The sequence below is a fragment of the Azolla caroliniana genome, unplaced genomic scaffold (assembly GCF_043228905.1).
Source record: "Azolla caroliniana isolate FFs.n. ecotype wild unplaced genomic scaffold, voAzoCaro1.0.p SCAF_10, whole genome shotgun sequence".
Classification (NCBI taxonomy): Eukaryota; Viridiplantae; Streptophyta; class Polypodiopsida; order Salviniales; family Salviniaceae; genus Azolla; species Azolla caroliniana.
Window position 1 is genome coordinate 3,999,762 of NW_028230445.1, and position 266,401 is coordinate 4,266,162.

At 43.1% G+C, this 266,401-nt stretch overlaps 10 protein-coding genes, 1 long non-coding RNA gene and 3 pseudogenes across 18 annotated transcripts; 5 read left to right on the forward strand and 9 right to left on the reverse strand.

Annotated features, from left to right (window-relative positions):
• Nucleotides 1-35,848: 35,848 nt before the first annotated feature.
• LOC147858746 (uncharacterized) lies at nt 35,849-38,044 on the reverse strand. Its single transcript, XR_015530391.1, has 3 exons — nt 37,776-38,044; nt 37,472-37,495; nt 35,849-35,906 (listed from the first exon to the last, which is right to left on the reverse strand). It is a non-coding gene; the product is annotated as an uncharacterized LOC147858746 (long non-coding RNA).
• Nucleotides 38,045-89,598: 51,554 nt separating this feature from the next.
• LOC147858747 (uncharacterized) lies at nt 89,599-96,492 on the reverse strand. Of its 2 annotated transcripts, XM_087325733.1 has the most exons (7): nt 95,734-96,488; nt 90,977-91,048; nt 90,809-90,873; nt 90,474-90,612; nt 90,274-90,351; nt 89,856-89,945; nt 89,599-89,774 (listed from the first exon to the last, which is right to left on the reverse strand). In XM_087325733.1, exons 1-7 carry the CDS (start codon nt 96,286-96,288, stop codon nt 89,718-89,720), a joined length of 1,056 nt encoding a protein of 351 aa, XP_087181859.1. In that variant the 5' UTR covers nt 96,289-96,488; the 3' UTR covers nt 89,599-89,717. The 2 variants fall into 2 exon arrangements, with proteins under 2 accessions (XP_087181859.1, XP_087181858.1); XM_087325732.1 differs by having other exon boundaries at nt 89,599-89,945; nt 95,734-96,492.
• Nucleotides 96,493-104,190: 7,698 nt separating this feature from the next.
• LOC147858748 (histone-lysine N-methyltransferase ATXR6-like) lies at nt 104,191-107,295 on the forward strand (annotated as a pseudogene). Its single transcript, XR_015530312.1, has 6 exons — nt 104,191-104,536; nt 105,034-105,113; nt 105,226-105,459; nt 106,179-106,269; nt 106,455-106,667; nt 106,790-107,295. The product of XR_015530312.1 is annotated as a histone-lysine N-methyltransferase ATXR6-like (transcript).
• A 555-nt stretch (nt 107,296-107,850) lies between these two features.
• On the reverse strand, nt 107,851-111,959 carry LOC147858749 (uncharacterized protein At2g24330-like). Its single transcript, XM_087326158.1, has 6 exons — nt 111,827-111,959; nt 109,428-109,750; nt 109,108-109,252; nt 108,846-108,955; nt 108,289-108,712; nt 107,851-108,196 (listed from the first exon to the last, which is right to left on the reverse strand). Exons 2-6 carry the CDS (start codon nt 109,746-109,748, stop codon nt 107,949-107,951), a joined length of 1,248 nt encoding a protein of 415 aa, XP_087182284.1. The 5' UTR covers nt 109,749-109,750; nt 111,827-111,959; the 3' UTR covers nt 107,851-107,948.
• A 3,996-nt stretch (nt 111,960-115,955) lies between these two features.
• Nucleotides 115,956-120,091, forward strand: LOC147858750 (uncharacterized). Its single transcript, XM_087326542.1, has 7 exons — nt 115,956-116,122; nt 116,812-116,941; nt 117,054-118,373; nt 118,456-118,512; nt 118,792-118,976; nt 119,428-119,516; nt 119,616-120,091. Exons 1-7 carry the CDS (start codon nt 115,961-115,963, stop codon nt 119,689-119,691), a joined length of 2,019 nt encoding a protein of 672 aa, XP_087182668.1. The 5' UTR covers nt 115,956-115,960; the 3' UTR covers nt 119,692-120,091.
• A 5,518-nt stretch (nt 120,092-125,609) lies between these two features.
• Nucleotides 125,610-128,189, reverse strand: LOC147858751 (2-methylene-furan-3-one reductase-like). The gene is made up of 4 exons (XM_087325622.1): nt 127,924-128,189; nt 127,207-127,530; nt 126,725-126,884; nt 125,610-126,147 (listed from the first exon to the last, which is right to left on the reverse strand). The coding sequence occupies exons 1-4, from the start codon at nt 128,113-128,115 to the stop codon at nt 125,879-125,881; spliced, it is 945 nt and encodes a 314-aa protein (XP_087181748.1). The 5' UTR covers nt 128,116-128,189; the 3' UTR covers nt 125,610-125,878.
• A 7,486-nt stretch (nt 128,190-135,675) lies between these two features.
• LOC147858752 (2-methylene-furan-3-one reductase-like) lies at nt 135,676-138,321 on the reverse strand (annotated as a pseudogene). The gene is made up of 5 exons (XR_015530340.1): nt 138,130-138,321; nt 137,405-137,728; nt 136,840-136,999; nt 135,912-136,420; nt 135,676-135,816 (listed from the first exon to the last, which is right to left on the reverse strand). The product of XR_015530340.1 is annotated as a 2-methylene-furan-3-one reductase-like (transcript).
• Nucleotides 138,322-144,257: 5,936 nt separating this feature from the next.
• LOC147858753 (DGCR14-like protein) lies at nt 144,258-146,417 on the forward strand. Its single transcript, XM_087325970.1, has one exon. It carries the CDS (start codon nt 144,540-144,542, stop codon nt 146,181-146,183), a length of 1,644 nt encoding a protein of 547 aa, XP_087182096.1. The 5' UTR covers nt 144,258-144,539; the 3' UTR covers nt 146,184-146,417.
• Nucleotides 146,418-161,056: 14,639 nt separating this feature from the next.
• On the forward strand, nt 161,057-169,886 carry LOC147858754 (uncharacterized). 2 transcript variants are annotated; one of them, XM_087325763.1, is made up of 7 exons: nt 161,057-161,646; nt 162,430-162,638; nt 163,627-163,948; nt 168,872-168,979; nt 169,074-169,306; nt 169,411-169,524; nt 169,614-169,886. In XM_087325763.1, the coding sequence occupies exons 1-6, from the start codon at nt 161,203-161,205 to the stop codon at nt 169,514-169,516; spliced, it is 1,422 nt and encodes a 473-aa protein (XP_087181889.1). In that variant the 5' UTR covers nt 161,057-161,202; the 3' UTR covers nt 169,517-169,524; nt 169,614-169,886. The 2 variants fall into 2 exon arrangements, with proteins under 2 accessions (XP_087181889.1, XP_087181888.1); XM_087325762.1 differs by having other exon boundaries at nt 161,058-161,646; nt 169,411-169,886.
• Nucleotides 169,887-170,761: 875 nt separating this feature from the next.
• On the reverse strand, nt 170,762-178,111 carry HOL3 (S-adenosyl-L-methionine-dependent methyltransferases superfamily protein). The gene is made up of 8 exons (XM_087326053.1): nt 178,000-178,111; nt 177,331-177,464; nt 175,433-175,519; nt 172,551-172,648; nt 171,457-171,556; nt 171,264-171,310; nt 171,116-171,194; nt 170,762-171,019 (listed from the first exon to the last, which is right to left on the reverse strand). The coding sequence occupies exons 1-8, from the start codon at nt 178,094-178,096 to the stop codon at nt 170,972-170,974; spliced, it is 690 nt and encodes a 229-aa protein (XP_087182179.1). The 5' UTR covers nt 178,097-178,111; the 3' UTR covers nt 170,762-170,971.
• A 15,222-nt stretch (nt 178,112-193,333) lies between these two features.
• Nucleotides 193,334-203,343, forward strand: LOC147858756 (ABC transporter G family member 11-like). Its single transcript, XM_087325754.1, has 11 exons — nt 193,334-194,153; nt 194,898-194,986; nt 196,656-196,939; nt 197,827-198,001; nt 198,583-198,708; nt 198,797-198,922; nt 200,451-200,645; nt 200,735-200,821; nt 200,997-201,269; nt 201,368-201,475; nt 202,682-203,343. Exons 1-11 carry the CDS (start codon nt 193,532-193,534, stop codon nt 202,940-202,942), a joined length of 2,346 nt encoding a protein of 781 aa, XP_087181880.1. The 5' UTR covers nt 193,334-193,531; the 3' UTR covers nt 202,943-203,343.
• Nucleotides 203,344-209,996: 6,653 nt separating this feature from the next.
• On the reverse strand, nt 209,997-215,579 carry LOC147858757 (thioredoxin reductase NTRC-like; annotated as a pseudogene). Its single transcript, XR_015530330.1, has 10 exons — nt 215,088-215,579; nt 213,189-213,402; nt 212,984-213,089; nt 212,617-212,882; nt 212,256-212,535; nt 211,872-211,979; nt 211,663-211,749; nt 211,473-211,577; nt 210,546-210,650; nt 209,997-210,386 (listed from the first exon to the last, which is right to left on the reverse strand). The product of XR_015530330.1 is annotated as a thioredoxin reductase NTRC-like (transcript).
• A 5,154-nt stretch (nt 215,580-220,733) lies between these two features.
• LOC147858758 (uncharacterized protein At5g02240-like) lies at nt 220,734-226,967 on the reverse strand. Of its 3 annotated transcripts, none has more exons than XM_087325474.1 (7): nt 226,542-226,962; nt 225,009-225,271; nt 222,317-222,353; nt 222,099-222,196; nt 221,952-222,013; nt 221,732-221,855; nt 220,734-221,292 (listed from the first exon to the last, which is right to left on the reverse strand). In XM_087325474.1, exons 1-7 carry the CDS (start codon nt 226,660-226,662, stop codon nt 221,173-221,175), a joined length of 825 nt encoding a protein of 274 aa, XP_087181600.1. In that variant the 5' UTR covers nt 226,663-226,962; the 3' UTR covers nt 220,734-221,172. The 3 variants fall into 3 exon arrangements, with proteins under 3 accessions (XP_087181600.1, XP_087181603.1, XP_087181601.1); XM_087325477.1 differs by having other exon boundaries at nt 225,009-225,343; nt 226,542-226,656; XM_087325475.1 differs by having other exon boundaries at nt 221,193-221,330; nt 226,542-226,967.
• A 14,060-nt stretch (nt 226,968-241,027) lies between these two features.
• Nucleotides 241,028-245,336, reverse strand: LOC147858759 (ABC transporter G family member 11-like). The gene is made up of 11 exons (XM_087325456.1): nt 244,796-245,336; nt 244,357-244,436; nt 243,937-244,226; nt 243,426-243,597; nt 243,203-243,325; nt 242,992-243,120; nt 242,691-242,885; nt 242,517-242,603; nt 242,161-242,433; nt 241,967-242,074; nt 241,028-241,763 (listed from the first exon to the last, which is right to left on the reverse strand). The coding sequence occupies exons 1-11, from the start codon at nt 245,112-245,114 to the stop codon at nt 241,440-241,442; spliced, it is 2,100 nt and encodes a 699-aa protein (XP_087181582.1). The 5' UTR covers nt 245,115-245,336; the 3' UTR covers nt 241,028-241,439.
• Nucleotides 245,337-266,401: the final 21,065 nt, after the last annotated feature.

Here is a 266,401-nt window from a genome sequence, read left to right on the forward strand (position 1 = left end):
TCAGTTGCATTGAGCTGCAACTCTGGCTCTTGTTGGTGACCAATTTGCAGTTCTGGTAGCGGCTCCGTTAGCCGCTCCGCCTGTGAATGCTCTTGGCCTGCCGGTGGGGTCGGCAATTGTACTTCCAGTGCTTGCATATCGGGTCTTGCCGTATCCTGACCCGCCGGTAGAGGTTGTTGTGTAGGGGGCTCTGTGGCCGGTTCTGTCCGAACCGGTTCCGGTTCCATCCTTGGTGCGGGCTACTCAGGGCGGGGTACAGGCGTTCCATCCTTCTTTGGGTCCGAACGCTCCCTGGCATGTTCGGAGGTGCTTGCCTTCTAGTGCCACTGGATGTGCTCTAACGGTTCCTCCTCCGTTTCCTCTTCCGGAGTCCCGATGTTGATTTTTGTTGGGATTACGGTCCCTCCGGATGGGATGGTCAGATGTCCGGGAATCGGGAATGAAGACCCGAATGAGGAGTACCCGGTATCGGAACCGGATGATGAAGACCCGGTTTCGGATCCGGATGATGAAGACCCTGGCTACGGAGCCGGATGACGAATGTACCCGGAGAGAGATCCGGATGCGGGGACATATTTGTGAATATGTTTGCCAAGGGCCCTCTAGGCTATATTTGTAAATAGCCCGAAAGTCATATGTGTATAAATATGACTTACGGCAAACAGTTTTGTTGTTGTTGCTCATTTTTCTGTTTTCCACTTAGAGGGAGCGAAGTGAGAGCAGCCGAGAGAGAGAGTGAGAGAGAGAGAAAGGAAGAGGTCGACGCCTCTGTGTAATACCGCCGCCTGTGGCGAGGACAGCGAGCTCAAGGTCGTCGCCTTGCAGCTCGCCATTGTACATTCCCTGCATATAGTGATAGTTGGAGTCTTGCACTCCCGTGGTTTTTCCCGTCTAGGGTTTTCCACGCTAAACCCTGTGCATTCGAGTCTCTCTCTGTGTTTTCGATTTACTGCTGCATTGACTCGTGTTTCCTCGGTTGTGGCCGAGAGGTGAAGGTTTTGAAAGCGTCGATTTCTAACAATCTGGTATCAGAGTGACTGCAGTGCAGAAAATGGAAGGCGGCAGCAGCGGGCAGCCGGGGATGATGGTGCTGAATGCGCAGAACTACGCCGACTGGAAGATAAAGATGGAGGATCTGCTCATTGTTCGGGACCTGTATGAACCGATCGACAGGTCGGAAATACCCAAGGGGGTACTTGAGACGGAATGGAGGCTTCTGAACCGGAAAGCCGTTGCAACCATTCGGCAATACGTCGACGTGAGCGTTCTACAACATGTGGCGAACGACACCAACGCATATGAGATGTGGCAGAAGCTGTCGGGCCTCTACGAGAGGAAGAATGCGTTGAACCGGACCTCCCTGATGAGGAAGATAGTGAACCTCAAGTACCGGGACGGCGAGAGTATGGTGGAACACGTAAGCACGTTCATGGGATTCGTGAACCAGCTTGCGGCGATCAAGTTCCCGTTGGAGGATGCAATGCAAGCCATCATGCTGATGTGTACATTGCCGGAAAGCTGGGAGAAGTTGGTGGTGACTCTCAGCACCTCCTGCACCGAAGATAACTTGTCCCTACAAACGGTAAAGACAAGCATTTTGAACGAAGAAGCGCGTCGGAGAGATAAAGAACCGGCCTCCGATCCGAAGATGCTGCTTACCGAATCGGATCGGGGAAGACAACGGAACCGGAGTCCGCAAAGACGGGAGAAGTCGGGGACCCGGTCGCAGTCAAGAGGAAGGCCCACATGCTTCCACTGTGGGAAGCCGGGGCACTTCCGAAAGAATTGTCGGCATTACCGAAAAGACAATGGAGCCGACGACACCGATTCGAAGAAGTCTTCGGAACGGAACGGTGCTTACCGGGGAGCCACGGACCGGAATGGTTCGGATCGGCGAGGGCAGGACCGGAAAGGAACAACGGCACTCGCGGCAAGTGAAGAGGAGATCATGCTCATCACCGAAGAAGGTGAACTAAACATTGCCGGCGATGAGACTACCTGGGTGGTCGATTCCGGAGCGTCGTTCCACCTGACCCCGGAAAGAAGATACTTCTCATCCTACACAGCCGGTGAGCATGGCTGTGTTCGGATGGGAAATGAAGGTACGTGCCGGATTGCCGGCATAGGAGACGTGTGGTTGACAACCTCGACCGGATGCAAAATGTTGCTGAAGGATGTCCGACACGTTCCGGAGGTTCGATTGAACCTGATTTCGGCCGGGAGGCTAGACGATGAAGGCTACACAGGTAGCATCCGGAACTGCGTAATGAAGTTCAGCAAGGGGAGCCTGATAGTGGCTCGGGCCCGGAAAGTCAACACACTGTACCTTATGAATGCCTGGTTGTGTCCGGAGGAGTTGAACGTGGCAGCCGACACTGCCGGTGAGCTGTGGCACAAGAGACTGTGCCACATGAGTGAGAAGGGGATGAAGAGGCTTGCAGAAGACAACCTTATTCCAGTGAAGCATGTGCACCTGGAGAAGTGCACCGATTGCCTGGCCAGTAAGCAGAATCGAACCTCCTTCCACTCAAGGCCACCGACGAGACGTAGCGCACCATTGGAGTTGGTGCACACTGACGTGTGTCAAGTAGAAACGAAGTCACATGGCGGAGCCCAGTACTTCGTGACATTCATTGATGACCACAGCCGGAAGCTGTGGACGGCACCGTTGAAGACAAAGGACCAAGTGTTGTGCGTCTTCAAAGAACTCCACGCGAGAGTGGAAAGGGAATCCGGCAAGAAGCTGAAAGCGATACGAGCGGATAACGGAGGGGAATACCGGGGGCAGTTCGAGGAGTACTGTCGCTCGAAGGGAATCCGGCTCGAGTTTACTGTGCCGAAGACGCCGAAACTGAACGGGCTGGCCGAGAGGATGAAACGGACCATAATGGAGAGGGTCCGGAGTATGCTGGCGCATGCGAAATTACCCAAGGGGTTTTGGGCTGAGGCAATGTCGACGGCGACATACGTGATCAACAGATCACCCTCAGTACCTTTGGACGGAGACACGCCGCAGAGAGTGTGGACCGGTAGGGAAGTATCCTACCGGCATCTGAAGGTGTTCGGGTGTCTCGCATATGTGCATGTGGCAAAGGACCGGAGAGGAAAGCTAGATCCAAAGACCCGGCCATGCATATTCCTCGGTTACGGCGATGACGAGTTCGGCTACCGAGTATGGGACCCGGTCGACAAAAAGATATTCCGGAGTCGTGATATCATCTTCATGGAGGACAAGACACTCGCCGACTGGGAGTCAGAGAAGAAGATGAAGAGCTCCAAGTCGACCGGTGAGGATCAACTCTACGAGGAGTAGTCCCGACTGGCAAGGGACCGGTTAGCACTTGAGGATCCGGCCGAAGACGGTGAAGAAACAGAACCGGCCGAGGAAGATGAAACTGATACCGAAACCGGCCCCGATCCCGAAATGGATTCGGATGAAGAGGAAACGGAGGAGCCGGTTACCGAAGCTCCGGAACGGAGATATCCTCTGAGAGAGAGAAGGGCCCCCCGGAGATTTCCGGAACCAGAGCACGTGCTGCTAACCGACGAGGGGGAGCCGGAGAGTTTTGAAGAAGCAAAGCTTGACACCCATAGCCACAGGTGGTTAAGTGCCATGCAGGAGGAGATGGATTCCCTGCATGAGAACCACACATATGAACTTGTGGAGTTGCCGAAAGGAAAGCGGGCACTTCGAAACAAGTGGGTGTTCAAGCTGAAACCGGGAGATGCCGGAAACCCCCCGAGATACAAAGCCAGGATCGTGGTGAAGGGGTTCCAGCAGAAGAAGGGCGTCGACTTCGACGAGATATTTGCCCCGGTAGTGAAGATGACCTCCATCCGCACGGTGCTGAGCATAGCGGCAAGCATGGACCTCGAGGTAGAACAGATGGACGTGAAGACGGCATTCCTTCACGGTGACCTCGAAGAAGAGATCTACATGCAGCAACCGGAAGGATTCGAGAAGAAAGGGAAGGAGCACCTGGTATGCCGGTTGAAGAAGAGCCTTTACGGACTGAAGCAAGCTCCCCGGCAATGGTACCGGAAGTTCGACTCTTTCATGACTGACGAAGGGTACCACAAAATGCAGTCCGATCACTGCGTGTTTGTGAAGAAGTTCGAAGGAGGAGACTTTCTAATACTCCTCCTGTACGTGGACGACATGTTGATCGTCGGACGGGACCAGGTCAAGATACGGATGCTGAAGAAAGCGCTTCACCGAACCTTCTCAATGAAGGACCTGGGTCCGGCGAGGCAAATACTAGGGATGCATCCGGGACCGGAAGAAGAAGCAGTTGTGGCTGTCACAGGAGAAGTACGTGACAAAGGTGCTTCACCGGTTCAACATGTCGGAAGCAAGACCGGTCGGGTCAACCCTCCCGACAAACTGCAAGTTGTCCAGCAAGCAAAGCCCCAAGACAAAGGCTGAGAAGGAGGACATGATGAAAGTACCATATGCCTCTGCCGTCGGAAGCTTGATGTACGCAATGGTGTGTACAAGACCGGACATAGGATATGCAGTCGGAGTGGTGAGCCGGTACATGAGCAATCCCGGCAAAGAGCACTGGAACGCGGCCAAGTGGATACTCCGATACCTGAAGGGCACGACAAACGTGTGCCTCCGATTCGGCTCCGGTAAGCCCGAACTCGACGGCTTTACCGATTCGGATATGTCGGCTGATGCAGATACCAGCCGGTCCACATCAGGGTATGTGATGACGTATGCAGGGGGAGCTGTTTCGTGGCAGTCGAGGCTGCAGAAGATGGTTGCGTTGTCAACCACGGAGGCGGAGTACATGGCGGCTGTTGAAGCCGGCAAGGAAATAATATGGATGAAGGACTTCATTAGAGAGCTCGGTATCCGGCAGGAGGAGTACCGACTCTACTGCGACAGTCAGAGTGCCATCCACCTTGCGAAGAATGCGGCCTATCACTCCCGGACGAAGCACATCCAGCGAAGATATCACTGGATCCGGAAAAGGATAAAAGACCAGGAGTTCGTGCTGACGAAGATCCACACGGACGAGAACGGGTCAGATATGCTGACCAAAGTGCTCACACCTGACAAGCTGGAAGCGTGCCGGAAGAGGGTCGGACTGGAAAGACATCCCATGCCGAAGTGAAGGGGGAGTTTGTTGGGATTACGGTCCCTCCGGATGGGATGGTCAGATGTCCGGGAATCGGGAATGAAGACCCGAATGAGGAGTACCCGGTATCGGAACCGGATGATGAAGACCCCGTTTCGGATCCGGATGATGAAGACCCCGGCTACGGAGCCGGATAACGAATGTACCCGGAGAGAGATCCGGATGCGGGGACATATTTGTGAATATGTTTGCCAAGGGCCCTCTACGCTATATTTGTAAATAGCCCGAAAGTCATATGTGTATAAATATGACTTAGGGCAAACAGTTTTGTTGTTGTTGCTCATTTTTCTGTTTTCCACTTAGAGGGAGCGAAGTGAGAGCAGCCGAGAGAGAGAGTGAGAGAGAGAGAAAGGAAGAGGTCGACGCCTCTGTGTAATACCGCCGCCTGTGGCGAGGACAGCGAGCTCAAGGTCGTCGCCTTGCAGCTCGCCATTGTACATTCCCTGCATATAGTGATAGTTGGAGTCTTGCACTCCCGTGGTTTTTCCCGTCTAGGGTTTTCCACGCTAAACCCTGTGCATTCGAGTCTCTCTCTGTGTTTTCGATTTACTGCTGCATTGACTCGTGTTTCCTCGGTTGTGGCCGAGAGGTGAAGGTTTTGAAAGCGTCGATTTCTAACAATTTTCACTGCCAAGGGGTCCGACGCTTGTTGAACCGGTCGGCTAAGCCTGATCTTGATTGGCCACACCGGTGGCTCCTCCTGCGTTTTCGCCTGCCGCTTCCTGTTGGCGCGCTCCTTTGCCGCATGGTCTGTTGTTGCGTTGTTACGCGTGTGCGTGGAGAACGAGGCGGGACCACCGTGGCCTTGGACCGAGAAATAGCTGAAAAAGAGGAGAACGGAAAGGCAACAGACGCACTTGCACACGCACTGACACGGGAGCACATGCTTTACTCCTCGTCTTCCGGTTCGTCATCCGCCTCGGACCGCCCTTCATCGCCGTCCAAGCTTTCCAGATCCAGCTCGTACTCGTGTCGTTTCTTAAACGCTTTGACCCTCTTCCCCGCTACCGGTATTGCCATCCTCGTACCGTTGAGCTCCGCAAGATGGTAGGTCCCGTTGTCGTTGGCGCTTTTCACCACGTAAGGCCCAAACCACCTCCATGCAAACTTCCGCATTGCCCTGTGCTGGTTGTCGAGGCTACTGCCATACACTAGGACCTAGTCGCCTTCCTCGATCTTCTTTGGTCGCAACCGGTGCGTCTGGTCAAACCGGGTCTTGTTACGCTCCCTTGCCGCCCGTAGCTTTTCCTTCGCCCGTTTCACGTCCTCCGGCCTCCGCTCGAGTTGCCGAATCCCCGCCGCCAGCGACTCCTCCCGGCTCATCTCGTCCTTCCAATCTACCGCCGCCCACGAAGGAACCGTCCGTTCCATCGTCATGATCGGCTTCTGTCCGTACATGAGCTCTATCGGCATGAACCCTGTCACCGAACTATGCGTGGTTCGGTCCACCCATAGTGTGTAAGGAAGGAGCCGCGGCCAATTCCCGACCTGCCCTCCGCATGCACGCACCAACGCCTTTACGATCGGCCCGTGTCCACGTTCTACCTTCCCGTTCGCCTCCGGATTGTACGCCGTAGTGAGGGAGAGTTTGACCCCTAGCCGGTCGAACAACTCCTCAGCTTCCCGCGCATCCAGCTCTCCCCGGTCCACCACGATCCTCCCGACGCACCCGTACCGACACACCACCTCTTCGATCAGGAACCGGCATACTGCCGCGGTTGACTTGTTATGCAGTGCACGACCTTCCACCTGGTTCATTAAGTCTTCCCACGCAAGCACCAGGTACCGCATCTGTCCTACTCCCATCGGTATCGTCACCAAGTCCACCATCCACTTGAAATGGACCATAGGCGGGTAAGTCGGGTGTAGCTCATCCCAATGTCGGACTACGAAGTGCATCTGACAGCTTTCGCAAGTCGTTACGAACCGATGCACGTCCTGGTACAACCCCGGCCACCAGTACTTCTCCTTCACCTTCTCTAACGTGGCCCACGTTCCGCGGTGCCTGGCCCAAGGACTCTCATGAAATGCCACTAGTAGTTCCTCCTGTTCTTCTTTCTTTGCTACTACCCGGAGTGGAACGCCGTTTCTCTTCTTTGGGTGCTTCCATATGTACCCGTCCCGAAGGAAGAATCAGTACGCTTTCTTCTGGATCCGGTTGGTCTCTTCCTTTGTCCACGCCGCGTCCGGTGTCATTGTTTTCAGGAGCCTGCCGATTCGGAGCCACTCCCCGTCGTACTTGCTCTCGTCGAATTTGTTAAACGCCGGAGTCCTCCCCTTTTCGGTTGCCATGTATGCCGCCTCGAAGAAATCTACGCCGACTTCCTCGGCCTCCGAAACCATGCCGTCCTCGTTTTCGAACCTCGTCCTTGAGAGCATGTCGGCCATGGATTGTCTTTTCCAGAAATGTGTCGTATCTTCGGATTTAGGGACTTGATGTACACTATTCACCTGAGCATTGCCAGGTTCGGTGTCGCGCATCCGGAAACCATGCCGAGAATCCGTAGGCAATCCGTCTCAATTATTATCTCTGTCCCGATCAGGTAGTCTTTATCAGCCTTCACCGCCGAAATGATACCCAAGAGTTCGCGTTTAACCTGGGCGTATCCTCGCTGTCGCTCACTGAGGACCTTCGCGCCGAACTGGATGGGGAACCTCGTGCCAACGTCATCCTCTTGGTTGATCACCCATTTGATCTCGGTCAGACTCGTGTCTACGGTTACGTAAATCGAAGTGTCTTTGCCATAGACAGCCTTTCGGAGCGCCGGTGCCGTGGCAAGTGCTTCCTTCATCTTTCGGACTGACTCTGTATGCTCGTCTCCCCACTCGAATTTACGCCCTTTCTTCAGCAACCCATACAGCGGCTCCGCGACGTGGGCGTCATGCGGGATCCAGATATGGTAGAACGCGCATGGTCCCAAGAATCTCCGAACCTCTGTTACCGAATTGCAGTCATGCTTCATCACAGAGATGGCTTCCACCTTGGCCGGAGACGGTTTCCGACCGTATGCTCCGCATAGGTGCCCGACGACCATGATCTCTGATTGCCCGAACGCCGATTTTTCCCCGGAGAAGGTGAGCCTCGCGCCTTCTAGTCTCTGCAGCACCTTCTCTTAGTCATCGATGTGAGTCGCCACGAAATTCTGACATCCGTCCGGTCCGATTGTCTCGTCCTTTTCCTCCACCGGGCATCCCCTGATCGGGATGTCGTCTAAGAATGGCATGGTGATGTTCGGGATACAATCCCTGAGCACTTTGTTCATCGCGTTCACCATGTGAGCCACTGAGTTCGTCCCTCTTTGTGGTAGGGTACACATCCGCACTAGGCCGAGAGGAGTCCGCATCGTCGTAATGTCTCTTCTCTCCACGGCTAGTTGGAACTGATCGTACCCCGAGTACAGATCACGGACAGAGTAAATCGACCTTCCGGCGAAGGCCTCCGCGAACTCGTCTATGGTTGGTCCGATTCTTGCGTTACGGATGGTCACCTTTTGACCGGTTGCAGGTCCTGAATGAAGCGCAGCGTGCCGTTCTTCTTCGGCACTATAAACCACCGATTCGAATATGGGGCACTCGACGGTTCGAGGATGCCCATCTCCACCTTTTGCTTTAGAAGCTCCATCAACTTCGCGCACACTCACTCTCCAATCCACAGCCGAAGCCATGGCTTCTGCGAGATCCGACCCCCTCATCTTTCTATTCCTCTGCCGCCTATTCACGTCGGGTTCACCAAATATGTCGCGTTGTTACGTGCGTACAAGGAGAACGAGGCGGGACCACCGGGGCCTTGGACCGAGAAATAGCTGAGAAGGAGGAGAATGGAAAGGCAATAGACGCACTTGCACACGCACTAACACGGGAGCACATAGGAATCATAGTCCAACAACACAGCAAACGAGACGACTCGAAGTCCGAGTTTATGAACACGTATGTATATAAATGTATATATATATCAAGACGGTTACAACTAACAGGCCGGCAAGCAGGACACCGACGCTTGCTCACACACCCACACAGAAGAGCGAGATGGAGTCTCTACCGGAAGCACACGGGCGTTCCGCGGAGCAGAGTCAGCCTCCCAAAAACCTGCGCAAAAATGGCTATAGAGAGTGGCAGAGAAGAAGGGCTCTGTCCCAATCCGGCAACACCTCGTCCTCTCTAACGCGCTATATCCCCTTTTTTTCATTCCTCTCCCTTTCTTTTATAGCCCAAGGAGGGAGGCTGTTATCACCCGTTACATCATATTAATTCTCTATCCTTTCGGACAGAGATACAATTCGATTCTCTCCCTATTGAATGCGTGCTACCTAGGATTTCACCTCAGCCGACTTGTACCTACCTACTTACTATACAACGAAAAGTGTGCTCGCGTGCAAGGGCCGGTTTACACATGCTAAACTCGGTTTCCGCCTAGGGATGGTTTTCTTCACGACACCATGTCGGCCACCTTCCCTTTGGTTGCCTTAGACGCCAACAATTGATGCCGTTTAGAGGCCGTTTTCGGGGTGCCTTCGGTTGTTCTTCCCCGCTTCGTGGTCTTGACGAGCTTGATAGGTGGCGCCAATAGCATGAGCCATTGCGCCACCGCTGTCCATATCTTCCGACCCTCTTTGCCTCTGACATAGTCGATGGCCACACAGAGGCCATCCCCAATCAGTACCGCCCAGTCCACCTTCACGCCTTCATATGTGGCTATGATTAAGCCGACCCGGTTCTAGGGCATGCATGGGGGTCGAGGGTATACATGTCCGAATTCATGCAACACCCGGGAAATCTCTCGAAAGAGAGGATCTTCGCCTCCCTGTGTCCAGTAGGCCTTGCTTGCCGAGAGTATTCCCCAAAGTATTTTCGGAGCTGTTCCGGGGTAGGGTTGTCGATAGTGAAGATTCCCCCTTCCGAAAGGCCAATCAACGCATGGATGGCTTCCTCAGTAATCAGCTCCGTGTCAATTTCTTTGACTATCTTCTCCGCCTCCCGGTGCGGTGGCGCCTCCATGATGGTGAGAAAACCCTCTAAGCCATGTTGCCTTAGCCACTTCTTGGCTGCTTTAGAGAGTGCTTGGTAGTCCATGGCTTCGTCGAGGTCGGTGAGCGCTGGTGAGGGTTGTCTATGAGGAGTCTCTGTGTGGGTGGGTTTGCGTTTGCTGATCTTCAATCGCCTGTCTGCGGTTGTGCTCCTTTGTTCGCGAAATGCGAGGGTTTCTATGTGCCGGGGGTCTTCTTGTTGCATGTTGGCGCCTGTTTTTTTTTTTTCATTACCCGCGCATGTGCACGTCGTGTACTAAAATAGAATGACGCGCCATGTGGCGGCGGTTTAATACCCTATTAATAGCCCACTACGTTGTCGCGTTGTTACGCGCGTGCGTGTAGAAAGGGGCGGGACCACGGGGGTCTTGAACCGAGGAGAGAGAGAGAGAGAGAGAAAGAGAGAGGGAGAGAGAGAGAGACTTGTAGATATGCGAAGCGAGAAGGAGAGATATAGAACGTAACACTCGATTTCAATAACAAGAGTTTACAACGACAAGAGAATACAATAACAAGAGAATACTATAACAAGAGAATACAATAACAAGAGAATACAAGAGAATACGGCTCTGACGGTTACAACCGACAAGGCGGCGATGGACCCGACTCGGGGATCCTACTCACACACACACACAACACTCGCTCGACTCCCAGAAACAAAACAAAAGGGGGGGGGGGGGAAGCCTCTGCTGGAAGCGCACGGGCTATCCACGAAGCAGAGGCAGCGAGCTTCTGACCCACAGAGCCCGACAGCCGGAGGAGAAGAGAGAGCTTGGCACCCAGATCTACAGCAGCACTTCGTCCTCCCTAGCGCGCGATCTCTGTTCCTCCTCTCTCTCCTTCAATAGTTCCCTAAAAGGGGGTGCCCCCTTTTCCTTAGCCAAACTGCTTTATTCCCTGTCCCTGTCAACAGAGATACGCACAAAATCCCCTAATAAATGTGCACTACCTAGTATTTACACCAATCGCCTTAATTACGAATTATGTACAATATATCAATCCTCGCGTCCACCCGTGTAAGAGCCGGTTCATGCGCCTTTTTCTTCGATTCCGCCTATGGCCAGTTTTTGTCAGGAACAGTACTGAGACAAAGAAGGAATTAGTACTAAACGAAGGATTAGTACTATGAGAGGTGTGGAACTTCTTCGAGAGAAGGAAGAAGTGAGCGAGACGGAGAGAAAGAGAGAGATCGAGAGAGAGAGAGAGAGTGATGATAAGAAAGATATGTATTATATGAAGAGAATATACAATGGTGGCTAAAAAGGCTTAAGACTGGCGTTGAACCAATTTGGTTCAATATAATGCCTAGTGCCCTCTTTTATAGTGTTTTCAGGAGTAATCCTGAAGCTTCTAGAATGTTCCAGAGAAATCTGGAATATACACTAATTTCCTATAATAAAATGTAAATGAAAATAATGATCCTACGTATTACAATAGATCCTACGTATTACAATAGATGACCCATATAACCCAAGGTCATGGGTTCGAGTCTTGCCATATCATGACACTATCCCCCCTTTAAAACGATGAGTGTCACGAGTCGTCTTGGATTGAGGACCTGGTTTGTGTGGATATTGACGATGGAAGTCTTCAAGAAGAGCACAAGCATTGGTCACATTCTCGATCGGTTCCCAAGTACGTTCGCTGGGGCTATAGCCTAGCCAATCGACTAGATAGTAGAGCTTGTTGCGAACAATCTTGGAATCAAGGATGGCGGCAACCTCGTACTCCAGCCCATCTTCAAGTTTGATTGGGGGTGGAGGTTGGATAAGACGTCCTGGGATGGTGCTCTCGTGGTAGGGTTCGAGGAGAGAACTATGAAACACCGGATGTATCCGAAGTTGAGGAGGTAGATCGAGACGAAAAGCGACATCATTAATCTGTCCAATAATACGGAAAGGACCTAATCGCCGATAATCTAACTTCTCACATGGACGAGTAGTCTTGATGTGTCGTCGTAGCAGCCACACCCGATCTCCAATATTAAAACTGGATGGAAGTCGATGACGATCCGCGTAGACCTTGTGTGTTTGTTGAGCTTGTTGGAGATGAGTAGATAAATCCGCTTGTATCTTGCATAACTGCTCCAAACGTTCCTCCGCGCACGGATTTGGGGACACCTCTGGGGTTTCAAGTACACTCCACCGGGGGTGACATCCCGTATAAGCATAAAATGGTGTAACTTTAGTGGATGCGTGGATAGAGTTGTTATAGGCAAATTCGGCGAAGTGGAGAATATCTACCCAGTCATCTTGATGATAGTTGAGAAAGCACCGCAGATACTGCTCCAGCATTTGATTTGTTCGTTCAGCTTGGCCGTCGGTTTGTGGGTGGTAGCCGGAGGAGATGTTACAAGTGACCTTGAGCATGTTAAAAAGGTGCTTCCAGAATTTTGACACGAACTGGGGTCCACGGTCGCTGATGATACTATCGGGAAGGCCATGATGCCGACATACTTCACGCATGACAATTTTAGCAGTGTCTTCACTGGAGATCTCCTTAGTACATGGCAAGAAATGAGCCATCTTCGTATATCGATCGACCATCGTTAGAATCGCATTGAACCCCTTAGAGACTGGAAGATTTGTGATGAAGTCTAGAGCAATGGATTGCAACGGCTTGATTGGAATTGGTAATGGTTCTAATAAACCATATGGATGATGCCTTGGCATTTTTGCTCTGCAACATGTATCACAAGTCCGAACAAAATCCTCGACAAATTGTCGCATACAGGGCCACCAGAATGTTCGTTGTACTAAATGTAATGTTTTAGTACTACCAAAATGCCCAACTATATATGTGTCATGACAGTTTTGTACTACTCGAAGGTGGCAAGAACCATTAGGAACATACAAAAGTTCTTTAAAGAAGAGTAATCCATCATGGTATTTGAATTGCCGATAGTCCGTACCTGGTGGTTGCGACTGTGAACACGACACTCGAGAGGGATCAATTTGTGCTAGTATAGCTTGGGCGAACGCATCTGTCTTCAAGTCTTCACGTATGGTATCGATAACGTGGGAATCCATAGGCATGTCAAAGATCTGTGTTGCTTGTAGTCGTGCCGGTCCCAAGATGACTTGTTTTTGGTTATCGAAAGCTGGCTCGCCGGGACGGGGTGCTAGATACGAACGCAATGATAATGCATCTGCCTTCCCTTGGTGCCTCCCCGGACGATATGTAATTTTGAAGTCGAAACGCGTGAGGAAGTGGGCCCACCGAGCTTGACGTCGATTCAACACACGAGCATCCTGAAAGTAGGCAAGATTCTTGTGGTCACTAAATACGGTGACTGGATGAGAGGATCCCTCCAGAAAATGCCTCCATTGCATAAAAGAATCCACTATTGCCAATAGCTCCTTATCATGAATTTCGTAGTTGATTTCGGCGGCGTCAAACTTGCGTGAGTGAAAAGCCACAGGATGTAGCTTCTCATCATTCCCTTGTTGTGACAAAATGCTCCCCAATGCAAAATCGGATGCGTCAGCTTCGATAATGAATGGTTTTTCCGGATCGACATGAGCTAGAATTGGAGCCGATGTAAATGCTTTTTTAAGACTCTCGAAAGCCATGTCCGTTTCTTCAGACCAGATGAACGGTTGTCCCTTCCTGGTAAGTTGTGTGAGAGGTAGAACGATCTTTGAGTAATCTTGTATGAACTTCCGGTAAAAATTGGCAAAGCCTAAGAAGCATTGCACATCCCGCACCGAATGCGGAGTCTGCCATTCTACCACCGTTTTGACCTTAGCTGGGTCCATGGAGATGCCTTCTGATGAAATGATGTAGCCGAGAAATTCCACTTGGTTGCACCCAAAACTACATTTTTCCAGCTTTGCATACAGACCATGTTCTCGAAGTCATTTTAGTACTAATAGTAAATGAGAATCATGTTCTTCTTGGGTCTTTGAATAAACCAGTAGATCATCCAAATAGATGATCAAACAATCATCCAATAGATCTCGGAATATATCATTAGCCATGTGCTGGAAGACTGCCAACGCATTAGTGAGGCCGAACGACATGACCGTATACTCGAAGTGCCCATATCTGGTGCGAAACGCGGTCTTCCATTCGTCTCTTGGTTAGATCCGTACGAGGTTATTGACGGGAACTCAAGGTTCCTTATGCACAGCGCTCGGCCACAACCGAGCTTAGGATCATACACAGAAAACGGGAAACAAATGTACGCGACACAAAGGAGAGAAAAGTTACATAGAATGTTTACATGGAAAAACCCCAAACTAGGGAAAAAACCACGGCAGCCCACAGGCTGCAAACTGTCACTATGTAAGAATGTACAATAGTGAGTTCACAGAGGCAACGACCTCGTGCTCACAGATCTTCGCCACAGGCGGCGGTTACAACAGAGGCAACGACCTCGTTCTCTCTCTCTCTCTCTCTCTCTCTCTCTCTCTCTCTGTATAGTTACGCACACTGATCTATTCCTGATTGTAACCTTATTCAAGCCACGGTAATCTACAACGAGACGAAGCGATCTATCCTTTTTCTTGACGAAGAAAATGGGCGCGCCGGCTGGAGATTTCGAATGCCGAATGAAACCATTTTCCAAATTCTCCTCTATATAGGCCCGAAGGACTTCCAGCTCGGTTGGTGACAAATTGTAGATCGGTCCCCATGGCGGCTCTTTTCCCGGTTGTAAATCGATGGGGCAATCGTACGGTCGATGACGAGGAAGTGTGTTGGCTTGTACTTTATCGAACACATCGGCGTAATGACGATACTTCTCGGGAAGTTGAACGATGGATTCTTCTTTAGTGGTGCTGGAGGGGTTTACTGATATTGCAAAGAGGAACATTTCCTCCTTGCACCCTTCTTTACGCAACTGACGTAGCAAAATGGTTGCCATCTTCTGAGTTGACCCTTGGGTTTGTCGACACTGGATTTCTCTTGTTCTCCAATCTATGTCTGGGTTATGTAACTCAAACCACGGTAATCCTAAAACTATAGGATGTTCTGGGATACTAATAATATTAAATGATACTACACATGCTAAGTTATCTAAGACAATATTAATGGGCTCTGACTCTTCTATGATATTTCCGGAAGCAATGGGACGTCCATCAATGACTACTACAGAGGCTGGACACTGGAGTTTTCTTAGGGATATCTTATGAGTTTGAGCAAATTTCTTATCCATAAAGCAAGAGTTAGCTCCGGAATCTAGGAGTGCTAGGACATGTACTGGAGGGGTACTTTTAGTACTAACTGTTACTTGGGCTACGAACACATCACTAACTTGCTTAGAGGGAATGGAACCACTAATGGGTTGCACAGATCTAGGGCTGTCCAACCAAACGACTCCTATTTTGGCTGGACTTAGTCGTTTAACTCTTCTTCTAACTGACTAAGGACATCAAATTTGTTTGCTAGATCTGGGATATTAGTACTATTAGGACTATCAGATATCCCTACTGAAATAGGCTCAGGTTTAGTACAATTAGAACTAGCGACTATTTGGTTTACCTGTCTTCTTGGCCTATGGGGGCAATTTATTGCGATATGTCCTGGTCCACCGCAGTAAAGACATAGTCGATTTGTACGGCGTCGTTGCCTTTCTTCTTTAGATAATGGCCCTCGATGATGTGTAGTGTCAATCTCCATCGGAGTCGGAGTATTCGCTGGAGGCGCATTATATGACTCCCTCGAAAAAGGTCTTGCTACCACTGAGGCGTAGGTGGGCTCTGATCTTGCCCTCGGCATCTGTAGCTGTCGTTCCGAACGTCGCTCAAAGAGGCGGTTGTCACATCTCACCGCGCGACTGATTGCTTCTGTTAAGGACTTTGGCTCTTCGGGGAAGGTCAAGAGTAAATCCTTGACGTCGTTGCGTAAACCATAACGGAATTGCTCCATCAACGCTTCATCATCCCAAGGGATATCGGCGGCGAGTAGGCGAAAATCTGCAGCGTATGTAGAGGCTGGACGGTCACCTTGGCGTAATCGCCGGATTTTGTTGATTGCGGTCCTGATGCTGTCAGTATCTCCGAAACATGCTTTAAACTCACCTAGAAACTCTTCAAAATTGTTGAGTAACGGAGATTCCTTTTCTAATAGTGGAGCGAACCATGACAACGCTGAGCCACTTAACAAAGTGCCTACTAAACCCACTCGTGATGCATCGGTGGGATATCGGGAAGGATGCATTTGAATAACTAATCGTACCTAGTTAAGGAACCCTCTAAATTGCGATCGCGTTCCATCGAACTTCGTGGGAAGACCAATCTTGGGTTCTTTAAGAACCCCTTGTGTTCCGGGCCCTTGTTGTTGCATCGCTACGATGGTTGCTTCGAGTTGTTGCACGCGTAACGCAAGTTCCCCATGCTGTTGTTGCGTTTGCTGCTTTTCTAAGGAGATTTGCTGAAGATCCCCCAACAATCGTTGGTTTTCTTGTTCCAAAGCATGGAACTTCTCCTTCAAGCATTGAAATTCCGAGAAAACAGATTGATATTCTTCAGCGCTAACAGTAGCCATGGGATGAAAGAAAAGAGGAATAAAAGATTAGTAGGAAATGAGAGAGACAGAAGGTAGGAAAAAATTGGTTCAAATTGTCAAGAACAGTACTGAGACAGAGAAGGAATTAGTACTAAACGAAGGATTAGTACTATGAGAGGTGTGGAACATCTTCGAGAGAAGGAAGAAGTGAGCGAGACAGAGAGAAAGAGAGAGATCGAGAGAGAGAGAGAGAGAGTGATGATAAGAAAGATATGTATTATATGAAGAGAATATACAATGGTGGCTAAAAAGGCTTAAGACTGGCGTTGAACCAATTTGGTTCAATATAATGCCTAGTGCCCTCTTTTATAGTGTTTTCAGGAGTAATCCTGAAGATTCTAGAATGTTCCAGAGAAATCTAGAATATACACTAATTTCCTATAATAAAATGTAAATGAAAATAATATCCTACGTATTATAATAGATGATCTAATGGTCAAGAGCTCGACCCATGTAACCTAAGGTCATGGGTTCGAGTCTTGCCATATCATGACAGTTTTCTTCATGACATCCACCCCCACCAAACCGCACATCCACCGGCATGCGCCAGAGATGGGTAGACACCGAAGAAAACCGGCTTCACTCGTCATTCTCCGATTCTCCGTCGGACCTGAATTGATCATCGTTGTTACTCTCGCTCGCCGGCTCCGGCTCGTCTTCGAACCACTTCTTGAACTCTTTGATCTGCTTCCCGACCACCGGCACCACTAACCGTGTACCGTCGAGTTCCGCGAGGTGGTACGTGCCGTTGTCGTTCGTGCTCATCACCGTGTAGGGCCCGAACCATCTCCTAGCGAACTTTCGCACCGCCTTGTGCTGATTGTCGAGGCTGTTGTCGTATACCAAGACGCAGTCGCCTTCCTCGATCTTCTTTGGTCGCAACCGGTGCGTTCGGTTGAACCGGGTCTTGTTCCGCTCCCTTGCCGCTGGCAGCTTTTCCTTCGCCTGTATCACGTCCTCCGGCCTCCGCTCGAGTTGCCGAATCCGCGCCGCCAACAACTCTTCTCGGCTCATTTCGTCCTTCCAATCTACCGCCGCCCATGAAGAAACCGTCCGTTCCACCGGCATGATCGGCTTTTGTCTGTACATCAGCTCTGCCGGCATAAACCCTATCACCGAATTGTGCGTAGTTCGGTCCGCCCATAGTGCGTAGGGAAGGAGTCGCGGCCAATTCCCGACTTGCCCTCCACATGCACGCACCAACGCCTTTACGATCAGCCCATGCCCACGTTCCACCTTTCCGTTCGCCTCCGGATTGTACGCCGTAGTGAGGGAGAATTTGACGTCTAGCCGGTCGAACAGCTGCTCAGCCTCCCGCGCATCCAGTTCTCCCAGTTCGCCACGATCCTCCCGACGTACCTGTATCGACACACCACTTCTTCGATCCGGAAACGGCATACCGCCGTGGTTGTCTTGCTTTGCAGTGCACGGCCTTCCACCTGGTTCGTTAAGTCTTCTCGTGCAAGCACCAGGTATCGCATCTGTCCTACCCCCATCGGCATCGTCACCAAGTCTACCATCCACTTGAAATGGACCGTAGGCGAGTAGGTCGGGTGTCGCTCATCCCAGTGTCGGACTACAGAGTGCATCTGACAGCTTTCGCAAGTTGTTACGAACTGATGCACGTCCTGGTACAGCCCCGGCCACCAGTACTTCTCCTTCAGCTTCTCGAACGTGGCCCACGTTCCGCGGTGTCCGGCCCAGGGGCTCTCTCAAAATGCTGCCAGCAATTCTCCCTGTTCTTCTTTCTTTGCCACTACTCGTAGTGGGATGCCGCTCCTCTTCTTTGGGTGCCTCCATATGCACCCGTCCCGCAGGAAGAATCAGTACGCCTTCTTCCGTACCCAGTTCGCCCCCTCTCTCGCCCATGCTGCGTCCAGCGTCATTGTCCGTAGGAACCTCCCGATTTGGAGCCACTCCCCGTCGTACCTGCTTTCGTCAAATTCGTTAAGCGCCAGAGTGTCCCTTTTCCTCGTCGTTACATTCGCCGACTTCTTCGTCATCCGAAACCATGCGGTCTTCGTCGTTGAACCTTGCCCTCGAAAGCATGTCGGCCATGGCGTTGTCCTTTCCGGGTTCATGGACATAATGTACGCTATCCACCGGAGCATTGTTAGGTCCGGCATCGCGCATCCGGAAACCATGCGGAGTATCGGCAGGCAGTCCGTCTCGATGATCACCTCCGTCCTGATCAGATAATCCTTGTCGGCCTTGACTGCCGAAACGACACCCCAAAGCTCGCGCTTAAATTGGGCGTATCCTCACTGCAGCTCGCTCAATACCTTTGCCTTGAACCAGATCGGGAATCGTACGCCGTCCTTGTCCTCCTGACTGATTACCCACCCGATCCCGGTCGGGCTGGTGTCCACCTTCACGCAGATGGGAACATCCTTGCCGTAAACCGCTTTACGGAGAGCCGACGCTACCGTAAGCGCCTCCTTTAGTCTCTGTACTGACTCCGTGTGCTCCGTTCTCCACTCAAAGCTATGCCCCTTTTTCAATAGTCCGTAGAGGGGTTCTGCGACATGTGCGTAGTGCGGGATCCAGATGTGGTAGAACCGCATGCTCCCAAGAATCTGCGGACCTCCGTGACCGAATTGCAGTCATGCTTCATCGCAGAGATGGCTTCCACCTTGGCCGGAGATGGTTTCCGACCGTATGGTCCGCATAGGTGCCCGACGACCATGATCTCTGATTGCCCAAAGGCCGACTTTTCCCCGGAGAAGGTGAGACTCGCGCCTTCTAGTCTCTGCAGCACCTTCTCGTAGTCATCGATGTGGGACGCCATGAAATTCCAACATCCGTCCGGCTCGATTGCCTCGTCCTTTTTCTCCACTGGGCATCCCCTGATCGGGATGTCATCTAAGAATGGCATGGTGATGTCCGGGATACAATCCCTGAGCACTTTGTTCATCGTGTTCACCATGTGAGCCACTGAGTTCGTCCCTCTTTGTGGTAGGGTACACATCCGCACTAGGCCGAGAGGAATCCGCATCGTCGTAATGTCTCTGCTCTCCATGGCTAGTTGGAACTGATCGTACCCCGAGTACAGATCACCGATAGAATAGATCGACCTTCCAGCGAAGGCCTTCGCAAACTCGTCTATGGTCGGTCCGATTCCTGCATTACGGATGGTCACCTTGTTGACTGGTTGCAGGTCCTGAATGAAGCACAGCGTGCCGTTCTTCTTCGGCACCGTAAACCATCGATTCGAATACGGGGCACTCGACGGTTCAAGGATGCCCATCTCCACCATTTGCTTCAGGAGCTCTATCAACTTCGGGATGTGAGCTCTCGGCACCAGAATCGGCTTGAGATTCCACGGTACATGCGGTACCGTGAAGATCACCACCAGTTCGACAACTGTCGGGTCTACGCACCCGATCTCCTCCGGTGAGAATGCGAAAGCCTTCCCGTGCCTCCCGAGCATTCTCTGAAACCGGTCCTCCTCCGCCCGTAGTAGAAAGCCGCCCCCACCAACCTTGAGCTTCCGTAGCGTTATGTCGGTGAACCGGTGCCCTATGCCAGCCGGATTCCGTTAACTTGGGTCCGACGCGACCGCTCCTCGCTGCCCTATGGCAAGGGTGCCGCGACTGGCCTCACCTTCCAGTCCACAGTCTTGTACTTTGTATCCACGCGGGCCATCCGATCCGACCCGATCCTTTCCCCGAAGTCCGTGATGACTTCGTACATTCCTATTGACCCTACCGGAACGGTCCGGTCTTCTCTAAGGTCTTCACGGATCACCTTTCGCAGTTCGCCCAAGGTGTCGTCAAAAGAAACCGCCTCCACGGCGCTGCTGATGTCTTCATCGGGGAAGAGGACTCTGCATCCCCTAAGCCGCTCCTCCGCTCGCTTCCTCTCCCGGCCGTTGACGCCGGTTATAGTACAACCTCCGTTGTCGGAGAGCCAAAATTTCCTACCTATGGTACAGGTCTTCTTCCGTACTGTACATTTGTGGGGTTCTTCTCGGGTGTCTAGACTATCGCGGCCCCCCGCCTTGATAGCCCTCTCTAAAAATCCCCTCGGGTTTCGCCGCCGAGGGCCTTGCGGTTACGCTCGTGATTTGGTCGCACCGTTAGGAACTGGACCGAGTGACGCCCGTCCTGGCTCTTGACTCTTGCATAGGCTGAACCGTTGTCCAGCACCTTGGTCTCCATCCGTGCCGCCGTGATATATGGCTCTCCTAGCATAACCGGATCCGAGGACGTCTCCTGCACGAAGAAGTGTTGGTCGATCTCGACATCGCTGATTTTCACCCATACGTTCGGACAGGCCCCATGTAGTTCTTCCATGGCACGCGTCGCTGCCCGTATCTTCCAGTCGTGCTTGGTGTTGATCAGCCATTTTCCCTTCTTGTAGAAATCCATGGACATCAGGTTGATTTCGGATCCATGGTCTACCAACGCCACCACCGGTTCCAGAACGTTGTTGATCCGTACAGGGGTTTCCGTAGTTCCCTTGGCCCAATGCGGCTTCGTGTAGTGGCTTCCCGCTAGCTCGTCTTCTAGGGCTTCGTCTTCCAGGTGCATGGTCCGCACCTCTACCGGCTTCTCCGGTTCTGGCTCCGTCGAGAGCCTCTTTCGCTTCACCAAGTCTACAATAGAGTCGTGGAACTCCCTCTTGGCGATTCCCAACACCTCCCGCAATGACAACTCCACTTTGCTGTCGAGGATACGTTCCTCCAGGACCTTTCGCAGGTCTGTGGTCCTTTTGATCTCAATGCTCAACCAAAACCCCGCCTGCTTCTTTCCGTCCGGCGCGCCTGGGTTGCCGGCACCGGTCGGTTTCGGTCCAAACCGGGTCTCATACCTCTGCGGGGGGCCGACCCCTCCGGCCTTTCCTGCCCGTTTGTCCTCCACCAGAACCTTGTAGTTCTAGCAAGCGGCTTCTATGAAGCCCGTTTTCTCTTCGACCGGATCGTCCCAACCGGTGACCTCTTGGACCCGCTGTTCCGCGCGGTCCGCCTCTTCCTTCTTCAGCCGAACTTCGAAGAGGCCTTCTAGCACTAGCGGCTAGAATCCGGAGTCCTTCGCCTTCCAGGTCTCAACACCCCCAACCCGAATTCCCGCCAACACCGAGTAGTTGACGACTTCGACGTGCCATGCCACGGCCTCTTCCATCAACCTCTTCATTCCGCTGCGCCCTGTATTCAGTTCTAGGGCTCTCCGGGTCTCGCTCGCGTGCACCCTTCCGTTCCAGAGGTACACCACGTTGGTCCTAAGCGCATCGGCGAAATCCGCGCAATCCTTCCGAATTTGACCAATCGCGTCACACCACATGCACCGCTGCCCAGCCGGTTGCCTCCGGTCGCGCGGTTGTTCGCCGTTGTCTCTCTGGGCCTGTGCGATCTGTAGGTCGCACACCATCTATGTCAGTTCCTCCAGAGCTGCTCCTCCGGATGGGCCTCTGACCACGTCGTTCGATGTCGACCCCGACTCTGGCCAGATTCGGGTCTCTTCCTTCCTACCGGCCGGCACCGATACCGGCTCCTCGAGCCTCCTCCCCGGGACCGACCCCAACCCCGACGAGCTTCTGTCGCTCCAATCGCGTCATTTGTCGAAACGGCTGCAGACCCATTTTACCATGGCCCAGTTTGCCGTGAGCCCTTCGTCTGTTTCCAATAGGGGACCCACCTTGACAAACAGTAGTACTCGACTTGTTTCGAGCATCATCCGGTCCAGCGTCGATAGCCACCTTGACAAACAGTAGTACTCTATTGGAAGCGCACGGGCTGTCCATGAAGCAAAGGCAGCGAGCTTCTGACCCACAGAGACCGACGGCCAGAGGAGAAGAGAGAGCTTGGCACCCAAATCTGCAACAACACTTCGTCCTCCCTAGCGCGCGATCTCTGTTCCTTCCTCCTCTCTCTCCTTAAATAGTTCCCTAAAAGGGGGTGCCCCCTTTCCTTAGCCAAACTGCTTTATTCCCTGTCCCTGTCGACAGAGATACGCACAAAATCCCCTAATAAATGTGCACTACCTAGGATTTACACCATTCGCCTTAATTACGAATTATGTACAATATATCAATCCTCGCGTCCACCCGTGTAAGAGCCGGTTCATACGCCTTTTTCTTCGATTCCGCCTATGGCCAGTTTTCTTCATGACAACGTACCTTTTCAAAGTGCCTGTTCACTCCTTCTTTTTGCATGTGTCCATTCACCCCTCGCCCTTGCATGATTTACTTTGATTTGATTTGATTTCTTTTTTTCTTTTTTGTTTTTTTTTCTTTTTTTTTTGATAAATGGTTTAGGGTTTAGCAACCAGTCCCACTGGACCCCTATCCGGATTGTGATCCTTGCTGGACGCTGGACCGCTTGTTGGCGCTTCCGACTTACTGGTGTCCGGTTCTGTGTCGCCCTTCACTTGTTCAAATGGGTTTCTTGGCATGGGTCCATTGTATGGTTTGAGTCGAAACTCGTTGACCCATTTACCTAGAACCTCACTGGCGAGTGTCCCTATTTGGTAGGAACCGTTGAACTCTCGCATAATCCAGTATGGTCCGGTCCACCGAAACCGTAGCTTTCCCGGCATCTTACCCATCCGGGTCTGGAACATGAGTACCGGCTTACCAATGCCGAACATCTTTTCGTTCCCTTTTCGATGATGATCCACGAACGCCTTTTTTTTGCTGTTGCTCTAGTTCTAGATGCATGATGCTAGCTAACCGATGTTCTTCCAATTCGCACAGTGCATTTAATCGGATAGCTTCCGATTCCTTCTCATTTAGGTGTTCCCGAATCTGTATTCGTAAACTCGGGACCTGGAATTCTACCGGCATCACTGCTTCTAATCCGAATGTTAAGCGGAACGGTGTTGTGCGGATACTTTTTTTATATGCCGTTCGGTAGGCCCAGAGTGCAGTGTGCAGCTTTGTATCCCAATCCGTCTGGTTCTCATTGACGATTTTCCGCAGGATATTCTGTAGTGTTTTATTTGTTGACTCTGCTAACCTGTTGTCTTGCGGATAATAGGGAGTGCTCAGTTTGTGCACCACCGCATAAAATGACGTCAAACTTTCCACTACTTGCCCTAAGAAGTGCCCACCTTGGTCACTTATGAGCTCTATCGGACATCCATATCGGCACCAAATGCATTCATATAAAAATTTTGCCGTGGATGCCGCAGTGTTGTCGCATAGTGCTTTCGCTTACACCCATTTCGTACTGTAATCCGTAGCGACGATCACGTACCGGTTGCCGGTTCTCATTGCCGGTGGTTTGAACAGACCGACAAAATCTAGCCCTCATTTCTGAAATGGTTCTAATGGTAGCACGGGCTTGTGAGGCATTCTGGCTTGTTCGGTTGGTTGCCCCATTCGTTGACATAGGTCGCATTCTTTAGCGTATCGGACTGCATCTTTCAATGTTGTCGGCCACCATAGTCCACTTTGCCATATTTTCCTTGTCGTAGCGTCTCTGGCATAATGTCCCCCGGCCACGCTGCAGTGTGCTTCGCGCAATATTACTTCCTTTTTGTCACTGCGCACTGCACGCCGCCATATGCCATATGTGCCTTTGTGGTACAATGTGTCCTGCTATAGACAGAAGTGCCGGATTTGAACCACTAAGTGTTTCCTTTCGTCTCTGTTCATCTCCTCCGGAGGTAAACCGGTGCTCAAAAATTGGTGCGTATTGGTGAGCCACTTGTCTTCCTCTGCGATCGAACTGTCTGTTGTCGTTTCTGCTGTGACCCTAAACAGTTCTGCATTTGAAAAGTCGTCTAGGACTCTGTCACCGGTTTCGCCGGAATCTAGCCAGCTTAAATAGTTCGCTACCGCATGCTGTATGTCGAGTCGGTGGAATATCTCGAACTCGAATTCTTGCATTAGTAACGTCCACTAAGCCAGCTTACCGGTGAGTGATGCTTTGGACACCAAATAGAGAAGCGCCGAATGATCTACGTGAAAGGAAAATTTCCTTCCCAACAGATAGTGTCTGAACTTGGTGACACTGTAGATCATTCCCAAAGCCTCCCTTTCCATCCTGGAATAATTACATTCCACTTGGGACAACTTCCGGCAGACATAATAGACTGGCCGGTACCATTTTGGTTCTGTCAGTTGCATCAGTGCGCTCCCGATTGCAATGTCGGACACGTCAACGAACATATGGAACTCTTTGGACCAATCCGGAGGTTGCACCACCGGCGCTTGTGACAACAATACTTTTAGTGCCCGGTAAGCCTAGTCTTCTGTGTCCGTCCATTGGAACGGTGTCCGATGTATTTCGGCATGCAATGGTGTAGCCAGGTCTGCCAGATACCAGAGCATTCGGCTATGCCACCGAATTTGTCCTAAAAACCGGCTTAGTGCCTTTGCTGTGGCTAGTGCTGGTGCCTCCAGGATTGCTTTTACTTTGTCCGGATCCACTGCGATACCGTCCTTGCTGACTATGTGGCCTAGTAATGCTCCGCTGGTTACTCCGAACACGCATTTTGCCGAGTTCAGGCTTAGTAGGTAAACCCTACATTTTCCTAGGCATAGTCGGAGCTGCTGAAGGTGACTCCCCTTCCTGGCTATAAACAGTGAAGTCCTCCAAAAACACTTGCATGAATGCCAGAATGAATTCCCCAAAAATTTCCATGATCCGTTGGAAGGTTGCCAGTGCCGTTTTCAGTCCAAACATCATCACTACGGCAACAAAGACTCCCCATTCGGTGACAAAAGCGGTTTTCTCCTGGTCGGCGGGGTGCATCTGGATCTGATTATAGCCGCTGAAACCATCCAGAAAACTGTACACCTTATGATTGGTGACCGCATCCAGGACTCCATCCGTGAATGGAAGTGGGAAGGCGTCCGTTACCGTAGCCGCATTCAATTTCCGGTAGTTGACGCACACTCTGATCTTACCGTTCTTTTTGGGTACTACCACTATTGGGCTGAGCCATGTGGCTTTCTTTACCGGTCGGATGAAGCCCAGTCTCAACAACTTGTCGATTTCTTCTTTGACCTTTGCTGCGTAATTCGGGTTCATCCGGTAACCTCGTTGCGCTACTGGTTTGGTGTCTTTGCTCAGACATATCAGGTGTTGATATAACTGAGGATTGAGTTCTAGCATGTCTTCGTAGGACCAGGCGAACAGATCGCGAAATTCTTTTAGGAGTGTGATCATTTCCGTTTTGTTCTCTGAAGTCGTTTCCTTGGCGATGTGCACCGGTCTTGTGTCCTCTATGGTACCTAGGTTTACCTCTTCTAGTTGGGATGCTTTCACGCGCTGTGATACTGCCATTTCTTTTTCCAGTGCCTCCTGTACTTGCCGTAATTCCCGGATTGCCTCTTTATCCGGTTCCTCGTCGGTCCCGTCCGGTTGCAGTACGTACGGTGATACTGCTTCGGCTACATCAATCTCGAACAGAGGTACGATCTTTGGATTTTCCTGTAAGTATTGATCGACCTCTTCGTCTGCCAATCCTTCCAGCATGTTAACACATTCCGCATATAGCGGCGTTGATTCCTTGCCGGTACCGGATCGTGGTTGAGTGGGTACTCGTACTTTCGCTTTTCCACGCCAGAACGTAATTATGTTCTTCCTCCAGTTTTTCTTTATGTGTGTCGTTTTTAACCAGGGCCATCCCAACAATAGTGGGTAAGCTCCCTGAGCTTGTAGCAAGAGAACTACTGCGGAAATATGAAATGTGTGACCCCCGATGGTCACTTCCAGATCGCGAATTAATCCAGTCGGCCGTACTGAGCTAGTGTCCGCCATTCGAAGCCAAAACGGACACGGTTCCCAGTCCTGGATTCCTAGCGTGTTACACGTTTGGAGGCTGATAACGTTCACGCCGGATCCTCCATCGATAAGCGTGCCATGTAGCTCTTTTCCCTTCACGATGGTTGTGATTGCTGGACTTCTTGTGTCCACCACTGCCGGTCCTTCCTCCGGATTTGAAAAGAATGTCGGAGCCGGTGGTGTGTCAGCTGTCGTCCTTCCTGTCTTTAGTCCTTCCGTGAACTGTGGTACCAGTTGCAATAGCGGGCCTAACGGCAACGTAATTTGGCATTCTTGTAACGCCTCCCATGTTGGGTTTTCGGGTTGCCCCGGGCTGGTGAGCTCTTCGGCATTTGCCTTTTGTTGTTCGAGCTCAGCCGCATTCCATTCATTTTCCTCCTTCACCCATTCGATTGCCTGCTTCCGGATGGCTTCTTGAGTTTCCCACTCCGTGGCTTTGCCTTTGGATCTTGTAGTGACCTGTTGTATGTCCGTGACTTCCGCGTCTACCATGTTCACCGCCGGTCGTTTGTCGTAGCTCTTCGCTGGACATTGATTACTATAGTGACCCTCTTGCCGGCAATAATAGCAGTACGGCTTCCGGGCGTTGCTGGATTCGGCGTGTGTTCTTGGTGGCGGACCAGGGGCAAGTGCTTGGTTTTGGTCTGGTTGGCTGCTCGGAGCGCCCTTTTCCGGTTCTCGTGGATGATCCCCCTTTTTGTTGAAATGACGTTTCTTATTGAAATTCTTTTTGTTGCAGTATCCTTGTCGGGGCTGGTCGTCATCCTTGCCATAGTTGTCCCGTCGGTGGTTGTAACCAGGGGAATGGTCCCGGTAAGAGCTTTCATACCGTCCATTATAGTCCCGATATCTATCCTATCTATCATACCGGTCATACGCGTCTCTTCGGTTGCTATACTAGACATCTTGTGCCGGCCGGTACTGCTCCTCTCACCATCAACGTTCTTCTTCTTCCTCCCGGTTGCTCCGTGGTTCAATTTGCTGAACCGGTGGTGCTTGTCGATTTAACAAGTTATACTCACACCGTTCCATTGTGTGACTTATAGAGTGGTAGAGCAAGCATTGGGAACGCATGGTGCATTCCAGCATCGAATGTCTGGCATTCAAGCATATCGTACATTGAACTGCTTGTTGGAAATGGAGGTCCTCCTTTGTCGGTAGCATACGCTAAAGTGTGCCCATGGTTAGCCATGAACTCGAGTTTTCCATTTCCCGAACTCGGTCAATCACTTGATCTATGTTGCTGGTGCGGAAATCGATGATGGTGCACACCGTCCGTAAGGGTTCCCGGAGTGCTGCTAAGAATATGGCCTTTGTTTCTTCCTCCGGTGGTGTCCGGCTGAGCTGACTGTGTATCCGCTGGAACCAGATGACAAACTGTTGGATGTTCTCCGTTGGTTCCTGCCGAATATTGTAAAATAACCTGACCATTTCCTGTTGGTTCATCTCCTTGTGGAAGAAATGCAAGAATTTTGTCTTTAATGTTTCAAACGTGGGGATGGTGCTGGGATCCTGTGTTCGGTGCCATCTGGCGATCGGTCCCTCCAAGGTCATGCCGAACTCTGCCCGTTTTGAGCATTCCTCTTCGGCTGCATTAAGCGTTGGGACACATGGTTTGCTTCCTAGGGCTGCTGAGACGCATGGACGTGGGCTTCCGCGTTCGGATCATCCCGGTATCTGGGATATTGGAACGGCATATCGTCGTCCGGTGTCGGTACACAGGCTGGTGGTGTTAGTGGTCGTTCCTCCTCTGGTGGTGTTGGAGGTTTTCCCCGGTCTTCTGTCGTTGTCAGAGGTCTTTCTTGCTCCTCTTGTGGTGCCGGAGGCTTCTCCTCCTCGACTTCCGGTGTCAGAGGTCTTTCATCGTCGACTTCTAGTTCCGGAGTGTGGTCGACTTTGGGTAACAGAATTTCTAGCCTTGTCGATTTGGGTGTCGGCAAAGTATCCGACTCCTCGTCCTCTGGTCCTCCTGGGGTGTTGTTACTGCTGCGGTAGTTCGTCTACGCGCTATATTCCCCGTCCAAACCTGATTCAAATGCCGAAAATGCTTCGGATTCGCCTTCCCCCACTGCCAATGCCTAGAGAAGGGATTCTGCTTCCCGGAGGCTGCTTAGGCTGCTTCCTTCGTCCGGGTAAGCGTTTTGTGGTAGCCGAAGTGATTCCTTGGCCACTCTCCGGATCACTTTCGAAAATGAGCGATCCGCTCTAATTTCTTCTGCCGCTTGCTAGAAATCCTCTCGCTTCCTCAACCGTTCAGGAAGTCGCCTTGCTCGCTACGTAACCGGGTCGTTCGTTGGTCGCGTCATCCATTCTCGCCGTTGTTCGTTGCGATTGTGCATGGATCGTGGTCGCCAAAAACTGTGTTAATCCTTAGGGCCGGACAATGGCCTAACACAAGGTGTCTCCGGAAGACACTTCACCAAAGGGTGTTACGGTGAGATAACTTAAGACACAATGATTACTTCGACTTAATTCGCTACTTAGCAATACGGCATACACTTAACACACGCGTAAGATATAACAATTAATTCAGAACAGTAATCAATTCGTGAAGTTAAAACAAGAAGCTTATATTAATTCTCCGTTAAAGTTATACATTGTAACCGGGCCTTTATATTGGTCACCGGTGCTGCGTACAAAACGGTGCCAACCGACACCTGTTCGGAATCGGTCTGGATCCGGATCGGCATACCGATTTTGGTCCGTCCGTTCACTACATAATTATAATCTAATCTACTTAATTAAATATATTCCGAATAACCATCCCTTTCACATTCTGTTCACTGCTCCTTTGTCGGCCGGGTAATAGACAGTCAACACTAGGGTCAACTGATGGCTACTTATTATTATAGATAATAATAGTAGTGATATGTAGTAGGGGTTACATTTGTAAATAGCCCATACAGGGCATAAGTATAAATACATTTAGGCCAAACAGTAAGAGTAGAGCGTGAGATAGAGAAGTGTGAGAACGAGTGGAGAGAGAGTGAGCAGCGCCATAGCTGTGTTTTGTAACAACATACGCCAAGACCCCTACGCGGCTAATACACTCGGTGTAGAGAGTGTTGTACTCTGATCTTGTTGTTCTATATCCACTGTAAAGTGAAGCTTTGTTCTCCGTGCTTTTTCTCCCGTTTTAGGGTTTCCACATTAAATTTGTGTACACCATTTTCTGTGTATAAGAGTTGTGTATTTCAACATATTCGTTTTCTAGTGGATTGACGATTCATTTCTCTACAATCTAGTATCAGAGCTTGAGGTGCAAGCATGGAAGGAGGTGTGAGTGGCTTCCCAGGAATGATAGTTCTAAACTCTCAAAACTATGTAGATTGGAAGATAAAGATGGAGGACCTTCTCGTAGTCAAAGACCTCTACAAGTCGATCGACAAAGCAGAAATACCCACGGGGGTATTACAGTCGGAATGGAAACTTCTTAACAAAAAGGTGGTGACCACCGACCGATAGTGCGTTGATGTAAGTGTCCTTCAGCATGTGGCGAACAACATAAATGCCCACGAGATGTGGCAGAAGCTGTCAGGTCTACATGAGAGGAAGAACGCCCTCAATAAAACCTCACTGATGAGAAAGATCGTACGGCTGAAATACAGAGACGGTGAGAGCATCGACGAACACATCAGTGCATTCATGGGGTACGTTGTCGTGGAGAAAACCGTCCCTAGGCGGAATCGGAGAATAATGTGCGCGAACCGGCCCTTACACGCAGGCACAAGTTTTGTTGTAATGTACATATTTAGGTACAAGTCGGCTAATATGAATATCCTAGGTCGCACGGATTTGATAGGTACGAAAATGAGGCATATCTCTGTCTGAAAGGACAGAGAATAAAGATGATGTAACAAGTTGTAACGGCCTCCCTCCTTAAGCTATAAAAGAGAGCGAGAGGAATCGTAAAAGGGACCGCTTTGTCGAGGACGAAGTGCTGTTGGACTAGGACCGAGCTCTTCTCCTCCATCTTTCTCTGTATTTGCTCTGTGCAGGTTTTCGGGAGGCTGACTCTGCTCCGCGGAATGCCCGAGTGCTTCTGGCAAAGTCTCCATCTCGCTCCTCTGTGTGCATGTGCGTACGCGTAGGAGATTTGTCGCTCATCGGCCTACCAGTTGTAACCCCTTTTTCATCAGTATATATATATACATATATGCATTCATCTCGTTTCCTTTGTTTCATTCAGTTGCGATTTCTATGTATCTGTGTGTGTGTGTGTGTGGAAGCACGGCCATTGTCTTTCTTGCTCCTACTCCTGATCGGTTATTCCTTGGTCCAAGACCCCCGTGGTCCCGCCTCATTCTATGCGCACGCACGTAACAACGCGACAACGTAAATCAACTTGTTGCAACCAAGTTTCCCCTTGATGATGCTATGCAGGCCATCCTATTGATGTGCACATTGCCGAATAGCTGGGAGAACCTGGTGGTTACTCTCAACACCTCTTGTCAAGAAGAGAACTTGTCTTTACAAGCGATGAAGACAAGCATCCTAAATGAGGAAGCGAGAAGGAAGGACAAGGGTGTCCTAGTCCAGTCAAAGTCAAATTTGACTCTACATACCAGCAGAGGAAGAAATCGGCAAAGGAATCCACTATTAGAGATTAGGTACTAAAGTAAGCATAAAATAAGGATATATCAATGATAGATCTAGAAAGAATAGAGAGAAAAGAGAGAAAGAAGGGTGCCGATCCACCCGACCACCCCCGAGCGAAGGGATCGAGACGGACTCGAGCCTCGATCGGCGTCCCATACCACCGCCTTGGCGTCGAGTCGTACCTGGATGATAGCGCGCTTGCTACAAGAGTCGTTCCACTCACGGACAGAGTCTCGACGTAGTCAATGCATGCCCCAATGAGGGTAGCTAGGCCTCTTATTTATAGTAATTCTCAAGGCCCCCAGCCATGTTCACACTTGGCCTCATGGGTTGTCTCAATCCCGAGGATTAAAAGTAATCCTCCCCTTCTTTAGACTCTTTGTTTAACCCTCACACTTATCCACGTGTATAGAATACTACGACAATTCTCACCACGGGATATTATATGGTCATGCCCGTAACATACTCCCCCTCTTTAAAACATTGCACTCTTGCAATGGAAAGTTAGGGAAGTTAGTTCTTAGAGTCGTTTCGCGTTCCCATGTGGCATCTTTGATTGATTTATCCATCCATTTTATTTTAAATTCTCGGATTTCCTTAGCACGTAATTTTTTTGTTTTAACATCGAGAATTCTTTCTGGTACATGTGGTTTAGAAGATAAATCTTCAGAAGTAACCAGAGTTTCAGTTGTAACTGTATTGTCGCCAGAACCTAGAAGTTCTTTTAGACGACTTACATGAAAGACTGGATGGATTCCAACACCATCGGGAAGAGCGAGACGATAGGCTGATGATCCAATGCGTTTGAGGACTGTAAAAGGTCCACAAAACCGTGGGGCTAACTTAGCGCACTTACCCGTAGACAATGTCTTAGAATTGTGAGGTACACGTAAAAATACCTTCTGTCCAGGGCTGAATACACGAGGTTGCCTATGATGATCGGCATAAAAACGCGCTCTATCTTGAGCTGTTTTTATATTATCCCGTGCAATATGCAACATATCTTGCATATCCCGAAGAAAGTTTTGCGTACTTCGCAACTCATCATGATGTATATTAACATCAATCGGGGCTCGTGGCTGAAATCCATACATCAACATAAAAGGACTATATCCCGTCGACGTATGCTTGGAGCTGTTATAAGCAAACTCCAAAATTGGGAGGTAACGTTCCCATTTTGTTGGTTTTGCACCAACGTATGCTCGAAGCATGTCCTCAATAATTTGATTTACTCGTTCTGTCTGTCCATCGGATTGAGGATGATCCGTGGAGCTCATGCTCAACGTAGTTTCTAACTTCTTAAAGACTTGCGTCCAGAAGTCACTAGTAAACTTTGGATCTCGGTCACTCACGATATCCATCGGTAACCCGTAAAAACGAAATAACTCATCAACGAATTGGTAAGCCAATTCAGGAGCTGTTACCGTGGTTTTAGTAGCAATAAATCTGGCCATTTTAGTTAGTCTGTCAACCACAACCCATATGGCATCATGACCTTTTTGGGTGCGAGGAAGGCTAACAATAAAATCCATGGATATACTTTCCCACTTATTATTGGGAATGTCCAAGGGATGTAAAAGTCCTGCGGCTTTAAGTCGCTCGGCTTTGTTAACCTGACATTGGTGACATTTAGTCACATAGCTATGTATGTCAGGACGCATCTTAGGCCAATAAAATTGAGTGGAGATGAGAACGAGTGTACGATGTATTCCAGGGTGCCCTGCTGAGGGTGCATCATGGCATTCAAAAAGAATTCTCTTTTTGACCTCAGGCAAATCTGGAACACAAACCTTCCCATTACGGTAGAGCAGACCGTTAGCAATGTGGAAGTATTCCTTCGAGGGTGTGGTGGTGTCTGTTCCAGACTCGACTCTTGCCCAGTATTTTGCAAAATAATTGTCATCAGGATACTTTCCTCGAAGGTGATCATAAAGATCTGATGTTATTTCAGTGAAGCTAAGCATGTTAACTTCACGGATGCGACTTAGTGCATCAGCGACAGTATTCATGGAACCTTTACGATATCGTATGGAAAAATCAAAGTCCTGGATGAGGTCAGCCCATCGTGCCTTACGACCTTTCAGGTCTTGTTGGTCACAAAAATATTTCAAGGACTCGTGGTCCGTAGTTACCACAAAGCGATTTCCATAAAGATAATGGCGCCATGTTTTGAGCGCATGTATAACCGCAAATAATTCCTTTTCTTGAACGGTATACCGACATTGAGCAGAATCAAGTTTCTTACTCTCGAATGCTATTGGTTTACCATCTTGATACAAGACAGCACCTATAGCATAATCGCTTGCGTCGGTTTCAACCTCAAAAGGTTTTGAAGGATCGGGTAAAAGAAGTGAAGGAGCCTTGCATACCAAGTCCTTGAGTTCCTTAAAGGCGAGGTCTAGTGTAGCATTCCACACAATAGGTTTTGTAGACTTACGCGTTTGACCTTTTAGAAGATCAGTAAACGGCGTCGTCAATTGTGAGTAATTACGAAGAGATTTTCGCAAAAATCCGACAAAACCAAGGAATGAGCGAACTTCTCGAATATTCCGAAGAGTGGGCCAAAGCTTGATTTTCTCGATGCGAGAAGGATCAATTTCAACTCCTCGTTCGGTTATGAGATGTCCAAGATAAGTAATTGATTTCTTGAAGAACTCACATTTTGAGATCTTCGCGTAAAATTGTTTGTCACGCAATATTTGTAAAACAAAGCGGACATGTCTAGCATGTTCTTGTAATGTACGGCTATAAACTAAAATATCATCTAAGAAGATAACGACAAATTTTCCAAGTTGTTCTCGGAAAATGTCATTCATTTCTTGTTGAAATGTAGCCGGAGCATTGGTCAAACCAAAAGGCATAACCAAAAACTCATAATGGCCGTAGCGCGTACGAAATGCTGTTTTAGGAACATCGTCCTCACTTATTCGTATTTGATGGTAGCCAGTACGGAGATCAAGTTTCGTAAAATACCGAGCTCCCTGGAGACGGTCAATTAGATCGTCAGCCCGGGGCAATGGGTACGAATTCTTGATCGTCACTTTATTCAAGCGTCGGTAATTAATACACATACGCCATGTGCCCTCTTTCTTTTTAACCAAGAGAACTGGTGCACCCCATGGAGATTTACTATAACGTATATAACCCATTCGTAAATAGTCCTTAAGTTGCTTAGCTACCTCATCCTCTTCAGATCGACTTAGGCGATACGGAGGTATACTAATGGGTGCAACGCCAGGTACAATATCTATACGATGGTCTATATTACGTTTAGGAGGTAAACCATCGGGTAGTTCACTCGGAAAAACATCACGAAAATCGTTTACGATTTCATCAAGTTGTTTTTGTTCAAAATATGTTAATTGACCCGAAACATTATCGATATTGTAAACGTGAATGTCCGGATCAAGTACACAATAAAATAACGTAGAACAAGACAACTCGGATATTGATGGACACGAGGAAACAATCGAGAGGGATTGTTTTTTTACACATTGAATAAAATGCGTACAATCGTTGAGTACAAAAGAAATGGAATGGCGAACCCAATCAATAAATAAAGAAGAGCTTTTATTATAAAACCAGGGATAACCCAGTATTACATCGGTGGTACTAAGATTCATTACATGGAAGTCTACTTCCTCTATATAGGTATCAATAGAAATTCCTAAAGAATGAATCGCCCCGTTGATGTGTTGTACTCTTCCATCAGCCAAGTGCACCGTGTAGGTGTGATCACTTACGGTGGGTTGGATTCCCCATATCTGTACCAAACGATCATTCACAAAATTGTGTGAGCTTCCCGAATCAAATAGAAATTGTACGGGAGATCCATTGATATACCCGTTTGCACGTAGTAAATCATTGGGACCCAATACATAATGAGGGAAAGAACATTGACAATTACTCAAATGATGTGTATAGACCTGAAGGACATTAGGAATCTGACCTTTATGGTCTGTAGCTTTAGGTTTGGCGTCGTGCTCTTTTCGTTGGAGCTTACGACATTGCTCTTTTGTATGACCCTTCTTTTTGCAGAATACGCAAAAAGGATGTTGTCGCTTATAATCGCGATCCATGAATTCGTTGGGTGTCTTGCATTTCCCAGCGAATTGCGACTGCTTAGTCCCGGGCGCTTCGTTGGGTTTGTTATGGTCCTTCTTCGAAGTGCGTTGATAGCGAAGAACTATCTCAACGGCCTCTTCGAAGGATTTTGGATCCTTATCGTGCACTATCCAGTGATAGTCCGAATTGGGGATGCCATTGACAAAACAAGCTATTAACCAATTGTCCCCTTCTAGACCCGATTTTTGGATTTGGGTTCTAGCATGGTGGACATAGTCTTCTAGCGAGGAAAACTTCCTGCTAGAGAGGTTCATTAAAGCTTGTGCTGCCTCGGTTCGAGAGGGAGGTTGTAGAAATTGACCCTTGAAAACTGTGACAAAGTCTGTCCAGGTCTCGGGCAATCTCCCCAAAGTTCGGAGCCCACGCCACCAAGCGGCGGCCTTACCCCCTAGTTCTCGGCCGACATATGCAATCTTCGTACTATCTGGCGTGGGATAGAGCTCAAAATGAGACTCCCATCGGCCCAGCCACGTGCAGATTGCTTCTTCGGTTCTTTCCTTTTTATCTCCCGTAAATGGCTTTACGACAAATGATGGTTCACCCTGACGCTCATCAGGTCTATTAATCTCATTTTGGAGACTAATGACTCGTGCCTCGAGAGCACTTTGAGATTGCCGAAATTCGGTCAACTGCTGCGCGGTTGAACTAAGGAAATGTTGTACTTGTAAAATATACGCCTCAATGGACATTGTCCCAGGAGGATTTCCTTGAGGTCTTTCCGCTTGAGCGGAGGGCATCGGGTCGTTATTCTGAGCCATTGAATGATTATTTCTGGCAAAGAAATAAGATAAGGTCAGACAAATAGTCATAACATCTTGTCGTGGTGTAAACATATCATGGGCAAACATTAATCGATATCATGATCTCACGTCAATACCCCTCTAGACGTATGAGATGAGGTTCAAGATCAGGTTACTATGGTAACACAGAGGTGTTTTAAAAACCATGGGGGTGACAAATGAATGCCTTTCCCTGATCTCTATATCGATTTTTTTCATGGTGGCTCCCCGAGGCTCAACCATGTATGTTCGCGTCATGAATAGTTTATACACGAAAAAAATGTTAACAATAACTATGTTTCTGTGCCCACATATGTGGTTTCGGCTCTTTAAGTCCTATTACGAGGACCCCGAAGTGCACTTAGACCTAAAGTCTAAATATGTATTATAGTCATATGTATCAACGATGTTGTATGGTGTTGGTCATATTTGAACTCGAGACCTCGAGGACAAATACATTAAACACTTGAGCCAACCAAGTAGATTGCGCGTCTTGAATGTTTAATGTTTGAGGCGTATTCGAGATATGCGAGGCATTTGCCCCTATATGTTTTTTTTAAAAGAAACATATAGGTCAAGTGGCCTTATTTCTCCCTCATTTATTACCCACTATGGTTGTACGCTACCTAACCTCAAGCCGCGTAATTACGATGGCATATGCCAAAGTGTAACCTAATGGTCAAGCCGAATGAGCCCTTGTGTCTTCGTAGGCTCATGTGGCCCATCACATGGTCACGTCATTACGAATGCCACTCGTAAGAACGAGCTCATGGTGGCATCGTATCCATGTAACGAGGGGAGATGTTGGATACGTGTGTCATTAGAGCGACCCTACTTGATGTGGATCAAGCCCGACGTATTCAACATCATTTTGGCTATACGAGGTTCGTTACGTAACGAAATATCAAAGTGACCAACGGGAATTTCAACAATAAAAATTGTTGATAAAAGGGATGGTGACAACGCCATTCTCACAAAAATGTGAGGACGGCCACCAAAATCCTCTCCCCAAGTAGGAAAACATTTGATATGAATCACGTAATCTAAAATATACACATATGTCAATATATCACATATATACGATCAGAGACATATATAAGTGACCACATATGCGTATACTAAATGAATCGTTTTTTTATATAGCCAACAATGATGTATTCGGGATACGTAATCGAGGCATATACCTCTACGCACACGAAACATCCGAAAATAAGGTTAAGCGTAATTCGCAATTGAGGTATTGACCTCTTACGCATACTAAACCCAACGCATATCATTTCGAACGAATCGAGGTATTGACCTCGTACGCGAACGTAACATATGTTCGTGAACGTAATACGCAATTCAGGTAGTAACCTCGTACGCATACGACACTCATCACATATGATTTATATGTCAAACGAGGTATTGACCTCGTGGACATATGTAAACGTTTAAGATAACCAATTAAATACCACGTCAACATCATTGAATATATGAAAAAAAAAACTACATATTAAGTATACACATGTATAGAAGGGAGAAGAAAAATTAGATAAAAAATTAAGGAAAATTTACCGAAGTTCTTTCGCTAATCCTTGTCTGCATGAAGGCGACCGCACAACGATCAATCGCCATCCCACGCGAAGACAAAAAGAAAACCAAAAGAAACGTTAGTACATGAGCTCTGATACCAAATATTAGAGATTAGGTACTAAAGTAAGCATAAAATAAGGATATATCAATGATAGATCTAGAAAGAATAGAGAGAAAAGAGAGAAAGAAGGGTGCCGATCCACCCGACCACCCCCGAGCGAAGGGATCGAGACGGACTCGAGCCTCGATCGGCGTCCCATACCACCGCCTTGGCGTCGAGTCGTACCTGGATGATAGCGCGCTTGCTACAAGAGTCGTTCCACTCACGGACAGAGTCTCGACGTAGTCAATGCATGCCCCAATGAGGGTAGCTAGGCCTCTTATTTATAGTAATTCTCAAGGCCCCCAGCCATGTTCACACTTGGCCTCATGGGTTGTCTCAATCCCGAGGATTAAAAGTAATCCTCCCCTTCTTTAGACTCTTTGTTTAACCCTCACACTTATCCACGTGTATAGAATACTACGACAATTCTCACCACGGGATATTATATGGTCATGCCCGTAACATCCACCAAGGCGAGAAAAGCCTCAAGCTAGGTCGAAGTCCAGAGGAAAGCTCGTGTGCTTCTATTGTGGAAAACCTGGACACTTCCAGAAGGACTCCTAACAGATGAGAAAGGACAGAGGTGTCGGTAATGGTGTCGAACCCAGGAAGATTCCTAATGAAAAGGGCACTTCAGCCATTGTTATGAGCAATGAAGAACTTCTATTCGTCTGTGAACAGGCAAGTGCAAACCTAGCGAGTGAGGAATGCACTTGGGTGATCAACTCTGGTGCATCTTTCCATATAACTCCGTCGAGAGAGAATTTCTCGACTTACATAGTTGGGGATCATGGTTATGTAAAGATGGGTGACAATGGGGAGTGCAAGATAGCCAGAGTTGGAAGTGTTATTTGACGACGTCGACATGGTGTCGTCTTACTCTGAAGGATATTCGACATGTCCTCGACATCAGATTGAATCTAATATCAACTAGAAGATTGGACGACGAAGGCTACAGTGGTAGCTTCCGAAACGAGAAATGGAAGTTTTGGCGAGGAAATATTATAGTGGCCCGAGCACAAAAAAGAAGGAACATTGTATATGATGCAACCCCGACTGTGCAAGTCGGAAGTGAATGTGGCATCTGACTCAACAGGACAGATATGGCATAAGAGGCTAGGCCACATGAGTGAGAAGGGACTACATCTGTTGGCCGATCAAAAGCTTCTACCAGAGGTAAAGGGAGTGCACCTGGAGAGGTGCGTCGACTGCTTAGTTGGAAAGTAGAACATAGCAACATTCCACTTTAGACCACCAAGGAGAAGAGAAGTGTCACTGGAACTAGTACACACCAATGTGTGTTATGTAGATGCTCCGTCACACCGAGGCGGACAGTACTTTGTGACCTTCATCAATGACTACAGTCGGAAGTTGTGGGCTTTCGTACTAAAGTCAAAAGATCAAGTACTGTCATTTTTCAAGGAGTTCTAGGCAAGAGTTGAACGGGAATCAGGTCGGAGGTTGAAGGTTGTCCGAACCGACAATGGTGGCGAATATAAAGGGTAGTTTGAGGAATACTGCAAGGCCCAAGGTATTCAAATCGAATACACAGTACCTAAGACCCCTGAGTTGAATAGGCTTGCAGGGAGGATGAATAGAAGAATCATGGAGAGAGTAAGAAGTATCCTCTCTCATGATAAACTACCGAAATCGTATTGGGTTGAGGCGATGTATATAGTTGTTTATCTGATCAACAGGTCTCCCTCAATACCATTGAAGGGTGATGTTCCACAGAGGGTCTGGACAGGAAAGGATGTCTCCTACCGACACCTGAGGGTGTCTTGATGCCTAGTGTATATGTTGTGCCTAAGGATCAGAGGTCGGAGCTCGACACTAAGTTGAACCCATGCATATATCATGGGATACTCGGAAGATGAGTTCGGCTATAGGTTATGGGACCTAGTCGACAAGAAAGTAGTGAGGAGTCAGGATGTAGTCTTCTTGGAAGACAAGACGATAGAGGATTGGAAGCATAAGAAGTCGGAATTGACTACCCAGTCAACCTCTACTACTATCTATTAGAGGCCAAGTGAACTAACACAATCGGTTGTTCGAAGATAGCCAATCGGCTATGAGTCTGAGTTGGCTGAGCGGTTAAGGTCGATCGAGGAATACAAGTTGGAGTCTTCCAACCTTGAGAAGCCGATCGACATATATGAACCCGAGGGAAGAGGAGAGTCGGGAGAGACACCCGAACAAGAGCCGACAACGAGTGGAAGGAGTTACCCACTCAGAGAAAGGAGAGCACTGACAACATATGTCAATCAATACATCCTCTTAACTGATGAAGGTGAGCCAGAGTGCTATGATGAAGTCATTGCGGACGAGCACAGAGAGAAATGGTTGAGCGCGATGCAAGATAAGATGGACTCCTTGCATGAAAACTACACCTACGACATGGTAGAATTACCGAAAGTTAAGAGAGCACTCAGGAACAAATGGGTCTACAAGGTGAAGACTGAAGAAGTCCACAGTGCGCCTAGGTATAAAGCCCGTTGTCGCGGTATTCCGCGAGTACGTATAGGATCCGAGGCGGGACCACGGGGGTCTTGGACTAGGGAGTAGATGAGAAGGAATAGACACAAAATGGAAGCTTAGCTCAAGAGGAGAAGAGGAAGAATAGCCATATAAACATAGAATGGATGGAGGCAAGATACACCAACAAGACAAGAAACATCAACATGCTATATTAAGAGTCCACAAAAATTATTACAACCATGGCCGCATAGGCCGCACCAAAACGACTACAAGAAAACCCTAACTGGATAAGTAAGCAAAGAAGCATAGAAACCCTAAAGGAAACCCAAGAAGAAAACCCTAGAAGAAACCCTAAAACCGAATAGAACCCCTCAACCTAAGTGGTATACCTCTCTCACTCAAAATAGGCAACCCCTTCACAAGTGACCCCTCCCTTCCTTTTATAGCCCAAGGAGGGAGGGGCCTTACAATGTGGGATAAATTTCCCCGCTTTATTCTATACACCATTTTACATTGTAAATGTGCACATGTTGCACACCGCCGACTTGCCCATTCCATCCCGGTTTCACACTGTAGCCGGAAATCTTCACGACACCATGTTGTGGTGAAGGGTTTCCAACAAAAAAAGGGCGTCGACTTTGACGAAATACTCGCTCTAGTCGTGAAGATGACATCCATTAGACCTGTTCTGAGCATAGCTGCCAACATGGATTTGGAGATCAAACAGTTGGGTGTCAAGACGGCATTCTTGCACGGGGAGTTGGATGAAGATATCTACATGTAGCAACCCAAAGGTTTTGTGGAGAAAGGGAAAGAGAATTTGGTGTGTCGACTGAAGAAAAGCTTGTATGGCCTCAAACAAGCTCCACACTAATGGTACAAGAAGTTCGAGTCCTTCATGCTGGAACATGGGTTCCAGAAAAAACAAGCTCATCATTGTGTGTTTGTCAAAAGGTACGATGAAGGTGATTTCTTAACTCTCTTATTATATGTAGACGACATGTTGATAGTCGGTCAAGATACAAAGAAGATCGGAAGCTTGAAGAAATCTCTAGGTAAATCGTTTGCCATGAAAGATCTTGGTCCGGGTAAACAGATATTTGGGATGCACATAGTTCGGGACAAAACTAAGAAAGTGTTGTGGTTGTCACAAGATTAATACGTGACAAAGATCCTAGAAAGATTCAACATGACAGAAGCAAAGCTAGTCAGCTCTGTGTTACCGACTAACTGCAAGTTAAATGCAAAGCAATGCATGAGAGGGGAGAAAGAAAAGGTTGAGATGAAGAAAGTAGCATATGCCTCAACCATCGGCAATCTAATGTATGTTGTGGTTTGCACGAGACCATGCATAGCTTTTGTTGTGGGAACAGTAAGACTATACATGAGTAATCTAGGAAGAGAACACTAAGCAGTGGTAAAGTGGATACTCAAGTACTTAAAAGGCACCTCGAGGGTATGCCTAAGGTATGGTGTCGTAAAACCCATGCTCAAAGGGTTTACCGACTTGGACATGTTGGGGGATGTAGATTCAAGTCGATTCACGTCAGGGTACATGATGACCTATGTGACGGGAACCCAAAGTTCCTTATGCGCAACGCTCGGCCACAACTGAGCTTAGAATGATACACAGAAAAACGGGAAATAAAACGTGACACAAAGAAGGAGAGAATACACAGGAGGTTTACGTGGAAAACCCCAAACTAGGGGAAAAAACCACGGCAGCCCACAGGCTGCAAACTGTCACTATGTAGGAATATACAACAGTGAGTTCACTGAGGCAACGACCTCGTGCTCACGGATCTTCGCCACAAGCGGCGGTTACAACAGAGGCAACGACCTCGTCTCTCTCTCTCTCTCAGTACAGTTACGCACTCTCACTTCTTCTTGCACCAACAAGGAAGAGTGACAACCACTACTACCTAAAAGTTTGCCCTAAGTCATATTTATACTAATATGACTTTTCGGCTATTTACAAATATAGCCACGATGGGCTCTCAGAAACATATTTACGAATATGTCTCTTCCTCCGGTTCATACCGGGTCTGCACCATCCGGCTCTCCGTAGCCGGGTACTCCTCATCCAGTTCGTACCGGGCCCGCACCATCCGGCTCTCCGTAGCCGGGTACTCCTCATCCGGTTCGTACCGGGCCTGCACCATCCGGCTCTCCGTAGCCGGGTACTCCTCATCCGGTTCGTACCGGACCTGCACCATCCGGCTCTCCGTAGCCGGGTACTCCTCATATGGTTTCTTCTTCTCTCTTCCCATCCGGAGGGACCTGTCTCTCAACAAACTCCCCCTTCACTCCGGCATGGGGTGTCTTACGAGTCCGATCCTCTTCCGGCATGCGTCCAGTTTGTTGGGTATCAGCACTTTGGTCCGCATATCTGACCCGTTCTCGGCCGTGTAGATCTTCGTCACTACGAACTCCTAGTCATCTACTCTTTCCCGGATCCAGTGATACCTCCGCTGGATATGCTTCGTCGGGGAATGGTAGGCCACATTCTTAGCAAGGTGGATGGCACTTTGACTATCGCAGTAGAGTCGGTATTCCTCTTGCCGTATACCGAGCTCTCCGATGAAGTCCTTCATCCATAAAATTTCCTTGCCGGCTTCCACAGCCGCCATGTACTCCGCCTCTGTGGTTGACAATGCAACCGTCTTCTGCAGCCTCGACTGCCACGAAACAGCTCCCCCTGCATATGTCATCACATACCCGGATGTAGACCGGCTGGTATCCACATCAGCCGACATGTCCGAATCGGTGAAACCGTCCAGTTGAGGTTTTCCTGAGCCGAATCGGAGACACATATTTGAAGTGCCCTTCAAATACCGGAGTATCCATTTGACCGCGTTCCAATGCTCCTTGTCGGTATTGCTCATAAACCGGCTCACCACTCCGACTGCATATCCAATGTCCGGTCGGGTACAGACCATTGCGTACATCAAGCTCCTGACGGCAGAGGCATATGGAATCTTCATCATATCCGCCTTCTCTGCTTTCGTCTTCGAGCTTTGGTACCGGACAGTTTGCAGTTTGCCGGAAGTGTCGATCCGACCGGTTTTGCTTCTGACATGTTGAACCGGTGAAGCACCTTTGTCACATACTTCTCCTGTGACAACCATAATTGCTTCACTGACCGGTCCCGAATGATATGCATCCCCAATATTTGTCTTGCCGGACCCAAGTCTTTCATTGAGAAGGTCCGATTGAGAGCCTTCTTCAGCATCCGTATTTTGCCTTGGTCTCGTCCGACGATCAACATGTCATCCACGTACAGGAGGAGTATCAGGAAGTCCCCTCCTTCAAACTTCTTCACAAACACGCAATGATCGGCCTGCGTCTTGTGGTACCCTTGATCGGTCATGAAGGACAAGCTCTTCTTCAACCGGCATACCAGGTGCTCCTTCCCTTTCTCCACAAATCCTTCCAGTTGCTGCATGTAGATCTCCTCTTCGAGGTCGCCGTGAAGGAATACCGTTTTCACGTCCAGCTGCTCTACCTCGAGGTCCATGCTTGCTGCTATACTCAGCACCGTCCGGATGGAGGTCATCTTTACTACCGGGGCAAATATCTCGTCAAACTCCACGCCCTTCTTCTGCTAGAACCCCTTCACCACGATCCTGGCTTTGTATCTCGGGGGGTTGCCGGCATCTCCCGGTTTCAACTTGTACACCCACTTGTTTCGGAATGCCCGCTTTCCTTTCAACAGCTCCACCAATTCATACGTATGGTTCTCATGCAGGGAATCCATCTCATCCTGCATGGCACTTAACCATTTTTCACTGTGGGTGTCTTCCTTCGCTTCTTCGAAGCTTTCTGGCTCTCCCTCATCGGTCAGCAGAACATGCTCTGCATCCGGAAATCTCCGAGGCGCCCTTCTCTCTCTGAGAGGATATCTACGTCTTCGGGCTTCGGTAACCGGCTCCTCCATTTGCTCTTCATCCGAATCTGACTCGGGGTCTTGACCGGTTCCGGTCTCAGCTTCCTCTACTTCTTCTTCTGCCGGTTCGGTATCCTCACCGTAACCGGCTGGTTCCTCGAGTGCTAACCGGTCTCTTGCTGGTTGGGTCTGCTCATCGTAGAGTCTATCCTTACCGGTCGACTCGGAGTTCATCTTCTTCTTCTCCGACTCCCAGTCGGCGAGCGTCTTGTCCTCCATGAAGATAATATCTCGACTCCGGAATACCTTCGTGTCGACCAGGTCCCACACTCGGTAGCCGAACTCATCGTCACCGTAACCGAGGAATATGCATGGCCGGGTCTTTGGATCTAACTTTCCTCTCTGGTCCTTTGCTACATGCACGTACGCGAGACACCAGAACACCCTCAGATGCCGGTAGGACACTTCCTTACCGGTCCATACTCTCTGTGGCGTGTCTCCGTCCAAGGGTACTCAGGGTGATCTGTTTATCACATATGTCGCCGTCGACAGTGCCTCAGCCCAAAACTTCTTGGGTAGTTTTGCATACGCTAGCATACTCCGGACCCTCTCCATTATGGTCCAGTTCATCCTCTCGACCAGTCCGTTTAGTTCCGGCGTCTTCGGCACGGTAAATTCGAGCCGGATTCCCTTCGAGCGGCAATACTCCTCGAACTGCCCCCGGTACTCTCCTCCGTTATCTGCTCGAACCGCCTTCAGCTTCCGGCCGGTTTCTCTTTCCACTCCCGCGTGGAGCTCTTTGAAGACGGATAACACCTGATCCTTTGTCTTCAACGGTGTGGCCCACAGCTTCTGGCTGTGGTCATCTATGAACGTCACGAAGTACTGCGCTCCGGCATGTGACTTCGTGTCTACTTGACACACATCTGTATGCACCAACTCCAGTGGTGCATTACGTCTCATCGATGGCCTTGGTCGGAAGGAGGTCCGGTTCTGCTTACCGGCCAGACAGTCAGTGCACGTTCTTCACTGGAATGAGGTTGTCGTCTGCAAGCCTCTTCATCCCCTTCTCGCTCATATGACACAACCTCTTGTGCCACAGCTCACCGGTAGTGTCGGATGCCACGTTCAGTTCTTCCGGGCATAACCGGGCATTCATCAGGTATAGTGTGTTGACCTTCTGGGCCCGAGCCACAATCAAGCTCCCTTTGCTGAACTTCATGACACCATTCCGGATGCTACCCGTGTAGCCTTCATCATCTAGCCGACCGGCTGATATCAGGTTCAGACGAACTTCCGGAACGTGTCGGACATCCTTCAGCAGCAACTTGCATCCGGTTGGTGTTGTCAGCCACACGTCTCCTATGCCGACAATTCGGCATGTACCTTCATTCCCCATCCGGACACAGCCGTGGTCACCGACTGAGTAGGATGCGAAGCATTTCCGGTCCGGGGTAAGGTGGAACGATGCTCTAGAGTCTACCACCCAGGTCATCTCGTCGCCGGCAAGGTTTAGAGCATCAACTCTTCTTCACTTGCCGCGATTGTTGTCGTTCCCTTCCGGTCCGTCCCCTTCCGGTCTTTACCGTTCCGGTCCGGGGTTTGCTTCGAATCGGTACCGTCGGTTTCCTTGTCTTTATGGAAATGCCGACAGTTCTTTTGGAAGTGTCCCGGCTTGCCGCAATAGAAGCAAGTAGGCCTCCCCCTTGACTTTGACCGTGTCCCCGACTTCTCCCGGTTCTGCGGACTACGGTTTCTATGTCTTCCGCGTTCCAATTCGGTAAGGAGCGCTTTGGAGTCGGAGCTCGTATCTTTATCCTTCCGACGCGCCTCCTCATCTAGCAAGCTCGACTTTACTCTTGCTAGGGATAACCGTTTTCCTTCCGGCCCGGCGTTGCCCAAAGTGACAACCAACGTCTCCCAGCTATCCGGGAGGGAACCGAGCAGGAGTAGCGTGTTGAACACAGTGCTCGGCCACAACCGAGGAATAGGATTAACTCACAGAAAACAGGAAATAGAAAATGCACGTAGACAATAGAGAGAAGAGTACACTGGATGTTTTACGTGGAAAGCCCTAAATGGGAAAAACCACGGGAGTCCTCAAACTCCAACTATCACTACAAACAGAGATGTACAATGGTGAGGCTACAAGGCAACAACCTTGAGCTCACTGTCTTCGCCACAGGCGGCGGTAATACACAGAGGCAACGACCTCTTTGTCTCTCTCTCTCTCGGCTACTCTCTTCACTCCCTCTGAGTGAAAACAAGAAAAATTAGCAACAACATAAAACTGTTTGCCCTAAGTCATATTTATACACATATGACTTTCGAGCTATTTACAAATATAGCCTCAAGGGCCCTTGGCAAACATATTCACAAATATGTCCCCGCATCCGGATCTCTCTCCGGGTACATTCATCATCCGGCTCCGTAGCCGGGGTCTTCATCATCCGGCTCCGTAACCGGGGTCTTCATCATCCGATTCCGTAACCGGGGTCTTCATCATCCGGCTCCGTAGCCGGGGTCTTCATCATCCGGCTCCGTAACCGGGGTCTTCATCATCTGATTCCCGGACATCCGACCATCCCATCCGGAGGGACCGTAATCCCAACAAACTCCCCCTTCACTTCGGCATGGGATGTCTTTCCAGTCCGACCCTCTTCCGGCACGCTTCCAGCTTGTCGGGTGTGAGCACTTTGGTCAGCATATCTGACCCGTTCTCTTCCGTGTGGATCTTCGTCAGCACGAACTCCTGGTCTTCTATCCTTTCCTGGATCCAGTGATATCTTCGCTGGATGTGCTTCGTCTGGGAGTGATAGGCCGCATTCTTCGCAAGGTGGATGGCACTCTGACTGTCGCAGTAAAGTCGGTACTCCTCTTGCCGGATACCAAGCTCTCTAATGAAGTCCTTCATCCATATTATTTCCTTGCTGGCTTCAACAACCGCCATGTACTTCGCCTCCGTGGTTGACAACGCAACCGTCTGCATACGTCATCACATACCCTGATGTGGACCGGCTGGTATCTTCATCAGCCGACATATCCGAATCGGTAAAGCCGTCGAGTTCGGGCTTACCGGAGCCGAATCGGAGGCACACGTTTGTCGTGCCCTTCAGGTATCGGAGTATCCACTTGACCGCGTTCCAGTGCTCTTTGCCGGGATTGCTCATGTACCGGCTCACCACTCCAACTGCATATCCTATGTCCGGTCTTGTACACACCATTACGTACATCAAGCTTCCGACAGCAGAGGCATATGGTACTTTCATCATGTCCTCCTTCTCAGCCTTTGTCTTGGGGCTTTGCTTGCTGGACAACTTGCAGTTTGCCGGGAGGGTTGACCCGACCGGTCTTGCTTCCGACATGTTGAACCGGTGAAGCACCTTTGTCACGTACTTTTCGTGTGACAGCCACAACTGCTTCTTCTTCTGGTCCCGGATGATGTGCATCCCTAGTATTTGCCTCGCCGGACCCAGGTCCTTCATTGAGAAGGTTCGGTGAAGCGCTTTCTTCAGCGTCCGTATCTTGACCTGGTCCCGTCCGACGATCAACATGTCGTCCACGTATAGGAGGAGTATTAGAAAGTCTCCTCCTTCGAACTTCTTCACAAACACGCAGTGATCGGACTGCGTTTTGTGGTACCCTTCGTCGGTCATGAAGGAGTCGAACTTCCGGTACCATTGCCGGGGAGCCTGCTTCAGTCCGTAAAGGCTCTTCTTCAACTGGCATACCAGGTGCTCCTTCCCTTTCTTCTCGAATCCTTCCGGTTGCTGCATGTAGATCTCTTCTTCGAGGTCACCGTGAAGGAATGTCGTCTTCACGTCCATCTGTTCTACCTCGAGGTCCATGCTTGCCGCTATGCTCAGCACCGTCCGGATGGAGGTCATCTTCACTACCGGGGCAAATATTTCGTCGAAGTCGACGCCCTTCTTCTGTTGGAACCCCTTCACCACGATCCTGGCTTTGTATCTCGGGGGGTTTCCGGCATCTCCCGGTTTCAGCTTGAACACCCACTTGTTCCGAAGTGCCCGCTTTCCTTTCGGCAACTCCACAAGTTCATATGTGTGGTTCTCATGCAGGGAATCCATCTCCTCCTGCATGGCACTTAACCACCTGCGGCTATGGGTGTCAAGCTTTGCTTCTTCAAAACTCTCCGGCTCCCCCTCGTCGGTTAGCAGCACGTGCTCTGGTTCCGGAAATCTCCGGGGGGCCCTTCTCTCTCTTAGAGGATATCTCCGTTCCGGAGCTTCGGTAACCGGCTCCTCCGTTTCCTCTTCATCCGAATCCATTTCGGAATCGGGGCCGGTTCCGGTATCAGTTTCATCTTCCTCGGCCGATTCTGTTTCTTCACCGTCTTCGGCCGGATCCTCGAGTGCTAACCGGTCCCTTGCCGGTCGGGACTGCTCTTCGTAGAGTTGATTCTCACCGGTCGACTTGGAGCTCTTCATCTTCTTCTCCGACTCCCAGTCGGCGAGTGTCTTGTCCTCCATGAAGATGATATCACGACTCCTGAATATCTTCTTGTCGACCGGGTCCCATACTCGGTAGCCGAACTCGTCGTCGCCGTAACCGAGGAATATGCATGGCCGGGTCTTTGGATCTAGCTTTCCTCTCCGGTCCTTTGCCACATGCACATATGCGAGACACCCGAACACCTTCAGATGCCGGTAGGATACTTCCCTACCGGTCCACACTCTCTGCGGCGTGTCTTCGTCCAAAGGTACTGAGGGTGATCTGTTTATCACGTATGTCGCCGTCGACATTGCCTCAGCCCAAAACCCCTTGGGTAATTTCGCATGCGCCAGCATACTCCGGACCCTCTCCATTATGGTCCGGTTCATCCTCTCGGCCAGCCCGTTCAGTTCCGGCGTCTTCGGCACAGTAAACTCAAGCCGGATTCCCTTCGAGCGACAGTACTCCGCGAACTGCCCCCGGTATTCCCCTTCGTTATCCGCTCGTATCGCTTTCAGCTTCTTGCCGGATTCCCTTTCCACTCTCGCGTGGAGTTCTTTGAAGACGCACAACACTTGGTCCTTTGTCTTCAACGGTGCCGTCCACAGCTTCCGACTGTGGTCATCAATGAATGTCACGAAGTACTGGGCTCCGCCATGTGACTTCGTTTCTACTTGACACACATCAGTGTGCACCAACTCCAATGGTGCTCTACGTCTCGTCGGTGGCCTTGAGTGGAAGGAGGCTCGGTTCTGCTTACCGGCCAGGCAATCGGTGCACTTCTCCAGATGCACATGCTTCACTGGAATGTGGTTGTCTTCTGCAAGCCTCTTCATCCCCTTCTCGCTCATGTGGCACAGTCTCTTGTGCCACAGCTCACCGGCAGTGTCAGCTGCCACGTTCAGCTCCTCCGGACATAGCCGGGAATTCATCAGGTACAGTGTGTTGACCTTCCGGGCCCGAGCCACTATCAGGCTCCCTTTGCTGAACTTCATGACACCGTTCCGGATGTTACCCGTGTAGCCTTCATCGTCTAGCCTCCCGGCCGAAATCAGGTTCAATCGAACCTCCGGAACGTGTCGAACATCCTTCAGCAGCATCTTGCATCCGGTTGATGTCATCAGCCACACGTCTCCTATGCCGGCAATCCGGCATGTACCTTCATTTCCCATCCGGACACAGCCGTGCTCACCGGCTGTGTAGGATGAGAAGTATTTCTTCTCCGGGGTCAGGTGGAACGACGCTCCGGAATCGACCACCCAGGTCATCTCTTCACCGGCAAGGTTCAGCTCCCTCTCTTCGGTAATGAGCATTATCTCTTCTTCACTTGCCGCGAGTGCCGTCGTTCCTTTCCGGTCCTGCCCTCGCCGATCCGGACCTCTCCGGTCCGTGGCTCCTCGGTATGCACCGTTTCGCTCCGGTGACTTCTTCGAATCGGTGTCGTCGGCTCCATTGTCTTTTCGGTAATGCCGACAATTCTTCCGGAAGTGCCCCGGCTTCCCACAGTGGAAGCATGTGGGCCTTCCTCTTGACTGCGACCGGGTCCCCGACTTCTCCCGTCTTTGCGGACTCCGGTTCCGTTGTCTTCCCCGTTCCGATTCGGTAAGCAGCGCCTTCGAGTCGGAGGCCGGTTCTTTATCTCTCCGACGTGCTTCTTCGTTCAAAATACTTGTCTTTACCGTTTGTAGGGACAAGTTATCTTCGGTGCAGGAGGTGCTGAGAGTCACCACCAAGTTCTCCCAGCTTTCCGGCAATGTACACATCAGGATGATGGCTTGCATTGCATCCTCCAACGGGAACTTGATCGCCGCAAGCTGGTTCACGAATCCCATGAACGTGCTTACGTGTTCCACCATACTCTCGCCGTCCCGGTACTTGAGGTTCACTATCTTCCTCATCAGGGAGGTCCGGTTCAACGCATTCTTCCTCTCGTAGAGGCCCGACAGCTTCCGCCACATCTCATATGCGTTGGTGTCATTCGCCACATGTTGTAGAACGCTCACGTCGACGTATTGCCGAATGGTTGCAACGGCTTTCCGGTTCAGAAGCCTCCATTCCGTCTCAAGTACCCCCTTGGGTATTTCCGACCTGTCGATCGGTTCATACAGGTCCCGAACAATGAGCAGATCCTCCATCTTTATCTTCCAGTCGGCGTAGTTCTGCGCATTCAGCACCATCATCCCCGGCTGCCCACTGCTGCCGCCTTCCATTTTCTGCACTGCCGTCGCTCTGATACCACTTTGTTGAACACAGTGCTCGGCCACAACCGAGGAATAGGATTAACTCACAGAAAACAGGAAATACAAAATGCACGTAGACAATAGAGAGAAGAGTACACTGGATGTTTTACGTGGAAAGCCCTAAATGGGAAAAACCACGGGAGTCCTCAAACTCCAACTATCACTACAAACAGAGATGTACAATGGTGAGGCTACAAGGCAACAACCTTGAGCTCACTGTCTTCGCCACAGGCGGCGGTAATACACAGAGGCAACGACCTCTTTGTCTCTCTCTCTCTCGGCTGCTCTCTTCACTCCCTCTGAGTGAAAACAAGAAAAATTAGCAACAACATAAAACTGTTTGCCCTAAGTCATATTTATACACATATGACTTTCGAGCTATTTACAAATATAGCCTCAAGGGCCATTGGCAAACATATTCACAAATATGTCCCCGCATCCAGATCTCTCTCCGGGTACATTCATCATCCGGCTCCGTAGCCGGGGTCTTCATCATCCGGCTCCGTAACCGGGGTCTTCATCATCCGATTCCGTAACCGGGGTCTTCATCATCCGGCTCCGTAGCCGGGGTCTTCATCATCCGGCTCCGTAACCGGGGTCTTCATCATCCGATTCCCGGACATCCGACCATCCCATCCGGAGGGACCGTAATCCCAACATAGCGCTAGTACCTCGTCGGCAAGAGGTACTTCCAATGACGTTGCCTGGTGAATCAGCCCTTGGAAGGCATTCATGTGCTCCGCCATGCTGGAGCCATCTTGGTACCGGAGTCTTACTAGCTTCCGGAATACCGAAACCTGGGTAACAGCATTTTTGTTTTGGAACATTATGTCGATCTTCTCCCATAGCTCATGAGCCTTGCTCTCTTCATTGAAGTTGTTGTATAGGCTCATGTCGATGAAGCACCGTATGTACGCCGTTGTCTTCATGTGCATCACCTCCCATATCGCGGCGTTGATTTTGTCCGGTCTCTTGTCCCCGAACTGAACCGGCAGCCAGAGGTCTTTAACCAAGAGCATGTCCCTCATCTTCGACTTCCATACTGAGTAGTTGGAGCTGGTGAGCTTGAACATGTCGCCAAACGATTCGTCCTTTTTCTGTGTCGTTTCGCTCTAATACCACTTGACGGGAACCCAAAGTTCCTTATGCGCAACGCTCGGCCACAACTGAGCTTAGAATGATACACAGAAAAACGGGAAATAAAACGCGACACAAAGAAGGAGAGAATACACAGGAGGTTTACGTGGAAAACCCCAAACTAGGGGAAAAAACCACGGCAGCCCACAGGCTGCAAACTGTCACTATGTAGGAATATACAACAGTGAGTTCACTGAGGCAACGACCTCGTGCTCACAGATCTTCGCCACAGGCGGCGGTTACAGCAGAGGCAACGACCTCGTCTCTCTCTCTCTCTCTCAGTACAGTTACGCACTCTCACTTCTTCTTGCACCAACAAGGAAGAGTGACAACCACTACTACCTAAAAGTTTGCCCTAAGTCATATTTATACTAATATGACTTTTCGGCTATTTACAAATATAGCCACGATGGGCTCTCAGAAACATATTTACGAATATGTCTCTTCCTCCGGTTCATACCGGGTCTGCACCATCCGGCTCTCCGTAGCCGGGTACTCCTCATCCAGTTCGTACCGGGCCTGCACCATATGACGAGCCATAAAGAGTGCTTCTCCTTTTTGGAAAAACCGGAAAAACTGGGGATTGTCGAAACCGGAGACAACACCCCTCACCCGATTGTGCATGTTAGAGAAGTCCCGTTAAGCCATGTCGGACAAAAGGGGAAGCTGATGAATGTATTACACGTTCCGACAATCACAAAGAACCTAGTGTCGGTCGGACAAATCGTCGACCAAGGAATGCAGGTGTGGTTTACGCACCTCGGGTGCTTCATCGAAGAAGGCCGGATAATAGCACAAGAGTGCATGGAAGGGAGGATGTTCATCCTCAACACTAATGATGTCGGCACCGCTATGTTTGCAAAAGGGCAAAAGGTCGAGTTGGACATCAACCTATGGCACAAGCGCATTGGCCACGTCAACTACCAGAGGCTTCAGGACCTGCAATCGAAACAAGTTGTTTTCAGTTTGCCGAAATTCAGTGGCCGAAAGGCCCAAATATGTGAAGCCTGCCAACTCGGGAAGCAACACCGGCTTCCATTCCCCACCGAACGAAATCGGCGCTGTAATAACCTCAATCTAATCCATTTGGATGTATGGGGACCGGCACAAAATGTTAGTCTTGGCGGGGGTCGGTATTTCATCTCCTTCATCGACGATTACAGCCGGCACACATGGATCTACCTCATCGAGAGGGAGAGCGAAGTCTTCGAGTGTTTCCGAAAATTTCAAAGCTTAGTTGAATGGGAAACAGAGAGGAAGGTCAAGTGCTTGTGGTCGGATGGCGGAAAAGAATATTTTTCCAACCAATTCAACAGTTATCTGCAACAGAATGGAATTCGGAGGGAATTTAGTTGCAGATACACACCGGAGAAAAATGGTGTGGCCAAAAGGAAGAACCGGTCGATTGTCAACGCGGCAAGGGCAATGCTGGAGGAGAAGAGCACGCCCCAATTCTACTGGGTTGAGGTGGTTCGGACGGCCGTGTAGATCCAAAACCGGATCAGTGACAAGGTGTCAGCACATCAGCTGTATTTCGGGCGAAAGCCGAATTTGAGACACCTTTGGATATTCGGTAGCATAGCATATGTGCATGTACCGGTGTCGTGAAGATCTGTCACTATGTGCATATCGTGAGGCGGAACCGCCGGGGTTCTGGACTGGAAGGACTCGAAGTCCGCAGAAGCTTTAGCGAGAAAGTATTTAAGATAGATTGAGAGAGAGAGAGAAATTGAGATTAAACGCTTGACTTTAGATTGAGAGAGATTGAAATGGAGAGAGAGACCAAGATTGAACTTTTAACTTTTAGATTTAAGAAACAAGATATATCATCAATTGGATGACGAATTTTCTTCTTAATATTAATTTTGATATAAAGTACAAAGCTCGCTTGATAAAAAAATATCCCCTTTTGCTTGATTCCTCCACTCTTTTATAGATGCCCCCATGCATATGGTGCATCTGAGGGTGCAAGACATGCACGCAATGCATGCTTGTCATGTCATCATCTAAGCTCTCACACATGAGAATTTACATGTAAAGCTATAATGATAAAAATATAATCCCTAAAGAAATGGTTTGGCTTAATGGTAAACCTATTGCTTCCTATCTTGAAGGTGTTAAGTTCGAGTCTTGCTTCCATCTTTTTCTTTTATGCACAAAATACTATTAGGCTTTTGGACCAAATATCTTTAAGACACCATGCACCGCGATCAACTGACCCGACCGATTTGCATTCGTTCAGTTTGGCCCAGTTCAATTCGCATCCGAGCTAGTTTGGTCCACATCTTGAGGTCGCCGGTGGTCCGATGTGGTGAGAGGCCTGAAGCCGGAAGTCGAATCAGAGTGTACCAATTCGGACAAGAGCTGGAACGAGTCGGAGATAGCTGACTCGGATCAACAGATGGATCCGGATGAGTCGGATCGGCTGAAGGCCAAGGGGACACAGACACAGCGAAAGTCGATGCCATCGTGGGAGAACCGACGGATCGGCAAGCGCCGGAGTCACAACAACGTGAGTACTGAGATGGGCCTATTGAGCAGACATGCCGACTGAGAGGGTCGAGGTGCGCAGAACCAAACGGGTCGCGGCAAACGGGACCGGACCGGACGAGGAGCGCGAGCAAGGCGGAGTGACGCCAGGAGAAGTCGGTTGGAAGAACCGACTGCCACAGAGGTCGACACTACGACTCCACCTCAGGTTGAGCTTGAGGGGGAGTGTTGAGCGGCAAGTTCAACCGGAGCCGGATCGGCTGAATAAGCCGGAGCCGGTAAGCGAGACGGATCGGGCAAAACGGATCGGTATGACAGTGAGCAACCGAACCGGCAAGCAGTGGAGGCCGGGTGCAATCCGTAACCGGCAGTCCAATCGGAAGCCTAGTATAGGATAGACTACTAGGTAGCTATAGTCTCGTAGTAAGTGTCAGATGCTCGTGTGAGCATTGAAGTACATGGTACTTCTGTCAGTCCCAAGAGGACTTGTATAAATAGTGCTACTTAGCACAGTGTGTATACAGAGAGACCCGATATAATTTTGAAATTGTGTTCTGCTCTCTCTCTTCTCTCTCTCTCTCTCTCTCTCTCTCTCTCTCTCTCTCTCTCTCTCTCTCTCTCTCTGTGTGTTTCTCTGTTTTACGCTTCAAACACTTACGTTTACATGGTATCAGAGCGCGAGGGTTGAGAACCTCTGCTACAGACATTTGCTCTTGAGAAGACAACCCTAACAGGTCGAAAACAAACACAATAGAAGACATGGATAGAGGCATGGCTACGTCGCTCCCGGTGGAGAAGCTCGAAAGGAGCAACTACACATCCTGGTCTTACAAGATGCACCAGTACCTGCTTGGACATGGGGTATTGGAGTTATGTCGAAGGAGCGAATGATGCGGCGCCAGACTCGGCACACAAGGACTTCCCGGTATGGGAACAGGCGGCAAGCAGGGTGATGTACTGCTTCGCGTCCAATGTCGGTGATCAGCTGCTCAGCCACATCCGTGACGCCAAGACACCGAAGGATGCTTGGGGGAACCTGAAAAAGGTTTTCGCCGCAAGCACCACTGCCCGGAAGCTGCAACTCAGACAGGAGTTGAGCAATGTTCGACAGAAGAACATGTCCGTGGCAGACTACACGGGCCGGATAAAGGAGATCTGCGACTCGCTCGCCTCTATCAATGTTACCGTAGAGGAAGACGAGATGGTGCAGGTATGTCTCGGAGGCCTGGCGTCCAAGTTCGGAGCGTTCCGGACTGCGGTGTGTACAAGGGAGAATACCCCCTCATTCTTCGAATTACAGTCGATGCTCCTTGTAGACGAGAACCACGCCGGTGCATCTAACAGTGCATCCCCGGACAGCCGAATGTTGTACACGAGAACGGATCGGCTCCGTGGGCGTGGTGGAATAGGTGGGTCGGCACGCAATGGAGGCGGCCAACAAGAGCAGGAACGGTGGCACTATGGAAGTTGATGACCGTATTACACGTTCCGACAATCACGAAGAACCTGGTGTCCGTCGGTCAGATTGTCGACCAGGGAATGCAGGTACGGTTTACGCACCTCGGGTGCTTCATTGAGGATGAGGGCGAAGTCATTGCGCAAGGGCGCAGGGACGGGAGGATGTTTATCCTCAACACCAATCACGTTGGCACCGCTCTTTTCGCGAATCGACAGAAGGTCGAGTCGGACATCGACCTGTGGCACAAGCGGATAGGCCACGTCAACTACCGGAGGCTTCAAGACCTGTAAACGAAACAAGTCGTTTTCGGTTTGCCGAAGTTCAGCGGCCGGAGAGCCCAAATTTGTGAAGCCTGCCAACTTGGGAAGCAACACCGGCTTCCATTCCCCACCGAACGGAACCGGAGTCGTAACAAGCTCGATCTCATCCATTCGGATGTGTGGGGACCGGCACAAAGTGTAAGCCTTGGCGGGAGCCGATACTTCGTCTCCTTCATCCACGACTATACTCGACATACTTGGATCTACCTCATTGAGCGGAAGAGCGAAGTCTTCGACTGTTTCCGGAGCCTCCAGAAGATGGTGGAACGGGAATCAGAGAGGAAGATCAAATGCCTTTTGTCGGATGGCGGAAAGGAATATTTTTCTGGCCAATTCACTAGTTATCTGCAACAGAAGGGAATTCAGCGAGAGTTCAGCTGCAGATACACACCGGAGCAAAACGGTGTGGCCGAAAGGAAGAACCGGACACTCGTCGAAGCGGCAAGGGCGATGCTGGAGGAGAAGAGCATGCCCCAGTTCTACTGGGCGGAGGCGGTCCGGACGGCCGTCTACATACAAAACCGTATTGGTGACAAGGTGTCAGCTCATGAGTTGTATTTCGGGCGCAAGACAAACTTAAGACACCTTCCGATATTCAGAAGCATAGTGTATGTGCATGTGCCGGATCAGAAGCGGAGAAAGCTGGATGCAAAATCGGAAAAAGGCATCCTAGTCGGCTATGCTCAAGAGCAAAAGGGGTATAAGTGCTATAACCCCCGGACGAAGGAAGTCCGGGTTAGCCGGGATGTCGAGTTCGATGAAACGGCATCCTGGTGCTCCGTACCGACTCCGACTTCCGATCCCGACCCAATGTCGGAAGATCAGGCCAGTGAGCCTGAATTAGCCCTGGCAGAGGATGATGATGCCGGGACTCAAGACGAGAGTCCGGAATCGTTACGGTTGAGTGGACCGAACGAGCGACTGAGTCGGTTGGACCAGTCGGATGAAGAGACGACAAGTGGTGGAGACTCTGTCGTGCTCTCCCCACGCAAGGCACCGAGGAAACGGTTCACGCGCAAAGAGAAGGGGAAAAGGAAGATGCCGGAATTCGAAACCGGCAACGATGAGTCAGATCGGTGCGTATCCGACTCCGGAAAGGAGAAAGGCGGATCTTCGGCAACGAAGACCGAACTAGCCAAGAAGGGCCTCAAATCAGGTGACGGTGCGTTGCGCCGATCAACCCGCCAGAAGGATCCCGTCATGCAGTACGGGTACAATAAATACATGGCGCATCATTATGCGTACATGTCTAAGGTGACAGAAGTGTGTGAGCCGGAGAGCTACGCAGAAGCGGCAAAGGACGCAAATTGGCGTGCCGCTATGGACGAAGAAATGCGGGCACTCGATGCCAACGAAACTTGGGACCTAGTTGATCCTCCCCGTCCATGTAAACCGATCGGATGCACGTGGGTGTACAAGGTCAAGTACAACGCCGACGGTTCTGTTAACCGGTACAAAGCCCAGTTAGTGGCGAAGGGTTACGCGCAGACCCACGGAATCGACTACGACGAGACCTTCGCTCCTGTGGCGAAGATGACGACGGTTCGTGTGGTACTGGCGGTTGTTGCGGCAAGGGGGTGGCATCTTCACCAGATCGATGTGAAGAACGCCTTCCTTCAAGGAGAGCTTGAAGAAGAAGTCTTTATGACTCAGCCCCCCGGATTTCAATCGGAGATGAACAAGTCGGCGGTATGCCGACTGAAGAAGTCGCTTTACGGCTTGAAGCAAGCCCCCCGAGCTTGGAACGTGAAGATCACACACCGGTTGCGTAAGCTGGGATTTGTTGTCTCTAAGTCGGACTCTTCGTTGTTCATTCGGCAAGGCTTTGACGGTCTGGTATGTATACTCTTGTATGTGGATGATTTAGTCATCACCGGACCGGGTCTTCCCGAAATCAACCGCGTCAAGTCCCAGTTGTCGAACGCATTCGAAATGAAGGACCTGGGGGACCTTCATTATTTTCTTGGGATCGAAGTGATCTGGACCCCCGATGGCATATTGCTCTCACAACGACATTACGTGTTGAATATGCTGTATATGTTCGGCATGACGGATTGCCGACCTGTCTCCACACCCCTGGACCGGAACCAGAAGCTCCGTCCCAACTCCGGACCGGCCTTCACTGAGAAACGGTTCCGACAAGTTGTCGGAAGCCTGATCTACTTAACCATCACCCGACCCGACATCAGCTATCCGGTCGGGATGGTAAGTCAGTTCATGCAGAAGCCGACCGTGGAGCACCTTCAGTGCGCGCAACGAATATTACGGTATGTCAGCGGCACTAAGGACGGGGGAGTGCTATACCGGCGAGGTATACCCGAAGAGCTTGTCGGTTACACAGATGCTGACTGGGCCGGCGACGCGTCTGATCGCCGCTCCACTTCCGGATACATGTTTTCCATAGGTAGCGCGGCCGTTGCGTGGAGCAGCAAGATGCAGCCCACAGTGGCTTTGTCAAGCACTGAAGCTGAGTACCGGGCCGCTACCATTGCCACTTGTGAAGCCATCTAGCTTCGGCGACTGCTGCGAGACTTGCGGATCGAGGTACCGACCCCGATCCCGATTTACTGCGATAACATGAGCAGCCTGCAGCTCGCCAGGAACCCTATTTTCCATGCTCGCACAAAGCACATTGAGGTGCACTACCACTTCGTGCGTGAGCAGGTCCTGAGCGGTGAAGTTGACCTACGATATGTTCATACGGATCGGCAAGTTGCCGACATCTTCACCAAGCCGCTCGGATCGGACAAGTTGCAGCACTTTACCGACATGCTTGGTATTCAGCATCTCGACGTGCCGCACTTGAGGGGGAGTAGCAAGGGCAAAGTCTCTGTCGAAACGGGCAATGGCCAAAAAACTGTTGAACCCGTCGGTAAGAGGAGAGCCGGAAGAAGAGGAGACAAGAAGATGAAGGAAGCCGAGTCGACGAAGGAAGTCGACACATCCGAACAGGTCAGAGCAAGCGGCTGTGAAGAAGAGTTGTGCACTCAGGAAGAGAAGCGCATGTTGTGCGGAGGTCATCACGACGGTACTGACCATGATACAGAGTCGAATGAAGAATTCGATTTCGGTTCAGCGGTTGAAGAAGCCGAGGGAAGCATGGAGAAGGCCAAGACTCGGAAGTGGTCCGATGTGGTGAGAGGCCTGAAGCCGGAAGTCGAATCAGAGTGTACCGATTCGGACAAGAGCTGGAACGAGTCGGAGATAGCTGACTCGGATCAACAGATGGATCCGGATGAGTCGGATCGGCTGAAGGCCAAGGGGACACAGACACAGCGAAAGTCGATGCCATCGTGGGAGAACCGACGGATCGGCAACCGCCGGAGTCACAACAACGTGAGTACTGAGATGGGCCTATTGAGCAGACATGCCGACTGAGAGGGTCGAGGTGCGCAGAACCAAACGGGTCGCGGCAAACGGGACCGGACCGGACGAGGAGCGCGAGCAAGGCGGAGTGACGCCAGGAGAAGTCGGTTGGAAGAACCGACTGCCACAGAGGTCGACACTACGACTCCACCTCAGGTTGAGCTTGAGGGGGAGTGTTGAGCGGCAAGTTCAACCGTAGCCGGATCGGCTGAATAAGCCGGAGCCGGTAAGCGAGACGGATCGGGCAAAACGGATCGGTATGACAGTGAGCAACCGAACCGGCAAGCAGTGGAGGCCGGGTGCAATCCGTAACCGGCAGTCCAATCGGAAGCCTAGTATAGGATAGACTACTAGGTAGCTATAGTCTCGTAGTAAGTGTCAGATGCTCGTGTGAGCATTGAAGTACATGGTACTTCTGTCAGTCCCAAGAGAACTTGTATAAATAGTGCTACTTAGCACAGTGTGTATACAGAGAGACCCGATATAATTTTGAAATTGTGTTCTGCTCTCTCTCTCTCTCTCTCTCTCTCTCTCTCTCTCTCTGTTGTTCTTTGTTTTACGCTTCCGCAAACACTTACGTTTACAGTTTCTTATGTAGTAAAGTGCATTTGAAAGCTCTTCATAACCTCCATCTTTTTGTACCAAGACATTAAACCTTTTTCAAATTAGCATCTTTATTATTGTTGTTTTATGCGATTCATACTCGGTTTCGTATGTTTTATGCAATTTTCACACCATTGCCGAAAATCTTCACGACATCGGATGAGAAGCGGAGGAAGTTGTATCCGAAGTCGGAGAATTGCATCCTAGTCGGTTACTCGCATGATCAAAAGGGGTATAAGTGTTATAACCCCTTGACGAGAACTCAAACACTCCTTATACACAACGCTCAGCCACAACCGAGCTTAGAATCATACACAGAAAACGGGAAATAAAACACGACACGAAGAAGAGACGAGTACACAGGATGTTTACGTGGAAAACCCAAAACTAAGGGAAAAACCACGGCAGCCAACAGGCTGCAAACTATCACTATGTTGGAATGTACAAACAATGAGTTCACGGAGGCAATGACCTCGTGCTCACGATCTTCGCCACAGGCGGCGGTTACAACAGAAGCAGCGACCTCTTTCTCTCTCTCTCTCTCTCTCTCTGTACACTATTACGTGCTCTCTCTTCTTCTTGCACCAGCAAGAAATGACAACAACAAATATTATAACTAAATGTTTGCCCTAAGTCATATTTATACTAATATGACTTTTCGGCTATTTACAAATATAGCCTCGATAGGCTCTCAGAAACATATTTACGAATATATCTCTTCGTCCGGTGAACATTCCTCACCGGGTCAGCACCATCCGGCTCTCCGTAGCCGGGTACTTCTCATCCGGTTCTCACCGAGTCTGCACCATCCGGCTCTCCGTAGCCGGGTACTCCTCATCCGGATCTCACCGGGTCTGCACCATCCGGCTCTCCGTAGCCGGGTACTCCTCATCCGGATCTCACCGGGTCTGCACCATCCGGCTCTCCGTAGCCGGGTACTCCTCATCCGGATCTCACTGGGATTGCATCATCCGGCTCTCCGTAGCCGGGTACTCCTCATCTGGTTTCGGCCTCGCCCGAGTTTGTTTATCGGCACTGTTCTTCTCTCTTACCATCCGGAGGGACCTGTCTCCCAACAAACTCCCCCTTCACTCCGGCATGGGGTGTCTTACCAGTCTGATCCGCTTCCGGCATGCATCCAACTTGTCGGGTATCAGCACTTTGGTCAGCATATCTGACCCGTTCTCGGCCGTGTGGATCTTTGACAATGCGAACTCCTGGTCATCTACTCTTTCCCGGATCCAGTGATACCTTCGCTAGATATGCTTCGTCCGGGAATCGTAGGCCGCATTCTTAGCAAGGTGGATGGCACTTTGACTATCGCAATAGAGCCGGTATTCATCTTGCCGAATACCGAGCTCTCCGATGAAGTCCTTCATCCATAATATTTCCTTGCCGGCTTCCACAGCCGCCATGTACTCTAACTCCGTGGTTGACAATGCAACCGTCTTTTGTAGCCTCGACTGCCACGAAACAGCTCCCCTTACATATGTCATTATATACCCGGATGTAGACCGGTTGGTATCCACATCAGCCGACATGTCCGAATCGGTGAAACCGTCAAGTTGAGGTTTTCCGGAGCCGAATCAGAAACACATATTTGAAGTGCCCTTCAAATACCGGAGTATCCATTTGACTGCGTTCCAGTGCTCCTTGCCGGGATTGCTCATGAACCGGCTCACCACTCCAACTGAGTATCCTATATTCGGTCGGGTACACACCATTGCGTCCATTAAGCCCCCGACGGCAGAGGCATATGGAATCTTCATCATATCCGCCTTCTCTGCTTTCGTCTTCGGGCTTTGCTTACCAAATAGCCTGCAGTTTGCCGGAAGTGTCGATCCGACCGGCTTCGCATCTAACATGTTGAACCGGTGAAGCACCTTTGTCACGTACTTCTCCTATGACAACCAGAATTGCTGCACTGACCGGTTCCGTATAATATACATCCCCAGCATCTGTCTTGCCGGACCCAAGTCTTTCATTGAGAAGGTCCGGTTGAGAGCCTTCTTCAGCATCCGTATTTTGACTCGGTCCCGTCCGACGATCAACATGTCATCCACGTACAGAAGGAGTATTAGGAAATCGCCTCCTTCGAACTTTTTCACAAACACGCAGTGATCGGCCTACGTCTTGTGGTACCCTTGATCAATCATGAAGGAGTCGAACTTCCGATACCATTGCCGAGGGGCCTGCTTCAACCCGTAGAGGCTCTTCTTCAACCGGCATACCAGGTGCTCCTTCCCTTTCTCCACGAATCCCTCCGGTTGCTGCATGTAGATCTCCTCTTCGAGGTCACCGTGAAGGAATGTCGTCTTCACGTCTAGCTGTTCTACCTTGAGGTCCATGCTTGCCGCTATACTCAGCACCGTCCGGATGGAGGTCATCTTTACTACCGGGGCAAATATTTCGTCAAAGTCCATGCCCTTTTTCTGCTCGAACCCCTTCACCACGATCCTGGCTTTGTATCTCGGGGGGTTGCCGGCATCTCTCGGTTTCAACTTGTACACCCACTTGTTTCAGAGTGCCCGCTTTCCTTTCGGCAACTCCCCCAATTCGTACGTATGGTTCTCATGCAGGGAATCCATCTCATCCTGCATGGCACTTAACCATTTGCGGCTGTGGGTGTCATCCTTCGCTTCTTCGAAGCTTTCCGGCTCCCCCTCATCGGTCAGCAGAACATTCTCTGCATCCAGAAATCTCTGGGGGGGCCTTCTCTCTCTTAGAGGATATCTCCGTCTTCGAGCTTCGGTAACCGGCTCCTCCACTTCCTCTTCATCTGAATCCGATTCGGGGTCTTGGCCGGTTCCGGTTTTAGCTTCCACAACTTCTTCTTCAGCCTGTTCGGTATCCTCACCGTAACCGGCTGGTTCCTCGAGTGCTAACCGGTCTGTTGCCGGTTGGGTTTGCTCAACGTAGAGTCTATCCTTACCGGTCGACTCGGAGTTCATTATCTTCTTCTCCGACTCCCAGTCGGCAAGCGTCTTGTCCTCCATGAAGATAATATCTCGGCTCTGGAATACCTTCTTGTCGACCAGGTCCCACACTCGGTAGCCGAACTCATCGTCGTCGTAACCGAGGAATATGCTTGGCCGGGTCTTTGGATCTAACTTTCCTCTCCGGTCCGTAGCTACATGCACGTACGCGAGACACCCGAACACCTTCAAATGCCGGTAGGATACTTCCTTACCGGTCCACACTCTCAGTGGCGTGTCTCCGTCCAAGGGTACTGAGGGTGATCTATTTATCACATATGTTGCCCTCGACAGTGCCTCAACCCAAAATTCTTGGGAAGTTTTGCATGCGCCAGCATACTCCGGACCCTCTCCATAATGGTCCGGTTCATCCTCTCGGCCAGCCTGTTTAGTTCCGGCGTCTTCGGCACGGTAAATTCGAGCCGGATTCCCTTCGAGCGGCAGTACTCCTCGAACTGCCCCCGGTATTCTCCTCCGTTATCTGCTTGAACTGCCTTCAGCTTCCGGCCGGTTTCTCTTTCCACTCTCGCGTGGAGCTCTTTGAAGACGGGTAGCCACTAATCCTTCGTCCTCAGCGGTGTGGCCCACAGCTTCCGGCTGTGGACATCTATGAAAGTCATGAAGTACTTCGCTCCGGCGTGTGACTTCGTGTCTACTTGACACACATCCGTATGCACCAACTCCAGTGGTGCATTACATCTCATCGGTGGCCTTGGTCGGAAAGAGGTCCGGTTTTGCTTACCGGCTAGACAATCAGTGCACTTCTCCAAGTGCACGTTCTTCACGGGAATGAGGTTGTCGTCTGCAAGCCTCTTCATCCCCTTCTCGCTCATATGACACAGCCTCTTGTGCCACAGCTCACCGGCAGTGTCGGATGCCACGTTCACTTCTTCCGGACATAACCGGGCATTCATCAGGTACAGCATGTTTACCTCCCGGGCCCGAGCCACAATCAGGCTCCCTTTGCTGAACTTCATGACACCATTCCGGATGCTACCCGTGTAGCCTTCATCATCTAGCCGACCGGCTGATATCAGGTTCAGTCGAACCTCCGGAACGTGTCGAACATCCTTCAGTAACAACTTGCATCTGGTTGGTGTTGACAGCCACACGTCTCCTATGCCGACAATTCGGCATGTACCTTCATTCCCCATCCGGACAAAGCCGTGATCACCGGCTGAGTAGGATGAGAAGCATTTCCGGGCCGGGGTAAGGTGGAACGACGCTCCGGTGTCTACCACCCAGGTCATCTCATCGTCGGCAAGGTTTATCTCACACTCCTCGGTGATGAGCATCAACTCTTCTTCACTTGTCGTGATTGTCATCGTTCCCTTTCGGTCTGACCCCCTCCGGTCTTTTCCGTTCCGGTCCGGGATCCGCATCGAATCGGTACCGTCGGTCTCCTTATCCTTTCGGAAATGCCGACAGTTCTTTTGGAAGTGTCCCGGCTTGCCACAATAGAAGCAAGTGGGCTTCCCCCTTGACTTTGACCGTGTCCCCGACTTTTCCCGGTTCTGGGGACTATGGTTTCTTTGTCTTCCGCGTTCCGATTCGGTAAGTAGCGCTTTGGAGTCGGAGCTCGTATCTTTATCCTTCCGACGTGCCTCCTCATCTAGCAAGCTCGACTTTACTCTTGTTAGGGATAACCGCTTTCCTTCCGGTCCGGCGTTGCCCAAAGTGACAACCAACGTCTCCCAGCTATCCGGGAGGGAACCGAGCAGGAGTAGCGCTAGTACCTCATCGGAGAGAGGTACTTCCAATGAAGTTGCCTGGTGGATCAGCCCCTAAACACGACATGAAGAAGAGACGAGTACACAGGATGTTTACGTGGAAAACCCAAAACTAAGGGAAAAACCACGGCAGCCCACAGGCTGCAAACTATCACTATGTTGGAATGTACAAACAGTGAGTTCACGGAGGCAACGACCTCGTGCTCATGATCTTCGCCACAGGCGGCGGTTACAATAGAGGTAGCGACCTCTTTCTCTCTCTCTCTCTTTCTGTACACTGTTACGTGCTCTCTCTTCTTCTTGTACCAGCAAGAAATGACAACAACAACTATTATAACTAAAAGTTTGCCCTAAGTCATATTTATACTAATATAACTTTTCGGCTATTTACAAATATAGCCTCGATGGACTCTCAGAAACATATTTACGAATATGTCTCTTCATCAGTTCTCACCGGGTCTGCACCATCCGGCTCTCCGTAGCCAAGTACTCCTCATCCGGATCTCACCGGGTCTGCACCATCCGGCTCTCCGTAGCCGGGTACTCCTCATCCGTTTCTCACCGGGCTTGCACCATCCGGCTCTCCGTAGCCGGGTACTCCTCATCCGGATCTCACCGGGTCTGCACCATCCAGCTCTCCGTAGCCGGGTACTCCTCATCCGGATCTCACCGGGTCTGCGTCATCCGGCTCTCCGTAGCCGAGTACTCCTCATCCGGTTTTGGCCTAGGCCGAGTTTGTTTATCGGCACTGTTCTTCTCTCTTCCCATCCGGAGGAACCTGTCTCCCAACATAACCCCCAGACTAAGCAGGTTCGAGTAAGCTGAGATGTCGAGTTTGATGAGACGGCATCATGGTACACCTTCCCGACTCCAACTCCCGACAAATACCCGATTCCAGAATATGAGGCTAGTGAGCCCGAGGAGGTCTAGGTAGAAGATGAAGATTTCGGCACTCTAAAACAGAGTCCGATCTCATTCCGGTTGAGTGGACCGAATGAGCGGCTGAGTCGGGATGACCAGTCAAATGAAGAACCGGCGAGTAGTGGAGACCCTGTCGTGCTCTCCCACACAAGGAACCGAGGAGACGGTTCACGCACAAAGAGAAAGGGAACCAAAAACTATCAGAATACAAAACCGGCGACGTTGAGTCGGATCAAAGCGAATCCGACTCCGGAAAGGATGAAGGCGTATCTTCGGGAATGAAGTCCGAACCGGCCAAGAAGGGCCCCAAACCGGTGTCGCGTTGCTACGCGCGTGCGTGGAGAAACGAGGCGGGACCACCGGGGTCTTGAACCGAAGAGCAGGTGATAGAAGGGGAAAGAGATAGAGAGAGACGCCCGGTCACGTATGAGCAAAGAAACACAGGGGGCACCGCCCATCAACACAGAAGACGCGAATGGACACAGAGACAGGGAGACACAAGTGTTTGTATATTAACGAATATCAAATACACAACAGAACACGCGAGCGGTTACAACCGAACAGGCCGACGAACAGATGCCGATGCCTGTTCGTCTACGCACGAAAGGAGAAAAGGGTGGAGGTGCTGCCGGAAGCACACGGGCATTCCTCGAAGCAGCACGAGCCTCCCGAAACCCTGCAGAGAAGAGCGATGGAGAACGAACAGAGGAGAAGCGTTCGGTTACGGTCCGACAGCACTTCGTCCTCCTTAATGCGCGATCCCTTTCTCCCCGCGTCTCCCTCTCCTTTATAGCTTAAGGAAGGGAGCCGTCTCCCTCATTTACTTCCTACCTACCGAATCTAACTACCCCCGGATATGCCTATGTACCTAATTCCCTATTATATACATTAAAGGGCGCGCACGCGTGAAGAGCCGGTTCACGCGTTGTCGGGGTAGTTGTGGTTCGTGCGGCGAAGTCGCGGGGACTAAGGTTAAGGGGAGTTGAAGAAACTTAACTTTTAATAAGGCTTGTATGGTGATGATAGAATGGTTAAGGATAGTAAGAAGAAGAGTTACGAGTAATGTGTGTGTGTGTGTGTGTGTGTGAGGGAGAGAGAGAGACAAGCATAGATAAAAGATAGAGACAATGTATGATTCAAGAAAGAAGATCGAGACAAAGTATGATTCTAGAAAGAAGATTGAGACAAAGTATGATTCAAGGAACAAGAGTATATGATATAAACATGATGTATATTAAAAATATAATATTTTACCAACTTTACAATCCTTGACCGCAAACTGAACACATTCTCTATCGACCCTTGATTTGAACCCACGACCTCAACTTCGAAACGAGAGGTTCTCCACCCAATGAGCTAGTCTTCTTTAATTGATTGTATTATTTTCTCACTCTTTCTTGATTCCCTTCTTGTTTTCCTTGCCCCTCTTTTTATAAGTATTTCCATGCATATGGTAATGGCATTCATGTAATGCATGAGTTACATCTTATGCATGATCGCCATTTGGCGCACATGCATTGCATGTGATGCATGATAGCCATCATGCTCATTTGAGCTCCCATGTATTGGGATAAGTATAATGATGGATATAACCCTAAAACAAATAGCCTAGCTTAGTGGTGTATGCTTTGTGCTTGATATACAAGGTTGAGGGTTCAAGTCCCTCAATTTTACTTAATACAATATTTAAGTTTATTCTTATATAGTGAAGCACATTCTTGACAACATTTCTAAAAACAAATAGCCTACCCTATTGGTATATACATTGTGCTTGGCTTATAAGGTTGTAGGTTCAAGTGTTTGAAATATTACTGAATTCAATATTTAAATTTATTTTTATATCGTGAAGCAAATCCTTCACGACAACGCTCTATGCACCGATTGTGCTAAGGGACGGTTTTCTTCACGACACCGGGTGATGACAAGTTACGTCGGTCTTCCCGCTAGAAGAACCCTGTTACGCGTTACGGGTACAATGAGTACATGGCGCATCATTATGTGTTCATGACTAAGGTGGCGAAAGTGCGTGAGCCGGAAAGGTACACAAAAGCGGCAAAGGATGCAAATTGGTGTGCCGCTATGGAGGAAGAAATGCGGGCACTAGATGCCAACGACACATGGGACCTCATTGACCCTCCCTGACACTATAAACCGATCGGTTGCAAATGGGTGTACAAGGTAACGTACAATGCCGACGGTTCGGTTAACCAGTACAAGGCCTGGTTAGTAACGAAGGGATACGCACAAACCCACGAAATTGACTACCACGAGACCTTCACTCCAGTAACAAAGATGACGACGGTTCGTGTGGTACTGGTAGTTGCTGCAGCAAAGGGGTGGCAGCTTCACCAGATGGATGTGAAGAATGTGTTTCTTCAAGGTGACCTTGAAGAACAGGTCTATATGATCCAACCTCCCGGTTTTCAATCGAAGATGAACAAGTCGGCGGTGTGCCAGCTTAAGAAGTCGCTTTACGGTCTTAAACAAGCCCCCCGAGCTTGGAATGCGAAGATCACGCACCGGTTGCGTAAGATGGGGTTTGTGACCTCTAAATCCGACTCGTCGTTGTTCATCCGGCAAGGTCCAGACGGTCCGGTTTGCATCTTACTTTATGTAGATGATTTAATCATCACCGAGCCCGGACTCGATGAAATCGGCCGTGTCAAGGCCCAGCTATCGGACGCATTTGAGATGAAGGATCTGGGGGACCTTCATTATTTCCTTGGGATCGAGGTGATCCGAACCCCCGATGGCATATTGCTCTCACAACGACACTATGTGTTGAATATGTTGTACAAGTTCGACATGACAAAATGCCGACCTGTCTCCACACCCCTGGACCGGAACCAGAAGCTTCATCCCAACTCCGGACCAGCTTGCGATGAGAAATGGTTCCGACAAATAGTCAGAAGCTTGATATACTTGACAATCACCCGACCCGACATCAGTTATCCGGTCGGTGTGATTAGCCAGTTCATGCAGACAACGACCGTCGAGCACCTTCAATGCGCACACCGGATACTCCAGTATGTTAGCGGCACAAAGGACGGGGATTGTATTACCGACATGGTATAGCTAAAGAGCTAGTCGAATACACAGATGTCGATTGGGCTGGTGATGCATCGGATCACCGATCCACCTCCGGTTACATGTTTTCTCTAGGTAGCGCGGTTGTTGAGTGGAGCAGCAAGAAGCAGCCAACAGTGGCTCTGTCGAGCACTGAGGCTAAATACCGGGGTGCTACTAATGCCACTTGTGAAGCTATCTGGCTTCGGCAACTGCTGCGAGATCTCCGGATCGAGGTGCCGACCCCGATCCTAATCTACTGCGACAACATGAGCAACATACAGCTTGCCAAGAACCTCGTATTCCATGCTCGAACAAAGCACATAGAAGTGCATTATCACTTCGTGCATGAGCGGGTCTTGAGCGGTGAAGTCGACCTTTGGTATGTTCAGACGAATCGGTAGGTTGCCGACATCTTCACCAAACCACTCGAATCGGACAAGTTGCAGCACTTCACCGACATGCTTGGTGTTCAGCATCTCGACGTGCCGCTCTTGAGGGGGAGAACGGGCACAGGCAAAGGCAAAGAAACTGCTGACGGCACCAGACAAGGAACCAACAAAGGGGGAGACAAGAGGAATAAGGAAGCCGAGTCAACGAAGGAAGTCGGCACATCCAAACAAGTCAGAATGTGCGACAGTGACGGTAGAGTGAAGAAGGACAGAGCTGACCGGAAGAAAAAGGCCAAGACCCGGACATGGTTTGATGTGGTGAAGGGCCGGAAACCGGAAGACGAATCAGGAGCAACCGATTCGGACAAGAGTTGGAACGAATCGGAGGAAGCCAATTCGGTTCAACATTCGGAGAAGCCAGATCAACTAAAGGCCAAGCGGACACGGACCTAGGAACCGACGGGTCCACAAGTGCCGGAGTCACAACAGCGACGGAGCTAAAACGAGCCTGTTGAGCAGACAAGCCAACCGAGGAGGTTGAGGCACGTAGTACCGGACGGGTCGGGGGAACCGGACCGAACGAGGGGTGTGAGCAAGGCGTGACGACACCAGAAGGACTCAAGTAGAAGAACCGACTTCCACAGACACTAACACTACAATCCGACCTCAAGTAGAGCTTGAGGGGGAGTGTTGAGCGAGCAAACTCAACCGGATCTAGATCGGTTGAATAAGCCTGAACCGGATCGGCATCCGGAAGGATGAGCCGGATCGGTATCCGGATGGTATCCGAAAACAACCGGCCAGATCTGAGAGCCGGATTCGAGTGGGAACCGGAACCCTAGTAGTAGCCTAGACTACTAGGTAATCATTGTCTTGTAGTCAGTGTCAGTCGCACGTAGGAATATTGAAGTACCTATCAATACTTCTGTCAGTCCTTTATGGACTTGTATATATAGTGTTGTTTAGCACGTTGTATACACTGAGTTTTAGAGTTATTTTTTAATAGAGTTTATGTTCTGCTCTCTCTGTCTCTCCCATATATACTCTCTGTGTTAAGATTCTCCATTCAAACTTCATCTCATTTTCTATTGCTATCCGACTGAGCCGGTTCTGTCTAACGCTTCCACACATTAACATTTACACAAAGAACCTACAGATGGACAGACTCAAAGTATGTTGACAGAGAACAAGAATAATGGACTCCTCCCCACAAGAGTGAAGGGGGAGTTTCTTAGGAATATGTCCCTCCAGTGGGGCAATGGGAGGAGCCGATTATTCAGGTCAAGAAGTGCCTACAGTCGAAGACTAAGAGGAGCCAACTGTTTAGGCCGAGTACCGACGGTTGAAGAGTTGACTGCGAGAAAGTCGACTGTGAGAGTCAACTGGGTGAGTCGATAGAAATAAGCTCCAGGTCGAAGACGCAACCGACTAGTCGGGCCGACCGGATGGTCGATGACCAGGTCGACTAGTCGGACCGGCGGGTCAGTCAACACTAGGGTCGACTAATGGCTACTTATTATTATATATAATAATAATAGTGATGTGTAGTAGGGGTTACATTTGTAGATAGACCATATCGAGCACAAGTATAAATACACTTAGGGCAAATAGTTTGAGTAGAGCGTGAGATAGAGAACTGTGAGAACGAGAGGAGAGAGAGTGAGCGGCACCATAGTTGTGTTCTATAACAGCATATGTCAAGAGCCCTACGCGGTGTTGTGAAACCGGGCTGGAAAGGGCAAGTCGGTGGTGTGCAATATGTGCACGTGTATAGTAGGAAATGGTGTATAGAATAAAGGGGAGTATTGATCCTGACGGGAACTACTCGTTCCTTATACGCAAGGCTCGGCCACAACCGAGCTTAGAATCATACACAGAAAACGGGAAATAATAAACGACACAAAGAAGAGAATAGTACACAGGAGGTTTACGTGGAAAACCCCAAACTAGGGAAAAAACCACGGCAGCCCACTGGCTACAAACTGTCACTATGTAAGAATGTACAACAGTGAGTTCACGGAGGCAACGACCTCGTGCTCACAATCTTCGCCACAGGTGGTGGTTACAACTGAGGCAACGACCTCTTCCTCTCTCTCTCTCACTCTCTCTGTACACAGTTACGCGCTCCAATCTCGCGCAGACAACAATGACAACCACTACTCAAAAGTTTGCCCTAAGTCATATTTATACTAATATGACTTTTCGGCTATTTACAAATATAGCCACGATGGACTTTCAGAAACATATTTACGAATATGTCTCTACATCCGGAGAGCGTTCCTCACCGGGCCTGCATCATCTGGATCTCCGTAGCCGGGTACTCCTCATCCGGTCTACACCGGGTCTGTACCATCCGACTCTCCATAGCTGGGTACTCCTCATCCGGTCTACACCGGGTCTGTACCATCCGGCTCTACGTAGCCAGGTACTCCTCATCAGGTCTTCACCGGGTCTGCACCATCTGGCTCTCCGTAGCCGGGTACTCCTCATCCAGTCTTCACCAGGTCTGCACCATTCGGAGGGACCTGTCTCCCAACAAACTCCCCCTTCACTCCGGCATGATGTGTCTTACTAGTCCGATCCTCTTCCGGCATGCATCCAGCTTGTCGGGTATCAGCACTTTGGTCCGCATATCTGACCCGTTCTCGGCCGTGTGGATCTTCGTCAGTGCGAGCTCCTGGTCATCTACTCTTTCCCGGATCTAGTGAAAGCTTCGCTAGATATGCTTCGTCCGGGAATGGTAGGCCGCATTCTTAGCAAGGTGGATGGCACTTTGACTATCGCAATAGAGTCTGTATTCATCTTGCCAGATACCGAGTTCTCCGATGAAGTCCTTCATCCATAATATTTCCTTGTCGGCTTCCACAGCAACCATGTACTCCGCCTCCGTGGTTGACAATGCAACCGACTTCTGCAGCCTTGACTGCCATGAAACAGCTCCTCCTACATATGTCATTACATACCCGGATGTAGACCGGCTGGTATCCACATCAGCCGACATGTCCGAATCAGTGAAACCGTCAAGTTGAGGTTTTCCGGAGCCGAATCGGTTACACACATTTGAAGTGCCCTTTAAATACCGGAGTATCCATTTGACTGCGTTCCAGTGCTCCTTGCCGGGATTGCTCATGAACCAGCTCACCACTCCGAGTGAGTATCCTATATTCGGTCAGGTACACACCATAGCGTACATTAAGCTCCCAACGGCAGAGGCATATGGAATCTTCATCATATCCTCCTTCTCTGCTTTCGTCTTTGGGCTTTTCTTACCGGATAACCTGCAGTTTGCCGGAAGTGTCGATACGACCGGTTTCGCATCTGACATGTTGAACCGGTGAAGCACCTTTGTCACGTACTTCTCCTATGACAACCAGAATTGCTGCACTGACCGGTTCCGGATAATATGCATCCCCAGCATCTGCCTTGCCGAACCCAAGTCTTTCATTGAGAAGGTCCGATTGAGAGCCTTCTTCAGCATCCGTATTTTGACTTGGTCCCGTCCGACGATCAACATGTCATCTACGTACAGAAGGAGTATCAAGAAGTCGCCTCCTTCGAACTTCTTCACAAACACACAGTGATCGGCCTGCGTCTTGTGGTACCCTTGATCAATCATGAAGGAGTCAAACTTCTGATACCATTGCCGGGGGGCCTGCTTCAACCCGTAGAGGCTCTTCTTCAACCGGCATACCAGGTTCTCCTTTCCTTTCTCCACAAATCCCTCCGGTTGTTGCATGTAGATCTCCTCTTCGAGGTCGCCGTGAAGGAATATTGTCTTCACGTCCAGCTGCTCTACCTCGAGGTCCATGCTTGCCGCTATACTCAGCAACGTCCGGATGGAGGTCATCTTTACTACCAGGGCAAATATCTCATCGAAGTCCACACCCTTCTTCTGCTGGAACCCCTTCACCACGATCCTGGCTTTGTATCTTGGGGGGTTGCCAGCATCTCTCGGTTTCAACTTGTACACCCACTTGTTTCGGAGTGCCCGCTTTCCTTTCGGCAACTCCACCAATTCGTACGTATAGTTCTCATGCAAGGAATCCATCTCATCCTGCATGGCACTTAACCATTTGCGGCTGTGGGTGTCATCCTTCGCTTCTTCGAAGCTTTCCGGCTCCCCCTCATCGGTCAGTAGAACATGCTCTGCATCCGGAAATCGTCGGGGGCCCTTCTCTCTCTTATAGGATATCTCCGTCTCTGGGCTTCAGTAACCGGCTTCCCTATTTGCTCTTCATCCGAATCTGATTCGTGGGTCTCGGCCGGTTCCGGTTTCAGCTTCCACTACTTCTTCTTCAGCCTGTTCGGTATCCTCACCGTAATCGGTTGGTCCCTCGAGTGCTAACCGGTCTCTTGCCGGTTGGGTCTGCTCGTCGTAGAGTCGATCCTTACCGGTCAACTCGGAGTTCATTATCTTCTTCTCCGACTCCCAGTCGGCGTGCATCTTGTCCTCTATGAAGATAATGTCTCGACCCCGGAATACCTTCTTGTCGACCAGGTCCCACACTCGGTAGCCGAACTCATCGTCACCGTAACCGAGGAATATCCATGATCGGGTCTTTGGATCTAACTTTCCTCTCCGGTCCTTAGCAACATGCACGTACGCGAGACACCCGAACACCTTCAGATGCCGGTAGGATACTTCCTTACCGGTCCACACTCTCTGTGGCGTGTCTCCGTCCAAGGGTACTGAGGGTGATCTATTTATCACATATGCCGCCGTCGACAATGCCTCAGCCCAAAACTTCTTGGGTAGTTTTGCATGCGCCAACATACTCCAGACCCTCTCCATTATGGTCCAGTTCATCCTCTCGGCCAGTCCGTTTAGTTCCGACGTCTTCGGCACGGTAAATTCAAGTCGGATTCCCTTCGAGCGGCAGTACTCCTCGAACTGCCCCTGGTATTCACCTCCGTTATCTGCTCGAACCGCCTTCAGCTTCCGGCCGGTTTCTCTTTCTACTCTCGCGTGGAGCTCTTTGAAGACGGATAGCACCTGATCCATCATCTTCAACGGTGTGGTCCACAGCTTCCGGCTGTGGTCATCTATGAATGTCACGAAGTACTGCGCTCTGGCATGTGACTTCGTGTCTACTTGACACACATCCGTATGCACCAACTTTAGTGGTGCATTACGTCTCATCGGTGGCCTTGGTCGGAAGGAGGTCCAGTTTTGCTTACCGGCCAGACAATCAGTGCACTTCTCCAAGTGCACGTTCTTCACTGGAATGAGGTTGTCGTCTGCAAGCCTCTTCATCCCCTTCTCGCTCATATGACACAGCCTCTTATGCCACAGCTCACCGGCAGTGTCGGATGCCACGTTCACTTCTTCCGGACATAACCGAGCATTCATCAGGTATAGTGTGTTGACCATCTGAGCCCGAGCCATAATCAGGCTCCCTTTGCTGAACTTCATGACACCGTTCCGGATGCTACCCCTGTAGCCTTCATCATCTAGCGGACCGGCTGATATCAGGTTCAAACGAACCTCCGGAACGTGTCGGACATCCTTCAGCAGCAACTTGCATCCGGTTGGTGTTGACTGCCACACGTCTCCTATGCCGACAATTCGGCACTTACCTTCATTCCCCATCCGGACAGAGCCGTGATCACCGACTGAGTAGGATGAGAAGCATTTCCGGTCCAGGGAAAGGTGGAACGATGCTCCGGAGTTGACCACCCAGGTCATCTCGTCGCCGGCAAGGTTTATCTCACTCTCCTCGGTGATGAGCATTAACTCTTCTTCACTTGTCGCGATTGCCATCGTCCCCTTCTGGTCCGGTCCCCTCCGATCTTTGCCGTTCCGGTCCGGGGTCCGCTTCGAATCGGTACCGTCGGTTTCCTTGTCCTTTCGGAAATGCCGACAGTTCTTCTGGAAGTGTCCCGTCTTGCCGCAATAGATGCAAGTAGGCCTCCCCCTTGACTTTGACCGTGTCCCCGACTTCTCCCGGTTCTGGGGACTACGGTTTCTTTGTCTTCCGCGTTCCAATTCGGTAAGGAGCGCTTCGGAGTCTTAGCTCATATCTTTATCCTTCCGACGCGCCTCCTCATCTAGCAAGCTCGACTTTACTCTTGCTAGGGATAACCGCTTTCCTTCCGGCCCGGCGGTTCCCAAAGTGACAACCAACGTCTCCCAGCTATCCAAGAGGGAACCGAGCAGGAGTAGCGCTACCTCGTCGGCGAGAGGTACTTCCAGTGATGTTTCCTGGTGTATCAGCCCCTGAAAGGCATTCATGTGCTCCGCCATGCTGGAGCCATCTTGGTACCGGAGTCTTACTAGCTTCCGGAATACCGAAACCTGATTGACAGCATTTTTGTTTTGAAACATAATGCCGATTTTCTCCCAGAGCTCATGAGCCTTGCTCTCTTCATTGAAGTTGTTGTACAGGCTCATGTCGATGAAGCACCGTATGTACGCCGTTGTCTTCATGTGCATCACCTCCCATATCGCGGCGTCGATTTTGTCCGGTCTCTTGTCCCCGAACTGAACCGGCAGCCAGAGGTCTTTAACCACGAGCATGTCCCTCATCTTCGACTTCCACACTGAATAGTTGGAGCCGGTGAGCTTGAACATGCCGCCAAACGATTCGTCCATTTTCTGTGTCGTTTCACTCTGATACCACTTGACGGGAACTACTCGTTCCTTATACGCAAGGCTCGGCCACAACCGAGCTTAGAATCATACACAGAAAAAGGGAAATAATAAACGACACAAAGAAGAGAAGAGTACACAGGAGGTTTGCGTGGAAAACCCCAAACTAGGGAAAAAACCACGGCAGCCCACAGGCTGTAAACTGTCACTATGTAAGAATGTACAACAGTGAGTTCACGGAGGCAACGACCTTGTGCTCACAATCTTCGCCACAGGCGACGGTTACAACTGAGGCAACGACCTCTTCCTCTCTCTCTCTCACTCTCTCTGTACACAGTTACGCGCTTCGATCTCGTGCAGACAACAATGACAACCACTACTCAAAAGTTTGCCCTAAGTCATATTTATACTAATATGAATTTTCGGCTATTTACAAATATAGCCACGATGGACTTTCAGAAACATATTTACGAATATGTCTCTACATCCAGAGAGCGCTCCTCACCGGGCCTGCATCATCGGGATCTCCGTAGCCGGGTACTCCTCATCCAGTCTTCACCGGGTCTGTACCATCCAGCTCTCCGTAGCCGGGTACTCCTCATCCGGTCTTCATCGGGTCTGTACCATCCGGCTCTCCATAGCCGGGTACTCATCCGGTCTACATCGGGTCTATACCATCCGGCTCTCCGTAGCCGGGTACTCCTCATCCGGTCTTCACCGGGTCTGCACCATCCGGCTCTCCATAGCCAGGTACTCCTCATCCGGTCTTCACTGGGTCTGCACCATTCGAAGGGACCTGTCTCCCAACAGATCCCACATTGTAACGTCTCTCCCTCCTTGGGCTATAAAAGGGAGGGGTCTCTTGTAAGGGGTTGCCCATTTTGAGTCGTAAGGGTATACCGTTTTTGTCGAGGGTCTTTTTGCTAAGAGTTTTCTAGGGTTAGTAACTTCCTCTTCTTCTTCTTCTTCTTCTTCTTCTTCTCCTTCTTGAGAAGTCGGGCGCCGCAACCATGGCGGCAACGCTGTTACGGCTAACTTCTTTTCTTCTAAGCGTACCCGCCTCGAAGCTGGGGTTGTATCTTTCCCCTTTGTAATATATACACTTATATCTATTTGTGCATATTTGTTACGGGCATGACCATATAATATCCCGTGGTGAGAATTTACCGTAGTATTCTATACACATGGATAGGTAAGGGTTAAACGAGAGTGTAAAGAAGGGGAGGATTACTTTTAAATCCTCGGGATTGAGACAACCCATTAGGTCAATTGTGAACTTGCCTGGGGGCCTTGGGTATCGCTATAAATAAGAGGCCTAGCTACCCTCATTTGATCATCTTTTGACTACATCGAGACTCTGCTCTTATGGTGGGTCAACTCTTGTAGCGAGCGCGCCAGCACTAGGTACGACTCGACGCCACGGCGGTGGTATGGGACGCCGATCGAGGCTCGAGTCCGTCTCGATCCCTTCGCTCGGGGGTGGTCGGGTGGACCGGCACCCTTCTTTCTCTTTCTCCTTTCTATCTATCATTAGTTTATCCTTATCTTAAGCTTACTTTAGTACCTAGATCTCTAATATTTGGTATCAGAGCTATGTACTAATGTTTCTTTGTTTGTCTTTTTTCTTTTGATTGATGGCGATCGATCGATGTGCGGTCGGCCTGGATCCAAACAACGATCAACGAAGAACTTCGGTAACTCTTTCCGTAATTTATTTTTTTCTATTCTCTCTTCTCCCATATAATCATGTGTTTAGTTTATATGTCTTTTTTTTTCATTAAATGATGTCGTTGTGGTATTTAATTGGTTATCTAAAATGCTTACATATGTGCACGAGGTCAATGCCTCGTTTGACATATAAATAATATGTGATGAGTGTCGTATGCATACGAGGTTAATACCTCAATTACGTATTACGTTCACGAACATATGTTACGTTTGCGTATGAGGTCAACACCTCGATTTTGTTGTAAATGATATGTGTTTGGTCTTGTATGCATAAGAGGTCAATACCTCAGTTGCGTATTACGTTGAACCCTTATTTTTGGATGTCTCGTGTGCGTAGAGGTATATGCCTCGATTATGTATCTCGATTACGTCATTTTTGGCTATTAAATATAACGATTTCATTAATATAGGCATATGTGGTCACGTGTATACGTAGTTGATCGTATATATGTGATAATATACATATGTGTATATAAGTTATTACGTGATTTTAAATCGAATGTTTTCCTTTTCGGGGAAAGGTTCTTGGTGGCCGTCCTCACATTTTTGTGAGAATCGTGTTGTCACCATCCCTTTTTTCAACAATTTTTTATTGTTGAAATCCCCATTGGTGACTTCGATATTTCGTTACGTAAAGAAACGCCAATAGCCATGATGATGTTGAGTACGTAGGGTTTGACCCACTTCATGTGAGGTCGCTCTTATGACACACGTATCCAACATCCCTCCCTCATTACATGGATACGATGCCACCATGAGATCATTCTTACGATAGGCATTCGTAATGACGTGACCATGTGATGGGCCACGTAGGCCTACTACGAAAAGAGGGCTCATTTGGCTTGACCATTAGGTTGCACTTTGGTGTATGCCATCGTAATTACGAGACTTGAGGTTAGGTAACGTATCAACATAGTTGTAGTAAATGAGAGCAAAATAAGGACTCTTGACATATATGTTTCTTTTAAAAAAACATATATGGGCAATTGCCTCACATATCTCTTATACGCATGAAACATTAAACATGCATGAAGAGCAACTTACTTGGTTGGCTCAAATGTTTAATGTATTTGTTCTCAAGGTCTCGAGTTCAAATAAGACCAAGACCATACAACATCGTTGATACATATGACTATAACACATGTTTAGACTTGAGGTCTAAGTGCACCTCAGGGTCCTCGTAATAGGACTTAAAGAGCCGAAACCACATATGTGGGCAAAGAAACATAGTTTATTGTTAACATTTTTTTCATGTATAAACTATTTATTCATGACGCGAACATACATGGTTGAGCCTCAGGGAGCCGCCATATAAAATCGATATAGAGATCAGGGAAAGACATTCATTTGTCACCCCCATGGTTTTTAAAACACCTTTGTGTTACCATAGTAACCTGATCTTGAACCTCATCTCATACGTCTAGAGGGGTATTGATGTGAGATCATGATATCGATTAATGTTTGCCCATGATATGTTTACATCACGACATGATGTTATGACTATCTCTCTGACCTTATCATATTTCTTTTCCAGAAATAATCTTTAATGGCTCAAATTAACGACCTGATGTCATCCGCTCAAGCGGAAGGAACTCAAGGGAATCCTCCTAGACAAATGTCCACTGAGATGTATTTGGCACAAACAAGCCAATACCTTAGTTTCACCGCTCAACAAATGACCGAACTTCGGCAATCAATGAGTGCTCTTGAGGCACGTGTCATTAGTCTACAACGTGAGACTAATAGACCTGATGAGCGACAAGGTGAACCATCATTTGTCGTTAAGCCATTTACGGGAGACAAAAAGGAAAGAACCAAACAACCAATCTGCACATGGCTAGGACGATGGGAGTCTCATTTTGAGCTCTATCCCACGCCAGATAGTACGAAGATTGCATATGTCGGCCAAGAACTAGGAGGTAAGGCCGCCGCCTGGTGGCATGGGCTCCGTACTTTGGGGAAATTGCCCGATACCTAGACAGAGTTTGTCACAGTTTTCAAGGGCCAATTTTTGCAACCTCCCTCTCGAACCGAGGCAGCACAAGCTTTAATGAACCTCTCTAGCAAGAAGTTTTCCTTGCTAGAAGACTATGTCCACCATGCTAGAACCCAAATCCAAAAATCAGATCTAGAAGGGGATAATTGGTTGATAGCTTGTTTTGTTAATGGCATCCCCAATTCGGACTATCACTGGATAGTGCACGATAAGGATCCAAAATCCTTCGAAGAGGCCGTTAAAATAGTTCTTCGCTATCAACGCACTTCGAAGAAGGACCACAACAAACCCAACGAAGCGCCCGGGACTAAGCAGTCGCAATTTGTTGGGAAACGCAAGACACCCAACGAATTCCTGGATCGCGATTGTAAGCGACAACATCCTTTTTGCGTATTCTGCAAAAAGAAGGGTCATACAAAAGATCAATGTTTAAAGCTCCAACGGAAAGAGCACAACAACAAAGCTAAAGCTACAGCCATAAAGGTCAGATTCCTAATGTCCTTCAGGTCTATACACATCATTTAAGTAATTATCAATGTTCTTTCCTTCACTATGTATTGGGTCCCAATGATTTACTACGTGCAAACGGGTATATCAATGGATCTCCCGTACAATTTTTGTTTGATTCGGGAAGCTCACACAACTTTCTGAATGATCATTTGGTTCATATATGGGGAATCCAACCCACCGTAAGTGATCACACCTACACAGTGCACTTGGCTGATGGAAGAGTACAATACATCAACAGGGCGATTCATTCATTAGGAATTTCTATTGATACTTATATAGAGGAAGTAGACTTCCATGTAATGAATCTTTGTACCACTGATGTAATATTGGGTTATCCCTGGTTTTATAATAAAAACTCTTCTTTATTTATTGATTGGGTTCGCCATTCCATTTCTTTTGTATTGAACGATTGTACGCATTTTATTCAATGTATCAAAAAACAATCCCTCTCGATTGTTTCCTCGTGTTCATCAAAATCTGAGTTGTCTTGTTCTACGTTATTTTATTGTGTACTTGATCCGGACATGCACGTTTACAATATCGATAATGTCTTGGTTCAATAAACATATTTTGAACAACAACAACTTGATGAAATCTTAAATAATTTTCATGATGTTTTTCCAAGTGAACTACCTGATGGGTTACCTCCTAAACGTAATATAGACCATCGTATAGATATTGTACCTGGTGTTGAACCCATAAGTATACCTTCGTATCGCTTAAGTCAATCCGAAGAAGATGAGGTATCTAAGCAACTCAAGGACTATTTACCAATGGGTTATATACATTATAGTAAATCTCCATGGGGTGCACCAGTTCTCTTGGTAAAAAAGAAAGAGGGCACATGGCGTATGTGTATCAATTACCGACGCTTGAATAAAGTGACGATCAAGAATTCATACCCATTGCCCCGGGCTAACGATCTAATTGACCGTCTCCAGGGAGCTCGATATTTTACGAAACTTGATCTCCGTACTGGCTACCATCAAATACGAATAAGTGAGAACGATGTTCCTAAAACGGCATTTCCTACGTGTTATGGCCATTACGAGTTTTTGGTTATGCCTTTTGGTTTGATCAATGCTCCAGCTACTTTTCAACAAGAAATGAATGACATTTTTCGAGAACAACTTGGAAAATTTGTCGTTATTTTCATGGATGATATTTTAGTTTATAGCCGTACATTAAAAGAACATGCTAGACATGTCCGCTTTGTTTTACAAACATTGTGTGACAAACAGTTTTATGTGAAGATCTCAAAATGTCAATTCTTCAAGAAATCAATTACTTATCTAGGACATCTCATAACCGAACGAGGAGTTGAAATTAATCCTTCTCACATTAAGAAAATCAAGCTTTGGCCCACTCTTCCGAATATTTGAGAAGTTCGATCATTCCTTGGTTTCGTCGGGTTTTTGCGAAAATCTCTTCGTAATTACTCTCAATTGATGACACCGTTTACTAATCTTCTAAAAGGTCAAACGCATAAGTCTACAAAACCTATTGTCTGGAATGCTACACTAGACCTCGCCTTGAAGGAACTCAAGGACCTGGTGTGCAAGGCTCCTTCACTACTTTTACTCGATCCTTCAAAACCTTTTGAGGTTGAAACCGATGCAAGCGATTATGCTATAGGTGTTGTCTTATATCAAGATGGTAAACCAATAACATTCGAGAGTAAGAAACTTGATTCTGCTCAATGTCAGTATACCGTTCAAGAAAAGGAATTATTTGCAGCTATACATGCGCTCAAAACATGGCGCCATTATCTTTATGGAAATCGCTTTGTGGTAACTACGAACCACGAGTCCTTGAGGTATTTTTGTGACCAACAAGACCTAAAAGGTCATAAGGCATGATGGGCTGATCTCATCCACGACTTTGATTTTTCCATACGATATCGTAAAGGTTCCATGAATACTTTCGTTGATGCACTAAGTCGCATCCGTGAAGTTAAATGCTTAGCTTCACTAAAATAACATCAGATCTTTATGATCACCTTAGAGGAAAGTATCCTGATGACAGTCATTTTGCAAAATACTGGCAAGAGTTGAGTCTAGAACAAACACCACCACATCCTCGAAGGAATACTTCCACATTGCTAACGGTCTGCTCTACCGTAATGGGAAGGTTTGTGTTCCAGATTTACCCGAGGTCAAAAAGAGGATTCTTTTTTAATGCCATGATGCACCCTCAGCAAGGCACCCTGGAATACATCGTACACTCGTTCTCATCTCCCCTCAATTTTATTGGCCTAAGATGTGCCCTGACATACATAGCTATGTCACTAAATGTCACCAATGTTAGGTTAACAAAGTCGAGCGACTTAAAGCTGCAAGACTTTTACATCCCTTGGACATTCCCAATAATAAGTGGGAAAGTATATCCATGGATTTTATTGTTAGCCTTCCTCACACCCAAAAAGGCCATGATGCCATCTGGGTTGTGGTTGATCGACTAACTAAAATGGCCAAATTTATTGCTACTAAAACCATGGTAACAACTCCTGAATTGGCTTACCAATTCGTTGATGAGTTATTTCGTTTTTATGGGTTACCGATGGATATCGTGAGTGATCGAGATCCAAAATTTACTAGTGACTTCTGGACGCAAGTCTTTAAGAAGTAAGAAACTACGTTGAGCATGAGCTCCACGGATCATCCTCAATCCGATGGACAAACAGAACGAGTAAATCAAATTATTGAGGACAAGTTTCGAGCATATGTTGGTATAAAACCAACAAAATGGGAACAATATCTCCCAATTTTGGAGTTTGCTTATAACAGTTCCAAGAATACGTCGACGGGATATAGTCCTTTGTTGAGCGGCAAGCTCAACCGGAGCCGGATCGGCTGAATAAGCCGGAGCCGGTAAGCGAGACGGATCGGGCGAAACAGATCGGTATGACGGTGAGCAACCGAACCGGCAAGCAGTGGAGGCCGGGTGCAATCCGTAACCGGCAGTCCAATCGGAAGCCTAGTATAGGATAGACTACTAGGTAGCTATAGTCTCGTAGTAAGTGTCAGATGCTCGTGTGAGCATTGAAGTATATGGTACTTCTATCAGTCCCAAGAGGACTTGTATAAATAGTGCTACTTAGCACAGTGTGTATACAGAGAGACCCAATATAATTTTGAAATTGTGTTCTGCTCTCTCTCTCTCTCTCTCTCTGTGTTGTTCTCTGTTTTACGCTTCCGCAAACACTTACGTTTACATGGTATCAGAGCGTGAGGGTTGAGAACCTCTGCTGCAGACATTTGCTCTTGAGAAGAAAACCCTAACAGGTCGAAAACAGACACAATAGAAGACATGGATAGAGGAGAGGCATGGCTACGTCGCTCCCGGTGGAGAAGCTCGACATGAGCAACTACGCATCCTGGTCTTACAAGATGCACCAGTACCTGCTTGGACACGAGTACTGGAGTTATGTCGAAGGAGCGAATGATGCGGCGCCAGACTCGGCACACAAGGACTTCCCGGTATGGGAACAGGCGGCAAGCAGGGTGATGTACTACTTCGCGTCCAGTGTCGGCGATCAGCTGCTCAGCCACATCCGTGACGCCAAGACATCGAAGGATGCTTGGGGGAACCTGAAAAAGGTTTTCGCCGCAAGCACCACTGCCCGGAAGCTGCAACTCAGACAGGAGTTGAGCAATGTTCGACAGAAGAACATGTCCGTGGCAGACCACACGGACCGGATAAAGGAGATCTGCGACTCGCTCGCCTCTATCAATGTTACCGTAGAGGAAGACGAGATGGTGCAGGTATGTCTCGGAGGCCTGGCGTCCAAGTTCGGAGCGTTCCGGACTGCGGTGTGTACAAGGGAGAATACCCCCTCATTCTTCGACTTACAGTCAATGCTCCTTGTAGAGGAGAACCACGCCGGTGCATCTAACAGTGCATCCCCGAACAGCCGAATGTTGTACACGGGAACGGATCGGCTCCGTGGGCATGGTGGAAGAGGTGGGTCGGCACGCAATGGAGGCGGCCGGCAAGAGCAGGAACGGTGGCACTATGAGCGTGCCAACAGCAGTTCCGGGACTTCCACAAGCAGGGGGAGTCAAGGCGGTGCCGGAGACCGGCAAGATAAATCCGCTACGGAATGCTAGTACTGTGGCAAAAAAGGCCATAGGGAAAGCAAGTGTTGGAGAAAGTGTGCCGATTCGGACAAATCCGGATCCGGCAAGACCGGTAAGGATGGCCGGCAAAACTCGCACTACGCAAACGGATCAGGAGGATCCGGAACCGGAAAGGCCGGTAAGGGGCCAGCCTTGGTGATGAATCACAAGGCAAACTCAATGAAGAAGACCACTTCCAAAATGGAGGAAGTGTGGTATGTTGATTCCAGCGCGTCGAACCACATGACGAGCCACAAAGAGTGGTTCTCCTTTCTGGAGAAACCGGATCAACCAGGAGTAGTCGAAACCGGAGACGACACTCCTCACCCAATCGTGCACGTCAGAGAAGTCCCTCTAAGCCACGTCGAACAGAAAGGGAAGCTAATGAACGTATTACACGTTCCGACAATCACGAAGAACCTGGTGTCCGTCGGTCAGATTGTCGACCAGGGGATGCAGGTGCGGTTTACGCACCTCGGGTGCTTCATTGAGGATGAGGGCGAGGTCATTGCGCAAGGGCGCAGAGACGGGAGGATGTTTATCCTCAACACCAATGACATTGGCACCGCTCTGTTCGTGAATCGATAGAAGGTCGAGTCGGACATCGACCTGTGGCACAAGCGGATAGGCCACGTCAACTACCAGAGGCTTCAATACCTACAAACGAAACAAGTCGTTTTCAGTTTGCCGAAGTTCAGCGGCCGGAGAGCCCAAATTTGTGAAGCCTGCCAACTTGGGAAGCAACACCGGCTTCCATTCCCCACCGAACGGAACCGGAGCCGTAACAAGCTCGATCTCATCCATTCGGATGTGTGGGGACCGGCACAAAGTGTAAGCCTTGGTGGGAGCCGATACTTCGTCTCCTTCATCGACGACTATACTCGACATACTTGGATCTACCTCATTGAGCGGAAGAGCGAAGTCTTCGACTGTTTCCGGAGCCTCCAGAAGATGGTGGAACGGGAATCGGAGAGGAAGATCAAATGCCTTCGGTCAATTCACTAGTTATCTACAACAGAAGGGAATTCGGCGAGAGTTCAGGTGCAGATACACACCGGAGCAAAACGGTGTGGCCGAAAGGAAGAACCGGACACTTGTCGAAGCGGCAAGGGCGATGCTGGAGGAGAAGAGCATGCCCCGGTTCTACTGGGCGGAGGCAGTCCGGACGGCCGTCTACATACAAAACCGCATTGGTGACAACGTGTCAGCTCATGAGCTGTATTTCGGGCGCAAGCCGAACTTAAGACACCTTCGGATATTCGGAAGCATAGCGTATGTGCATGTGCCGGATCAGAAGCGGAGAAAGCTGGATGCAAAATCGGAAAAATGCATCCTCGTCGGCTATGCTCAAGAGCAAAAGGGGTATAAGTGCGATAACCCCCGGACGAAGGAAGTCCGGCTTAGCCGGGATGTCGAGTTCGATGAAACGGCATCCTGGTACTCCGTACCGACTCCGACTTCCGATCCCGAGCCAATGTCGGAAGATCAGGCCAGTGAGCCTGAATTAGCCCTGGTAGAGGATGATGATGCCGGGACTCAAGATGAGAGTCCGAAATCGTTACGGTTGAGTGGACTGAACGAGCGACTGAGTCGGTTGGACCAGTCGGATGAAGAGACGACAAGTGGTGGAGACTCTATCGTGCTCTCCCCGCGCAAGGCACCGAGGAAACGGTTCACTCGCAAAGAGAAGGGGAAGAGGAAGATGCCGGAATTCGAAACCGGCAACGATGAGTCGGATCGGTGCGTATCCGACTCCGGAAAGGAGAAAGGCGGATCTTCGGCAACGAAGACCGAACTGGCCAAGAAGGGCCTCAAATCAGGTGACGGTGCGTTGCGCCGATCAACCCGCCAGAAGGATCCCGTCATGCGGTACAGGTACAATAAATACATGGCGCATCATTATGCGTACATGTTTAAGGTGACAAAAGTGTGTGAGCCGGAGAGCTACGCAGAAGCGGCAAAGGATGCAAATTGGCGTGCCGCTATGGACGAAGAAATGCGGGCACTCGATGCCAACGAAACTTGGAACCTAGTTGATCCTCCCCGTCCATGTAAACCAATCGGATGCAAGTGGGTGTACAAGGTCAAGTACAACGCCGACGGTTCTGTTAACCGGTACAAAGCCCGGTTAGTGGCGAAGGGATACGCGCAGACCTACGGAATCGACTACGACGAGACCTTCGCTCATGTGGCGAAGATGACGACAGTTCGTGTGGTACTGGCGGTTGTTGCGGCAAGGGGGTGGCATCTTCACCAGATGGATGTGAAGAACGCCTTCCTTCAAGGAGAGCTTGAAGAAGAAGTCTTTATGACTCAGCCCCCCGGATTTCAATCGGAGATGAACAAGTCGGCGGTATGCCGACTGAAGAAGTCGCTTTACGGCTTGAAGCAAGCCCCCCGAGCTTGGAACACGAAGATCACGCACCGGTTGCGTAAGCTGGGATTTTTTGTCTCTAAGTTGGACTCTTCGTTGTTCATCCGGCAAGGCTTTGACAGTCCGATATGTATACTCTTGTATGTGGATGATTTAGTCATCACCGGACCGGGTCTTCCCGAAATCAACCGCGTCAAGTCCCAGTTGTCGGACGCATTCGAAATGAAGGACCTGGGGGACCTTCATTATTTTCTTGGGATCGAAGTGATCCGGACCCCCGACGGCATATTGCTCTCACAACGACATTACGTGTTGAATATGCTGTATAAGTTCGGCATGACGGATTGCCGACCTGTCTCCACACCCCTGGACCGGAACCAGAAGCTCCGTCCCAACTCCGGACCGGCCTTCACTGAGAAACGGTTCCGACAAGTTGTCGGAAGCCTGATCTACTTAACCATCACCCGACCCGACATCAGCTATCCGGTCGGGATGGTAAGTCAGTTCATGCAGAAGCCGACCGTGGAGCACCTTCAGTGCGCGCAACGAATATTACGGTATGTCAGCGACACTAAGGACCGGGGACTGCTATACCGGCGAGGTATACCCGAAGAGCTTGTCAATTACACAGATGCTGATTGGGCCGACGATGCGTCTGATTGCCGCTCCACTTCCGGATACATGTTCTCCATAGGTAGCGCGGCCGTTGCGTGGAGCAGCAAGATGCAGCCCACAGTGGCTTTGTCAAGCACTGAGGCTGAGTACCGGGCCGCTACCGTTGCCACTTGTGAAGCCATCTAGCTTCGGCGACTGCTGCGAGACTTGTGGATCGAGGTACCGACCCCGATCCCGATTTACTGCGATAACATGAGCAGCCTGCAACTCGCCAGGAACCGTATGTTCCATGCTCGCACAAAGCACATTGAGGTGCACTACCACTTCGTGCGTGAGCGGGTCCTGAGCGGTGAAGTTGACCTACGGTATGTTCATACGGATCGGCAAGTTGCCGACATCTTCACCAAGCCGCTCGGATCGGACAAGTTGCAGCACTTTACCGACATGCTTGGTATTCAGCATCTCAACGTGCCGCACTTGAGTGGGAGAAGCAAGGGCAAAGTCTCTGTCGAAACGGGCAATGGCCAAAAAACTGTTGAACCCGTCGGTAAGAGGAGAGCCGGAAGAAGAGGAGACAAGAAGATGAAGGAAGCCGAGTCGACGAAGGAAGTCGACACATCCGAACAGGTCGGAGCAAGCGGCTGTGAAGAAGAGTTGTGCACTCAGGAAGAGAAGCGCATGTTGTGCGGAGGTCATCACGACGGTACTGACCATGATACAGAGTCGAATGAAGAATTCGATTTCGGTTCACCGGTTGAAGAAGCCGAGGGAAGCATGGAGAAATCAAAGTCCTGGATGAGATCAGCCCATCGTGCCTTACAACCTTTCACGTCTTGTTGGTCACAAAAATATTTCAAGGACTCGTGGTTTGTGGTTACCACAAAGCAATTTCCATAAAGATAATGGCACCATGTTTTGAGCGCATGTATAACTACAAATAATTCCTTTTCTTGAACAGTATACCGACATTGAGCAAAATCAAGTTTCTTACTCTCGAATGTTATTGGTTTACCATCTTGATATAAGACAGCACCTATAGCATAATCGCTTGCATCAATTTTAACCTCAAAAGGTTTTAAAGGATCGAGTAAAAGAAGTGAAGGAGCCTTGCATACCAGGTCCTTGAGTTCCTTAAAGGCGAGGTCAAGTGTAGCATTCCAGACAATAGGTTTTGTAGACTTACGCGTTTGACCTTTTAAAAGATCAATAAACGGCATCGTCAATTGGGAGTAATTACGAAGGGATTTTCGCAAAAACCCGACAAAACCAAGGAATGATCGAACTTCTCAAATATTCGGAAGAGTGGGCCAAAGCTTGATTTTCTCAATGCAAGAAGGATCAATTTCAACTCCTCGTTCGGTTATGCCGATCGAGGCTCGAGTCCATCTCGATCTCTTCGCTCGAGGGTGGTTGGGTGGATCGGCACCCTTCTCTCTCTCTCTCCTTTCTATCGATCTATCTATATTCTATCCTTATCTAATGCTTACATTAGTTTATGTCTCTTATAGTACCCTTTGACACTGCAAGAATATATGAAATTCAAAAAGCTTACAGAATCATATGCGGGCTTACGAATTTTCTGTTGATTGCAAAATGGGCAATGTCATCGGAAGAATCCAAAAACATGCCCACGCAAAAAAGATTGCAAACAATTTGTGATCTTCTAGTCAGGTGTCACACCCATAAGCAGATGGCTAAAATGGCAAACTTTGGATCCATGCACATTGCAGTTAAGTAAATGGCTACACAAAAGAATGAAATTACGATGTCAGCCATAAGAAGGCAGTTCCTGCAGTGGTTATGCCTATTCTTGTCGTCAATCACAACTCTTCAAACTCACAACATTTCCTTATATTTGTTAGCATCAGCCAAGCTACCATTACAAAATCTTCTGCATTATCACCCTGTGTCTTATGCCACAAAATTACAGGTTCTAAATCTGGTTATTACGAGTGCCATCAATGTATCAAATGGCCAAGTATGGATGCTGAATAGCATCTTGTAGCACTACATATCTGGTTCTCTTTGTTACCAATGATACACCTATCCCTGCAATCTGCCTCATGTCCCTGAGCGTATCTCTAACAAGACTGTCAATGGTTATCTTTCCTTAAGTAGAAAGCAGAAACTGGATAAAGCTGTAGCTTAAATGAACTTGACAATCCATCTCCCTCTAGCCAAAAAATAATAAATAATAATAATATCGAAAGCTGGACAATAGCATGGTTAAAGGCCCAACAAGACTTCCATCACTAGAAGACAAATTTACTCTTTTTAAACATACACAAACCTCAAATCAACAAAAGAAAATTTTAGTTCCTTAACCTCTCAGAGAAAGGGTGTAACCTGAAACACTTTACAAGTTGTTAAAAGTATATTCTACTTACAATTCCTTGACCTTTCAGAGAAACCTGAAGTACTTTACAAATTTTCATAAGTATATTCTACTTACTTACAGCCTATGTATACACACAATTCAAAATGTGTATGTATATACATGAAGATACGAAAAACTACAGCAAATACCCATAGAGCAAGCCTCACTAATTGTAAGGAGGGGCTGTGTTATCTCTCTTACTGACCCTTTCATAACCATTGGGAACAATGTTTTCATGGGAATTTGAAGCTAACGAAGGCTTAAAATAAAACTTTAAACCAGAGTTCCAGGGATCATAATAGCTTAAACTTGCCCAGCTTGAAACAGGTACCTAACCTCTGTGGCTGCTATTGTAGCTTCCTGAATTCGTTCATGCCCAAATTTCACGTCAAATGTCCTCCAAAAGAGCTGGCATACAGAAAGTTCAAAACAATGCCATACCTGCTGCTGTCTTCTAATTTGCAGAGCATTCATTGCACGTGCCATAATGTAGCAAGGAATGAGAAAACCAGCAGCCCTTACAAGAGAGAGCTGCGACAAACTCAATTAAACATGAACAGAAGGTACTGATTCAATATTAAATACACAAAACCCTCCCTCCCTAGATATGGGCTCCAGTTCAGGGCCTCGTGATCAGCGATCACAACTATCAAATCAAGACCTATAAGAGGGTGCATGGGATCAAATGCAGCACTCCAGGAGTGATAATCCCACTACCCCTATACTCTAGGGTTCTTCAACTCTAGGGTTCTTATACTATTTTTGTTTGCCTTAGTATCATATATCAGATGATGGTTATATCTTTGAAATTTGCTCCCAATATTTACATCTCTCCTCCCTCTATTTCTCGTACAATTACCATGAAAAAGGTTGAGACATCTTCATCATCTGCACCCGTCATTGAGAGGATGTGTCGGAGGAGCAACAAAGCCACAAGCTTACAAATTTTGGACAAAAGCATCATCAGTGAGCCAATAAACATTAAAAAAGTAAACGATGCTATTGCTTTACCATGTACTTTTACCCCGTTTGACTACTTGCAAAGCATAAAATAGGTACCATGAGGGCAACAGATCGAAAGCAAGCTGCACTGTGTGCATGTGATCCTGCATATTCATCATAGTCGGATTCCAAAAACTGATGATCAGAGGCCAAGGCAAAAAGCCTAGGTTGGCCACTTGCAATGTCCCAGCCAGCACTGCCAGGAATTCAGTATACTCAATGACGTTAAGAGATGTCTTTTTTATTTTAAACAACTTAGAAAAACCTGGTATTATAGTAAGACAGGTCTCAGGCTAGAAGTCACGGCACTTACTTCTCGAAAATCCCTAAATTATAAGAAATTAATGCAATTAATATCTACAGTATCAGCAACAGAATATATTGGAACTTACCCTACATTGATTGGGATACTATCAGCTCCAGCAGGTTGTATGCATACATAGCCACCTTCAAAAGGCTGTACCATAGGAATGAAAACAAGCTTATCCACAATTGCAAGAATATATATCATAAGCATAATTCCAAGAGTTACAATGTGTAAAGCAGATTGATCACAATACCTTTTGGCATATTTCACACACGGTATCCCCTTTCTCATTGCACCAATGTTGAATGCATTTATGGTGAGCAAACTGAAAATAAGCATGCAAAGAAGAGGTCAAAATTATCAGCATCTAAAATATGTAATCAAATGTAGCAAAAAATAATCAGTATAACCAAAAATCTGAACATTAAAAAATAGATTGTTATAAACTCTATACCAAGCATGAACACTATGTTATAACATCTATATAGGGTGAGTTACTACCAGTCTAAAGTGGTTCTCTCATAACATTTGCAACGATAGATTAGCCATTAGGTAACTTTAAGTCACCAAAACAGGAATGGACAAGCGTACCAGATGAATAAGCTTTAATTGAAACAAAGATTAAAAACAAACTCTATAGAAATCTGAACATTATGCTATAGCATCTACATGGTCTGGGGTTCCACCTGCAGTAAAGCAACTCTCCCGTATGACTTGGCAAGATAACGTGTTCATAAGGTATGGAACATAAAGTTCATGTGCATGGTATTTGATCAGTGCACTGGCTAGTCACACAAGACAAGGATGACCAAACATATCAGAGGAACAAAAGTTTAGGAATAGAATAGACTAGATTTTTTATCATCCACGAAGAGAAAACAAATAAACATATCAAATTGCTGAGATGGTTATTGCTCTGTAGTAAACAATCTTGATGTGAAAACAATGCACGCACACACATGCTCACCCGCTTGTTAGATATTTGAGTATGACAAATAAATTATAATGGAGTCTAGCAAGTCATCATACATCTCGCAAATTACCTTATATATCAAACATTCGAGAAGTGAGTGATATTCATCCTCCACTAGGTTTTCATTGTGTACATTACATATCTTCATACTTGGGTGATGATGCCATGAAGCTAACTCGACACTTCATTTGTGCGGGGGAGTTTGAAGAAGTGTTAAGGCTTTTCAAGATCTCACAAATTACCTTATATATTAAACAGTGGAGAAGTAAGTGGTACTCATCCTCCACTAGGTTTTCATTGCATACATTGCATATCTTCATACTTGGGGGATGATGCCATGAAGCTAACACAACACTTGGTTTGTGTGGGAGAGTTTGAAAAAGTGTTAAGGCTCATGGGGGTAATAAGATGTGATTGGATATGTTCTAGCATTTTTACCTTGTATTGGGGCCATGTTGGGGTCTAACATTTGCAATGTAATATTCCAATTTTGACATTTTGGTATCTTGCCACTTCATCCTTATGCCTCTAGTACTCTATACTCAATGATCACATACTTCATAGCATTCCCTCAAAGTTCTAACAGATTATTTACTCCCCATCTTTTAAACCATTTCATAATCTCAAGCACACAGCCAGATGAGAGGATTTTGCTCTTATTAGTTGTGTATCTTGCATCCTATGTTCCACACCTGTTTCGGAAATCTGTGATTGGGCATATTATTGACAGCAAGAGACAACAATCTCAAAAGAAAAGAAGGAAGATTCCACAAAAAATCCTAATATAGACATAGAAAAAGAAGGTGCAAAGAAAGGGGATTGTAGATAAATAGATTACTGTTTGGCAGCCAAATATACCCATGGAACCAAAAGGCATAAACCTAGCAATTAGGGGTATTATATCTATCAAGACCATTAGAGATATAAAAAGAAACTAACAAAAATTAATAAGAAGCAAAAGGGAAGATAATAGATAGATTATTGTCTTCATTAGGTAACAATGACCCAGGGAACCCCATAGAGCATAAAGAAATTCAAAACTAGCTATCTCATTTTGTATCTTATAGGGGGATCTATTTTCGTTACCCAATCTCCACAGTCATATTTTATGTCCCAAGTGAAATAACTAATTGATGACAATGTGAGAGAATCATACAAACAAAATGAACAAAGAAAAATATATACAGGGGTTGGAAACTATATGCACAATAAGTGATTAAGAGTGCAAGACTAATATAGATGGGTGAGAAGCTGGCAGATACAAATGGCTAAAAAGAAAAACGGAGGCCTGAGAATAAATTGTACTAAGGAAGAAAATTAGTTCATGGGTTCAAACCAAGATGTACAACTGATTGGTGGAAGAGGAGCATGGTTGTATTTAAACAGCCATCAACAAACAACAGAGACCTGAGAATAAATAGTGCTAAGGATCAAAACTAGTTCACATGTTCAAACCAAGATGTACAGCTCATTGGTGGAAGACAGGGATGGTTGTATTTAAAGAGCCATAAACAAACATACTTACACTACTCTCTGGAAGGATCTTCAGGATTTGGCTGAAAATCTAGATCAAGACTCATAGAAAAAGAGGATAGAATTTATAGGTCACAGCCTGTCCTGATGATATTAATGACCTGGTAGTGAGATTGCTAGCACCTCCCGCAACCAAATAACAAAGAGAAGTTAAAGATGGGCCTGTAATATCATCAAATGTACCACCACGGTGTAGATATCAGAAGCATTATTAGAAGAGGGAAAATATGTGGAATCTCCACTAATCACACCGTCCCAAAAATAATGGTATTGTATTTTGATGAAATCCGCTCCCAAACCTACTGACAATATATGTGAAGGTCTCCAGCAATACATGCCCATGAACATATTGGTATGGTACTTTATCAAAATCCACTCCAAGATGCTAAGGGTAACCTTTTGCATCAGCCAAGCTTTATATTTTTGCCTGAAGTTCTACCAAACATCAACGGTTTTTCATTTCACTCGCCAAAGGACCAATTCCGAAGCATTTTTACATTCAATGGCCTAAATTTCAGCTAGCATTGCATCATGCCAATGGAATAGCTAGAGTCTCATTAATATGTGCCATCAAAACAAGATTGAAGAACACAGGCCCCTCAATAATTTGTCCTTTTGGTGGAAATCTGAGAGGAGGAATGAGGTTGTGAAGTATTACAATGGGAGACTGTAAAGTAACGCCACTTCAGAATGTGAAATTCATTGATAATCATAACCACAAAGAAACTATAATGAGAAGTTAGAATTAGAATTAGAATTTTTATCGTCCATAAAGAGGCCAATTTTGACCTATGAGACCAAGAGTCTGCATGTGTTCTTGATATGTGTCTCCTTCCTAAGAAGGGGTATGGGTATTCACACATTGAAGCACAAAGCCTCTATGTGTGAATAAAGCATACACATATGAGCTCAACCTTCTTGGTGGTGTCTTAAGTATGGCACTTAAGTTATCATTCCCTCTTAGTATGTAAGCATATCTTGAACGAATTGCACTATATGTCGAGCATGTGAAGAGCAAGTGACATTCATCCTCTACCATGCCTTCATTGCATACTTTGCATGTCTTCACGTTCATTACATTTTGATACCATGATGCAACTTCAATACCTAATTTGTGAGGTCGAGTGTGAAGTAGTGTAAGGGCTCTACGAGCATTACTACTCATATTGGTAACGAGGTAAGGTTGGATACGATCGATAGGCATTCTTGCTTTATATTGAGACCAACATTCAGGGTTGACATTTGCAATGTAGTATTCTAGCTTTTTACTCTTAGCATCTTCGCACTTCATCCTTAATGATTCCACCAACCTTTCTTCAATCATTACATACTACATAGCATTGCCCGAAAGCTCTAAAAGATCATCCAAACCCCATCTTCTAAACCATTTCCTGATGTCAACAACCCAACCGGATGAGCGAATCTTACTTTTATGATTTTGTAGCTTACATCCAACATTCCAAGCAAGATGTGGTAATCGATGATTTGGCATATTCTTGACTTTTGTAATGTATTTATATACTCTTGGAGTGCCAAGAGTTGAGATGGAGAGGGAATTTTTCCATACATTGGACTTGGAGCAGACAAGGCAAGTTTAAAAAGTCGAGAGAGTTGAACTAGAGAGCACTGTTTTTATCAAGGGGGTGTTTTGCATATATTATTAGTATCTAAAACATTAATAGTATGAGAATGATTTCCTTAAAAAGAGCATCAACAACAGATCCAGCATCGAGACTATAAAGGTGAAAAAAGCTTTCCTGGGATACTGGCACAGAAGACGATAAAAATTTACTTTTGAGACTTTTGAGTTCAATTTTTGACAGTACTCCTTGAGAATGGGATATATGCAAAACATCCTGACGTGAGAAGGTTTCTCACATGTGATAGTGATCCTGTCAATTTGTAGAGAGGACTATCATTTGGACAGACGCAAAAAATATAGAGTTACAGCATCTTCAATTAGCTCTTAACTCTTGTGACGCTTTGAAACATCTTCTAGTTGATGTTTAACTAAGTTGCGCTTTCTTAGTTAAAGCAAGAAATGAAGAAACATAGTAGTTGCCAATAGCATAAGAATTTGTTAAAAATGTTGGTTGAAGGCCAACACAGATCTGAATATTTATCACCAGTAAACAAAATGCATATTGTCATCTGTATCATATTGCCACACTCTTCAAATAAGAAGAAAATGTAGTATCTTCTTCAATAGTATGAATCATTGAGTGTTAGAAAAACTTAACCTACATGCTTGAAAACTAAGAGAATTTATCCTATACTCTAACAGATTCAAAGATTTGATAGGAGCATTCTATACACAAAGCACCATGTGATCTTATATCAAATTGCCAGGCTCTTCAGGTAAGAATGATGAGTAGTGTCTTCTTCCATAGTATGAATCATCAAATGTTACAAATTATACAACAATGTATAGAATCAGAGATTTGATAAGGGCATACATGGTTCCAAAACAACATTTTTCTACGAAAAAATAACACAGAAGGTACCTTGAGACTTCCAGAACAAGCACATGGGGACTCGAGATTAGCAATGTCATCTTCTTCCTGACAAATTCTGCATTCTGCAATGCAAGTTTTGATGCTTACTGCAGTTCCTTTGCTGCAACAACTTATCAAATCATCTTTTACATGTCCAATAACATGATTTTCTTTGGTTTCGTCCTTCTCTACATCAGTGGATGAGTTTTCTGGATATCTAAGGGATCCACGGGCCAACATATCCGAAATTACCACTTGTTTTTCTATGCTTTCATCCTTTCTTCTTAGAATCATATCTGGAATCACCATTTTGATGTAGTGGGACAGCCCGGCACCAAACTTTCCTCTCAAATGTGGCATCTCCGAAGCCGAATCTCTTCTAATGCAACCTTCTTCTCCTTCAGCTTCTGCTTCTTTTATTTGGTCCAAAAGAGGATCTCTTTCCTCGATTTTGATCTCCGAGATGTTAACTTCGGTGATTTCTGAAGCTCTTCTGGAGGAGGAGGAGGAGGAGGAGGAGGATGCTATCTGATGATTCACAGAGATGGTTACATGATCATTCATGGTAAAAGAGAAGGTAGAAACCTGAACAAAAAAACTGAAGCCCTGAGTGGATCGTCGAACTGCGAAACCGTCGAAGATATCAACTGTGTGTGGTTTTCGTATACTTTCGACAGAAATATGGTTCAGAAACCCTAATTTCGGAGGTAAAAAAGAAGAAGGCAGGAGAGGACCCCAACAATCTCGGGGCGGAAGAGATCAAAAATGCAGAGCAGAAAATGGAAGCGATTCAGAGAAGGCAGGAGGAGGAGGAAACAAAATAAATGTAATTAATTCATTAATCAATCGAATAAATAAATAAATAAAAATCATTTTGGTTTTCGGAAATTTCAATAATACCCCTCAGCCTAATGCTTTATGCCAAATCCTGAAATATACCCCTCATGCTTTCCATCGCAGTTTTTATTCATGAAGTTGTATCTCTGTAATCGTAGTTTTTGCCGAACAATACACAAGATGTAAAAGGTACACATAACTCGTAGGAGAAAAAAAAAAATCCGTCTCACTGCATTTTGGAGATCACGAATTGGTTCAATATATGGGCAGGTAGTAAATGATCCATTTGGAGCTCTGAAGGTAGGTGATGCCCTGAAGCATGTGAGAATGTATCCAATTGCACTACACATGAAGCAGCAAGATATTGCATTGCAAATATTAACCCCTGATGTTGGCCCCAGTACATGGTAAAAATGTGAGAATGTATCAAATCACATCTCTCTGCCCCTTTGAGCCTTGGCTTCTTGGAGAGACTTTAACACATCTCCGAACTTCCTCACACAAGTAAGGTGTTGACGTAAGCATCATCGCCCATATATGATATATGTGCAAGGTATGCAATGAAAGCCTACTAGATTATGATTAACTTCCATATGTCCACCATCAGTGCCATAACTTCCATATACTTAACTCACATTCTCTTTAATGTGAGATTGGACATTGAGGCATATAAGAAATGAGACTTGTTGACTATGCATATTTGATCCTGAATAAGTTGAGCAGCATGTTTTGTCACAATGTTCAATTTTGCTTTGCACACAATTACACACATTGATTTCTCAATAGCAAAGTACACTCTTGATCGTGATATTTATTAGTAAAAAAACCTTGAACATTGAGAATCACTACTCAACTCCACACATACTACGTGCAAATGTTTCACCTTTGGTATTAGCCATGGGCCCAGTTTTGGCTCAAACCGAACCGAACCATTAAGCCATGATTTAGCAGTTTATCGGTTCCCAAAAAATCTAATGGCTTGGTTTGGTTTGGGTTATAAAGAAACTATTTGGTTCTAAAACTCAGGTGTATCGGTTTATAGGTTTGGTTTAAACGTTTATGGTTTTTTGGTGAAATTTTTATTTCCCCTTAATTGTTTAGTTTTTTTTAATTTTAATCAATTTAACTTAAATGGTTTTATTAATGTTTTTTATTTATTTAGTAAATTTAGTTTGAATGTTTATATTAATTTAATGTATTTTTGTTTATTTAGTTTGACTTACGTGATTAGGTTTAAATTTTTTATTTAATGGTTTAGTTTGGTTTCAACTTTTCCATAAACGGTTTTGGTTTACCTTTTCTTAAATGGTTTGGTTTAAATTATTTGAAAGTTCCTAAATGGTTTGGTTTGGTTTAGGGTTTATATAAATGGTTCGGTTCAGTTTTAAGGCAAAGAAACATAACCGAACCAGCTCCATTGCTATTTGGTATCATGAGTCATATTTGACCATTGAGGGAATTAATAAATTATATCTCTTTAATCTCACTATTTTTTGTTTGTGTACAATTTTTCTCTTTAACTTATCTCCTCTACTCTTTATTTAGTGCATGTTCATTCTCTTTTCTCGAACAAGCTATAAGATGTATGTTGTTCTCGTCCCATAATCCACAATTGGCCTCTTTAAATATGCTAATATGCCTCCTCTTCTTCCATTTCTTGAATATTCTCCTTGGTTATGGTAATGTCACTTATTTATGACAACTACGATGTATTTCTTGATTGACAACACAATTTTGTGAGGGAAACGACACTAGAGAAAATGTCATTATCAATGCAAACAATGCATGGAAGTGGTAGATGAGGAAGATGATTCCTTATTTAGCCACTCAAATGATGTAATGGAAAGGGACATGCAAATAAAATGTTGAGTGCTCCCCTACTAGGGAATTGAATAAAATGACATGCCACATGACTTGCCTTAATAATTAATCAATATCATACTTTGAAATTTAAATTCTAGTTAAGGCATCGCACAATGGGAATCAATACAACATGTTGCCTTTTGGTTTGCTTTTGGGTGCGTTAGAATCTATTATATATATGTCTTCTTGTGTGTTTGGATGTTATGTTCCTCTCTAACGTTGAGTATTAACATAAACAATGAATCTACATGATAAATGTATCATTTATTCATAATTCCATACGACATGACATGACCTTGCTTAGTTCATTGGGAGTTAAATATAGTAACATTTTTTTTCCAAAAAAGGAGCTACTTTCCCATTACTTAGGAGAGATTTTTACAAAAAGGCTATACAAGATGGCAATATAGTAACAGTTCTATACGTGGAACTCAGAACTCGTCTTATAATTGTGTGCGTCTTAATTTGAAAGAAACTTTAGTGAGACATGGGTTGTAAAGTCAAGGATAAATGTATGAGAGTGCTTGTCAATGACATCACCTTGCTTAGTTCATTGGGAGTTCAATATAGTAACACTTCCATGAGTGGAACTCATCTTATAATTGTGTGTAGAAACCTTAGTGGGACATGGGTTGTAAAAATCAAGGATAAATCAAGTTCTTGTAACTTTATCAACATCATTGTGATTGTGATAAAGTTATAGGAACTTGACAACATTACGTGTCGATTATAAATCAACATTGTCTCTTCGATTTTTGGAAAAAAATAAAACATTGATTGTCTCTTCGACATCACCATCACCACCACCACTTAACTTTGGTAAGGGAACACAAGCAATGGAGACATCTTAATTAACACGACAAAAGATAAGTTGGTTTGGTAGATATGGAGAAACTACTTTGTTTGATCATTCAATTTATGTGATGACAAGAATGTTGATATAGACGGCCATGCTTTTTATCAACAGACATCTCCCACCAACCAAAACAAAGAAAATTAAAACAAACGTTGGCACTTAATGGAACACAATATTTTTCTTTAGATTTCTTTAAATAATATACATTCCATGGTATCCCTCTTCTTGTGTGTTTTAGGTGGGCATTTGTCTAGTCTCATGCTCAAGCAAGTTATGATACTCTTTATCTAGATGGAAAATTTATAATACTCATTAATTATTGCTCCATTCATGTTACAATAGTTATAACATGATACATGTATTTTTAAGCAAAATAAGTTTGACAAACCCCTCAATTTAGCGTTATCATTGTTCAGTGTGGCATTTTGTCAAAACATATCAACAATCACATATTGGAATTTATTGTGCTCAAATGAATGCGAGTATTGCAACCTATTTAAGCAATAATTATTGCTTCGTGCTATGCATGTTGTTGGATTTACTTTGTGAATGTTTGCATGTTTGGTAGGGGTTGCTTGTTTGACCTAACATACTTAAATTTAACAAATATATAAACAATAATTGACATGCATACGGAGGATGTGTAATTCTAGATAATGTATGGGTTTTGTCCATATTGATGCGTTCACTGTTCTTTTCATGTGCTTTATGATTCGGCTCACACAAAATATCATTCATATTATATATGTGGTTGCTCCAAATCATCTTTGCTTCATGAAATAAGGTGGGAAGCTCACAATGCATTTGTTTTCACCTCCTTTGGTCATAAGGGTTAATAACAACAATACCATGTTCATGGGATGAACAATTGGTAAGAGATAATTAATAAACTACATAAATCATTACATGGGAGAGGAGGAAATAAACCCCCCCAAAAAAGATCACAGGTGGAAAGCATTATAATGTGAGACAAGGAACAAAAGGTTGTGGTTTCATGCAATAAAAATGGTTTATCTAAATCTTTCTTTGATTGTGAATTTGCAAAGTTTAGTATTACATATCTATTGAGAAAAGTAAACATACCCTAAGTTTCCACATATTTGCCACGATACCCTTTGGTTTTAAACAGTTACTCAATAACTCCTTGAATCAACTCAAGTTTAACCAATGTTCGTTTGGATCTAAATAGTACTTGTTTTAATACGCACATTTGCACCTAGTTATTAATCGATTGCTTAACTTCTTGATTGTTTTTTTTTTCTCGAAATAATATCCTCCATTGATATTAAACGTAAAGTGGCCAAAGACAATATACAAAGTAGTCAAGTATTACAATGAATATTGTAAAGTCATCCAAACGACCGTAGCCAATCTAAGTGCACTAGATTTTGCATACATATCCATCAAATCCATGCCAAGCACCAAATTCTTTCCAAGCGACTTTTTCTAGATAATTTCATCATGTACATGTTTTCCTTCATGAAGGGCCCAACACTACCACACGCTTTCAAGATACATGAGAAAGTGATAACATTAGGAGGGATATCCTCACATTTCATTTCGTTGAAGCATCTCATGGCTTCTTCGGCCTCACTACATTGGGCATATCCAACAATCAATGCATTCCAAGGGACCACATCACGGATACAAATCCTTTTCAACATGCCACATTTGGCATACATATCCACCAAAGTTATTAGAGTTATGATCTAATGTAAGCATATGATAAGGAAGGAGAGAGAGAAAGAAGGGTGTCAATCCACCCGACCACCCTTGAGTGAAGGGATTGAGATGGACTTGAGCCTCGATCGGCGTCCCATACCACCACCGTGGTGTCGAGTTGTACCTGGTTCTGGTGCGCTCGCTACTAGAGTTGACCCACCACAACGTCAGAGTCTCGACGTAGTCAAACGATGATGAAATGAGGGTAGCTAGGCCTCATATTTATAGCGGTACCCAAGGCCCCCAGGCAAGTTCACACTTGGCCTAATGGGTTGTCTCAATCCTGAGGATTAAAAGTAATCCTCCCCTTCTTTGCACTCTCGTTTAATCCTCACACTTATCCACTTGTATAAAATACTACAGTAAATTCTCACCACGAGATATTATATGATCATGCCCATAACAAAAGCAATGCCAAGGATAACATTTTCTCTATCAAAGTTGTATTAAAAATGTCATTATGAATTTCTTTTGCCTTTCTAAGTTCTTTTAAGTTGTCACAAGAAAATGTTATCAGATCTTAAGAGAACCCTTTGGTTTTCATTTCCCCAAACCAGCATAATGATTATATATATCCTTTCCTTGTTGAACCTATCCTCCCACCATACCATTCCAAGAGACGACATCAACTTGGTGATTGTTAAGTAACTATTTGATTCACTAAATATGTAATTAGGGCAAATGAATTAATCGATATATTTTGCAATGACATGAATAGATCAATAATGACATGTTTAACGAAGCACGAGTTCATGCCCAAAAGAGAAAGTAGTGGTGCATGCACATACAAAGAGAGAATACAATTTTCATTCGACAAAAGAGCTCTAAAAGCATGTAACAAGAGCGCCCACACCATATTAAGAAAAATAAATATAAAAAGAAAGAGTAGTTTTATTTAGAAAGAGAGTTCCCTAAAGTTATATAATGAGCAAGAGAATGTTCATACAAGAATAAGGACAAATGCATATGTGAATCTCCAATTTTTTCTAGATAACTTATATTCTATTCCAATGGGTATGAGGGGCAAACGATTAAAATACAAAAAGTGTAGGACTTATGTTCGACCTATGGGCTTGAGGTGAGTTTCCAGATGTTGAGATACCAGTCCCTCCGGATGGGAATCGGAGAAGCCAGAGAAGAACGAGCAAATACAACTTAACTTATATAAATATAAATATAACTTAGGGCAAATATGATAGTATGAGTTGTTATCATTATTGTTGTATAGTGAGAGCGAGTGAGAGAGAGATAGAGAGACATAGAAACCTATTTATGTTGTAACCGCCGGTTGGCGAAGATAGAGCTCAAGGTCGTTGCCTCCGAGTATCCCGTTGTACCCTTCCTCTCATAGTGATAGTTGAAGTCTGTGGACTCCCTTGGTTTTTTCCTGATCAAGGTTTTCCACATTAACATCTTGTGTCGCGTTGTCTTAACTATGTAAGTGCATTCTATCTATTATTTCATTTTCTCTTTTATTCCATTGAGTGATTGAGACTTGGCTGTGGCCGAGCACTATTACACACACAAGAGGGAATATGAAGCATAGACGAGAGAGTTAAGAGGGAACATTGGGGGGGATAAGTGAGAGATAGACAATACAATAAAAGGGGGATTGTTTGTATCTATTAACATGGTAGGGGTTGATCCAATGTGGGATTTGCAAAATGAAGTATGTATATGAGAAATTAAGGGTTTGGTGAAGGTGGGGGTATTTTTGGAGTGTGAACTAACAAGAGAACTCTTGTACACTATGTATATCATACCGATCGTTATATATAGTAAAGCCGCCATCTCTATCGTTGTACATTGAGTCTATGATGTCTTATCTATTTGATTGTTGCGTGTCTTTGTTGTTATCATGTTTATTTGTTGTTCTTTCATATGGTGCTCTTCTAGCATCTTGAGCGATTGATTACTTGCAAACGTTGGGTTGGCCTAACACCAATATAATTGCAGGATGAGCCCCTTTCGTGCATCACTTGTACTCATGTATACCTCGCTTGTGACGTTACAATACATCCTATTTTCCCACAATAAAGAGTTTAAAACATCAACTTACCATCATCCACTACATGGAGACCCTCACGGATGGAAGGACATCGTGCCACCCTTGGGGTCATTGGCTAGGTTGGAGTCATACATTTTGACCATCCTTTTGTAGTCATGTTGTTGATAACTCTGATTTGTAGTACAATATAATATTGTACCAAAATGCATTATTCAAGTTTTATACTTATTGAGGTAAATGCTCCAATACTTGATGACCATGATAAGGATTTCCAATAGAGGTATTGGGGCAATCCTAATGACATATAATGCTCATTTTCATATTCTCCTCTTGGCCTTTTATATATCCTAAGCTTTTTTTACACGCGTGTCAGTTATCTCCATATGTATCGTGTGCAATTACAAACTTAAACCTATTATTTTTACGAGGAGAGAAGTGCTTGATGTAGAAGAATTGTTCTGATTCGATCTTGTGCTTCGTCGATGCTATGTTGGTCTAGACTTTACAAAGCTGCTAATGGGTGGTGAATGAAACCGAATTGAGCTGAATCGATCAACCAGGGTTGAGAGAACCCATGCATGCATGCCACCCCTTCATCAAATCATCATTGTCGATTCACTTGCCTCGGCTCATCTTCTGGTTGAGTTCTCTCGAGTGAGCTAGTACCAATCAGTACAAGGCCCTTTGGAGATAGATATATGCTTCCCACATCTCCATTTTCGACCGGCCTAATGCTTCATACATTCCGAAGACAAAAAATTACAATATATCTGACCCGAGACTCTTACGTTGGTTCCATGCTCACAAAGACGAGACAAGGTTTTAAGATGTAATCTCTTGTATGGTGTTTAATTACAGGCCATTTGGGCCTCTTAAAAGACACTTAAAATCTATATGTACATATATGATATATATGTATAATGTATAATGTATACATATTTCTTGCTTTCTATCTTTCCTTGTGTAATATGCAGTCTTGCAGAAACGTTTGTTAAACATAACGGTAAAAAAAAGAGAAACAAAACAAAACAAAATTCTGGGAATCGATTCGAAAAAGAAAACGAAAACCCCGCGAAAAAAAACGCGGGAAACGGAGAAACGCGCGGGAAACGCAGAGCTCGCTAGGCTTTCTCTGCAGCTTTCCGTTTTCCTGTCTCTTCTTCCTCTTGCGGATTTCCCGCCCTCTGTAGAGCTCGATCGAAGCTTCCCCATGGCTGGCAGCAGCAGCAGCAGCAGTAACAGGAGGAATAAGCGCATCTTGGCAGAAGAGCCCATACCTGTAGCCCAAGCAGATGATTGCCATGGCCATAGCCGTTGCCATGGCGCTTTCGCTGGCTATGACCAAATCCTCTGCCACACCTGCGGCCTTGGCGATCGCCAGACTCAGCTCCTTCTCTGCGATTCCTGTGACCATGGCCATCATCACTCCACTTGCCTTCGTCCCATCCTCTTTCGAGTCCCTTCTGGGCCGTGGCTCTGTCCTTCTTGCCCCTCTACCTCTCATCATCGCCATCGCTCCATCGCAGGTCCTGTTTCTTTCCCCTCCCCGTCCCTCTCTTTCGACATGATTGTTTACCAATTCAATCCTCTGTCACGAGACCTATCAGAATTTGTGGATTGTTTTTCCTATTCTCTTTACTGTTGATTTGAAATACCAGGAGAATTGTGATGGTCCATTAAACATATGCATTTGGATGACAAGGGAAAAAAGAAATGATTTTTTCTGTAACGCTAACTTACAATCTATGTGTATACCCATTTATCTCTCTTTTATGACATTTGTAACCCTAATTCCGTGCTTGGAACCCTAATTTATAAATTCTTCGCATGAACCATATAAACTCCTGGATTTAGCTCTGTGTTATCATCCTTTTTTTTAATTTCTCACCCTGAATGAAAACGATTCTACACATCAACAACAGTAAATTCTATCTCCCTCTCATCATCGATGTCTTCGATTACCAAAAGAATGGTGTACGAAAATCCGTTTCTTGCCTCTAAAAACTCTTAAAATTCCTCTCAGATTTTCCTCTGGTGCAGACCAAAATTGTGGATTTCTTCAGAATTCAGAGACCGTTTCAATCATTGGATGGTAATCACAATGTCTATGGCTTTTTGGGAAATAATTTCCTGTGAATATACAATTCACAGTACAAGGTTGTTTTCCGTCCATGTAATTGAAATTCTGTTTTGATGCCTTTCATGGGAGTATCAGGTGGAAAGAAGCGAAGGAAGACAACAGCTTCGAGCCTCTGTCTGTGAGAAGAAGAGCAGAAAGTTGATCACCTTTACTCCATCAGGAGATCCATGGCAGCGTTTGAAGCAGATGGCATCACTAGCCACAGCTATGACCAATTCTGGAGTAGTGTATAGTGATGAACTCACCTATATATCTGGTTTAGCGCCATGATCTGCCAATAATCCAAATTTAGAGAAAGGAGGAATGCAGGTCTTTATAACTAATCCCTGAAGTTTTCCTTTATTCCGTGGATAGTTACCCTTCAGTTTTCCTTTATTGCTCCCATGATTGCCCCTGAGTTTGCCTTTTATCCTCCCTGATTATTTACCCTGACCCTTTCCATTATCCGCCTGATGATTGTCTCTAAATTTTCCTCTATCGCCAATGATTACTCAGATCTGTTTTTCATTATGTTGATGATTTTATTAATTCCTACAGATTACATCAATAAAAACCCTCCAAATAGAAACAGAAAATGGGATGTATTGACCATGTAGTCTCTCAAATTAACATGTCAGTGAGAATAAGGGGGTTGATTGATCGATTAAAAACTCTTGGACATTTTTAAAGAGAGAGAAATTATTTCTGTACCTATATTATGCATATGTTGCACATTTGAAGATTGCTTGCTTTGATTTGTTGTGTTGGTATATTGATTATTTGAGGTATGCCTATAGGCCTGTGATACCGATTAGATCCTTGCAAATGCAAATTGTTGAATTGTAGTTCTACTACACCGGTAATTTGAACTGTCTATACGTTTTATATACAAATTGGATACTTGTAAATGCAATTTGTTATGCGTTAATTGAATCATTAGGTCAGTTTCTTGTACGAAGTTAAGATAGATGTTTGACATGCACACCACTTCATCGGTGATTGTTTAATGAATTTATTGCATTTTATTTAAGTTTTAATGTTCAATGCAGGTCATGAGCAAGGAAGATAAAGCTGCATATGATTGATGTATAGACAGGGTGCTTGTGCTCCATTAATGGTCTCCTTTGATTCTCATGAAGGGTATATTTCCTTATATAATTCCATCTCTCACAAACAAAAGCTATTGTGATTTTGGACGCAGTGATTAGGGATACCAGGAGAATTGTGATGGTCCATTAAACATATGTATTTGGATGACAAGGGAAAAAAGAAAGGATTTGTAATCAAACTAGAGGCGATTGATTTCATTATAATGCCTTGTGCAGGATTGTGGTGGAAGCGGATAGTGCGATCAAGGATTTAACCATTGTAGCAGAGTATATAGGCGATGTAGATTATATGAGCAAACGCGAAAGTGACGATGGAGATAGCATTATGGGTTTACTCTTTACGAATTCTCCCGACAAGGATCTGGTTATCTGTCCTGATAAAAGAGGCAACATTGCTCGATTTGTATCGGGTATCAATAACCATACACAGTATGTTCACATAATATGTCTTGCACTTACTCACACTCTTCTGGGTGAACTATCGCATTATTTATATGCATGTTTCTAAGTTGCTAAACAGTCTTTGTGCTTCCATAAAACAATGGTGTCAGGGAAGGCAAGAAGAAACAAAACCTAAGGTGTGTAAGGTTTAATATTGATGGTGAACCACATGCTTTGTTGATTGCCATCCGCGACATTCGGAAAGGGGAGAGGCTGTATTATGACTACAATGGATACCGACATGATTATCCAACAGAACATTTTGCGTAAAGCAAGAGGATAACGATGGTGAAGTCGGAGGATGAGAGTTGATCAAAGGTAGAAGATAAAGCTATCAATGCAAAAGGATAAACAATGATCAATTGCATGGGTCCTAATTGTATATCATCTAGATGTGTAAAATTCAGAGATCACAGTGTTCATTCCGCTCATCAAATAGAACTTTTGATGTTGCATTCTAAGGAACATCCCACAAATATGAGGATAATTGTTCCTTCTATAAACTACAGAACTAAAGAAAATGGTGTGATCACCATTTTACAGAGAAAAAGGTAATGGGTAAAAGGGTAACCTTTTTACAGGGTATAAGCTAATGGTAAGGGACCTTTTTACAACTACTGCTCTGCTAGGCTTGGCTACTTTCAGAGAGCTATGTAAATAATGTTGAATCAACATTGTTCAAATAATGTGGGAAGCAATTCACATTCCATTCAATCCACTTTCTAAATGCCTTGGCAATTTTTAATTGTAAGAATTTTCTGAGTATATTATTTCTTTATGTGACCTCACTTTATGTCAAGACAATGAGAACATTGATATTTTATAATCATGTGCAACACTGCTGCAGAATTATACGTTGTAATATTGTGACATTCAATAAATAGATATAATGTTGTATATATATGAAACAGGATTCATTCATTTGCATTCACATCAAAATGGATCAAATCTATGATACACTTTAAAATCCCTCCAAATAATCTTGAACAAAGTTAAAATTTCTGCAATACAACAGATATAACTCGATATCCAAAGACCAAGCTTTTCTTCTAATAAAAAAACAAACGGCACAGCTTTATTCTCATGCGTCCATGTTCCAGCTTTTGTTATAGATTGGATTACTGTGGTCATGGCAAAAGATTGCAAAGCATAGATGATGAATGGCGGCAACTGACCAAAAACACTTTATAAACAAATACATGAATTTCTCAACTTTCTCAATAATACATGAATTTATAGATGCACTTATATCACATTTTCTATTAGTTGTTAACTACTAATCTCACTGACTTCTGTAGCAGTTGTATAACTTTCAGATGATTGTGGTTCAACACTAGCTCCACTCATGTCTAACTGTGCATTTAACAAAGGAATTCTAGACTGAACACCTGAAACTCTTGGAGTCATGGCTAGGGAACTGGTAATATCTGCTTCACCTAATTGATTAGATCCGTTTAAGATATGGCAATGGGGACAATGATAAGTGATATACTGAAAATCTTCTTTTCTCGCCAGCCCTGAAAGAAAATACACTCTAACAATGTAAGAAAATCAACAAAATACCGTTTGGAATTGTTGACTGACAAAAGTGATATTGACGTATACACACCATTATGCATGTGACAGTTCTTGCAAATTAAGGCATAGCATTGGGTAGGATCTTCTCCAACCAACATGGCAGCTAAGCGAGCTACCCACCCTCCACTAGCATTACTCATTTTCCCTGGAAATAGCTCTATTTCCATAGATTGATCACTAGAATCAGCATTTCCCATTCTTCCTATCCCATTTCTTTCCTGTCCTGGGGGTAATAATGATTGTTCTGAACTTGATGTTCTCTGAAGTGAAGTCCGCCTTCTTAGTCCAGTCTTGTCTAATGACTCGATTTTGTGGTTTTTTCCTGGGCTAGCATGCATATTTTCATCTGTCATATTCAATGGTTCCAACTTAAAAGCAAGTCCAGCATCAGCTCCAAGCTTTGAAGCAAGGACTCGAGCTGCAGCTTCTTTGGCTGCTGGATCAGAATCATATTTCTGAAACCAAAAATATAGCATGAAATAAAGTCTTCAACTAGATAACCTTTATTTTCATATTCACTAAAGCTACTCAATACAAAATTCTAGATCAAGGAAAATGGGGTGCTAGTAAACAAAGGTTGGAACCAACATGGATGAGTTGTTGTGTCAAATAGTAATTTGTCCTCTCCTTGAGCTCGTCTATTTTGGCTTTCCTTTCATCACGAAGACGGTCTAAAACCTTTTGATCTTTGCGTTCACCTGCAAACAAACAAATTACAGTGATTAGCCCTTCAAGATATGGTAGAAATACGTATTCATTCTATCAACAATAAAAAACAAGGTGAACTCAAAATTACAAATCAGGTCCAGTCAATGTAGTAGATGTAGCTACAAGGTCAAGAAGAGTTTACACATTCTGTAGATGCTCCCACAGGCAGAGTATACCAGGGATGCAAGGGTAGGGAATGCAAACATGGGAAATACACGAATGGCCCTAGCTTGCCATGATATATCTGGTGCTCTGGTCATTACTATAGCAACTCCCAGTAGAAAAATCTGCATGCAAAATTTAATCATTTTTAAAATTTGGGCTAAAATATCATAGGAACTATGAAAATCATATTTGCTTCATACTCATTATCGATCATTTCCATCTTCGTCCTACAACTCTTCATGTAAGTGCATGTTCACTTTAGGGTTTAGGGTTTAGTGTTCTCAAAATAACTAGTACCTCAATAACTATCGAATAAATAATCATCCCCCTAGCAAGCTTTCGCCAACTTTGAGAGCGCCTCTTAAGGCGAGCATGTATGGCTGCCTCTTCTTTGGAAAGATGCTCTAATTTCTTACCAAAGTCTTCATTGTGAGATCTGTAAAACAAGGACCCAACCAAGGAAAATGCATTCCAAATTCTTCCTAACAATCTTTTCTGTGGCTTATGGACTGCTTCTCTTGATGTAACCTCCATGAGGTTGCTCTCATCATTTTGATCTTTAATGCTACTACCAGATGCACTCTTACCCAATCCAGCTTCTGAACTGCTTGATGACATTCCTGCATTCACAAATCTCTCTCTCTTCATCTCAATTTTAGAGTTACAAACAGCCAGAAATTACAATCTATACTTCTATCTCAATTTTCAGATTTACATAGACACAGCATCTTATTTATTTATACAAAGGCTTTTCCCTCAATTTGCCCTGTTTTAGTAAGCTATACTTCCATTTTTCCAACTATCCCCATCCTTTTTTAGGTAGACTATGGGTGAAGACGTTAACATAGTAAGCAAGCCTCCATTTCCAGCAAGTGGTCTCTTTTTAGGTAGGATCTAGAGTCATTAATGTAATGTTATCAGAACCACTGATATGTCAGGAACATCCAGCACGACCAACATATGACCTTGATGAAGACAAAGCTATACATCACCAGCATTGTTTGATGCTTCCTGATAATCATTTCATGTGCAAGGTTGCAATCTGAGTTGCCAATGTAGCAGGGTGCCATGTCACCACATCCAACATTCAGCAATACTGATGGCAATGTCATGACCACGAGTATGGTGCCACATAGGTGATAGGAAGGCTATATTTTACATGTCCATCTATATTTGAAACCAAGATGTTTTGTGTGAGATGTCACATACAGAAGACAGGACTTCTGGGTACTGAATCCAATAACCTAACCACGAGGCCAACCGTTGACCTTTGAAGTAGAAACGTTTTTATTTTGGGTTCAGTTTTAGGAAGTTAGAGAAGAGACGTACAGTTTTCTTTTGGTTCTGGCATTGACAAGTTAAAATAAACAGTAGCAGTCTTTGCCAGGGCTCATAGACCATTATGGTCTTTTAGAGATGTATACCATTTTTTTGGTAATCGCATTGAATAGTTTACATAAAAAATTGTAAACTTTGTTAGGTCTTGTAGGCCATTATGGTCTTTTTGACATAGTTCTATATCTTTCTCTCTATCTCTCTCACACACAGGCTCTCTCTCAGCTTACAATTGTATTAGAAAATCTTTGCATGCTAGTACGTTGAGTATTAATAGCTCCATAACAAAGGTTATGTTTGTGAAAACTCTCAATGAAGATAAGCCATTGTACCAAACTATTAAACCATCTCCTTCTCGGATCAGGCAAATTGCACTCACCTTTACATGCTAGAGAATATCAACTTCTCTACGCTTCACACCATTGCTTCCTTAGAACTTAGCTCAAATTCTTTTTCAGATGAGATTGGGGGTTTAGGCACCAGCAAGGAGACTAATTGACCATGCATATTTTTTCCTGAACAAGTTATAGGTTCTGAGTATCACACTCTACTGCGATGCTCCACCTAAGATCATATTTGAGTTTTCTTTCTCCACATTTTCAAGATTGAAATATCACTATACACATTTCTCTTTAAAGCAGAATGTTCATTCTGAATTACAATGTTCGTTTGCAAATTGTTGAACATCAAGATTCGTCAACTCTAAACACAGCATGAAAATGTTCCACTCTAGTCCCTGAGGTGCACCTGACCTCCGAGGATAATAACACTATTTCTCTCAGTCTGAATAATAATTGTCAATACACTTCATAAGAGACCAAGAGACCCTTGATTTGTGAATATAATTCGTGAGGGACCACGAATTATTTGACCATGGAAAACTGAATTTAGGCCATTTCAAAATACTACAAACACATAAAAAAAGATACATTTTCTTCATCGACAAAAAGGAGTTGCCACATTCCAACATACTTCAAAAGAGATTGAAAATAGTTTGACCCTCGGAGAACAACTGAATTTAAACGATTTGATAAAACTATAAAGACTACAAAAAATGCAAATTAACTTCATAAATAATAAAGTGTAATCACATTCCAAAATACTTCAAACGAGGCCTAAGGATCCATCCGATCTTAGGCAAAAAACGAAAGGCGTTCTACTCTTTTACGATGGATCCACATGAATACAAAGAAAGCGAAACCTTTTGTTCTTTGAGGCAACAGGAAAGTGATCCAAAAATACTTTCCTAAACCATCAAGAAATCCTCCGATCTCAGAAAACAAGGGACCCACACGACGATCCAAACATAAATAAAAAGAATTTGATGCAAAGATATAGATAGCTTTCTGGGTCAGATTTACCTGGTGAGAGGTTTAAGGATGCGTGGGGAACAATGGATGGGTTGGATCGATTATCGCTGCGACAGAGCAAAATGTGATCGAAACACGTCTTACACAGAAAAAAAAGGCTCTATACACACGCACAACAGTGTCATTACGTTTCTAAATTCTCAAAACGTACCCTTCTCTTCTACTTATGGATAATTACAATCGATACCCCGATATATATATTATGTTAGAAAATCAGATTACTCTGGTGAGATCATGTTTTGCATCTCTATGTAATACTCCATATAAGAACAACTCATACAATATCCATTATCATTATCAATGGATTCCCGTAGTGATTATGAGGATGATTTTCAATGTGATTATTAGTTTAAAAATGATATTATAACAAACTGAAATTAGATTGATGTTTTAATGCATGTTAGAGTTGTGCTAAATGAGTCGTGGATCATGGATCATGTTTTGCATCTCTATGTAATACTCCATATAAGAACAACTCATACAATATCCATTAGCATTATTAGTGCATTCCCATAGTGATTATGAGGATGATTTTCAATGTGATTATTAGTTTAAAAATGATATTATAACAAACTGAAATTAGATTGATGTTTTAATGCATGTAAGAGTTGTGCTAAAAGAGTCGTGGATCATGGATCACATGCAAATAATAACCAAGTAACTTCGGTAGATTATGAATGCATGATGTATTGATCTTTATCCAGACTACATTTGAAATTTTCTATAATACATATTAGAGAGGCTATGGAATTTTTAAGGATTGGTTTTGATCAATAGTAATTGCAATTTGCAGTGTTTTCTGCCATTTACAAGCTTATGTTAATGATAACATATTTAATGAAATTGTGGGGTTTATCAATATCGTCATGGTGAAAAGATGCATAAACCAAACCTTGTGGTTAAATATCATCTGCCAACACGAAAGAATTATATTTAACGAATACATGTTTGGAATCAAACCAAACCTTGTTACGGAGGTAGCTTAATGACATATGCACGAACCCTCTCTTTGAAATTGTAGTTTACGTGCTTGAAATCTGTTTCATTAAAAGACCACATACTTGAAGAACTTCTTTGAGCATATCGGTGATGTTATTGAAAACCAACGGTAAAACTACGTGCATTATATCTCTAGAGGATATTACATGCAACAATACTAGGATACATATGCATGTTAGTTGAGGAACATCTTCACCCTTAAATATAGTTACAATGATACCATACCCCATACACAAAATAAACTTAAAGGGTAATATGATGTGCATATGATCTATCACATCCTTGAGGGAGGACAATGATAAGAGTTTTTAATCATTAGTTTGTTTGATATATTTGTAAATAACACATAGATGCCAACTTCCCTTCATCTTTTGTAAAAACTTAGCCACTCATATACCTCCAATTAACTTGAAGTGCTCATTCATTGATTTGCAACTTCTATACACTCAATATTCCTAAGTTGGTAAGAGAGGATATCCATGTGTGCACAACAAGATAATTTTGAATGTACTCGAAACATATTACTTTATTCATTAGCCTTCTTTCTTTGCAAATATCATCCGGAATTTATGGTCATGTTTAAGGTTGCCACACTTGTTTGATCATGAATAATTGAGAACGTTTAGAGTGGATATATGGATATTGGCAAACGTAACATTACCAGAGGTAGGCAAAATATTTCAAATAATGAAACAAATTCAAGTTCATGTATGCATACGAAACATCGAAGACATTTGTTGGAAAGTTGCGTCTAGGTTCATGAAAATTCTAAACATTCACTTAAGTTTACCAATTAGGCGAAATAAAGCTTAAAATCTCATCTCTCTCATAGAGTCTATGTATCAAAAGTAGCAACTGCATGCAATGTATCAAAACAAATCAAGTCATATCCTTGAAGATACTAATCGTGTAAATTTGTAGAGCACATTTGAAGTTTACAACAATGGACTTTATATATAACATTATCGTTAATTCTTTTCGGACATCTTGAAGCATGCTATGTATAGTATATTTGATCATTTTGAAAGAATGAAACATCTAGTCTACCGCTATTCACACATTATATAAAGCTTGTGATACATGCTTACAACACAATATTCGTTCTTTAGTACGAACATTCTTGTTGTACAATTTCAGGTTGTTTCGTAGGAGATCACCTCTTCCTAAGGAGTTATTTATTGTTTGAGAAGACTCCATTTGAAAAGTTATTTGTAAAGCACAAATATAAGAAGATATTTGTTGAAATAGTGTGAAGGAAAGAATAGGAGACAACACAACAATCTAGTTTTTTTGGACTATAATTTTGAAGTACATAGATATCCCTTTTTGTTTTTGTTTATAGGATGTTGTAAGAATTATCAGAAAAAGCTTCACCTTGTGCTTTGCACAAAATGTTCCTTCTTGCACTTGTATGCATGTTATATTTACACGAACCATGGAAGGGAGTACGGATTTTCCCTACCTTCCAATGATTATACTCGATGAGGACCATATAATTGATGCTATACGTGAAATTTCATACTTCATTATCATCAAAAGCTTTTGGTTTCAACTTTCAAACATATGGTTTGATGTAAGGATATCTTGTATTAACATGAGTCTTTCAAAAGTATAGATGGATGGATATTAAAGCCATTGCCAATCAAGCACATTCCTTTGGTGCAAAAAAAGACAACATTCTACTTGTCCATCTATCATATATATGTAAAACACCACCAATTTAGTTGTCACTAGGCGAATATTGAACTTATAAACAAACAACTCTAAGCTCATTGCCATTACCCAAGTAAGTAAGTAGGGTAGACTCCAATAGACACTATCGCCCCCCCCCCCCCCCCCCCCATTCTCTCTCTCTCCCCTCCACAATAACAAATAGTTCTATTTGTTTTTATAATCATGTAACTTTTCATGAATTACATAGTTGCTCTTTTATTTCAATATAGTTATTCCCATTGTATTATATTTGGTCCTTTTTTCTAGGAGATATGTGAGACAAAGACTACACTTTCCGAGGATCCTAACCAACAATAAAGACATCCATACAAGTAATGATCTAGAAGCTAGAAGGCACGATTGAATTCGTCATTTTCTAACACTAAAGCTCCTCTCAGAAACATTGCCCGTGAGGTTTCCGAAAGCGAAACAAACATCCTACAAGGATAATATGCAAACATCCCTCCCATATACAATTTTTTGTTTTGGCCCTCCACTTAATCCCGATAAAAGCTTGCACACACATGCATACATACACAAACATCCATCCATCCATACATATAGAACACGACACGACACATACATACATACATATAGAACATGACATGACAACATACATACATATAGAACATGACATACATACATACATACATACATCCATCCATATAGAACATGACATGACATACATACATATGTACATACCAAACGTGACATGACATACATACATATGTACATACACAAAACATGACATGACATACATACATATATATGTACATACAAAACATGACACGACATACATACACATACCGATGGGTTGTGTCGTGAGCCCATGCACATTCATTCACGTACCAGACTCCGACACGGTCATATGTCGGGCACATGGACGCGTTCCCATTACGAATGGAGGCATTATCAAGATAGACGTCCCAACTCAAACGGACGGCCGGACAAAACTCTCCGCCCGTCCGTCCGTATGTAGAGTTTGTCCGGCCGTTTGAGGGGTAAATGAAAGTACCCGTTTGAGGAGGAAGAAGAAGAACGCACACAAAAAAAAAAAACATACACACACATTCTCTCGCTCAGTTCATATTTGAATTTCAAAATTCAAAAAAGCAAAAATCCAAAAAAGCAAACAAAAAAGCCAAAAAAGCAAAACAAATACATACATACAAATCCTGCTTCGTCTTTCTTCTTCTTCTTCTTCTTCGTCGTCGTCGTCTGCTGCGTCTTCTTTCTTCTTCTTCTTCTTCTTCTTCTTCTTCTTCACTCTGTGAGTCTGCAGGTTCCTTCCTGCCGCCATAGCCAGCTTCGTTCATGGCCACCATCTCCCTACCTCAACGCCACACTTCCTCTCCTTCCGATCAGCCTCGCCTCCTTTCCCTTTCTGCTGCTCCATCCTCTCCCGCCGCCGCCATGCCTCCTCACTCCTCCTCCTCCTCCCCTTCCTTTCCCGCCTCTTACCGTCAATCCTCCTTCCTCAAGCCTCTCTCCTCACTCGATTCCAACGTTACCCTTTCTGGACCTGCTCCGCCTCTCTCCAACAACAAGGTTCCAAATTCGACTGAAGATCACGATGTAATCCTTCTTTTATAGAAACCACTAAGAGATCTCTAATGCTTCCTTCTGCGCTTCTGATTCTTTACTCGTTTGGAATTCCTCGTTTGCAACTCACCATGCACACTTCTTCTTCATCACTCACCAAATTTCTGTTTTTTTATTTCTTCCTCGTTATGCATCTTGTTTTTAACCATTGAATTCCTGACTGTGGTTTCTGCGCACATTTTCTTTCCTTGCTCTCTCTCTCTCTCTCTCTCTCTCTCTCTCTCTCTCTCTCCACCCTTCCAATTCACTACCTTTAAATTCCTGACATTAAATTCTGCTCACCATCGCATCTTCTCGGTATGCATCTGCAATCGACATACTCACCAATTAAAAAAGCTTCTCATGTATTGCTCATGTCGTCATCCTTGTTTTAAAGGAATCTGTCTGTAATTCGAATCTAACATTCAGTTTAAACTTCGTGATTGAGCGTCTGCACGGAATGAAGTGTCTAGCCATGGGAACTTAATAATACGTAGAGAGGAATACGTTGCATTTCCTGTTCCATTTTCGACTCATCCTAGTCTTTCCACATAGAAAAAGATGGTTATAATCGTATCCTGAAAACAAAAGATCTGCAATTCGGATCTAAACGAAGATTTGCAAGAAGACCATGAAAGTTCAAAACGTAAACTTTTCCTTCTAATTCTGCACCTTCTGTGCAGGTTTTAAGTTTAGCCAAATCCCACTGCAAGGAGAGACGCAACGCATCGTTTTCTAATGGAAAAGAGAATTATTTTCTTGGAGTCGATAAAGTTAAAGGTGTGAAACGGAAAACTCCAGTACAAGAAGCAGGTAGAGAAACATTCATGTCAATGTCAGTCCCGTGGATTTGTCTAGCTTGGCCATAACTAAACTGTGTAATTTTGATCATATCTAAATCTCACAAATCTTTCTCTGCGTACAGAGGAATTAGGGATCTCTATTACCTCTACAGTAACATCAGATGGACTTACAGAGACAACCTACATTTCAACGATGGATACATACTCACCTCACATTGGGAAAAAGAAAGAAACTCTTCGCCAACGGAATATCAGAGAACTCCATAGCCAACAAAACGGCACTTTTACCACTATTTCGGCTCCTTCTCAGGGATTGCAAGTTTCAAATCAAACACCGAAACTGCAAAGAGAAGAAAAGGATGCCATCGTGCATACCAAGGATGCATCTACATCTGTCTCCAATCAAGGTGCCAGTCTCTCCACAACATCTGAATCTATAGTAAAAGATGATCAAGGAAAATATATCACTTCTGCAAAAGGCTCAGTTCAGCCTGCTGTCATTAGTATTCCTTGTTGCTCAAAACCTCCCACATATCCCAGGAAAGACAGAGTTCTATATCCGAAATATTATCAGAATTCATCAGTTCAGAGGTCTTCTACGTTACCTCCGCATTCTATAAATCACACAAAATCAAGCAATAACATGGATTTCATGCCAACCTTCAAGGAGCGTCCATGCTCAGTGAACACAGTTATAGTTGATGGTCAGATATTAAAAGAAGGATTTCAAAACTCAGAAGTAGATCCTAGGAAACATTACAATAGTGCTTGTCCTGATAATGTAGGCCACTTTTCTAATGATTTGCAAATATCAGCAAATGATACATTGTTTCTTCCCCAACAAACTAGTTGTAATTTCATGCCACAACTAAGGCGTGGAAGGCTATCCAGGAAATCAAACCTATGTCCACAGTCCCAGAGGAAAGGGAATGTGAGTAATTTCTATCGCATTCCTGCACCAAGTGGTATAATGGGAGAGCTTAATCCTGGTATTATCAGAAGACTTCGAACTAGAAAACACGTTCGTGCTGTGATTGAAGCTATCATCGGGTCTTCTTCTTCATCATGTTCTTCACATGGAAGAACTTCTGTCATTGTTCAGCACAAAAAAGATAAAATTCAATATGGTGGAAAAGATTGTGGTACCAGAGTCCAGAGTTCTTATGACAAAATAGAGGAAGAAGACACTGTCAATGTTAATGGTACCATCGGATTCATGGAAAACCACTTTGATGTTGATGTTCCCTTGGATAAAAGGGATAAAGAGGAGTTTCAAGTTCACCCGTCTTTGAAGGAAAGATCTCCAGAACTAAGTCTAGAAGCTATTGAAATGAGAAGGCATGATGAAATGGCTTCACAAGCAAATTCAATTTGTGATGCTCATATGAGTTGGAAGCATACACTGTCCGATTCCAAGTTTGAGGATGCTTGTGATACAACAGGTTTGTTTAAATTCCAAATTGTTGATATGCCTTGCCTGAATCAATACACAGAAGGGTTGAGTTGGCTTATGAAAATTTGCAGATCTATCATCTTGTTGGTTGGAGTTGCTGCGTCTCGATATCAAAGGTCGTTTATCTGGTGAGTTTTTTCATCAATAGACCCAAGAAGAGATTGCAATTCAAAGCTTGCCTTATCTTTAAGAACAATAAATAAATTGAAATGATTCCTGTCGAATTCTATTGACTAATGCACCCACATGATTACATCACATGATTACATTGGCAGGAACGTTTTTACAAAAGTTATCAAGAGGAAATAAAATGATTAAACTAATAGAAGTCTACCTACCTATTCATTCATAACAGAGAGCGAGAGAATATGAGCACAGTGACCTAATGAAAATGCAAATTTTTACAGCTCTTAAAAGAAGCAGAAGGAGAGTAAGAGGTGTTATAGCCTCGTCCAAACTCGATAAGGTGGCCTCTATGAAGAGGAACATGACTGGTTTCAGTAATAAGGATTGTCAATTGGAAGAGATGCAGAAATGGAGGGATTTCTTCTTGAGCATGGATGGTGCACTCTGCTCCGAAGGTGCTCAGCTTGTAAGTTGCTTCACTCTGTTATAACATTCGTCTTAGAGAAAAATTTCTCAAACACCCCATAAATATACTTAATTTCTCCCACTGCCTCTAAGGTCCAATTGTTTTCCCATATCCTCTCCTCCAAGAGAGATAAAAGGAAACATATTGACATAATTGCTCAAATAGCATATATAATCAAGAAGAAGGGGATGAATCGATCATGTAACAGCACGAAATAATACATCTAGTTGACAAGAGAATGCACTGATCTTGTAATTGCCCAAAAATCACATGTAATTGCTCGGGAGAGGGTAGACAAGGGATATTTAGTAGGGGAAATAAAGACTCAATGGAATTTGAGGGGAATAGAGAGAAACCAAGGGGTATCAAGGAATTTTACCCTTTTTTTAGGACTTGTATTGCTTTAATGTGAATCAAGCGTTATAACATGTAGTATTTCCTTGGTATGCAGGAGAAATGGTTAAGCCAAGTTGTTGAAATGCAGCCTTTCTGTCAAAAGAAGGGCTTTGTTCTGCCGCAATGGGATGTTGCAACATGCAGGTGATTCTTCTTCTAAGGAAATTCCATTTGTTTGTATTTGAAGTCCCGCTATCATGATTAACTAACTTTACTCATGTGTCTCCATTGCTGAATGATCAGAATGGGAGAAGCAATGATAAGCAACATGGGCTCAGCTACATGCATGTTTACCAAAACAACTCAAGTCACGAGCTGAACAAATAAAAGCAAAAGCTTTGATCGATTCATTTCGACAAACTTCCATTTCAGACATTTTAAAAGAAACCATGAAGTCCAGGGATTAGGGTTTTAACCCAGATTGCTTCTTCCGATTCAGGAACTGTATTCTAGTTTCCTTCCTTTAGAAGAACTATAATCTGCTAACAACACATTCATTAAAATCAAACAGTTACACACTCCTTGGATGCAGGCGGCAAAGGAGAACATTTTTAAATAAGAGCTTAGGTTCAGACACATAGTCGCTCCTCTGTGCAGTAGGAAAACTTGATGGAATTGCTTCCTGTAACATATAGAGTCCAGCTCAGCAATGATAGTATTGCTTGTGATTTTTATTCAATGAATAATGATGAATTCATATTCAAGTATTATTATTATTATTATACTTGTGACCGGTAAGAAAACTGAACCAAAAGCTTCATGTAAAGATGATGGTTCAGTTTGTGCAATGAGGGGTTTCTGATTTGATTGAATGAATAACGGCTGAATTGACATTGAAGAAGGCTGTTACATATTCCTCGCGTTTGGTTGGAATCCTGTTGCCCTTTGCTTCTGTGTGATATGCAGGTTCAGTTCAGCAATGAGGGAATTGCTCTTTTCTGATTCCATAATCCATTCATTGAATATAACATTGTAAATTCATTGATATTCAAGGAATGCCATTGTGATTTTTATTTGCATGTTTAGGAATCCTGTTGACCCTTTCCTTGTGTGTAACATGGAGGGAGTTCAGAGATCAGCAATGAGAGGATATTGTTGCTCCTGATTTTATTCAATGAATAGAGGTGAATTTGTTCATGTTTAAGGTGTTGCCCTTGCTGATTTATGAGAAAAAGGGGGGGGGGGTGACAGATGATGAAGTAGTACTGATTGGATTGTGAAGATGGCTTGTGCCCCATGAGTTGATTTCAGTTTCTTTACATTAAAATCATGGAGGTTGGTCAAAAGCCTCTAATCTAAGTAACCAAATGCTGTTCTTTAGGTTATGCTCGTTATTAACTTTCATATACATTATTTGTCAGGTCATACCATTTGATGTGCTTTGATGAGCTTCTTGAGATATGATGATAGGTCATACCATTTGATGTGCTTTGATGAGCTTCTTGAGATATGATGATAGGTCATACCATTTGATGTGCTTTGATGAACTTCTTGAGATATGATGATAGGTCATACCATTTGATGGAGCCAAGTCTAGAAACAATTTATTATAAACGGGTAAAATTCATACCCTAAAGTTCTACTCTAAATAGTCATAAGACTTAAAGTCAACCAACAAGACAAAAAAGATTATCAAAAACTCACATCACGTGGTGAAGTGAATGAGGAAGTGATGTCCAAAATATAGTATTGGTGTAAACCCAATTGTTAAGTAGAGTGCTCTAGCCATCACTTCAGCTCAATGTAAGTGTGGGACGTTTTTTATGAGTAATCTCTTTTGGTTTAGCTTAGAACCCCCATAATTTCACCTCACCTTTCATGCCGCCTCTCTCTTTGGTAAACTAAATTTCGACGATGCAATAGGGAAAGATGGTGATGACAAGCCAACAATGAAATGAATTTGCGAGAATCATAGATGTGGTTGTACAATAGATGCTTTGTGAAAGTATGGGAAAAGTGATTAGTAAGTTCTTCACCCTAAGTTTCTAACCACATTGACTAGAGAAACATCCCCAACTTCTTGGAGTCACAATGGTGAAGGTGTCTTAGAAAGGGGAGAAAATCTCTAACTTTGATGATATGGTACCAGTCCTATTTGGGTGGCATTCAAATGGGTTTTGCTTGTAGAGAGTTACCCTTGAATGATATGCTACTCATTGAATGGGTGATAAATAAAGAAAATGTAATATATGAATCAAAGAGTGAAGAAGCTAAGCAGAAAGAGGGCGTCGATGTTCAATGCAAAGGTGGTGGCTAGAAAGAAGAAAATGTCCAAGAAAATTAATTTGGTGAAAGAATAATTGTGATTTAGTCTAAAGATGATTTGACTTAGGATGTGATGACAAACATTGTGAAAGCTTGGTTCCAAAGATTCATTGTTGGGGAGGAAGAAAAGGATGAACATGAAAAACCAATGAGAGAAAAATTGAAGTAGATAATGTGAAAGTTTGGCCAGAAAACATGCAATTGGTGAAAACAAAAGAGAGAAAAAATTGTTGGCATAAAAAACCATATTAATGTGGCCTTTGATACCAAAATGATATACATATTGAACCTTGTTTGCTTGTTCAACACATCTTAAATATATAAATAAATGTCATAATGCAAGATTCATCGCATTGACCTATCCCAAAGCCTTGTCTGAAAGCGTTACGGATACTTCGTTTGAATTGTACTACTTCGTTTAATTGTTAGTCTTGCAAGCAATCCTCAACATCTCCTTTCCTAGAGTTCTTCACCCTTCACTATTGTCTAAGGGACCGCTTTACAGCCTCTCATGTACTCGATCTGGGCTTAGGTGTAGGACAAGAAGTAAAGGTTGATCGCTTATCTTATTCCAATAGATGTGGGCTTGAGATTTCTCTCAAAATGGTTGATTTAGGCCTCTCTAATTCCATTAAGATAGAACTTCAAACAAATATTGTCCTCAAATTCTGACACATTTTAATTTTTTGAAATCTCTCTTGAAACATGGTATCTAACTTGTATATCATTGTACGTAGTATATATTATCTTTCTCATAATTGTGTGTAACTCTTTCTACCACCTAAGAGTGGCTATGTGCATATTTGTCTGATGGTTGTGCATAGGCTAGCCACAAGATGTGTGTTCATGTATCTACTATGTGATTAACGCTAAGACTAATACCAAGATATAGATTTCGAGATCAAGGTAGGCTGCGATAGAAAGATTGATACGACGAGCAAGACCAATATCAACGTTGATGAGGCTCACATAGAAAATGTAACTCAGGTTTGAGATTGAGATCAAGATTGTGCCATTGAGATCAAGGTGAGGAGAGCCTGGAGAGGACAAGCAAAATCGACATTGAAGTCATGACAATGGTAGTGACAATAATGGTGATATATCACAAAGATCGAGACCATTTAAACGGTAGCAATAGTGATATATCACGATTTAAGGCATACATTAATCGATCATCAAATGTGTGAAGAGAAAGAGGCATGCATGCATCACAAAGTTGAAAGCATGTCATCCCAAGAAATGCATGTAGAATTGTTACAGTGTTTTTACTTAAAAAACACAATGCTAAGTGAATCGATCTTCTGCGAAACTTTGATTAAATGGTAATGTGCTACAATATGCTGATTAATTGATCGTCAATTCAGGATTGCAATCGAGACGAGAGTGGACATGGTAGCGACAAGGATATACCGTGACTAAAAGACAAATAGTGATCGAGATTAAGGCATAGATTGGCGATAAACATAACAACACATCGTAATGACGGTGATAAAGTGTGATTTAAGAGGCATATATTGATTGGGATTGAGATCGAGATTATGGTTGAAACTTGAAAGAAAGATTTATATTAAAGCCTTCTAAGAACAATTTTGGAGAGCAAGAGTGATTGATAAGTGTGTGTTGTGTGTGTATATGAGAAGTGGATGGATGAATGGGGATGTGATCCCACATAGAAAGGCCAAAGAACAGAGTGGCTATAAATTTAGGGTTTCTGAGCTCTGAGAAGCCATAGCCGTCCTTAGGCGAGGGATGGAAAGGCAGCATTGCTGATGATCGATTCGTGACTGGCTTGCTGTGCTAACACCCCTATATATCTCGAACACACACCAATCCGTGCGTTCTTGCTCCTGCAGACGTCCTCCCCATCCCCTACTTTCGGGTTGGGGTGTGGCGATCTGTTGCGAGAACGCCAATTTTTGGAACTCCTTTTTTCTGTCTTTTCTTATTCTGTCCTGTTAATTGCGCAGACGGAGAAGAGAAGATAGAGAAAAGATCGCAAATGAGGGTTCTTGTCAAAACTGAAAACCAAACTGAATTGTTCTCTCTGCACATACAATATGTACAATGATCACCTGTTTAATTATTAGTGCGTATTTGTCTCGTTTGTTGTGATATTAGGGTTTCTTTTGTTGTGATGTTAGGTTTGATTTGTTGTTGTGATGTGAGGGTTTGTTTGTTGTTATGCTGGGGTTTTATTTGTTGTTGTGATGTTAGGGTTCTAGTAAAAACTGATCTAAACAGGATTGTTTTTTTCTCTGTACATACAAATAGTCATCTGTTTAATTTTAGTGATGTTCGTGTTTAATTTGCTGTTGATTTAGGGTTTTATCCGTTGTGATGTTTAGGGTTTTGTTTTGTTGCGATGTTAGGGTTTCTATTTCTGTAGGATTTTTGATCTTCCATACATCTGTTACGACTTCTCTTAAAACTTGTCTTTGCTGTCGAGGTACTACAGAACAAAATTTCTGCATGTTCATCGAGAAAACTCAATTCTAACCATAGCTAACCAGACTTGACCATAGTTACCCTAATTTACAGGAATAACCCCTCAACTTATACACACAAACAAGAAGTCTTATGATCATTTCCTAAACATGTTCGTTCTTCATATAACCTCTATAAAAGATAAAATCGACATCTAATGGGATCTTGAATCAAACATTGTTAGGGCGGAAAGTCTTCAGAGTGTTGCTCAATTATCGTGGGACTCTGAAATTGCTTGTTTCTTATAGTCAATCTTTAGATTATGAAGTTTAAAGCAAGGCAGACCAAGACTATCTGGATGCTTAGGATTTGCTAATAATGTGTAAGGAAATTACACTTACTAAATCATGAAGAACCACATGAATAGGGCAAAAACTCTTACACCATCGTGATGCAAAGGTATTTTCGTCAATGACTCCTCAATAGGAACATAATAGTTTTGAGCCTCGTCAATAGGATTTTGTGTCAATAGGCTTTAGACTTGGTACTTGAATATAAGAGAATAGAGCCGAGTTATCCAACAAAATGGAACCGTGTTGATTAAGAACTTACTCTATATCCATGGGATTTTCCAACCAAATGTTTCTAAATTTGCCTTGATTTGCTTGCTCAACACAATTTCTAGCCAACTAAAAACATTAAGATTCAAAACTATTGTTGTGGATCAAACTGTTAGACATACTACGATTACTAGAACTAATACGAGAACTAATTTGAGAGGTAGAAACAAAATTATCATGGGCACTTAATTGGTTCACTTAACACATAGTCTATTTTGATAAGACACTTAATTGGTTCACATAACACATAGTCTATGTTGATAAGACACACTTAATTGGTTCACTTAACACATAGTCTATGTTGATAAGTCATAACATTATGATTCAAGTTGTGATGAAGATTGAATCACTTGAGGATTTGCAAATAGAACTACAATCGCACATACGCAATTTTTAGTTTGTCATTTCGAAATATAATTATGCACCACCATAATCACTCTAGAACATGGAGAGCATTGCTCATAGTAAAGCAAAACCAAACATCACCATTGTGATGACATGGATGACCTAAAATCACCCACATTTGTAATCATGACTTGGTTTCTAACAACGTCTTCATTACCACATCCAATATACTCTCACGATCTTGCTAAAACCCACCTAATAGTTCTCTATTTCATATGCCAGTTTTGCTTCATGGATATTAATAGTTCCATATATCCGTCAAATCTAACCACATACCTTCTCTCTTTTCAAGATGTCAAGAACCTCCATAAAGCCAAACCAGTTCTAATTATAATACAAATTGGGCAAGCTAAATTTCACATTTTCAAGGAAATTATGTAGATGAATGTTATATTTCACAACCAAACATAGTATGCACAAATAAAAAGAGATTCGATACAACACAACATGCTTCAAAAGAGCTTTCGCTATCATGTAGACTAATATTAAATTTCCCAAAACATCATTATGCTTCAAAAGAACATTTGCGAGGTAATAGCTAATTATTGATGATGAAACATGAGCATCGGATGATGGCATACAACTAAGGGGCGTTATGATATACACGTATCAGAATGCAAAGAGTACGATCATTTGTGGTTGACCACTTGGTGAAACATCCAATCAAGGGACATCATGATGATATAGATGTAAAGATGCAAAGATGTGTAAAACTACAACACATGTGAGATTTATGTTGTAGAGGCCCTCATCATGCACTTCGAAAAGACTAAGATGACCAATAACCATTTTCTAGTGAATAGGCGCTATCACCACCTTGCCGCTTGCTCTAGAGGTTTCTAAGTACTCAAAGGCCTCCTTAACCTGTAAAAATTTGAAGCGCCCCTTGGGATCAATGACCGGTTTCAGCTTTCCTTCTTCCATGAAGGGGGTCAATTTCGCGAGGTTATCACCATTCGATATGAGCCCATACGCAATCACAGGCGGCTTTGCGGAATGGTCTGCGATTGTGAGCACATTTCCTCCCTCTTTCACGGCTTTGGCTGCATTCGCACCATCTCCTGCACATGGTTTTGCGCCACAACAAAAACATTATGGGTTAAAATCATGCATGTGAATCATACATAAAACTCTCATGCATCACAAAACGATATGTAGATCGAAAGCATAGATATTTATGAGCATATGATTCATACATAAAACAAAGATTCATCAATGTGAATACACTAATCGTTCCGGAAGAGGGCATGGACAACACATGCACATGTGATATACATGAAACACATATGTACATTCATGTGGATACACTAACCAGATGTATAGAAGGCATGAGTACGCGCACATCTGAATCATATGTAAAACATAAACATGCATTGATTTAAACACTACTTAGACCGCTTGGGCATATGCCCATTGGAATCACCTGAATCATACTTTGAACAAAAACATGAGTTGATGCAAATATGTGAACACTATATATTTAAGAGGGAATGGACATATGCTCATACATCAGAGTTAATACATAAAGATACACTCATATACTTTTGCAAAAATACATCTATATACAAAAGGCAGCTCATGTCAAATCACACATCTACACAGTGATGAATATAGTACTCCATACTAAGAAGACCTTACCTACTGTATCATACACAAAATCATATTTCTCTGGTAGCTCATAATATTTTGTCGTGGTGTAGTCGATTGCCACATCAGCTCCCAAACTTTTCACAAACTCTACTTTTCCAGTGCTAGTTGTTGTAGCAACCAGTGAAGCACCATAGACATGCTTTGCCAACTACAAGACAGAAAAAGAACATCTTAAACTTTTTGCAATTCAAGCTATACACAAATTTTGGAACCATGCTTAACTCTGAGCAATGTCTTTCCTCTGATTGAATTGTTAGATTAATATTGGGTCATATTCATGTTAGATTTTAACAAGATTATGGGGATACGATGTCTTTCCTCTGATTGAATTGTTAGATGCATATTCAGTCATATTCATGTTAGGTTTTACCAAGATTCTGGGGGTACAATGACTTTCCTCTGATTGTATTGTTAGATTCATATTGGATCATATTCATGTTAGATATTAACAAGATTCTGGGGGGGTATACCTGAATTGCTAGAGTGCCAACTCCTCCTGCACCCCCAAGTATAAGGACAGATTGTCCTGGTTTAAATGCAGCCTTTTCGAATCCCGTATGTGCAGTCAAGAGGGCTAATGGTAAGCTTGCAGCCTCTTCAAAAGAGAGAGATTTAGGTTTTAATGCAAGGACCTTCTCTTCAGTTACTGTGTATTCTGCTAAGGTTCCGATTTGTTTAGGAGCCGCAATAGCGAATTCTGCTATGTCTCCATAAACCTCATCTCCTTCCTTGAATTTCTTGACATCACTGCCTACCTTCACCACTACTCCAGCCACATCAAAGCCGGGAACATGCTGCACATTCAATGATGCATCCATGGTTTGAAAGCCAAGAAACAAAGTCATAACAATACCAATATGGCATGAAACATATTACACATGCATGGATTGTGGATCTGAAGACTATATAATCTCATAAATGAAGCATACAATCAATCAGCAGGGAAGAAATCAAACTTTCAGGCATTACTTCAAAACACATGAATATGCTATATCATACCGTTCAATATACCACAAATGAATCAAGATACAGGTACATAACATTATGATGAGGACCTGATCTATCATGCATATGAATATGATATCATCACTTACAATATGCAGATGAATTAACATACATAAACATACCCATAATCATCAACAGCACACATAATATTTCATCATAAGAGTAAAACAATCATCACTTACAGGGAAAGGGATGTTAGGGCTTTTGATGTAGCCAAATCTCCGCTTGTAATCGATGGGATTGAGGGAAGCAGCATGGACCTTAATAAGGACTTGGTCAGGGCTTGTTATCTGGGGTACCTCCACGTCACCATATTCCAAAACCTCCACAGAACCATAGTCTCTATAGAACCAAGCTTTCTGCAAAGAACCCATTTGTTTGTGTTTATGTGTTTGTGTGAGTGAGTGAGTGAGTGAGTGAGTGAGTAAGTGAGTGAGTGTGTGTGTGTGTGCCCTGTTTTTCTCTGAACACAAACACATGTATATATAGAGATGCTTGGTTTCTTTTAATTACATTTCTGAACCCCGTTTTCTGTAGTGTTGTGGAGTTTCTCTCTCTCTCTCTCTCTCTCTCTCTCATTACGCAGATGATGAGCTCATGTGGATACCCCTTTGACCACCATGACACTTTGTGTTCCATGAAAACACCGGACATTGTGGTGAACCCCAACATTGGACGCCATCTAAGAACCCTAGAAGCTCTATCGAGAGGTGTCGCACTGTCCGTCAATCCAACCTACTGATAAAACGGAAATCACGTGGACACTCTAAAAAGAAGCATGCTATGTGTTTTTACCAACAACCGATTGCGGGTAATATCCCATCACTAACAAGACTAGAACACTTAAACCCCAATTTGGTTGCCCCTAGAAGCTTGCTTTCTCACATGGGAGAGACATAGCATGTTTTATGCTAGGCATTGGTCTGCCCACATGTAACATACATTGAACCCTTGTTAATTCCTTGGTTGGTCGTAGTCTGTCCACATGGTTATGCATTTACTGTGTAACATATTGTTAATGTCCTACTATACTATATTTGTTTAGTACAAATTACACTGGCGTTACATATCACATTCGTAGGGGGACTGGTATTCTTACGTGTAGCCTTTACCTATATCTTTTAACATATTATGAGGAATCCATAACTTTACATATATTGTATACATATGTTAACCTATATTTTCACATATATGTTTTAAGTTCATGCATTTCTACCTTTTGCTCTCCCATGTATAATATACATTGAATTTGGACTAGTCAATAGTAGTTCTCCTACTTTACGTTGCGTACATTGAACTTGGACAACTTCTCACCTCCCCTACCTAATTCGTGTTCATAATACATTGAACCTTGGCCGTTACTCTTCAGTTTAGCTAGCAAATCAGTCTATTAAAGTAAATGGTCCAAAACATATTGGAGGAACACACCAAGATGTGCTAAAAGCATTGGATGTATAAATCTATATCCATTTGTATTGCTTTGAGTAAACAAGAAATTTCATGTATAGATATTTAAATAGAAAGCAAAAAATAAAGTTAAAGAAGAACGAAAAGAATAAACAAAAATGAAATAGAAAATATCTACTTATTCAACAATAAAAAGAAAAATAAGAACTTTTGTGTACATATTGATATTTAAATAGAAAGCAAAAGTAAATAAATAAGAAAACTAAACAACGAAATGAATATTTATGAAGCCAAGAGGAATATGTTCCTCTCAAAGACTCTTGAACTCTTTTTCTTCTTTTTTTCCTTTTTTTAAGAGAAATGTTTATCTTAGATCAACATGGCAATACAAAAAGCCCTCAATATCTCCATTACTCCAAGAGTAGTGAAGTTCTTATGGCAAAGTAAACCCTCTAAGGTGCTCTAATATTCAATGAATAAAGCCAATCACGAATCACAAGGGACATGGTGCTAACACAAAAAATCATTGTTAAATATGCCAAATCAACTTTCCTTGGAGCTCATATATTTGTTGTGGTAATCCACAACACCCATCAAACAAGAACCCATTTCTATGGCTCTAAGTATGTCACATACCGCAATAACAAAGATAGTTAAACACAACCTTATACAATTGGCAAGGTATAGCTCTAACACCCTCAAAAACCCATTGAAATGGTGACACAATAATCCTAATTGATGATGCCCAAAGGTGCAATCTTAAAACCCAAATGGATTTAGCAACTAGACATGTAAGAACTTGTGTTGTCATCTTTATTAATAATTATATAGAAAAAAGCATGTACCATCTAAATGTGTCGTCATTTTATAGCTATTGTCAAAGGCAACCCAAACCATTGCATGCAAAAAGAACACCTTCACACAATGAAATACGAGATTGCCAATTTGCACCTAAAACTTGTTATCTCCTTCCTCGAAGATACACATTCGATTACTCCCTTGAGTAATCGGGTCAAGGAACCATGGTTGCATAGGAAGGTATGATAGGGCTGAACAAGTCGATTAGCTACGAGATGGCTGGCCACAACCGGTCGTATGACTTATGATTTATGAATAGGATACAATTGAAACGTAAAAATGAATATTGACATGACACCGAAAATGACCCAAACAGAGTGTATATTTATGGATTACTGCATGTATCGATTACATAGCTCACGACCGACAGTATTGTTCACTCTCTCTCCTCCAATAACATAAAAACATATATATATTCTCTCTCCTATAGCATAAACCGATATATCCCCTCCTTGTTTTGCTACTCCACGCTTTATATAACTCTTGTTTCCTTTGGCGTGCTCCAACTACTCCCTTCTGATTGTCAGCCTCTAATTTCGGTTGCATGTGTTACGTTCAACTACTTCCGTTCCGCTCGGGTCGATTCTCCTTTTCACACTCGCCTACTTGTTTCCTTTATACGATTCGTTTCACACCTATTGGCCTTTTGTCCCATGGCTAACACTTGGCACGCCCGTGGGACAGTGCCTTGCACGTCGAACCCACAACAAAACTTCCAAAAAATTAAAAAATTGAAACTATAGTTATTCGAAAAAATTGCTATGGGACATTAGTCTTCTTCCAAAATTGCGAGGATGTCCTCGGGTTGTTCCAATGTCCCTGTTTGGAGATTGGTCGTCTCTTCGGCCCTTTGCTTTGTACTAGCAAGGGTGGTAGGTTGTTGTGTCGGCGCTTGAGGCAACTCTTCATTTGTGAGCTCCTCGGCGTATAACTCGACTGGCAATTGGAGTCGTTGGAGTCTCTACCGTGGATATTGGAGTCGTTGCCTCCTGTTGGGGTTCTGTGATATGTTCTACCACTTGCCCCGCTTCTAGTCTTGGTCACGTCCCTTCCTCTTCTTTCCGCTCCTGGGTTGCACCCTCGGTCATGTGGCCTATTGATGCCTGTGCAGTGGCTTCTGCTTCCTTTTCAGCTCGGAGGTGCTCGCGCTCATAGCGGGGCTCATAGCCTTCCGTTTCTAACAGTTGAGAATCAAGTTCAACATAGTACACAAGAATCACCATCAAAACTTTATATGGTATCAAAGCGATTTGGTAGCTTGATCTAGCCCACTTGCCTCATCATGACCATGTGTTGTGTTTACGACGATGAATCAAAGAAATCTGGCTCATCACTATCGTAGTCCGCTACATAGCTCTTATTCAAGAGCGAAGAAGAACGAAGACATCTACATCGAACACCATGAAACCTCAAATGGGGAGCGCTCTCCCTAACGAGAAGTTGGACCGAAACAACTTCACAACTTGGGAGTACAAGATGCAACAATACCTTGTCGGTCAAGGTTATTGGAGCTACATCAAAGGAGCACAAGAAAATTGACCCGACCCAAAGGACGCCGACTACTCAACATGGGAGCAAGCGGCGAGTCGAGTGATGTATTTCTTAGCTATCTAGTCAGACGCCTTAGCCAATTCATGCAAACTCCGCGAGATAATCATTTCGATTGCGTTAAACAAGTATTACGATATGTGAGCGGCACAATGGATTATGACATTCTCCTATCACTTCATTCGAGAGCGTGTTCAGGCCAGAGATGTCAACCTTCAACACATAAACATAAATCTTCAAACGGTCGACATCTTCACCAAAGCCCTAGGAATCGACAAGCTTCGGCAATTCATGTCAAACCTTGGATTGACAATCCCTGACTTGCCAAGCTTGAGGGGGAGTACAAGAGAAAATTGATCCGACCCAAAGGACGCCGACTACTCAACATGGGAGCAAGCGGCGAGTCGAGTAATTTATTTCTTAGCAACATGTGTTCATGACCACATGCCCGGCTACATTCGAGAAGCCACGACGCCAAAGGAAGCATGGGAAAATCTAAGGAAGATATTCGCCGCCAATACGATGGCACGAAAGCTTCAACTCTACCAAGAGTTCAACAACATCCAACAACGGATCAACTCGGCTATGGCGGAGACGACACTACGTATCCAATTCGACACATCGGCAATGTCCCATTTAGCAAAGAAGGTAACCAAACTTTTATTAAAAATGTCTTGCATGTACCAACCATGACGAAGTACTTGGTCTCCGTCGGCCAAATTGTTGAGCAAGGGATGCAAGTACGATTTAATCATGGCGGTTGCTTCATTGAAAAAGAGGGCCGACTCATCGCTCGCGGATGAAGAGAGGGCAGAATGTTCATTCTCGACTCGCACGAGATGAAATTGGTCATGTTCACAAAGGGCATGAAGGCCGATTCTGATATAGAGTTATGACACAAGCGGATTGGCCATATCAACCTCCAAAAGCTCAAGGCAATGCAATCGAAAGGACTTGTCATCGGGCTCTCGACATTCAACGAGAAAGAGATTGATTGCCAATTCGGTAAGCAACATCAACACCCATTTCCGAAAGGAGTGGAAAGTGAGCAAAGGCGTACTCGACGTAATTCATTCTGGTGTATGGGGATTGGCTCAAACAGGTACATTCGGCAGATGTCTATATTACGTGGCCTTTATCGACGACTTCTCTAGAAACCTGGATCTACCCCATGTGAGAAAAGAGCAAAGTGTTCGAACACTTTCAAAAATTTAAGAATTAAGTCGAGAAAGCCACGGGCCGACATGTACGATGTCCTCGGTCGGATGGAGGAAAGGAGTACTTCTCTGATGAATTTTCGACTTTTCTACAAAGAAGGAATTCGGCGAGAGTTTTCGTGTCGACATACGCCACAAGAAAACGGAGTACCGAAACGAAAGAATCGGCACATCCTCGAAGTAGCACGGGCTATGCTTAACGAGAAGCACATGCCGAAGTCGTACTAGGTAGCTGCCAACACAACTGTCTATCTCATGAACCGGTGTACGACATCGGGTGTGCACGAACTTACTCTGCACAAGAAGTTTTTTGGGAAGAAGCCGGACCTATCACATGTTCAGATATTCGGCTCCATTGCATACATGCACATCCCCGATGATAAGTGACAAAAGCTCGACTTGAAGTTGGAGAAGTGTATCCTCGTGGGATACTCACTATAGCAAAAAGGGTACAAGTGCTATAACCCCTCGACTTGAAAAGCTCGAGTAAGTCCAGACGTCATTTTCGACGAGTTCACATCTAGGTACGCACCAGAGACAACTTTGAGTCCAATTCCACTCGACCCAGAATCCGCTGAAATAGAGATAGAAGCCGAAGATCGGCTCATGCGCATGTTCGAAGAAAGTCCGATTACGACAAGGGTTAATCGGCCACAAGAGCCTCTGAGCGATCGAAGCACATCTCAGTTGAGTCCGAAGCTGGACAAAGGGAAGGCAAAAATGCCGGAGTATGAAGACGATCACTTCAACGACAACAAATCAACTCACTCCCTCGATAGTGAGTTCGAAGGCCTTGACATCCAGACAAATGGAGCGAAGAAAGCCTTAGTATCCGCAAACGAGAAGCTTCACCGATCCACCTGTGAAAAGAACCATGTAAGCCAATTCAGTTACGATGAGTATATGGCGTACCATTACGCCTTTATGATGAAGGTAACAACAATACGAGATCCAGAAACGTTTTCCGAAGTTGCAAAGGACCCCGGATGGGTTGAAGCGATGAATGAGGAAATACAAGCACTCTCCAAAAACAAGACATGGGATCTTGTCCCCCACTCACCGCACTAGAAGGCAATTGACTGCAGATGGATCTACAAGGTGAAGTATAACATCGACGACTTCGTAAACCACTACAAAGCTCGACTCGTAGCGAAAGGATACTCACAAAGACATGGAGTCGACTATAAAGAGACATTTGCCCCAGTGGCAAAGATGACGACTGTGCGGACCGTAATTGCACTCGCAACAATGAAAGGGTGGCACCTCCATCAGATGGACGTAAAGAACGCCTATCTTCAAGGCGAATTAGAAGAGGTGCATGGTACAACCACCCAGCGTCAAATCCAGCATTCATCCGAAAGCCGTATGGCTACTCAAGAAGCCTCTCTATGGCCATAAGCAAGCACCGTGTGCTTGGCATTCGAAGATAACGCAATATCTTCATCAAATCGGCGTTGCGGTGTTAGGGTTTTGTCCATGAGCTAGTGTGAAAACTTTTGCATGTTCATTGAGAAGACCACGGTGGTGTGAACAGTCAACTCTAACCATAGCTAACCAGAGTAACCATAGTTACCCTAATTTACAGGGATACACCCCTCAACTTGACACACAAACAAGAAGTCTTATGATAATCTCCTAATCATCTCTGTTCTTCATATAACCTCTATAAAGATATAAAATCGAGATGTAATGGGGTCTTGATTCGACCATTGTTAGGGCGAAAGCCTTTGAGTGTTGCTCAATTTTCGTGGGACTCTGAAATTGCTTGTTTCTTATAGTCAATTTTTAGATTATGAAGTTTAAAACAATTTCTTATAAACAATCTTTAGGTTATGAAGTTTAAAGCGAGACAGACCAAAATTTTCTGGATGCTTAGGATTGCTAATAATGTGTAAGGAAATCACACTTACTAAATCATGAAAAACCACATGAATGGGGCAAAAACTCTTAAGACCATCGTGATGCAAAGGGACTTTCATCAATGACTCCTTTGAACATAATAGTTTAGAGCTTAGTCAATAAGGATTTTTTTTGTCGATAGGCTTCAGACTTGGTACTTGAATCTACAAGAATGGACCCAAGTACTTGAGTTATGCAACAAAAAACCTAGTTGATTGTGATTTTCCAACCTCTATATCCATGGGATCTTCGAACCAATGTTTCTAAATTTGCCTTGATTTGCTTGCTCAACACAATTTCTAGCCAACTCTAAACATTGAGAATCAAAACTGTTATTGTGGATCAAACTGTTAGACGTACTAGATTACTAGAACTAATTGGAGAACTAGAAACAAATTTATCATGGGCACTTAATTGGTTCACTAAACACAGTCTATGATGATAAATCATAACTTAGACTCCTGGATTTGCAAGTCTTAATTGGGGCTCTCTTTATGACTCAAGTTGTCATGAAGATTGAATCATTCAAGGGTTTGCAACTAGAACTACACTAGCACATACGCAATTTTAGTCTATCATTTCAAAATATAATTATGCACCACCATAATCACTCTAGAACATGGAGACCATTGCTCATAGTCCGGTAGGACCAAACATCACCATTGTGATGACATGAATAACCTAAAATCGCCCATATTTGTAATCATGACTTGGTTTCTAACAAACGTCTTCATTAACACATCCAATATACTCTCACGATCTTGCTAAAACCCACCTAATTGTTCTCTATCTGTCAAATCTACCCACGTACCTTATCTCTTTTAAAGATTTGAAGAACCTTCCAAGATTGGATAATTATAATAAAGCCAAACCAGTTCTTATTACAAATGAAATGGGGCAAGCTAAATTTCACATTTTCAAAGAAAATTTGTAGATGAATGTTATATTTCACAACCAATTATAGTAAGCACCATTAAAAACAGACTGGATACAAGACAGACAACATGTTTCAAAAGAGCTTTTGCTATCATGGAGACTAATATTAAATTTCCCAAATAGACATCAATATGCTTCAAAAGAACATTTGCAACGAGGTAATAGGTAATTATCGATGATGAAACATGAGCATCGGATGATGGCATACAACTAAGGGGTGTCATGATATAGAATGATGGCATACAACTAAGGGGTGTCATGATATAGAATGATGGCATACAACTAAGGGGTGTCATGATATACACGTATCGGAATGCAAAGAGTACAATCATTTGTGCTTGACCACTTGGTGAAACATCCAATCAAGGGACATTACGATGATATAGATGTATAAAAGATGCAAAGAGTACCGACTGTATATACACAAGCATTGGGAAGGGATGTTAAAGAACTACTACACATGTGAGGATGCAAAAAGTGAGATTTATGTTGTAGAGGCCCTCATCATGCACTTCGAAAAGAATAAGATGACCAATAACCATTTTCTAGTGAATAGGTGCTATCACCACCTTGCCTCTTGCTCTAAAGGTTTCTAAGTACTCAAAGGCCTCCTTAACCTGTGAAAATTTGAAGGGCCCCTTGGGATCAATGACCGGTTTCAGCTTTCCTTCTTCCACGAAGGGGTTCAATTTCGCGAGGTTATCACCATTCGATATGAGCCCGTATGCAATCACAGGTGGCTTTGCGGAATGGTCTGCGATTGTAAGCACATTTCCTCCCTCTTTCACGGCTTTGGCTGCATTCGCACCATCTCCTGCACATGTTTTTGCGCCACAACGAAAACATTAGGAGATAAAATCATGCATGTGAATCACACATAGAACTTTCATGCATCACAAAATGATATGTAGATTGAAAGCATTGATATGTATGAACATATGAATCATATATAAAATAGAGATTCATCAATGCGAATACACTAACATGAGTTGATGTGAGTATCGATCATACATGAATCAATCATACTTGGAACAAAACTGTGAGTTGATGTGAGTATATGAACACTATGTGTTAAAGAGGGAATGGACATATGCTCATGCAGCAGAGTTATATACGTAAAGATACACTCATATACTTGTGTGTAACCATAAATCTATATACAAAAGGCGGCACCTGTCAAATCACACATTTACACAGTGATGAATATAGTACTACACATTAAGAAGACCTTACCTACTGTATCAATCACAAAATCATATTTCTCTGGTAGCTCATAATATTTTGTTGTGGTGTAGTCAATTGCCACATCAGCTCCCAAACTTTTCACAAACTCTACTTTGCCAGTGCTAGTTGTTGTAGCAACCAGTGAAGCACCATAGACATGTTTTGCCAACTACAAGACAAAATAAGAAAAAAAATAATCTGACATTCATGCAATTCAAGCTATACACAAATTTTGCAACCATGCTTAATTCTGAGCAATGTCTTTCCTCTCATTGCATTGTTAGATTCATATTGGGTCATATTCATGTTAGATTTTGGCAAAGTTCTGAGGGTGCAATGTCTTTCCTCTAATTGAATTGTTAGATTCATATTCGGTCATATTCATGTCAGATTTTGACATGATACTGGGGGTACAATGACTTTCCTCTGATTGTATTGTTAGATTTATATTGGGTCATATTCATGTAAGATTTTAACAAGATTCTGGTGGTACAATGTCTTCCTCTAATTGAATTGTTAGATTCATATTGGGTCATATTCATGTTAGATTTTAACAAGATTCTGGGGGGTATACCTGGATTGCTAGAGTGCCAACTCCTCCTGAACCCCCAAGTATAAGTACAGATTGTCCTGGTTTAAATGCAGCCTTTTTGAATCCCGTTTGTGCAGTTAAGAGGGCTCCTGGTAAGCTTGCAGCTTCTTCAAAAGAGAGAGATTTAGGTTTTAATGCAAGGACCTTCTCTTCAGTTACTGTGTATTGAGCTAAGGTTCCGATTTGTTTAGGAGCTGCAATAGCAAATTCAACTATGTCTCCGTAAACCTCATCTCCTTCCTTGAATTTCTTGACATCACTGCCGACCTTCACCACTACTCCAGCTGCATCCAAACCGGGAACATGCTGCACATTCAATGAATCCATCCATGGTTTGAAAGCCAAGAAACAATGACATAACAATACCGATGTGGCATGAAACGTATTACACACACATGGATTGTGGATCTGAAGACTGTATTTACTATTATCTTATAAATGAAGCATACAATCAATCAGCAGGGAAGAAATCAAACTTTCAGGCATTACTTCAAAATACACATGAATATGTTATCATACCGTTCAATGTACCACAAATGAATCAAGATACAGGTACATAACATTATGATGAGGGCCTGATCTATCATGCATATGAATATGATATCATCACTTACAATAAGCAGATGAATTAACATACATAAACATACCCATAATCATCAACAGCACACATAATCTTTCATCATAAGAGTAAAATAAACATTACTTACAGGGAAAGGGATGCAAGGGCTTTTGATGTAGCCAAATCTCCGATTGTAATCGATGGGATTGAGGGAAGCAGCATAGACCTTAATAAGGACTTGGTCAGGGCTTGTTATCTGGGGTACCTCCACGTCACCATATTCCTAAACCTCCACAGAACCGTAGTCTCTATAGAACCAAGCTTTCTGGAAAGAACCCATTTGTTTGTGTTTGTGTGTTTGTGTGTTGTCAGTGAGTGAGTGAGTGAGTGAGTGTGTGTGTGTGTGTACCCTGTTTTTCTTTGAACACAAAAATCTGTATATATGTATAGAGATGCTTGATTTTTTTGAATTACATTTCTGAGCCCCATTTCCTGTAGTATTGTGGAGTTTTCCCATCAGTCTCTCTCTCTCTCTCTCTCTAAGTAGACGATGAGCTCATGAGGAGACCCCCTTGACCATCTTGACAGTTTGTGTTCCATTGAAACACGTGACATTTTGGTGAACCCCAACATTGAAGAAGCTCGATTCCACACCCGAGAAGTGTCGCACTAGCCCTCAATCCAACCACCTAATGCAAAAACGGAAATCACGTGGACACTCTAAAAGGAGGATGTTATGTGTTTTTACCAACAACCAATTGCGGGTAAATGCCTCATCACTAACAAGACTTGAACACTTAAACCCCATTTTGGTTGCCCCTAGACATAGCATGTTTTATGCTAGGCATTGGTCTGCCCACATGTAACATACATTGAAGCCTTGTTAATTCCTTGGTTGGTCGTAGTTCGTCCACATGGTTATGCATTTACTATGTAACATATTGTTAATGTTCTACTATACTATACTTGTTTAGTACAAATTACACTAGCATTACATATCACATTCGTAGGGGGTCTCATATGTATTCTTACGTGTAGCCTTTATCTATATCTTTTAACATATCATGGGCAAGCCATAACTTTGCATATACATATGTTAACCTATATTTTCACATATATGTTTTTAGTTCGTGCTTTTCTACCTTTTGCTCTCCCATGCATAATATACATTGAATTTGGACTAGTCAATATTTCTTCTACTTTAGGGTTTAGGGTTGAACTTGGACTAGTTAATAGTTCTCGAACGTTGAACTTGTACTACTTCTCACCTCCCCTACCTAATTTGTGTTCATAATACATTGAAACCTCGACCGTTCTAATAAATTATTGACATACATATTTACTGACATGAAACTTATACGATCTCATAAATAAAATGTTGAGGAAGACAATTTCAACTTCTTAAAGGGAAGTCAGAATGAACATTGACATCCTCTAGCACTCATCTTAAAAAAAGACTTGAGTCAAGCCATTCTCTCCGGTTCAAGTCCTTGGTGGTCCTCGTGTCATGATGTGACATGCCTATTAATAATTATAAAAAATATTAATATTACCATGGAAATAAAAAGTAAGTAGTTTGATTGTTAAGGGTAATGAATAGTTATAAGAGGTATGGAGTTTGAATCTCTCTTAGTATTTATGGAAAAACTATTCTTGTTTTTGCAATTTCGAAGCAAAAACGAAAAAAAAACATGTAAAAAATAGACATCCCTTTTACTATGATTATTTTGGGTGTCCCTTATTTTGCGGTTGGGAGCATACCATTAGGGTTTTTGGGCATTCTCTTCTTGACTTTATAGTTCTTCTTCTTCTTCTTATCAAGAGACTTGAGGGGTTTTTTTTTTCTTCCAAAAAAGAGACTTGAGGGTTTTAGGGTTATATTTTTACCTCTTCTTCGCATGAGTATAACTTATATGTCTTCGTCTCATCATAATAATATATTTCTTCGTCTCATCATAATCACCATCACCATCATTCTCATCATCATCATCATCATCTTCTTCTTCTCAAGTGTACCATCATTTACCTTGACTCCTATGTTCGCATCTTCATCTTTCGTTAACGTCGACTGGACCTTCGTTTGTGTTAACTCCCTTTGTTCGGGTCATCACCTACGTTCGCGTTGTTGCCACCCAAGGAGAACAACAAAGAGGTCAACAAAATAGACTTCTCACTTGGCGAATGTCCTCCCTTGTTCAGGTCCCTCGTAGTCCTGCCCGAGTAGCACATGTATGCAAATTTTTACACGCTCTAATTTACACGCTCTAATTATGTGACACCGCTCTAATTTACACGCACACGCATAACTTCGTGACACCATGTCCAAGTGATAACCGATCACAATAATTTGCTCTATTTCTTAACCACTCAAATGTTGAATTGAGGCCAAGGCTGCTGGTCAAAATTTTTGGCTAATTATGGCTTCGAAATATTATTTCGGGTTGAGACCCAACATGTGAAGGTATTTTCTCGATGGTCACAATTTGAGCTCTAGCAGGGGGATGGCACCTATGTTCAACAATCCCAATGTTTGTCGAGGCCATATCAATTTCATATCTTTGTGACATGCATGCTACACAAGGACTCTCTACTCAAGGAGATAGTTGAAGCACTCACGACCAACAAATTCACAAATGAAATTAAGGTAAGCCTTCATAACCCATCCAAAGGGAAGAATAAGGTGGATTTCAGTTAGTTCAAATTCAAGCGCGGATTCATATATTGAGACAATATTTTATATGTCCATGAAGGACTGTGTTGAACCGGTGTACTATAGGAGTGCCATGACGACCCGCCCGATAACCATTTTAGAACTTCACAAAAACCTTAGAATTAGTTTCTCGAGGATATTGGTGGCCTTAATGATGGAAGTTTGTCAAAGAATTCCTCAAGACATGTCATACTTGTGCTGGATCCAAAGTAGAACATGTGTCATGTGGTATGCTCCAGCCACTCCCCATTCCAAGCCAACCTTGGGCGTCTATCGAGTCTATGGATTTCATTGCTGACTTGCCTCAAGTCGGTAGATTTGACTAGTTCATGTTGGTAATGTTCGACCATTTTACCAAGATGGCTCACTTTGCCCCCTACACCAAAACCATTTCGTGGGAAGAGACAACATATTTGTTTTTAAAGAATGTAGTTCGACCACTTGAGGTACTAGAAGATTTCAATTTAGATCGAGAACCCAATTCATCTCTCATTTCTAGATAATATGTCTCATCTAAACATTTAGTACTTCAGTGAATCTGCCTTCGATGTATCGTTCACAAATTGATGGCCAAACAAAGAAGATTAATCAAATCCTAGAATGATACATTCGGTGCAGGGTGAATGAATGGGAATGGGAACAATTAGTTATGTCCTTGACACAACTAATTAGCTATGCAAAAAGTTGCATGTAATTTGCATATTTTGGCAATTTCAAATAAAGACTAGCTAAAATGTGGACCACAAATGGTAATATTTACATCCCCATAATAAATTATATGTATCTTTAAGATTTTCCCACTAAAAATTAGCTATAAAAAAAACTACTTAGTTGTGGTCATTTTAGCTACATGTTAGCTATAACAGTGTTCCCATTCACATGCTTTCACCCTGCAAGATGATTGGGTTGACCTCCTTCCAATGATAGAGTTTGCTTACAACAAATCGCTAGATGGGTCGACTGGAGTTACCATGTTCTTTGCAAACTATGGGTTGCACTCTCAATTCAACATTTCCATCTCCTCCAACTCTTCAAGCCCTTCGCTAAAAGAACAAGCTTGTAACCTGGAAGACATACATCAAAACCTATCCTTGGAGCTCATCCTCACTAGCGAAGGATACAAGGATCAGGCTAACCTTCGTTGATCAAATACTTCGGTTTGGCTCCTACGCTAAAATATTGCTTCACTTGCCCTTGCACGAAATTTGACTACAAGAAGTTGGGACCTTTCTCGATCATTGTCCGATTACAACCCCTTTTACATTTTAAGATTCATAATGTTTTCCATGAATCCGGCCTTGAAACTCACCATCCATCTCATATTCCAAGTTGCCATCTTTATCCTCCTCTAAGTATGAGGTAGACAAGATATTGAACTTTGGCCTCCTTTGTCGACAACTTCAATACCTTGTTTTGTGGAAAATGTACCATCTTAGAATCAATATGGGAGCTGGCCAAGATTTAAACAATGTTGTTGATTTAGTACACGATTTTTATCAACAATATCCACACAAGTAGAGACAAGTTTTGGAGGTTAGCCTTAAATGGAGGATAATGTCAAAGACAAGAATCAAACTGCAACCTCCCATGTCATAACCAAGTTTGACAACCAATGCATGTCAATACATCATGTGGATATAACATAAATTCTTATACAAACTTGTGCTTATCCATATGGGAAATGATGGCTTTGGCCTATTTGCACATAAGTTCCGATCATAGAATTCCCCTTCTTGATGTGATGAGGTTTTTCTCTTTTGGCACTTACATCCCTATGTGCAATGAAGCCAAAAAGTGAGGGACTCCAATGATGGAATTTCCATCGAGGGCACCAACTCGGGGCATCCAACAAATCAAGCAGAAAACATGACAAATTCCAACCTTGGGCAAAAATAATTAGTTATTTTGTGGAAAAGGTTGGTATATACCATGGGAAAACTAGAATTACATCTTTGTGGTGGCATGTGTTAATAGTACCTGGGCATTTGTTCAGAATCTATAGAGGTTCAACAATTGGTGCTTTCTTGACAACGATGTTTGAATTTGTTTAATTGGAGGCCTCCTAAATGCAGAAAAGATAGAAATTCCTTGGCAATAGAGGTGTCGACAACTTCAAGGATATTACACTAGGATGGAAGAGAAAGCCTAAATTCATAGTTCAATCGAATGGCAAGTCTAGGCTTGGTACCTGTGGAAGATGGTACCTTAGAGTCACGTAGGAAAATGATGGCTTTTCGAACAATCAGAAATAAGTTTCATATACCATGTGGATATGGGTATATTTGGCAATCAATCATTGCCTAGATTAGTTTTCCCGATTCCAGAGTTGGTGGTCGAGGACCCATGGAAAGATTGGTCATTTGGTATTGGGAAATCAATTTTTGTGGTGCACACCAATGATGTGTACCATAAGTTGGTTGAAGATAGAGCTTGGTTAGTAAATAAGGTTTTGGATACATGGTACATTACTCGACAAGTAAAGTGGTGGCATAGAGTTTTAGATGTAGGATGACAGTCTCATCTTCCATTTCGTGCAAAGGTGTTTCTTTGGCATGCCATAATTGGTGGGTTGCCTTTAGTGATGACCTTAAAACGAAGACATATTTCGAATAGGATATGTTTTTTCTGTACAATGGTTGAAGAAGATGCCAAACATAGGTTCATTACATGTCCGGTTGCTAAAGCCATTTGAATGATTATATCACAAATTTGAGCATCTATAATAGGAAATATTTTGTCACCTTATAAGTGGTGTTTTTATTTATGAGGGTAAATCTATGCCCACACCATCATATAAGGTTGGGTTTGACTACCTTAGATATTGGGGGATAATTGGACCATGAGAAATGGGTTCTTGTTTGATGGACTTCATGACAACAACTCCGTAGGATGAAAGGGAAGTTCATTTGGCAATTTTCACACCTATGTTGTATGGGGACATTGTCTCAAGACAAGATAGACTTATGTCATCTAGTTTTACAACACTTGAGAGGGTTTCCCTTCCACTATCACTATTTATGAAGTAGTGAAGATGGCTATTAGCAAGGGTTATATTATCAACTTGTTTTAATAACAACCATTGATTTACGGGGGAAAAAAAGCAGGCTTATGATTTGCAGTTTTATAGGTCTACATTGATTCGATGGTGCAAATTGATCGCGATTCTTGAAGCATAGTCTAAACCGTTAATCCATTGCAAAGATTATCTCGCTGCTCCTAATTACGTATTATTTGGTTGCAGATAGACACGGGGGGCAGTGAAGGATGCATAACGTTTGGACTTCAATATGTATGTCTCAATGTGAGATGTACATATTTGTGCATGGCAAAAAGGCCAAACGCAAAAAGCAAAACGCAAACCCAAACGCAAACGCAAACGCAAACGCAAAGTGCAAAACGCAACATAAGCAAAAGGCAGAATTTCTGTTACTCAGTATTTTGGGTCGCATCCCTTAACGAAGCCCTAAAATTTCCTGTCAGAGAAGGAAGGGCCCGATTTCTCTGTGTTGGAACCCTAATGATCACAGACAGACAAATCAGGAAAGCCTGACCTATATAGCCCTCTCTCCAATTCTCTGCAGAACCCGACCAACTGATCCCGATCTCTGCGTCAAAACCCTAAAGAATCCGCACAGTGGCAAAGGCTCAGTCCTTCCTTCGAGACATAGCCAAAAATTCTTCGTAATACCTCACCTCCTTACGTGGAAGATTTTCGATCTCTGTTTCCGAACCCTAAATCTTGCAAAAGGAAAGAAAGAAAGGAAGCCCTCTGAAAACTCCACATAATTCCTTCGACATATCCATACCTCTACTCAAGGTTTTCATACAGTAGCAAAAAAAAAAGAGACATGTTGGCTTCACCAGGCCATTCTCCTCTACAGATCGTCGTTTCCACGCCTTCTTCATCTACAAGCACTCCTGCACAGATCCATGGCCGAAGCAAACCATCTCCGTCTGTTTCGACTTCTTCATCCAAAAATCTCATGCTTCCTCCTCCTAAAAGGCCCCGCAGATCTGCAGAGGTTCTTGATGAAGACTCGTATGTGGGAGCCATAGAAAAGATCATCGAGCGAGATTTCTTTCCTGATATTCCGAAGCTTCAGGATCGATTACAATGGCTAGAAGCCGTTCGCACAGGAGATCCTCTCGTCATCAGAGATGCACAGCTACGGATCGTCCAGAGGAGGCGTGAGAAGGCCGAACAAGAAGCAGAAACGCCTCGCCATGGATTGGTTCACACTCCTTCTGAATCTGTCTCCTTCTCTGCATCGTACTTGGATTCTCCTAACTCCATGGTAAGTGCTTCTCCTGCCGCTTCTCTTAGATCTGGTCTTGCCAAATCCACGGATTTCTCTGGTTCGCCGCTCCATGTCAAACCATCTGTAGATACCTCGCTCTCTTTAGATGTTTTCCTGAGGAAATATACAAGTGAAGATAATGTAAGCTTCTCAAACATTCTCGAGAAGGTGAATAAGAAGAGACAGGAGAGGTACAGGTACCTTAGTGAGGAGGAAATGGTTTCTCCTCAGGACAGAATAGCTGACCGAGATCAGAATTCTACAGATGGCTACGGCACCTCTGGCCAGCCTGTGAGTACACTCGAAGGGTGGAGTTACAAGGCAAAGAACTTGTTGATGTATGATTCGGCAGAGAGAGAGTATGCCCCTCTCACAGAAGCGGAGAAGGAAGAGAGGCTGAAGCTTCTGACCAAGGAGGTGAATATCAAGAACACGAGGTTTCATGTGAAGATGTTTGATTCGAGGTTAAGAGAAGACGAAGCTATGGCGCCATTATGCTCACCTCTCCCTGGGATGACTCCGATGTCTGCATGGAATCTCTCAGATCCCGACAAACTGAAGATGAAATATGACTTGGAAGAACTGAGGAGAACGCCCCAGGTAATGGGTGAGAAAGAAGCAAATAGAGTTCTAGGGAAGGGGGGATCAGCAGGTTACAACTATGTAGCAACACCATCTCCAGCTCCTGGCGTAGACGAATCACCATTCATGACATGGGGAGAGATTGAAGGAACGCCACTTCGTCTTGAGATGGAAGATACACCAGTTGGGATCGGAGGAAGTGGAGATGGCCCTCGGTTCATGATCCCAGCTCCTCCATCCCGGGATGCGAGAGCTCATAGCTTATCTCGAAATGCAGCTCGGAGCCTACGAGAGAAGTCAAGGTTATTTAACCCTCGAACTTCTTCTTCGTCTTTGTCTCCTTCTTGTTCTTCTCCAGCTAGAGGTTCAGGTAGCCCTGGCCTTAAGAGCCTCTCAGCTGCAGCTCAGGTCTTTGTGAGGAAAGCTATGGCAAAGTCTAGCGTATCAGTGGATGCCAACCTCCGGGCGAGCTATAGAGGTACCCCAAGCCCTTATACTTCTAAAACCACATCTAGATTTAGAGAAGGGAGTGTTGTTTCGCGAAGTGGAAGCGTGCCTCCTTTGAGCTCACCCTCTATTCGAGAAGGTATTGCTCCGCCAAGCTCACCATGATGGAAAAAAATTTGCATGTGAATGAAATATCTTTTTTTTTACACCTTCTGTATTATATATATTCTGTTGATTTTGTGTTGGTATTCAAGAAGAATGGACAAAAACAGTTGCTTCTTGTGCTGATATTAAGAGCTGGAGAAAGTTGTGCTTATTATGTTGATATTTTGAGAAGAACGGAAAACTTAATGTACTTTTCATGTTTTATATTTGCAAAACATTATGTTGGTTTACTGCTTAAGTAAGCTCTTGTTGCTTCATCTAAGTTACACCCCTAGTTATACTGAAGGTAGTGCTGTCCCCTGATGATAAATTATCCTGAATAAAAAGTTGTTTCTTTCACCTATATTTCTGTAGTATAAAAACACTATGCTTTTCTGTTGATGGTATTTGAGCAGCTAGTCAGAAACATGTGTTTCATGTGTTGATAGTTTGAGAAGAATGGCGAAGCATACATACTCTCCACTTTGTGTTGCCAAAATTGAGCAGAAAGGCAAAAAACATGTGTTTCTTGTATTAATATTTTGAGAATGATGAAAATTTTGATTTTATATATATGCACGAGAAGGATGGAAAGAGTTTTCATTGTGTTAAAACTTGAGAAGAATGAAGTTTTACGATTTGGTATTTGATAGAAAAATGAAGCAAAGTGTATCTGAAACAGCCATATTTGAAATTTGTAGTCTTCTATGATGCAGTATAATACTGTTAATTTGTTACAGAAATCAGTTGTTTTAGGCTGTGATTACTACCTTTATCTTTGTCTATCATTTTCTGCCATGTACTATATTTAGAAAAGAAATTCGTTATCTTCTATGATGCAGTATAATACTGTCAATTTGTTACAGAGATCAGTTTTTTTGGTTGTGATTACTACTTTTATCTTCTCTTATTATATTCTGAATGCAGAATATCATTCTAAAAACTTTTGAGTAATATTGTGGTAAAATGATGCAATAACTCTCACAGTGTGATGTAATCGGATTCTGTGCGGCATACCTTCTTTGCTTGCACTTTTTTGGGACTAAATCCAAGGCTGTCTCAAACGTGAAAATGATTATATTTTTTCGTTGTGGAGCTTCAATTGGGTATTCCCTATTTGCTCTCATCAGCCAATGTTGACCAAAATATGAAGATGATTTGTTCCACATGGTAGTTTTGAACATTGTCAATCCATGAATGGTGACTGTTAAAACTATTGTGGGTGTCTTGATATCATCTTCCTTTATCGCTTGTTTTGACTCAAATGTTATACTCTTGTAGTTTCTACCAAATAAACCCATAATTGAGTGGGATGAGTAATAATCATTGTATCTCAACAAAATCCCAATCATTGAGATCAAGCCTTGACTACATGTCCCACCTCTTTAACCCCCAAACAATTTAGTGATTAGATTGAGAGCACAATCTCTCCTTTCTATGCTAACATAATAATTAAGATGTTTGTAACTTGTTTTGTAAGGGATTACAATGCACTATTAGTTTGTTGTGCCCATAGAAATAAAGAGATAGATCACTTCATGCCATCAGACTACCAAGTGTTAAACATATTCAAAGATCGAGGAATTTTAAGTGGAATACCATGCTCTCGATCTATATGTGTTTGGCCTTGTACATGTCTTCTGATTTCTCTCTCTCTCTGGATCACTTAGTGTTAAGATTATGGGCATGGGAAGGGTTGTTCAGTATGCATGCTTCTTCCCAAATAAAGGAAACTCCACTCAAACCTATAGGCTAGATCCTAACCCTTTGTCCACAAACGAAACTATTGCTTCTTTACAATTATGCACACATTCTCTTCAATACGTGATGGGGCATTAGGGTACAACCAAAGAGATTTAATGACTATGCATATGTTTATTTAAACAAGGTCATGAATTAGAGTATATGGGGCATTAGGGTACAAGCAAGGAGATTTAATGAGTGCATATTTTTCCTTGAACAAGGTCATGAATTTGAGTGTCATACTTTGTAACAATGCTCCACCTTGGATCATATTCAAGTTTCTCAGCTCCACACATTTGTATCAACTCCACATATACCTCATGAAATGTTTCACCTTTGGTGCATGGGTCATGTTTGACATTCGAGGATGATAACAAAATCTCTCTCTCTCTCTCTCTCTCTCTCTTAGGATAGTGGTCCGTGGATTAGCGCGTTGGACTTCAGATCCAAAGGTCATGGGTTCAAATCCATCGTGGTTGATCTTTATCATCGACTTTGTGATTTTCCAAGTAAAATCCCTTTCTTCACAACCACAATGTGCTCTCTCGATTGCAACATTCATTGGTAAAGTTCTCGAACATCGAGAGTTGCTGCGATCTTTCATACATATCACGTGTAATATTTTTGGTCTCATAAGTCATATTTGACCTCCAAAGACGATATTATAATCTATCTATCTATCTCTCAATATACATGATATATATCACAATATGCTCTATTCCTTAGGTATGAGTATATATCACCACAATGTGGTGCATTCCTTTTTAGGGTTACAATAGGTACACAAGATGTTGCCATTCGGGTTTAGGGTTAAGGGTTCTACAATTGTTGCCTTACTCTACCAATGAAAGTAAGTGAGCTCTATTAAATTAGTATGCTTTTTGCCTCTCCTGCTCTCTTTTAACCATTCCATTGGTTCTCCCATCAAAGAGGCTTTGAATCGAGATGGGTCTACCCTTGATGATGTGATGGCTATGAGACCCCTACACTTTACCAGTAAGGATGTCATGGAGGGTCTTCTCAAGGTAAGATTGGCATGCCATTGAAGAGTCGTTCCTTCCTTTGACGTCTGGTTCTTGCTCATGCTCATGGGGGCAATAATGTTCTATCCACTCATATTGAGTAAATATACAATAAGGCGAATGTATAAACCAAGAATGATGAGGGGTACTCCAAGAGGTAGATTCACTCTCGGAATTTTTTAGTCTTGGCCTAGGGCAGCTCCGGATGGCTCAATGAGATTGAACGTCACTCTTCGGAACGAGGGTCTCTGGGTAATTACACATAACCCATCGTCATAGTCGTGGCGGTCGTCCTCAAGCTCCTCCTCATCTTCGGGTTGTTCAACATTATAATGGTCGCAATATACAATCTTGTGAGTGTCTCGTGGGCTTTCTTTTACTGAACTATGGCATGTAGTAGTAGCTCCATTCAGTATTAACCAAATTATACTACTACTACTACTATTACTACTACTACTACTACTACTACTACTACCTCCACTACTAGTAGTAGCACTAGTAGAAGTAGCAGTAGAAGTAGAAGTAGAAGTTATGTCCATCATCTTTTGGGCATTATTGTAAAACACAAATGCTGATGCCATGGGAGACATCAAGTAGGGGTGGTCATTATCATCACCATCATTATGATGATTATGATCATTTAAATCATTATGATCATTTAAATCATTATGATCATTTAAATTATTATGATCATTTAAATCATTATGATCATTTAAATCATTATCATCATCATCATCATCATTGATACAAGAATAAAACACCATCTCCTCTGTTCCATTACCATTGCCATTACTCTCTCCTTCTGATATTAATGCACCTCCACCCTCTGCATTCAGCTCACCATTAATGCATACTGTATACCTCACCAAACTTTGTCCATCATCCCCTACTTCCTCCTCTTCATCTTCATATGCTTCAACTCCATCATCTTCAAGGTCACCATTAATCCTGTGTTCCTCCACATGCCACCTTCTTTGGTAATGATAATTATCTTCTTCTTCTTCTTCAGATTCACATTCATCATCATTTGAAAACTCGCAGCTAGATTGATCAACCCTGTATGCCAAACTGATCTCATCATTGTCATCGTCTTCGTCTTCGCGATTGTGACCTTGAAGTGCCTCTACTACCTCAAAGGGTAAATGATGATCTGAACAAGCAGAAGCAATACGATCTCTCCATGGCTCTGAATCTAGAGGAGTCGCTTCAGTAATACCATGATGGAACTCTGGGGCTGAGCAAGAAGTGAACGTTGCCAATTTGGGGACTCTAATGGCAGATTGATCTAAAATCTCTTCATTTTGGAGATCCTGATGATTTGATCCACCATTGGCATGGATATTGGAGCGAGAATTCGATGTCATTTCGGGATTTAATGGCGAGGGTACCGAATTAGACATTACTGTGTGCTTTGTTTCTGAGCGTTTAGGATGAGATGCCATACTCTTGAAGAAATTAAGACCGCAACAACCCATGGTGGGGCTTGAGGCGGAATTGATACTCCTGCGAGGATTATTAATATAATCTCCGGGGGTCTCAACCTCCAATTCGGATCCCGGCTGAAGAAGAAGAAGATTGTCATGCCGATCATGAGTATCTATGGTGGGAGGAATATTCGAGGTGGAATATGTACTATTACTAATCATAGAGCTATAATGATCTTGGATACTGGCTTCCTCATCAACGTCGTCATGTTCACTGTAATCCTGTAAACTGATGTTTGAATCATGGTCTATATGAAGCTCGCCTGCCGGATCAGGAGGAGGCGAAGGAGGCGGAGATCGGCTAGAGCTAATGGCTGTATACTGCTGCGTTCTTTGGATTATCGAAGAAGAATTGTGCGGCAAATCTTCAGCTAGATTAACGCTATGGATGTATTCATCCAGTTGATCCTGTACCTGACGACGTTGGTCTGTCCTTAATGGGGTGTCGGCCACTGATCTTTGAAGATCTAATGTACTAATGGGAGAGTTCTGAGTAGTATCTAGATCGGATATGGTACTGTGATCTTCTGCAGTAATTCGACTAGAATGGTAATAATGGTGATGGTCAAGGATGTAATTGGCGGTGTCTATGTGATCCATTCGTCCAGGAACGCTCCTGCTGCTGCCAGTTCGTCTGAGAATCAAGCTCTTGATCTTCTGCGCGAATGAGAAGATGCGGCGGGGCCTAGGCCCAGGAGGATTTCCTGAAGCATAATCAGAAATTTGGACGCGGTGATCGTAAAAACGATTGCTGTGACGGCCATTAGAGGGATTAGGTGCTCGATGGGATGCCAAATTGTTAGCTATGGCATGGTTATGAAATTGATGATGATGATGATGATGATGATGAGATGCATGTAATTGACCACTATAGAAGCCACGATTCCTGTGCAGGCGAGAGGATGGATCATCAATATAATTCTGAGAGAGATGGCTATGGCGGCGATTATAAGGAGAGGAGGTAGAGAAGCCCCTGCGAAGGATGGGACGCCCTCGATTTGCACCATGATCAGATTCATGATCATGGCGAAATGACACAGACAATCCTCGTCTGAGCAGGGTATTGGGAGGTGGCCTTGCCCTGAAGCTGTTGGGGCTGGGGAGGAAGAGAATGCTAGGTCCCATGTTTGCTGCCATTGCTGTGGATGAGACTGAGACTGAATGCGGATCGATCGAGATCTGCTTCTCGTGCAAGTCTCCGGAGTCGAGATCAGTATGCGAAAGAGATGGAGATGGAGATGGAGATGGAGATGGAAATTGTGATTGTGATTGTGATTGAGATGGAGATTGAGATTGAGATTGGGATTGGGATTGGGATTGGGATTGAGATGGTGATTGTGATTGTGATTGTGATTGTGATTGTGATTGTGATTGTGATTGAGATTGAGAATTTGATTGTGATTGAGATTGTGATTGTGATTGAGATTGACATTGGCATTGGCATTGAGATAGAGATAGTGATTGGGATTGGGATTGAGATTGCAATTGCAGTTGGGATTGCGAATGTAACTGTGATTGCAATTGGGATCGCGAATATAATTGTGATTGCAATTGCAATTGGGATTGCGAATATCGCGATTTCGATTGCGATCGCGAATATTGGGATCGGAATGTTGATACATCCACCGGTATTTCTTGGGGCATGTCCTCGGAAAACATATCGCAGGACGGCTTCTCCATTCTGTCGGAGATGGCACTACTACGATCGGGGCTCGGGTTCCGCATTCTGTCCGCGGAAATGGTATCAGAGGATTCATTGGAATTGGGCATGGATTGGCACATAGTGGAGGAGATGATGGCATGAGAAGAAGAAGGATTGGAGGGTATGGATTGCCACATTGTGTAAGCCATTGGTATTGTTCTTGTGTTCAGAGGAATTGAAATTGGGTAGCCAAAACAAGATCCATTATTTTCTCTGTCATATCATCGTGAGGATGAGTGCCCCAAAGTTCGTGCACCCCACACTTCCTCCATTACACACATTACATATACAATACATAAATAAACTCACATGGTGGGTATCAAATCAATGGGGTCTCTCTCATAAGCTTATATGTACTATGCATAACCTTCTTCACATGCCTTTTTTTCTTCATGTTATTCCATCAAACTATGTGCCTTGATTTGTGAGCTATAGAGAGACGGTCGGTTCATTGTTAGCTTCGATCGATACGGTTCATTGTTAGCTTCGATCGATAAATGACTTCTGGGGTGTGATAGTGATCAACAAAAAATGCACACCACGTGGATTCAAGAGAACAATGCAAATGTAACCGTGATATTCCGGAATGTTGTCTGTTGGTTGTCCCACACACATTGTCAAGTCTTACTCCCGTTGTGCCGATATTTGATACGAATCATATCATGCTTCAACATCGGTCGATGCATGACACTCCTAAACACGCTCCACCCAATGTCGAAGAGACCCTCCCATTATGGATGAGCACTCGACCATCATTACTTTGAAAATAAATGGCTACAACCGTCGCCAAGCATATAGTTTCCCCAACTGTAGATATATAGTCAAATCTAGGTGGCGACCATAGACCACAATAGGATGCCATTCTTCACCAATTGAGGTGCCTATGTAGCAACTAAAACTATAAGAATATTGTGCAACACAATGGAAGAAACTAAACGAAGAGCAAGGTTTGATAACCTTGAAGAACAAGGAATAGTTGAAACTATGAGAACAATATAATTCCGAGGATAATATAATTCCCGCTTATCCTAGTAGCCTTAAACATTAAAATTAGCTTCAAAATTGATCCCAAAGGTTATGCGGGAAGCCTATAAGATACTCTTCCCCATTTCCCAATCTTTACACTTGTGCGACCACAAATCAAAATCACGGAAGTTATATTTAAGAACATGCTCCTTCTCTTAAGTGGCATCATGCAAAGTTTGATCCAACCATTTAATCGTGAACACTCATATTTGTCTATATCTCATAATTAACCTTATTTGCCAAGAAATTTTTTCGATGCTCAAACTAAACATAATCCTCATGGATTACTTAATATTTAACTCATGTAACTAACATGAAAACCAAGACACAGACAACCTTAAGAAGATTGAGATTATAGGGAAATGAACCAATCCATTTTACGACTATATAAGGTCCATAATATCATACTGACACATAAATAAATTTTGGGAATTTAAAGGTACACCCAACAAGATTGTTGGGGAAACACACAACAATACCACAATTCCACGCGAAAGCTAACAAATCGTTTCCCCATTTGTGTTGTAAAATAGAAGATAGTAATCAAACCAAACAAATTTGGATAACAATTCAGCAAGAAACTCCACACCCAAACACTAACAAACAAATTATCAAGGAGACACAAGATTTACATGGAAAACCCCAATGTGGGGTAAAAAACCACTAGACCATTTACAATGGCACCAAAACTCCACTAATAAATAAGAATCCAATGGGTACAACATATTTTCATCTCTAGTTCAAAACTAGAGGCTTCACAATCTTGAAGGTAAGTCCTTGGATCAACAAATCTCCACAAATTATCAAATATAGTGGCAAATTTCACAATTTCATAAATTTTGATCAGAGCATAATCTACGAAGATAGCGAGATCAAAACAATGATCGGATGCCGTTTGGTCATCGATTGGGGCTGAAATTAGTAGTTCGTTACTCTACTTCTATCTTTTACCTCTCTCTATTTGCTTGTTGCATGTTCTTTTTAGTATATTCTCAAAATACAGAAATAGTAATAATTAATAAGGGTTATGTTTCTAAAAACTCCTTTATTACCCCTAAGAAGAACCTATAAGTGGAAACTTTGTTTGGGTCCTTTTCATGCATAAAGTTGAACCCATTAAATATATATATACACAACTAATGTGGGAAAGCATAGACCCAATTAAATATTTGGACCTCTTCCTCCATGTAGGAGGGAACAACCCAACAAAGACTTTTTAACGAAGGTTAATAACATGAGGATGTCTATTATGATTGACCTAGAAACGTGCTCTTTCTTAAGTAGTCTTAATGTTATCTCATACACTATCTAGCATTTCTTAAGTAGTCTTAATTCATCTTTATGAAAAATAATATTCGTAAAGGCTCGTGGCAAAAAACCATACATCAGCATGCAAGGACTATATCTTGTCGAAGTATATTTAAATTTGTTATAAGTAATCTCTAATAAAATGAGATATTATTTTTGTTTTATAGGTTTCTTCGCCAAATAGATTTGAAATATATCCTCAATAATTTGATTGACTCATTCAATTTGACCATTAGACTAAGGATGATACAAGGAACTCATGCTAAAAATAGTTTCTAACTTTTTAAAGACTCGAACCCAAAAATTGCTTGTAAACATGGTAGAACCCTTACCCATAAATGCAATGTCCAAGGATACCCGAAACGAATATATGCAATATAATAAAGGGAAAAGTACCAGGATACCCCTGGAAGTTCGTCTATTTACCATAAAGTAATTTTTTGGACATAGGGGTAGTTTGGTAAATTTGGAACTTCCAGGGGCATTATGGTAAATAGACGAACTTCCAGGGGTATCCTGGTACTTTTCCCTATAATAAATAGGATACCAAGGAAAGTTACGACTCAGATGATGGACCGACTAAATACCCCTATAGGTATGCATGAATTGTGGGACGCTATTGGGGATATGAACAAACAAAGATGTGCAGGAATTGATGGACTTCCTATATACTTTTACATCAAATGTTGGGATCTAATTAAGGATGACATGCTGGCAGAGATGCAATGCATTATGGTAGAAGGATTAATACCCACAACAATGTGTAGAGGCATAAGATAATGGCCAAAGTCGCAAGTAAGAGATTGAAAATGGTAGTTAGGGACATTATACATACAACGCAAACTGGCTTCCTGGAAAACCGGAGCATTGTTGATAATGTGATAACATTCTGGGAATACTCAGCATGGGTAGAGGAGCAAGAAGTGGACCTAGCAGTAATGCTACTCGACTTCGAAAAAGTATATGACAAGATTTCATGGGACTTCCTAGAAGCAGTGATGGCAACCCTATTGAAAATGGTACTTGGGGACATTATACATACAACGCAAATTGGCTTCTTGGAAAACCGGAGCATTGTTGACAATGTGATAACATTTTGGGAATACTCAGCATGGGTGGAGGAGCAAGAAGTGGACCTAACAGTAATGCTACTCGACTTCAAAAAAGCATATGACAAGATTTCATGGGATTTCCTAGAAGTAATGATGGTAGCCCTAGGCTTTGAACAACAATGGATCCTTGGAATGGGTGCCTTTTATAGAGGTGCATCCAGCCAGGTGATAATGGCTGGAAGTATGGGGAAGAGCTTTACGATGCTACGTTCGGTACGCCAAGGATGCCCATTGGCCCCGTACTTATACATCATTGCAACATAAGCTTTGCATTATCAAATTGTTGATAGATCTTGGCAAATACAAGGCCTTACCTTGCCCGATGATGAAGGTATGGTGCTTGATACGACATATGTTGATGACACAATGACCTATGTCAAAGGTGATGCACACAACTTGGGCAGATTGCAAAATGCAATTGATGAGTTTTGTAGGGGATCAGATGCTAAAATAAATTAGAATAAATCAGTGGGCATTTGGATCAATAATAAGCCCATGTTAAATTGGGTCCCAGGCCCCAATTTTAGATGGTTGAGGAAAGGAGAAGCTACTAGATACTTGAGCTTCAAAATTGGTATGGACATTGATCGAGCATAACACTACAATCTACTAGTGGACAAAATAAAAACGAAGCTAATATGGTGGAATGCAAGAAAACTATCCTTTGCGGGCAAGATTGTGATTCCAAATCAGATTCTAATGGCCATTATATGACATACTGTTGCATGCTGGATAATCGTGCCCAAGTCGATGAAATTGATAAAAAGGATTATCAGAAATTTCTTATGGGGGGGCACAGAGGAAAATCAGGCTTGTGCAAAGGTTGCTTGGACCATGCTTATAAAAAGGAAAAGTGTAGGGGGGGTGGGATTGATAGATCCCATGGTGCAAACGAAGGCCTTGCTAGGCAAACTAGTGGTCAGGAGCCTACAACCTCCTGAGGCACCTTGGAAAGTTCTATGGCGACATAGATAGAAGATGTGGTTGTAGAGACAAGATGGACGTTGGCCAAGCATCCCATTTTGGGGCTTTGTGCCAGAATGAGACCCAAATATTGGGGAAGTATGCAGAGTCTTTGTGCTATTGGAATTATGAAAGCATGGCAAGAAATTAGAAAGGGGATCACATGTAGGTGGAGAAATGATGCATATGCACGGATGTACATGCCAATTGTGTGGAACCCATTTATTAGAGATGTGGATGGGCTGATGATAGGACAAAAAGCCGGTTTCAAATGGGCTGAGTTAATCAATGCCCAAGGGAATGCATGTGGAGTGGGAGAGGTTTTTGTCCAATGAGGTGGGCACTCAAAAGGCTAGAATATGGAGAATAAGCAGAGGTAAAGGCATGCTCATGAGAATTACATATGCCATTCCATGCTACAAGAATACCTTGGAAGAGGAAGAAGTAACAACCTCTGAAATTGCGTGGATAGGACTTATAGATGCTAAAAACTGTTTAATTGGCATTAAGGGAATGAAAGTAGAATCAAATGAGGTATGCTACTACAAACTAGAGCACGGAATGGTAAGAGTTGACCAACCAGTCTTTCTAAGAGAAAGGTCGATTAGGCTGATCGCAAAAAATGGCAAGAATATGATTATTGACCCTAAGCCAAGGGAGATCACACTGGCGACAGTGTGTTGGCCTATAGAAGGGCATTTGGATCAGCTATCATGGGACCCAACGATGTATTTTTGGAGAACTCAAGGACAAATTGATGGGGAAAAGTTGGTTCAATTTTTCAAGTATAACACGAAGATTGGGAGGCAAATTATTCTAGAACAAGAACACGACAAGATTGCGGCAAAGAAATTTTGGATACAGGAGGGCATTAGTGAAATGAGACTAGATCAATTCTGGAAAATGATATGGCATGACAGATATGACCGCAAGATAATGATGTGGTTATGGCTTATTGCACATAGAGCCTTGTCAGTAGGGACGTGGGGTAAAGGCCCCAATGTAGACCCTAGATGTATTGCATGTAGACAGATAGAAAGCATTTCCCATTGTCTATGGGAATGTCGCGAGGCAGTGGCTGTATGGGGAAGGGCACTATGTTTGCTTTGCCATGCTTCTAGTTCATTCACCCTCAACTAGGGACATGCTTGTTGGATTTGTCTTGAGGATGATGTGGCGAAATACGATAGCACATGCGATGCTTAGTACAGAGGGGAGAATGGCATGTAATTCGGCTGATCAATGACAACAAGGTACCTACAACTTGTGCACAGAATCAAAAACTTGGAGATCTTTGGACGTTGCTTGCCCCCATTACTATATGGTGTATATGGACAACCAGGTGTACCAGGGTATTTTCAGCACACAAACGCCCTCCAACTGAATCGATTAAACTTATCTGGCACACATTAATAACTACACTAAGAGCTCAATATGAGCGGATTGATGGTACCAATGATGTTGTGGAACTAATGAGGCTGAATTTTCGAAAACGATGGTGTACTACACCAATGGCCGCGGCAAATGGAATGGATATACTATGGAAGTATGAAGTACCCAAATGCTTGTTCCCCCCCTCCCATTAGTTGAACGAGGGGGGTGAAAGACATGGCATGTGGGATAGTGAATGTAGGTGAAGTGTATGAAAGGATGGCTGGAGACATGTGTGAAAGTGTAAGTTAAATAAGCGAGATCTCTTATGTAGGATAGGATAGTCTTGGCACGGCCTACCGAGAAAGGGATCGGGTTTGTGTATATTTTAACTAATGCACTATATTCTTTTTTGGAAAAAAAATAAAAAAATTGCTTGTAAACTTCGAATCTCTATCGCAAACTACATCCATTGATGGGATGTAAAACTACATTAAATCATCAACGAATTATCCTGCAAATTCACGAGTTATTTCTTTTGCTTTAGTTGGTATAAATTTGATTGATTTTTTTAATTGATTGACAACAACCCACATAGAGTCATGAAGTCTTTGTGTTTGAGGTAGACGAGCAATTAAATTCAGGGATATTCATTCTCCTTTGTTATTAGGAATATCGAATAGATGCAAAAAACTCTAATGTTATTACATAACTTTGCAGGTCATGGCATAATTTAGGCTAGAAATATTTAAAGGTGTTCAAAGTTGATTACATAATTTAGACAGTTCAAGGCATTCAAAGGTGCCCAATCGAGGATGTATCATAACACTCCAAACGAATTTCCTTTTTTATTTGAGAGTGACCTTGAATACAAACCTCCCCATTACTGTAGAGGAGATCGTTAAAAATGGAAAAGGTAAACTCCGAGGACATATTTACCCCATCCAATATCTTTTAAAAAACAATTGAGCAAGACATTACCCTTGAAATTCATATAAAATATCATTTTCTAATTCATTGAAGTTAAGCATGTTAATTTCATGAATACGACTAAGAACATCAACAATTATATTCATTGAACTTTTGCAATAACAAATGGAAAAATTGAAGTCTTGAATAAGTTTTGCCCATATACCCTTATGGCCAACAAGATCATGTTAATCGCAATTTTTTTAAACACTGATGTTCTATTGTGACCACAATGATTTCCATATAAATAATATCTCCAAGTTTTAAGTGCATGCAAAAAGTTATTTTTCTTGAATGAATGCCAACATTGAGTGTAATCAATTAGCTTTAGAATTGATCCTTAAGGTTATGGCTATACATACGTCCCACCAACCAACAATTCTCTTGGAGCTATTGGAGAAATGGAAGTCCCTTCACCCAAGCCACACAATGAAAAAGAACTACCAAAACAAGAGAAAATGGAAACACAAGCAAAATAAGAGGAAGATGATCCTTTCTCAAGATAAAAAGGTGTAAATGTAGTCAGGGTATTGGGGTGAACCATGTTATACATCCCTCAATGAAGAATAATCGGGTAGACCTTTAAGTTAACTATAAGATAATGATACCAAGAATCAATCCAAAGAAATAAATGCATTGTACAACCAATCAGGGATTTGCAAATTTGGTATTCAAATAGGCTGAGTGACATCTAGCCCACCATAACCTCTATCGTGCTATGGAACATTTGGATATTTAGATGCAAAGTAGGTATTGCAGGAGAGGAAAGTCAACCAAAGGAGTCAATCACTACTCTATGCCATATGGTATTATCTGATTACGAATATATGAGCTCAATATGAAGAGCTAGAAGGAACTTCACACACAGTGGAAGCTGCAAGACTTTCCTTTCAACAATCAGGGTCAGATTCGCCCTTGGTGGATTATGTAGATGGCGTGCCAAAAGTGGTGTTACACCACTCCAAAATGGTTCTGTTCACCTTGGTAGCCCAACTAGGAAGGTACATGGTATTTTTCTGAAATTTTACATACTACGGGATGATAAACACATACTAGGGTAATGTGGTTGAATGTCTATGAGTACATTTTTGTTGTACATATATGGAGTGTAAAGACACTCTACCTAACTAATGGGAAGTATCTTTTTACATACATAAAAAAAGAATCAATCCATCACATAAGTTACAAGAAAATATAACCTAAGGCCTATTATAGTTACATTATACATAATGACTTAGGTATCAAGATCTCTTCGACAAACTTTAAAAAACTTACGTATGTGCATCGTGTCGCATCAACTTGGTATTTTTTCCATCATGGTAAACATACAATTCTTAGATGGAGATCAAATGTGAGGTTAGACGATCCACACCACCTAGTGAGGTATGCCAACGCGCAACATGCCGCCAACTCATAAGTTGTAGCCTAATTTGTGATTCATTCTGAATACACATTACAAGACCTCCTTACCCCGAATGGGGCATTTGGATTTAGTTCATGGTTTAGGGACACGATGAAAGCAAACACGACAATTGTGTCAAGTTGGGCAGGGATGTTCTAGTAGTCATGACATGTTTGTGCTCAATTAGTTTAAGTTCTATTTTTTTTTTTTTACTTAATTTTATTTTTAGTTATGATGACTGGATAAATACTCTATTGTTGTAAACCAATTGTCTCATGGGCCAAATTTGGCCTTAGAAGACGTTAATACACCTTTCTTTCTTTCTTTCTTTCTTTCAGCCGACCACTAGAAATCGTAGCCTATGTAAACATGAGTTATATATAGGGCATGCTTGCTTGTATGGACAACTCATGGGCCCCCAAGACAGGACAATGAGTCGTTGGCCCCCTGGACAACTCGTGAGCTCCGTGGACAAAACTACTCACGGGCAGCCTGGACAACTACTCATGGGCCCCCTGGGACAGCCGTTCATGAGCTGCCCCTCGCATGAGGAGCATATGGTTTTAGCTCATCGTTAACCATTCAAACGAATAAGTGCTTCACAAAGAAAAAAAGAAAGAAAGGCCTAATTGATTCTAAGACTTTCCAGATGTTTCCAAAGGCTCCGCTCCGAGCCGCAGGCTCATGTTGGTTCGGTGGAGGCTCGGAAAAGGGGGACCTTTAGGTTCGACACCATAGCTAGAGGCTCGGGATTCATCCCCGTTCCCCCCTCTGATTCTCAATCAGGAAATCTTCCTTTCTCCTCCATCCATCCATTCTTTCATCGTTGCCTTCTTCTTCTTCTTCTTCTTCTTCGATTAATCTTGTTCGATTCTGCAGCTTCTTCGGTTAATCCTCCTTCCTCTCCACCTTCCCGGAAGCTCTGATTCAGCCGTTCCATGTCGGGGGCCTCTTGGAAGTTTCCGACAATCTTTTCCTCTTCCTCTTCTTCTTCGCCTTCTCCAATTGCTTCGCCATCGCCATCTTCTTCAGGTTTCTGTTTCTTCCGCAGATCAGTGGTTCAATCTTCGTGTTTACCTTGCCATGGTCAATATTACCGACATGACGTCTCAGCTAGCTCTCAGATTAGCAATACCAGAAGGTCTTGTGAATATGCTGCTTCCAGGACATTATTAGGTCAATTACATCAAGATGGAAACACAGAGGCTCTCCGTCATCATCATCATCATCATCATCAGCCTGTTGTAATTTATGATAGCTTTCCTGTGTTGAAAGTTAATGGACGGTTGAGAGATGGTGGAGCTAGTGCAGACTATAATAACTACAGAAAAGATCACAGTAATCACCATGGCCGCATTTCACGGAAGAATTCCTTGCAAAAGGTAAAGAATTAAATAGTTTACATCCGTTATTTTCTTCGTTAATTTGTTCACAGGAAAATCTCGTAGTTCTCTTTTCTTCTGTGCCTTTTGAGTATATCGCAGTTTTAATTCAAAGAATGTCTATAAGAAGGCGTTGTAAACTATACGAGATTAGAGATGCCATCATTTTGGAATTTTCATTTTTTAGCATGAAAAAAAATCGTGTTTGTCGTTTTTTATTATCATTTTCCTCTTCAGTAGATCATACATGATTAGTTTTGTTTCGAATTCATGAGTAAAACAGATAACGTACTAATATTCATCTACTTTTTTCATTGTTTCACAAGAAAAACACGGATTTTTGCTTAATATGGATCCACTTTCTGTCATTCAGATTCATGACTGGACAGGATAATGTGCTGATGCCAATTGCTTTTTCTCATAGCTTATGTATGAAAGTTATCTTCTAGCTTTACTCGTTTTACAAGAAGATTTTAGGCGTCTTCTTTTCTTGGATCATATATTATTAAGTTTAAGATTCAATTCATAACTAGACCAAACAATGTCCCTGTGTCAATCACTTACTCTCATAGCTTATTCATAATAATTATCCTCTTTCTTCATTTGTTTCGCAATCAAAACTCCAGTATTTTTCTTGTCTTGGGTTTGCTTCCTGTGCATGTTATACCACTTCAAGATTCGTTTCATTGCTAGACCAGATTCATGGTTGGGTCAGACAATATGCAGTTGACAACGCAGAGTTTTTTCATAGTTTATCTGCTTTTTGCTCTATATTTTTTGCAGGAACCTTCATTGCTTCTTAGTCTTATTCAGGAGATTCAGCCTCTAGACGTTTGCCAGATTAGTGTAGATGCCTCTCGTGATAGCACAGATGCAATGAAGAGGACAATCTCTGGTATGCTAGGTCTCCTTCCATCTGACCAATTCCATGTAACTGTTGAGAGCTCCCGTGATCCACTTGCAAAATTGCTTGTCTCATCCATTATGACTGGGTAAGTGTGATTTATTTCTTGTTATAACCGTAGCTTTGCATATGTAATGCTTTCATTTCTTTCTTTTTTCCATTTTATCGTTTACGATTTATCAATTCCACATTTATAATGTGTCTTTGTGTTAATTCTTTGTTTGTTATGCAATCATATGCTAAGGAATGCTGGAAGCATTTTAACTGCTTGATTATATTGACATTTATAATGGTTCCTTTAAATTTTATCTCCTTGCCGCCTCTACAGCTATACATTAACAAATATCAGAACTAATAAATCTTCGTGTGCGTGAGTATATTGACATTTGTTATGATTCATTTTTTCTGCGTGTTGTTCTTTGTTTTATTTTCGTTCTTTTTTCCATTTTATTGTTTATGATTTATCAATTCCGCATTTATAATGTGTCTTTGTGTTAATTCTTTGTTTGTTATGCAATCATATGCTAAGGAATGCTGGAAGCATTTTAACTGCTTGATTATATTGACATTTATAATGGTTCCTTTAAATTTTATCTCCTTGCCACCTCTACAGTTATACATTAACAAATATCAGAACTAATAAATCTTCGTGTGCGTGAGTATATTGACATTTGTTATGATTCCTTTTTTCTGCTTGTTGTTCTTTGTTTTATTTGTTTAGAAATGAGAACTCAATACACCCCGCTGTGCTTTGCTTATATTGAAGTTTGTAATGTTTCCTTTTTTATTGCTTTCTTAGTTTGTTGCTTATGCAGTTATGCACTAAGAATACCAAAAATCATTGATCTTTGTTTTTTTTCTATGTTGTTTATGCAGTTATCCATTTTGTAATGCTGGAAATAATAAAAGATCATTGGCTGTGTGATTATTGTACTGACGTTTGTAGTGTTTGTTTTTCTTTTTTCTTTTCATGTTTTTTATGCAGTTATACATTATTGTACTGACGTTTGTAGTGATTATTGTACTGACGTTTGTAGTGTTTGCTTTTCTTTTTTCTTTTCATGTTTTTTATGCAGTTATACATTAAGAAATGCAGAGTATAGATTATGCCTCCAAAAGAGTTTAGGGTCCTGTGATGATGATGAATCTGGTTGCTGGAAAAACGAGTTGTCCACAAATAATAATAAAATACAGCTCAACTATGGAGATGGAATTCGTGAAAATCAATCACAGGAAGAAGAAAGTAATTATATCAATTCAAATTCTTTGGAGTGTTTTCATGAGGGACAACAGCTGATTGATGATGATGCTAAGACAATTGAAGCACTTGGTTTTATGAATGAAGAAACTAGAAAGTACATCCAAAATCTCAAGGGAAAGTTAAATGCTGTTACAAAGGTATGTGTCTGGTTTATAATAAAACATAATGAAGCTTTGCATGATATGTGGCAAAATGTTTTCTTAATTACAAAATGGGAAGAAAGCTAATATTTGTTGAAAAGGTACCCACATAATTTAGAAGCATGGTTGAGCTCATAGTACGTAATATACTTGAATGCATTGTCAAACATTCTCATTCATACGAATGCAAACGAATGCGTATGTTATCAAAACTGTTCTTGCTTTCTTTTTTTACACTTTTTACCTTAAATTTCTTACCTTATAATAAATAATGGATACAAAAGCTTGGTATTTAGCCTTACTTCGAGGTTGTTTACCATACTTGAATGATTGAAACATTCTTGAATGCGAATGCACGTATGGTACGTATGGTTCATACTATGGTTGAGCTCATTCATTTGATCACAAATTTCATCATTGCTCCATTTCTGTCAGCTCACGTTTTTTCCAATGTGACAAAGCATTCATTCGCACACAAGGAATCTCATAGACTGTGAGTTTGCTAGACTGAGTATGTAAATCTACTTGAATGCTCGGTCTTTGATTACATTAGATATTTTTCTTTCTCCACATCAGCCTGCAGTTCTCACTGTAGCATCGGAAGTCATAAAATTAAGAGAAAGCAAGTTCGATCCTTACCATGGGATAGACCTTGTCTCATAGATCACAGTCGGTCTTCTGTGGATGTTAAAAATCTATCTACTGATCTATCTATCTATATTGCTCCCGGTTACAATTTGGACTCTTAATCGTGATGTTGATTAGTAAAATTCTGTGGATGTTAAAAATCTATCTATCTATCTATATTGCTCCGAGTTACAATTTGGACTCTCAATCATGATGTTGATAAGTAAAATTCTTTAGCATTGAGAGACGTTTCTTAGGTCTAGACACTGCTTGTAAGTTTCACATTGATTCCATAGTTCATATTGACCTAGGCATGGTTATGAGGAAGCACAATATTGGGATGTATACCACCTCTTCATAAGTAAAGACTTGGCTACTACTTAGCGACATATGAACGAACCCTGAACATTTACCATGATCAAGGATTCACAACTATGGCTTTCTTATGCAGAAAGCTTGTATCATGTCCTTCACTATCTCCCCCTTACCACGACCATCAAGATCTTGCACTATTACCTCCACTTATCCCCTCATACAAGGCTGAGAAAGACATCTGGCACCTTGAACATGGATAATCGTCTGACCACACAGGATGACAAGGCAATCAGAAGGGGGATAACTCAGTGGACCCCCTCCGACTAGGGAATAATTGGACTATCATGATTCTCCACACACTTGTGAAACATTGTGGAGCAGGACTTATCCCAAGGTCGAAGAGATATGAGCCCCAGGCCACGCAGGATTTAGGGGAGTCGTATCTTCCACTGACGAGATCCTTAACATTACGTTGCTTGATGGACCAAGCAAAGAGCCATATGGGCTCCAGGCCTTATTTTGCCTGGCTTTATTCCAAATAGTGAATCTTGTCTACCGAATTCGAAACATTCCACCTTGAAGAATAAGATGTAAGATGTTTGAACTGATGATAACAAAATATGCAGAAGGATTATGGTACTCACAGATGATGAAGTGGTTCAACAACAATGGCCTCGACATTGAGACTTTAACACCCGTTCAATGTTATACACATCTCCAAAGTGATGAAGAGAATGAGGTGTCACAACAAGATCTATTGCAGCTCTATATTCAAAAGACATGAACCACACGAAAAGGGCCTCTTCCTGCAAAGACAGCCTTCAACAAAGATCTTTTCATAAACTTCTTAGAGGATTGATTCATACAAAGTCCGAGGTACACAAATGTTGACACGACCTCACAGATCAATAGGCCAAATCAGACTTCCCTCGAACTAGGGACTAGATCAAGATGAGCACTACGCATTGCCTCGAACAAATTATCAAAAGCAGGGAGCTTTTTGTGTGTAGGTCTGCAGCTTATAAGCACATCACACAGTAGTATCCCATCCTCTACATGGACTCTGCCATTCAAAAAATAATAAAAGCTGACCCACAACACTCTGCACTAAACATTCTCGAGCTCCACAACATAGGGAGTCAACCCTTACATTATCATGCGAGATGCGATGGCAATTGCACGTCATTGATTTGTTCCATTGCCCCACACCTCCACTGACAATATGCCTCAAAGTCACCACGTGACTAGAGGAATGCTGGCAACAGTGAAGACAAGTACGAGGAAATAAGGTACATGGGCATACCATCACATGGAGATGTCTAGGCTACACATATTAGTTATGCACTGGATGCTTGTAAACCATTTCCCAACTCAGGTTCACCACATGCATTAAGATCATGACCATGAAGCTTTAGCATGGATAACTTGAATTCGCCCATATTTATAATTGTGATTCGTCTAGTTGGTCGATTTTGGTCTGTATTAGATAGTAATATATCTTTCTCTCTCTCTCTCTATCTCTCTCCCATATTTGCAATGACAAATTCTTCCTTGGAGAAGAAAAAGGGGCATACATACGATCCCACATGTATCTCCGAGTAACGCGCAAAGGACCTCGGTTCTCCTTGCAAGAGGCTGGTTGTGCTCAACTTTCTCATGGATATGAAGACCTTGGTCCACTTTAATGACAATGTGCACACTACAGTTCCAAGAGCCACAAGTCTCTTCTCTATGGAGTACAAACTTTGGAATTGGGTCTTAATAGCACAAATAACTTGAAAGATTCAGAAAGCATTAGTGCCCCATGATACAATCTGGGAGGAGATAGAGCAGCCCCAATAATCATTGAAGCATTATTCCAATCAATGATCGGTATACAATGGCTTTGGGAGTTCCCTACATGAAGGTACTCAAGGTTGGCTATTAATTCATCAAAACAACTAGTTGAACACGGAGATAATCACTGTTGGTAGGCAGGAAGACAACAATGGTTCGAGTCCCATAGCATAACCATAAATGCGCTATCCTCATTCCAATATATAGCTTGGATTGTCCCCGTCTAAACATAACCAAAGTGGAAAATATTAGAGTGATCCGAACTGATATTATCAACATGGATCAGCCTCATAACATCTGTTCGTACAAAGATGGCCCACTGTGAGGCACATGTTTTTCACACGTCCAAGGATGGAATCATCGTCAGGTTCACATATATGGTCATACATCTATCCTATGTGTTGCAGTGTGATAGGGCAGATGTGGACCTCTTCACATTAGTTAGAGATTGAGTGGAAAACGTTTTGCATATATCATTAATTTGGTAAGCATAGATAAGTTGTTCTTACAAGGATATTTATTTGATTGGTGGCTTACCATATATTGTTAATTGGTAAGTCCAGATAAGTTCATCTTACAAGGTATATTATTTGATTGTTGTCTCAAGTGACTTCAATGGGGTATGCATAATAGAATATAATAGATGGTCAGATTAATGATGTATTTTAACATTGTCTCGTCATAATATAGGCGTAATAAACTGATATATCTTAACCATAGTTGCTAAATACTTAGCATACAATACGCGTACATTACGTATGCTACATCTTTTAATAGTATTCTATGCTTTTTGTAAAACACTTAGATACGTATTCTTATGACAAGTATGTATGTAGAATACGTTAATTACTTCTTATATTTGTATTGCATCTAACAATTGTTCTTGGCCAAATTTGTACGTTTTTGAATTTTAATATTTTTAGGAAATGTAAAATACTTGTTAAATATGTACACAGTTTTAAAACGTAGAATTGTGTTAAATACCCGAGAGTATTCGAGAACATATTAACACCTCAGAGTATTCTAGAACGTATTCTATACTATAATATGCATCTTTTGTCAACTATGATCTTAATGTTGTCTCATTGTAATATAGGCCCACATTCTGGCATCATTATCACAAGTTATGTCCAGATTATTGGTTGGTTTTTAGAAATGAAAAGGAATACTACCAACCCCCAAATTGGCAAGATGCATTGCAAGTCTGCATGTTATTGAAGCATTCTAATCTTTGGCTTATCTCAAAGTATTCTACATGTATGAGTGGTAATCAAAGATTACATGTATAATGTGGGCCAAAAAGGGATATTACCAGTTACCCCCAAACTGAAGCATTCTAATCTTTTGCTTATCTCTAAGTATTCTACGTGTATTTGTGGCAATCAAAGATTAGATGTATAATGTAGTGGGCCACATCATGCCCCAATCACCCAAAAAATGTCAGATCAATTGGATATCAGTAGAAGATGGCAATTTGATTTATGCATCAATAATCAGATATTATGTGCATGTAAAAAGTAGTGACAACATGTTCGAAGATGAATGCTGCTATGGCACTATGATTCCTAACATCAGTCAACAGTTTCTGTATGCTCATCTTTACAGTAATTCATAGTACTGAACTCTAGCTTGATTTTACAATCCATATTGTAATGTTTGGAGAGAAAGGATTGTTCAATTGAGTATCTTAGACTTCTCGGAAATTTCCACCCTCCTTTCTTTGGGCTTCTAGAAACTGCCATATTTTAGCTGTCATATCTCAGTTGAAGAGTCGCTACTGCCATTTCTTAGCTGTCATGAGAATTCAAATCTCACTGAACTTTGTTGCTCTAATATTGATAACCAATGTGCATCCTTTACTTTAATTGCAGTTTTTCTACATTTATTGATGATCTTAGGTTTTTCATCTCAGAGATATAATTCATTTTTAGTTTGTAAAGTAAAACTACATTGATCCTATTTATCATGTTGGAGTCCTTACTTTATATGAAGTTTGCATGAGGTAATTAACATTTTGGAACAGGAACATTATTCTAATTTCATCACAGGAAAGATCAATGAAAGAGATGATTGTCAATTGTCACTATTTATTATTAAATTACTCTAAAATATTGAAATCTATTGGCTGTGGTTTCTCTTCAGGAGCTAGAGAATCGTAAACGAATTAATACTGGTCTTCAGATGCAAAACATTGTCGGAGAAGAGAAGAACGATCTACTGGACTATCTTAGGAGTTTGTCCCCTGACAAGGTTAGATTTGTAATTAGTTTTTCTTCCAGAATACTCTTGGTTTGTTTTTATTTTTATTTTAATTGTCCAACATTGATGCATACTCCATTACCAGGTGGCAGAATTGTCACAACCCACTTCAAAAGATGTGGATGAAGTGATTGAACATGTTATTAATGGACTACTTGATGATCCTTCCACAAAGATACAACATAAAGAAGATACACAATATACCATCTCAAGTGGTCCATGGGATGAGGATAACACTCAAAAGTGTAGCTCGTCCCCCTTGCAGTCACAATCTGCACTTATAGTAGAGCGTGACTATCTTGCAAGATTGCTTTTCTGGTACGTATAGAACTCTTGCAAATTGCATCATAAACATGTCTGTTGTGTGATGATGATGTAATCTAAGATAGCATTTTATAAGAGGTTATATGGTTTATGACCAGGTGTATGTTGCTGGGCCATCATATGAGAAGTGTCGAATACCGTTTAGAACTCAGCCGCACACTAAGTTTATCTGGAGACCTTGATAACAGTATTAATGGAGACTGATTTATATGGTATGGCAATGTCATGAATTTCTAGAGCTTAAATGTCAGCTAAAAAGGTGCTATCGAGCTATGCCAACTTGATGCATTTCTATTGGCAGACAACTTGCAGATTCGACTGGCTCATATGTTGGTACTAGGTATCACGTGTTCTTACAATGTCGAAGTGTTGGCAACGAGAATACCATTTGCTCATGCACATGGCGAGTATTCTCATTTGCTGCTTCTTGGTGTGGTATCTACTTTACCTATGTTGGAAGGATTTTGCTGAAATATATGTACATTTATTCTTGATATATTTAGTATTGGACATTCATTTTGAGTTGTAATCTAAATTCCTACAATGTATAAGATTAAAAGTTTTGGTTCTTAAATTTTCTTGTATAGTGATCAATAACTTTTTCGACTCAGATGCATAAAAGTCTGAGACTGATCATTGATACATAGGTACTGGTCATGTTTAAAGCTCTTTGTAACGGGAGCAATCATGGCCTTGGAAGCTCACATTGTATTATGTCTGTGTCTCTTTTGGATGAAAAACATAAGTCACCGAAAACAATGGATAACCTTCAAATAGCTTCCATGGTCTTGAAAGCTCACATTGTATATGCATTCCGTCTCTTTTGTAAATCTCTTTTAGATGAAAAACAGAAGTCATCGAAAACAATGGACAACCTTGAAATAGCTTTTATGTTCTCTGACCTTTTCAAGTCAGGTTGGGTTCCAATGTTCTCATCTATCCCTTGGATTGAAAACAGTGCAGTGTTACTGAAATATAAGTCAAATGACAAGAAATCTTTTGCAAAATCTGCATACCTAGATTGAATCACACTCGCATCCATCACTTAGAATCAAGTTATCCATGTGGTTCAACTCTCTTGAGTAGAATATTGTATAAGCATAAAAGGTAATGATTCTTTTATAGGCATAACATAAGCCCTAAACTCTTGTATCAAATCAAGTCATTTTTTGTGGAAGACTACAGAGTACTCTCTTTTGTTTTGGCATTTTATTGAGATGTTTGCTTGGCAGGTTTGCTTGGCAGGAAGGTCTTCATCATGTTCTCAGAAAAGATGAGGTGATATCAATGAGGGGTGAGTAATGCCAATGTTACAAATTCCACAAAGGCTTGCCTAATTTTAAGTGGTCTTAAATTATCATGTGAATGCTGATGACCATACAATCTCAATTATCTTACTTTTTCAACTTTCTAATGCTTGCAATGTACAATATTCAAATTGCAACGGCGATTCAATGCATGATAATGCATAGACAATATTATTCCATATGGAATAAAAGAAGTTTTACACATGCACCTATGTGCATGTAATGAAGCATAAGAAATGAGTCTTAGTGGGTTAATGACATTTTGGAGCTGGAGATTTTGTCCAAACAAGTATGAAATGGGCATATTTTCCTGGAGATGGGGTTTTCCTTCGATAAATTGTACAGATATTCATCATAGCTTTGTTACAACTTTCTTCCATCTTCCCAAAAATTCTCGACCCTGATAAATTAATTTAACAAACAAAAATAAGTTCAGACTCTGATGTCTAAAACATGCCTACTACACAAAATTCGTGAATTTTCTGAATACTCTTACCTTCCGTTCATCAATAGCAAGAGTATTCTCCTTGAAAAAGATGCACTGAAAACCGTGTGGAGAAAGCACTTTCTCATACCTACCCAGAACGTTGTGTTAGCACCAGTAATTGTATAAATTCAGAAATAGGTAGAGGATCAGGCCTTACGCTTCAAAAGAGACTGCATAGGGAGGCCCGCCTTCATGATCACTAACCTTTAAAACATAACAGGGCCCCATCAACAGAACTGAAATAAATGTACATGGTCTACAAATGTGCACCCTGAATATCTAAATGCATTTTCATATTTATGCTTTGGTATTCAGAGTTCATGCATGTATTATCTGATTGAAGATCTTACAGGGAATATAAGTGTAACCAGTTCACCATCAGAAGTCAACAGGTCTGCCATTTTTGATGCCCAAAGCGGCCTGAGTTTTGGCTCTAAAGCACAAAAGAACCTGCATAAATTCCACACAAGATTAATTATGGACAAATTGATTTAGTGTACATCCCAGCCAGAAAACATGGGAAAAATTAAGATTTTTGGGTAAGATGCAAATGATATCCCTACCCATGTCATTAATACCCTGCTATAAAAGTTCCTCTATGAGCATTCAAATGGAACAATGCTAAGCTCTAGATAACGAGGTTACTTAATCATGTTCTACAATCACATTGTCTACTTTTATGTTTTCTTCTACTGTCATGTTTTCCTTGATCCACTTTGAAACTTTCAGAGACCGAATTATAGAACGTGCCAAATGCTACACCTACTTCTGTAAGAAGGGTCAGCACTGTCAGTATTCCTCACCACTGGTTAACAGTCATTAACAGCAGCCACATAGAGGAGGTAACAAGAACGTATGTAATTTCTTGAATATTACTGCACTCTTAGACTACATTGATATATTGCCGTTACGGCTTGAGACAATTTCTACTTCTCAATGTTGCAATTTCAATGTTATATTTATATTTTTGAATCAATAACTTGATCGCTACATTTGGACATACCTCAATGTGCAGCAGTTAGTCCAGATTTGAAATTTTGTTCGCTATCAATCAGGGTATATGTCCACAGTTCTGATTGTCATTTATACTAATGCAGTAAATGGTGATCATACTTGTCTGAACCAAATTCTTTGCCCAGCCCATTTTCTACCTGATGACTATCCATTTCCAGCCACCATGCATGCACATTAACTTCAGCCATGTCATCATGATTTCATGCCTAAATTATTGAGCATATTCTCATTTCATATATATTGTACTTACGACAAAAATGCAATTTCCAGTAATATAAGGCACAGATTCTGGTAGTTTAAGCAGCAAGTTTATATACACATACTAAATCACGAACTTCTATTGTTACGTAAATCACAAATCTCTCTCATGGATTGAAATATATCTTTAGTCAATGTCTAAGTCCTCTTCTGGACATTTTAAATATCTTACGTGTAATCAAAGATGAGGTTGAAGCAAGAAGATGGGTTATAAGTAAAAAAATCCGCACAAACAAACTCAACATGGCTTAAATCCATCTCTCCAAAAACCTACACAACTAAAAAATTAATTAGATTTTGCAGACCATTTCTCTAAAAACCTACACAATAAAACATTAAATTTGAGAGTTACATATAAACTGAACTATTTGAAGTGATGTGAAACCTACAAACGTTACTTGAAACTGCATTTTAATTTCATTTAGTATATATAGGACACTTCTTTTTGGGTTCTTGGATCACATGCATCTATTTTCATTTATTTATTGTTAGTGCAAGGTACGAAACCATTGACACAAGCTAAATTGAATTTATGCCACTTCACTTCAATACGTTGATGGTACTGAAAGTAGGATGCCAAAAGGTTTGTTTTGGTACCACCTGTTTAAAAACTGTCTAAAGGTGGACTTTAAGGAGTTACAGGAGAGAAAATGGCTGAGGTGCAGAGGAAGAAGATAAACAGGTTTTTCAAACCCCCCAATAATTTGCCTTGAAGATACACATCCTAGGAGGCAAGTGAACAGATATGAACCCTCCATGCATTAAATTATGTTATCAGATGAGGGTGAGCCTCTCACCTATAAAGAGGCAAAACTATGGCTGAGGTGCAGAGGAAGAAGATACACAGGTTTTTGAAGCCCCCCAATAATTTGCCTTGAAGATACACATCCTAGGAGGCAAGTGAACAGATATGAACCCTCCATGCATTAAATTATGTTATCAGATGAGGGTGAGCCTCTCTTATAAAGAGGCAAAACTATGTGAGCACAAGAAGAAGTGGGAATTAGCCATGCAAGAAGAGATAAAAACCTTGCATGCAAATGATGCTTGGGATTTGGTTGAGTTGCCCAAAGGTAGGAAGGCCATTCCAAACAAGTGGGTATACAAAATCAAAATTATTTATGGCAAACCCAAGCGTAAGGCAAGGCTGGTTGCCAATAGATATGCCCAAAAAGAGGGCATTGATTTCCATGAGGTTTTCTCTCCGGTGGTTACGGTTACCACACTACATGTCTTATTTGCTCTCACAACCACCTTGGATTTGGAATTATTCCAAATGGATGTAAAAACAGCCTTTTTGCATGGTGATCTAGACAAAGAGCTGTACATGAAACAGCCTGAAGGATATGCCATTCCTGGAAAAGAACATCTGGTATGCGAGCTGAAAAGGAGCTTATATGGCCTGGGAAGAAAAGAGCACTCTGAATGCTCTTAAACAGCAGCTGAACTCTGCATTCTCAATGAAAGACATTGGGGAAGCTCTCGGGATAGACGGCAGTATACTTTGCATTTATCCCAAGAAAAGTAATGTGGCTGATGTTAAACCTCTCGGAGTGCCATTGCAGCCACATGTTAAGGTTTCCAAGAATGATTGTCCCAAAGATGATGATGCAGCCAATTATATGAAGAGTGTTCCATTGTATCAGCTTGTGATTCCCTTATGCATGTTATGGTTGCCACTCGGCCAGACATTGCTCATGCAGTTGGAGTTATTAGCAAGTTAATGATAAATCCTAGTAGAGCTCATTGGGAAGCAATCAAATCTATCTTGAGATATTTGAAAGGGACCAAAGGTAAATGCCTATGTTATGGAAAGGCTCCATTAGAGTTTAAAGTATTTTGTGATTCAGACATGGCAGGTGATGTGGATACACGCAAGTCCACACCCTTGCAAGTGGAACTATTTCATGGTGCTCTAGACTTCAAAGGATAGTTACACTATCTACTACAGAGGCTGAATATATTTCAGCTACTGACGCTTCCAAAGAAGCCATTTGGTTAGCCCACTTGTAATTTGTGTAGTGAGTTTGGGATGCTTTAAAATTCACCTATTCGTGGATGCGATAGCCAAAGTGCCATATGTTTGGCAAAGAATGCAATGTTTCATGCTCGCATAAAGCATATTGATGTGAGATACCACTTCATTAGAGAGGTGATAGAAGATGGCTTAATCACTTTGATCAAGGTCGATACTTCACAGAATCCTGTAGACACTTTCACAAAGTGTTTCATGGCACAACATCAGCTATGTACATAGATGATGGGAGCCACCTTGGTCCTTTAAGTGGGAGGTTGTTGTAGCCACAAGGACTCTCCTTTTTGTATATTTTGACCCTTCCATATGAAAGCTCTCAAAGGTTCTCTACGAGAGCTTTTAAACATATTTTCATTATATTTTTGTCCCCAATTTGGGGGGTGATAGACATTTACATTATCTTTATAACTTTTGGTCATTGGCCATGTGTGAACATGCTGAAATGCCCTAAAAATCACTTATCAATAAGAATTGGTCCCAAATCTCTCCTAACTTTTGGTCATTGGCCGTGTGTGAGCATGCCCAAATGACCTAAAAGTCACTTACCAATAAGAATTGATCCCAAATCTCTCTTAATGAGATAGGGAACTTTTAGCGGCTCGATCTTTCTCTCCATTTCTACACAATTTTCTCTACTTTCCCTCTCCTAAGACAGCAGCCCACTCCCTTGGTGTTTTGGAGCAACTGACCATGCCATCACATCTCTTTCATACTTGAGCTTGTTTACACGAGCCAAATGACTCAAATGTGTCCGTCCTAAAAACTCTCAGGACAGCTATAGTATTAATGGTCCTTTGTAAATGTACACAGAGAGTTCATGAACCTTAAAAGGTAAACTTGGTGCTGAACGAGATAAAAATGGATCCCACCCACAATTCTCAAGTGGTAGACATTATTTGATATTCAAGCATGAAATTTAAAGTACCTAGATGGATTTGCTAATATGAAGGAGAATGAGTTGGATGAAGGTGGAAAGTATTAGAATCAAAAATCCAAAAGAACTGAGCCAAGCATGTTACCTCATAAGCCCGTTTAACTGCAGTAGATGATATGTCCAACCCTGTAACATGCATTGTTGGAGAGGATAGAGCAATAACATCATAACCCTATGCCATCACACAAATTTATCGATCACATCCAAGAAATTTAAGGACATGTTAGTTGCTTTCTCCAATAGGCAAACTGAAGTTAGGTATTGAAACTGAATTAAAATTTACCAACTATATATACTCTCAAACTTATAACAAGACTAGGCACATGTCAACACATACTCCATGCAAGTACACAAACTAACTTTGTAAAAGGATGAAAAATCCCAGCTAGCGCACAGTAAAATCACAATTTTTAGTTTCCCATTGATTGCCAAAAGAGAGATAGGTATTCTAATAACATCCACATAAAGTTGAATACAATCTATGGGCGGGGCTGAACCTATGGCGAGGACTGAACATGGGTTCCCTCGATATTTATGACTTTAGTGCTATGGTGGTGTAAAACACCAAGACTGCCAGAATGAAAGAAAGGTGAATCAGAACTCTATAAGAGAAGTATAATCAATGAAGTGGAAAGACAGAAATAAGCTAAATACTGGGCAACATGGAGCAAATACAAGAGAAAGCAAACATTATAGCTTCTCTTTTGAGAGAAGCTAAAAAGAGATTTAGTTTTGGCTAACACTACCAGGAATTCCTACATCCTTCTTGCCCAACAAGCCCAGCTACATCATATGAATGCAAATCATAAAAAAATTTAAGCAAACATACAAATCAAGAAAAGCATTTGTCATACCAAAAATAATTACTTCAAGAAGGATTCATATTTGGTCTTGCATTAGTAATGAACAAAATAACATCATTGAAAAATAACAGTAAACGTTCAGAAAAACAGCAATGAAAGAGTTCAGTTAAAACAAACATCATTAGGAAATCGAACAATTAATGTAAAAAGCTCAGAAAGGGCTACAGAATAGTGGAATACCATGCTGAAACCAGGTACAAAGAGATCAGCTGGCATGCCAAAGAATACATTGATAATAATTACAAATGGTCAGAAACAGGTAAGAAGGCAATGGCAAAAACAGATAGCTAGAAATACCCTGAAACAGCAAGGCAAGAATGCAATAGCATCACACAGTCATGTACAAGATCTCGGTGTCATGCAAAAGAAGCTCATTACTAGATAATGAAAAATGCTCAGATACAGAGCTATTAAAGTGTTGATATACCTGTTCCTAACCCCAACTATGTTATGAGACCTACATCAGTCACCGGTAAGATTGTATGGAGCGGGAATGCTACGGTGAGCAATGAGCCTACACCAGGAGTCTCTAGCACTATCTTATATAATGCTTATAAATAGAAAATGATTACTACTTAGAAGGAACTAACAATAGAAAAGAAGCATGCTTCAACCCAGTACAAGAGTTCAGTACCATGACGAAGCAATGTTTGGGAAAAATGTTTGATCATCTCCACAGCAAGTTTTCGAACTTGCTGGCTGGATATTTATATATATATATATATATATATATATATATATAAAGGAAGGAAACCCCGAGAAAAATGAAACAATTTTGTATGAAATTCCAAAAATTCTGCAGCATTTTCATCATTTTCTTTTATTTCATGCATAAGAAGGAAACTCAATCAAAGAAAATTATCCCAAAGATCGTCATTAAATAACCAAGAGAATCTCAAGGGTTCATTTCATGCATTCTTTACTACAAATGGAGGGTAGCATATGAGGGGGTATTTACATATTTGAATAGAAAAAATATATGTTTAATTCGAGGAAAAAAACTACAAAAAATGAGGTTCTTAACTAGGCCTGGAAAACAAATTATATAGAGGGTTACATATAGTGACCCTCCTAACCTAGTAACAACTGCAAAGCAGGAAGGTAAAAAAGAGTGGAATACCGTGCCACAACCAGGGATGAGCGCTCGGCCAACAGCAGGGAGATCATTTCTCTTTACAAGGTCTGCAATGACAGGAGTGACCTTTCCCAAATCCCATGGGGTAGCTCCTTCGATCCAACATGAGTCCCAAGAATCTATTTATTGGATATTCAATACATGTAAGCACTTCAGTTATCTAATGAAGAGACACTCAAAAACACAATGAAGTAACAATGGCATTCAAATGCAAAGGAACAAACAACGCAATCAAATGCAGTGAAGCAATAATAGTATTCAATTGCAATGACAATGCAAGGCATTCAAATGCAACAAAACAACATTGGCATTCAGAGCAATATTCAAAATATGCCCGAGCTTCAGTGTAATTTGAAATTTTCAAAAGTTGAGAGAAACACCTGTGAATTATAAACAAATAAAACTTGGAGGGATAAGAAGTTGAAAAAACTCTTAAAGAGATTCTATAGAAGAAAAACGTCTCGAGTTTATCTAATAGATCCCCCCCCCCCCTCTTCCTTGGAACAAATATCGCGAGTCATTAGAAGCAAAACACATGGAACTTTTTTGGGGGGAGATTTTTTTCCGTCTGGTTTATTTCGGGCGATCGACATTAGAAGAAAAACGACGACAATTTTCCAAAGGGGGGCAAAAGGCAAAGGAAAGAGCACTCACTTGTGGCTTTCAAGATGTTGCGCATGGCATCTCCACCGCTCAGTTGCGGGATCAACGACGACGAAGATGAAGATGAAGACGAAGAAGACGACGACATGGTGGGGTTTCTGCAGCGAATCAGGAGTCGTCCAAAGCAGCAGCGATGGAGATGGAGATGGAGAGCATACCTTAGACCTATCATTCTACTCCTTTCCTTTCCACATGAACCCACGTTCAAATTCATTCCTCTCTTCCATTGTTGGGTACGCTTTTTTATCAAAACTATAAAACTGCCCTATTCCTTTACACACATAATGAAATAATATTTTCCATATATGTACACACCTCATTCAAAAAATGATGAAACATTAACATACCATTATATTTAATGTCTCCAATATATATATATATATAAGGTTAAGTGATGCGATCGAGTTGTAGGCCCAAACGCATTCCATGATTAAAGATTATAATATAGAATTACAGTTTTAGTTTGAAGAAATTTTTCGATGATCTGGTGGTGGTTAACAAAGTCAAGTTTGTATGTATAATGCAAAACTACTAGCCCACACTTTTTTTTGTCATTTCTTTCATTGCTCACAATTTATTATTTGTTAAAACCTTTTACTGTAGAGCCCCATGATGTATTGTACTTGTCGAGGCAGCATTCTTGAGTCCAGAAACCTGTATGATCTGCTCTATACAAGGTGTAGGGCTCCTCAACTAAACTAGTAAAATAGGCTTGACTCGCGATTGACTCGCGATTTGAAGGGTAGGGGGGGGGTTCTTGTGTAGGAGGCTAAAAAGGGGATAGGGATACGTTCAAAGAAGTCCTAGGTATAAACTTTAAAGCACCGAGGAAAAGAAACAAATTGGATAAGACATGCCCATAGTCATAAACAGCTTAGAAAGATTATAGACCGAATTGCACGAGGACATCCCAACTCTTTAAAATAACAACGACGAGTTGTTCCCGGTCTACGTTAACTCCTCCCTTCAGTCCAAACCTTTGTCCCAATTCGTAAGCCTTCGCTTGACCACAGTCCCTCGGTAGAAACGGGTTTGGTTTTCCCATAGCCATGATCTGTAGCCATCCTTTGACCTATTTGTCAGTTGCAAATAACATGAGTAGTCTCCATCGTGCAACCTCTCCGCTCTCCTCTCTCTTATGGGCAATTAATTCTCTCCCTCTACATTTATCTTAACAAATAAATTTATTGATTAATAAAATCTTTTCGACTTTTTTTATTATCTCTACTTCTATTTTCCCCCACATTATATATCTATATCAATATTTGTATATATACATATATTTTACCTTACAATTAAACCCATTTCCTCTAAAGTAATATACTCGAATGCATTGGCAATCATTCTCTTTCATATGAATGCAAATGAATGCCTGTGTTATCAAAACATTCTTATGTTTTTTTTTACACTTTTTATCTTATCTTTCTTATCTTTAAAAAATTTACCTTGCAATAAATAATGAATACAAGAGTATGGTATTTAGTATTTACCATACTTCGAGGGTATTTACCATGGTCGAATGATTGAAACATTCTCGAATGAGAATGCACGTATGTTTCATGCTATGGTCCCACACATTTAATAAATTGGTTTCCCTCTTCCCCAATACCACCCAATTTATGAGTAGACACCCTTCTCACACTATATATATAAATAATTACAATGATACCCCTACATTTATAATTAAGCTACTCTTTTTCTTTTTCTTTTTCCAAAATGAAGCTACTTTCCCATTAGTTAGGAAGGATTATTACAAAAAGACTGTACACAGGGCTTATATACAAATCGGGAAATCTCCCTCCGAACAAGTACAAGAAAATGAGATTAGTTACTTAGCATAACGGGTTGACTACTCAATATAAGCAGATACCTATAGCTAAAAATGGTGCCCGTCAATTTTGGCTAGTACGAGACACCTCCTAGGGCCTACACCACAAGGAGGGCGGCAAGTGACTCGGAAACAGCCACCGTGGGGGCTGGTAGTTCCACCTAGGACCACTTACTCCTTGTGTCATCATAGGCATGTTCCGCCATTTTTGCCAAAAGCGTAAATGTGCAGTGACCACATCGTTGGAATGGCTGCAAACCTCGTCCAACTGCCCTTGTAGGCAGCTGATAAGAGCAAACCATATGTCCATGATCACTTCCTCCGGGGGTCGCACCAGATCCTGAAAAACCTTCAGGCAATGCACTTTCCATATATACCACATGGTGAAGCCTGCGATCAACATCCAAATTTTCGAGAACCTAGGGGATGCGGACTGCAAGCCTCTTCCATAACGAATCTTGGCGATTTTGCCTCCAATGCATACATAGCACCAGCTATCCGCATTGAAGGCGTCCGTCCACCTATCATCGGAGTGATCAATCCATGTCGTAGTACTCCACGATGCGGTTCCTTCCACTTCACAAGCCACAAGGAGGCGAGTCACTCTATCCCATACCTTTTGAACTTGAGAGCAATCCCATAGACAGTGCCTCAGAGTCTCAATAGGTGAAGGGCAGAGTGGGCAGCCTAAGGGGCCGCACGTTTACCTAACCATTTGCCAATGGGAACCACATTATGACTGATCTGCCACCAAAAAAATTTGATCTTTTCAGGCATGTGGAGACACCAAAGACCTTTCCAAAAAGTAATGAGCACCTCATCAGGGATGCCCAATGTACGCCAGCCATTACGTAAGGGGCCATCTAGCTGCAATTGTAAAGTCCGACCCAATTTAGTGTTGTACTCGAAGAAATGGCAAAGTCTGCCATCTTGTTTCCACTTGAAATCCCGTGGGTCCCATTCTAGCTCGATGAGGGGACAGCCACCATATACCCATAACTTCCAATGGGGTTCCACCTTAGCAACATCTGGGTCTGTTTTCCAGATGTTACCAACCTGCGCCACCACGCGGATTGGGTGCCAAGAGCCCCTACTCTGCCTCTCCCCAAAAATTGTATCTCGTCCCGATCCACTCACACCCTTCAGCAACTTAACCACACCAGTCTCATCAAAGAGACTGAACCATGTATCTTCTCTCACCTCCCCCATCGAGACCCTATCTAGTGCCTCAGCTATCAACCTCCGCATTTTCATGGCTCCCTTGAGGGGAGGGAAAGGGACCTCCTGGTCCCCTCCTGAAGCCACCGTGCGTCTCCAATCATCTATAGAGAGGAGCCCTGTTTGCGCCAACTTTCCCCAGGCTAGGCCCTTAAGCTGCCCTAACATCATGTCACCACTTGACTGCACTTGAGGGTTCCAAAATAATGGCTGTCTAGCCCACTCGACTAGTGTCTCTGGCGTGTGCTTGACCAAATGACGTCTTACGTGACACCATGCCCGCAAGATGGAGTTCGTGACCCGCTCCTCCGGTTGACAAGCCAACTTGGGAGGGATTCCACTCATGCAACACCAATTCAAGGAATCCGGCCAAGGCCTACCATACTTGGGCATCCCTGCTTGCAGCCTATTGCGAAGTAGTACCTTCCAGCACCCCTTACCTGGCAAGAGGCATCGAACCACCATTTTGGCTAGCAATGCTCGGCTCTGCATTAAGGGGTCTATGAGGCCAAGCCCCCCTTTGGCCCGCGGTTGTGTTAACCAATGCCATGACACTCTGGCGGCAGCAAACGGGTTTTCCTTACCTGACCATATAAACCCCCTGATGGCAGCCTTAATCGCGCGCAAACTTGAGGGGTCCATAATCCAGCAGGAGACTGAGTGCCACATGGTGGCGAGCAACACTTGGTTCGCAATAAGAACCCTACCAGTGAAGGAAAGTTTAGATCTGCTCCATTGGATCAGCTTCTTGCTTATTTTGGTTTGCACATGTGACAATTGCACTCCCTTGGGGATTGCCCTCCCCATCGTAAATCCTAGGTATTTGAATGTCGTCCCATCAGGGACCCAAGCAAAATCAGCGTGGGGTTGCCACCCTGGCTTCTCTTGTTCGCTGAACCAGAGGCCTTGGGTTTTATCCCAATTGATCTTGGCTCCAGCAGCCTGACAAAGGTCCTCAACAAGCTGTTCAGCCCGCTGCAGATTCGCGTCATCGCCCTGCAAGAAAAGGACCGTATCGTCGGCATATTCAGATAGCAGTAGATCTTCAGACGCATTGGGGATGGACAATCCCCTCAATCCGTTGCTTGGTGCTTGTAAATAAGCAGAGAAAGCCTCAGTGACAAATAGGTAGAGATATGGAGCTAGGGGACAGCCTTGCCTCACTGAGCGATGTAGTTGGAAGGCAGGGCCCCTAGCACCAACTACCAACACGCTACTAGAAGCATTCTGATAGAGTGCAGAAGTGCAATTCCTCCATTGTTGGGGTAGGCCCATAGCGCTCATCACTCTTTCCAAAAACGGCCATAATACCCTGTCGTAGGCCTTCTCAAAGTCTAACAGCAGAATAGCCGAGCTCGATACGGCACGATCTACTAATGCCATAACTTCCCAGAGAAGAAATACATTATCAAAGATACACCTACCCTTGATAAACCCAATTTGATTCTCGTGAATGATGTCCGGTAAGAAGCTTGCTATCCGCCTAGCTAAGACTTTTGCAAGTATCTTGTATATCGTGTTAAGGATCGTGATTGGACGCCATTGGCGCAGCTCTAGGCTTCGCCCTGCCGCTTTAGGGATGAGATAGATCATCCCTTCAGCCATGCCAGATGGCACCGTTCCCGAGGCCCAAATCTCCTGAACCCCAGCTTCCAATGACGGGATAACAGTGTCCCAATGAATCTCAAAAAAATCTCGTGAGAGACCATCGGGGCCGGGGCATGCTCCTCTCTACAATTCCCTAAGTGCTTCCGAGAGTTCTAATCGAGAAATGGGGCTGTCGAGCACAACTTCCATCTCGTGGGTTACCTTGGGGTGAATGCAAGCCAACACCCTCTCAACCAGCTCCATGTTTTGTTGCATATGCACAGGTGCGAGCAGGTCACAATAGTATTATGTCGCCATATGCAGAATCTCATCCTTGTCCTCCGTTATTGAACCATCTGGTTTGCGAAGCCCTTGTATATGTCCACCTCCACCCTTGGGTGCCCTGTAGTGAAAGAAATGGCGGTTGACCTTGTCATCTTTTCTAGCCCACCATGTTGCGGTCCTTCGAAACAGCATGCGGTTCTTCTCCAACATCCTTTCCCACATGGCACGTTGGTGGCAGGAAGAGCCTTATATGTGCTTCTGAAATGGAACAACCTTCAATTTGGGGTGTTAAACAGTTATGCCCCTAACTCTTCCCCCGAGAGGGCAATCTTTTGGCGGATGTTAGCGACAACATTGCCTGAGGCAGAGGTGTGGATAATGGCTGGTGATTTCAACATGACGGAGCACCTGGGGGATAGGAAAGGGGGGACCCAAAGACCGCTTCATGGTGCGGAGTTGGACTCATGGGCTTTCCTAATCGGCAAAATTGGGGTGAAGGATACATGGGGCTCCTCCCTTAGAAGATGCTCACATTCGCTTCACTTCTCCCGAGCTGCCGCGAATGCTAGGGGTGGTAGTCTTGCACGGCTAGACCGCATATACATCAGCTCGTCCCTCGAAGAGTTGGGGGGCTCCTTTGCCATCTTGGCAGGTCTCACCTTCTCTGATCACTAGCCGATGAGATTAGACCTTAACCCACCCCGTGGCAGCAAGGGGAGTCTCAATGTGAAAATCCCCACCAAGATCATGAAGAGTGCAAAGGTGAAGGCAGGGCTGCAAAGTATATGGCGGGAGACCATTGTAAGTGAATCAGCCAGTGAGGATCTGCAGAAAAAATTGACCCTCTCCTCCTCCTTTTTACAGCAAGAAACCAAGCTGGCCCTTCAGCAGGCTAGAGCCATTGAAACAAAATTACGGAAATCCGTTGCGGCCGCGCAACGGCTGCTGCAAGCAGACCCTAGTTGCAATTGGTCTAGAGCCAAGTTGGAGGAAGCAAAAATTAAGCTACTCTTATATATGTACTCACATATTTACACTTAAGCTAACACCTATTGAAATGCACACACATATGCATTCCTCATACATGAATTCATTTAGATATACCTATATTTGAATGCACAAATCTACAAGCATGAATTATTATTTCTTTAAAAAATATATCCCTTACAAATCTTTTAAACACACATTTGTCGTCACACAAACATTCCTAGGGGGCAAATGTTCCTAATAGATGAATATTCTGAGGAGGCGAATATTCCTCGCTCCTCCCTCTCTCTCTCTCTCTCATGATTGTCGAGAAAGAGTGGTTAACATTTGATTAGTGTTACCACACAATCGAAGGTTAACGACACTTGATCAACACAAAGGAACTAGATTTTAAGTCTCGAAATTCTCGCTTGGATAAGAATGAGTCTCTTTACAAAACAGGTTCAATAAAAAACTACCATGAGTATGGTGGTTTTGACAAAGACCCCCTTTAGGGGTTAAACAAGAGGCAAAAACAATGAGACGAGGTGATCAAGCTTTGGTGCAGACCCTAACTAAACAATGTCGCAGAGGTTGAGGCCTCACCTACGTTCAACAACAACACCACCTTCAAGCTAAAATAGTGTCCTTAGGCCAGATGAGCTCCCTAGCAAATCAAGAGAGCATGGTAAGAAGCCTTCAAGGCAATGTGGTGATTGATCGTAAACTCGCTTTCCCAAAACTCAAGGATATTCTCCCAACAGTCTTTCGACTTTGAATTTTTTATCATGCCAATCTCTCATACCCTATATAATGGGGTGATTGTTATTGTAAAAAGCAACTTGCATCTCAATCTTTGGGTTCTCTAAAATTGATGTGATTTGTCAGGATTATTACCATCTTCTTGTATTGAAGCTTACGTACTCGAAGAAAGACTTGAAATTGTGTTCATGCGAATCATAATGAAACAAGGATTGCTACAAAATTATTTTTATCTTGCGAGAGGTTGAATTTAGATCCACAAATTGAGGTGTTCAACTTGTTGACGTCTTCAAAATTTCGCAATGGTCACGGAAACTTTTTCGACGTGTCAATCAAAGTACTTGACAAGAGGATATGAGGAAAGGAGAATGTATGAACAATAGGAGTGAAACCTATGCTATTGAGTTTGAAAAACTGAGTGCCCAGACAATCAAGTTGCCTTTGCACTAACAAGAGTCTGAAAAGACAAGAACATGCAAATTACATGATGGGGAGCTAAAGAGGCAAGAGGGACGTGATTGTATGAGGTATTAACTCATGGCCACGTGAAGTGTGAAGGGGGGCTAAAGTAGTGTGAACGTGATCACACAAATGACGAGTGCAAATCGCATGAAGAGCAAAAAAGGGAGTGCAAGGAGGAACAATAGTCAAGCTACCTCCTAATGGCTAGTTCTACAACAATGTTTGAAGGAGAAGGACACATGATCACACCACGAGCAAGGGGAGATAACAAGGCTAGGAGGGAAAGAGAAGCGAACGAACGAGCAACCAGTCCACTACCTCTCATATATACAACTGATACAACCACAATGCTCGAACGAGCTTAAGAGATGAGCACCAAACTGTTGGCTTGACGTAGCAAATGAAGGCTAAGCACATAAGCATGCACGACTTTCCCAATTAGTGCATGAGGGCTAACTCATTAAGCATATGAGAGTTGAACCCACAAAGAGTGTGCTACCAACTAGCACATGAAGGAGAAACCCACTGACCGCCACATATCAATCAATGCACCAAACACATAATTACCTTTATATATCAACACCAAGGTCAAATAACATTTGCGTACGCATATCCTTACGCATTAAATTTCATACACATGACACCCCTAGACATTAACATATACATATCCATAAAATGCATACTCAATTTACATATGGACAATAAAAATTTAAGCATGCATACACACACACACACACACACACACACACACACATATTCATTTATAGAAGCATATGCATAGAGACACTAATACACATTTACATATATGTATATACACATATATAAATAACATATACAAATACAAACACAAACACTTGTACACTTACAAAAAAATATATTCCTACACTTATACACACAAATCTTTATTCACACGAGCATATATGTTGGGATTTCGGTCCCTTCGGATGGGATGGTCGGATGTCGGAGACGAATGCCGACAAGCCCGGTTTCGGTTTCGGATCCGGATGACGAAGACCCCGACTTCAGAGTCGGATGACGAATGTACCCGAAGAAGAGATCCGGATGCAGGGACATATCCGTGAATATGTCTGCTAAGGGCCCCTGAGGCTATAGTTGTAAATAGCCCCTAAGTCATATATGTATAAATATGACTTAGGGCAAACTGTTTTGTTGTTGCTTCTCATTTTTTCTGTTTTTCCACTCAAGAGGAGTGAAGAGAGAGCAGCCGAGAGAGAGAGAGAGAGATAGAGCGCGAGAGAGGAAGAGGTAGACGCCTCTGTGTATTTCCGCCGCCTGTGGCGAGGACAGCGAGCTCAAGGTCGTCGCCTTGCAGCTCACCATTGTATACTTTCTTTGTATAGTGTTGGTTTGGAGTCTTGTACTCCCGTGGTTTTTCCCATCTAGGGTTTTTCCACGTTAATCCCTGTGTACTCGCGTTTTGTTTCTCCGTTTTGGTTCCTATTTTCTGTTGCATTGATTCGCGATTACTCGGTTGTGGCCGAGTGGCGAAGGTGAATAGAAGCGTCTATTCCTTACAAACTGGTATCAGAGCGACTGTTGCAGAAAATGGAAGGCGGCGGCAGCGGGCAGCCGCTGATGATGGTGCTAAATGCACAGAATTACGCCGACTGGAAGATCAAGATGGAGGATCTTCTGATTGTTCGGGACCTGTACGAACCGATTGACAGGTCGGAAATACCGAAAGGGGTACTTGAGTCGGAGTGGAAGCTCCTGAACCGGAAAGCCGTAGCGACGATCCGACAGTATGTCGATGTAAGCGTCCTACAACATGTGGCGAACGACACCAACGCATATGAGATGTGGAAGAAGCTGTCGGGCCTCTATGAGAGGAAGAATGCGTTGAACCGGACCTCCCTGATGAGGAAGATAGTGAATCTCAAGTACCGGGACGGCGAGAGTATGGTGGAACACGTAAGCACGTTCATGGGATTCGTGAATCAGCTTGCGGCGATCAAGTTCCCGTTGGAGGATGCAATGCAAGCCATCATCCTGATGTGCACATTGCCAGAAAGCTGGGAGAACTTGGTGGTGACTCTCAGCACCTCCTGCACCGAAGATAACTTGTCCTTACAAACGGTAAAGACAAGTATTTTGAATGAAGAAGCGCGTCGGAGAGATAAGGAACCGACCTCCGACCCGAAGATGTTGTTTACCGAATCGGATCGGGGAAGACAATGGAACCGGAGTCCGCAAAGACGGGAGAAGTCGGGGACCCGGTCGCAGTCAAGAGGAAGGCCCACATGCTTCCACTGTGGGAAGCCGGGGCACTTCCGAAAGAATTGTCGGCATTACCGAAAGGATAATGGAACCGACAACACCGATTCGAAGAAGTCACCGGAGAGAAACGGTGCATACCGGGGAGCCACGGACCGGAATGGTTCGGATCGGCGAGGACAGGACCGGAAAGGAACGACGGCACTCGCGGCAAGTGAAGAGGAGATCATGCTCATCACCGAAGAAGGTGAACTAAACATTGCCGGCGATGAGACGACCTGGGTGGTCGATTCCGGAGCATCGTTTCACCTGACCCCGGAGAGAAGATACTTCTCATCCTACACAGCCGGCGAGCATGGCTGTGTTCGGATGGGAAATGAAGGTACGTGCCGGATAGCCGGCATCGGAGACGTGTGGTTGACAACCCCGACCGGATGCAAAATGCTGCTGAAGGATGTCCGACACGTTCCGGAGGTTCGATTGAACCTGATTTCGGCTGGGAGGCTAGACGATGAAGGCTACACAGGTAGCATCCAGAACGGCGTAATGAAGTTCAGCAAGGGGAGCCTGATAGTGGCTCGGGCCCGGAAAGTCAACACACTGTACCTGATGAATGCCCGGTTATGTCCGGAAGAGCTGAATGTGGCAGCCGACACTGCCGGTGAGCTGTGGCACAAAAGACTGTGCCACATGAGTGAGAAGGGGATGAAGAGGCTTGCAGAAGACAACCTTATTCCAGTGAAGCATGTGCACCTGGAGAAGTGCACCGATTGCCTGGCCGGTAAGCAGAACCGAACCTCCTTCCACTCAAGGCCACCGACGAGACGTAGCGCACCATTGGAGTTGGTGCACACCGACGTGTGTCAGGTAGAAACGAAGTCACATGGCGGAGCCCAGTACTTCGTAACATTCATAGATGATCACAGCCGAAGACTGTGGACGGCACCGTTGAAGACAAAGGACCAAGTATTGTCCGTCTTCAAAGAACTCCACGCGAGAGTGGAAAGGGAATCCGGCAAGAAGCTGAAAGCGATACGAGCGGATAACGGAGGGGAATACCGAGGGCAGTTCCAGGAGTACTGTCGCTCGAAGGGAATCCGACTCGAGTTTATTGTGCCGAAGACGCCGGAACTGAACGGGTTGGCCGAGAGGATGAACCGGACCATAATGGAGAGGGTCCGGAGTATGCTGGCACATGCGAAATTACCCAAGGGATTTTGGGCTGAGGCAATGTCGACGGCGACGTATGTGATAAATAGATCACCCTCAGTACCTTTGGACGGAGACACGCCGCAGAAAGTGTGGACCGGTAAGGAAGTGTCCTACCGGCATCTGAAGGTGTTCGGGTGTCTTGCATACGTGCATGTGGCAAAGGACCGGAGAGGAAAGCTAGATCCGAAGACCCGGCCATGCATATTCCTCGGTTACGGCGACGACGAGTTCGGCTACCGAGTATGGGACCCGGTCGACAAGAAGATATTCAGGAGTCGAGGCATCATCTTCATGGAGGACAAGACACTCGCCGACTGGGAGTCGGAGAAGAAGGTGAAGAGCTCCAAGTCGACCGGTGAGGATCAACTCTACGAGGAGCAGTCCCGACCGGCAAGGGACCGGTTAACACTCGAGGATCCGGCCGAAGACGGTGAAGAAACAGAACCGGCCGAAGAAGATGAAAACGATACCGGAACCGGCCCCGATCCCGAAATGGATTCGGATGAAGAAGAATCGGAAGAACCGGTTACCGAAGCTCCCGAACGGAGATATCCTCTAAGAGAGAGGAGAGCCCCCCGGAGATTTCCGGAACCGGAGCACGTGCTGCTAACCGACGAGGGGGAGCCGGAGAGCTTTGAAGAAGCAAAGCATGACACCCAGAGCCGCAGGTGGTTGAGTGCCATGCAGGACGAGATGGATTCCCTGCATGAGAACCACACATATGAACTTGTGGAGTTGCCGAAAGGAAAGCGGGCACTTCGAAACAAGTGGGTGTTCAAGCTGAAACCGGGAGATGCCGGAAACCCCCCGAGATACAAAGCCAGGATCGTGGTGAAGGGGTTTCAGCAAAAGAAGGGCGTCGACTTCGACGAGATATTTGCCCCGGTAGTGAAGATGACCTCCATCCGGACGGTGCTGAGCATAGCGGCAAGCATGGACCTCGAGGTAGAACAGATGGACGTGAAGACGGCATTCCTTCACGGTGACCTCGAAGAAGAGATCTACATGCAGCAACCGGAAGGATTCGAGAAGGAAGGGAAGGAGCACCTGGTATGCCGGTTGAAGAAGAGCCTTTACGGACTGAAGCAGGCTCCCCGGCAATGGTACCGGAAGTTCGACTCCTTCATGACCGACGAAGGGTACCTCAAAACGCAGTCCGACCACTGCGTGTTTGTGAAGAAGTTCGAAGGAGGAGACTTTCTAATACTCCTCCTGTACGTGGACGACATGTTGATCGTCGGACGGGACCAGGTCAAGATACGGATGCTGAAGAAGGCTCTTCACCGAACCTTCGCAATGAAGGACCTGGGTCCGGCGAGGCAAATACTAGGGATGCACATCATCCGGGACCGGAAGAAGAAGCAGTTGTGGCTGTCACAGGAAAAGTACGTGACGAAGGTGCTTCACCGGTTCAACATGTCGGAAGCAAGACCGGTCGGATCGACCCTCCCGGCAAACTGCAAGCTGTCCAGCAAGCAAAGTCCCAAGACAAAGGCTGAAAAGGAGGATATGATGAAAGTGCCGTATGCCTCAGCCGTCGGGAGCTTGATGTACGCCATGGTGTGTACGAGACCGGACATCGGATATGCAGTCGGAGTGGTGAGCCGGTACATGAGCAATCCCGGCAAAGAGCATTGGAACGCGGTCAAGTGGATACTCCGATACCTGAAGGGCACAGCGAATGTGTGCCTCCGATTCGGCTCCGGTAAACCCGAACTCGACGGTTTCACCGATTCGGATATGTCGGCTGATGCAGATACCAGTCGGTCCACATCAGGATATGTGATGACGTATGCAGGGGGAGCTGTTTCATGGCAGTCGAGGCTGCAGAAGACGGTTGCGTTGTCAACCACGGAGGCGGAGTACATGGCGGCCGTTGAAGCCGGCAAGGAAATAATATGGATGAAGGACTTCATTAGAGAGCTCGGTATCCAACAGGAGGAGTACCAACTCTACTGCGACAGTCAGAGTGCAATCCACCTTGCGAAGAACGCGGCCTATCACTCCCGGACGAAGCACATCCAGCGAAGATATCACTGGATCCGGGAAAGGATAGAAGACAAGGAGTTCGTGCTGACAAAGATCCACACGGACGAGAACGGGTCGGATATGCTGACCAAGGTCCTCACACCCGACAAGCTGGAAGCATGCCGGAAGAGGATCGGATTGGAGAGACATCCCATGCCGAAGTGAAGGGGGAGTTTGTTGGGATTTCGGTCCCTTCGGATGGGATGGTCGGATGTCGGAGACGAATGCCGACAAGCCCGGTTTCGGTTTCGGATCCGGATGACGAAGACCCCGACTTCAGAGTCGGATGACGAATGTACCCGAAGAAGAGATCCGGATGCAGGGACATATCCGTGAATATGTCTGCTAAGGGCCCCTGAGGCTATAGTTGTAAATAGCCCCTAAGTCATATATGTATAAATATGACTTAGGGCAAACTGTTTTGTTGTTGCTTCTCATTTTTTCTGTTTTTCCACTCAAGAGGAGTGAAGAGAGAGCAGCCGAGAGAGAGAGAGAGAGATAGAGCGCGAGAGAGGAAGAGGTAGACGCCTCTGTGTATTTCCGCCGCCTGTGGCGAGGACAGCGAGCTCAAGGTCGTCGCCTTGCAGCTCACCATTGTATACTTTCTTTGTATAGTGTTGGTTTGGAGTCTTGTACTCCCGTGGTTTTTCCCATCTAGGGTTTTTCCACGTTAATCCCTGTGTACTCGCGTTTTGTTTCTCCGTTTTGGTTCCTATTTTCTGTTGCATTGATTCGCGATTACTCGGTTGTGGCCGAGTGGCGAAGGTGAATAGAAGCGTCTATTCCTTACAATATATTCGTATGAACCCACATGTTTATATAGTATATGTATACACATATAAACAAATACATGATCTCCACATATTATACACACTTATTCATACAATTACATACACATATTAGCACTTAATCACATATACATAGACAATTGTGCATATACATTCATGTGTATAAACACATAGACGTAACATTCGAATATGCACTTGGAAACCCATTTACAATCACATAGATACATTAATGTGTATACCTATGCACACTTACACTAAAAAAATAACCATGCATACACGCTAAAGACGAGTGCACATACTCCAATCTTACCTATGCACAGTTACACTAAAAAAATAGCCATGCATACACGCTAAAGATGAGTGCGCATACTCCAATCTTGTGCTACTTCATTATTATCACACATGCACTCATTTATAACAACACAAATATCGTACACACATTTATACATTTTGGCGCACAAGTTCATTTAGACAAATCCACCACAACTCGAAGAAGGCAAAGAAGGAACCATCAAACTATTATTACCCATGATCCTTGCTCAATAAAGCCATCTTCTTTGGTTCAAGTCCCAAATGGTCCCATTCAAGTAGCACACGCACGTGCACGTACATGTGACAACAATAATGACAATCTCTTATAGACATTAGGAGGCCATTAGAAAGAACTATGGAACCAATAGATTCTATTAGTACAAGAGTGCTAAAAGTTTGAAAGTTTGCTCCAATGTGGGAATAGGGAGGAATTGTGGGTATGGGGATCTGTATTAAATTGTAGGCTTCATGAATATCCCGGTGTTGTGCTTTTCAATATCCTTGATATTTTGGTTAGTGCACATTGAGTAAACATTATTATACCTAGGTCTCTCCGTGTTCTAATTTCAAAAAAGGATCTCGGAAGATTAAATGATGAAAACCCTCTAGATCACGTGTGTTGAAGGAAAATAAACCAAACCTCTTTATGTATCATGTATTTTTCATAAAAGAAGTGTGCCCTTTCCTCAAATTAACTTTCTCTATACCCTTTTATAAAATGGTACCATTGTGTATGTATAGAAATTCTGCAAAAATAAGGCATAAATTCCCATGTGTTCAAAGTGTCATGGATTAGTATGATGACATAAACCTTTAATATTTGGAACACAAACGCATATTGTGGAGAACACAATTTAAATAGATGAAACACGAGGCTTATTGTGGAAAGAGAAGTTGAGTCTAATTACATCTCCTAGTTGACGAGTGTAACTTTTTCATAGAATCTATCCTTGGCCTAAAAGGCATATTACATTAATAACTTGATCATTGATAATTCAATAGAGTTTGGGGTGGGGGAGGGGAGGGAGCGACAATAGTATAGTTATATATGTGACATAATGTGATAACGATATATGAATTCAATTAGATTGATTTAGAGTGGGAGCCATGAGACACATCTTGACAAAAAGTAGCAAGCTTATAATGCTTCGGTTGAGACTTCTAATGATAAGGAACAATCTAATGTACATCCATGGTAATGTGCAATAACTAAAGAACATAAGGTGGATATACTTGTCCATATTTACAAGGACTTGTACATATGAGTCCAAAGTTCTAATGAAAAAGGAATTACCTAAGGTACATACACAACAATGTGAAGTGGCCAAAGAAAGTAAGGTGAATATAGGAGATACTTACAAAGGACCAGAATGCGACTCGCATCGAAACTTCAAGCAACCTAACAAGATGTGAGTAAAGAAAACAAGGTGGATATACGCGAATATACTTACAACTAGCTCGAGAACAAAACAGCACCCTTTGCATCATCATGTGAATATGATTTTACTAACTTGAAGACTAAAAAGCAAAATAAAATTTAAATGGTTTGAGGGGGTCCTGGTGTAAAACCATGTTCAAAAGAAGTCATGGTAGTGACATGCAACCTAATTGTAACTTGAGGAGGAAAGATATATAGGAAGAAAAGAAAAAAAAAGAGAGATAGATATAATGGTGGGTTCTTTTCAATCTGCTCTCTTGGTCATCAGAGATCATTCCTAATAATCACAAATATCCATCTCTCTTCCACCAAAGCATTAGGCCTTATAATAAGAAATATCTCACTTTGGTCATTAAAACCCTCAATTTTGATAGATAGATATAAGATAGAGACATAATAATCATGATTAGTAATAGTGGTAGTGGTATGGATATAGAACAACAACAACAACATGTTATTATTGATCAATCCATGGACATTAGAATTAGCACCATCCATGGTATTATTGATCATCCCCCTCATGATCAAGAGCTCAATGTAATCCATCATGATGTCCCTAACACCACCATTATAACTAGCCCTTCCACCAATACTACACAATCTGGTCACATTCAATCTCCCAAGCTCATCATTGGCCTAGCTAATTACATAAGTGATGCAAATGAGCATGCAATCAATCTTGGTCATTGTCTCAAAGTGGATCATAACGGTCATCACATGGTCGAATCGGCCATTGGAGATGACGATGCGGGTTGTGTGAATGAATCGACTACATTGTCACCATCTCCCCGAAGAAGAAGAAGAAGAATAAAAGACGATAATTTACATGGGGATTTTAACAATGACACCATGGTAGGCATTCACCTGGCATGGAAAGATATAAAGGTTTGTGTTCCCACGAAGACGCCTGGCGAGACTTCAACGCTTCTCGATAATGTGAGCGGGTATGTTGAGCCCGGATCCCTCCTTGCCATCATGGGACCTTCTGGGTCCGGGAAAACCACCCTTCTTGACACCCTTGCAGGTACTTAAATTCCAAATTTACCATTATCCTTTATAATGATAATTTCTTCAAAAACCCATCTATGTTAAGGTTATCAGTCTGCTTGATTCTCAAAATTTAATCTTACCGAGCTTCTTAATATCATTTTATTCATTGCATCATAAACCTCCCAATGACCGATTTAATTATTTCTCATGAATTATCATCATTTGTTTTGCCTACCTTCATCCCCCCCAATCTATGATGCGGTTTTCCTATGGGATTAATATGACTCATTGGTTTAAACCATTTCCTTAGGAGAACCCCATCAGTTGGCACCATTTCTTCAGAACCGCTCATTAGATGACACCGTTGTTTTAGAAGAACTAATTAGATGGCACCTCTGTTTTTAGAAGAACCAATTAGTTGCCCCCTCTGTTTTTAGAACAACCCATAAAGGGCACCATCTATTTAAAAGAACTACTCATTAGTTGAGACCATTATTTTAGAAGAAGCCATTAGGTTAAACCATCTTGTTTAGAAGAATCTATTAGTTTTACACCATCTTTAGAAGAGCCTTGGTAGTTGACACTATCTTTGTTTAGAAGAACCCATTAGTTTGACACCATCTTTTTCTAGAAAGACCCCATTAATTGACACCTTTCGTTTTCTAGAAGAACCCATTATTCAAGACACCTTAATGAAGCAAAATATTGTGTTTTTTTTCTTAAAGTGAAAAAGAAGTATTTATGAATGAATGAATGTGTGTGGGGTGGTTACTATTAGGGCGGCTACGTGGGTCTCGGATGTCCATGATGAGTGGACAAGTGTGGATCAATGGGAAACCTCAGAGCTCGATCCTCAATGGCGTCTCGGTGTGTATAGATATACTCTCTTCTATCCTTTTTCTACTTTGTCATTTTGTGAACTAACTCTTCCATCACTCAAGTACATGCATCCTCCTTTTAGTTGTCGAGCATCTTTACTCGTCAAAGAGTTGCACCTTTCTCGATCTTTTTTTTTTGTTCCCTCTCCACAGGAAAGCATGTAAAAGCCATTTTGACCTTATTACTAGATTCTTGTCAAAGATCGCATCATTTGGCCGACTTTCCACTTTCCTCAATGTAATCGCAACCCGAAAGCAAAGACTTTGTATGTGAAGGGGCGTGCATGTCGTGTAACGTTTTTTAGAAAGTCAAGCAATTATTTGTGTGCATGTTTTGTATGTGTTTGGGTATTTACTACATGAGTGTGGCTAACGTGACCTTTTGATCATAGTTTATTCATTATTGGGATGTAGATTTCCAATGAATATCATAACCCACTATATCGTTAGAACTTCACTTGCCCTCACATAACTCATCGCCTTGTGCCAAAGCAAATTGTAATGTTGAACATAATGTTAATTAAATGAATACTTATGTGCTATAATTTACTAAGGGTATCCAATTTTCCACAGCACACTTTACACAGGCAAAAGTGTATGGATGAGTGAAATGTTTGTCGATTGATATTGTAGAAACGTAGAATGTTGATATGATCCTTGGCAAACACTACCCATAGGACATGTGTATTGTTATTTACAAGGGTACGTACTGAATATTTCAATCTTAATGAGAATATCCTACATCTGTGTTATAAGGACATGACTACACTGTAGGGCGGAACCATGGTTCATCGATAGAAATTACATACATGTTCAAGCTATGGGGATGGTAAATTAATTGTCTCAAACCGTTGAAATTGCTTTGTTTTAGAAATTGAAAAGTGAGAGCAATGTTTGAATCAGCTTCACGACAATTGTAACTTGTCCCATTCTTGAATTTAGTTTTGAATTTTACATTTAAAAGGTGTCTCATAATTGTATAAACTCGTTTCCTCCCCTTTCTTATAACTTTTCCCATTTCTTCCTTGTCACGAAACATTACTCTTGTTAATAGATGAGCTTTCAAACAACTTCAAATGCCTAATTTTCAATGAAACTGTGCATCACTCAATCATACTTCTAGCTAGGCCGTACCATTTTCGACTTTATTCTCAAATAGCTGTCATATGCAAACTTTTTTGTTCCCCTCGTATGTATTGACTTGAAGATCTCTTGTGTGCTCAAGTTTGACAAGACTTCACGTCTGGCCCACATCATTTAATTATCAAGTTTCTTTTAATGTCCCCCTTAGATCCATAGTATGTACAATCATAGTCTCACGTGCGTTGAATTTATGATATAAATTCATCTCTTAAATATTCGAAATGGTAGAGTGTTATATTTTTTTGTAAATGGTTTTATATAACCTAAGATGTCCAACTCTTACCTCTCTATACTTTCACTTGTACCAGATTTTTTTACTTCTCTATTTAAAATTACAAAATTCCCTACTTTAGTGTTATTACAAAGACAATAGTTATTGCTATACTTCAAATCTAAGAAAAATCTTCAATACATGACACAATCTAAGGGAATTGCATTTTACTTGTTAGACATCAACATATGTATAAAAATTGGAACTCTTTACTAACCCATTCTATTTTTTCTATGAACATTAGGCATACGTGACACAAGAGGACACTTTGATTGGTACGTTGACAGTAAGGGAGTGCATATGGTATTCTGCAAAATTGAGGCTAGGTGCAAAAGAGGTAAAAAATCAAGGGATAGTGGACAATGCTATTTTAGAGATGGGACTAGAGGAATGTGCCGACACTCCAATTGGAAATTGGCACCTTCGTGGTATTAGTGGTGGTGAAAAGCGTCGACTTAGCATTGCAATTGAAATCCTCACACGTCCTCACCTTCTCTTCCTTGATGAGCCCACTAGTGGCCTTGACAGGTTTGTTGACATTCTTCCATCTTCTTGTTTGTTACAGTATGTATACGAATAATATAATATTTTATTGTCTTTTCAATATATTTGGTTACCCTTCATAAGATCTAAGTAAGATTTGAAATGCGCGAAACTAATTGCAATATTGATCAAAGACCGTCTTAACATTCACCACATTTGAAATGTATTTGGTTGCTTCACATTTTGTATCACGTAAAGCTATTTTTTAGGGGCAAACTAGTATTGTGCATCATTTCCCACAGTAAAGAGTTATTGTGATGTAGGAAATATCAAACTCATGAGTCATTCCTAGAACAATCAAATTCATTTCCTTACTATTGTAAGTATTCCATGGGATGTCTAAGTAGCCTTATGCAGAACCACAATACACTCTTCATTGTTTATTTACATAAACTTGGCAAAGTTGTTCACCTCGTGCTTTGGAACATAATGTCTTATGTATAGTCCTTAATAATGAGGGCATATATAAATGTCTTATTAGGGCATTGAAAATCTCTCTAGTCTTCTTTTTAACACTATGATACCCAACAAAGTACTTCAGAGGCAGATGGTCTAATTTGTTTAGACAGTTTAAACTAGAATAAATAGACTCCTTTAAGCATAATGAAATATCTTGATGCCTTTCCTTAATGACATTGTTATTGAGTATAAAGCATATTTTGAGATTAGGTAGGTCATATATAACTTTCCCGTGCTTTCAATCTTGTCATTAACATTGAAGTTTCTTTTAACGATAATGTTATCTTTCATAAAAGGATCTGATATTTCCTATATTTGGCGAATAATTTCTTCTTTCATATTTCTTTAAGTTGTAGTTTGGGTGTTCATTCTAAAGGATTTGATTTGTCTTTTTTGTTCTTTGCCTTGTCTAGTGCTTCTGCTTTTTGTGTGGTAAAAACTCTACAAAAGCTTGCCCAAGATGGTGGAAGAACAATTATTTCATCCATACACCAACCAAGTAGTGAAGTTTTTGAGCTCTTTGATAACCTTTTCTTACTTTCGGGAGGCAAAACAATCTATTTTGGTGATATTGGAGGTGCATTTGAGGTAATAAATATTTGTGAGAATCATGGGAATACCCAAAGTGATTTGAATCAATAATGAACTAGTCCTCTTTAGTTAATGTGTTTCTTATAGGAAACATCAATATGCATTTGCATTGGCACATCTACACTCAAAACTTAATACATCTTCCATAAACTTTATGAGTGGGGGTAGAGAAAGACGAATGTGTCTATTAATTCTTTGTTAGTTTATATCTTTGGGGGAATGGGGCACCTCCATCCATCTATCCAATGCATACCAAACTTTGGCTTTGCAATCTAATTTGGGTGTGCTAGTTGTCATACCCCAAAAACCCTCAAACTTGAAAGAGAAGTACTTTTGTCCTTATAGTGTGTGTTCTTCCTCAACTCACTCCACCCTAGGAAAACAAATTCCTTAGGTGTGTGTAAACGTTGCCATCATGCTTAAATATTTGTGTTTAATTTTTGTAGATATATATATATATATATATATAAACCCCTATTTATGTTTGTTACATTATTTGTGTAATATGGGAGTAAAAGAGCTCTATTTTCTTTATCTACAACATTGATGTGAAATATTCTTCAAAATTACTTTTATAGCTCTTTGCATCCGTTGGGTTTCCATGTCCACCACTCCGCAATCCTTCAGATCATTTTCTTCGAGCCATTAATGCCGATTTTGATGTAGCACTCGGCGCCATGAAAAGCAAATTAAAACCTAAAAGTGTAAGGATTTTAATTGAAGAATATGAGGGGTGTGTGTGTGTAATTTACAATTCAAATCTAGGATGATAATTTCTCCATCTAAATGTAGGTTGGCGACCCTTTAAGTAATACCACATTGGATACTATGGCCATCATCAACATCCTAGCAAGTACATACAAACGCTCCTCTACCGCGAGCCTTGCCACTTCGAAAGTTTATGAGATCTCTCAAATGGTGAAACACACTTCCAGTAACTTTCCATGTTTAAACTTTTTTTCTAGAATTGTTAAAATTTCTTCAATTGGATTTCATTATATATATCTAAGAAAGAAAATTGAGCCAACTTAACAAATAAACATAGTTTGTTTTAAAGATTGTTGAGTTAAAAATGATTGTGCAAAACTTCAATATGTGTCAGATCTCTCGAATGGGAGTTTGCCCTATGCTATTGAGATAAGAACCCTTGTTGCCAACTAGGAGTTGGTAGCGACAACTTGAATTGAGCAGTTAAACAAGTTTTTAACGGTTTGACGGTTTAATTCAACTAGGTTCGGGCTTGAGCTGCCTTAGTTGGTTTTAACTTGGTTTGGCAAGCTTCAAGCCAAACTTATTGTTTTGGGCTAATCTATTCCCAAATTGGTTAAAGCGTAATTAGTTTGTCCAAACGATTTAAGCCTTAGCCAACTAAGGGATTGGTTTGGTTCAAGTTTGAGAACCCCCAAACAGGTTAAGACTTAATTGGTTTAGTTTGGACAAGCCCAAACCGATTAAGCTGAAATCGAATCATTGCCGATTCCTATGCCAATCATACCAAGGATGCTTTCTTGACTATTTGTTAATGACAAACCTCAATATTTCTTCAAAATATCCCTCCAAATATGTTAATCTTAAAGTTCCTAAAATGACAACCAACATAGTATGCGACTATGATTGAAAGATTGTTTACTTCATTGCACTCCATAACAAATATTAGACCAAGTGCTTTTCTTTAAAATATAAACAAATATTACAAATGGTAGAATAAGTGAAGAGAGATAGCTCACCTTAAACATAAATATAAATATTCCTATTCAAGTAACAAATATATAACCCATTCATTGAACCCAAAGATATCCTATCCTATCTCAACTATTTCTTTTGTATACATATGGACAAAAAAGAAAACAAGTTTTACAATATAACCTTTAGAAACACAAATCGTTGCACTATGTGTGAACCATGCCTAGTCTTGTTCCTTAGTAAATGACCAACACATGGGAGATTATAGATGATAGTCTAAATGTGATCACCCTATGGGATAGTTACGCAAAATGACACCAACAAGGCCCCAAGGCCTTTGCCAAACAACAATTAGAAGGGGTAGACATGGGTGGTGATGGCACCAATACGTTAGCTTTTGTACATATACCTTGACAAAATTAGGGACAAAGATTATTCACTTTTAGGAGGCATTGCTTTTGGCATGTAGGAGTTGATTGCCTCATTGAATCTTGAGCTTTTAAAGTTGGAACAAAGCTCTTCTACTTATTCAAACTCTTATTAGTTTTGTGATATTTTGTTCTTTCATTTACTTTCAATAGATAATTCAAAATGAAGACCGAAATGTGTTCACTAGACATGAGAAAATGATTAATATGTTTAAAAATGTTCTCATCTTTCTTTCGCTGCAACTCTTTCTTACTAGTAGACTAGAACTTCAACATATAAATTATGGTACAATGTATTCCATATACACACTAAATGTAACATTTTTTATTATTAGAATGGAGATTGTGTAGAGGTGTTTAGCAATCGAGCAAGCTTTTGGAGCCAGATGTGTACACTCACCTCTAGATCATTCAAAAACATGTCTAGAGATATGGGGTACTATTGGTTAAGACTATTCATCTACATTGTTGTTTCCTTATGCATCGGAACAATATATTATCGAGTTGGAACTACTTACAATTCTATCATGGTACATACAAGGATGCCATCTTTTTAATGTTAATTTATGACTATATGTGTAGCTTGCATTTTCATACAATGTATACATGTTACATGCAGGGTAGAGCTTCTTGTATGTCCTATGTTTCAGGATTCTTAACATTCATGGCCATAGGTGGCTTTCCATCTTTTGTAGAAGACATGAAGGTAAATTTCTTTCATTCTTTGATTGGTACTATGTGATTCACCTCTCATTTACTCTTACATTATGTGATGATTTCATGTTTCACATACATGACCATTCATTTAGATTCTTCACATTCAAATTAGCACTTACCAAATAAGGGTTGATGTTTTAAACAATTTCATTATGGTTTGATAGGTTTTTTATCGTGAACATCTAAATGGCCACTATGGAGTTACTACTTTTGTATTGGCAAACTCCTTGTCTTCTTTTCCGTTCCTATTTCTTATATCATTGTCATCAGCCATGGTTTGTTACTTCATGGTGCAATTACACTCCGGCTTTGTACACTTTGTCTTCTTTGTCCTATGCTTATTTGCTGGGATGTTAGTTGTGGAGAGTTTAATGATGGCACTTGCTTCTGTAGTTCCGAATTATCTCATGGGTATCATAGTAGGTTCTGGCATTCAGGTAAATATGTTTATAATGTGAATTGATGAAATCTATGCTATATGATGAAATGTGCTTAGGAGGATATTAACAAATGTTGGTTGGTACACACATTATAGGGCATATATCTTCTTGTTGGTGGTTATTTCCGACTTCCAAGTGACCTACCAAAACCTTTTTGGAAGTACCCTTTGTACTACTTAAGCTTTCACTCATATTCTCTCCAGGTATGTGTACATGTAGATTAAAAGAGTAGTTTAATAATTACTTCAATAAAGAACTCACGAGTCACAACTACAATGTTTTTTACTATATAATGTCATGCTTTACGGAGTCTTATGAACTACATGTGGATTAGGCACACACTCGTCATGATTAACCCTTCATATTCAAACTTCTCAAATCCAATGTGATCCATTTACTTACGAGTTACCTAAGTACCAACATTTGTATAGAATGCATGTAAGGGGAGGGAAGCCCGAGGGAAGAGATAGGATATAAGAGAATAATGAGGGGTGAAGTTCTAGCTAGAGGAGATTTGTTGGACATTACATTATATATGGCTGAAATCAATCTTTTTTAAGTTTAATTGGAAAAATGCATTATATTCATGAATATTCACTTGATATTGTCAACCCTCTATCGAACAACAAAATGATGATGACTAATGTAGGGCCAAAACTAGGTTTGTTTGGACAAGTAACATTTTGAGTAGCGAGCTTCCTAAACTTCCCAAAATTGATCTGCTGTAAATCCTCATGCCACCTTTGATGTCTTATGTGGGCAATGTAGAGAGCTGAAATTAATTGGTTTTGGTTTATCTAGGGGATTAGTGTAGTGGATCCAATGGAGAAACAAAGCATCACATTGCCATAGTTTGGTGCTTTGCCCATGTCTCCATGTGGTAGAGTCAAAATACTTGTATTGAGAAACTTCACATCTCAATCAAGATAACTGTGCATCATCTTAACAACGTTAACTATATTAGAATCAAATCATCCAAATGAGATGTTATGCTATATTTATCAATTGAATTGGTGCTCATATATAGGTCAAGCTTTCGTCTCTTAATATAAATTGTGTTGCTCTAATTACCTTTGAGATTGATGCGGGCACTTACCTTTGGTCCTTTCTCGGATGATCTATACTTGTTGAGATGGAAAATATTATAGACTATTTGTATATTGGTTTTGTCCACTTTAATTTTAATACCAATGGAGGATACTTTTTATGGAAAATTTGTGCCTCTCTAATTATTCATGTCATTCAAACAGATTTATATTTACATGGATTATAAGTGTTAAGTAGCTATCAATTTAATAGTTTTAATGCGGTTAAAGTATGATTATATAAAACAATATAGTTTTTTTATTATAATTGTTATTTATGTAATACTTGTTCAAAAGTGACAAAGTTTTTTATCTTAATATTAGGGCATGTACAAGAATGACTTTTTGGGACTTGTATTTGACAACAAGAAGAGTGAATCAATATTTCTACCCAAGCTTACTGGGCTGCAAGTTCTTGTAGAGGGATTTGAAGTCATACCGAGCAGGTCTAAGTGGTGGGACCTTACCATTATGCTAGTGATGGCATTGGGTTATAGGATAATTTTCTTCATCATGATCAAAATAAGAGATCGACAACAATCACGGTCATCACTATCATGTCCCTTACTTAACCGGTGGAGGTAACACCAACATCTACATACATCTATCACAACATCTCAAGTCTTCTTTTGTATATAGTGAAGTATACGATCATAACTCAACTCCAAATCTACATAAAAAACTATGAGATTTAATATTGTGCTCTATACCAAATGCTATCATTCTTTTCAATCTTTCAATAAGTATCATCATACTCTTCATAAACAAAAAAGTTAAGAAATCCAATGTATGTCATTTAGTTAGTGCTAAATTTACCCCTCTCATTCTCAATTACATTAGGCAGATGTTTATAAGATTCAAATGTTTTACGTCAAAATAAGCTTGATATAACCAGTTTTTACCTCATTTCTGTATTTCAAGATAATGTAACGAGATATGTTTTTTTTTTCTAATAATTCAAATATGAAGCATTATATTGGTGCAAATCATAGTTCTTTTCTACAACCCAAATTGTTACTATGTGCAAACACCACCGGTATTCTCAAATTTATAGCTCAATATCAATGTTTTGTGCCATTTGCATTTCATTATTAGCTAGTCATCACTTTGTAAGATCGTTGGAATATTACAAACACACACTATGGATTGAATATGTGAATGTGTTAGATATTGCTCATATCACGTTCTCTTGTACAATCTTGTTAATATGGTTCACATTGTTCTACATTTTGTAACAATTGACATGCATTTCCTATCTTTCGTTTTGATTTACCACAATTGCTAACTTTGTAGTCATTTTTTACCATCATCTTCCTCTTGTGGCTTATATTGTAAAAAATTAAAATGATGGATGTTTGTCTTTCCTTTCCACAAATTCCAACTAAACCATGTCTATATATTCCTTGTTAGTATGTATGCGCCCAGTTCGGTTTCATGCCCTTGAAACCAAATTGAACCATTTATACATAATAGAACCAAACCAAACCGTTTTAGAACTACTAAGTCATTTAAACCAAACCGTTAAAGGAAAGGTGAAGTCAAACTATTTAAGTTAGATTAAATAAACTAGAGAACATTTATTTAAAATAGTATTAAATTAAAATAAATCATACTAGAAAACCATTTAAGTTAAATTAATCAAATATTAAACTATTAAAGAAAAGAAGGAAAGTGGGGGGCAAATAACGCTTTCCAAATTTGGGGGGGGGGGGGGGGGGGGGGGAGGAGGGGATAGCCAAAATTGGGGGGCAAATAGCGCTTTCCTTAAAGAAATGTAAAATAATTAAGTAAAAACCAATAAACCTTAGTTTCACAACCAAACTGAACTATTTATTCATAATTGGAACCAAACCAAACCATTTAATGATTTTCAAACCTATAAACCATTAAATCATGGCTTAAACGGATAAACCTTAGTTCACAACCAAATTGATCTATTTATTCATAATTGGAACCAAACTAAACCGTTTAATGTTTTACAAAGCTATAAACCATCAAATCACGGCTTATAACGGTTCACTTTAGATTGAGTTGAACTAGGGCCCAAATTAAGTTGTTAGGATACTTTGCTACAACGAAAAATTGGAACTAATCATCAAGAAAGAGCTCTCCATTTAATTATGTAAAGCAACGAATGTGTGCCATATACAAACTAGGGAATAGTTTGTGCCTTTCCTTGTAGAGGCATGAGAAATTTTTTGAAGTACATGACACACTCTTGTTTAAGAAGTTCCTAAGAGAGTGATCAAGGATCACTCGTCAAAATGAAATTGACTATATTGTGGCATATTCTTTTCATGTTAATGTTTGGAAAAACAACGTGAGGAATGCAAAGACAGTTGCTCCAACAAAGCATACAATGGTAGGGCCTAGCGTAACTCGAGTTATGACTCATGTGCTCAAAAGTGAACAAATACTGTATGACTCAATAGTTGTAATGAGAGAATCAATTGTAGAATGCCATTCTATGGCTATTTGATTAAATTCATAACCTACATCATATTTTGGGTGGTGAACTGCCATGTATTCCACATCTTTGTCGCAATATCTTATATCACTCCATTGCTCAAACTGTCACATCTAGCAATGGGCGTGGTTCGGTTTCGGTTTCTTGGCCTTGAAACCAAACCAAACCATTTATGAAAAATTTAAACCAAACCATTTATGAAGCCATTTAAACCAAACCATTTATGAAAAATTTAGAACCAAACCAAATCGGTTTATCATAAATCAAAACCAAACCAAACCTATAAACCAATAAACCAATAAACCTTCAAAACTTTTAAACCTTTAAACCAAACCACATAAGCCGAAACCGCTAAACCGTGAAATTCAAAATGAAACCGAACCGAAACCGCTAAACCATGAAATTCAAAACTGAACCAAACCGAAACCAAACCAGATCATAATATTTGAAACCAAACCAAACGATTTATTTATCTTTGAACCAATAAACCGTTAAGCCATGGCTTAACGGATCGGATCAGTTTGAGCCGAAATTGTGCCCATTGCTAGTCGCATCATTTGATTACCCCTTTTGTAGAGCGAACCCTTATTCCCAGCTCCATGATGGTTTGGTTGCCCAAACTCCTATATCAAATCCCAAAACTGTTGGATCATTTGATTGCGCTTTTTGTAGAGGGACCCTTTCTCCTAGCTCTATGATGGTTTGGTTGCCCGAACTCCTATATCAGATCCCAAGGCCTTTATAAAGAGATTTGCACAATTGCCCTCAGTGAAACAATTTTGCATCTCTAACATCTCCATCCAAAATGATTTCATGTATGAAGTGGCTTCGGATCTCCATATGACTGGTCTTTACCCGTAGAACAAAAGATTTTTCACTACAATTGTCACATTTGCTCTATATATCAACAACCCACACAATTAACTTCAAGTTTAGAAATAAGAAACGGTTCAGTTTCAACTATACTGAACCACAAAATCAAGTCTTAACAACCATGATTTAAGCGTTTTGGTTCAAGTTTGAAATTTTGTAAACATTTTATTTTGGGCAAATTGAAATTTAGATGCTTGTCATGATAAAAGTATGATCTTGAAGTTTCTTCTATGGCTTGAGCATCACCTAAATGGTGTGAAAGACTAGCACAAACCTATAGAAGTCCAAACAACTTATCATGATTCTCCAAAGTGTAATAAGGCAACCCAATCATCATTAGCTCATGGATGGGCAAGAAGAGACACACATGTATCATGTTTTAGGTAGAGTATCATTGCTACTTCACATGCATAAAACTTCACTACTCTGCATTTTCCTTTTATTTTACGAGGTATCATTGATTTGTTTAGTCAAATGAAAAGTTGGTGCAAAACTAACTTAGTTCATTAAAAAGAAAATCTTCACAGACATAAGTGTTACCGGCCGGCAAAGGAGTCCAGAGTGGGAAACGGAGAGTTATTTAAGTAGTAGGAATGTGGTTGTAATTAAGCTATGAGTGTGGACAGACGGACCAGAATCGGTATGCCGTTCCGGATCCGGACCGATCCCGAATAGGTGCGGATGGCACCGTTTTGTAATACATACCGGAAACCTATTTAAAGGCCCGGATACAATGTAATGAATGGCGGTTAATTAATAAAAGCTTAGCGTTGTTATCTCTCTGTGTTGATTGTCGTTCTGTCTTAATTGTTATATCTTACGCGTGTGATTTTGAAAGACGATCATGCTAAGTAACTTAATTGAGTCAGATTAAGCGTTGAGTCTAATCTGGTTGCCGTAACACCCTTTGGTGAAGTGTCTTCCGTAGACACTCTGTGTTAGGCCATTGTCCGGCCCTAAGAGTTAACACAGTTTTTGGCGACCACGATTCCTGCTTTTGCAGCGAACGACGACACGGATGGATGTCTAGATCAACGCACGACCTGGTTACAGATCGAACTCGACGCCTTGGCCGAAAGGCAAAGGAGACGCGAGGCTTTCCAGCAAGCAGCGCAGGAAATTAGAGCGGATCACTCGTTTTCCAACGTAATCCAGAGAGTAGCGGAGGACTCCCTCTGGTTACAGCAAACATCGCACCCGGACGACGGCAGCAGCCTAAGCAGCCTCCGGGAAACCGAATCCCTTCTCCATGCGTTGGCAAACGGAGAAGGCGAAGCAGAAGCCTTTTCAGCATATGAATCAGACTCCGAAGGGGAATACAGTGTGCACACGAACTACCGTAGCAGCAACGAAACCCCGGGCGGACCGGAGGACGAAGGATCAAATACCTTACTGACACCGGAACCGGAAGTGCTAACGCTGGAACCCCCGAAACCAGCAGAGGAAGAGCGACCTCCGACACTGGAAGTCGAAGAGGAGAGGCCTTCGTCACCAAAAGAAGAGGAAAAACCACCGACGCCGGAAACAAATCGGGAAAAACCGTGGACGCCGGAGAAAATTCCGGAACGAGCACCAACACTACCAGTCCGCGCACCGATACCAGACAACGACATGCCGTTCCAGTACTCCAAGTATAGAGATGATCCGGACGCGGAAGCTCATGTGCACGCCTTCGAACAGACATGGGAAGCCAACCATGTGTCTCAATGATTGACCCCGGATGAAGAAGAACGCTCTAAGATAGCGGAATTCGGCGTCACATTGGAGGGACCGGCAGCAAGATGGCGCCGGACACAGGACCCGTCTACTATCAACACCTTTGCAGAGTTAAAAGCTAAATTCTTGCATTTTTTCCAAAAGGAGGTGGACCAGACTGTAATGGTAGGCTTATTTTATACCATCCGACAAGAAGCAGGGGAGAGCATTCCCCAATTTGTCATCCGGTTTCAACGGATGCATAGTCAGCTTACCCGCGCACCCCCGGAGGAGGAATTACAGACTATATTCCTAAACGCGCTCTGGGAACCCCTACGCACGGTTTGCACGGTAATTGACTTCCGCACAAGTACCATCGACTAGGTCATTGACCGGGTGAGAGAAATGGAAAAGACAAGCTCCTGGCTTACACTGGGAGCACTCCAATGGGCGCTACCGTCCGATGATGACCTCCGGTTTCGGCAAGCAATACAGTGCACAACCTGCTTGAATTCCGGACACTCGATCTAGAATGCACTATGAGAACGCAATGCGTAATCTGTCAATCCAAGGGCCATACGACGAATAGGTGCGAGTATAATCTATTGAATTGGCAAGCACCGCCTGTACGACAAATTGAGCCACGCAGCAGCCAGGATGAAGAAGAGGAACGCTGGCGGCGAATGGACCGCGACCGACTAGCACAGGATGTCCGGTACGGCGAGCCGATAACTGGGGAGAATGAGGCCGGTAAGGGTTCGAGAGGACCAACGGACAAGTAACGTCACACTAATAATAATAATAACAAAAAAAAAAAAACAATCATGCAAAAGTGAGGAATGAATGGATGAAAGAACGAGGAGCGAAAAGGTACGTAGTGGGCATTTAAAGCGCCACCAAAGGACATAATGCTATTTTAGTACACGACATGCACACACTCGAAAAAGGCGCCAGAATGCACAGACAAAAACCACTGCGCGTAGAGACCCTTTACTTTCGCGAACCCAGGAGCATAGAAGCACCAAGACGCTGCAAGATCATCAGACGAGAACCTACACATAGAGAACCCCCGCCTTCTGAACTCTCTCTCTCTCTCAACCTCACTCTCATCACCATCCAACCTCGCCACTGCAATCCGACCTCGCAAACGCTGTCGGAAACCGCCAAGACATGGCTAAAGCAACACGGACTCGAGGGCTTCTTGATGATGATGGAAGTACCGCCACACAAAGAAGCCGACAAAGTGATCAAAGAAATCGACACAGAGGTCATAACGGCAGAGGCGATTCGAGCGTTAACAGGCCTTCCGGAGGGAGGCATACTCACAATTGACAATCCAACCCCGGAGCAACTCATCAGGTATTTTGGTGAGTACTCTCTAGCCAGCAAGGGCTACCAGACACAGGGCGACGGAGATATGTTGTTCCGCGAAATTGCTCGTGTGCTCCACGAATACGGCCACGTGTACCCTAGACCCCCTGTCATGCCGCAAAACCGGGCAGGGATGATCATCGCCACCTATGAAGGGATCAAGGTGGATTGGCCGATATTGATCGCAGACGGGTTGTGTGCGGCGATCGAGATCATCAGAGGCAAAGACGGCAAAGAAGGGCGAGATGGACGGAGGATATGGCACGTCGTAACACAGTGGCCCACCTTGCTTGTGCTTGGCCGGCAAAGGAGTCCAGAGTGGGAAACAAAGAGTTATTTAAGTAGTAGGAATGTGGTTGTAATTAAGCTATGAGTGTAGACGGACAGACCGGAATCGGTATGCCGTTCCGGATCCGGACCGATCCCGAACAGGTACGGATGGCACCGTTTTGTAATACATACCAGAAACCTATTTAAAGGCCCGGATACAATGTAATGAATGGCGGTTAATTAATAAAAGCTTAGCGTTGTTATCTCTCTGTGTTGATTACCGTTCTGTCTTAATTGTTATATCTTACGCGTGTGATTTTGAAAGACGATCATGCTAAGTAACTTAATTGAGTCGAATTAAGCGTTGAGTCTAATCCGATTGCCGTAACACCCTTTGGTGAAGTGTCTTCCGTAGACACTCTGTGTTAGGCCATTGTCCGGCCCTAAGAGTTAACAATAAGTATGTTAAGGAAGCCTAAAATGACTAGAATTGGAATTAGAATTTTTATCGTCTATTAAGAGGCCAAATTTGACCTATGGGACCAAAGTGTACATGTGTTCTTGATATGTGTCTCCTTCCTAAAAAGGGGTATTCATACATTGAAGCACAATAAGGCATGCACATATGAGCTCAACCTTCTAGGCGATGTCTTTAGTATGGCACTTAAGTAATCACTCCCTCTTAATATGTCATCACATCTTGAATGAATTGCACTATATGTTGAGCATGTGAAGAGCAAGTGACATTCATCCTCTACCATGCCTTCATGTAAACACCTTCATTGCATAGTTTACATGCCCTCAAATTCGTTACATTTTGATACCATAATGCAACTTTAATGCCAAACTTGTGAGATCGAGTGTGAAATAGTGTGAGGGCTCTATGAGCATTAGTGCTCATATTGGTAATGAGATAAGGTTGGATCAAATCAATAAGCATTACTAGAATGTGTAAGAGTGGAGAAACCAAACTAAACACCCTAAAAATCTCATATCATTTTAGAAAAGGGGATGAAGGAATCAATAACTTTGATATACACAAAACTCTACAACATTCTCAACCAAATAGGAAGGTAAGTAGTACATGTGACAAATCCAATCTGATTGTCGACGATGATGGTGAGAATCCTTTTTGAGCATCATGAACTGACTTTATGATGTTCAAAATGCCGCTGACTGGAACCTAATATGGTTCCCTTTGTTTTTAATAGGATCTGTAAAGCTCTTGCTCAAATGACAATAAACAATCAGGACACCATTGCCAACATCAGAAACAAAATAGATAGATTCGATCATTTGTTCAATTCAATGATCTCACGATATTCTTTCTTCATCTTGACTCCTGAGATTGACCTGGCCATGGAAGCAAGAGAATTTCAAGTACATTGTTAGGAATGGTATATATCTATATCTACACACATATGTACATATGCAAGTATATATGTATGCACGTCATGTGTGTAGTTATCTGGTTATCTAATTCTCGTGAGCAAACAACAATTTGGTGCTTACTTAAGCATCTCTTTCTCCTTGAAAAATTGGACACAAGGTGTTCCCATGATCCCAGCTGCTTCAGCTATCTCCGGAATGCAGATCCTTTTCATACTCCTCTATCACCTGTAAGTTGGATTGTCATAACAAATGTTCAGAAGTGAGTTTTACATCCAACTTTTCATAATACAAAGGTATCAAGTTCAAGTTGATTAATATAATAATGTTTAGAAGGTAGAGCACCAACAACAACACGTGCATTCATTACGTTCAGCATATTAGGCCTTTTTGAGGTATGCCTATACTTGACGTGCATTGTAATGGTGGTGTGCCATTATCCTTCATTGTATTGAAATAAGATCATTTCCATTATATTTAACAAAGAGAGATTGTGTGCGTCTATGTATGGGTGTGGGTGCATGCAGGTGCATGATGGGTGTGGGTGCAGGTGTGTGTGTGTGTGTGTGTGTGGAGAGATAGGTGGTCTACCTTCAGTATTAACTCCATAGAGGCATGGACTGACTAGAGGCAATTGCTTTTTTAGCATGGTTCAATAAGAAGATACTCACTATTTCATAGTGTCTAATGGCTTGTAAGATTTGGGATTACATTGCTTGTTCAATTTACATAAAATGACCTAACTTTAGAGCTGGAGGTTAATTTTCTCTTTGTGGTAGTATTGTGTCACAATTGGGTTATCCGCAATACTTTTTAATGTGTGATGTTAGACATGGAATTAAGGAACATGTACGTAGATCTGGCAGTTAAGTTTATTAGAGCAAATAGGGATTCTTTTCTCAGCAAGGTTTTCTTCCTGTCTATTGGCACTTCTGCATGTCCCAATACCCATAGCGCAACAACAGTAAAATAGTTGCAGTAACATTGTCATGTTTTCACCATGCAATTAAGATAATTCTGTTTTCACCAGAGAGAGAGAGAGTAGATTACCTTGCCAAGCATGGGTTTTAGGGTTCGGCAAGGTCCACATGTTGGCGATGTATATAGTGCAATTATCAAACGAGAGCTTTCATGGTAAAGCTTTCGAAGAGCATACTACAAATTGATATAAACTGAAATCAAAAAATAGATTATGTGAACAGTTGAATGTGTAGTTTATTCTGTGTTCATAAACAATTACCTGCCCCTTGTGCTTTGCCAAAGTTATGTCAAATCCCATTGACAAATCTTGGGAATGATGATCCTTCTTCGTAACCTCTACCTTTGGCTATTTAGAAGAGAATGAAAGAATTTTGTAAGGACTGTCATGTTAGAATTCACTAAAGCACTTTGCCATCATTAAACAAAACAACAAAACGAATGAGAGTTTTGCTTTGATACACATGTAACCTGATGATATTCCACAATAAGATTGTTCTGTGCAAGGTAGCGCTCTGCAGATAATGCCGCCATACAGCCTGAACCAGCTGCTGTCACCGCCTGTCTCCATTCTGGATCCTGCAGAAGAAAAGTTAAATAAGAATACGCAAACAAATTAAAACCGGATATGTAGTAGCTAGGACAAATGGAGCTACATCCACTTTAAGACTGCAGAATTAGGGGACATCGTGGTATGAAGAACTAATCCTCAGCCAAATAAACTAAATCTATATCAGCCCACAAAAGCCATGGGTGAGGATATAAACTCTTATCACTCCATTTATAGCTTGTAAAATGCACCAGGAATTATTTCTCCACATATAGGATCAAGTATTTACTACTTAAATTATATACCTGAATATCTCCAGCAGCAAACACTCCCGGTACAGAGGTCTCAGCTCCACCATTCCGTACATGTATATAACCACCTTGATCAAGATCGACTTGTCCTTCAATAAGTTGACTGTTGGGTTTATGACCAATCCCATAGAAAAGACCCTTCACATCCAAGATTCTTTCCTCCTTCGAAATAATATCAATTAAAATGATCCCACTCATTTGTCCTTTCTTATCATCAGTAACATCTACTATCTGTGTGTTAAAATGAACAGTTACATTTGGGTTATCCAGAACTCTGCATCAACAGACCAAAAAACATCTATGAGAGCACAACTCTTTTGTATACTGTTAATTGTAGATGTTATTTGTACATTACCTATCTTGCATAGCTTTAGATGCACGCATTTGATCCCGGCGAACTAGTAAATGTACATGAGAAGCATATTTAGTTAAGTAAAGGGCTTCTTCAGTTGCTGCGTCTCCACCTCCCACAACCGCAAGCTCTTGGCCTTTGAAAAGTGGGGAGGCCCCATCACAAATGGCACATGCACTAATACCCCTACTCCAAAACTCATGTTCACGTGGCAATCCTAGCCGCTTGGCAGTTGCGCCAGTTGCCACAATTATGCTATGGCATTTTACCTACAATCAGTGAATAAATGCCCAAGTTATATATAGATTGGTGTGATATTTGGCTGAATGGTAGGAAATGCTTCCAAAACCAATCAAGCTGCAGGTCTTACCTCACTATCAGTGCTTCTTACAGTAAATGGTCTATTTGTGACATCTACGAATTCCACATCTTCTGTACGAAGCTGTGCACCCCATCTCTCTGCCTGCTTTCTCATCCTGAAACATATTATCATCAATATTCAAGATCAATTACAAATAATTCCTTTACATTTTTCAATTGAAGTGGGTAATAGATACGAAGATACAAAGACTAACCTATCCATCAAGTCAGGACCTGCTATACCATCAGGAAAACCAGGGAAATTCTCCACTTCAGTTGTCGTCATTAATTGGCCACCTCTAACACCACCCACTTGATAACCTTCGAAGACAACTGGTTTAAGATTTGCTCGAGCTGCATAGATTGCAGCTGTATATCCTGCAGGTCCAGATCCTATGATAACAAGATTCTCCACCCCTAATTTCGGCACTGAGAAGGTGTAACGAGAAAGCACACAAGGGTCAAAACATACGCAGCATTATAAACTCTTGGAGTGCTGAGTTTTCACGAGAAAAGAGCAATAGAAATATTTTCGTATTCACCCTCCAACTTGAAGTATTATAAATCCAGAACTAAATAAATTCCCATACTTTGCATCCACAAAACTTCTCAAATGGCCCATAGATCTCGACCAATCACAAGCACCGTAGACCACTAGAATCTAGTGATACATATATCTCGTGAGTGTGGAGCATAATGAGTATTGAAATGATATAGATATCAACATTTGTATGGAATCAGGCTATGCGGGTCTGTGATCACATTGAGTTTTTATCACTACCTAATAGACATACTACCAGAATCAGACATGATGAGGCATAGCACTAGCATAGAGAGACGTCCTTGTAAATATAAGTAGCACAGGCTATATATCAGTGTATGTACACGAATGTACAAACTCAAATTAAGTAATCATTAAAGGTAAAAAGTGTCTATCCATGCAAATGACTCTATATTCATTACTATTTTAACTGTAAAGAGATTCGTGGCATTCAATCAACATCACCTATTGCATACACCAGGTGCCAACATTTATTATTTTTGGCAAATCATTACCTACAATCAAGCAATTGTAGGTTCATATCATCAACGTCAATCTTAAGTATTACTTAATCCAATTAAGACTTGAAATAAATAAAAACTCGGTCAAAACTATTAGGACAATTATCCAACCAGTTGTGTATACACTAAATACAGACATGAGATAATGATACTATAGAGAGGATTGGGTTTACAACTATATATAGTTTAGCACTCTTACTCAAATAAGTGTCCCTATGCCAGAGTCACTGTGTAACACACATGAGATAAATAATACATATAAACAGTGAACCATGATATATAGAGAGAAACTATATTTATAGTCTAGCTAATGCTTGAAATATCTCGTATTCATATAGAAACATTTAGTCCTTTCTAGGATCAAACTCTGAAAGATGGGAAAGAATATGACAGATATATCAAACATGCATTTGCAGAAAATCTATGTTTGGCGAATAAATCTAAACTTGGAAGATGCCACAGCAAACTAGTATTTACAAAGGAAGAACAACATGGATAGAAGGAATGTCAGGTCTCATTATATCTGCCTCATCTGAGAAAAGCATTGCAAAGCACCTACAGCTCCTCCTCATTTAACATGGGCAACCAACATATCCCAGTATATCACGAGATTTTGCCCCTACATATGTATGCATGCAGGTAATTATACATTTATTTACATAAAAGTAGGTAGGTAAGCATGTACCTATGCATGTAATTCTGTATACATTTACGCATTTGCGTACACATAGACTGAGCGTATGTATGTATGTATGTATCTGTGAGTGCAAACATATTTATGTATATGGCTTGTACGTAGGTATGCATGTATTGTACTCGTGTATATGGACTGTACCATGTACGTATGTGTGTGTGTATGTATGTATGTTCATGCTTCATACATGTGTCTATGCATGTGTGTTTGTGCTTCATATTTGTGTATGCATATGTAGTTTGTAAGTGAAAGATAATTATACATACAGAAAATGTAAAAACATCGTGTAATTCGTCATCATCATCAATTATGATTCTGACATTGTGGAAATGTTCAAAAAAAGGGAATCCGATCAAACCTGAAGGAGGAGAAGCGGGGCTCTCATCAACAGTGACAGAAGAAGCCGCCACAAGAAAGGAAGCAGCAGAAGGTCGAGGAGATTTCCGCCATGTTGGTCTGGAGACGATCCATGAGGCGCCGCGGCGCGAGAGGAAGAAGTAATTGTTGTTATTGCTGGAGTGAGAATTGTAGTAGAGGGGACGAGGGATGAGCAGAGCATTGCCGAAGAAGTCATTAGAAGAAGAAGAAGAAGAAGAAGAAGACGATGATGATGATGATGAAGGAGAGAGAGAGGGATCAAGGGGATGAGAGATACCCCAATAGAGAGAGGTAGCTGCCATAGCCATTGCCAAGAGAGAAAAGAGTGGAAGAGAGATGATCTCTCTCTCTCCCTCTCTTCTCTCTCTCTCTCTCTCTCTCTCTCTCTCTCTCTCTCTCTCTCTCTCTCTCTCTGGAATCAGCGATGGCGGGCCCTGCTACGCACCCCCATCTGCTGGAGCATCGTAGCAGAAGAAGGAGCTTGTGGCTGGGAAGCTACCATGGCCATGGAAAGACCATCACTGCGTGTCCACACTTGTCCGCCCAAAAAAAAAACAAAATCTTCAGGGGACATCCCAATTTCATGATTCATCGTAGCCAGGTTCCCGGACCGCCCTCCAGAGATCGCAAATAGCCACAAAGCTTCAAAAGAAACTATGAGCAGATAGATTGGCATGTGTGTGTGTGTGTGTGCGCGCGCGCGCCTAAATAATCATGCGTAGAGAGGGATGATGTAAGCTTTGAAAGAAACTATGGACATATGAAATTGATATATAAGAAGAGACTGTCATTTATAAATATGGTGCCCAGACAATCATGCACATACGGAGGTGTAGGCTTTGAAACAAACTGCGGACAAATGAAGCCGATATAAGAAGAGATTTGACATATATAAATATGGTGCCTAGATAGTCTTGCGCATACGGAGGCGTAAGGTTTGATACAAACTACGGATAAATGAAGTTGATATAAGAAGCGATTGGCATGTGTGTGTGTGTGTGTGTGTGTGTGTGTGTGTGTGTGTGTGTGTGTGTGGTGCCTAAACAATCGTGCGTAGAGAGGGATGTGTAAGCTTTGAAAGAAACTATGAACAGATGAAACTGATATAAGAAGAAACTAACATATATGATATGGTGCCTAGACAGTCCTGCACATACGGAGGCATAAGCTTTGAAACAAAATATGGACAGATGAAGTTGATATAAGAAGAGACTACCATATATAAATATGGTGCCTCGACAATCAATCATGCACATATGGAGGCGTAAGCTTTGAAACAAATTGCAGATAGATGAAGTCGATATAAGAAGAGACTCACATATATAAATTTGGTACCAAAACAATGGTGCGTAGAGGGAGGCATCATGTTCGTCATTTGATTGGCTTTTTATGACATGAGGCTAAGTATGTGCATTGATTATGCATCTATTTGATAGAGATGTCATGGGAACCCTAATTGATTTTGTGGTGAGTCGACAAGAGAGTCTATTTTATCGATTGTAATTAATACATTACTATTTACAGAGAGAGAGGACCTCTACATTCCATTGTGGCATGAAAGAGGCGTGCTTGTTGAGCCTTAAACACAAAGTAATAACTGACCACGTTCACCAAGGGAAGCTAGTTAGTAAAGAGAGAAAAGGAGTATCATCTTCGGATGTCAAACATGACCTTATCAATTCCTAAACTCTATCATTTTCACATAATACATGTGAATGTGACCACTGACTCTCAATATTCAAAAACTTTATGAATGAATGTCCCAATGAAGAGTACATGGTATGATTGTGAGAGAAATTCATGCAAGGATTGGATTTGGTCGAAGATGTGTGGAAAGTGATCAAAGGCAGAGAGCATTGTATCAAAGTGTGATACTCATACTCTTGAACTTGTTTAGGATTTCTCTCATTACTTGTGCCCCAACGTTTTGTCTCACATCATAATGAATATGATCTAAGTTGCATGGAAACAATAGTTTGGATAGCAAACAACAAGAGAGCCTCTGACATGTATCTATGGGTACAATTTCCCTATTCGATGAAAAATATGGCTTTGTAGTTAGGTGCAACATATGTCATCTAACACATGAAGTGTGAGCCTCCACATCTTTCCTATGTCATGATTCATTGGCATTGTGAAAAGGCCTCATTCATTGAGGAATCTATTCATGCATCACGACATAAGTGTGTCGCATTCTAATTTTTCCATATCTTGCATGCAACCAGAACACAAAACTTTGTTTGTTTGTTTTGCGTGCGTGCGTGTGCGTGTGTGTGTGCGTGTGTGTGTGTGTGTGTGTGAGAGAGAGAGAGAGAGAGAGAGAGAGAGAGCCCAGATGGATGTAGCTCAGTTGGTAAGGTTGCCCAATGGAGACCAGGTGGTCATGAGTTCAACCCCTACATTCCACAGTGGCATCTAGTGAAATAGAGATATATATGAAGTATATAATAGAGAGGCGAGAAAATTGGGTTTCGAACCCAAGACACAATGCTTGTAGTGTTATCGACTTACCACTAGGGTAAGCTAATTACAAGAGAGAGAGAGAGAGATGGCATCCATGTGAGTATTTCCACCTAGAGGATTCTATAAATACGTTGGATGCATCCCCTTAGGTAGTTCCATCTATGAAGTAATGGCAACAATACAACCTATTTTGGAAGGAAGAGGAAGATGGGTCATCGTGATGTGGCTACTAGACTAAATTCATAGACTAATACATCGTGATGTGGCACATGATATACAACATGATCTCGTCTAGTTCCTCTAGTATGAAGAAGACATACACCAAAGGCCCAAGGATTTCTCTCTTAAGATAAAATTGTGTCATGCCTTCCTACGTTTTTTGATCATTTATATTGTACAATGTAGACCACATGTAGAGCTCGAAAGGATTTTGAAAGTAAGCATTAATATTGAATTGAGGTGGAATGCAACTTTTTCAGTCATGTGGCTTGTTACACAACATTGCACTGGATATACAACAATTGTGTAATTATTGTGAGTTTGGCTTTATAACATGACTCATACATCGATCATTATAGCTTTTTGTCAAACAATCACAAATTTCACAAAATCAAATTTACACTCGTATTAATTAACCTTTGATTCTAATTATTTGCATGATCAAACCTTTTATTGTGCCACAACTAAATATTACTCGTATACAATGCATGCAAACAATTTTGCTTTATATATCATCCAATACCAACATGTAATCAACATTATTTCGCGTGGCAACAACTTTAGTATGAATAGTTTCACAACCATCATTTGCGAAAATGCATTCAACTGTTGCTCAAAAAGTCAAGAAGCAATTGATAGTAATTTTTCGATAAAGTTCTTTGTGTAACGCCATGTATCTTTTAAAATTTGAAGTATATAATCCAGTCATTAATGTTCCACATCACCTCTCTTGGTCATAGACGCATGTATATCGTTTCTCGTGCTTATTTGCTTAGATACAACAATGTTATTAGTTGCTCAATGAAAGACAATATTATTTGTAAATGTATGGCAATAACACTTTGAATCATGTACCATGCATCAATCATATTTTTAAATCTAGCTGCAATAAATGAATTTTCATCATTGTCTCCAATGTATCTATAATGAGGATCATGATATTTTACCATGTTTTAATGTAAAATTTCATTTTGACAATGTTATATTTACAAAACTTAAGTAAAGGGTACCAATGTGATTCAATAGAGGGAATGATATGTGCATGCACTATCATGATCTTCACGAATCACTACCAATGATGGAGAGTCCTTTAAAAATGCACACCTACTCAAGGGGCTTGGGAAGATGTATAAATATGAGGCCTACCTACAGGCTACGACCATAAAGACATTACATTAGAATGTTGAAGTAGTGTGAGACATTGGTGGCATGGGCTAGGCATTTAATCATGACAATAGCGTTACCTCTTCCAATGTACTAGTCATCATAATATCCAGGAGTATGGGACATTAGTAGTAGGTTGCCTATGTCTTAGCTCGAGGGTGGTTAGGAGGATCGTGTTACTCTACTAATCTATTAACCTTTTTTTACTTCAATTTGGTTTATTCTTTAGTGTGAGATTCTTAACAACTCCCAAATGGATTGATAGGCTTTCATTGATTTCAATGCTTGATCCTACTTCTTGCTTACCTCCTTTCATTTACTTTGATGCTCGGTTTTAATTCTTACTCACAAAGTTGGTGATGAACTCTTCTTTCAAATGTGCAAAATCATTTGACATTTCATTGGGAAGATTTTGGAATTGAACACCCTGTGTGTAGCATGGACCCAAATGTAGCTACCCATGCCATATCTATTACAGGCTCATTAGCCATGATAATTTGTTTGCAACACTTTACATCGTGTTACTCTACTAATCTATTAACCTTTTTTTACTTCAATTTGGTTTATTCTTTAGTGTGAGATTCTTAACAACTCCCAAATGGATTGATAGGCTTTCATTGATTTCAATGCTTGATCCTACTTCTTGCTTACCTCCTTTCATTTACTTTGATGCTCGGTTTTAATTCTTACTCACAAAGTTGGTGATGAACTCTTCTTTCAAATGTGCAAAATCATTTGACATTTCATTGGGAAGATTTTGGAATTGAACACCCTGTGTGTAGCATGGACCCAAATGTAGCTACCCATGCCATATCTATTACGGGTTCATTAGCCATGATAATTTGTTTGCAACACTTTACATGGTCATATAATATTTTGTCTATAGATGTTTCTAAATTCTCACTTCAAAACTTGTTTGTTCTATATGCAATGTTTTTCAATCCATTTTCTTGACCGATTCCCATGAGCAAAATCTACAACCTAGTTGTGTTTTCTTTATACAAGCTCCAAATAAACTTCCACGTGGAACCAATACATGTTTGGGAGAGAAAGTCACTCTTGTATTGCTTATTAAGAGAAAGGAGATACTATGTGAGTATAGATTAACACAAAACAATGAGCTTATTAGAACAATTCCATCATGCACTATTTGTTGATAATGTTTTTTGATTCCCATGTAAGATTTTAGCAATTTTTGAACATTCATTCTCTTTAAGAAGCGTTTCAAATAGTGACAAGCTAACTTGATTTAGAGACACATATGAGAAAACAAGAGTGCATTGCTTTGCCAAATTTATTCTCAATTTCAATATGGATGGTTCAAATGTGGACAAGAATGCTTTCTAATCATAATAGTGAAATCTTATGTTGCCTCTCAAGATTCACCCATGGAAATACAAGTCATGAAGCACAAATAATGCTTGTGCCTCTGATAAGAAGAATTCACACAAAACCCAAGGACTTCAAAGGTAATTATGATAGCACTTTTGTAGGTGTGGAATGGTTTGATATGTACATATTAGATACACAATGAAATGAAATTCTCCATATGGATATATTTGCAAGCATTGCTTACACATCATTACGAAAAAATCATGTCTCTTTCATTCGTGTAATATCCATTATACTAAAACACCTTGAATAGACAAACATTACCATCACTCATGAATCATGTATGACCCTGGGGAAAAATCAAGAGGCATGAAACGCATATATATATAGATGCAACAACAACTTTCCACTTTTGAAGATGCAACAACAACTTTCCACTTTTGAAACTTGGTACTGATCCGTGGAATTGACAATACCTCTTTTACATATTTGCTATCAAAGAAGAACACTATTTGAAACTAATGGTTTTATGCATTTATAGAGAAATTGTGTTATTATTACAAAAATGTTTTCCCAGTATTGGTAGACAGACGAAAACTACTCAACGAAGAAGTCTATTTAAGGTTTCGAACCACGTTAATGTGTGAATCCAGTGTACATGTTTGCTCTAAGCTAATCTTTGAGAGTCCCCTCCTAAATGAAGGGTATATACACATTTGTTTTCAGCTATGAAACATGAGTGCGACAATGTCACCAACATAACTACTAGGGATAATTCATTAAATTCTGGCTAAATAAGGTTGGGCATTGAAGAATATAGATCAAAGACATTGCCTTTAAAGGTACAGGAGATGGCAGAGTTTTACAACGTTCTCTCCAATTATATATCAAAAACTTGTCTGAATCTGGCTGAAAAACCTCTGAAAATCTCTTGTTGGTGTTCCTTCTCCGACGGGTTTCGAAGCCAAGTCAAAGGCTTTATTTTTGGCTTCCTCGTGGAAGAGTGCCTGGCATTATTCCGATTTTAGAAGAAATGTCACCAGTCCTATTGAGCATTTACACCACTCCTTAACATGAGAGAGGACAAGAGAAAAACATTTTTTTTAAAGGATAATGTTTCGCGAAAAACTTCAATAATACCCAAAGTGCTTGTGAGGTCCATTGTTTTCCCAAATGGCCACCAGTCAGCCCCAGAATGCCAACTATATACATACATATATATATATATATATATATGGTCGGTACAAACCTGTTTTTCTCTCTTTTGGGGAAATAATGAGAACTTGGGGCCATTTGGAGAACTAAAGATAAACTCAAGAGGTGTTTCTAGATTTTGCTTTTTTGTTCACAGAGAAAACAATCAGATTACATGTTTCTTCCATGAAAGAAAGATATATATATATATATATATACATAATTTAAAAGGAGGTCTATGTATGTATATACCTGAACACAAACCTCTGCAACATCTGCTCTTGGGATTCTTTTATACGGACTTTCCAAGAGTTCATCTTCTTTTCCTGCTACAAGTTCTCGAAGACCACCTTCTGCATCATCTAATAGGCCAGATCTGCATAAAATATAAGGTCGAAGTTTCATTACCCCAGGTGTATATATAATATATATATATATATATATTAAGGAAATGAACAAATTCTAGTATCACCTGACAATCGTATAACTCAAGCCAGAATCCCTTAAATATTCTTCTGATTTGTGTTTCCACATCTAAACCAGAGAAATCACTGATTTAAGAACACCATTTCAATGCACTTTTAACATTGAAAGAAAGTAATCTTTATCCATGCTTTACCAGAATCTTTCCATTGCCCAAGTCATTAAAGGGATGATCTCTTCTTGTAACCCCCATTGAGCTAACCAAAATCACATGCTTGAAACCGTGCTCTTTAGCTGGATCATATATGAGAAAATCTAAAATTAGAAAAAGGAAAGGAAATAATACTAGCAAACCAAATTCAGATACAAGCTCGTTAATGAAGATTATAGCATTTTTAATGCTAGAATTCTCACCAAGATCAATTTGATTAACCTGCCCTTGCCAATCTACCTGATCAAAAACACCAAACCTAACCCATTAAATGTTGTTATTTATGAACAAAATATCATCAACATTTGACTTTGGTTTAAAATAAAAGGTCCATGTGGCAAGCCAAAAAGAAGAAAGTTCAAACATTCCTTTGCTGCAACTAATAGAATGCGCGTATGACGGAACACCCATCTGAAGACATGCTGATAGGCTTCCAATGATGAGTTAGAACATGAGCATCAACATCGAAGTTGCAAGAAACAACCATTTTGACTTCCGTGGAATTACATATTTCACAGAACAAACTATCTCCACTTCAAAAACATGAGATAGTAATGACTAGTATGCTGAGAGGGCGAACTTTGCAAACAAGGACCCAATTTCCTAAAGCTGCAATTAAAATGTAATTTTGTAGCTTATGTTTCCACATACATGCATAAACACACTATTTGATTTAATGGGAAAACTATAAAATACCCTCAGCTTTATTTCTCCAAATGAACCTAAGTTCTTGTTATTTTCTAAACTGGTCAACCCCAGAAATAAGAAAACGGCAGATGAACTGACAAAGGGATTTTAGGGCCACTAAGAGGAAAGAAAGAAAACCTCCTTCCACAATAATAATAATGGAAAAACATAAGGACTTGTAGGCGTCTCAAAAGGTAAGTAAATCTAGATAAGCAATAAATAGTGACACAAAATCCTTGCTCACCTAATACATCCTTAATTGGAATCTGGATGAGCTTCCTTATTTCTCCATAATAATCTAACGTACATGTTTCTTCTGTTAAATTTCACTCGTCTCTCAAATAACCAGTCTAGAATATAGAGATTGCTCATGGCACTGATAGTTTCAACAAATCAACCATTAGTACCTCTCCTCATTAGGAATTATATTTGTTCCTTCTTTATGACATTATTTAATATTTTTTATTTGTACTTTCTCCCTCTTAAATCTTGAAATTGAACAAGACAAGATGGAAACATTAATGTGAAAAAAATGCAGGAAACAGTCCCTTTACCCAAGGAGCTGATGCTGAAAAGCCCCAAAAACAGCATATAGTCGGTCCAAGGAGGATTGCCTTCCAATGTGCATGGAGGTTTGCGTGTCCAATCATTGACTAATGCCTAATAAAGTCACTTTAGGTAGGATCCTACATAAAGTCACTTAAAAGTTATAAGCAAGAAGGCTAAGATGTGTTTTTCAAGAGATGACACTTGGCAACATGAACAAACCTTACCTTATTTAAACAAATTCTTTTGATGTACAGTTTCAAATGCAGCTTTAGAGCCAATGGAGAATCATTTTAGAGTACTGAAATTTGCGGTCTTGTAGATTCGCATTCTTTTCTACTATGGCAGTAGAGAGTATCTGTAAATTTTAGCTAACTTATGAGTTTGATTGATGTTCTATTGTCATTTGGAAGTTCCACAGACTGGTTTCACCAATACTATCAGATACTATCCTTCCTGTGACAAAAGTCTATACTTGGATCTCTTACAGCTTGAAACCAAATAATATCCAGTGACACGTGAGATTCCAGGAAACTCTCCATGTCACTTTAGTTTTACCATCAAAAAAGATATCAGCACCCAAATGAAAACAAATGAGATACATGAAAAACAGGTAAAGAATTGCATCTACCTAAAGTTGTTTCGCCTAATCTCATATGTAGACCCAGTACCCAAAGACACCAACAGATCAGAAAACCATGCCTATAATGATGAAAAAGTGGATGATCCTACAGTTTTCGAGCATAATAAATACATTACTATAACAATAAAGGGACAGATGATTGATACTAAAGTTTTCTGGTATAATATGGTATAAAATAAGCATAGATTATTTCAGCAACATGTAGGCATAGTGCCATTCATTGTATATCCATAAATATCTGAACTTCGACAGGCGTTATGGATATTCAACACAAAAAATAAATTTGGAGAGTTGGCATCTATCGATATGTAGCAGTATATATCCATAAAGATATTCGTTTTGAGACTGCCCTTGATTTTAACAGAATCAGCATGAAAGCATGCATTTTAAACTCTACATTTTCTGCATTCTCTTTCAAAGGGGGAAAGATTTAGACGATAGTTCCTACTCTACACCAGTGGGAGAGAAATTTGCAGTTGAGACACACTTACATACTTATTTGACACATAAGGAATAACAATGCCTATGTGTGTTTGCATCAACAGAGTGGGGTACACAAATCATGTGGCAATGTTCCAGATATAACATAACGGTGAAGAAAGAGCAAGAAAAAATATGCATTCAATCGATAGACCATTTTATTTAGGGAAAAAGAAACTCTGGAATACCCTTGTATATTTTTTACGTTGCCCAAATGCGCCTAACTTTGCATTATTTACCAAACGACCCTCAACAATCCCCAAACGCGCCTAACTTTGCATTATTTACCAAACGACCCTCAACAATCCCCAAACGAGAGAAGCGGACAAATTTACTAAATAATTACACTTCAATGGCACAAAAATTGAGAAAAAAAGGATTAATTGACTTTATAATTGCTCTTTCAGGGGTTGATCAGGAGACCGCGGAGAAAATGAAAATGTAGAGACATTTAGGGAAATAAAAGAAAAACTTGAGGGCATTCCAGAGTTTGATTTCCCTACAATGATCAATCAAAAATAGATCATCATTTTATTTACCTGTTCAGGGTAATAACCATCTTCAAAATAGAACTCTGGTTGACATCCATCTGGATTCGGCCTCAATTTCGGCATGGCACTCGTGAGAATAATGAGTGTTTCCATGCCACGAAATGACGGTGGCAATGTTTCCCGACATGTTACATCCCCCATGTACACTTCATCCGAAGCTCCTAGCCTCTCTCTGCTTTGTACTGACTGGACTAATGCCCTTGTTAACACAAACTCTTCCATCTCCTTTAGCTTATTGTAAACAATACGGCCTACACAAGAACAAGATCCCGGCAGTCACACCACCATCACTGAATTTTGGTGCAACGGACAGAATGAATTACCTGGAGAGTTCATAAAAACTAGAATGTGGATAGTCACTTACAAAGCATAGAGTGTTTTTGCTCGTAAAGATAAGACATGTAATGAGAGTTCAAATTGTGGAATTCCCACAAGATTCATTGTTTTGAAGCACAGAGATGTTGTCTATTGCATGGAAGGAAATTCTGCTTTCCAAATTTGAAGAGTGAAACCTATAGCTATGCATGTTTTACACTATCTACCTAGTTTATATGTCAATTTCCTGAACCAAAACAGAATTCTAAGTATCAATTTGCATAGGAGATTTTCGGAGAATGCAGGCCATAGAATCATGAATGCTTTGCAAGCGAGAAATCTGGGTTACCTGTTTGACCAGCAGATCGTCACGTCAGTAGGGAGAAACAAAGAAATTTTCATCAATGTGAGCACAAGGAAAGAAGGAATATATTATTTTGAACCAACAAGGTTTCCGAAAAAGTGGGAAAGAAATAAAGAACGAAGGAAACGCATTTCTTAATAAAACATAAGGACCAGAAGAATGAGGGAAAGCGTTAGGGTAAGAAGCAAAAGCCAGCAGCTGTTTGCATTGAAAGCTAGAAAGAAAGACAGACCTGCATGACAAATACGGAAGGAAAAGACTGAAAGAATGAAAGAGAATTTTCGTGAAAGGGATAAAAGAGAAGGCGAATGATGTAGGAAAACGTTTCTACAAGCACTAAATGATTAGATGGACAAGGTATTAATGAAAAGTGGAAAGAAATTTATGGATTAAATTAAGACAGATCAAAAGTTTCTGCAAGCAGTAAATGATTAGATGGACAAGGTATTAATTAAAAGTGGAAAGAAAAATATGGATTAAATTAAGACAGATCAAAGAGAGGAATGCAAGAAGAGCACGTTCATGATGAGCTTGAGTAGGCAGTGTGACAGGTTTAGAGTGACGGAGGGAAATATTGACGGAAAAAAAGATCAAATTGATGAACGTGGAGAAAAAAATTCATGTTGTGCTTTAGAAGGGGCCTAAGGAACGCCATTAATGATCAGAGAGGAAGGAATTCCTTCATAGATTCAAGAAAATATAGGTTGCATGTGATTAATAGCAGTGATTTGGAAGGGATTTAAGGAAGTTTGTAAATGACTAGAAAAGAAGGGACTCCTATTTTAGGTTTAGGAATGACAGATTTCCATCGTTGTGGTGGTGGTGGTGGTGGTGGTGAATACCTGTTCGACCAGCAGCTCCTGTAAGGATCACTTTGTGACGAATGCTTGGGCCCGAATTATGGTTGGTATTTGGTGTAGGAACTTTGCCTGATGCAATGGACTCAGAGGAGGAATCGGCCATGGTGATGGAGATGAAGATTCAGAGTATGATGAAGAAAATGAGGATGAAGATGGAGATGGAGATGGAGATGGAGACGGAGATGGAGATGGAGATAGAGATGGAGAAATCAGGTGATCCAAAGAATTGAATACGGCCAAGCAGACACTGCAGCAATCCACCATGGATGAACAAATGAGCAGCAGAAGCTTGTAGAGTTATAATGATTGGGGAGGAGGAGTATTGGAGAGTTCACAGGGGCAAGAAGAAGAAATCAGAGAAGAAGAAGACAGAAGAAGAAAGAATGGACAGGGAAGCAATCATCTAGAAGAAGAAGAAGAAGAAGAAGAAGAAGAAGGCTCAAGATCATACACATAAATTGCTTGTATTATTTACATCTGTATTTATGTACATATGTATACATGTATGTACATATGTGTGTGTGTGTGTGTGTGTATGTATGTATGTATGTATACATGTATGTACATATGTGTGTGTGTGTGTGTGTATGTATGTATACATGTATGTACATATGTGTGTGTGTGTGTGTATGTATGTATGTATGTATGTATGTATGTATGTATGTATGTATGTATGTATGTATGTCTTGGTTGCCGAACAATAAGCCCGGACATCCGCAGCCTGGGTTGCCAGGAATCCTAGACTATACATTCGTGGACATCCATAGATGAGCAGGTGGGAAGCCTAGACTATACATCCACGGACATCTATAGCATTTGGTAAAGCCAGGACAATACGTCCTCCAGGCAGCCAGGTAGCCCGGACGATGCGGATTTTCTTTTGCCTTCACCTTCGCCGCTACCTATGAAAACAAAGCTATTACACGTTTCGGGAGAGTATCGCGTCGAATTATACTCATTTTTTTGCTACTCCTGCAATGCCCTTAAGTGTGTTGTCATTTTGACACACACATCCACCCTCTCTCAACTCGAGTGATTATTATACATATACATATATATATATATATATATATATGTACATGTGTGTGTGTGTGTGTGTGTGTGTGCGTGCACGTGCGCTAATACGTATAATCAAAACCATCTCCTTCTCGCCACTTATGCTTTGGGGCAATCGGCAAACTTTGGGGTGTAAAAAGAAAGCATGTACTTTAGACATGGAAGACCCTCATTTATCGACAAGATTTCGAAATGTTGTGGAAGTGTAATGCCATCTTGCCCTCATGATGCTCTAGTTAGCCTCCTTTTGATTCTAAAGGTTCACTTGGAACAAAGGTCCCTCGGGTGATAACCAAAGTAGTGACATGAGAATGCTTAATGGACAAATTATCTTTGTGTTGTTGAGAAAACTCTTCAATGTTCAAGGCAAATGGATGTCATCTTGTATCTTATATAAGTTTCTAGACGATTCTTACTGCTACCAACATTGGAAATGTTCAAAGGAGATGGATGTCACCCCCTATCTTATATAAGTTTCTAGAAGGTTCTTATTGCCACCAACATTGGAAATGGACGATTCTTAATGTTATGTTACTAAGAACATTTTAGTCCATTCTAGGAGTGTTAATCTTGGCCTCTATTTGTTATGACTTTCCTATTCACCTTCTAGAAACTTTTAGGTGGTTCTCTTTAACGGCCAATTGTTCATACTCTACCCACATGTTTTGTTATCAAGGAGATTCTCGGCCTTCATGTCCCAACCGGTGGTGACTACTCATGGTGTTAACTGTACTATAGGAAACCACATAAAGATAATAATGATGATATTAATAATAAAACTTCAATGTTTTAAACTTACTCCTTACACATTCTTATAAAAGGAACAAAATGTGACCTAAATTACATAAATATTCTAATATTGTCCTATAAATATACATATGTGATACTTCTCATAAGTGATGACGGGGAAAATAGATTGGTTCAGACAATGTTTGCCTTTCAAGTAGTTGGACGGCTTATCGAGTGTGAGAAATGACACATTCGCTTCCATTTGCAAAAGACAAAATTCAATCCACATGGAATCGATAGACAAATGCAAGTCTTCTGTCTGAATGATTACACCAACTTCAACCATGTTTTTTAGGTAAAACAAAAATATGAATCACTCTTTAGTATTTGTCAAACATAACCCTACCATTAAGTAGATGATTTCAAGGGTTCATTATTGCTTATCATTTCCTAATCAAATTCATAAAGAGTGATAGTGGTACAAATATTTTAGATGAAGCATGAATTCAACATTAGTAAGATAACTATCTACCAAATCATTTTGTTGAGCGGCAAGCTCAACTGGAGCTGGATCGGCTGAATAAGCCGGAGCCGGTAAGCGAGACGGATCGGGCGAAACGGATCGGTATTACGGTGAGCAACCGAACCGGCAAGCAGTGGAGGCCGGGTGCAATGGTTCTCCTTTCTAGAGAAACCGGATCAACCAAGAGTAGTCGAAACTGGAGACGACACTCCTCACCCAATCGTGCACGTCGGAGAAGTCCCTCTAAGCCACGTCGGACAGAAAGGGAAGCTGATGAACGTATTACACGTTCCGACAATCACGAAGAACCTGGTGTCCGTCGGTCAGATTGTCGACCAGGGGATGTAGGTGCGGTTTACGCACTGTTGGGAAACAAGGTCGTCTATGCGGAAGATCAAGAAGCATTCGATTGCTGTTGAGTACCTGCGTATGACAGTTTGTATGTCGTTGCACAGAGAGAGAGAGAGAGACAGAGAGGCACAAAAAACTTTCTCATTCCATAAAGCAATAATACAACACCCAACCTTACAAAAAGGTTACAAGGTCAATATATATAGTGACCGACTTAGGGCAACTACCCTTTATGCTAATTACATAAATGGCCAAAACGGGATAGTGTGAATACGTCCATTATACACATGTATTCGACACTCCCCCGTAATGGGCGTATACATGGGTTATCTAAGATTACAGGTATAGACTTAGGTTCTCGGACATATCAGCTTTATTCGAGTCGGCAGGGTCCGAAGGTAGAAGACCGAACTGGTCGGGTCGGAACAGTTGAAGCCGATCATTAAGGAACTGATGTCGGTTGTCGGGAACCATCCTGCTCTGTGTCCGGCCCTAACCGGACTAGTTTGTCGTTACGCCCATCTGATGCCGAAGAGACCGAAAGCGGTCTGCCGAAAGACACTTGGTCATTCCATCTACGACATTGTCGGTTGTGGATATTTTCTCTAGACCGATTTTCCCTGAAATGACGCAGTCCCGAACGAAGTGATATCGAACGTCGATATGTTTGGAGGCGTTGTGGTGAACCGGATTTTTCGACAAGGCAACAGCACCTTGACTGTCGCTGTAGACAACTGGAGCCGAGTCATGGTCGACTTGTCGAAACGTGTGCGCCAGCCGACCGAGCCACAAAGCTTCTTTTGCTGCGTCGGACGCAGCTACATATTCTGCTTCGGTCGTTGAGGTCGCTGTGCACTCCTGAAGTTTCGACTTCCACGAGATTGCTCCATTGCCGAATTTGAAGCAGTATCCGGTTGTTGATTTCCGACTGTCTATACAGCCGGCGAAATCCGAGTCGGTGTAACCGACTACGCCTGAGGTTCGGTTCGGACCGAAAAGAATGTCGTGGTCTTTTGTGCCAGCCAGATATCTGAACACATGCTTGACTGCGTTCCAATGCGATCGGCTGGGATTGTGCATAAATCTGCTAACGACTCCTACGACGTGAGAAATATCAGGCCGTGTCGCGACCATCAGGTACATAAGGGAGCCGACTGCCGGTGCATACGGTACCGACTTCATATCTTCCCCCTCCGGACCGGATGTCGGGCAATCTCGCTGAGAGAGCCGAAGATTCATGGGGAGCGGGGTTGAAGCAGATTTGGCTGATTGCATGTTGAAGCGTTCTAAGACACGTCGGATATAGTCGGTCTGAGACAAAAAAAGATGTCGTTTATCGCGATGCCGACTAATCTTCATGCCAAGGATGTGTCGTGCCGGACCGAGGTCCTTCATGGCAAACTTCAACCGCAGTTGCCGAATGAGATCGGCAAGTTCGCCCGCGTGGCGTCCAGAGATTAGCATGTCGTCCACGTAAATGATGAGGAAGATGGGTGATCCATCTTGAGCTGTGTTGGTGAAAAGACAATGGTCCTCATCGCTTTTTGAGAAGCCGATCGATTGGATGAAGTCGTCGAACTTCTTGTACCATTGTCGTGGTGCCTGTTTGAGGCCGTATAGACTCTTCCTGAGTCGGCAGACTAGATGTTCTTGGCCAGTCGCCACGAAGCCTTTTGGCTGCTCCATATAAATTTCCTCGTCAAGATCACCATGGAGGAAGGCTGTTTTGACATCTAGCTGAATCAGCTCCAAGTTGTCGGCTGCCACTACGCCGAGTAGGAAACGAAGGGTTGTCATTTTCACCACTGGTGAAAAAATCTCGTCGAAGTCGACGCCATATTCCTGTCGGAAGCCCTTCGCAACTAATCTGGCCTTGTACTTTGGGGTGGTCGAATCAGACGTCTCTTTTAGTCGATAAACCCACTTGCAAGGAAGAGCACGTCGGTTCCTAGGTAATTCGACCAGATCCCAAGTTTTGTTTGCCCGAATGGAGTGCATTTCCGACTCCATCGCCAGATGCCAGGTGGCGGAATCGACAGATGTCGATGCTTCTTCGTAAGACGTCGGTTCGCCGGCGTCGGTGAAGAAGATTCCAGGAGAGTACCTCTCCGGAGGTTGCGACAGTCTCTCGGATCGTCGAGGTATGATTGGACTGGTCGCATCGGGTATCGAGGTCGGATGGTCCGAAAGCGGATTGTTCTGCTGTGCCGAGTCGGAGTTGTCCGAGTCGGTAGTGTAAGGTTCAGCTACCCGTGAAGCTGACCGTGTGTTGAGAGCGGGGCCTTCTTGAAGGGTCGGCACATCGGAAAACGTTACCCTTCGGACTTCGATCAGTTTTTCGACTGATGGATTCATAGCCGACTCGTTGAACACAACGTCCGAACTTCGAACGATTTGCCTGCGTTCGGGGTCCCAGAGTCGGTATCCCATTTCGCCGCCGGATCCATATCCAAGGAAAATGCATTTCCTGGACCGAGGTGCAAGTTTTCGGCAATCATCTTTCGGAATAAGGGCGTACGCCTCGCATCCGAAGATCCTCAGCTTGTCGTAATTCGGCTTACTGCCGATCCATAGTTCCTGAGGAATTTGAAGTCCTAGAGGTCTACTTGGCGACATATTGATTATGTGTACTGCCGTGAGTAGAGCCTCTGCCCAGAAGCCATCCGACAGTCCGGAGTGTTGGAGCATGGAAACTATCCGTTCTTGGATTGTCCGATTCATGCGTTCGGCAATCCCGTTTTGCTCCGGGCTGTGTGGTGCCGTAAATTCACGTCGGATGCCGCGTTGTCGGCAGAATTTGACGAATTCTTCTGATTTGAACTCTCCCCCATTGTCGGTCCGAAAGCATTTCAGTTTTCAGTCGGTTTGATTTTCTACCATAGCGAGCCAATCGGAGAAGATCGAGAAGACCCGATCTTTGGTGCGAATTGGATAAGCCCACACCTTTCGAGTCGAATCGTCAATAAAAGTGACGAAGTAAGAGGCACCGCCTAGAGACTGATGCGGCATTGGGCCACAGACGTCCGAGTGGACCAAATCGAGAGGTCTCGTTTCTCTTGGTGCTGATGTCGGGTGTGATGCGGCTGCTTGTTTGCCATACTGGCAATGCTCGCAAAATTGATGGTCGGAGAAGGAGAGTTTGGGGATGTATCCGGCTCTAGATAGGTGCGTGATGCCGGCCTTGCTGAGGTGTCCTAATCTTCGGTGCCATAGTGATGACACAGGAATATCCACCAAAAACAGGTTACCCTCTTTGAGCGTAACATGTAACGGATACAGGGAGTGTATCTTGGGTCCTCTAGCAAGCAGGAGGTTCCCCCTGTGGAGTGTCCACCCTCCCGAAGAAAAACCGGCACGAATGCCGTCTTCATCTAGTTGTCCGACTGAGATCAATGGCCTTGAGAGCTCGGGTACATGTCGGACATTGTGGAGTACAAGTGTAGAGCCACCTGCAAGGTTGAGCTCTACTGTGCCGATTCCGATGATGTCACAGTGTTGTGAGTTGCCGACTCGAACTGAGTCGGAGTGACGGATCGTATATTGCCGGAATTGGGATCGATGAGGAGTCACGTGAAATGACGCGCCCGAATCTAAGAGCCATGTGCTCGATTCTTCAGTCGTGAGTAGAACTTCTGATCCGACTGGATTTTCGATTGATAGTATATTCGGGTCGTCCGGTAGTACATCAACTGAGAAACTGACGTAATTGATCTCCTCATGCCGGCCACTCTTCTTGTTGTTCTTGTTCTTGAGTGCGCGGCAGTCTGCTTTGATGTGTCCGGGTTTCTTGCAATAGTTGCAGATTCGGTTATCCCGTGACTGGCTCCGTCTTCGCTGATTGCTCGGCGGTCGTGAGGAATCTCTTCCTCGTATGTTCGATCGGTCTGTCGAACCTTGTACTACGTAAGCGTCGTCTGTTGAGTCTTTGGCGAAAGACTTTCTCCGAGCTGCTTCGGTCAGGATTGCGCTCGTGACTTCGGAGTATTTAACAGCCGTGGTTGACGCGTTGCACACGGTTGTGACGAAAGTTTCCCATGATGAGGGAAGGCTGCTCATGAGTATCATTGCTCTGAGTTCATCCTCGATTGCCGTCCCCTGTGACGAGATTTGGGAGCTTATGCTTTCGTACTCATTGAGGTGTGCTTGAACCGAATCGGATTCTTTCATCCGCAAGTTGTAGAGGCGCCGGATCAGAAACATCTTCGTTGCGGCGACCTTCTTTTCGTAAGTGTCCGACAGTGTTTTCCACAGTTCGAATGCTGTCGTACATGATTGCACCGTAAAGTATACCGATTCCGATAGGTGCATCCGAATCGTGGCGCGGACAATTCTGTCCAGCTTCTGCCACTCAATTGGTTTGTATCCTTCTGGAGGTTCTTCATTTTCGATGGGATCGATTTGCCCCTTGACTATGAGATAGTCCTGCATTTGCTCCTTCCAGAAGTTGAAGTTCGATCCATCGAACTTTCGTAGACTCATTTCTGACGAGCCGGATGTTGATGCCATCAAATTTGGTTTCGGTTAACGAAGCTCGGTTCGGAGTTGACTACGAACCTTGTTGGAGTGCAGCCGGTTGGCTCACCCGATATCGTTCTAGTCGGATTTGAACCTGAGTCGGTTCGGCTTCGAATATATGTATTGTTGAACTTGCTCGAATTGACTCCGGTAACTTGAGGGACAGAACCGACTGGTCTTCCCGAATGGTTCCGAGTCGAAGTGAGCCCGGTTCGCTTCGGATATATATACCGAATACCGATTATTGAAACCGATTATCTGGACCGATTCGGCTTCGGGTGACTGCAGCGACGAGAGAGATGGATCCAACTGATCCTCTCGAATGTCGATCAGCCGGATGAAGCACGAATTTGGGGTTGTTGTCTTGAGACCGATCTGCACCGAGTGGTTACAACGAGCGGCGAGCAGCGTTTAATGACCTTTTCGGATGCCGTTTAACCGAGTGGAGCACGATCGTGTCAATGATGCACAAGGGGATTTCACCTCGAGCGGTTACGATCACAAGGAACAGAGTACAACCTGATGGCTTACTCCAAGCAAGAGGATCTAACGCGATGAGGTGCAAACCTCGTTTTTGTTCTTCTTCTCTCTTTCTTCGAATGACGCGAATACTGTGCAGGCCGTGATGAAGTGAAGAACCGAATGCTGTGCAGGCGGTGATGACGGCCGAACCTCTGCTCTGATACCAGATGTTGGGAAACAAGGTCGTCTATGCGGAAGATCAAGAAGCATTCGATTGCTGTTGAGTACCTGCGTATGACAGTTTGTATGTCGTTGCACAGAGAGAGAGAGAGAGACAGAGAGGCACAAAAAACTTTCTCATTCCATAAAGCAATAATACAACACCCAACCTTACAAAAAGGTTACAAGGTCAATATATATAGTGACCGACTTAGGGCAACTACCCTTTATGCTAATTACATAAATGGCCAAAACGGGATAGTGTGAATACGTCCATTATACACATGTATTCGACACGCACCTCGGGTGCTTCATTGAGGATGAGGGCGAAGTCATTGCGCAAGGGCGCAGAGACGGGAGAATGTTTATCCTCAACACCAATGACTTTGGCACCGCTCTGTTCGCGAATCGACAGAAGGTCGAGTCGGACATCGACCTATGGCACAAGCGGATAGGCCATGTCAACTACCGGAGGCTTCAAGACCTGCAAACGAAACAAGTCGTTGTTGGTTTGCCGAAGTTCAGCGGCCGGAGAGCCGAAATTTGTGAAGCTTGCCAACTTGGGAAGCAACACCGGCTTCCATTCCCCACCGAACGGAACCGGAGCCGTAACAAGCTCGATCTCATCCATTCGGATGTGTGGGGACCGGCACAAAGTGTAAGCCTTGGCGGGAGCCGGTACTTCGTCTCCTTCATCGACGACTATACTCGACATACTTGGATCTACCTCATTGAGCGGAAGAGCGAAGTCTTCGACTGTTTCCGGAGCCTCCAGAAGATGGTGGAACGGGAATTGGAGAGGAAGATCAAATGCCTTCAGTCGGATGGCGGAAAGGAATATTTTTCCAGCCAATTCACTAGTTATCTGCAACAGAAGGGAATTCGGCGAGAGTTCAGCTGCAGATACACACCGGAGCAAAACGGTGTGGCCGAAAGGAAGAACCGGACACTCGTCGAAGCGGCAAGGGCAATGCTGGAGGAAAAGAGCATGCCCCGGTTCTACTAGGCGGAGGCGGTCCGGACGGCCGTCTACATACAAAATCGCATTGGTGACAAGGTGTCAGCTCATGAGCTGTATTTCGGGCGCAAGCCGAACTTAAGACACCTTCGGATATTCGGCAGCATAGCGTCTGTGCATGTGCAAGATCAGAAGCGGAGAAAGCTTGATGCAAAATCGGAAAAATGCATCCTAGTCGGCTATGCTCAAGAGCAAAAGGGGTATAAGTGCTATAACCCCCGGACGAAGGAAGTCCGAGTTAGCCAGGATGTCGAGTTCAATGAATCGGCATCCTGGTACTCCGTACCGACTCCGACTTCCGATCCCGACCCAATGCCGGAAGATCAGGCCAGTGAGCCTAAATCAGCCCTGGCAGAGGATGATGAAGCCGGGACTCAAGATGAGAGTCCGGAATCGTTACGGTTGAGTGGACCGAACGAGCGACTGAGTCGGTTGGACCAGTCGGATGAAGAGACGGCAAGTGGTGGAGACTCTGTCGTGCTCTCCCCGCGCAAGGAACCGAGGAAACGGTTCACGCGCAAAGAGAAGGGGAAGAGGAAGATGCCGGAATTCGAAACCAGCAACGATGAGTCGGATCGGTGCGTATCCGACTCCGGAAAGGAGAAAGGCGGATCTTCGGCAACGAAGACCGAGCAGGCCAAGAAGGGCCTCAAATCAGGTGACGGTGCGTTGCGCCGATCAACCCGCCAGAAGGATCCTGTCATGCGGTACAGGTACAATGAATACATGGCGCATCATTATGCGTACATGACTAAGGTGACAGAAGTGCGTGAGCCGGAGAGCTACACAGAAGCGGCAAAGGACGCAAATTGGCGTGCCGCTATGGACAAAGAAATGCGGGCACTCGATGCCAACGAAACTTGGGACCTAGTTTATCCTCCCCGTCATTGTAAACCGATCGGATGCAAGTGGGTGTACAAGGTCAAGTACAACGCCGACGGTTCTGTTAACCGGTACAAAGCCCGGTTAGTGGCGAAGGGATACGCGCAGACCCACGGAATCGGCTACGACGAGACCGTCGCTCCTGTGGCGAAGATGACGACGGTTCGTGTGGTACTGGCGGTTGCTGCGGCAAGGGGGTGGCATCTTCACCAGATGGATGTGAAGAATGCCTTCCTTCAAGGAGAGCTTGAAGAAGAAGCCTTTATGACTCAGCCCCCCGGATTTCAATCGGAGATGAACAAGTCGGCGGTATGCCGACTGAAGAAGTCGCTTTACGGCTTGAAGCAAGCCTCCCGAGCTTGGAATGCGAAGATCACACACCGGTTGCGGAAGCTGGGGTTTGATGTCTCTAAGTCGGACTCTTCGTTGTTCATCCGGCAAGGCTCTGATGGTCCGGTATGTATACTCTTGTATGTGGATGATTTAGTCATCACCAGACCGGGTCTTCCCGAAATCAACCGCGTCAAGTCCCAGTTGTCGGACGCATTCGAAATGAAGGACCTGGGGGACCTTCATTATTTTATTGGGATCGAAGTGATCCGGACCCCTGACGACATATTGCTCTCACAACGACATTACGTGTTGAATATGCTGTATAAGTTCGGCATGACGGATTGTCGACCTGTCTCCACACCCTTGGACCGGAACCAGAAGCTCCGTCCCAACTCCGTACCGGCCTGCAATGAGAAACGGTTCCGACAGGTTGTCAGAAGCCTGATCTACTTAACCATCACCCGACCCGACATCAGCTATCCGGTCGGCATGGTAAGTCAGTTCATGCAGAAGCCGACCATGGAGCACCTTCAGTGCGCGCAACGAATATTATGGTATGTCAGCGGCACTAAGGACCGGGGACTGCTATACCGGCGAGGTATACCCGAGGAGCTTGTCGGTTACACAGATGCTGACTGGGTCGGCGATGCGTCTTATCGCCGCTCCACTTCAGGATACATGTTCTCCATAGGTAGCGCGGCCGTTGCGTGGAGCAGCAAGAAGCAGCCCACAGTGGCTTTGTCAAGCACTGAGGCTGAGTACCGGGCCGCTACTGTTGCCACTTGTGAAGCCATCTGGCTTCGGCAACTGCTGCGAGACTTGCGGATCGAGGTACCGACCCCGATCCCAATTTACTGCGATAACATGAGCAGCCTGCAGCTCGCTAGGAACCCTGTGTTCCATGCTCGCACAAAGCACATCGAGGTGCACTACCACTTCGTGCGTGAGCGGGTCCTGAGCGGTGAAGTTGACCTACGGTATATTCATACGGATCGGCAAGTTGCCGACATCTTCACCAAGCCGCTCGGATCGGACAAGTTGCAGCACTTTACCGACATGCTTGGTATTCATCATCTCGACGTGCCGCACTTGAGGGGGAGAAGCAAGGGCAAAGTCTCTACCGAAACGGGCAAAGGCCAAAAAACTGTTGAACCCGTCGGTAAGAGGAGAGCCGGAAGAAGAGGAGACAAGAAGATGAAGGAAGCCGAGTCGACGAAGGGAGTCGACACATCCGAACAGGTCGGAGCAAGCGGCTGTGAAGAAGAGTTGTGCACTCAGGAAGAGAAGTGCATGCTGTGCGGAGGTCATCACGACGGTATTGACCATGATGCAGAGTCGAATGAAGAATTCGATTTCGGTTCACCGGCTGAAGAAGCCGAGGGAAACATGGAGAAGGCCAAGACTCGGAAGTGGTCCGATGTGGTGAGAGGCCTGAAGTCGGAAGTCGAATCGGAGTGTACCGATTCGGACAAGAGCTGGAACGAGTCGGAGACAGCTGACTCGGATCAACAGATGGATCCGGATGAGTCGAATCGACTGAAGGCCAAGGGGACACGGACACAACGGAAGTCGATGCCATCATGGGAGAACCGACGGATCGGCAAGCGCCGGAGTCACAGCAACGTGAGTGCTGAGATGGGCCTATTGAGCAGACATGCCGACCGAGAGGGTCGAGGCGCGCAGAACCAAAGGGGTTGCGGCAAACGGGACCGGACCGGACGAGGAGCGCGAGCAAGGCGGAGTGACGCCAGGAGAAGTTGGTTGGAAGAACCGACTGCCATAGAGGTCGACACTACGACCCCACCTCAGGTTGAACTTGAGGGGGAGTGTTGAGCGGCAAGCTCAACTAGAGCCGGATCGGCTGAATAAGCCGAAGCCGGTAAGCGAGACGGATCGGGCGAAACGGATCGGTATTACGGTGAGCAACCGAACTGGCAAGCAGTGGAGGCCAGGTGCAATCCGTAACCGGAAGTCCAATCGGAAGCCTAGTATAGGATAGACTACTAGGTAGCTACAGTCTCGTAGTAAGTGTAAGATGCTTGTGTGAGCATTGAAGTACATGGTACTTCTGTCAGTCCCAAGAGGACTTGTATAAATAGTGCTACTTAGCACAGTGTGTGTACAGAGTTTTGATATAATTTTGAAATTGTGTTCTGCTCTCTCTCTCTCTCTCTCTCTCTCTCTCTCTCTCTCTCTCTCTCTCTCTATTGTTCTCTGTTTTACGCTTCCGCAAACATTTACGTTCACACATTTAAAACATTATGAGATCAATCCCAATCATTCTTATTCATAATTAGTTATAAGGACAAGCTAGTCATTATTCTATAAGCTTTATTGTTTGTTACATAATATGCATGCGTTGAAAGAGCTCTTGTTGCTACCTTTGTTGACCCATCTCACCATATGTGATTACAAAGAAAAAATTGTCTACATGGACATTTCTTGAGAGTACCATAGAGGGAAACAAAACCTTTCACTATATGCTCTTATACTTAATGATAACCTAAGATTTTATTAACTCTTGTGCTCGTGTTCAAATATCACAAAATGTACTAATTTAGTAGATGCAACTACCAAATGTAAAGGTTGTGCATAGGTTGATTTTTTAATGCATGAATAAGGAGTCGCGACATTTTAGTCTCCATTGAATGCATAAATCATGAGTCGTGACATTCTAGTCTCCATGGACAATCCTTTTAGTCTACCCATTCTAAGTATAGGAGTATTTTGGTAGTGCATTTAAAAATTACGCCTATTTTGTTTCCTTTATGATGCATATTTTTTGTTCTCTAGTTTAAAAGTTAGGAGGTATTCTAGTAACTAAAAAACCAATATAGAGATGCTTCTATCAAGAGTTATAAAATGGTTGATTCTTACTATTGAGTGGCGACGTGCTCAGCAAAGCACTTTACTTAGACAAATACCGGTCAACCTGTTCGCCTTTGGAGGAGATAGGCTACATGCAATTTATGGAAGTTCAACTAAGTAGAAAGATAAATAATTATCAATCAATTTTTACAAACAATTGGATCTTCATTACTATTGTTTTACATGTCTAGATATTGTTCACAACATTTGTAACTACATTCTAAATGTTTTTAAGTGGATGATGCCCAAAAATGGATGTTGGTACCAATAGAACTTATGGCTATATGGTACATCTACATACCTCACACACACACATGTTAGAAATATTGAGAATCGATTAGATAGGTACATAGAGTTACAACTACAGAGATGGGATATATGAAAACAAAACTTCTATTACATATGAGAGTAGCTGACAATGGTAGTTTTCCCATGCACTTAGCTTAGATAGGATATGGACCAGCTCACTACAAAATTAGTGTGGACTGATAATCAAGCCAACCACTGTGAAAAGAAAGTAGATTGCTTTCTATGTTTGGTCTAAGTATAACATTAAATGTGCAAGTGAATTGATAGTAGTGGAGATATTCCTTTTCGGTCAATTGATTTGTCATTTAATATGACCAACTCCCTAGGTACAGGCTATTGCTAGATAATACTTATCTTGAAGTCAATGACGCATACTTCAAGACTAAGTACATCGTAACTTGCCCACAAAATATTCTAGTTGCCTTGATTAGCCAATCCTACTACCTATTTCTCTCTTTCCTAAATACATTGTGTCCTACACATCTACGGTTTCCTAGAGTAACACCTTATCGACCCATATAGTCGAGTTGCACACTAGCCACTCCTCATTTGGGGCACTACCACAAAATGTGCACTCTAAGAGCACATATGGGGATAGATTTACAACTTGGGGCTGATCATTGATTATATCTAACACTCTCTCTCTCTCTCTCTCTCTCTCTCTCTCTCTCTCTCTTTGTCCAATAGCTTATATCAATGAAGTGCAAGAGATTGGGCTCCAATGGTGTCAAACCCTCTATTGGAATTGCACTTCCACATTCTGCAGCTATAATATGAACCTTTTATTTTCTCCATTATGTTCTTCATGTGGAATATATGTTTGTGTATCCTCTGATTTCCACACAATGAATAATAACACTACAATCTACTCTTGAAGTCTGAAGACATCCCAACCCCACGTTGATACATATTCTGTATTCCCCATACTCAAATCCATAAAGAAAATTTGTAAGACCCACTGATGCAATTTTTTGTACCATGGAGATTGCACTGGGAAAAAATTGATTCACTACTTCACACATGCAATCCACCAAATTACATTACTGTAGCCCATGAAACCAAATGGATGCTATTCGTAACACTTGTCATTACTATGTATGAATATCATCAATGTTATCGGATGAATCAATCATTGCACCTCAATTAACGCAACTTACCCTTCCAACATCACAAGTTACTGTGACACTTGAAAACAACAGGAGCTGCTCAAAGTTCAATATGTATAAGCATTTGTAAAACACTGTGTACAAAACTTTAAAAATATAGGTGGCTCGTGGCTGGCCAGCTCATAAAAAAGGGTATACAATGAATGCACTATTAAAACAATATGAGACGAGAATGATGCCAGTTCAAATCAGAAATACAGATGATTCTCTGATTGGGCATTTCTTAATGGCCTTTATAGTTATGAGACCTCTTGATATATGGCTTTCTGGTATTTATAATGTTATATTATATTATGCTTACCCAACTGTTATGGTTATAAAACAAATGAAATCACAAAATGGTTTCTCTTACAAGAGACATGGCTCACCATGCCCTCTTTCCTTTCCTCAATACCTTCTTTGGTGATGCTTGGGGTCTTCAATATATACGTGTGTGTGTGTGTGTGTGATCATCCCCTTCCAGAATCTGGGGAAACAATGATGGGTATAACTGTCTTTGTAGAGGGCTTGTGAGCTCGTGTTTGCCACCGTGCACTATGCTTGGCATAAAATGCACGCAAGTGAGGAATGACTTTCTCGCTCAGCTTTATATTGATGAAGAAGATCAACCTATATGCAAATATATTTGCAAACACCATGGCATTGTCCCACCACATATTCCAACTCAAATCAATCTGGAAGTTCTCCCTCAAAACTTGCTCCCCAGAGAGAGGTGGGAGTAAAGGGCTTATGTTGTCGAATGTAAGCCCCAGCAAGTCGTTTTTATATTGCCCCTGTACGTAAATACAATTCATTTGATATGAGCATATTGTTCCTTTGGATTGACTTTTAAGCAGATTCAAATTTCTTAAACTGAATGTACACATTGAAATTCCTTTAATTGAATGCACACATTGAAAATTCCTTAACTGAACGTACACAGATTCAAAAAATTTATCGATTGAAACATTCGACAACCTGTTATAATTATATGTACCTGCAATGCCCAATAGTTGTAGCTCATGTATGATAGTGGATATCTCCAAACCACCTTTGGCAAGTCATTCGGAAGCCGAAAGAACCCAGCAACTAACATGAACATACCCTGATCAAGAAAGAGCAATGATGTGTTCAATACCCACAGAGGTTTAGGAACAAGCATAGAAAGGTTAAATATGATCTTTTACTTACCATTAGACCAGCCCCACAGATAATCCCCATAAGAAAGTTTGGGACTATACTTGCAATGGCCATCATCAAGCTTTCTACCACTGTAATGCATCCAAAGAGGTTGATGATAAAGAATATATAGTGGCTCAAGCCAGGATGCAGTCCAGCCATAAAATAGCATATCGTTCCAGTTGCAAAAGCTATAGCAAACAAGAAAGGAAGAGAAGACAATGTGTTCGCAATCACAAAGGAGAGCACTCCATAATGCCCATTCAATCTCTCCCGATGAAAAACCTGCCAAGATTAAGAAAGTTTTTCCTACATCTCCTTACAAATAGATGTAGACAAAGAGTATATACTAAATAACGTTAACTCACCTTCATGTCCTCTATAAAAGATGGGAAGCCACCAATTGACATGAAAGTAACGAAACCAGAAACAAATGAAGTGCATGCACCTCTTGCCTGTAAATAAAATGAGTTTTAACATTTGAAAAAGCTTCGAATATGTCAACTCGAGTTTCAATATGATACACAAGCAAAGGCCCTTACCAGTATAGAGCTATAAGATGTCCCAACCTTATAGTAAAGGCTTCCAACACTTATGGCAACAATTATGTATATTATGAGTCGAAACCAGTAATAACCAACATCTCTACTCATGTTAATGAATGAACGCATTGTCAGCACCTTCGATTGCATCCAAAAGCTTGCTAAACTCCCCCTAGAGTCGAGGAGTGTGCCTTTCTGCAAAACAAAGGCACAATTCATGTTCAAAAGTATCACATTAAGTTAGAAATCAAATAACAAAAACAGAAAGTAGTGTGCAAAGTCTTGGAGTAAAACTACTTACAACTTGAGAGATCTCATGGATCCTGGAAGCAGTTAGGATTGCATGCTCTGAGTTGCTATAAGCATTCGTCAATAGCTCAATGATTTCAGAGGTCATAAGTTTCGATGATGCATCCACGATACCATTTACCTGTAAAACAAAAAAGAGAAAATTGAATATCACCAGGTGCATGGGTGCCTTGAAATACAGCAAAGCAGGACAGAGACATCACCCTGTGTCTTAGAGAGCTTTTTTCAGTTGGCTTTACTCTATCAAAATCCGAATTGACACATCGAAGAAAGTGATCAGAAGGATTCCGCCTTGGTGGACAAGGAAAACCTGAATCAGCAAAGAACTGCAAAATAGGCACAATATGGTCACAAAAAACATCAGAAAAGACCCACAATTCAAGAACAAATGTCTCTCATACATTCTGGACACAATGTTCATCAAACCTCATGAGCACTAGAGGCTTTCCCGAAGTAGATCGTTCTACCACCTGACAACAGGAAGAGATTGTCAAAGAGTGCAAATACTTCACTACTGGGCTGATGGATGGAGAAGATAACGGTTCGACCATCGTGTGAAAGGCCTCTCAATGTTTTCAGAACAAAGAAGGATGCCGCACTGCAAGGAAAGAAGATAAGTTGAGCTAAAATGCAATGGGAAAGGATTATAATTACGAAAAGAATGTCAAATCTAAAGCAATGGTTCTAATATTAATAGATTCACTGTAAAACACATTCGTATTTTAACTTTTTGATGATTTTGTACCAGTTAAATAGTACTTTTGTGGCAAAAATTTTACTTTTCCGTACAACAGTTGACTTTACAAGATCTTCGATGACACATCCCTCGTAAAAGAGAATTCTAACAAATGTGAATCATTCACACTACCACAAGATACATCACCACCTAAGTCAAGAATTTGTCCATTGATTACCAAAGCAATATATATAAATATACCTGTCAAGCCCACTAGTGGGCTCATCGAGGAAGAGAAGCCGAGGTCGGGTAAGGATCTCTAGAGCAATGCTCACTCTCCTCTTTTCACCACCACTAAGACCGCGTACATGCCAGTTTCCGACAGGTGTATCAGCACAGTCCTGAAGACCCATCTCAAGGATAGTGCTCTCAACAATTGTATTTTTCTCTCTCTTTGGCATTTTATCTGGCAAACGAAGATGGGCAGAGTAGTAGATGGTCTCTCGAACAGTGAGAGTTCCAAGCAGTGTATCTTCTTGAGTGACATAGGCCTGCATTCATTTATTTAAACATGAAACAAATGAATGAATGCATATCAGCATGTTTTTAGCAACACCTTATCACAATCATAGTTGATGATGCAGGCTTATCTCATCACAATTCACAACACTTTAAACTCACCGCAGAACCATACGAAAGCTTCGTGTGTTGCCCATTAACAAGAACTTGTCCAGACACCAGAGCATTTCTTGCAAGGCGCCCTACACATACATAAATATGTCTTAGTAAGAAAACTCATCCGAATTGACCAACAAGAGCAATGAACAAGCCATCCAGTTGATTGAAGGAGAGTGACAAATTTATGAGAATTGGTTATAAAGGGGAATAGAAATTTTCATTTGAATTGTTCATAGAGGAGTAATAATGATAAAACCATCATCATGGGTATCTAGGAATTTAGTGCTGATTTCCATTGGAACAGATACATTCTCTGTTGAATTAAAATAAAAAAAACATGTGCAAAATATTTTGTTATAAGTTTCTCTTTGGGAATTTGTGTATGTCAATTTTCTATCAGATCAATAATTAGATTGGTGATTGAATGTGGTCAAGTAAGTACCTGCAAGAGCATCAAGAAGGGTTGATTTCCCCGACCCTGAGGGGCCCATGATGGCCGTCATAAAACAAGGCTCTGCATATCCACTCACATTCTCGAGGATTGGATGAATTTCTCCTCGACCATTGGAGACTCGAACAGTGAGATCTTTCCAAGTGAGCCAGGCCGAGGATTCGGTTCCAGTGGTCATGCCATGGGGTTTCAATTTCTTCACATTCTTCCATAGTGTCTCACTCAAAGGGCTCAACCGAGAGAGGTAATGCGATGGAGAATGATGGGTCCTTCCCGAAACCTGTCGGGTAAGGCCATTCGGTGCTTCCATGGAAAGCAAAATCACACAAAGCAACTACAAACAACAACAACAAGATGTTGGGTAAGGCTATTGGGGCAAACCTAACTCTATTCCTAACCTTAACAGCACGAAATCGGTTAGACTAGTGGCAAGGATTAACCTAATCCTAACCGTAACCCTAAAACAAGAACTTGGGTAATGCAAGAAGCGAATATGAACAACCCTGAAACCTTAATCTTAACCTTACCAAACGAGATGTTGGTTAAGACTAATTCTAAACCCTAAACCTAAACCCTAAAACCGTAACATTAACAACAAGGTGATGATAGTAAGGCAAGGATTACCCTAGAATCTAACCCCAGAACCTTTTAACAACGAGAAGTTGTATTGGGCTAGGAGCAAGGAGAAGGATAACCTTAACCTTAACTCTTAACTCTAACACTAAGGGCCCAGCTTTCAACTCTTAAAACTTTCTAAAGTCTGTAGGAACAGAGGAAGGAAAGGACGGAGATGAAGATTTTAGTAGGAGGAATGGCGAACCTGGAGGAGGAAGTGGGGTTGCTGTCATCATCTTGTTTCTCTTGAGAGATCCTGGTCTTCTGCGGCCACCACCTTCGGGCATTGAATGCGCTTGCCAAACCCTAATCAGAGAGAGACAGAGAGACAGAGAGGCAGAGAGAGAGCGATCTTCGTGGAAATTTGAAAATACAGGAGGATTGGAAGGAAAAAGGGGGAAGGGAGGGGGGGACCAGACAGAGATCTATCTAATTTTGGGTCCCACCCAAATCATCATCATTCACCATATTAACTGTCCTACCCATCCACCCTCTTTCTCCTCTGGCAGACAGACAGATAAACAGATAGATAGATGAAGATCCATAGATAGGTAGTTCTGTCTTTCTACCCTCCTTCTTTAACCCACCATACCCTACCCTTCTTCTTCTTCTTCTTCTTCTTCTTCTTCATTCTTCTTCATATTTGCTGGATTTGGCTACATTCATTCACCGGCTTTCTGTTGTAAGTGTTCCGGAAACATCCGAAATTCCCCGATATGACCCCCCCATGCGCACGATCTTTCTCCTCCCGGTCCTCTTGCTTCTTGCTTTTTGCTTTTATTGTCGAGTACTCTGCAAACCCACGCACCAGGCTCCGTTCACAGTTAGGGTTCCCGAGGGACATTGGTGTCTCTCCTCCCATGCTTCCGGTCCTCTTGCTTTTTGCTTTTGTGCGAACCCACTCCCCATGGCACCGTTCACAACAGTCAGGGTCTCCGAGGGACATTAGTGCCTCTCCTCCCATGCTTCCGGTCCTCTTGCTTTTTGCTTTTTGCTTTTCCTGTTGAGTATTGTGCGAACCCACTCCCCATGCCGCCGTTCACAACAGTTAGGGTCTCCGAGGGACATTGGTGTCTCTCCTCCCATGCTTCCGGTCCTCTTGCCTTTTGCTTTTTGTTTTTCCTGTTGAGTATTGTGTGAACCCACTCCCCAGGCTCCATTCATGGTGAAGGTCTCCGAGGGACACTAGTGCTAGCGCCAGGGCCTCGCTTTTTCCCCGTGGCATGTATAAAGGACATTATTTCGCAGTTCAAAACTCCTGTCCTGCCACCATTGTGGAACATACCTGCGTGTGTGATGTAATGGGAACCATGTGGGGATGCAACATTCTTCTGTTCCGGCTTTTGTGGATGATAAACCCACACATGCACAACCCTAATTGTACCACTCTATATGTAGACTCTTAGTTACCGTTGCAGCGAGGGTTTCCTGACGAGGCGGGGAGTCTGCTAGAGCCTAGGGGCCTTGCTTCTCCCATGGCATGCAAAGTACATTATTTGCATTCTAAACCCCTGTTCCCCATGGGGGATGCAACATTCTCATGTTTTGGCTTGTATCCAATGAACCCACACACATGCACATCCTTCATTGTACGACTTTGTATGCAGAATCTTAGTTACGAGTGTGATGCAACCAAAATGCGAGTGTATACCTTTTCCCATTGCAATCTAGAACTTACATAGTGATCTTATGTTATCATTTTGACCCCTGCCTAAAGTTTATGTAATGGGGGCCAAAGGGTTGCCATGTTTTTTATAATGTCGAACACAGTGCCACCTTTTGAGTATTCATACTAATATATATAGGAGCTTGTAATATTGGGACATTGCACGTGTGCTCTTCATGCTAGCAAGAGCGCCCATGCTAAGAAATCATAAGAGAACAAATGGGAAGTTTTCCACATTGTAAACTGTTTAAAATATTTGAATGTTAAATAAATCTTATCACATTTCATCAACATCACACAACATCTAGAGCACCTTTGTATCAATTGTCATTGAGGTGGCATCATCGGAACCATGAGTGTTAAAGGTTGGGTTCTTGAGATGTCATGCATGTGGTTCATTGACAATCCAACATCCAATTATTTTGGCTCTTTTCACACGGTGAATACTCATTGATATCCTTGGAATCGAGCCTTAAAGTCTTAGAAATCATGCCATCACATTTTCTAATCAATTAAGATTGAGATGACGCCCTTAGAACCATGTCGCAAAGTAAAATAACATTCACACTTCTACTCCTTATATGTCATGTATATGTATTTTGGGCTCCATGCATGCTTCTTGACAACAAAACATACACGATTCATACAATTATTATTGGGACTTTGGTTCCTTCTATGCAATAAATACAAGAATTGTTGGCTGGCATCCTTGCAACCACTAAGTTTTAAGTCAAAGTACATGTTGGGTAATACCCTTAGTTCTCATATCATAACCATCGTTGGACATAACTATTAACAACTCTGCTTTTTCGTGTTTCTAAAGTTGAATGGTCTTAGAGATACTCAAGGAGTTATGATTATATATATTGGAAAATAGATCATGACATTAGGAGTCACTTTGCATTAAAGGATTTTGTTTTAAATTTGGTGAGAATTAAGATGGGTGGATACAACATACAAGATTGGTGTTCATTTGGTAAAGCCTTAAAAACCGAAGAAAATTTTCAAGCATTTATCTTTAAAGGGTCACTCAATCATTGCGGGGAAACTTGCACGCCAAGGATTTCACCTACTCTAGTTGCTTTGGTGGGTAATTTAAGGTGATGAATCTTATCCTAGGAAACGATATTCTCAAAGTATCGAGTGTGTCCTCTTACGTTTTACTGCTCAAAAGGTATAAGGGAAAAGTTGCCATTTGTTAGTATATACCAATTTCCATCCAAGGATTTCACCTATTCTAGTTGCTTTGGTGTGGTAATTTAAGGTGATCCATCTCATCCTAGGAAACAATATTCTCAAAATATCGAGTGTGTCCTCTTACGTTTTACTCCTCGAAAGGTATAAGCAAAAAGTTACCTCTTGTTGAAGTAATTTCATTTTTACTACTAATGCCCAACGTACACTATATGACTCTATCATTGTAATACGAGCATGGTATCTTGCTCACATTGCCACATAACCAATGAAAGGGAGAATCTCACCTAGAATATATTGTTCCTCAAGTGCAATATGACAAAACATGAGGACTTTAAGCAAAACGGATTTGATTGTTATGTTCTTATTATCACTACATCGAATGTTGACAACCAACCTCTAATTGCACATACTTTACATCTCTATGTAAAATAATCTAATTCATTGCTCAATTGAGTTTGGATGTGCAGAAGATTAGTTTATCTTGGATGCTTTAAGAACATCTCAACAATGAATTTGGATAATACATAATATTGTTTATGTGAAATTATACCAAGTAATATTGGACTTAACAACAATGTCTATTAGACATTGCATTTATAGTCCTTTTTATTCCAAAAATGCATTCACACTCAGAATGAATACTATGTAGAGATGGAATTATTGTTATTTTTATGGATTGGCTTGATTTGAACTGCTTAGCTGTACATTTGCTATCATGAACTTGACAACCAATGAATGGAGAGTCTTTTAAAAGGCACATATACTCGAGGGGCCTAGTGTTAAGAGTCTATTACTAATCAATAGAGCAAAATAAAGTAAAAAAAAAGGAAAATAGATTGGATAGAAGAACCTATTCCACCCGTTCACCCTCGAGCTATGATCTAGACATAGCCAACCTACCACCAATGTCCCATATTGCCGGATATTAGGATGACTAATACCTTCGAAAACATAACACGATCGTCAAGACGAAAGCCTAGCCCGCACCACCGGTGTCTAAGACAACAACCTTCCGACATAATGTCCTTATGAGGGTAGTTAAGCCTCATATTTATACCTTTTCCTAGGCCCCTTGAATAGATGTGCCTTTCTAAAAGGCTCTCCATTCATTGATTGTCTAAATCACAATAGTGCATGCACCTATTATGCCTTCTATCCAATCACATTAGTACCCTTTTTAACATTACCGAACATACCCTTCACTTATGTAAATATTAGTGACCTACCCTCACCCACGTTATGTGTACATAACACCTAGGTAGAGGTATAAATATGAGGCCTAGCTACCCTCATAAGAGACATTACGTCGGAAGGTTGCCGTCTTAAGACACCGTTGGTGCAGGCTACGCTTTTGTCACTATGATCATGTTATCTCTTCCAAGGTAATAGTCATCCTAATATCCGTCGGTAAAGGACGTTAGTGGTAGGTTGGCTATATCTTGATCATAGCTCGTAGTGGTAGGGTGTAGGAATCAAAATTGGCTCGGCTCAAGCCTAAACCGAATTGTCAAACCATTTTTAAACGGTTTGGCGGTTTTGTTTGGTTCGATGTAGGCTTGAGTTTCCTTAACCGGTTTGAGCTCTGTTTGGGATTGCTCAAACCGGTTAAGCCTAGACCGAACTAGTTAGCAAGCTGTTTAAGGCTTAATCCGCTTGGCTAAACCGGTTCGATTAAGGTTTGGAAACACCCAAATCAGTTTGGGCTTAATCCGTTTGGCCTTGTCCGAAACCGAATTGTTGCCGATTCCTAGTTGGGTGGAATGGGTTCTTCTATCCAACCAATGATATTATTAGCAATCATCATATGACTATGAGTTTGACCTTGTTACAAAGAATTGAACTTCATAGCTTTTGGAAACAAGTGAACCATTAGGTTTGACAATGATTTTATATTAGTAATAGAATACCATATGTAGAGTGTATATGATATATTATATTATGTTACTAATATGATATATATATATCGAATGAAATTATTTTACTAAGTCACAAGTCCACAACTTTTCCAATGATTTTCAATCTTATTTTACTAGCCACAAAACATCAAATTGGGCACTCATTTAGAAAAGTGATGGGAAAAGCATTCGTTTAAAAATCAAATTTGGCACTTTGCAAGTGTGTGTGCCAACTTTTCATGTTCTAACTTGTTGACTTGCTTTTGCCTTTTGTACACAGTGATAAATTGTTCATAGAGTATATTAAAGCTAGTAAAACAATGCCACAATATGATTAAACTGGTGTTGTGGCCACATTGACAAAGTCATTCATGTACATGTTAGGAGTTGCAAACTATTTTCCGAATGTAATGGTTTAAAACAAAGTCTCAATTATAAATTTTACTTAGAAAAAGGAAAAATTACTTACCAATTTATGGTTCTTGATATCAACAAGAGACTCTAAAATTGTTACTCTTGGAGTATATGTTTCCACTTTCCACCATTTCAGAGTAACATAATTTTAAAAAGAAGAGAAAGTATCCTCGATATCAATCCTACTCTTAATGATATTACAAAAATGTCAAATTGCCCATGCTATAAAAAGTAATGCAATTTATGTAGTTTAGAGGTGATTCATCAATAGTTCTTAAACTCTCTCTAGTCCACCTTCAATTCGTTGCACTTCCAATCAACCACTAAATCCTGTAGTCGCATCTAGAATAACAATGAAGTTACTGCGATTTGAACATCAATGCAAACCAAACACATGCCTCACATGTAGTGTGTCTAGGTAATGTCGGTGCTCCCTCAATAATGAACTCTTACTCAATCCTAACACATACGTAATGAACTAACAATGCACTTAATTCAAAGAAAGATGAGAAAAAGAAAACACAATGAAATTACAAAGACAATATTACCAACACAATATGCTTCATTCCTCGACCATGAACCAACGACAATTTTACACACAGTTTATGACTCAAGAGAGCAATTAAGAGGACGAGAGGTAGAGATCTAGAAGAAGAGACAAAAAGAAACAAATGTAAAAAGCTTATAATTTTGTTTTAATACCTCATTCACAAAATGTTTTTACATTATAATTAAGTCCCTTTCACATATCTTTTGTTCTTAAAGGTTTCGAGGGCCTTTCTTCATACCCCTTGGTGAATGACCCACAAGTTTAGCTTTGGTTGAGAATTGATTGGGATGAATTTAGGAGGGTATGTGGTGGATGCAAGCAAGTGGGAGTGTTAAGATGTGCGACACTTGTGACCATTAAAAGATGTAAAGGAAATCAAAGGCATTGTGGGGTAACTAGTTGTATATTACCAATTCCGATGACAAGTTGGGTGGTTGTTGGTTAATGGCCAAAGAAATTGGTGCCCACTGTCATCTAAAAATCATGTAGGTTAAGTTATTGACAATATTTGGGCTCGACACTACATACCGATGAGTTGTAATCAAGTAGGCCTTCTATTGAGAAAAACAAAGATTGTAATGAGGTGATTGTAGTCATGGTACTTGGGACCTTCAAATTTCAATTGTGTATGGAATTCTCAATGATTCTAAGTAGTTCTAGACAAAAAGCTTCATAACTTGTACCATATGTTTCTTCAAAGGGTCAAGGTCAAAATGATTTGATAATTAAATAAGATGATTGGACTTGTTGCATGTGTGTTAAGTACCTAGCGTACATAGCACGACCCATATTGAAGACATCGACATCGGCTTTTGTACTAAAGACTAAGTGCAAGAACAAATAAAGCAGACAAAATAAAGTTGGTTCTACAACTTTTGTAAATGAGCTACAAAATTCAAATTTGTGCATTTTTTAGTTTATTCTTGAACTTTTAGTCTTAAGCACCCTTAGAATCCAAGCTAGAGCTCTTCATCTTCCTCTTTCCCTCATACTTGTAGTAAGTTGAGTGATTAGGGTTAAGTGCTTCTTAACCAAACCCTAATCTCTCTTCTCCATTTGTATGTGTCGTGTGCATTTACACCAATCAAGATGTGATTATTTCTTAGTCTCTCAATCTCTTTGTTTGCATCTATTAGTATATGTACATAACATGAAAGCTCATTAGCGTATTGGCATTAGTGAGGTTAAAGCTCTTTGAGTGACAAGCTCAACATGGGCCGGATCGAGTGAAGAAGCCGAGAGCTAGATCGAACGTAGATGAATCGGCTAGGCTCGGGTCGGCGGAGAGCCGACAAGTCAATAGGAGCCTATATTCCTATTTTAGTAAATAGGAATATTTAGGTTTTCATGTTAGAAGCTCGTTCATGAGCATTCAAGTACTTGTCAGTACTTGTGTCAACCCTCTGTCAAGGCTTGTATAAAAAGTGCTATGTGAGCATAGTTGTATGTACTAAGTCATTATATAATAGAAAAGTTGTTGTCTCCTCATTCCGTCTCTCTCTCTCTCTCTCCCCCTACATTCTTTGTGTTTACCTGTCTTGTGGTGTCCGACTGAGCTGGATGTGTCTGTTGTTCGTAAACTTCCGCACACATTTCTTTTCACATGGTATCAGAGCACGAGGGTTGAAGATCCTCTGTAGCCGACAAAGTGAACAAAAACACAGAGACAAACTTTTGTCTTCTAGAAAAGTACAGATAGGAACATAGACAGAGGTATGGGCAGCTTGACACTTCCAGAGGAGAAGCTCGACAGAAGCAACAAGCATCTTGGTTGTACAAGATGCACCAGTACCTGCTCGGACACGGGTACTAGAGCTATGTCGAAGGAGCATTTAACAAAGTACCACCAAAGCCGACACACAGAGACTTCCTAGCTTGGGAGCAAGCAACAAGACTAATCTTGTACTGCTTTGCCTCGTGTGTTCACGACCAGATGCTCGGGTACATAAGAGATGCGAAGTACCACCAAAGCCGATAGATAGAGACTTCCTATCTTGGGAGCAAGCAGCAATACTAACCTTCTACTGCTTTGCCTCGTGTGTTCATGACTAGATGCTCGAGTACATAAGAGATGCGAAGTTGCTGAAGGATGCTTGGAATACGTTTGCGTTCACAAGCGAGAGGATCGCGCATTCCACTTATAGATTCCTTTTATAATCTTGCGATTTTAGGCAATTTTTAGAAACTTTATACACCAGTATCACATGTTTTAAATAACATGTAAAATTTGCTAAATTTTTGAGATTTAAGTTTTAACAAGTTTCAAAATGATAATTTTTAGAATTGAATAGTTTTTCAATAAATGTTTAAACATTGATGGTCTGCAGATATAAAATGTGGTTAACTTAAAGAAAATCACAATGGTTAACTCAAGGCACAAGTTAAGATTAATGGTTTCACCATCTTGAGGAGATGTAGGTTCAAGAAGTGGAAGTTATATCTATTGTTAGACTTGAAAATGTTTTAAGTATAAGAGGTAACATTGTAATCCTTAATGCTATCATCTATAAATTTAGTGCTCATTAACATCCATAAATTCACAACTCAAGAAATGTATACAATATTCATAAACAATTTTGATAAACCCATAACTCCTAAAATGTAGACGATATTCATAAACTATCAAAACTGGCAAAACTACCAAACTTAGATGTAAACATTAATATATCACATAGTTATTAAGGTATCCACAATGCTCTCCTCTTCTTCATTTTGAGAACTCCCCTACAAAATTTGTGAAGTAAATGGCATTTGCAAGGCTTAATTACCATCAACACAATTATTAATGGTTTTTTGTTAATCAATAAGCACATGTTCACCATAAGGTATCTTGTTGTGCAACATACTTCTTTACAATATCAATATGCATCTTTTACTCTTGTAAAAACAAAGATTTTAGTACAATTCGAGTTCATGTAAACCCTAAACCTCTTTTATTTGAAAAAAAAGAAGATTTATAAAGATGAACTCCATACATTGTATCGAGTTGATATAAAAAATAGATTTTTTATCACAATTCCATACAATGTATCAAATTCATGTTCAATGTTTTTTTCCCGGATTTAAAAAATAAAAAATAAAAAAATTTGAGTTTGAGTTGATGAAAAGACCAGATTTTTCACCACAATTCAGTACAATGTATCGTGTTCATGTTTAAAGTAATTTTTTTCAAAATTTTTTGATTTTATATTTTGGAAAAAAAAACTTTAAACATGAATTCGATACATTGTATCGACTTGTGATGAAAACTTTGGTTTTTCCATTACTTCAAATTAAAAAAAAAAAACAAAAAACCCCAAAATAAATAGAAAACAAATCAAATTTGGTTTTTAAAACCCCCCCCAAAAAAACTTTGAACACGAACTCGATACAATGTATCGAGTTGGTCTTGAAAACTCTGTTTTTCAACACAATGTATCGAGTTTGTGTTGAAAAGTTGACTTTTCCACATGAACTCGAAAATCTGACTTTTTCATGTAACTCGATACATTGTATCGAGTTCGTGTTGAAAATCTAACTTTTTCATGTAACTTGATACATTGTATCGAGTTCGTGTTGAAAAACTGAATTTTCTAGATGAACTCCATACATTGTATCGAGTTCATGTTAAAAAAAAATTTTAAAATTTTATTGATTTTTTTTCTATTTTTTTTGGGTCATTTTTTTTTGTTTTTTTAAAAATTTGAAGTGATGAAAAAACCAGAGTTTTCATCACAAGTCGATACAATGTATTGAATTCATGTTTAAAGTTTTTTATTTCCAACCCCCGCCCCCCCCCCCCCCAAAAAAAATAATTCAAAACAAAATCAAAAAAATTACTTTAAACATGAACTCGATACATTGTATTGAATTGTGGTGAAAATTTTGGTTTTTTCATCAACTCAAGCTTGTTTTTTTTATTTTTTTAAATCCGGGGAAAAAAACTTTGATCATGAATTTGATACATTGTATGGAATTGTGATGATTACTCTGTTTTTACATCAACTCGATACAATGTATGGAGTTCATCTTTATAAATCTTTTTTTTTTCGAATAAAAGAGGTCTAGGGTTTACATGAACTCGAATTGTACTAAAATCTTTGTTTTTACAAGAGAAAAAGATGCATATCGATACTGCAAAGAAGTATGTTGCACAACAAGACACCTTATGGTGAACAATTGAAGGTGTGCTTCATTGATTAACAAAAATCCATTGATAATTGTGTTGATGGTAATTGAACCTTGCAAATGCCATTTACGTGGTCTATAAAATATTCTTGTGGTTCTTAATCACCACTTCAAGCACTTAATGTTGATCTTCATAGTTTTGTTCATCTACAACAGAGAAACATTTATGTGTAACTAAGGATGACAACACGATGTCGCGTTGTTACGTGCGTGCGTGTAGAAGGGGCGGGACCACGGGGATCTCAGACTAGGGAGTAGAGGAGAAAGAATAAGACATGATATGGAGGCTTAGCTCAAGAGGAGAAGAGGAAAGAATAAGACCATGACATAGAAGGAGAGATCGGCGGAGGCAAGAAACTCCTCAAGTTATATTAAAACAAACGAATGATTACAACAATGGTGGCCGCATGGACCGCACCAAACTATGAGAAAACCCCAATCGAAACCCTAACCCTAAAGCGGTAAGAACTCTAGACTAAGTGGTATACCTCTCATACGCAAAATAGGCAACCCCTCATAAGTGACCCCTCCCTTCCTTTTATAGCCCAAGGAGGGAGGGACCTTACAATGTGGGATAAAATTTCCCCTCTTTCTATACACCATATCCTAGTATACATGTGCACATGTTATACACCACCGACTTGCCCATTCCACCTCGGTTTCCCCCTATGGACGAAAATCTTCACGACATCCGCCCCCACCAAACCGCACATCCACCGGTATGTGCCAAGAAGGGGAAATAGGTGAGATTTTCGGCCATGGCGGTCAACCGAGTCCTTAGCGTCTTTGTCAGCTTTGCCCAACTTCGTCTTCCACTTCGAGCAAGCCCATCCGTCCCACATCGACCACCTAACCTCCCGGTCCGCCATATCCGTCGTATGCTCTCGAACCATCGGCTCCATCCGATCCACCATACTCGACGGAGTTCACCGAACCATTGTCTCTGCCCGGTCCACCAGACCTGGTCTTCGCACACCTCTCTTTGTCTTCCTTCGTTTTCTGCGCGCGACCTTGGACCGAATCCTCGTTCTTCCCAACTGTTTGCCGAATATCGCACCGTGTGCTCTTTGTCCACACATGTCTTGCCTCAGCCACTTCCTCGAATCGGCACTATCGTGCGCCGAACTTCGTCGTCGATCATCCTCGTGCTCGTCGCTCAGCCCTTACGCGGCCACATCGCACGTCTCGCACTTCGCCCCGCTCTGCGTACTCTTTCGAAAAGGTACGTTGCTTCCCCGACATCCGCGTCGGTGCTCTCGTCTTCGGTGTCCTCCACAACCTCTGATGTTGCCGCTTCGCCCCAAGGTACACCCTCTTGGTCCGCCTAGCCCGCTTGGCCGCACACATCCTTTGGGATGCCCCGTTTGCTCTTCACGGTACATGACCCTCCGTTCTCCACGCATCTCCTCCGTTTTCCCAGACACAATACTTCGTTCATGCCGATCACGCTCGTCTCGTTTTGTCGATCTTGGCGTCTCGTCGCACCGTCCGTCGTCCCGCGCTTGCCTCTCGAAGGCTTCCTCCGACCGTCATCATCGGTCACTCGTTGCGGCTCCTTCGAATGCACGCTCATTCTTTGGTCCTTAGGTGACCCCATTACGCGCACCTCGATTCTCCCTTGCTCTCCGTGATCTCTCGTAGTAGAGCTTATTGTCATCCCGACCTTCGTGTCGGGGTTCTTCGTGGCTCTCGTTACCGCTTCATCCCGACTCGCATCCTCTTGGCCCGCTTGGCCCCGCATGTCCTCCGGGACGCCGCTTTTTCTCTCCCCGGTGCATAACTCTTTGCTCTCTGCGCACCATCCTCCGCTCTCGTCGTTCATCCGCCGATCCCGGCAACTCATCGCTTCGTGTCTTGCAGCGTGCTTGCCTCTCAAAGGCTCGACCGGTCCGCCGTTGCCGATCACTCGTTGCCGCTCTTCCGGCTGCATGCTTGCTTCTTGGCCCTTCGCCAGCCGTAGTGCATACTTCGTATTACGCGCCTCATCCACCGTAGACCTGACCTCTGCGTCGGTCTCTTCGTCCTTCGTTGCCATTCACTCTTTCGTCTTCGTTTGGCCCTCTTGGCCGTGCTCGTCCGTCTTCACGCACCGGGTACCTGTTCCGGTAGCCTCGTCCGTTCTGGTCTCCGACTCCTTGCCGCCACCCGCCGTCTCTCCGGTCTTATGTTGATCCGCAACCGCCAAAGTCTCTAGAATAGGTGGGGAGGGTCCCGCTCGTTTCCGGTCTTCCACGGAACCGTAGTCATCATGCCCACTTGGCCTCCTTCTCGCGCTCACCGGTTCCCACCATGTGTTGCGACTCGTCTTCCCCGATCTCCAATCATGCCGGTTTGGTCCTTGCCCGGTTTGATCCCGATTGATCATGTTCCGGTTCTTTCGGCTCCCTTCCGTGATCATAACCGGCCGGTAAGGGTTTGGCAAAACAATTCCGGCCTTGCCGGCTCTTCTTCCATTCGGGCCCGGTTGACCGGCCCTTGCTCCAATCTTCTTCCGCTTTGTCTTGCGGTCGAGTCGGTCCCCGACTCGATCCTCTTTGCCGCTCCCGACCTCTCCGTCGGTCCTCTTGTATATGCCCATTCTGGGCCTCGCATCCTCCTCTTCTCACATGTTCGCTCTGGGCCATGCCTCCTCACGGCCACAGTCCTTCTCTCCGGTCTTATGTTGGCATTCGAGCGCAACCGCCGTAGTCTCCGGTCTCAGTGTCGAGGGGTCTCTCCTCCGTCCACTATGACTTTCCTCGTCGTCGTTTCGATCGTCCACTTTGCCGCCGCCACCTTCCGTCTCTCCGGTCTCACGTGGGCTCTCGGGGCCGACCGCCGAAGTCTCTAGAATAGGTGTGGGAAAAGTCTCGGTACCATCACTCGCCGATGTCATGTTTGTAGCCACCTTTGTTCGGACGCCGTGGTCCGTGGCTATCTTGTCCCTAGTTACGCAAGCCTCGGTTATGCTTGCTATCTCCTCGTCCTCGTCCTCGTCTCGGTTGCCCACCTTGCCATCGCCACCACCCATTGCTCTAGGACTCACGCCGGCACTCGGGCCGACCGTCGGAGCCTCTAGGACCGGTGTGGGTAAGGACCCGACACCACCGCTCGTTGTGTCCGTAGCCGCCTCCGTTCGGACATCGTTGTCCGCGGCTACCCCGCCTTTGATCGCGCAAGCCTCGATTACGCTTGCCGCCGTCTCTTCCATGTCTTCGTCTCGGTTGCCCGCCTTGCCGCCGACACCGCCCGTCCCTCTAGGTCTCGCGCCGGCACTCGGGCCGACCGCCGGAGCCTCTAGGACCGGTGTGTATAAGGTCGCGGCACCGATGTTTCGGGCCGCCATGTCCCGAATCCGTAGTTACCGGCCTCCATGGCCGTCCCTTCACCGCAAGGCAAGAGGGTTGCTTGGTCCTGATGGAAATAAATCGACACTTTCCAAACTTCACCTCTCGGCCACAACCAAGGAAACACACGAATCGTTGTTGCAGAAAATGGGAAATGCAAAAGTAAATAAGTGGACACACGATTTAACGTGGAAAACCCTGTACGGGAAAAACCACGGGAGTACAAGACTCCGAACCAAAACTATGCACAGAGAAGTATACAATGGCGAGCTGCAAGGCGACGACCTTGAGCTCGCTGTCCTCGCCACAGGCGGCGGAAATACACAGAGGCGTCGACCTCTTCCTCTCTCTCGCTCTATCTCTCTCACGGCTGCTCTCTCTTCACTCCTCTTCAGTGGAAAAACAGAAAAATGAGTAGCAACATCAAAACTGTTTGCCCTAAGTCATATTTATACACATATGACTTTAGGGCTATTTACAACTATAGCCTCAAGGGCCCTTGGCAAACATATTCACAGATATGTCCCCGCATCCGGATCTCTCTCCGGGTACATTCGTCGTCCGGCTCCGAAGTCGGGGTCTTCATTATCCGGTTCCGAAACCGCAACCGGGCTTGTCGGCATTCATCTCCGACATCCGACCATCCCATCCGAAGGGACCGTAATCCCAACAGGTCCGCACCCTCTCCCATGTCGCCGTCGTACGCTCTTCTGACCTCCGTATAGGCCCCCGTCTTCTACGCTTAGGGAGGCTTCTTCCTCCGCATCCTCCGATCGCCTCTGGCCCGACTCCATAATAAGCCCTTCTTTGGCTTCGATTTTCCCCTTCACAAGCTCGCATGCCTCCCGTATTAGCGCTTCTAGGTGGAGCTCCTCTGAACTGTTTTGCGTTGAGCTCTCTTCCAGCAGTAGTGCGTACTCACTCGCCGCTCTCTCTTCTCCGCCGCTCGCGGGCCGTGTTGTGGCCGACCGCCTCGCATCATGTTGGTGGCACACCCATTCCACCTCGGACCACTCCTCGGTGAGACCATATGCTCCATAATCATCTTGAAGCTCGAATAAGATGTCTGTCCTCTCCTCTTGATGGATCGTCTTAAAAAAAAAGAGGACTTTGTCCGCCCCCACCGATCTCCGATTTCGCTCTCAGAGTTGAGAGAAACGACGCTCGAACTCTCGGAATGCCTCCATCGCGCTCTGATGGCGCTCCATCGATGCCACCCATCGGTCCAACTCATGCCGACCTCGCCCGTCCGGTTTCACATACCCGTACACTTCCAGTAGGGCTCCCTCAAAGGCCACCCACGACTCATGGGCTTCTCGTAGCTCCTTGACCTCCTTGTGCACCGGTACAGCTGCCACTCGAGGAAAATATTCTAGCCGCATCGCCTCGTCCACGCCCCCTTTCGCCATCTCGGCCTTTTAGGCTCCCAAAATTTTTAGGACCTCATTCCCATTGAACCGGCCGACTCGATCGACCACCCTTTCGACGGCTTGTTGAGCCGCATCTCACTTCGCCATCTTCCGTCTGGCTTCCAAACTATGAGAAAACCCTAACCGAAACCCTAACCCTAAAGCGGTAAGAACTCTAGACTAAGTGGTATACCTCTCATACGCAAAATAGGCAACCCCTTATAAGTGACCCCTCCCTTCCTTTTATAGCCCAAGGAGGGAGGGACCGTACAATGTGGGATAAAATTTCCCCTCTCTTTCTATACACCATATCCTAGTATACATGTGCACATGTTGCACACCACCGACTTGCCCATTCCACCCCGGTTTCCCCCTATGGACGAAAATCTTCACGAAAAGAAACATAACTCAGGTGACAAGGAAACATGCAAGAACGTAGGGTGGGATATTAATAGCTACACATATAGATGGCCATGACCTAGGGCACCAATTCTACATTGGTAAAGTTTTGGACGTGGTGATGCATTAAACCTTTGTAATACATCTATCATTGACATTAGTGAGGTGGATATCATTGTGTATGACTTTACACTAACAAAAGTTGGATGTTTAAAGACGACAACAATAGACATAATAAAAGAGATATTACCAAGTCTAGAAGATATCTCAGATTGAAGGCGAATAATGATTTGATTGGTACATTTCAAAATGAGGAGGAAGAGTCACAATTGTATATTAGCCATAGTACTGATTCTCATGAAAGGAATGATGATAGTGATGCAAATAACTCCTAAATGTATTTTTTGTGCAACGATATGTAACAAATTTAGACAACATTTTATCGAATGAAATAAAAATGTTGATTGTTGGAGACGGTTTATGTCATTGCCACTACAAGATCAAGCCAACATACTCCATGGCATCATGGGCAGATGGAATATGAGATCGGAAATCAATAATGCTCTACTGGTTAGGGAAGCCGCTACTCATAAGACGACAATGGAGAAATGGATAGGCTATGAGGAGGAGGGATCTTTGATCCCGAGAGGTAGGGTATCACCAGACAGGATCGAAGGCTCTGAATTTCGAGACACTGAGACACCAACACAAAATAACGCAAGTATACTCGCGTATACTGGTCATAAATGGATTGTAGATCTTGATCCGATCAAAGTACAACCTGATTGGCACATATGTACTCATGAAAACACATGGCTACGTAAGGTCAGTTGGGACCCTTTGCAATGGACATGGCAGCAAGGAAGCAAACCTATCCCTTTCTTCCAATTCACAACTAGATTGGGTCGCCACATCCTAGCTGCTCAAATTGCCCGAGAGTCGGTTGCTGCAAAGGTCTGGCACACATATCAAGTTCCTCACACAATTGTCACCAAGTTTTGGCAGAAAATCTGGAAACAACAACACGCGAGGCGAATTACCACATTCCAATGGCTATTAATACATAAGTCACTACCGGTGGGAGCATGGCAATGTGGGAACCTTAGCCCTCCTAATTGTGTAGAGTGTCCAAATGCAATAGAATCAATACGACATGCTTTGTGGGACTGCCTAGCGTCCCATCGAATATGGCGGGGGGTTGGCCGCTTGTTGCAATTATGCCAGGTGTTGTCATGATATAGCAAGACTCGAACCCATGACCTTATGTTATATGGGTCGAACTCTTGACCATTATACCATCCATTGTAATACGTAAAATATTATTTTCATTTAAATTTTATTATAGGAAATTAATGTATATTCCAGATATCTCTAGAACATTCTAGAAGCTTCAGGACTCCTCCTGAGAACACTATAAAAGGAGGAACAAGGCATTATGTTGAACCAAATTGGTTCAATGCTAGTCTTAAGCCTCATAGCCATCTTGTACTTTTCATATAATATATCATATGTTATCATCATCTCTCTCTCTCTCTCTCTCTCCTCTTCTCTTTCCTCTCTCTCGGGAGTCTTACGCAATCCCGTCCTCGTAGTACTAATAGTACTTCCCTTCTCTAGTACTAATTCTCTCTCTGTTTTAGTACTATTCCTTACAGTTTGAACCGATTTTTCTCTAGTCTTCTTTTCGGTTTCCCTCATCCTCTTACCCCTTTTTTCCAATACTATGGCAACTGTTAGCGCCCAAGAATATCAATCTGTTTTCTCCGAGCTAGAGGGTCTAAAAGAAAAATTTGTTGCCTTCGAACAAGAAAACCAACGATTGTTAGGGGACCTTCAACAAATCACTCTAGAAAAACAGTAAACGCAACAACAACATGGGGAGTTAGCATTACGTGTACAACAACTCGAAGCAACCATCGTAGCGTTGCAACAACAAGGATCAAGTCCCCAAGGATTTCATAAAGAGCCCAAGATTGGACTTCCTGTGAAATTCGATGGAACGCAATCGCAATTCAGGGGATTTCTTAATCAGGTACACTTAGTCATTCAAATGCATCCTTCCCGATACCCCAATGATGCATCCCGAATCAGCCTAATAGGCACGTTGCTTAGTGGCTCAACCTTGGCATGGTTCGCTCCGCTTCTAGAAAAACAATCACCCTTGCTTAATAACTTTGACGACTTTATTAGAGAGTTTAAAGCATGCTTTGGAGATACAGACAACATCAGGATGGTGATTAACAAAATCCGACGATTGCGTCAAGGTGATCGTCCAGCCTCTGCCTACGCGACGGATTTCCGTCTACTCGCCTCAGATATCCCCTAGGATGATCAGGCACTAATGGAGCAGTTTCGCTACGGCCTGCAAAACGATGTCAAAGATTTACTCCTAACCTTCCCCAAAGAACCAAAGTCTCTTACAGAGGCAATCAGTCGAGCGGTCCGATGCGACAACCGCCTTTTCGAACGGCGTTCTGAACGTCAATTACAAATACCACGCCCTAGGCCAGAGCCCACATATGCCTCAGTCGCGGCTAAACCGTTTGCACGAGACGTATCTCAAACAAATACTTTGACACCGATGGAGATCGACACCATGCGTCGATGTGGCCCGTTATCGGAAGACGAAAAGCAACGCCAACGTGCAAATCGATTATGTCTTTATTGCAGTGGACCAGTGCATATCGCAATCAACTGTCCCCATAGGCCAAGAAGACAGGTAAATCAAATCGTAGCCTGTACTAAACCTGAGTCTATTCTTCCCTTAGGAGTGTCTGATAGTATTAATAGTACTAATAACCCAAGTATCTCAAATAAATTTGAAATCCTTAGTCAATTAGAAGAAGAGTTAAATGACTGAGTCCAACCAAAATAGGAGCCGTTTGGTTGGACAGCCCTAGATCTGTACAACCCATTAGTGGTTCCATTCCCTCAAAGCAAGTTAGCAATGTGTTCTTAGCCCAAGTCAGGGTTAGTACTAAAAGTACTCCTCCAATACACATCCTAGCACTTTTAGATTCCGGAGCCCATTCTTGTTTCATGGATCAAAATTTTGCCCAAGCTTCTCAGATATCCTTAAGAAAACTTCCTTGCCCCGCATCTGTAGTAGTCATTGATGGTCGTCCCATTGCTTCCAGGAATATTGTAGAAGAGTCCGAACCCATTTAGGTTGTCCTAGGTAGTTTTGTGTGTGTGGTATCATTTAATATAATTAGTAGTCCAGAGCATCCCATTGTCCTGGGATTACCTTGGTTTGAATTACATAATCCAGACATAGATTGGAGAACAAGAGAAGTCTGGTCTCGACAACCCCTTGAAGAATCTACTCCATCAACTACGCGAAGAAGGACACAAGGAGGCAATGTTTCTATTTGCAATATCAGTACATCCTTCCAACAATATTAAGAAGGAATCCTTAGTGCAACTTCCGGCAAAATATCATCCTTATGCCGATGTATTTGACAAGGTAAAAGCCGGTACTCTTCCTCATCATCGTCCCTACGATTGTCCCATTGATTTACAACCAGGAACAGAGCCACCATGGGGACCAATTTACAACTTGTCACCAACCGAGTTAGAAGTCCTTCAAGCCTACATAGAGGAGAATTTGGCAAGCGAGTTTATTCGTCATTCGAAATCTCCAACTGGTGCACCTATCTTCTTTGTCAAGAAGAAAGATGGATCACTTCGTCTCGTCCTTGATTACCGCAACTTGAATAAGGTCACCATCAGGAATAGGTATGCACTTCCTCTTATATCAAGTCTTTTAGAGCGAGTAAATGGTGCCAAGTTTTTTACAAAAATCGATCTATGAGGAGCGTATAACCTCGTGCGGATCCGACCGGGAGACGAATGGAAGACCTCCTTTCACACGCAGTATGGGAATTTCGAGTATACCGTTATGCTGTTCGGTCTAACCAATGTGCCCGCAGTCTTCCAGCACATGGCAAATGATATATTCAGAGACCTCTTGGATATCTGTTTGATCATCTATCTGGATGATCTATTGATTTATTCGAAGACCCAGGAAGAGCATGATTCTCATGTACTATTAGTACTAAAACGACTCCGAGAGAATGATCTTTATGCCAAACTAGAAAAATGTAGCTTTGACTGCAAGCAAGTGGAATTTTTAGGCTACGTCATCTCCTCAAAGGGCATCTCCATGGATCCAGCTAAAGTCAAAATTGTGCTAGAGTGGCAAACTCCACGTTCGTTACGAGATGTACAATGTTTCCTAGGTTTTGCTAACTTCTACCGCAAGTTTATACAAGATTACTTGAAGATTATTTTACCTCTCACATAGCTTACGAAGAAAGGACAAGCATTTCTTTGGTCCAATGAAGCGGAGATGGCTTTTAGGCATCTTAAGAAAGCCTTTACATTAGCTCCTATTCTAGCTCATGTGGATACAAACAAACCATTCATCATGGAGGCCGACACATCAGATTTCACCCTCAGTAGCATCCTTTCTATACAAGGAGATAAAGAAGAGTTACATCATGTGGCTTTCCATTCACGCAAATTTGATGCTGCGGAAATAAACTACGGGATACATGACAAGGAGTTATTAGCCATCGTGGATTCATTTGTGCAATGGCGGCACTTCTTAGAGGGCTCTCCACATCAGGTCATCATCTTCAGTGATCACAAAAACCTTGCTTATTTCCAGAACGCTCGTGTACTAAATCGAAGGCAAGCTCGGTGGGCCCAATTCCTCACATGTTTTAACTTCAAAATCACATATCGACCGGGGAAGCAGCAAGGAAAAGCAAATGCACTATCGCGGCGTTCATATCTTGCACCTCATCCTGGTGATCCAGTGTTTGATAATCAAAAGCATGTAATCTTGGGACCAACACGTTTGCACACAACGCGGATTTTTCACACTCCACTAGATTCCCGGATTATCGATGCCATACGTGCTAACCTAAAGACAGACAGTTTTGCTCAAACCATTCTAGCGCACATTGATAGCTCTCGGGCATCCTGTTCCCAATGTCAACAACCAGGTATGGACTACCGACAATTCGAATATCATGATGGTTTATTGTTCTTTAAAAAGCTCGTATATGTTCCCGATTGCTCCTATCACCTTCAAATCGTCCAAAATTGTCACGACACCCATACAGCGAGACATTTCGATAGTACAAAGACGTTGGATCTAGTTCAATGATCCTTTTGGTGGCCCCATATGTGACGTTTTGTCGACGACTACGTTCAGACCTATGATGCTTGCTGCCGAGCAAAGATGCCACGACATCATCCATATGGCTTGTTGGAACCCTTACCGATTCCAAGTAAGACGTGACAGTCTATTTGTCTTGATTTTATCACAGATCTGTTGGTCTCGAAGGTTTTCGATGCTATCTTAACCGTCGTTGATCGATATACTAAGATGACATAGTGAGGAAACCGTCGTCCTTGTCATGCGTGAGGTATTTCGGCACCATGGCCTCCTAGACAGTATCATCAGTGATCGAGGACCTCAATTCGTCTCCAAATTTTGGAAGCATCTTTTCAACATGCTCAAGCTCTCTTGTAACCTCTCCTCCAGTTACCATCCCTAGACCGATGGGCAAGCGGAACAAACAAATCAAATGCTGGAACAATACCTCTGGTGTTTTCTGAGTTATCAGCGGGACGATTGGGCTGATATTCTCCACTTTGCAGAGTTTTCTTATAATAGCGTTATTCACTCCTCGACTCGGGTATCCCCATTTTACGCTTATACTGGTTCTCATCCTCGCAGGTCTGTGATCGACACCCCGGAGCTACCTACCAATCCTCGTGTCGAGGATCATTTGGAGAGGCTACGCAAGATCCAAATGGATCTCTCTACTCATCTTCGTCATGCTCAACACACACAGAAGACTTATGCGGATCATCATCGGCTTCCCTCCTCTTTTGTCATCGGAGATCGAGTATGGCTCTTACGTCGTTACATCAAGACTACTCG

Excerpts from the sequence above, each read along its gene's own strand:
- LOC147858747 (XM_087325732.1), bottom strand. The coding sequence starts at position 96,288 with ATGAATGATCATGTAACCATCTCTGTGAATCATCAGATAGCATCCTCC. Across the intron at positions 90,874-90,976 it reads TGTGTGAAATATGCCAAAAG|CCTTTTGAAGGTGGCTATGT; the intron begins GTATTGTGATCA and ends CCTATGGTACAG. Across the intron at positions 90,352-90,473 it reads TTCGATCTGTTGCCCTCATG|CTTGTGGCTTTGTTGCTCCT; the intron begins GTACCTATTTTA and ends AAAATTTGTAAG.
- LOC147858749 (XM_087326158.1), bottom strand. The coding sequence starts at position 109,748 with ATGTCATCAAGCAGTTCAGAAGCTGGATTGGGTAAGAGTGCATCTGGT. Across the intron at positions 109,253-109,427 it reads TTTATTCGATAGTTATTGAG|ATTTTTCTACTGGGAGTTGC; the intron begins GTACTAGTTATT and ends TTTTGCATGCAG. Across the intron at positions 108,197-108,288 it reads GAACTGTCACATGCATAATG|GGCTGGCGAGAAAAGAAGAT; the intron begins GTGTGTATACGT and ends ATTTTCTTTCAG.
- LOC147858750 (XM_087326542.1), top strand. The coding sequence starts at position 115,961 with ATGCCTCCTCACTCCTCCTCCTCCTCCCCTTCCTTTCCCGCCTCTTAC. Across the intron at positions 116,123-116,811 it reads ATTCGACTGAAGATCACGAT|GTTTTAAGTTTAGCCAAATC; the intron begins GTAATCCTTCTT and ends CCTTCTGTGCAG. Across the intron at positions 119,517-119,615 it reads TGGGATGTTGCAACATGCAG|AATGGGAGAAGCAATGATAA; the intron begins GTGATTCTTCTT and ends CTGAATGATCAG.
- LOC147858751 (XM_087325622.1), bottom strand. The coding sequence starts at position 128,115 with ATGGGTTCTTTGCAGAAAGCTTGGTTCTATAGAGACTATGGTTCTGTG. Across the intron at positions 127,531-127,923 it reads GCCCTAACATCCCTTTCCCT|CATGTTCCCGGCTTTGATGT; the intron begins GTAAGTGATGAT and ends TTGAATGTGCAG. Across the intron at positions 126,148-126,724 it reads TTTTGTGTATGATACAGTAG|GAGATGGTGCGAATGCAGCC; the intron begins GTAAGGTCTTCT and ends AACCATGTGCAG.
- LOC147858753 (XM_087325970.1), top strand. The coding sequence starts at position 144,540 with ATGTTGGCTTCACCAGGCCATTCTCCTCTACAGATCGTCGTTTCCACG.
- LOC147858754 (XM_087325763.1), top strand. The coding sequence starts at position 161,203 with ATGTCGGGGGCCTCTTGGAAGTTTCCGACAATCTTTTCCTCTTCCTCT. Across the intron at positions 161,647-162,429 it reads GGAAGAATTCCTTGCAAAAG|GAACCTTCATTGCTTCTTAG; the intron begins GTAAAGAATTAA and ends TATTTTTTGCAG. Across the intron at positions 163,949-168,871 it reads AGTTAAATGCTGTTACAAAG|GAGCTAGAGAATCGTAAACG; the intron begins GTATGTGTCTGG and ends GTTTCTCTTCAG.
- HOL3 (XM_087326053.1), bottom strand. The coding sequence starts at position 178,096 with ATGTCGTCGTCTTCTTCGTCTTCATCTTCATCTTCGTCGTCGTTGATC. Across the intron at positions 177,465-177,999 it reads CAACATCTTGAAAGCCACAA|ATTCTTGGGACTCATGTTGG; the intron begins GTGAGTGCTCTT and ends TCCAATAAATAG. Across the intron at positions 171,020-171,115 it reads TTGCTATTGATGAACGGAAG|GGTCGAGAATTTTTGGGAAG; the intron begins GTAAGAGTATTC and ends TTAATTTATCAG.
- LOC147858756 (XM_087325754.1), top strand. The coding sequence starts at position 193,532 with ATGATTAGTAATAGTGGTAGTGGTATGGATATAGAACAACAACAACAA. Across the intron at positions 194,154-194,897 it reads CCTTCTTGACACCCTTGCAG|GGCGGCTACGTGGGTCTCGG; the intron begins GTACTTAAATTC and ends GGTTACTATTAG. Across the intron at positions 194,987-196,655 it reads CGATCCTCAATGGCGTCTCG|GCATACGTGACACAAGAGGA; the intron begins GTGTGTATAGAT and ends TATGAACATTAG.
- LOC147858758 (XM_087325474.1), bottom strand. The coding sequence starts at position 226,662 with ATGGCCGATTCCTCCTCTGAGTCCATTGCATCAGGCAAAGTTCCTACA. Across the intron at positions 222,014-222,098 it reads TGGGCAATGGAAAGATTCTG|ATGTGGAAACACAAATCAGA; the intron begins GTAAAGCATGGA and ends TCTCTGGTTTAG. Across the intron at positions 221,293-221,731 it reads TTGCAGAGGTTTGTGTTCAG|GCACTCTTCCACGAGGAAGC; the intron begins GTATATACATAC and ends GAATAATGCCAG.
- LOC147858759 (XM_087325456.1), bottom strand. The coding sequence starts at position 245,114 with ATGGAAGCACCGAATGGCCTTACCCGACAGGTTTCGGGAAGGACCCAT. Across the intron at positions 243,598-243,936 it reads CCCACTAGTGGGCTTGACAG|TGCGGCATCCTTCTTTGTTC; the intron begins GTATATTTATAT and ends CTTTCCTTGCAG. Across the intron at positions 242,434-242,516 it reads CTTTTATAGAGGACATGAAG|GTTTTTCATCGGGAGAGATT; the intron begins GTGAGTTAACGT and ends TAATCTTGGCAG.